The 271,839-nt window shown below is 39.2% G+C and overlaps 3 protein-coding genes across 3 annotated transcripts in view; 1 reads left to right on the top strand and 2 right to left on the bottom strand.

Moving 5' to 3' along the window:
• Positions 1 to 33,089: 33,089 nt before the first annotated feature.
• Positions 33,090 to 244,583, bottom strand: LOC142394780 (protocadherin-15-like). Its single transcript, XM_075478392.1, has 40 exons — positions 244,234 to 244,583; positions 217,453 to 217,508; positions 179,508 to 179,626; positions 167,667 to 167,681; positions 165,653 to 165,718; positions 146,116 to 146,276; positions 143,827 to 143,982; positions 142,710 to 142,829; positions 142,486 to 142,596; positions 139,541 to 139,711; positions 135,391 to 135,499; positions 135,142 to 135,254; positions 132,234 to 132,440; positions 130,055 to 130,189; positions 123,891 to 124,040; positions 122,412 to 122,605; positions 121,412 to 121,544; positions 121,093 to 121,172; positions 114,340 to 114,433; positions 107,483 to 107,611; positions 101,627 to 101,932; positions 99,476 to 99,706; positions 96,626 to 96,742; positions 93,901 to 94,041; positions 90,434 to 90,546; positions 74,243 to 74,352; positions 72,660 to 72,800; positions 65,694 to 65,821; positions 57,862 to 58,077; positions 56,078 to 56,166; positions 54,424 to 54,600; positions 51,424 to 51,642; positions 50,157 to 50,165; positions 49,022 to 49,141; positions 41,373 to 41,394; positions 40,701 to 40,739; positions 40,475 to 40,548; positions 36,690 to 36,804; positions 34,610 to 36,504; positions 33,090 to 33,173 (listed from the first exon to the last, which is right to left on the bottom strand). Exons 3-39 carry the CDS (start codon positions 179,596 to 179,598, stop codon positions 34,633 to 34,635), a joined length of 6,474 nt encoding a protein of 2,157 aa, XP_075334507.1. The 5' UTR covers positions 179,599 to 179,626; positions 217,453 to 217,508; positions 244,234 to 244,583; the 3' UTR covers positions 33,090 to 33,173; positions 34,610 to 34,632.
• LOC142398583 (protocadherin-15-like) lies at positions 45,022 to 48,039 on the bottom strand. Its single transcript, XM_075482644.1, has 2 exons — positions 48,035 to 48,039; positions 45,022 to 46,594 (listed from the first exon to the last, which is right to left on the bottom strand). Exons 1-2 carry the CDS (start codon positions 48,037 to 48,039, stop codon positions 45,022 to 45,024), a joined length of 1,578 nt encoding a protein of 525 aa, XP_075338759.1.
• Positions 244,584 to 271,687: 27,104 nt separating the features above from the next.
• plek (pleckstrin) overlaps positions 271,688 to 271,839 on the top strand; it is an 8,877-nt gene continuing 8,725 nt past the window's right edge. Inside the window, exon 1 of the mRNA XM_075478391.1 lies at positions 271,688 to 271,839. This exon is cut by the window's right edge and continues 36 nt beyond it. Within this exon, the coding sequence (XP_075334506.1) occupies positions 271,834 to 271,839 (6 nt within the window). The 5' untranslated portion in view covers positions 271,688 to 271,833.

Below are 271,839 nucleotides of genomic sequence, written 5' to 3'. Positions count from 1 at the left end.
AGTCTAAGGCTACCTTTACACGGAAACGATCTGAAACCAAAACGCAAAAGTGGCGTTTCGTTTTCACTTTTAAATCTGCATTTAGACGAGCGTTTTAGGGTGAAAATCTGCCTGCATACGGAAACGCAAAAGTGTGTGACGTTTCATATTTATCGATGCAGTAAACACACCAGATGGCTAGGTGGCAACACTACCAAGACCAAGTCTTTCTACTTCTCTTCTATTTTCTATTTTCTATTTTCTATTTTTTCCATATTCTCTTCATATTTTTGGTCTGTTCTTTACTACTCTCGCTCATCATTGCTGTTATCTGATGAAATGACTTTTGAACGTCAATTACCGCGCCTAAGGCGAGTTGAAAGTTGGCAGGGACGGACATGTTGATAGCCTACTGATGTGTTTCCCACGGTTTTCTGGCGCTTTATTATGCTTGTCACGTCATTTCTATGTGACGAGAAACGCAGTTTTGCGTTTTTCATCCTTTACACGGTGGCGAGACAGTGGAGCGTTTTCAAGAATTCCACTCTGGAGGGCGGTTTCACTTTTTTGCGTTTTCATGCCCCCAAAACTCCATCTAAACGATATAGTGCATCCGCAAAAAGGTTTTGCGTTTTTAACCCGTTTTCGTTCCAGTGTAAAGTGCACCTAATTCACCACGTGCTTCGCCCGTCTACAAGCACGTTTATTTTGACTTTCAACCGAGTTATCTTAAACCGATCGCAAGTAACTCGATTCGATCCAATTTCTTGTCAGATTAAGGTGTCTACATGCACTTAATAACTCAATCTTATTGTAATTTAGCCAATTATCTGATCTTTTCAGTGCCATGTAACCCCACTGATTAAGGGCAGATGCCAAAATGCCACGAGACAAATTCAGTCAACAACAAGAAACTTTTTTTTTTTTCTTTATGAACATGTTATGAACATGACCTCAGCATATTTCTCATGTCATAAACTTTCACGTGCACTGCTCGGTCTAACCAGAAGTTGTCCACACATCCATTACATAGTACTTTCACAATCCTGGCTTCAAAATTATGACGACATTTTTTAGGCAAATATTTTATAGCAACATGTCATGTGACGGACACTTCACCTAGTCAAGAAATGAAAATGAAAATGTATATTTTTCGAACCCTAACCATGTCTTTTTTAACATGCAAGTCTAACTATGTACGTTAATTCCAGCCCTAACCATATATTAACTTTGTAACTCTCAATCGTAACTATTGTAAGATAGTTTTTGTCCATATATCCATTTTATTCAGAAGAACAACAGGAGCTGTATTGCAGTTGAATACAACAGAATGTAGGTAAATATAGATATTGTACAGTTTGTTAGCCTTTATTGTAAAGTTGCTCCAATTGCTAAAGTAATGTAAGTAATTGTATTATATGTTTTGGCTCCTTGACTAGTACCAACCCATGACTTAAAAACGCTATTAAAAGAGACTATTTACTTTTGTGTGCTAAATGTGAGCAAGTGCAACTCCAGAGAATTTCTTCACAGACAGTTAGTGTGTGAAAATGATTTCAGTTTGTTGTGTATCAGTGTTCCTCTCATCACTGTCTCTCTTTTTCTTCCCTTCTTCCCCTTCTCCTTTCCTTTTATGTGTCACACACATTTGAAAGAACTTAGACTCTACTCCTCAGATAGCCTATGTGACTACATTGTGAGGAATGTGCGTCCTTCCTGACATTACAACGCTCTTTATCAACTAACAAGAGGAGTAGGAGGGGAAAGGGGAGGAAGAAAGGAGAATGTTGAGATGTTAGAAGTAGTTTGGGAGTAAAGAAAAAAAAAAGAGAGTTCTTTGTGGCTGCTTATCTGACAGGAAATGAAGCAACTCTATGGCTTTGGCATTAGGCAAAATAGCTTCCTTCAATGGACATTCACTTGAAGAGGCATCCCCCAACAACAGGCCACATATGTCTGAGCAGCTGAAACAGAAACAGAAAGAAAGAGAGAATTTCAGGAAGAGAAAAGACAGCCAGAGGGTGTTTGAAAAGTTCCACGTTTTCTTAATTGCCCATGATAAGATGCAGCAATTTGCTGGTAGTTGCGATGATTATCGATGGCAACAATTTAACAGATGTTGGTGCACTGTTGAAGCTTTTAAACGCATCAGTCTTTCCAGTGCTGACTAGAGGATAGTTCTGACAAATTTCTGATGCACGAGCTGTCGAGGCAGATTTCGAGTCGAGAGACCAAACTCAACTCAGCAAAGGATACACGTGTAAAGTTCTTCCTACATCTACAAACACACATGAGACACAACACACACACAGAGACATACACTTCAGCTTGAGTATTATTTTTGTTAATGGGATCTAAGGGGACATCGTTTTCCTGATGTGGTGTAATTGAAGCTGCTGTATTAAAGGGTTGTGTTCCTCTCCTGCTGCTGAGACACAAAGTAATGCAAACCTCATCCCAGTTATTAACTCAGGAAGTCCCCACGGTGCACTGCACTCTAATGAGAGGCCGAAATGTATTTTATTTTTTTATTCTTCTTTTCATTATATGTTGCTCTTTTGACCTATGTGAAATGTATCCAATACGGTCCACCTCTGTCACTGTGGATAACTTGTGTTGTCCAATTGCTCTCAAATGATCTCTTTATCTGTTTTGATGCTGTTCTTTTCTAAGATCTTTTTAAAATAGTAAATAGCACTGCATTGTAAGTTTCCTAGCATTTTAATGCTTAATCTTACATTACTTCCACTTTGATGACAGCATGTAAATGATCTGAAAATGAAAGAAAATAGATTTCCATGCAGGTGTACCTGACCAGGAACATTTGAACATCATGAGAGATATACATGGATTTGCAGTCATTAGGATTCATCGTCATGTCAAAGAAACAAATTTATACCTCTTTATGATGTGCTTTGAACATGGTTTTTATCACAGGCAGTCCCCATTACGTCACTTAGTTGCACATCAACGTCAAGATGTTTACATATCTTTTATGCTATTCGCTTCAGCTACAAAAACAAACCACATTTTAAATTTGCAGTGTATGTGGGTTTGCTCTTTTCTATCAGCTGCACCCATATAATTTTTATTAATTTAGAAACTATGTCTTCATATGCCAACATTTGCAGATAAATCTAGTTGTCATTGTCCACACCCAACTCCCAACACAATAGGCCTTCTTCTCACAAAACAAGAGCTCCTTGTCTTTAAACAAATTAACACTAATGCATCTTAATGGGGTTGAAATTACAACTTCATGTTGCCGGAGGGCAATTTCTGACAGGGACTTGTTATTCTCGATCTAACCAAACATCTGGAGTTCCCCATAATGCCATTTTTTATTGGTTCTCTTTTTTTTCACCTGATTGGCAGTGTTTCTTGCAGTGTACCTCCTGAGGAATGCCACCACTGTTGTGTATCCAAAGAAGAGATTAACTCTTCAGCACTCAAAACACTCCTGATTTTCTCACACAGGGCAAAAACCATTCAGTCATATTGTTTCCTTTGCTTTGATGTTGGACTTGAGCCCTGACGGACGTGTAATATCATTTACAGTCAAAATCAGGGGTGGTCTTTCACGGGTGTCAACAGCTCACCCGGCTTTTGTCCCACTGATTCCGAAAGACCAGGTTTTTCTCAAGCTGTTGAACATTCACTGAATGGTTTAATTGCAGGCAGACTCAAAGAGATGAATATTTGAATCATGCCAAGAAAAATATGGCTCCATCTGGATTTGATAAGCCCATAAATGAATGCCATCTGATGCTTTACACTTCAAACAATTACATTAATTCCAGGGCACCTACTATACTTTGACAGTGCAGTGAAAAAGGCACTAATCATAGAGCAGACACGTGGTTAGAAAATATGCAGTTTCATGTTGTAAACATCAAGCCCAAAAAAGATGTTTGCCAGGAATAGAAGAAAAAAAAAATGTCATTGGCCTCTATACGAGTGAGAACTATTTGGTTTTATCACAGCAAAGTCTCCTTTTCAAAGAAAGGATTGGAGGGTTTCCACTTTTTATCACCAAAACAGTTTTTACCTAATGTTTGGAAACAATAAAAACATTTGCCAAAAGATCTGGTGCAATCCCTGATTCAATAACATTTACACACCAATAGCTCTGATCACGAAAGTTCATGAAATGTGTCAAAACAGGTTGCAGAGGAAGCTTTAATCTATAATTATATAGATGGTATAATTATGAACCTTATTATGATATGCCACTAATGGGAACTGAGAGTATGGAGTTATTCAACATGCAGACAGCTAATTACTGTGTAGGCCTCCTTAATTGGTTATGCCCACTGTTAAGAACAGAAGTCTGATCAGGCTGGCAGATTTATGGAGCAGTACAACATGACAGTGATGTTTTGAAGAAACTTTCTCTTTTTTCCTTTTCATCTTTTAACTGGTTAACAAGAATAAGTGAGAAATGTGTCATGAAGAGTTTCAACTGCGATTTCTTTGTCATAAATTTGACAACGAACGAGGGTGACAAAATTCACCACCATTTGTAATACTGAGACTGTCACAGATATCCAAACGATTAGCTTTGTGGTAGTAAAAAAGCGTTCAGATCACCAAAGCAGCTTGGTTTAGTATGGAAACAACTGCGGCTGGATGTTTGGTTCTCATGGAAGCCACATGACAGAGAGGTCACGAGAAAGACAGCAGGCGAGGCGCTGTGTGCGATCTCACCACACTTGTTCTCCATTGCACTTTTGATGTTTCCCTCCTAGACTTTTATCATCGCTCCTTAAGAGACCTCTACTCTCACTGTCAGGAAAGCAGACACGCACCCATACACACTCCCCCTGCTCCTTCCTCATGTAAGCAGACGCTTGGCTACTGCCACCTATTTCCAACTTCACACAACTATTTTAACAAGCACAGAAATCATTGGCGGACACTTTCCCGGATCATAAAACGTCAAATGATGGCTCTGGGATCCTGAGCTTTTATTGATCTGTGTTCTCTGATCAAATCTGTACATCCTGGGCCAAGCCTAGTCAGCTTTGAGGAGAGGAAGTGGGGGGATGGGGGAGATGAAGTGGGAGGGGGGGTGGTTGCTCATGTGAGGCTGAAATGTGATATGGAGCCTGCGTCGCATTAGCCTTAACGGGCCGTGTGGCAGACGCACTGGCACCACAGAGAGGAGAAGACGAGTGGAGGAGGAGGACTGAGAGGAAGATGAGGAAGGCAAATCGCCGGATGGACGCCCTGACACAGAAGTATGAGGAGCTTATGCAGCAGGAAGGAATGTCATCATCGCCAATGGAAGTTTTTCTGGCACCTCCCTCCCCACAAAAAAAGATGGATGGAGAATTGCACTTATGGATCTAAGTAACCTTTGTACCCAATACACACACATCATCACACAAACCCGTGTCAGCCTGTCATCCCAGACGGTCACGGTCAAGCCGATGCTCCATTTCACTCTGTGTCATGTTGTCTCCCTCCTTCTCTGTAATTTATTTTTATTTTCCTCTCTTCTGTGACTGAAAGAATGTGTCTCCTGTCGCTCCACCAGTCAATGTCAGGGGGCAAAAACAGCCTATTTTGGTGTCTGACTCAGTTACAGAGTCCCTAAGGTGCCTGAAGGATTCCAAGAATTCCTGTTTTCGCTCCCTCAACTGTGACGCCACCTGATGGAATGCCATAGAGATCATACCAGACACTTCCTGTACATACTCGGGATGCAACTTCCCACTGTTTCGTGCCCAGATGAAAATATTTAGGATGAGGGAGAAAAGCAAAGAATAGCACTTGAAGCTTGGTTGAATACAGTACAAAACATTCTGGCTGTGCATGTGCATGACTGTAAATGGACAGAAGAGGGATGAAGATTGGAATAAAGGCAGAAAGAGCAACAGAGGAAAGGAGAGACAGAGCCAGAGCAAGAAGAGTGGAGGGGTAATGACTAGGTCTGCTCAGGACAGATGAGGCGACAGAGGGGGAAGCGTCTCCGATCGTCTCCTCGTGGCTCCTCTTTGGCGTCTGTGATCCTCGGACCCTTCACGCAATCTCTCTTATTACAAGGCTTCCCCTCTCCACACGGGCACCACTACAAAATGGAGCAATTACATTTAATTAGGCTGCAGAGGGTAGCTAGCCTGCCCCATCCCAAAACCTCAGAGAAGCACAGACTTCAGGTAACACAACGGTCGGGGAAAACTTCAAAGACATGCAAAATTACAGCGCCATTAGTGGAGCCACCACAGAACTGCTGTGAAGCCAGGGAATCATTTGACCCAGAGAGGTAGATTCAAAGGAGTTTAACTGAAAAGCAGGCCAGTAGAGACAAAAACATGTCAACAGGAAAGATTAAGGGGCAGTCTGAGCGCTTCTTTAAACATTGTTTGTGTTGTATGGCAGCCTTGAGAAATTAAGGAGTCTTTACAAAGTCTATTAGTTATGCCATACCACTGCAGCCTCTCTGGATGGATCATGCTCTTTTGGGACTTGTCAGGCACATTGTGGTTTTACAGAAACAAGACATAGTTTGGACCAAAACAAACCAAAACAAACAGGAATAAAAAATTCCAGGTTGACATGATAGGCCTTTTGAGCTGTCCTAGAAATATAAAGTAATATGCACAGCAATTCTGCTTGATTACATTTACTTTATTTACCTGCCTGCTGTTTGTTGTGTTGGCTTTCAGCTCACAGGGCCCTAATGACTTTAAAAAAATAACTGACGCTGACTACCTTGGTCTCCAACAGAATGGAAAATGTTATTCTCAATCTACTTTGGAAACAGAAAGACTCCTGTTTAAAAGCACGATGTCGACAAAGGTGAGCTAAGCAAAATTACTAAATTTTTCAAAAAATGTCCCATCGGATGTAATGCAATTAAGGAATCCAGTAATGAGTAACAGCTTGTTTTTCCTCAGTGACACAGATTAAAGAAAATAACGTCGGTTTCTCCATAAATGAGTGGTGGAACATAAAAAACGTGAATGCTTTCATCCATAATACCGACATAATACAGATGGTCTTTGTGAGAAGAGTCCAAGTGAAATATAGCAGCTCACTTAGACTTTCAGCTTACTCAGGTTGTTTTCACCCCCATCAATTTCTCCCAGTATGAGATAATTTGGGGCAAAAGTAGAAAAAGAAAAAAGAAAAATTAAACTCAGAGCTGACCAATCACATTTATTGAAGCACCCTGGTTAAGTATATGTTGCTGTTAAAGCTCTAACATGTAATCTTACAGATGTACTTGTTTTTTTTTTTATCATTAAGACAGATTGATAATGAAGAAAAAGACAGGAGAGTCTGGGAACCAATGGTTGTGCGTGGTACTAGCTAACATTGGCTTAGGAATAGAGATTTCAGTCTCTCCTTCAGCAACCATATCTCATTATCAAAAAGGCAAAAAGCTATTTCAACTGAGTGTTCAAGCTGTACCATTTCCATCACCCATTTCTATTGTGCAACTTTACAGTAAGGGTGACAGAACACTGATGGAAACCTGACTTGTATGCTTTTTCTGCTATACTGAGAAACTCCTGCCTACCACCAGCACTTCTCTGCCTGTTTGTGGATAGGCTGTGAGTATAATTTACATCACAAGGCAGCTGAATTATAATGAATGAACTCATGCAATTACAGTTTCAATTACAGTGAAAAAAAGCCTGTTCTGGTTCTGTGTATAGCCCAGTTAAGACTATAAGATTGTAAGCCCAATATTCCAGGCACAGATAAGTCTTGGATGTCTCAGACAAACGTCTAAGATCCGAGGAAATCAACAGTTTGATCGCAAGTCATCAATGAAAATGTGTGAACGTTTAAAAAAACATGGCTTAAGAGGCTCGTGGAGACGTCGGAGCCTCCACCTCAATATCTTTCATGTTCGATAATCCAAAGCAGTTGGCAGAGTAGGAATTGTGAGCAGGCAATAGCCAGGGGAAATACAGGCAATGAAAGCACAAGAGCGAGGTCAGGTAACATGATTTGAGTGTGAAACCCCAAAAAGAAGATCCAACACCGCTGAAAGCCTTGAACGTATCTTAAGAAAATTGTTAATTTTCTTGAACAAGATATGTTTAAAAGTTATGCTTTATCCCTGTTTACACCTGACACTACCATGTATTTTGGGTAATCTAATCCTGAGTGGACAGCGCTAAGCAAACTTATAAATGCATGGATTGAGGACACATTCAGATGCAAAGGTTGCCAAGAACTGTTGAAGCCCAACACAAATGTGTGTTATATCATTATATGTTCCCTTTTTTCTCTCTCATAACACATGTTTAACATAAAAATGCATTGAGATTTTGTCAGAATAAAGTTTATGTCACTCGGGTGATATATGATAACTGTGCCCTGTTTGTTTCTCACAGCTGGCTGTGTGGAACTGGCTGAGTGTTTATTTGCATACAGAGCAGGGAAGCGATATGTGGACACTCTAGACACATTTGGAGACATGCTGTAATTTCATGCTTAATCTGATGCAATTTGAGCTGTTCACTTCTGATTGTGAGGGCCCATGTCAAAACCAGGTGTAAACAACTTTTTAGAGGATTCAAATTGATTATTGCTCCAAATTTGATCACCCTGTTGGGAGGATATTATCCAAACACAAGAGTTTAGATAATTGTTGGCTTTATACAAACTGAAGCTAATCTTATAGCTCATGTTGGCACAACACATCACTAAATATGGTGCTTAATTTTCCATTCATCTGTACACCCCGAGCACACAGCAACTGTAAATTTCTTCTCCCATTTTGGTGGCTGCTCCACTTTGTCTCGTTGCCACTGAAATGTTCTATTGCACATGTTATATGTGTCTTTTGTAGTTAACTGAGACTCCATAAAGAATTAAAGGACCAGGTCTTTTTTTCCCCACCACAAATTAGTCTCATGCCACGTCATGATTTACTGTCTCCGTTAAAGTAATCAGATCCAGATCTCTGCTCACAGAGGACTTCGTCCAACTGCTGGAAACTTTGACAGACAGCCAGCGGTGATGTTGTCGCCTGAGCCACCAGTGCTCGAAGTTTGCAAAAAGCCATTTTTCAGAGACTGGGTAGTTGATGATTGCAGTGTTTGAATGTATCTACCGTCTGGTATGAATATTTTCAGGGTTTTTTTCATGATGTTAATGATAATTCTCATCATAAAATACAGAAAACAAGTAATCATAAAATAAGGAAGTGCATACTTCTGCTGAAAGAAAAAAAAAACTGTTTGAAAACACTTAGCCTTGTAACAAGCACACTGGAACATTCAAATTCATGAGCCAGGAAACTGAAGAGCACTTTGTTCAACAGACTGGCCCTTACTAAATCTGAAAATGTATCCGTAGTAATATTTTTGCGGCCTCTTGTTGGTGAAATCCAGTTTGAGCAACACATTTTCATCATTCCAACATGCATATACTCTCCTATGAGATTAAACAATCTGGTCATAGAGGATTTTAAACCAAATTGTTCTATCATTCTCCTTAAGAAAACAAACAGAATAAATGATGTGTGACAAGATGATGGTTTTACATAACATGACTGAGCATATTGGAAATGCCTCGAGGAGATGTTTGCTTCCTGAGCTTTTCTTGACCACATCTTTATGACCACAAGATAAGACCAAAAGCATTCCAGCATGCATAAGCTGCTATCTCAGCATGGCCTGCCTCCACTTTAGACAACACATTTCTTTAAATAGAACTTGAACTTAATTGCAGAGTCTGACAATGGTTGAATAGTGTTTGATATCAATCTTTGAACAAGTGGCAAGGACCCAAACTCAGTAGACCATATGAATTTGGGTATTTTTGCTCCGCAGCCTCTTTGCTTTTGCACATTTGATTAGATGCTTAATTAAAGAGCCAACCGGGGTTTAAATAGGTTGTATGAGATGAAGTAAAAAATAAAAAAACATAAAAAATCGTATTCATACCATTTTCTTAGATATATAAGTTCTGACTACTTTGGCTGAAGTCTCTGCATTTATCCATTTGTTTCTTTAAAAGAGAGAAATCATCAATAACTGTCAGTGTACAACTGCTATATGCAGCCAAATGACCAAAAAGGTAATACTGCTTATTTGAGACAGATCACGCCGTGTGCATTGGATCATAAGCTCAACTAAAATCTGTACGCTTGCCTGGAACCTCGACTGAGGTGAGTAGAATCCAGTTATGTTGATTTGTTCTGTTTTATACTGACATACAACTGATCCTGAGTTCAAATGTCAACTCTCAGTATTCTCCAAGTCACACAACAGTCCTCTTTCTTCACAAAGTAACATTAACCCAACAGACAGCGGTTCACAAATGACGATCTGGCACTAATATTGCAGTGTCCATTATTTTACTTCAAATTGAATTTGCTGAAGCTCAAAGCCCAAAGGACAAGAAAAGTGCAAATGTCCACTTACTTGCAGTCTGGACTGCAGATAGGAAGCCAGCGGAGTGAAACAAAGAAAGGAGCAATATCTTGTCTCTGAATGGTTCATTGAACGCGGATATGAGGCATCTGGTGCCCAGCTGTGTTTGGCCTAAAGGAAGTCAAGAATTTTCTGGTAAGAAATATTACTTCAATAAAGGTGTTCCTGAAGTGCTCGAATAAACTCATATCTGCTGTATGAATGGATGAGACCAAATATATCTTTCAGAACTTTAAGAACAATGCAGAAGGTCAAGGTAAAAATAGATATAAAATGGGCAACTTCCGTTGATCAAAGGTGAGTAGAAGCTAAAACTAAAGATATTTACGACACTGGGGATTACGATGTGAGGTACTGCTTTAGAGTATGTCAAAGCCTCCAACAACACACACAAACAACATCTGGCATGTTCCCCTTCATATACACTGTGGAAGGTAGGCAGAATAACCTTTAGTCATTAATTCCAGCTTATCATTGGTCACATGTGCATGCCATTAACAAAGACACAAACAAGGCACCACAACCCCAAGCTCATTCTGATTTATGAAGATGCACTCTACAAAAATATGATCCACTTTCCCTAAGAAGCTAAATGGTTAACAGTTAATGTAGCAGCCTTTCTTGTTAATAAGAAAATATTGTTTATTATATAGGCCATCATGTTCTTTAACATCTTAGCTGAGTTTAACGGTAATCTTAAATGTGAGAAAAACTCAATGAAAAATATATTTTACAAATAACAAATGACAAAGGCCACAGAGACACTAAAACTACAGGAATAGCCATCACAGATGAAGCACCGCCACAATGTCATCCTCTTTTGATAAAAAGGCCTGACTGCTGTTCTCCATCACAACACCAATCGATACAATTGAGACAGACTGAAAATAAGCTGTGCCACAAGGACCTACTGTACAATAAATCACATTTCAGACCACCATGCTACCAAACCACACCACATTACTCCCAAAGGGAATCACTTACACTCAAACCCCTGTAAATGACTAAGAGCTGAAGTCATGAGCGACATTTTACACACTGGCCTTAAATACTGGAGTTTCATACAGTGCATGCACAATGATTTGCCAGTAGTGTTCTGACCTCATCAATATTCATATAGACATTTCCATCTCCAACTTATAATCAAATGGAATCATTTTAAGGTGATAGGTATTTGTGTTATGAGGGAGGATGTGGCCTCAAGTGATGTGACCCTTCATGTTAAGGAGTGCATAATAATTAGGAAGCTTTATAACCTCAGCTTAAATGAGCCAAACGTTAATGTAACACTGAAAAGTCAAGGAATGATTCTTTTATTTTGAGAGATGGTCACAGAAAAGCACTCGGAAGAGAAGGTGTGAAAATATTGCAACAGACTTAAGTGAAACGTACGGAGCCCGGTGGAGATCAAACAATATCTTTTTCAGGGGGTTTCAAGAAAGCGTTCTCTCACTTTTCAAAGTGTGCCCTCGCTTTATTAAATCGTGCGCTCGTCTAAATAAAGCGTGTGCGCGTATACATAAACCATGCGCTCGTCTTACTAAAACCGTGCGCTCACTGCCCCTCAGTCGTGCCCACATTATATACCTTGTGAGCACAATAAACAAAAGTGTGCCCACGATCTGTAAGACGTGCCCACAACATTCTGTATGGCAACAATAAATCCAAATTGCTTGAAACGTTCGCACGTTGTATTAATTGTGGCCACGAAATCTGTTACCATTACAGTGTGAGCATCTCACCTTTTTAATCTATTTGGAAGTTGCTTGGAATGGAACAGTAAGTGCATTGTGCTATGGCGAATGTATGCCTAAGCAAGTATTATGGGACGAACAGTGTCCCTTAATGTAATGTATAATTCAAGTGCTTGGTCTGGACTGTTTGTCAACTGTAACCCTCGTTCTTGCATTATGCCTGTGCAAAAATCAAATACATCGATGTCGCATGGTATGGAGTCGAGGAAGGTGCATTTCCTCTTGCAGACGGTCAGATTGGCTTCATCGAGAGGAAAGAGATGATCTTCAGCCCCCCACAGATGCGGAGCCAGGTGCATTATATCCGGTATTCCAGCCGGAACACCTGGGTTTCTGGACGGACGGATGCGATGTGCATTCCATGTGTCTTGGATGCTGTTCAATTCATCCTGGGGAAAAAATTAACGAATGGAAATAAATATTTTAGGATTTTCATTTGGCTACAGCCCTGACTTGGGCGCCTTACAAGGCAGCCTTGAGAACAGGTGAGGGTGTGTGAAGTACTTTGAGTCAACTAGGCTCATGATGATGCCATGACTGGACGCCAAGGTTGAAAGAATATTCTTGTATTCCATACCTAGCCCATGGTAAACCCTGATTAAGTCCATTTCAAAATGGTGAAGAATCATATCCTGCTGGTAAATTTGGCTCATGATGTTATGAGAGTGTGGAATCGTGGCCACGCTTTGCTTACTTGTGCCCATTTTAATTAGGCTATACATTTCTTAAATAACGTTAACACGTTTTGTGAATCATGACCACGCTTTAGTAAATTGTGGTCACGAGGTATATAACTTTGTTACTACAACGAGAGCACGAAACTACTAAATCGAGCGTTGTATTTCAACGAGAGCACGTTTTGGTTAAATGAGAGCGCACTTTGCAAAGTGAAGACACGTTTCAGTAAATTGTGCTCACGAGGGATATAACGTGAGTACGACTGTATTACAGCGAGTACACGACATTAGTAATTCGAGCGCACGATTTAGGTAAACGTGCGCTTGCTATATTTTAAGGAGAGCACGGTTTGGTTAAATGAGAGCGCGCTTTTTAAAACGGGTGCACGCTTTCTCGACACCCCAATATATTTCACCTTAAGACTCAAGGGGCTCCGTAGAAACGAAATGAGAACCATGTCAAATGAGAAACCAGTATCCTCCAGTTCTACCATATGTCTGATCTGCACATCACAGGATGTGCAGGAGAACAGTATTTTTAGAGACAAGGGCTAAAACACATCCACTTGAATGAGATTCACAAGCTGCAGCATCAAGACTGGGCCAAGACATGCCTGAAAACAGGCAATTCATAAGTTTTATTGATAAATGATCTACTAGTGATACTTGATTGAGCAGATGGATAAACACATGGCAGCATCACTAATGCAATACAAGCACTTCAAGTCAGGCCCCAGTGGGCTGGTGGAGGGGCACTGTGATAGGTTGCTGGCACTGGTGATGAATTAGAAGGACCTTTTTGGGTTAAATGAAGAGTGAAAATCCCACTCCTAAACCATCAACCAGGTTTGAAAGATACTTTTGCTGAGTAGTGTTACTATAAGTACATAACTGCATGGCTAACAAGAAAAGGCATCATAGACTTCGTTTTGACTTGAAGAGAACCTGTGTGGGCACCGGTTCTGTTGAGGAACCACAAAACCAGTCACTATGAAGCGAACTAATGCATTTTGACTTTCACACAACTTCTACACGCCAGTCAAGTCAGTGGTTTAGTTCCACAGGTTCAGTACACACAGCCAGAGATGTTGTCATGATTCTTTCAGAGCTGACAAGTATTTTGGCTCTAACCAAAATGTAGGTTCTGAACCTAAAATCCAGCCTCAACAGACCAACAGATGGCCAAGCAAGGACTTCAGTAAATGCTCCAGCAACAATTTTACATTAACCGATGAAGAAATTGAGATGTTCTGTGGATGAAGGCTTGCAATCACTGGTGAGCAGGAAATCAACACTGGTCTGAAAAATAAACATAAACTGAGATTTATTTATAGCTGTCCAAAAATCTGCTATTTTTTTAGGGATGGTAATCAGAAAATTCCATTTTAATTTGTCAAAAATTCTTGTTTGAGTTACATTTAGAAGAAAACAATAGATAAACATCAATAAAAATGAATGATGGTATATGCAATTTGCCTAACATTTTTTCAGGCAGCGTATGTTGCTTTTCTACCACAGATTACAGATGTCTTGTGGAGTATGTCCAGTAGCTAATGTTGTGCTTTATTTCCAAAAATGTTATTGTGCCCATTTCAAAGTTGTGTAATTTGCATTTTTTTGTCAATAAACAGAAATTCTGGGTGATATTAAATCCCTCCTCTCTGCAATTTTGCCGTTTTTGCCCTCAAACGTATGCAGGTAAAAGTTTAGCCCATGTCAGACAAATACAGCAGCCTTGCTTGAGGGGATCCCGGACCATACAGGTTGCTTTACTCTCCCTCTCAAGAGGTCTCTCGCTGTTTCTTTTTCTAACTTGTTCTCTTCTCAGTAAACACATCTACTTTGACACGAGTGGCAATTTTCATTGCGCTGATTGAAGAGTAAAGCTGCTGCAGGTCCGCCACACAGACTCCTGCCCTGCCCTGCCTTGCTCCCTCTCACACTTTGCACCATCAGTCATTTAAAAGGAACCTCCCCCATAATCTTAATCCTTCAAGTCTCAAGACCCCTCAAGGACTGAGTCTGAGCCCTCAGTGTCTCCACTGGTCTGTCGTCATTTACTCTCAAGATCCAAAGCATAAAAAGTGAAACAAATTTAACTTGTAAAAGCAGTCACACAGTCACAGGCTGTTCTTTTTCAGGGGCGTGACTTTGTGCATAAATCTCAACATGCAAGCTAATAAGTAAATTAAGACTTGTGAACAACAAACAAAACTTTCAAGCTTTAATGAGTCGACTGCTTGCAATAACACAAAGAACCACTTCATTTCTCCTCTTAATCTGGCAGTGGCCTGTCCCTTTAATAGCACTGCTTAATTGCAATGACTGTGTCTGTTTGTCTTGGGATGAATGAAGCTCTTGGATAGAAGGAAGGCGGCAAGCCTAAACCACATCAGCAAGGCTGGGCAGTGGTGACGACTAACAGCTCATCAGTATTGGAGACGAAGGGCACCTCATCAAAGCCTAAATCAACTCAACTGTCCCCCCACAGATTAGAGACACGAGTGGCCGAAGCCTCCAAGCAATGATTTAAGATAATCCTAACCTCACCAAAGGCTTAACTAATATGAAGAGAAAACACAAAACTAACCACAGATTGTGTCTAGACAGAGCCTTAATCTACTCTGATGGCTTATTCTGAGAGCAAGCAGATGAGTATCCTGACATCACTGGTCTAGTTTAGCAAGAACGTTACACACTGAGGCACAGAAACAAAAGTTATTGATTAATATCTATTTATCTAATAACACGAAGAGAGCACAGAAGTAAACAGCCAATTCATAATAAAAAAGGAAAGTTCACCATAAAATGAAGTCACCGATTGTTGTAGAAAGGCATGCTGACCAAAGTTAGTCTTGAGAGCAGTTTCACAGTGACACAGATACTGTAATTGAGCACTGAGCTGCACAAGCAGTCACAAGAGGGAAAGAGATTTGCTCTTTTTTTTTTTTAAATCCACACATTGGTGAAGCTGTTAAAGGTGTGCCTCAGAACCCAAAGTCTATGGCATACTTTAGTGTCAGAGCCACATGAGCGTCAAAGCCAATCAGTTAAATTGATTCTCAATGAAGCTGACTATTTAGTGATTTTCCATAAAGGCTAACGGTTTTCAAACTGCAACTATTAACCACATCAGGCTGGATAATTAATTTAAAGGAAAAAGTTTGTTCTCGCCCATTTAGTGCATGAAGTCAGTGATGACTCAGACACATAGCAGGAGATGGTTAGATTTAGTGTTGCACAAGTTGAAAAAATGTTGGTTGATTGTGGTTTGCTGAAAATAAATTTTCAACAAATTAATCTCATAAAAGTAAAAAGGACCATCCATCTCATTGGAGGAATTCAGTGTTTAATGCGCAAAATAAATAAGTCATCAAACGGAAGTAAACATGAGTTTAGACATGTGAAACCAAATCCAAAACATTTAAGTTTGCAGTGATCTGGGCAATGAAATCACAAATTATTATTATTATTATTTTTTACCTCGACTGATTCAACTATTTAGAGTGGATTTCATTCTCCTCCCAGCCTGATTCCCTGTCAGGTCTGTGGTTGAACATTATACACTGTCGGTGTGTGTACCTCCCCCTGGCTGGGAATTGACTGTTAACTGGCTTAGAGAGGCAAATCTAAGTGGCTAAGTGGCTGTACAAATATTTCATTAGTGGCTGATATGTTTGTGAGTGAGTGGAAAAAAAGAAAAAAATAGATATTCATGTCCTGATTATCTCATCAGCTGTCACTGATGGATGTCAAACTTTGCCTGGAGTTGGCAACATAGTTACTTGTTATGTCACTTTAATTCTACCTATTTCTTTTATTAATGTCTTGGTCTGCAATCAATCTACAATGCAGCTCTTGTTGTATTTTCCTGTGTCTGAAATAAGTGGAATGAATATGAGTTTGCTTTAAATACTGTATTTGTGTTAGATGGACAGGAGAGCAGCAACAAAATAACAATTAGCCCCAAGGATAACTCCAGACTGTGGAGCTCATGTGATGATAAGTCTATGTTTGATGAGAGGAGCAAAACAGCAGGCCTTCTTTGCATTTCCCTCACAGCCTCAGTTGATGTTCCTGCATGATGAAAGCATCCCATAATCCCAGTGGAATGACAGTGGACAAAACATGGATAAGACCAGGGAGGAAATTGCAGTACAAACAGCCTGATGAGTGCCAGAGACACGGCCCAATGAGTATGGTCTGATCTTTGTTTGTACAGGACCGAAGCATGCAGATTGAAGCTCAAAGCCTTTGTGTGTGTGTGTGTGTGTGTGTGTGTGTGTGTGTGTGTGTGTGTGTGTGTGTGTGTCTGTGTGTGTGTGTATTGGGCAACAAGTTGAGGTTGATGTACAAATAGCGAACAAGGGCAACAGGTGATTCAGGGGAAGACACTTCTGTAGAAACCGATTCCCATGGGATTTGTGGCAACTTTTTTCTTCCCTGCCTGTTTCCTCTCACAGATCCCATAGGTGCAATCTGAATAACTTTATCAACTCTGTTGTGGATTATTGACAGACAGAAGCTGACTCATAATAAACTACTTTTTTTTTTTGTTCACATGAATTGAGTAAGGCACAAGGTTTTGGATGATAATCTTTTCTTCCTCCCAGAAAGCGTCTAATTGCAATTGGCTGGTAAGCCCACACAGAATGGTATGCAGTTATGAATGATGTGTTTACGCAGGTCGTTTTTATGTGAAGTGTATGTTTGCTCACATATTGCATATAATTTGCCCAATAACACTCACATCTGCTATTAACTCACCACAGAGTTACTTCAGGCAGATCTCAAGGGATTAACTCTTTGTGTTCTAGTTTGCTCAACAATGAAATGAACAAGTATAGAATCAAAAGACAGTTAAAACTGCAGTTAAAAACTCAACTGGAGGTATGAAATGAAGAATTCAGCTCCTGTGGACTGCAGACATACAGTATATAGAACTTTATCAAACTGCTGTTATCACAACACAGTGTCACTCCCAATTTGTTACACTTTTAAAAAAGAGCTCTTGCAGTCACATTTTAATTGTACAGGTCCTGCTTTTAACATGTTTTTTCAGCATATAATGGTATCCATCAGCATCATACCAGCGGAGAACGTTCATCAAGCAATAAAGTCTAGAGTTGAAAAATGGAGGGGTGGTGGAGGAAGAGTCACAGGTCGTTCAACCAGCAGACTAAAGTTTTAGTGCCACGGTTGGTTTTCAATTTCAGGTTCTGTTTCATTAAGTTTAGTAAGGACTAAAACTACTTGGTTGGCTTTAGGAAAACATAACATAATATGTATAAGCTTGGATTGAAAAAAAGATCCTTCAACAACATTTACGGCATTCTAAGCCAGACCTACTTTTGCAGATTTGCATGCATGGCTCTCATTCATTAATTGTGAAGGATTACGGTAAGTCTTCTTCATCCACCTTTCTGTGGCGTGGCAAAACTAAAGAACCAACAACAGTGCGGGTTGTTCCACATATTTTAGACAATGCTCCCAAGTGGCAGCAGAAAGTACGTCAGGTCGACTTGTTTTATCTGCAACACCGTGGGCAGTACCAACACAGAGCAGACACGGAACCATGGTAGGACAACACACAACTCCCCTTTAGCACAAAGCTCCTCTTCAAATATCTAGGTTACCATGGCAACAATTTCAGTTTCAGTGAAGTCAGCGGCAGGGAGTTTTGTAGTCACTGTGTCAAGGTGTCTTTTTCAGGAACTGAGAGACTTCTATTTATACCAACGTGCAACCCTGCACATTGAAAAATTAGGCTAGAGAATATCACGCGTATTATACAGTGATACCAAGGGGTCTTGACCAAATTACAAATTGAGAGTGAGAGAGGGTTGTTTTTCTGTAACACCCTGCCACCCAGCTGAGTGGTTGAATACATTTACAACCAACATCCTTGTCAGAACAGTGTAATTAGAGGATAGTGTCTATTACCATACTCACATTGTCCCTCGAAAATCAGCCACAACTAAAACAGTGGCGCCACAGCTGCAGAAGCAGGTAGTAATAAGGCACTGGATGGTGGCCCATAGATGTGTTAGCTGATGTGTTACTCAAAGGGCCCCTATGAAAAGACCCCAGGCGCCTATACCAGTGCCTGTCTCCACAGCTCTAAGCGACCATTAGGCTGGATTTAAAGGGCAAGACATTTAGACTGCTGTCATCTTGTGTCAGTCCACCACAGGGACCGCGCCGTGGTTAAACAGGCTCGTAAATAAACACCACAGGCATACAGGCAGGGAGCTGGGCTGTGGTGCTGCTGCTGCTGGTGGTGGGGGAGTTGACCGCAGGTTTGGACCAGGACTCTTTTCAGCGCCCCTCTTGCCTCCCCCACCAGCAGCTACACGATTGCCAGACCTAACCTTCAGCTTCATAAGTCATCTGCTAGACTGACAGCTCCCCACACAGTTGCTTTCTCCTCTCTGTCTCTCTTTCTTCTCTTCTCCCACGCACACACACTTTGCATCTGCCTCACACTGTCCCCTGGCTTTGCTCCGAGGCAACACCACCACCGTGGTGGCGGCGACAGCACTGATGGAAAAACTGAGGGCGTCTTTCTGAGCAGTGCTGGGGTCCCACAACCCCACCCGTCCTCCTCCCCTGTTCTTCACCCTTTATGTCTCTCCGCTGTCTGTCTTTTTCTGGAGTGTGGACCACACAGATGTTCCAAACCACATCCAAGCAGTCTGGCTGTGATGAGCACATTTGCACACAGAGTGTAAGCTAACAATCTGCCAACAGCTAAAATGTGTCTGACTATGGCCTAGTTCTAATCTTCGTCTAAGACAACGGCCACTGGAACTAAAATTGATGCTGCTTACGTAACTCTGCTAGACTTACTGGGAGACGTACACACATAATAGCAAATTATTACATGGAATACAGGATGAGCTGTTGCTTTGGAAACAGGGAGAACAACTTAATACCTCTGATGAAGACTCTCAACTGTCAGCACTAATGTTTTGATCATCAGATATAAGACCAAGTATAACACTGTTTGCAGAAAGGCTTGTGCCTGAAATCACTCAAGAAATGAATATACTGAGCAAGAAAGCCGTGGATTAGGAATGTATTATAGTCAGGAAAAGCTTAAACGGTGTGATTCAGTCAAACTCCATCAAATAAAGAGGAATATAATAAGAGTTACTGAATGCCACGTCCTCTTTGAGTAATCAGCCATCTTTACCAGCCTCGCAGACATCAATGCAAGTATGTCTCAGCCCCTGTCATTTAAAACAGCTACTGTTTTAATGCACCAAAACTAGTCAAACCCCTCAATTACTCTTCATGTGAATACTGTGTGCATGTGTGTGTGTGTCTGTGCAAGGCTGTGTGTGTGAGTGTTTATGTATGTGTGTGTGTGTGTGGTGCACATTTCTGAAGTCTGTGGTTTGGTATGGTTTGGCGGGTGTGGGAAAGTGTGGTTAGAGCTACACTCACACAAATAGCGGTTTTCTGTGTGAGCAGACAGTGAAATTCTCGTTTTAAGACGACAACAACACAGTGTGTACCTCGAGGCTCGCCGATGGCCAAACCACACAATGTTTAAATCATTTTGGCTTAATTGCTTTTTAACAAGGCTCCCTACTGCGTTGACATTATACATTAACACTGTGGGTGCTGAAAGCTCGCAGTCTGACAAGTTCGGCCAAGTACAACTGTGCCTGACTTACAATAACACGAGAGAGGCTTTTTGTGAAAAACTCCATTACGTGCCGTTTGTAAAATTAACAACAAAGACGGCAGAAGACAAATGTCTCCACATAGCTTTAAATTCTGCTTCTATGCGCCAAAATCAGTCAAAATCATTAAAGAAAATCCCCAAAAAAAAAGAAAGTAGTGGCTTCACATTCTGGTGTAATGTCTCCACTGTGTCTAACAAACTGAGCTCTCCCTGCAGACTTCCACAGCTGACAGATATAGGATGAGATATGATGTGACCTTGTATCCAGTGATAAAGTGGTGCATGATACATGGTACTAACACAGGACTACCAGTCATACACCCCTTCATTAGTAGAGCCAGACAGTGTGGAGCATGTATTTTACTGCACACCCAACATTTCAGATAGAATATAACCTTCGGGTGGGATGTCACAGGACTGGGCACTCTGAGCAGCAGTGTGCGTGTGTGTGTGTGTGTGTGTGTGTGTGTGTGTGTGTGTGTGTGTGTGTGTGTGTGTGTGTATGTGTGTATGTGTGAGTGTGTGTGAGATCTGTCTGTCAGTTAAATCTTGCTTTGGGTTTTGGAGTACATTTCCAAAATAACAATGTGCAACATAGAAATTATAAAGCACTCAAGATGTACAATATATAGTTATGGAAGCCCAAAAGCATCTTAGATGACTTCTAAAATGGCATTAAGTCAGAGGGCGCACGCTCTGCACACACAACCGTCAACGAAGATATAGAAATGTCAAAACAAAACATTCAGAGACATCCTAATATCCTTGAATTAGTATGAAAGCAGGTCCACAGATAGCTCTGGCTGCGGTCATTGGATGCCTATTTTGGAGAGGCACGGTCTTAAATAGCTGCAGGAAATGAGAAGATGATGATGGACTTCTACTCTCTGCCTCAGCACCGCTCTACAAAAATAGGAGTAATGTGTTGTTTTCAGGATGCCGGCGAGAAATATGAAAATAATCAGTTTAAAAGATCTGTTTACTAATGATGCAGGAGGGAGTGGCAGCAAGTTGCTGAAGCAAACATATTCTTCTTGTCCATATTTATGTAAAAAGGTGCAATGAATCAATTAACTTTATGAATATTTCATTACATTTTCAAACACATGGACATAAGATTAAAATGGCTTTAAGAGGAAAAGAAAAAAAATTGGCTCAAAAAGAAAAAGTGCAAACGAGTTAAGAATTAGCAGCTGAATTATTCACAGCACTTTTTAAATCACAAATAAGATAAACAGCTATGCCTAAATGCTTCTAATATATAAAGACCGTGCTAGTCAAATACATGATATTCAATTTCCTTTTCATCAGTACCACCTCCTTTTCATCATGTCATTTGCCTTCACTTCTCAAATGCTGATTTGAAGTCTAAGCTGAGTATCAGGCGCCATCTTGTGGCTGTGTATGCATTACATCTGCATTGCCACAAGGCAGAGAAGGCTTTATGAATTACTTTCAGAGCAATCAGGGTATTTTCAGGGGAAAGTAGCAATCTAATAAGGCTTCAGGTTCTAAAAAGATCAATTTGGTTTGTAAAATGTGACAGAATATTTTAAAATAAATGCTAAATATTCATGTGTAAATCCCTGCATGGCTTCCCTTAGCCTGCCACATGCATCACGGAGTAAAAAGCCAAAATAAATGATAGCTCGGCACTGTTTTATGTAACAGTGACTAATGGGTCTGTAAACAAATGGCCCCACAATTTTAAATGATCACAATATTCATTAATCTCTTACTTGCCTGTTTTATGATGTGGAAATTAAATGTTGTGCTAATGTATTCTGTATGAGTGACAGCAGGAAATCCTGGTGACTGACAGATAATTAGCATTTCATAAGAACATTGAATAATGTTGAATAACCTCATTTTTCATGAGAAGGAAGCAAAGACAATGACAGTATTTGTGAAGCCTTGAAAATGCTTAGAAACTCGTCAGTGTTCTAGTTCCATGCAAAAACAAAACTTTATTAATAAATATTCATGCTTCCATTGGGTCTTGCAAGGATTCCTAAAGTTAGGTTTTCCGTGTATCTGATCCAATTTATCTCCACTGCGCTCCTAAGGAAATATAATTACTAAGCAGCGATGTTCTGAAATGTGAAGAAGTGGAGTTAAGTGTAGTCATAAATGGTGGCTGAGCTGCCAGGCAAATCTGAGAAGTTAGGAGCCAAATCAATCATAAGGAAAATGAGTGGCCTCTCAGTGCCCACGAGGAGAATGTGTTTATGAATTGCACTTAAGTGCAGTTAATCAAGTTATGGCTGACGGGGAAGCTTTGATGAATTTAGCATCGATCAGGAAAGGCCAGAGCTCCCATAATACCATCGCTTGTCAAGCTGAACAATCGAAGGCTGCAACATCATCACAACTCAGTAAGCTGTACAGAAAAAACAGAGACAATATAAAACTTCATCTGGCACTGATAAAGCAACATGTAACAATACACTTTGCTGTATCTGCTCTTCAGTTTCGTAACTGATCCCTCTTAATGTTGTGTGCATCTTGTTTGGACAATAGTATCCTTTTAGAAGGAAAGGGAATCTTGTCTCGATTTTTCTCACCTTTCGTAATATTTCTGTTTTACTCGAAGGATATCTATAAGGATCTCTATGCAGAAACAAGACAGGCAGCAGTCCCATTAGATCAGTTGCTCTCAATATTTCTGTATGAAGCACGCTGGGACTTATCAAAATCTGCTACACTATGTACATCTACACAATAAGCTGTAGGGCTAAGATGATCTAGTAACGTAGAGGCAAATACTGGAAAGCAGCTTTGCTGCGGTCTTATGAATCTTGTTGCCACCTGTCAGATTTACATCTGAAGCCTTTAAGGATACCCTGGCTCTGAGAGTGTGAACCCCTGAGCAACCTTTATTTATAGTCTGAATGGAAAATGAATTAATCAATCAAAACATGTGTTACTGATTATAGACCACTGGAAACAACACAGCATTTCCATGTTAACCAGCATGCAGAGCTTCCTGTGTCGAGGTGCGAGCAACAAAACTTCAGAATCAGGAAACTTGTCAGGATCTTGTTTAATGTTTACCTTCAAAAGAAAAAAAAGGAAGTGGAAAAAAAACCCCATCAAAGGTAAGAAGCATCAAAGTCCCACAATTCACACTTTTACTTTTTTATCAAAGAAATGATCCTTACACCAGATGGGGTGGCTTATGTTTGATAACACTATTGCACAACGCTCTCTAATGTGCTCCACCGTAATAACCAACCTGCAACCAGTCGCAGTCTACCCCGCAGTACCAAACCATCCCCATCTGTCCCCGTGCCGACTACAGGGCAGATATGATCTCATTTAATTGGTAAAAAGTCAGTTCAATTATTGACAGGAAATAATTACAGTGGTTGCCTGTGGTGTGTATTCAATAAAAAGAAAAAAAACACTGCTTCTTTATCTTTGTGTCAGGATTATAAATAGCAACATTTTGTGTGTGTGTGTGTGTGTGTGTGTGTGTCTTTGTGCGCGTATTTATATCTTCAACTGGTTTTTACTTAAAAACTAAAATAGTGAGGTGGATCATTTTATTTTGGAGTCACACTTTGAAGGAAATGAAGGGTACAACCTTCCAGGTCTGAGCATGCAATAAGCAATGATGACGGATAGGTATTATGAGGAGTTTCCTCCTGCCTCCGTTGAGGATTTGCGATAATCTCCTTTAGAATGACTCATGGGTAGATTACCATATTGCCTGCTGTAGGCCAGGATATCCTATATAGGCTATGCTTATAGGTGAGAATCAGGAGGCTGGCTGGCAAACTTGGAATGACAACAGTGTTTACCTGAACCTGGGGAAGCACATTCCTAAGAGAGTGTTAAAGCAAAGCCACTCCTACCATGCAGACAGAAAATCAAATCTGCATGCTCATGTCATGGCTTCTGCTGACATACATCAATTTATGCACTCACAAGAATCAATATTCAGCTGTGACAAAAGAGTGGCTGCTATGTTTGCTTCCTCACATACATACACAATCTGGAGTAAATCCCTGCAGACACTATTGAAATAGCCATTTTAACACTAATGGCAAACGGGGACTGCTGTGTAATTTTGGTCCGGAAGGATACAGAACTTGCAAGTTTAGAAAGCTTTTGAGTGATCCATTTGATTAAACTGAAGAGTCAGAATAATTCATGTGTTGATTCCAATTTTTCAGCACAATTTGCCTTTTTAAAATGATTCATAAACACGAGAGTTTCTTAATTCGTCATGTGCATGAGGTTTTTTGGTGACAATAATATGAGATATACTCCTAACAGTTTTTTCATGAGTGTACAAAATTATATATTTTTTAACCCTTTCCTGACAAGACTGTATGAGAAATTCCTTTTTCAGTCTCAGAAGGAATTGAAATCATCAGTCTGCAGGGCGTTATGTATCAGACTACTAACTATTGTGTATTTGAGAAAAAAAACAATCCGAATCCAAACTGCTAATTGAGCCTCTGCCCCCGTTTTACATTCACAATGAATAATTGAAAGGTGATTTAATATTGATGCATTTCAGTGTAGTTGCTCCCATTTTCTCTGCTGTCAAACTGAATGTTAACATATCAGAAACCATGTGGTTCTATATGCTACAACGATGCTGTATTCTTGGAAAGTCTCTGAATGTGTACACTAAAGAGGCATCAGACGTATATCATGGATATTTTGGCTCTTAGTGCCGAGTAAACCACAGGCCAGACAGAAGGTCTCCAAAGGCCAATTAGAATAAGCAAGCTGTCTCTATATATGCAGAGCATGACCCCAGCGTACCTTTCTTTGGTGCATACATAACACTACTAACTTAGCTGACTCCTGAGAGTATGAATAATCACCATCCATAAAATCTGTGGAGATTTATGAATCTCTGTGAAGCACAGCAGTATTTCTGTGTCATGATTTACCTCCACAGCTCTATTACAGAATTACTGCGGCAGAAAATGACTCCACATAAAAACAAACTGTGGCAGAGCTGTTTTTGAGGATGTATAAACACATTTAAATGAACCCAGAGGTGAAGATTATATGATACAGTGATACAAAAAATGGCTTGCCTCTTCTGTGATTAGTTCATAAAACTCAATTTCTACATATCTGGTTTATTATAAAGCTGAGATTGCTTCTGGCAATAACCACTTATTGGCAGCATGTAGATGTCTGCATTGTATTATGACAACCTCAACTGTTTGTGCTTAAAACTAAAAATGGGAGCGCTATTGTATGTCATCTACCTTCATCATCTAGAACACCAAATCAAATGTTGGGATGATATGGAAAAGCAAACAAATTATTACTCTAATTCCTACCTTTACTTTGACTTTTTAATCACGTAGCAAACAATATGATTTTTTTATCAAATCAAATCAAATTTATTTGTATAGCACATTTCATGTACAAAACAATTCAAAGTGCTTTACATATGATCACAATACTCATTAATCTCTTACTTGCCTGTTTTATGATGTGGAAATTAAATGTTATGCTAATGTATTTTGTATGAGTGACAGCAGGAAATCCCGGTGACTGACAGATAATTAGCATTTCATAAGAACATTGAATAATGTTGAAAAAATAAATATTCATGCTTCCATTGGGTCTTGCAAGGATTCCTAAAGTTAGGTTTTCCGTGTATCTGATCCAATTAATCTCCACTGCACTCCTAAGGAAACATAATTACTAAGCAGCGATGTGCTGAAATGTGAAGAAGTGGAGTTAAGTGTAGCCATAAATGGTGGCTGAGCTTTATATATATGATACCTGTGATATTTCATGTTTTGTCTCATTACCTCATGTCATTTGAAAATTTCAAACCTGGGTCAGGACAGCTGGCAGGTCAGTCCAATACCCGTTTCTTCACCTTCACCCCCCCTTTTTTTTTGTTTGCTCTCAATGAATCTCAATGAACTTTTCTGTTTTAATACTGCCATCACACAGGGACAAATGAGCTTTATCCAAGACCACTGATATAATCTCTTGCTATCACTGATCCTTGCTTTTAGCCATATTGCTGATAACAGTCTGAATAATCCTTTTTGTCTTTGGTCCAAAGCACAGTGTTTATTTCTTCAAAAAAATTATCTGGAATACCGACTTGTCAGGTCACAACATAAATTTCATATAACCTATCCATCCTGGATAAATATTGCCTCTTCTTTGCATGGTAACATTTTAATTATTTGTGAATGTAACTCTGTATTTCCACAGTAAACCCTTTCCCATCTAGTTATATTAGCAACGAATGAATGATGGTTCTCGATGCAGAGATAAGGGATCATTGATGTCCAGCTTGGGCTTGCACCCTCGTCCACTGAAATTGCTCCAGATTCAAACAATAATTCAGTCATTCTATCGAGGTAGAACTAAGCAAACTCTTTCCATCAAATCGTTAAGAAGCGTTGCTTTTAAACAGTTCAAACAAGCAGCTCTCATCCATTTGTTGACAATCTGGAGCTCCTCTGCCCATATTTGCTCCTCAGTGACTCAGTCTTTCGCAGATACTGCTTTTCTGCGAAATCCCAATTTCAATCCCTGACAAAAAAAAAGGTCCGCACACTGCGTAAAATGTACGTGAAAACAGGAGGACAGACCTCATCCACCCCCGTCCTGAGTTCCTCAAGGCTCTGGATGTTGTGGGGCTGTCTTGGTTGACACGCCTCTGCAGCATCGCGTGGACATCGGAGGCAGTGCCTCTGGACTGGCAGATCGGGGTGGTGGTCCCCCTCTTTAAAAAGGGGGACCGGAGGGTGTGTTCCAACTATAGGGGGATCACACTCCTCAGCCTCCCTGGTAAGGTCTTTTCGGGGGTACTGGAGAGGAGGATCCGACGGATAGTCGAATCTCGGATTCAGGAGGTGCAGTGTGGTTTTCGTCCTGGCCGTGGAACAGTGGACCAGCTCTATACTCTCGGCAGGATCCTGGAGGGAGCATGGGAGTTCGCCCAACCGGTCTACATGTGTTTTGTGGACTTGGAGAAGGCGTTCGACCGTGTCCCTCGGGGACTCTTGTAGGGGGTGCTCCGGGAGTATGGAGTGCCGGACTCCTTGATATGGACTGTTCGGTCCCTGTATGACCGGTGTCAGAGTTTGGTCCGCATTGCCGGCAGTAAGTCGGACATGTTTCCTGTGAAGGCTGATTCATACTCGGCGCAACCTCGCTCATACTAGCTGGTCGCAAATGGCGCAAACGGTCACGTGTCCCAAAATTCCGCCACGCCCCCCTTCGCAAGCTAGAAAATCCTCGCGCGGCGCAAGGGCGCGCACACAACTTTTTTTCTGACTTCGCGCGCGCTCAACCGGAAACAGCTGACCAAGAAAAAGAAAAAATGAACACTGCAGAGACCGCGGTGACCGAGAGGATGCGCCTCTACAAACATCTGTACGACACGTCTATGAAGTTACACTGGGACAACGTTTGACAAAGTTCGTCTTGTTGCAAAGGACGAACAATCCACCTTCTCTTCTGTTTTTGCCGCAGCCGCTTAGCTCTGAGATACATATACAGTTCTACACCCAGAGTAAATTCATTCCGCATCAGATGTGCCAGCCTCTGCTGACGTGACACCACAGGTGGCATTGTGTATGCTTTCTTCGTATGCTTTTCAGCTTGTTTCCTCAACAGTGACGCTCGCTGGTCTGGAGAGAACTGCAAATGTGACGCATTCTCGGCGCAAACTGCGCTTATGAGCTGAAGGAACTGTGAAGGGGCTGGCGCTTTCGATGACGTCATTAATGGTTCTCGAGCCAGAACAGTTGCGTGTTTGCGCCGAGTATGAATCAGCCTTGAGGGTTGGACTCCGTCAGGGCTGCCCTTTGTCACCGATTCTGTTCATAATTTTTATGGACAGAATTTCTAGGCGCAGTCAGGGCGTTGAGGGGGTCCAGTTTGGCGACCTCAGAATCGGGTCTCTGCTTTTTGCGGACGATTTGGTTCTGTTGGCGTCGTCAGGCCGTGACCTTCAGCTCTCACTGGAGCGGTTCGCAGCCGAGTGTGAAGCGGCTGGGATGAGAATCAGCACCTCCAAATCCGAGACCATGGTCTTCGGCCGGAAAAGGGTGGAATGCTCTCTCCGGGTCGGGAATGAGATCCTTCCCCAAGTGGAGGAGTTCAAGTATCTCGGGGTCTTGTTCACGAGTGAGGGACGAATGGAGCAGGAGATTGACAGACGGATCGGTGCGGCGTCTGCAGTGATGCGGGCTCTGCACCGGCCCGTCGTGGTGAAGAAGGAGCTGAGCCAGAAGGCGAAGCTCTCGATTTACCGGTCAATCTATGTTCCTACCCTCACCTATGGTCACGAGCTGTGGGTAGTGACCGAAAGAACGAGATCGCGAATACAAGCGGCCGAAATGAGTTTCCTCCGCAGGGTGTCTGGGCTCTCCCTTAGAGATAGGGTGAGAAGCTCGGTCATCCGGGAGGGGCTCAGAGTAGAACCGCTGCTCCTCCGCATCGAGAGGAGTCAGATGAGGTGGCTCGGGCATCTGGTGAGAATGCCTCCTGGACGCCTCCCCGGTGAGGTGTTCCGGGCCCGTCCCACTGGGAAGAGGCCCCGGGGAAGACCCAGGACACGTTGGAGAGACTATGTTTCTCGGCTGGCCTGGGAACGCCTCGGGGTCCCCCCAGAAGAGCTGGAGGAAGTGGCCGGGGACAGGGACGTCTGGGTCTCTTTGCTCAAGCTGCTGCCCCTGCGACCCAATCCCCGGACCAGCGGAAGATGATGGATGGATGGATGGATGGAAAACAGGAGGAAGTGATTAGCAAATTGTAAAAAAACTGTTTATTCACAGAAAACGTAAAAAAAATGCTCACAGTGAGACATTTAGCTATTTTATGAAAAGAAGCTAGAAGCTCACGTGGAGCAATGTAATGGATTTGGGAATATAAATGATTCAATTAATACAAGATCTCATTTCAACCATAAAAGCCATAAAAAAATAATAGTATTTTCTGGGAGTGAGCAACATTTGATCATCTTTAGACAGTGTGGTCATAGAAATACATCTCAATGAGAATTAGATTTCATTTGAGGGGGACATTGGATTGTGGCTACTCTAGCTTAACACTAATTAAGAGAGATGTGTCCATTCTTCGTGTTGTATTTAAGAGAAGAGTAATAAAAAAAAGGCAAGAAAAAAGAAAGCTTTTGACATAATGGTGTGATGGACAGAAATGTTTCCATTTTTCATTGTGCCAGTTTCAATATAGCTCATCAATAGAGTTTTACAAAAAGACCATGGAAGCCTTGTGTTTGAAAAGATGGATTTCTTTGCCAATGTCATGTACTCTCTTTGGTTAAGAATACTGTTTTCATTTTAAGGCTTACATATATAACAGGCAACATGAGTTTCACAGAGAACTGCTAAAAACAGTGAATGACCCAGTCCACTTCCTTCAGGGTATATTATTTTGGGCAGCGACAATATCTCCACACTGAAAATCCTGCATATCAAAGATAAAAGAGACATAAAAGAGAAAACTCATGACTGGTTAAATTCACACTGTTAACTATAAGCAGATATTATCAGCTCTGACAAAGCTCTACTCTGAATGTGACAGGTTGTAAAACTAGCTGATGAAGAAAAACCTTTAAGTGAATTCTCTCCCGTGTCAGAGTGATGAAGTGTTATGAACCCCCCACTGGATCGCAGTAAACTAATATGACAGACTTCATGCCTAGGCTGTTCTTTTAAAGAACTGCATTAAAGATGAAACAATTCATGGTCCACAGTGGCAAAAGTTACAGAAATGAATAATGTTGAAGCAAAGAAATAATGAACTTAATTTGGATTAGCGAGCCATGGTGTAAAATAAGTCACTCTGATCTTCTGCCCTGATAACGTGAGCGAGTTCATGCTAAACTGAAACATGCCCGCGAGCGTAATGTGACAGCTAGCTTTTCTGAAAACACATACTGTTTAAGCACAATATAAATATACATTCACTCAGAACACCAAATAAAATCTCTGTCTCTTCCCACCTTGCCAGCCATCTGTGCATTCCAATCTGTCTTGTAATGGTTCTGTCACAAACCTGTCTTTATGGTGTCCCTGGGGAGGCGGCTGAGGTCCAGTAAGTGGCCACTTTGCAAAATAAAATAAAAAAATATTTAAAAGATGTTTTTCAAAAAATTATTATTATTTTTTTTAACTGCGAACAGTTTCCCAATTTCAACCAGACCACAATCTTTTTGTTTGAGCTCCATTATCTATCATTCAAAATGAGGCATCATTGTCTCCAAATGCCTGCAGAATGTCAACAGAGGCAGATTTCTGCACATTTAAAAACCCTCTTAAGGCTGATTTTTAAATCTATTCTTATTCGAGTACATGGCTACATGAAAAATTTGGTTCTTCCCACTAAAACACTTTCTTTCAATCCATGACTGACAGAAGCTTTCCCATTCGTGCGCAGGTCACAAAGCTGGTAGCAGTGGGAACTAGGTTTCCTGTTGACCTATTTACAGAGAAATATTTTCTGTTGAAGCTTTTACACTCTGGCATTCAGCCTCTATCAACTTTTGAACATCAGCCGATAAACTACTCTGCGAATTTGTCAGGCATTCTCATAGTTTGATTGACTGCAAGCCTCTTTTTTGTAAATGTCATTCTGCATCTGTCAGATGTGTCACTCTGATAAACAAATTGAGCATGTGGTTAAGATTTCCATTACCAATTCAATCTAGCCTTCTTTTTAAGTTTTAAAAACCTTTTTTTTTTCTCTTCAGTTTGTGAAGTAACAAAGTGGGTTCACGCGGTTATTTTTCTGACATTTCCCCAACACACTTCCCACAGCTTTTCATTGATATAGCAGCTCCCCATATGCTCGTGTTTGGTTACCTGTCATAACTTCTTGAAAGTGGAAGACCACTCCACAGAGAAAGGGCTCATCTGACAGCCCGCCCTCTGTGCAGACACTGAACTGTAACGAGATAACTGCAGCTTTCTACTGCAGCCTTGCCATTCAACTTTCAGCCTCATTATGCAGTTTCAGGATGGAATCGTAATGACTTGAAACAAGGCACACAATGATGTATATAAACACTTTCATAATTGTGCGCAGCTGTTAGCATCATCAGAGTTTCTCAATCACTCCCATATCGAGTATGAATCAAAGTTCAGAAACAGCCAGTATTTGCAATTATAATTAACAATACACAGAAAAATAGGTTAGAGCTTTATTTTTTAATGTGATACCATTTTTGGTATTCCTTCCATAATCATGACATGAACAGAGTGAATCCATGTTGTGTAAAGGGATTGAAAATATCATATTCTGTGGGTACAAATGTTCATATAAAAACACTATGGTCACACTGCCATTTTTCCCTATTGAAATTCAGCAATGACAGTCTTGTGGATATAATATATTTAATGCCATATGTTAGATTCTCCATCTCTGTTAGATACAAAATAGACAAAAATAATTTTTGATTTTTTTTTCCAGAAATTTTCAAAAACATTTCCAAGTGATCACAACATAAAATAATCAATGACAATCTGCTTCATTTGCAAGTAAAACACTATTAGCAAAATAAGTTTCTTTTACTTTTCTTAGTATATAATCACAATTTTCCCATCTCATCACCCTGATTTCTCAGTAAATATCTTTAACGGTGTTGTGAAATGAACGACAGTCTCTGATCGGTTTTAAGATTAAAACAAAAAGTGGCAGGAAAAAGGAAGTAAAACAAGAATTTACTCAATTAAAAAAGCCCATCTTTTGTCTTCAATAAAAAAAAAATAAAAAAAAATAAAAAAAACAAAAAAAACAAAAAAAAAACTGAAATTACACTCAAGCGTGGTTCACATAAAACTCTATATTTCTTTGAGGCACTGCCTTTCCGCTTCATATCTCTATCCCCTTTCGGCCTGCTGCTAACAAATGCTGAGAACAAGGAAGCTTTAACGTATTACTAAATTAAATATGAATAGAAGTTCAATCACATGTCAGAGATTGGAGCTTTTCAAGCTGAGGCACACATTTTATGATGATTTTCTTAGCAAAAGAAAAAAGAAAAAAAAACAAGTAAATTGACAAAAAGGAATTTAATTTTGTGCATGGCCAGTCAGAGTTTTGTCATTGGTATGTGCAGGCTGTTCCAGGGTCCCATCCACAATTCCTCCTCATCAGATAATGTGTGATCACTGTGTGACTCCAGCGTTTCTCTGCTGTTCCTGTGGTTGTCAACAGGAGTCTCTTGCTCATTGATACATGGGCTGTTTTTGTCAATCATGGCCTTGGCAATATTGGTTTTGGACCCAAAACTTTTTAGATCTGTAATAGCGGACCCCAAGGAGCCACAATTGGACAAAGTGTTGAGGTTTACGTCCTTGCTCGGGGAAACGCACTCACCTGTTCCATTTTCTGTGTTGTTTTCTGAACCCTCTATGCCAACAACAGAATTGGGTTCTTCATGAGTGACACCCAACTTGTCAAGTTTTTTAAAATGCTTACTCAGGCGGCATGGAGAGCCCATCTTTAGGTTGTTTAGATGGGGAAGCCGCCTAGTTCGGATGATGGTGCCATTCTGGGCGAGGTAAATGTTCCCGTTAATGTTGCTGTGGCTGTTGGGGAGTCTGTTCCGCTGGCTCTCCGTAGTGCTCTCCTCTCCCGTGGAACTGGTCTCATTCTCCCGATCTACCACAAGCTTGATCCTCTTCTTTCTCCCAGGCTGAGGAGGAGAGGATGAAGAGGTCAGAGTCAATACATAGATCATTTTTTCATTTTTCTATTCTTTTTAAGATAAATTACACAGCACACAAGTTCACACTGCAGGGTTGGGTTGCACACCAAATATTGAGATCACAGTATTCACAGAAAACTCTTGGCAAAATTTAGGCCTTTGTTCAAGGAAAAATGAAATACATTTTTTTTTTAGGATTTAACGTGGACTATTTGTCAACAAAGGTCATCTGTTGTTTTTCCATCAGGGTTTCTTAATGTGCAATTAATGGAAATATGAAGTAAAAAAAAAAAAGTTTTGTTTTGTAATTCACACCCACCTCTGGTGGGTTTTGTATTTTTCCGTAAAAAGTCGATTCGCATTAGGAGAGAACAATTAGCCAGTAAGCTCTAGTGTAGAAAACTTTTAACACATGATGAGCTTTTTCAGCTTGTAGAGAAGAAATATGACCGGTGCTCGCATACTAACTGTTATTTCTTTAAGGGAACTACTCTGCTTTCCATTCTGTTTAACAGAACCATAATACAGTTCATCTTTTGACCAGAGAGCACATTTTTGTCAAACATAATTCCAATTTGTTTGATTTTTTTTTTTTTAACTTTTGTATAATGGACTTGGACTTGATCTTAAGAAAACAAAGAGCAATAAACTGCTGTTAAAACTTATTAGTCAGTAGTAGCTCGACTCCTTTGACAAGTTGGGATTTTACAATGTGGAAGATGGGACTTACTGATCGGTTGCCTTGACTTTTGGTTACTCTGGCAAACAAAGAGGTCACAAAAACACAAACCAACCTAACAGCTCTCGGCAGCTGTAGACGAGCTGGGATCTGCAAGGTTACAATGCTGTTATCAAAGGAGTCTGGTGGCACTGAACAGAGAATAAATGGATACAACAGCTTCGATTCCCTGTTAAAGTGGACTGTCTGATAACACAGTGGTGAAAATATTCTTGGAATACACTACATTTAAACAGATAAGGATTGTTTAGGTGGCTGAGGTACATTTTGCTGCTGTCCTAGCACAACATTCTGAGCCAGTCTTGTGTCGGTTCTCCTGCCAGCCTCTAATCCCTCGCCAAGTAGTGTAGGTAACACAGTGAAAAGGAAAGTGGGAAAAAAAAAAAAACAGGGAAAAGAGGACAGTAATGCAACATGTTAAATCTCACAGCTAAAACTGGAGTAAAAAGCTACACAAAATGCAAAGGCATGAAGGAGCACACAGAAAACATGAAAGAGAGCAATAATCCAGTGATATAAAAAGGAGAGTCAGATTCAGATGATTTGCAGCAGAAAACCACCAAGGTTTTTTTTTTCTGGCTCGGGAAAAAGAAATCAGAAAAAAGTGAATGCTTGAAACACTCTGTAGAGGCAAGCAATATTTCTTCACTCCCATGCAAGGGTAATAGATTTTATTCACTCTTACTTCACAGGGGACAATATATCATTCTAGAAGGCTGTTGAGTTCCCTTCAGATTCAGAATCAGCTTCTGACGTTTCCTCAGTTTCTTCTGCGTCCTTTGATGCGCTGCCAGTCCCTGATCCAGAGCCACTGACTGAAGTTTTGTCAGAGGAGATGGCATCCTCGTCCACTTCAGTGATGGGGGACAGTCCTCCGTATGTCTCTTCGGAGGTGACGCTTCTGATCTCAGTGCTGTAAGGAGGACCACTGTAGGGGGCAGAGGGCCCAGGGTCACCTGACGCCACACTGGATCTCCGAGATGATGATTCCTCGCTGACCTCACTAGCAGACTCTTTGCTTTCGTCAGCGGTTTCAGCTTCTTCCTCCTCGTCCTCAGACTCCTCTGTGATTGTGTCCTGGGAACCACGACTCAGGAGGGACTTTTGGGAACGCCGACTCCCACTGGTGGACCGGGAACCAGCGGAACTCTCCTCACTTCCCAAAGAACTCTCTGTTTTCTGACTACCAGATGAAGACCTCTCACTGACATCTGAACCAGAAGATTTTGTCTTGCTGGACCCAAGAGACGAAGAGGGTTCACTTCCTGACGCTGACTCTGCCTCTGCCTCTGTCTCACTGGCTGTTCCTGTCCCTGACTCAGCCTCACTGAGTTCTTCGCTGGACTTCTCTGAGGTTATTTTTGATGATCGGGTTGTCTGTGATGATCTAACACTTGAGCCAGATAAAGATGCACCACTGCTAGCAGCACCACTGACACTCTCACTTGCACTTTCACTTTCTCTTCTCCCACTTATTTCAGAAGCACTGCTCCCCTTGCTGGTCTCGGTGGCCGATGATCTCATAGAAGAGCGTGCAGACGATCCACTCTCTCTAGTGCTGCCCGAGGCTTCGTCCTCCCCTGACTCTTCATCAGAATCTCTCTCTGTTGCTGAACTCTTTTCTGTACTCGTTTCCTGTTCTGTCGCTGTGCCTGTTTTTGACTCAGATTTGGAATCTTCCCCAGAGTCTGACTCCTTCTCAGTTTCTGACTCTTTCTCTGTAGCTGATGACTTCTCTGACTCGGATTCTTTTTCTGACTCTGACTCGCTTTCACTCTCCGATCCTTTGTCACTGGCAGATTCCTTCTCCGTTTCCTCCTCCTCAGATCCGGACTTGCTTTCCTCATCAGAATCCCCTGGCTCTTCATCTTGCTCTTCTTCTGAGTCAACAGTGCTTTCGTTTGTATCATCCCTGTCTAAATCTACTTTAAGATGATCTCTGTCGACACTACTTTTCTCTGAAGATTCGTCATCGGAGCCTTTTTCCTTACTGCTTCCACTTTCACTTGCTTCTGGCTCACTTTCCGTCACACTAATTGACACTTTAGACTTTCTTTCATCCTCACTGGTGGCTTTTGAGGCCTCCTCATCTTTCTCACTGCCTGTGGCTGAGCTATGACTCACGCTACTCTGTGACTTCCTCCTGACCTGCAACCTGTTGCTTATGTTGATTCTCTTTAAAACTTTGCTAAGGCGACTGCGGGAATCAGACTTGCTGTCTATGGGTCCCATCGGTGCTGGCCTGTCGGTCAGGCTCTCCTGGCTGTCAATACGGCGGGCTGACATCAGCTTGGCGTAATCCTTGTCTTTCTTACCAGCGCCAAACATCTTGAGCATCTTGGCTCTCTTCCATGGAGATGGGCCAGAAGGACTGGCGTCAGATGGCTCCTCTCCTCCCTTGCCGGCTGCCAGGAGTTTGCTGAGTTTCATAACAGACTTCAGTCTTTTGGCAGCCTTAGAAGGCTCACCTTCCTCTGCTGGCTCAGCTTGTTCAATTTCATCTTCTTGCGGCAAGTCCCTAAATGCGACCCTCTTTGGTGGACCTCTGCCTCGCATGCCACCACGCCCTCTGCCTTGGCCCTAAGACAGTCATATTTTATTTAGCAACCTTTTCTGATTATAAAGCCACAATGCTGGAATGTCCCATAGGGTTTACACAGTTGTATCAATATAACACAGGAAATTCACAGCCTATTAGGGCGATAGTGAAAATAACATTGATCATAAAAGAAAGTATGATATTCCCATTGAAGGAATGATAATACCTCAGGGCCATGTGGACTGTAGTAATACCCATCATCCTCCATGATCACCTCTCCGTATTCATCATACACGGGAGGTATCAGCCTCCTCCGACTGCCATACTGAGGAAAGTCATATCTGAGAAACAGATTCAAACAAAATACACACCACAATATGATGTTTAGAATTATTGTGCATTGCATTCAATTGTTGCTAGATTTTCAACATTTCCTCAAGTAAAGCAGCTCGCAGTAGTGACACTGAAAATCATTGGATTTAATAAAAACAAGAATTTACAAAGTGCAAACTTGAATGCCACAAACACATGTATTACTGTTTTTTTTTTTATTTTATTGTGGGCTGTAAAGTAAATGTACTGCCCCGTTGTACTGGTTGTGATAGATACAGTGGAATGTAACATTATTAATTGGCCAAAATAAAACGTTTCTGTTCGTAGTTTTCATCACTATTCTTAATTCGTTATCCCATTTCCTGTTGTATAGTGCTGGCCCCATTTCAATATTCAGGACATTTCATGGCCACATAGACAGTAATTTTTGCGGTGATTGACTGCACTTTTTAGAAATGACTTTTTCAGTTTATGGAGAATGTGATGGAGATTAAAAACACAAGCCCAAGCTAAAAAGCTTTTGAAAAATACAGTATTTGTCAGAGGAGTCTCAGCATGTGTGTGTGTCTCAGCAACCACATGCTGCAATGTGACCCTGTGTTGACATAAGTAAAGCTTAAAGGCCATTTAATCACTTGAATTAAAATGGTGAGCATAACTATTCTACAATATTCTGTATTTTTTTTTCATTCTAAGCAGGTCTGGCTATACTATATGGCCTTCATCAGCAGAGTATTAAATGAGACTATCTGTTTCAGCACACATCCTATAAAATAGTCTCATTTGTCTCTGTGTGGCCCTGTGATGGACCGGCGTGATGGTGTACCCTGCCTCTTTTCCAATGACAGCTGGGATGGGATACAGCCTCCCCGCGACCCTGAATTGGATTAAGCGGGTATAGAAAATGAATGGGTGGATGGATCCTATAAAATACTTTGGTGACATAATGCACATCCCTGTTTTTTTTTTACAAATCAAAGTGAAAAAGAAAGGTGAAGAGACTCAATCTGTTTGGGAGTCTGAACAGCAAAGCTCCAGGAACCCTCTTGGTTAATTAAGTTCCCTTAGATTTTGTGTTGCAAAAAGTAGACAAAATTAAAAACATAAAACTTCATGACATGGTTCCAAATTCACCTCTAGTGGTTAGCCAGACTAAAAAGGGTATCAGTCCCGTCAACATTTTTCTCAGTAAATATATTTCGAATGAAGTTATTGATGTGACATTTTCACCAGATGAAGGTAACCCAAACAATCCATATATACTTAGACATTTGCTAGTTAAGTTATGTGTTATAAAGTGAAAAGACACTGGGAATAAGTATTGAACACATGAAGAAAAGGAGGCGCAAAAAGGCATAGAAAGCCAAGAAACCAGTAGAAATCTGTCAGTATTTCAAAAGCAATCCTGCCCCCTATCAGTGCAAAATAATATTAATTGGATAAGTCCTAATTGATGGTCTATAAAAAGGTTTCCCATTATCAAGGTGTTACACAAGAAGCATTTCACGGTGGGTAAAAGCAAAGAGCTCAAACAAGACCTTCGCAAACCTGATTGATGCAAAACATACTGATTTCTAAACTGCTGAGTGTTCCAGTGAGCAATGTTGAGGCCAGAAGTGGAAAGACAATCATTACACCATAATCTGGGCACAACCGGTTGCATGACTTTTCAAAGAAGACTCAAAAGAATACAAAGGACCATTTGTGGAGAGCTTCAGAAAGACCTGGAATTAGCAGGTACAGTGGTTTCACAAAAAACCAGAAGTAACACGCTCAACCGCCATGGCCTCTATGCACGCTCACTGCGCAAGACTCCACTGTTGAACAAAAAACTGGAAGAATATAGTCTGCTCAGATGAGACCAAAATTTAACTCATTGGATGTTGTAGCACGCACCCTGTTTGGAGGCAAAATGGCACTGCACATCACCCCGAAAACACCACACTAACAGGGAAGTTTTGGAGGTGGGACTGGGAACATCATGGTGTGGGGCTATTTTTCAGCATATGGCAGACTTCATTTAATTGAAGAAAGGATGAATGGAAAAATGTCCATGAATGGAAAATTATACATTCTTAATAAAAATCTGCTTCCATCAACTAGGATGCTGAAGATGAAACGAGGGTGGAGCCATGGAACTTGCAATTGGTTTCAGAGAAAGAAAATAAAGCTGTGAGAATGGCCCAGTCAATCACCTTGAGTCCAATTGAAAATCTATGATAAGAACTGATGATCAGAGTTCATTCAGAGTTCAACCTTTCAAGATTCAAAGACAGTTTGTGTGAAAAAATGTGCCAAAATCACACCTGAACAATGCATACGGGGATCAGATATTCAGTGTCTCACTGTAATTAGTAAGGGAAGCATAGCAGGGATGCATAGGGATAGCGTTTATGATTTTGACAAATGTACATTCTTCACCAAAATATTCAACAAAACATTAAAAACTAGCAGAATCAAACGTGCAAAAGATGTTTTGAACTTGCAGTTTCATTGCTTCAAACTGTGGGAAGGTGTGCAGACAACCATGCCACCCCAGCAGTGCAGTCATTCAAGTAATCTTTGCTGGGGATGTAGAGGTCCAAATCCCCTGGTGCACGTTCTAATTGCCGAAAAGGTAGGAAGTATGTGTGTGTGGTATTCTGTCGCTACTCACTGAGGTCAACAATTGCTTCCAATCTTCTTAGATCCCAATAAGATGTTTCTGTCTCCATTTTTTTCTACTGTTATAGCATTTCCATGACTAATATTTCAGATATTTAATCTCCTGAAAGCAAGACACTGGTAACACTGATTTGTGTCTATGCCACCCTCTGAAAATTCAAGGTCTGCTGCAAAGCCCACATAGTCCGCCGATTGCTGGATTAAAAGCTTAATCACTCGGTAAATGTGTCCCTTATTGCAAATAAAAATAGATCAAAACCTTTGGTCATCGGGGCGGTACTCTCCTTGGCAGTAGCAGCTTTAACAATTAAGATAGTGACATATCATTAAAAACATAGTTATAAACCCTTGCTAATGAAGGCCAGTGTGATTCAGACACTGTAATTAGAAATGGTAAGGGCAACTTGTAAAATAAACTGGTGACTAACTAAAGAGGCAATTAAAGCGATTAACCTTACGAGGGACAGTTTTTAACAAAAGTTACATATGCCTTCACTGATCTAAGCCTGTGAGGTGTAAAAGCCTCTAACTATTTTGACAGATTTGCAGCGTAATTCCCCAGAATGTTGGAAGTCACCTGCAACAGAGCAGGAGTGTCTAATGAATAACAATTTCTCAGCAGCTGTTACGGTTTTGAGTTCCAAGTTTTTCGTCTTTAGACCATATGGGTAATGTAACAGTCAAGCCAAAACACATTTCATCCATTAAGCTATGGGACACATTTTCAGAGTCTCAGGTGCCCGAGTCAAGCCAGTGTAATTGATCTTATTTGATGGGAATAGAGGAGGGAAATAATCCTGAAGAGGGGAATAAATTTGCATAATTTTCTTCAAAACCTTTTTGAAATGATCTTCATCTCTCAAGGAATTCAACACTAAGAGTTGGAAAAGCAAGGTCACGGTAGATAATGATATCATCTAATTTCTTTTTTTTTAAACTTCAAATGAACCGATGGGGATTGATTCCATGGATCAGAGTACAATTAATGTGAGATGTGACCGGCTGCATGCTCACCCTTGGTCATAATTATAGTAGTCTTGTGTGTAGTAGTCCTGGCCTGGGTCAATACCTGACTCCATGGAGAGCTCCTGCATTTCAGGGAGGCAGACAGAGAAATTACTCAGCATCTCTCAGATAAAGATGGCAGACGAAGAGCAGCAGCAGCAGCAGCAGCAGCAGCATATAGAGTGAGCATACAAAAGAATCCCTGTGAATTAAGAAAAAGCAAGAGTGCGTCTACCTCGGGTCTTAGAAGAGATGGCCTCAGCAGTTGCTGTTGCTGCCAAAGATTAGTAAAGAAGAAAGATAAGGGAATGGAAGGCAGGAATGACCAGGAAAGAAACAAAGGAGGAGTTCACTTTTGAACCTCTGATTAAAAGCCAAAAAATGCTCCTCTTAAGCTCACTGGTCTACTTCTATTAAAAACAATGGAGAAAAAAGGTGAAAAGACAGATAAAATATTGCTGAAAACAAAGATAGGAAGAAGAGGAAAGATGCTAACGAAGCAACAGACGAGTGAAAAACTAACAAAAATCAACATCTTGTCTTTATCAGATATTGGCAGTTTAAACATGATTTGAAAAGGACAAATGGATTTCGAAGCCATACATTGTCAAAAAAGAGATTGTGTTAGATCCTTGATTATGTTTTTGACCATAGCAGAGAAAAACTCATTCAAATGCTTATCTGCTCTTTTAGAACAACCATAGAGAAAATAACACATCAAATCTAAACTGTAATGAGAGTGTTAGAAGTACTATAACTGAGTTCTCATCTTAATGTCATTCAGTGTTTTCCATCAACTGAACTGAAGATAAGAATAATGGGATATATGCTGCCTCAAGTTGCCATCAGCGACAAAATGTCTCAGCACAACAATAAGATAAACAGACATCACAACAAGCCGGCTTACCTGTCTGCCGTAGCCTTGCCTCCTATGGGTTGCAGAGAGAAGGAAATAGGACAAATAATGAATGTAGATTGACAGCAACATATTATGTGCTTTTACGTAAATGAAATGTTAAGGCTACAGAACTACTGTGTCTACATTCTGCTGACCAGTCAGGAAATTGCAGCTTTACTTACTGTGCATTTCCATGTGTTAAATTACAAACACGAGTTGAAGATATTGTTCAGTTTTCAAAAGGGAGCGTAAGGCTGCCAAGTTATCAAGCTGGTGGAGGATTTTTTTTTTTTTTTTTTACCCCTTTTCTCATCCAAATGTAAAGAAAAGAAAGAAAGCAAGAAGCAATAAATGCAAATATCAAAGAGGCGAGTAAGATTAGAAAGTGGAAAAAGTCAGCGTTTATAAAGCCACATCGAAATAATCTACCAGCAGAAATGAAAAGGACAGTCATTAAGGGGCAGAATTGAATGAAAATGTCTTTATACCACCATGATAAGCCCAGTGATAACAATAGATATATGTGTATACATATAAATATGTAACAGAATACTTAATAATGATTTATTTTTTGTTCATTTATTCTTCGTTAAACTTTGTCTTTTTTTAATGTTTGATAGAATTAAATTCCTAAGGATAAGAGTGCAGTGGCAGTGCCTTTAGTACAAGTCAATATGAAACGGCCCGTAATGGAGCAGCTCGGCTAAAAACCCTCAAGGTTCACAAGCATACAGCTGTAACTTGTCTGCACCCATAAATAATGACAACTGTCAAACACTTGGATATATGGCCAAGTGATGATGTGACATTCCCCTAGAGAGTTGTAATCTGTTATTATGGGCAGGGACCAGGGACCAGGGGACAGGGACAGGGCAGCCATATGCCACACCTCCCAGGCAGAGTGGATGATGGGAGTTGGTTCTGATGGATGACCTGTTGGCTTGCCTGCTGGCCACTGCTATTTCATACAACATCAAGAAAAATGACTTAGTGGACGGAGGGCATAGGAAGTTTGCACAAGAGGGGACCTGGTGGAAGATGGGTGATAAAGCAATGTGGAGATATAAAGGTGAGAACGATTGCCTCAGAATTACAGCAGGGAGCATATTGAACAGTCTAGTTACATAGTAAAGTAAGGTAATATGTAGCTTTATATTTCGCAATCTATGCATATTTTTACATAAGATTTACTAAAATGGTGTTGTGTCTGCATTGGTCTGCCAGGAGAGCACCCAAATGTTGGTAGAGTGGTTTCTATACTGTTGCATGAAACGATGTAACTGTGGTTCTATTAATAATATGAATTAACAAGTGTCCCACTGGTCACACCTTTTCCTGAAATTAAAGAAACACATACCAGACGGAAGACATTAGAAGAGATAGTGTGAATAACCATTGAACCAACTGAATCTTGCAAAAAAATTGGCATATCTTTAAAGACCAGAATACTGTAAAGAGCTGCTGGCAGAATGCTGGTTTGTGAGTTAGACTTGTGACAAATCCTATTACAAATTCAGACAGTTATACTTTAGTTTAGGTCAGTATGATAAGTTAACACACAGTATACAAAGAAGAACAATCACAGTAGCTGGGGTCCATGTTACATTTTAGCATGTCACGCTACGGGAAAGTTTATTCTCTGGCTTGATCTCCACATAAAAGCAGAAATAAATTTTTGCATGAGAAAATTAATAATGCCATCTTCTATGTGAACTAAATATATGCCTAGAGAGTACAAAAAACAAAGCAAACAAACAATAAAAAATACTTTTAACATTAAACTTACCATGACTTTTTTCTTTCTTTTGTCTTTTAAATTTTCCTAAAGAAATGGTTTTTTTTTCTTTTATGGGGCAGAACTTTTCTAAATCATTAGTTAGGACATGAATGAGTTTGATAAAAAAAACAATTACACAAATTGCATATTAAGAATACCATCCATTATGGTTCCATTATGGCTCGCAATTCTTTGGGTTAAAAGAAACAGCATGTGAACTGCTTGCCTCTTTACAAAAGAGATTACCCCATGTAGCGAACATGGAATACAAAATTAGCCAGCCTTCGATCTGCTCTTCAGGGGGAATATGTGATGAATCAAACATGACGTTACTCTGGATGTGAGGTATGCTAAGTCCATTTTGCCTTTGGGCATGGAGGGAGACATAAAAACATGATGTGTATGTGGGTGAAAAATAGAGGAGAGAAGTGGTGAGAGTGAAAACCTGAGCACAGGAAGCAAGAGAAAATCCTGCATTTCAATCATTTGAACGAAAGTAAGTGTGTCTTGAAAACCACGTGTAAAGATTAACAAGAAGAGGTCAAGGATTGGAAAGCTTTAGAAGCAATTGACAGGAGAGAGAGGGTACACAAGTGAAAGAAACACAGACAGGCAGGGGGTCAGAGGGATGAGAGAGGAAAGGAGAAGGTAACATTAGCTGACTGTCCAACAGGCAGCAGCCTTGGTTAACGATGGATTGGTTCTCTAATTAGTCTTTTTCAGTGTGCAGACAAACATCAGAGTGTCTACTTTATCATGTTGAGAGGATTTCTGCAGACATGTGGAAAGACAGGTTCCTTAGAGCTCAACTCTTTTTATTCAGCATGCCAGAGGCAGCCAGCGAATGTGTTTTACTTACACATAGACCTGGCTGCTATTGACATTGAGCTGTTACTATTGTTGAATGAAAGGACTACCTGTTGCCTGTCTCATAATACCCAACATAAGCTTCAATGTCATTTATGTATGTGTCCACAGCACCATTTCTGAGGGGATGCTCCTCTCTTTATCCCACATCTCTGCACTTTAATGACTCTTTCATTCACGATCATATGTATTTAAAAACAGCTGCAAATAACTGAATACTCTGAGATGAAGTCACTGTGGTAACTTTTTAAATAGGTTTCATCAACTAAATGATCACCTTTACTGAATCTGGAGAAGCTTATTTCATAGATGGGCATGCCTTTAGGGGAACTGGGAAAACAGTTATGGTAATTATCTCGCGTTTGAAAAAACTTTATATTACTTTACTTATGCATAATTGGATTATGAAGGAAGCAACAGCAATCTAAATTTAAAAGCTCTTATCTCAGTAACAAGTAAAATAACATAATTCAAAATCACCAATATGGATCCAGCAAATGGTTCAAGAAACAGACCTCAGGGCTGCAGAGATTTAAATATTGGTATTTAGTATAATTTAATTTAAATGGTTTTGGCTATGAAATATTAATGTTAAGACTGTGAACTGAAAGGACACGCATACAACACGATAAACTCACTAATCTGTGAACACCAGGGCATACTTTACACTATCACAGATCACACCAGTTCAGATAATGGAAATGTGGAAATAAACTGAGCCAAATGCCAACTGGATATGTAAGCCTTTTCTAATGCAAGTCAGTGAGGATGTTGTACAATCAGTGCAACAGACCTGACCACATTTCTTGGCTGGTGACTAAAAGGTAATGCCCACACTAAGTATCAAGTATAAAATGCATGTTTTCCTCTAAAAATCTCAGTCAGAGTTTTCTTACATGGTCAACGCATATATAAAATACAGCCAACTGTGCAAAATGTAAACGGTAGAAATAACAAATAACAAACAAAACAAAACAAAAAAAATGGAGATGTAGAGATGGAAACAAGAAGAAGTCACAATACTGTGGACTGAGAGGACAACTGTTCACAGGGCTCCTCAGTGTTTGGGCTGTCTGAGTTCAGCATCTCTGAGTTCAGCTTCTCTGCATTCAGCTTCTCTGCATTCAGCTTCTCTGCATTCAGCTTCTCTGCATTCAGCTTCTCTGCTTGGCTCTGTTGACTCGCTCCATCTTCAGCACTTGTTGGACTGATTTGGATGTCAGAGCTTGAGTTAGTTATTTTTGACCAACTCTGCTCGTCACCTGAATCAAAGCTTTGCAGTTTGTTAGCAATGTCATGTGGTTTCTTGTTAAACTTGGGTGCCTTAGAATTTTTGTCCACTTGGCTGTAAAGGTTGGCAACGGATCTTTCAATGTCAGCTAGATTCTGGATATTTTTTAGAATCCCTTTAAGCTCCTTCTTATTTCCAAAGTCAGTTCCCGATGGGGTAAGACGAGCAGCGAGTTTTCGCTCTGAGACGGGACGAAGAGAGGACATGGGAGGTAAAGCGGTTGGAACAAACTGGATGACTGGGCGTGGCTGATCGCTGGCAGGGGAGGGAGGAGGGAGCGGCGGTGGGGGTGGAGGAGGAACAGGTTTACTGACAGGAGGGGGAGAGGGTAGAGGGCTATGCTGAGATTTATGAAGACAGGGAGGTGAAGGTGGACCTGAAGGAAGACTAGAGGGGGGAGATGGTGGAGGAGATGTGGGTGGGGATGGAGGATACAGCTGTGGGGGAGGAGGAGGAGGAGGCGGAGGCGGTGGATTTTCTGGTGGGTCTGGTATCATCTCCACAGTGATCTGGCAAGGCTGCACTGTCATGTAGCTGGAAATGCTCGAGCTGAACTTTCTCAGAATAGGTGGAGTTGGTTTCTGGTTGGACGCTTGCCACGGTTCATCTGCCTTGGTAGCGAAAATGCTGGGGGGTACATCTCTGCCCACAGACATAGGGCTTTGAGGGTAATCCATGATGGAGAGAAGAGTTTCTGAGGTCAGCTCCAGCATGTCATCACTATCCATATCCCTGATAAGGATGGAAGTGATCGAGCCATGAGAGTCTCTGTTTTGATTGAGGGTATGCTCCTGGTAGGCTTGCTGCTCAAACTGCCTTGCCTGCTCACGGACTGACAACTTATTGTCTGTGCTGTCGCCGACTTCAAACGCATCCGAACTCCTTGGCCTTTGCTTGCTTCTCATGGCTGCTTGTAGTATCTGCAGCTCCCAATCGGCTTGGTCCATAAGAACTTGTCTTCTTGGCTCGTCATAGCCATGCAGGCCTCTGTGCATGCGAGCAGGCATTGACAAGGTACACCCTGACCCTGCTGAGTGGGGGGGAGAAAAAGAGAACCGCTTTTCAGGCAGATTCTGCCCCTGCATGAAGACTTTAGGGCTGCCAAAGGGACTATTCTCATCATAGATGGGGTTGTGGGTGGTGAGTGGGTTGCCGTCAGAAAGAAGAGTCACGTTGCTGTCGGACTTGGGTAAGTTGCCAAACAATGCTCCGTTGCTACGGGCTGCAATGGAGCGACAGGTAAAGGAGCCAAGAATCCTCTGGCGGTCGGCCTCCGCAATGACAGACTTTTTAGCCCTGCCCCAGTAAAAGGTGGAGGTGAAGAAGAAAGAACACTTAAAACAGTTGAAAACTGATGGATTCGGGGTAAGCGAAGCAAAGAAAAAATGGTGAGGGGAAAGATACAGTGCTATACTATGCTAATCTATTATTTATGACCATTTGTATTGTGACTGATTTTTCAAGGTACCTTCAAAAAACAGTAAGTTTGTTGGTTTAGATGGCCTAATATACTTTTTCTTTTTCTTTTTCTAAAAAAACAAGTTTAAAAAGTTTGATATATTTCGGCACAGTAGGCACCAAAATATGAATTTGACGTATTTTGAGAAAGATAAAATACAGTCTTTAGCAAAAGAGGTAAAGTAAATAGCTGGAAAATGAGTAAAGGGAAAAGGCTCGTAGATGTTCTGTGTTTTGTTCCAAAGTATAAAACAAGAATCCATATTGGATGCATTGGTGCAATCAGTCCAGTCTCAACACAAAGGAATATGAGGAGATGTGGAAAATAAGAGCGACGCAACACAAAAGGATACAATAGTCTAATGGAAAGGGAGAGGGGAAACGTCTATAGTGATAGCTTCTGTCATGCATTGTCTGTAAACAAAGGGAGTTTCACTTTTCCTCCTCCCGACAACACGTCAGTAAGAACGTAAGGAAGCAGGAGTTACAATAAAGACCTTTGCACACCAAGTCTGTGTTTTTAAATGATTTCTAAAAAAATCCATCATCTAATAAAATTGTCACAGAAAGCCTTCACACTGATTTGTGCAAGATGTGCTTAAGTTATGTCTCTATTGTAGATATTCGTAATATAATGCAACATGGAGCCAACAACAGCAAGAAGAGTTTTACCAGCTATTGCTAGGGGTAGTTCTGTGAATCATTTTCTATGAACCCATTAACCCAGCATCATTGATCTTGCCATAAAATGGTTGGTGCTGGGAAACCACATAAAGCGGTTAGTCAAATGTCATTTTTGATAATGACTTTTGCATGTATATTAGCTCTGAGGAGTCATACAACTCTCAACAGGCATTTGACCAATGTGGAAGAACTGCAGAAAATTAAAGCTGTTCAGAAAGGTTTCCATGTCAGCGTGTAAAAATATGACTGAAATGATGACATTGTATTCATTTTTAAAGCTGCAATGTCAGACAACAAATACAGACTTGGTGTGCAAAAGCCTTAAGTTTGAAAAACTGCAACTCCTTAAAAGAGGTAAATTATCAGTACTTATTTCCCCAACTAAAAGTATATTTACACTCAAGGCTTTAAATGATCAAAGAGAAATTCCAGCACTAAGATCACAGAGACATCATCTCTGCAGGACATATCTACAATTAGCCCTCACATGTTCAGCAAAAGCTATAAGAAAGATTGGAGAGGAGGGCGCTGTTGGGTGACATTTAAACATAACATTATCTATAGTCATAGACTTCATATGGCAGAATTACTTACTGCATTCTGAATCCGGAGAGACAAGAGAATAGAAATGATGGAAAGATAAAAAACAGACAGATGGTAAGGTAAACGTCAGAGGTTTTGATGAGACAGGAGGACACTGATGAAGTGTACGGCAAGTTTCTGAATTCTGAGCTTAAGAGCCATACTGACTCACTCACAATATAACTTTCTGCAAAGTAAGTTTTAGAGTGATTTAAACACAATTGTTTGGCACCAACGTCTTTTATTTTTTTTCAACAGGTTGGAAAATTAACCCCTGCAAGTAATTACATTGCTATCATACAATGTAATTGATCATATTTTTGCTGCTACAGAACCAAAAATCAAAATTGATAAAACCTTAAGGAAAGCGGTCTGAACTTACACTCCTTTGACTCGCAAGCATTAACACTTGATCACAAAATCAGGAAAGCTTTTAAAAATAAAAGTGAAATTTAATTATGCTGAGGGAAAGTTGTTTTCATCGTACTCTGTAGGGAAGCTTAGGCAGCACTCAATGGACTGTAGGTATTAATCAAAAGAAGGTTTAAAGTAATGTATTAACTTAAACACTCTCTTACCTTGAGAGATGGTCTTGCAAAAATGCATACACAGTCAAATTAGAAACACACGCATAAGCTAAAGCCTAATCGCCAGCTGTTCTGTGGCATATAGAGTGGTTGTGCACATCAAAAGTGGATCATTAGTAGGAAGACAAAAAGCAGAGAAATGAAATGGATCCAACAACTCATATGTCAGAGGCAGCGTAGAGGTTTATGAGTTCAACAATCAGAACAACCAGAATAGCTAGTATTTGTTTAAAAGATGAGTCTGCTTTTTTAAAAAGAAATGTTATATATTAAACTGTAGGCTTGAAAGGCAGGAAAATGCCAAGAGATTAGCACAAGCATTCAAGCACCTAGCCACCTCCAGTACCTGCAGAACACAGAAAGTGTTAGGATGTGTGAAATGGGAGACAAATACCAAAGGGACATGACTCACATGCTGCTGTCGCCCAGCTCTTCATAGAGGTTGGCAGTGGGAGCAGCTGCTGGAGCTGTTTTCCCTCCTGGTGGCAGAGCCATCTGAATCCTGGCAGTTTTGGCGCACTCTGCCTGTCGCCTGTGCACAGTTACAGTCGCACTTGTCATTGTATACAGTTAAAACTAAAACTACCGACATACCCTTGGTCATACCTAAGAAGAACTTTGGAAAAAGATTGAGAGGAAGACAAATTGTAGTGCAATGAAGTATACTAAGCATCCATATCAATGCACAGACACTTTCTACACAGTTTATGCAAGAAAAGAGTCTCTAAAACTATTTTTTATGGAAAGAGCCCCAAGCTGTTCTTCCAATTTGCTTCACTTTAGAAAATAAATCATTTGAATCAATTTAATTTCATGCAGACTAATAATTACGCAGCCTTTAACCTTTAAGTCAAAACTGACTGCCATTTACGTCCTGGTTTGATCAGCCACCCCTTTATTTCATGTGTGAATCTTAAGTGGGCTTGGCATTACTAACAACCCCTTGCAAACTTAAAGGAAGCATTTGTTCAGCAATATCACCCAAAAAATTGTTTAATGGAGCTTGAAACATGTTTTCAAATATGGGAGCAGGGAGGCGATAAGCTAAATCTAAACCTCAGACTTGAAAATGTCCGCCGGAATTAGCAATATTCTATTATATATATTATATATCTATATTCTAATACTTCTGATTATTTGAGTTATCTACAATATAACTATCCGCACAAACATTACCATACATGCATTTAAACCATGGGACACTTGATAAATGATGTGACTGATCAACAGTTTCTGACAGAGTGAAACCATGTGTCTAGTTGGCTTCGGGTTGACTTTCCTTTTGAACTTTTGTCGGATTTTCCACTTGAAGAGAGGCTGTTCTGCCAAATTACGCATTCGGTCTGTAATCCACAAGCTGAGTCAGTGTCGCTTCATGTCATTATGTCAGTGACGTGACAGAGAGGTGGCATTAACAAGGATGCATTTAGTATGTCACAATGTCATGGCAGTCAGCCCATTTTTAGATAACTAATGAATAATGAGAGAAGTATGCTTTTCACACACCCACACACACACACTGAGCAAAAAAAGAAGTTATTACTTACTCTTTGAACCTGGTGAGAGTTTTTGATGCAGAGAAAAAGAAAATGAAAGAAGATTAAAGGACAAAAATTAATACACACATCTGTATAAATATTACTAGTATTTATAAATAGATTAGATTTACTGTCTGGACAACCTCGATTTAGGAAGCTTGTTTGGTAAAGTTAAACTCTTTCTAGAAAGAAGCTTTGACGTCTCCAGCGGTGACTGCATGGCTACATGTAAAAGAAAAGCCGTTGCTTTTTTTCTGAAGGGAATCTGTTATGCTTCATCCTGCCATTGCTAATTTACAACAAAATGTGATTATTCCAGATGAGTGGACAAATTGATGTTTTACAGTCAATTCCAAATTGACGCAACACTGATTTATGTTGACAAACACAAATGCGAGGATTAACTTCACCATAGTCATATCGTCTCCAGCAAAGTGGCATCTGCTCTGGCAGTTTGTGTGTTAGGTCTAATGTCACCATAAACGGTATTCTGCTGTGTGCTGCCTGTGCATTTGGATTAGGTCAACTTCTCTACCCATCTGCTGCAAATAAACGCTTGCCAAAACCTAATCTTCTGCAGGATACCAACGATTAAACGGGATGAGAGCCTTGTTTCTGCCAAATGACAGTTCGTTTACTTTACTAAATGGTGCTTCAAACAAAATGCATCGGATTTTTGTGAACTGCAATGTTTGCATCTATGAGAGCAAAAGAGCCAGAAAAAAAACAGGAACACATACTGCTTTGTGTATGTGTGTGCATCGGGCAAAGATGATTAAGCATTGTGAGGACGCGCTTGACTGTCACAATTGGCTGTAGACGTTTGTCATAAATGAGTATTAATTAATCAACTTTCACAGAGCATGAGCAGGAGATTAGCCCAGCAGAGTGCGCACTCAGCATGTCTGATGAGAGATACATCGCAAGAGACAAGCAAAAACGCACACAGAAAAGGCAGCGGCCGAGCCAGAAGTGCTCTCACTTTATCTTAAATGCTTAGCTAATTTCTTTTTTTGTTAGTGATGCTGTTTGAAGTTTTTCTGGCTTTGCTCTAACAGGCCACAGTGTGGAGAGTTTAAATAACCATTTAGCTTTGAATGATGAACATTTGGTTTCTCTGTGCAAACTTCCATGCTTTAAAAATGTGAGAGTAGCACAATATCTCCCAAGACGGTGGTCGGCTTAATTGAAATGCATTTCCCTATTAATTTCCAACCAACCAGTTAAATATGATTAATCGACTGCAGAAGTCAGTAATTATTACTACAGTACTTACTGTTTGTAGGTCACCATGACGATGAGGATGGCAGGGATGCAGCAGAGGATAATGATGATGGCCAGGGCAAGGAGAGCGCCCTCTGTGTAGCCCACGGCCTGAGCAGCCTTCTTCACGCTGGCCACAACATCCGGTGAGCGGATCTCAAGGACGCGACCGCCTTCGCCCAGGTGTGGTTGGAATTCCTTATTGATTTCCAGCACATTCCCATCAAGAAATCTGTCATTTGCAAAACAGAATTAGAACCAGACAAAAAAGCTCTATAGCAGCAAAAAGTCAAATTTAACCTGACTTACTAGAAGTCAGAAGAGTTTATTGGAACAGTTTCAGCTTACGTTCTCACAACCTGCAGTACATGAGTTGTTTAAGTGACATTAGTCACATGCATATTATTGGGCCAAAACCAGGTGAGTGAGTGCTGTGATGGGTAATTCCATATTTATAGTTGAATACCTTTGTGTTTGCTGTGCTTGGTAATTGATATTATTAGCTGCACACATTTCTTTTGCTTTAGTGGGCATTTGACTAAGAGCTCTTTTTGGGAGTAGAAGTTCACATTTTTGCAATTATGTTATTATTATGCTGTGCATTTTGCGTCAATTGCGCACAGTGCCACTCTCTAGTATTGCATCACAGCAGGTGATGTTCACAGCTGTATATTGTGGGGCGCCCCTATAATTAAAATACAAAAAGGTTTTTGGCCTGGGGCTTCAAACCCCAGGCTAAAAGCTGGCTCAAAGATAGCTCTAGCCCATAGTGGCCCAGTAGAATAAATGTGGCTGTTAGTAAATTGTAGCCTCACCATTCACTACACATTCAAATTTTATATCAGAGAGAAAAACTGCAGTGAAATGAGAGTAGACTCCCTCTACATTTGACTTGGTTCCCGGTGGCTATTTTAATCGACTGATTACTACAGGGTAAATACCTTTTTGATTATCTGGAAACTGCCTTGCCAAGCTTTGCTCCTCTGGCTCAATTTATATGTTCAATTTATTATGAGCTACATGTGTAAGCTGCTCAACGGCTTATTTGTTCTTCAATCATAGTAACGTCATTAATGTTTGAGACTGTTACACTTTCACAGCAACTGAATGCATTCTGGGAACATCTTTAGATTCTAGTGTCAGCCTAAATAATATACAAAAAAATAATCTTGGCTACACTCTCCTCAAACTGTGCACAGTTACTGTTGCTGCAGCTATCTTTATTGTTAAGAACATTTACAGAATAAATTATAGTTGAAATAAGAAAAATAAAACACTTTAAACAAAGTGCTATTTTCAACAGTATTTGGTAGAGAACCAAAACCTAATGTGCTTTTGAAGGTTTGAGCATTTTTCCAAAGTCAGTGACATAATTCAGATAACTACATAATATATGATCCAAAAGCAACATGGGGTTTGGATCTTACAGATCTTCCATGATCAGATCATACAAATGTATTTCTAACTGTATGTGCAAATGAAAAAATATATACGGCTGTTGATTCACATTTTTTTCTGAATTATTATCAATACCATGGTGAAATATACACGTATAATAAATCCACCAACAATTGTCATGTTCCAATACTATTTTGTGAAAATAAGCTGCTGCAACAGAAGAGCTTTCAAACATTCGGCATCACAAAGGAGTAAGCACGCTGCCATGTCCAATTACTGTCATTTCTGTTTTCCTATAGATGGATAAATGAGTGGAAATGAAGGTTATTCACTGGACTCTGGCAATCTATCCCCTTGAGAGCAAAAATGGTAGCGAGCGCTGCATCCAAGGTGGAACAGGGACAAGCTGTAATACAAAAAACATACTAACAATGCTGTCTCTCCTTCTGTGATCCAACGCCAAAGTCACAGCTATAATACATACAATTACCCCTCAACACTGTCAGATGTGCACTGCATGCATACAAAAAGCCTTTTCATCTCTAATCTATATGATTTTCCTGACAGCATCTAAGGAAGGAGAAACTAATTAAAGCAGGAACGTACAAAACTTATTTCAAAATGAGCTCCTCTCTCTCAAAAGCTGTCACTGCCATGATAATAGCTATTTTAGATTTATTTATTTATTTATTTTAAAGTGCCAACCTCCCCAGGGCTCCAGTCTTGGTTTTAAAAACATATATGTTATGCACCTCAGATGGTCAAGATTATATCGGTAGCGTTTGGAAATAAGTTCAGAACATATGCAAAACGGGGGTTGCGCAATATTTGAAAAATGTATGCTCATTGTAATGTCAACATGGTCAACACTCGTATCAGCATCAGCAAAGACAGCTTGGACTGCCATAAATGGCCGGCTACAGATCTCTGCAGCAAATATTTTACACTCTAGTAGTATAGTAGGAATTAGTAGGATGAGCTTGGGTGTATTAATGAGGGCTGCATTCAACTAACCAGCATGCACAGATGCAGAATTGGATCCCTGTTAACACATCTGAGCTCATCACCATATGCTGAAGAATTTGTTTATATAACTGAAGTCATCGTCATATTCAACAATGACACTGCATATCACTTCTTTTCCAAACACATTGTAGAGTCTTACACAAAATCTTTGAATGTCGTATAACAGGTGGGGGATGGAGGGGGTTCCTATTGATTCAAAACTCTCATGCTCTGGTGGAGTATGCCTTTGAAGATTGGTGTCTGATTGGTTTGACAGATGGAATAAGAAGCATGACAAAGATAAGTGCAATACTGTCATAGTCCCAGCTAAGGCCAAGGACTTTTTTTTTTTTCCTTCTGATGGATTGGTAACATGTCTTCCATGCACTTTTCTGTGGTGCTCTGCCTCTCTTTGGTGTTTTAGCACACTGTCTCAGACCAACAGACCCTGGGCACTTTCTAGCTCTGCATCCTGAAAAGGAATAAAATGTTTTGCAGGCATGTTCCCCGGCTGCCAGAACAGCCTTTGAGGTACTGGCATAATGGGTTGGTACGTCATAACAAAACAAGTGTTAGTCTGGACTTATTTAAGCAAAATTCCCCAACTCACTTGAAGAGCTCCTGGCGTGAAATGGCCCTGTTGGTGACCGGGTCAATGGCGTACACCATCAGGTCGGACTTACTGTAGTCCTCCAGCTCATACCCATCACCATGACGACGTGGCCCAATGGACTCTACGATCACCTTGGCACCTGGAATCTGATCCTGGACATGGCGCTCTAGAATACTGAAATTAAACCAAAACAGCAAATTAAACTCTTTGAGAAATAATAAATGCTAAACTATAAAAGAAACAAGAGAACGACTTAGAACAACAATCATAGATAAATTCATCTAAAATAATACCTGGCAACTTAGTGCCCCAAGAAATTTTACAGCCACCAATCTTAAATGCACCACCCTGGCAGTTATTGTCTCACTGGGTACCTATTTGCCGCTCTAGGCAAAATAAGGCTCTGGTAATCCTTTTTTAACATGCCTTACAATAGAGCCAATAAAGGAAAACCTTGGCATGGAGGATAACAAATTTAAATACTCAAGTAAAATGGTCCTGGATTATTATCCGACCTCTATGATAGCAACACCGTAAGGAGCTTAGCAAAACAAATTTGTGTGTTTTTCAGCCTAAAGAGAAGTCACTTGCGTGGAAGAGACACAGCAAGCTCTTGAAAACAACTATTAACACCCATTTGCCTTTCAGATTGACTAATTTGGTTAAACCCTGTGCCCAAGAGCCACTAAAACGATGATTCAAGAATGGCTATCATTAATTAATTTGGCAAAGGAGAACATACTTCCATAGTTCAGTAGAACTCCCAACGTGTCATGCATAATGCAATACTACCACTTTGTCAGAAACCTCTGGCATCAGACGATAATGCATCATACCACACTTATTGTGTTTTTTAAAGTGCAAGTCTAACGTTGCAAAGCAGTGTATTTTAGATAAACCCCAGTGGGGACACCAGTTTGCCACAAACAATACAGACAACAACCACACAACAGGGGATAAGGTCCATAAATGTATTAACCGACATGATTATCAGTGTAACGTGGATAACTTATCCAAACTATCAACTGGTAGTCTTTGTGCAAAAATTTTAACAAAATATATGCAAGTGTGAACGGAGAAAAGATAATAATGAAAATTGGTGTCACATAGCACTAAGAGGTATATGAACTGCAAACTAAACCGCATCACAACAGCAAGGCCAAAGATCACCTGTATGTTTCTCAAGGAACTGGCTTTAACAGAAGGAGGTTTTCATACACACATCTCAATAATGATAAATTGATCATGACATCAATGATATTTTCTTAGTGAACAAAAAGAGGCAACGCAACACATTCAAATGGAATATTATCTTTATTTTTATAGTTGTTTGGCAGAACTGATGTCACCAAACCACCTGTGGTTCTTTAAAAGGGAAAAACAAAAACTTTTTTTTTTTTTTTCTTTTTTTTTAAGAGGTCAAGGAAATGTACTGGAAAATATGTCTCATGTATGAGAAAAGAACGAGTTATGAAGTAGCAGGCATCTGATTAAAGAGACATCTATCTTTTTATAGCAGCAGACAGCCTCATTTATGTAAACCCAAAAATAAGTCTTAGCACCATGCACACACCAATATGAGTTTCTTCTCACACAACAGGTGCATATGGGCTGATTTCTTAACTTTCAAAAAACATGACTTTTGTCTTACCGAATGATTTCGTCCTTGTTCTTTTCCAATAAAGTAGGAGGGACAGTGGACACAACGACTTGCATGTCCAGTGCGTTGACCACAGAAACCTGTGAGAGTAAGTGGGACAAAGAGGCTAAGAAACAAAGACGGAGATGTGGAAAAAAAAAAAAAGCGTAGACAGGAAATCAAGATAAATTCTGATTAAGGCAGTTAATCACATCTCCCACTGTGAGTCTGGTCGACTCATTCAAATGATCCTTTCGGTGCAGCAAGTCAGGCCTCCTAATTGCGTGACTGTATTGGTGCCACGCGGCAAACCTAACAGGGCATAATTCTGATGGCACAGTTAAGTGCATAGGCAGCAGCCTCTGTGCTCTGAAGCAAAATCTCCCATGTGGCTTCTGTGAAATTAGGTTTCCCCCTTGAAAATTAACGAGCGCCGTGGTTAAGCACTCACTGCTCTCTCACATTCAGGCAATGTCCTAGACTCTCCTTCTGTCTCATTAGAGACTTGTTAGCTAGACATATTTCACTGGAACGAAAAATAAGCCTGCCCACAGTCAGGAAATATAAGCACTGAATTGGGGGCAAAGCTGAGCCCAAACAGCGGGTGTGCGGGGAAATTACTGGGAAAAAAAGACAAACATACAGACCAGCAGATGCGCATTATGTGTACAGAGTTAATTCTCAAGGCTAAAAGAAAGGCTTTAATTGGCTCACCAGCCAGTGGCAGAGGCCACACATTGAGTGTTTTCTACCTTATGTGAATGTTTTGACTGATTGTAACTAAAACATGTTTTGCTGAGTGAAAGCCAAAGCTCGTCATCTAGGTTCATAATGACAAGTTATTATAACGAAGAACAGAGACGAGCTTCCACCGAGAAAAATCAAATTTACCCTCATATATTGATTGCCTTTTCTTAATGACAGCATCTTTTGATTCATTGATGCAAAGAGCCTTTAATGCCTAAAACTCCCTTTGTAGACACAAATAAAAGACTCCAAGTATGAACGAATAAGTATACACAAGTATACACATACTGCAGTGCTGGTGCAATAATAAATATCAACTGATAATTACAACATTTTGATAAGAACTCATTAATTTGTGATCACAAATGATTGAGCAGCATGCAGTTTGAAATAAACAGATTAGAAGGTTTTCGGGGTTGAACTTATTGATGGCTGCTAGAGTCGTGAGGTTCTTGGGACTACAGAGATCTTTAGATCTTTAAACCCATAATGATCTGAGCCATGATGAACTCATGCATGCAGGTACACTCATTTGTTGCATCGAGTCTAAATGGGCTAAAACCTTTATCGTGTTTGATGTTAAATCACCTTCATACACTTTCACCTGATCAGATTTCTCTCCGTTTTGAATCACTCACAAATCTATACAAAGCTGCAGTATGATCTTTCATCAGAAAAACATCAACGGTTTCCATTCCTTTTGAAAAAACGGCTGCTGCTTTTTCCTCACATAGTTAGCTTCTCAGAAAACACACTTTTAGTAGAATCATTATGAGACGTTTTGTTCCATTATTAAGATCATCAGTAAATGAGGAGCTCTGTCTTGAGATTGACACCAGTTATCTTAAAGGCATGAGAAAAAGGAAGTGTGAAAATCTATACAGCTGAGGCCAAGTTTGCTGTACAAACCACTTACAGCATGCACCAATATGCCTCGGCTCAAGCAGTGACATATAAGCCAAGGACTTGGAGTACATATGCACACTGTATACATTTATTAGTGCCTACATACTCACACTCACTTCTAAAGCCTCAAACTGGATACTTACCACCACTTCAGCACTGCTGCTGAGACCTTTGCCGTAGTCATCTGTAGCGATAACTTCAAACTTGAAGTAGGACCTGCGCATATTTCGAAACATGATGGCCGACTTGATGATACCCGTGTAGGTCTCAATGACAAAGCTGTCCTGGCCCTCTGCTGTGGGTGGGACAATCAGACGGTATGCCATGGCACTATAATTCCCAGTGTCTACATCAGTGGCCTGTAAAACACACGTAGCACACGGCAGTAAACTAGACAATTCAGTTCAATTCAATTCACTTTTATTCATATAGCGCCAAATCACAACAAATGTCCTCTTAAGTCACTTCAAAACAGAAAGAAAACAATGTCCAATGAAAAAACCTCATCTACAATAGACCTTTTTTTATAGCCGTCATTTTGACTTGCCTCTGCATAAAAAGCTCAGATGTAATGAATGACATTAACAATGGCAAAGTTGCTTTTACCGGCCGAGCAAAGCTTGACAATTAAACAGCACAAGAGCCAAAATAGAATGCAGCCACCATTAATACCCCTGTGCTTTCCTGCTGTGATATATCATAATGTCTCCTGTAACATCATAAAAAAAAATAAGTCTACTGATTGAATCCTTGACCATGAAGTTGTTTATTTAGATCCAAGGATATTGCACCTTTGTCCATTTCACAGACTTACCACATGAAATAATTTAGCTTTTGCCAGAGGAGCCAAATACTTTCCTGTATGACTCATAGCTGATTTACCCAAAGTCATTTATGTTAGACAAATCCAAAGAGTTAATTTTGTGCATATTATTTTTTTTTCTTACTAATATTCACTCTGTTTTAGCTCTGTTTTGGGTCTCTCGGGGGAAATAACAGGGACTTTTGCTGCTAAGTGCTACACTATGTTCCCAAGCATATTGCTAACTGTCTGTCTGCCACATGGGGTTGATGAGGTAGTGTACAGAGAGTTTTTTCCAAGAAAACTGCAATTCTGTGCTCAAAAAGGATCCTATGAGAGCACTGAGAGTGAACCAAAACAGAAATGTCAAGGCCAGAGAGCTAAACAATGAGCTGGAACTTGCCATAAAGTTGCCATAAAGCAGAGGAAGGCTGCAGAGTCAGGGGGGAATCCTCAGTAGTTTCTTCACTATGAGCAATAAACATCTGATATACTGTTTTAACATACCGATTATATTTAGTGTTTAAAAAAGTGCAAACCATGGCAGTTACGATCACTGGATTTTTCAGAAGGCGCATTGTTCATCTGAAGATTTAGATCAGATCAAGTAAAAAAGACGTCATTCTCAAAAACAGCATTTGAAGATCACACTCTGAAAAAGCTTGAGACAATACTTTATCGTGAGGCAAGAAAAAAATCCAGAAAGTTCTTTAGTTCTCCAGTTCTCTGAGGCACTGGGTCTGATTGGCAATTGAGCTCACATGCAGGCATCTATTTTCAGAGTGCTTGTCTGAGGCTGGTGACACTGATAAATAGACACAATCTTTCTCTCTTTTTTTTCCCCCTTTCTCTCTGGCAATAGGTACATGAGGCGTAAGGTGGTGGTGGTGGTGGTGGTGGTGTGGTCGTCCAAGTGGAAGGACAGCATAAATCAACACAGTCAGATGTCCTCACCGGGTAAATTTTCTACCATCAACATCATTTATGTAGGACATACCTTTAAAAGTTTTATATTACGGGGAGAAAATGCTAAGCATTTATCATTAAAAATCTCTCAGAACGCAAGAGAATAAAGATTTTATGAAAGAGCAATAAGGGGCTCATCTTGTTGAAAACGTAAAAAGAAAAGGGGGGTAGCCGAGTAATTTGCCTTTCCATGAGTCCTTTTACTAATTGATTAAAATCATCACACAAAACAGCATGTAATCATGTAGTCATACATGTTCTACTTCTTTTTGTACACATTTATCCCATCAATTAAAGATTTTTCTCTCAACTTTCCCACAACACCAAACGTAGACTTTGGAAAGTTTGTCCACTTTCATAAAAAATGTATGCCAATTCCTGTTTGTGACTATTTTCATTCAACCTATTTCTGGCCAGGAATAAAGGCTGCGTGACTGGTTAAGAGGTATAAACACAAAAAATTCCATTCCCCAGGCAAAATACAGGATCCATCGAACTCATAATTCTGCACTTTGGAGTGTACCTCAAGTTAATAGAAAACAGATCGATACACAGAGATTTTTAATTGGTCAGGTACAGTTTCATATCTTTGAATCTTTACATGTTGAGAGAACCTGGGCAACTAAAACTTATCTGAAAGATGCATAGTTTTCATCCCTCTCTAAGGTTTCAACCTGGACAGGATTTTATGACGATTTAATTTCCTGGAGACTCACTGAAACTCTGCCCCCAACACTACTTGAGTGGTCACAATGACTTAGTTCTAAAACTGAACTTTAACTTGTATTTTTCTAGCCATAATCTTCTTCTGGCACTTTTTCAGGCCTAAAGAAGTCAGTTTTTTTTTTCTTGCCATAGGAAGGGCCCAAAGAAGATCTTATATTGATGTGGTGATTGATATAACACTGTCATAACACAGCATATAACTATGAGGATTCAGCTTTTGGGTGAAACACACACACACAAAAAAAAGGAATCTTGGACATGTGTTATCTTTTCTGGCTCTCTTTTTGTCCCTTATAGGAAATTTAGCCTCAGCAAAAAGAAAACGGATTTAAAATTAGGCTTTCATTCACAGACAAACCAGATAAATAGGAAATTAACTTGTTTCCCATTCTCACTAGAGTTTTTCAGCTAAACATAAAAACAATCATTTTGTGGTATGCCAAATTCGACATCACAAACACACCAGAAAAAGGTAGAAAGGTAAGCAACAGGAAGGCTAGTAAAAATATAAGGCAATCAATTAGACAAACTTTCATTTTTTTCTTCAAACTCAACCAGCCTTCTTTACCTCCATGACACAACATCTTGTGGGAGCCTCGAGCCAGTAGGGTTAGAAATGAGTGAGCCCCTTGAAATGAGCACAGTTTGCATATATCAGGTGAAATTCATATTCACGCGTTCCAGGACCAAATCATAATTAACCTGTATGCAAAAGTGCAATCAAAAACAGCCGTTAACAGTAGTCAAAGCGGTCATATTATTGTTTAAAGTGTGTGGATTACAACAGTGTTTCCCAAACGGGGGTACGCGGAGGTACTGCAGGGGGTACACGGCGCACAAGGAGTTTTTTTTTTTTTTTTTTTTTTTGTGCAGCTGTTTCCACATTGTCCCCAGATCTAGCAAAGCTGATGAAAGACAAGCAAGCTCAAGCTTCTCACTAAAGACCAGATCATACTACAGTAGTGAGTATTTTGATAAAGGTTTTGTTTCAGATATTAACTATTAAAAAGCACTTTTATGGAGGACTGTTTATGAAGGAGACTCCAGTTTTGTGATGAATGTTACACGAGTTAGGCCCGTTAATGTATTCTTAAAAAGAGAGAGAAATGAGTTATGGTCATGTATTCTTAAAAAAAAGAGAAATGTTACTTGTTTAAGTTAGATAACAAAGGAAGATTATTTTGATTTAGTATTTATACTATTTTGGTAAATTATTTATATTTCAAGAAAATGTTTTTTATTTAATTTAATTTATTTATTTGAATAGGGACAATGCACATTAATGAACATCAGTATAAAAACAAATGTAAATATGCCGGATATAGCTACAAAGCTAGTTTTCATCCGTAGTCCCTAGGCAGGCAAATACACAAGAAAGAAAATACATAAAAAAAAATATATATATATAAAAAATATATAATATACAATAGAAGCATCACAGGGAATGTTTAGAGTCTAACGGTCACATGACTGGTTTGCCATAGTTTGAGCTGAGCTCTAAAGCTGATCAGTGTGGGGCTCTCCTAGCATGGGAATTCCCATGCTGCTTTGCGCGCGATTTCATTCTCACTGCAAAGTCAGCCTGGAAACCACCGCCCTTATTTTTGCCAGAGTTTGGGAACCAATCACAGAATGGGGGGGGGGGGGGGCAAGACGATGACAACGTCTATGCGCTACACCGAAGCTTGTAGAGTGTTAATCCAACATGGCAGCGGACACAACGTTACCGTTCGATGCAGCCTTAGAAAGTGTTTTAAGTAGCTTAGAGCGCAAGTTTACTTTTTTTCTTCTTCTTCCTAGTTGAATTTCTGTCGTCATCTGGTATAAGTGATACAATTGGCTATGAATCGTGCGCAAAGCAGCATGGGAAGAACCAGACGCCATTTGATAGACATTCGTAGCGCCCAATAAATGGCTCTAGGCATTCGTAAACCACGCCTCAAATACGAGAAAATGCACACCTAGTTCCCAGACCACCATCTCATCGAGATTGTGGACGCGTCAGCCAGGCTAGGGCTCTCCCGTATGTGCAGAAGAAGACTGTTCCAGATGTTCGTGGCCCTCACAGAGAGAGTGTTCTGTCCAAAAGTTGTTTTCCTGTGGGAGACCTCATAGTCTCCTCTGGAGGAGGCCCTTGTTCTCAGGCCACTTGAATTCCTAGGTTTGAACAAGGTAAACACTGGAGGTGGGGCTAGCCCATGTAGCGCTTTATAAATGAAGCATACATACTTAAAATTAATACAATTTTCAAAATTTAAAAGATTGTACTTGTTTAAAACATTACATACATGAAAACAATTGGGTTTTCGGGCAAAAACTTTAAGATATTTTTTGTACAGTGATTCAATTAATTTCAGATTGCTAGCTGTGGTGAGAGACCAACTTGTGATGCAGTATTCAATGTGAGATAAAATCATTTAATGGAGAAACATTCTGGCAGCACCAAGTGTTAAAAAAGATCTGATTTGTTTAAAAATTTTAAGGTTAAATTTGACAGTATTGGCCAGTTTTTTAATATGATTTTTGAAGGTCAAAGTGGAATCAAGTATCACGCTGAGGTACTTGAATTCTGTCACAAGTTGTAATTCTTCTCCTCTCAAGAATACTCCGGAACTTTTTATTTCTTTTGATTGCTTTGAGAACATCAAACAGACCGTTTGTTTGCAATTGAGAAGCAAACATGATTTGAAAAGCCAGTCATGTACTTGCTCCATGGCTGAGGTCAGAATAGAAGCTACCTCTTTAACGCTCCTTGCATGAGTATAAATTACAGCATCGTCTGCATACATTTGGAAATTCACATTATAACATGTTTTGGGAAGATCATTTATGTACAGGGAGAATAACAGAGGACCTAGTATTGATCCTTGCGGCACACCCACAGAGACATCCAAGACCGATGATTTTACACTGTCAATTTGTACACATTGTTTTCTTGAGGATAAGTATGATTTAAGCCACTGAACTGCTTCTGGCGAGAAATTGAAGTCTGTTAATTTTGTGAGGAGAATTTCATGGTTAACAGTGTCGAAAGCCTTTTTAAGGTCAAGGAACACTGCACCAACACAGGGATATATATCCAATTTACTTTTCACCTTTTCTATAAAGAAGCTGTTTGCTGATTCAGTGGAGTGATTTGCTCTAAAACCAAACTGCATTGCATGTAAACTAAAGGGACTATTATTTAAATGTTCATTTATAATATTTGCTACCCATCTCTCAACAACCTTGAAAACGACTGGAAGTATACAGATTGGTCGATAATTGGATATATTTGACCTGTCACCAGATTTAAAGATTGGGGTGACTGTGGCCAACTTCCAGGACGATGGGACAACTCTCTGTTTAAGTGATAAATTAACCATGTGTGTTATTGGTGCAATAAGGGACTCTTTGCATAATTTTAGGAGATGAGTGTCTAGTCCATGAATGTCTTTAGCTTTCGAATTTTTTAGTGAACCAATAATTTTGGACACTTCCAGCACTGTTATTTCACGTAAATTAAAAACAGGCTGTGTGAGATGAATGGACCTTGGTTTGAGATCAGGAGATGGAAATAACTCACTTATTTCCCTCACAGAATTGAAAAAATAATTATTAAATTCATTTGTCAGTAGATCTGGATCAGTCACAGCAATATTGTTCATTTTTAGCTCAATTTCTTGTTTTACTTTTTTATCCTTCCCTGTTAATTTATTTAAACTTTGCCAGATCTTTTTGGAATTTCCATCTGCTTCAGAAATTATATTCATGAAAAAAGTTGCTTTAGCCTCTAGTGCGGTAAATTTATGCCTGTCTGTGATGAGACAGGATTTGATATATTTTTTTAGTTGCTCATCTCTGTCTCTCATCCATTTCTTACATTCGTCAAATTTATCCATGGTAATAGATTTCTCTTTCTTTTGGTGTGGCTTCCCCTTTTGGTAAAGTTTAACATTACTTTGTTAATTTTCTTGTGAAATAGGCAGCTGCTATTTTCAACATCTTTACTTTGAGTGATTTCGTTCCAATCACAACTTTGCAGAGCTGCCACAAGATTTGGTAGTAATTTTTTGGGAATTATTGTTTTGGGTGAGACTTTTGCATTTGGCCTATATGAATTATCAAAACGTTTTTTTGTGAGTTTTCTTGAGAAGATGATGGCATTATGGTCAGACAACCCAGTCACATAATTAAAAGCTTTGGTAATTCTTTCAGGCTTATTTACAAAAAGCAAGTCTATCAAAGTTTTGGAGTGTGAAGTTATTCGAGTAGGTTGTTCTATTAACTGTTTAAAATTAAAATGTTCAGTGACTTGTTAACATTCTTATGTTGAATTCAACTGAGGTTAAAAAAAAGAGAGAGAAAGCCTGAGAATTTTATGTTCAAGTTAAGGATACTAAATAAAATGATTTTCATGTAATAACCACTGTGTTGCCTTTACTTTTGGAGAATCATCGCACGCGTTGTATGTGTGAGGGGGTACTCGTGGTGTGACAAGAAGGCTCAGGGGGTACTCAGGCCAAAAAGGTTGGGAAACACTGGATTACAAGGTATTCAAATATCCTTATGTTTTGAGCAACAGCAAAAAGAGTAAACAACAAAAAACAACTCGTCCCCAGACCCACTCTGACCTATGACCTTTTTGAACAAACAAGCGCCGGTATTCCAGTATGTTCACCGTGCAGCCTTTTGACCAGTGTTTAGAGTAAATCTAAATCAAAATCTGCAGATTTTTCTGGTGAGTATTTGATTCATACGTCAGTGTCCTAATATTTGAAATAGGTCATTTGTTTGCAGAATTTAATTACTTTTCTTCACGGGTTATCAATTCAAATATAACGAGCTACACTTCAGCAACATCATTAACATCACTGCAACCACTGCTATTAAAATTCATGCAGTCTACCTGATCCTGGGATAAGGTGCAGGGACTAATGTCTATATTTGGTATGTGCAATTCAAGTGAAAACAGAAGAAAATCTGGTATCAAACAATACCACCACACACACACACACACACACACACACACACACACATACAAAGAGCAAGTGACAACCACCCACGCTTTCCACAGTGGTTGTTGTTTATTTTAACATAAGCCTGAGTGTATGCCAACATTCACTCGTCCCACACTCACAGAAGATGGACACACACAGGATTGAACATGAAACATCCGTGGCAGAGCACACTGATATTCCGAAAGGGTTTGCAGCCACGCTTGTGTGGACATTCAGGAATAACACCACTCAGGTCACTCTCATCCCACCTGCTTGTGCATGAGGCAGACAGACAAAGAGATGTAAGAAGCGACACTGGGAGCAGATCAAACTGCGGCGCGCAGAACTGATTGGATGAATTGTCACACCATGGTCATAGAGAAAGTGTTAAAAAAATTTGGAGCAGAATCAAGCACTGCTCTTTCAGCCCGAAAGCCTAGTCAAAAACTAGTCTAACCAACAAAACTAGTCAAAAGAAAGATCAAAGCAGATGTTTTCTTACCACTATCTTGAGCACAGAGCTGAAAATCTTGGTGTCTTCTGTCACACCGCCAATGTAGAGCTTCCTCGAGAAGACGGGAGGGTGGTCATTTTCGTCCTCCACCTCGATGAACACCTTGGCTGTGTTAGCTGCAAAAAGCAGATTGCGCCAGGATAAATGAAGTCCTTTGAATGACATTCACTTCAGCTACACGTTTGTTGGTTTCATCTGAAACCATCAACCGTGTGGCATTGACCTCCAGTCTGTCTACTTGTCTGTTATTCAAGCATCTGATGAGCAAAGTATGCTGCGTGCTCTCAAATTTAGAACAAGCTTGAAAAGTTTATGTAATCAACAGCCAGCAGCTGCTGAATAAATACATCTCATTCAGGCAGTTGAACTGCAGATGATCCAACACTGCATAATTTGGCCTCAGAACTGTCACACCAGTATAACTTATTGATGGTCATCAGCTGGTCCATCTCTTCAAAGGACAACTTGAAACCCTTTCCCAGAATACTTTTAAATCAATTAACTACTGAAAATATCAAAGAATTAGAAAAAAACTTTAATAAACAAAACAAAAAAAAACACTTTTGCTTTTTTTTCTCCTCATATGAAGAAAGGTGCTTCGACCAATTCTGAAATAAACTTCTTTTCATTTTTACAGAGAGGAAGCAGATTCAGCTTGCAGTCAATTTTAGCTGCACTATGATAACTGCTGAGCCGTTTTTGTAATTGTATTCCAAAAAAAAACAATAAAGGTGAAATTTAGTGATACTTTGAAATCTGGAAAACATTTGAGCCACTTTATGCTGCGTTTACCAGATTATCAGGGAGGTATTACTTACTTTTACCCTTATAGGAACATAGCTCGTCTGAATTACTGGTGATTCTAAGCAATTACTTTTGAGAACGGTCTGAATTGCATCATTAAAGTTGAGATGATTGTTTTCCTCACTGCTTTACACGCGACAGTGATAAGCTCCGGCAGTGTTAGAGGCATGCATTTAGCACATTATTGGAAATAATAAATTAAAGACCAGCTGTATTAGCTGGACCAGCTAATATCCAATGAGTAGTGAGTGTTAGGACTGTAATGGGGTTAGGCATGGAGGGAGAACATTTAGGGATTTTAACAGTACAAATGCAGATTAAAGGTCAAGTGTCTAGAACAAAGCCAGATCTAGATGTAAAAATAAAAATTCAGCTAAATATCCCACGTCTACCTCGAAACTTTGATGGCTGTGGAAAAATCCACTTTGGAAGAAGTGTTTGGTTTGCCTCCTTTGGGCTTCTGTATTGGCACGGTGATGTAATATGGCAGAGAACGAAGAAGGTGACCGGCAGTGCCCTTGGATTTACAACCCCAACCTCAGAAAACATATCAAACGGAGGAAATCAGTTGCTGGACCTTTGGTAGAGGAATGTTGTCCCATTTAGGATTCCAGCTGCTCAACAGTCCCGAGTCTTCTTTGTTGTATTCTGCATTAGACGATACGTCAAACATTTTCAGCTGGGGAAAGGTCTGGTCTGTAGATAGGACACATCTACTATGAACTCATGCTGTCGTTATAGATGCAAAATGCAGTGTAGCATTTTCATTTTCTTTTCTCTTCCCCGATAAAGACATCATCCGTATACACCTTTCAACTTCAATGATGTCTCTCTAAATGAGCAAGTTGCCAGTCCCAAAGGCACCAATGCACCCCCACAGCATCAGAAATACAGCCTTTTGAACAGAGTGCTGATAACAAGCCTGGTGGCCCCTCTCCTCTTTGCTCCAGAGGAGGCAGCATCCGCGATTCCCCCAATAAAAAAAAAAAAAAAAAAAAAAGAAATTAAAATTTTCCATTTGTCTGAGCACAGAATCATCAATCTTAAATGAGCTTTGGCCCAGAGAGAACAGCAGAATTTGTGGATCATGTCCACATAAGCCTTGTTCTTTGCAGGACAGAGAGCTTCAACCTGCTTTATGTTCCTGAGCTGATGCAGTGGTTCCAGAGAGCCCAAAGATCATGGGCACCTTGCACACAGAAATGTCTACAATTGTGAATGTCAACAGAGAAGGGGTCGCTTGTTGGTTCATAATAGACGCACAAACGCACCAGCCGAGCATTCTGGGATTTGTAGTATTATTGGCGGTCCAGTAGACATTTGGCCTTTGGTCTTATCTCGCAGGCCAAATATAATTTGGTATAATTTAAATAATATAATTACCCTGCGGGCCAGATTTGGCCTGAGTTTTACATCTATGCTATAGATGATGGAATATTCGGTCCTAACAATTTTAAATTGTGGAACACTATTCCGGATTTTTTTCACAATTTGTACTGTATTTTGCAGATTGCTGAACCTTTTGCTAAATAAACTAGTTAATTGCAACAAGTTGCCTCAGATGCTTCTTTTTAGCACCACTTACTTTGCCAACCCCCATCCCAAACTATTTGAGACATCTTGCTGCCAACCAATTCAAGACGAGCTAACATTTTTTTACGACACAGTGAAATGTCTCATTTTAAACTTATATTATGTTTTACAAGTCCTTTTGTGGATAGATAATTGGTTTATAAGATTTTAAAATATTGCATTCTGTTATTAATTTACGCTTTACACAGCATCCTGACCTTTTTGAAATTGGGGTTGTAAATTGCTTGTTCAAAAAAATAATGAAAAACACTTCTCATTTTTATACAATTCTGCACTAATGAAACCACTAAAATGAATATTATAAAGACTTTGTGACAATAGATATCCCCAAATGTCACGCAGTGGAACTGGCTTTGTTTAAAATAAACATCCTGTCCCTTTAAGAAGAACATGCACATATTGTGGGTATAAACCTTCTCCCCCTAATTTGTCACAGGCACACCTGTGCATTATACAGGATGAATATGTAGTGAGCAAAATCTTTCCAACACTGCAGTTAAGGAAAAAAAAAATAATTGCAATGTCAAGGACCATTTTTCTTGGCATCTCATGTGGCACTGTAACTAAGGACGCACTGTGGGAATTGGATAAACAAAACACAGCACATCACATTACACGCACAATAGCAGTGGTGTGAAGCGCAGGGAAAGAGGTCTGCACAGTTTCGCTCTCTTACTTCTCTCTTCATAAAAAGGTGGCCATATTCCCCTCAGGACATAAAACTATAAATATAGTTTATCCCTTACTTCTCACACACTCATAACCATGCATAAAAAGAAACCGGTCCATTAAGAGGAAGTATTACTTCCAAGGCAGAGAAAGTTAGAGTGTGCTTAAGAGTCCATTATCTTCTACAGAACATATGAGTAAATCTGGATCTTATCCTGGATTATAGAATGTGCATATAAATGTATGTGTACTGTATGCATGTGTGCATACTGATTATGTAAGTTCCTATACAAACTGCTGGCCCTAAGAAGACGGTGATAATCTACCTGACAAAACAGTCCACTTATACTCTGGTAATTTGAGCCAATTAAAAAGATGCTCTCCATCTTGAAGCCTTCAAACAAAATACAAGCAAGAAAAGAAACAGTCAGTGGGGTTACATGGTCCGGAAAGGATCAGATAATTGGCTAAATTACAATAAGATTGAGTTATTAAGTGCATGTAGACACCTTAATTTGACAAGAAATTGGATCGGATCGAGTTACTCGCGATCGGATTAAGACCCTGAGACAACTCGGTTGAAAGTCAAAATAACCATGCTCGTAGACGGGTGAAGCCCGCGATGAATTAGACTTTCGTTCTGCGCTTGCTCGAGATCTTCGGGAACCGGAAGTTGGAAGAGACGATATTACTGTTGTAGTCGCCGTCGGAAAGAAACAAACAACGCGATTGAGAATGTGCCGTTGTGCATGGCGTTTGTGCGATAAGCAGCTCATCATAAACGAAATATAGAGGGACGTACCTTTCATTCGCCATTTTCTCGAATGCCTGAGTTTGGTGTTGAAGGGGTAAACCGGAAGTGGCTCTATTAGCAATAGTTGAAATGGGTACAGCGCCACCTATCGTATTGGAGTATGACATGCTTTGTGCCTCTGATTCGATTCATTCACCGCTATATATCCAAGAATAATTACCCTTGCTCAACTCATTCTTATTGTAATTTAGCCAATTATCTGATCCTTTCAGTGCTATGTAACCCCACTGAGTGTCTGTATTTTCAGGTGGGAGAGCTCTCCCCTATGTGTGAGAAAGGGTCCTCAACTTCACATCTGAGGTGGACTATGTGTCTAACTACTGTTTTCTTGTAATTATTGCCATCAGTGTGTGAGAGAAACACCCAGTGAGGAAACGAGAGGCTGGAGGAAAAGTCCATCGATTGTTTATTGAACACTATCTGTTGTTAGCACTTCATCCATCATTATACAAAACCTGTAGTTCAGTAAACTGGCCACAAACCAATCAAATGATCAAATGAGATAGCGCAGCCCAAAGTGTCTGTGTGCTGCAAACAAACCTCCACTTGTGAAAGTGCAAGCACTCTACAAAGCAAAGACCGGTATGGGGATTTAGAATCTAAAAGTTTCTACTTCTGTCTGAAGCCCATTTCGCCCACTGTTTGTTAGCACAAGAAAACTGAGCACAGCTCTGATTGTCTTTGAGGAAACACCATCTAAAAGCAACTTAGCAGTATTATTATTATCTCTAAATACGGTAAAAATATATATGCATTTTATATGCCTGCAAATACTAACAAAAAAACTGAATTCTTGAACGACAACATTTAAAGTCAAATCCACAAACGTTGGTTCTATCAATCAGGACATTTTTCAAGTCCAGCCAGACCTTAAAATGGGAACACACATAAATTCCATTCCATTCACCCAATCAAATACGAGGGGAGGCCTGTCTAAATTAAAAAAAAAAAAGACTGAAAAAAATAAAAAGAAAGCACCTGTGAAATGGGAAATTGTCCAACTAAAGACATGTTCAGTAAAATATTCCTAAAATACATAGAGACTCATGGCAAATAATCCTGCTCAATCTCATTTTATGACCCAGCAGGAATGTGTGCTGGTGTATGTGTTCCCTTGTTTCTTTATATTTTGCTGTGTTGGGGACATTTCTGGACAGCTAATTTTGGCCAAAGGGTGAGTAAATGACTGTTTTCTTATCTCCTCCCTGTTTTCAGAGTAGAGATTTTTGCTATAATATACAGACAACTTGTCAGTATAGTGAGAAATATATCAGTATAGAGAAATCCAATCTATGACTTCAGTTTATCGTTCTGTGAACCTTTATGTTACTCTGCAGCACTGGGGAGCAGGGGCCATGCTTAAAGGCTGCGTTTCCAAACAGCAACCCGTTAGTATACCTTCAAGGAGAGGAAGCACTTAGAAAGAAATTCAAAAGAGGGAAAAACTGAACTCATGAGGTACACTTATAGTTCCTTTGCATAGGAGAAAATAAAGTCTGAATGTCATAGCTCAACACATTTCATGTAGCTGAATCTTCCTTCAAAAGTTATTTTAATTGCTTTCCTAGGAGGGCAATTGGACTTCTTGATTCTTGAAGACGTTTCACCTCTCATTTGAAAGGTTTCTTCAGTCCAAAACTAGTTGGTGGAGAGTATCGACTTCTAAGTAGTGCGGGGGCAGTTCACACATGGCAGGTCGTTAAGGTCACGTGTGTCACTGAACCACCTGACCTTTGTGTGGGTGGTTTAAGTCCCCTATGAGTTGTTTACCTGTCTGAATGAGCAAGTTTTGGTCACAGGATCTACGGTACGAATGGTTGTGAATACGCCTGAGGAGGAGAGTCAAGGCTGCATTGTAAGTGCTGGGAAGGTGATAACTGAGACCACCCACTCTGTGCAAAGAGGTTTTTTCCAGTTTAACACAAACGGCTTCCTCCACTACATACGATGCCACTCAGTTTTTGTTTGTGTGTTTGCCCTTTGGGTGAACCAGTCTCTGTCTGAGGGTATTCTTGGGTTTGAAGTGCCCTTATTCAAGCTCTTAGAATTACCATGACCTGGATGACTGACTATCTACACTGACTTATTCTTTTAAATGCCACACAATGAAATAAGTCTTATTATTTACAGTCAGCGGTGCAGAAGTATTCAATATATTACTATTATCATTATTACTAATATTATTTTCTAATACAATTACATCTAATTTCTACATTTTTTTTGGTACAATACAGCAATGGAAATATACTCTATTCCATGTAAAAACCCTGATAGTGTTTCCTAATATTTTGAGAATACTTACTGACCTGCAGGTAAAGTAACTAATGTTCAGAAGAAAAAATGTCCCTTGTGATTACTGCAACAATTAAGTCATTAAATTTGGCATCTAATGATAGATAAGCTGTATTTTACTGTTGTAAAACTATCACATGTCGCTGACAACAATAATGATCTTCATCAGTTAACTGATGACTTTTTTCTTTTAATCATTAGACCGTTCAGTTCAGTTGTTTGGGATGCAAAATCACATAATATCTATCAAATTGATCTAAATTTATAAATTATGAATGCTCAGAAAAAGAGAGAACATTTCTTTTCATTAATTTCAGCTCAACTTCTTTAGAAGGTTTAATCAATAAATAACCAAAATAATAGTGCCTGACTTAGTTAAACGTAACAGGTTACAATATTGCTGCGATTTGTTTCTAAAAAATTCACCAGATGCCCTTAAATGGGGCCCTCGCCTTCTCAGGGTAACAATTTTTTGCTTCACATACCAGCAAGCACTGATGGCTTTGTTGTACCAACAAGGGTACAAGTTTGATATTTCTCTAGTTCCTTGTAAGGCAGAAAAAAAAAGAAATAATCCACACATTTGTAGAAATGTATGACAGAAAAATAAAAGCTCGATTTGAATGCAGGCAACGTGCGAGTGATAGAAATGTTAAAATAGGCTGCAAAGTGATTTCTGCGGCCGTATCTAACCATAGACGGTCACAGTGAGGGAAACATCAGTTTACTGCAGGACTCCAACACAACAACAAAACAAAACCTCTATAGCAGATATTTCTTACTTTTAGAAGGCACACGTAAGTTGGACATGACAATCAGCATAGAGTCTGCCTGCACCCTCAGGATGTAGCTGGTCACATTTTCATAATCCAGAGGCTTTGCTGTTGAGATCACACCTGTACGGTTGTTCACCTTAAAGTGACCTGAAACCAAAAGAAATTAGACTGAATTGAAAAAGAAAAGATCAGTGACATAGATAACTGAATAAATAGAAACCCTGGTTAATCCCTTAGTATTTTTAAAACTTACTAGTTCTATGCTCAGAGTTACATGGTCTCATATAGCAGAGCATTGCAGGAGTTGCTGAAGTGTACATAAAGAAGTGGCTTCAGCTTCCATCTTCTCCCTTTGCTCTCCTCAGCTCATGCATGTGTATTTTGCTTTTGGCTAAATAACCTGAGCTTACTTGACACCTGCCTGCTCTTCTCACGCTGCATGAGTGTAAATATTCTCGTCAGGCTTTACTAACAAGTCTGAAAAGCAGTCGGCAGCTGTGAGTATGCCTAAACAGTCTTTCTCATCGACACTGACTGTTGAGACACACTTCTACAGAAGCAGTGCTCCCGACTGTAGTCTGCAAACTGCAATAAAAGAGGGCATTAAAAACCCAATCTCATTTGCATGTTAGTAGAAATATATTTCTGCATCTACAAAGAAATAAATAAAAGGATTAGATGAAAACGATTTAAAAAAGCAAGGATAGGAATTTAACTTAAAACCACAGACCTTCAAGCATCATTTAAAGGGATAGTTCGCCTCTTTTGACATGAAGCTGTATGACATCCCATATTAGCAATATCATTTATGAACATTGACTTACCCCCTGCTGCGTCCTGTGAGCCGAATTCCAGCTGAGTTTTGGGGTCCACGAAGCTAGTCCGGCTAGTTGGCTGGGGGCACAAAAATAAAGCGTTTTGCTTCTCAAAAAAATATCCGTTCAAAAGAGTAATACATTTGCATCACAAAATCGTTGTCCAAGAAAAAGTCAGACCTCACTTCGCTTGGCGCTATTTTTGCCTCCCTTGATATCAATGCGTCCAATGTAAAACTGTGCAGACCGAAGAGCAGACCGAGCACTCCCCTGCTTCCGAGAAGTAAACACCGTAACAGGTGCAGCTATCGCTAGGTGGCTAGGGAGTGCTCGGTCTGTTCTTCGGTCTGCACAGTTTTACATTGAACGCATTGATATGAAGGGAGGCAAAAATAGCGCCAAGCGAAGTGAGGTCTGACTTTTTCTTGGACAACGATTTTGTGATGCAAATGTATTACTCTTTTGAACGGATATTTTTTTGAGAAGCAAAACGCTTTATTTTTGTGCCCCCAGCCAACTAGCCGGACTAGCTTCGTGGACCCCAAAACTCAGCTGGAATTCGGCTCACAGGACGCAGCAGGGGGTAAGTCAATGTTCATAAATGATATTGCTAATATGGGATGTCATACAGCTTCATGTCAAAAGAGGCGAACTATCCCTTTAAGAGTGAGACTTTGGAAGTGTAATGGGAAACAACATCGTCTTGTGCAATAACCGGAGAAACCATTCGCTAAGGGTTCATTTCCTGCATGGTATAAGATCTGTTGCCCATACCTAGTTCATTTCCTGCAACAATGGAGTAGAAGATTGTTTGATTGATAGCAGCAGCAAGTATAGTCCCCACTGGAGTGCCAACTGGAGCCAGCTCTCTAACAGAAGCAAACCTGGAAAGACAAAAATCATGACTCAAACAGTACTGCCCAACATAGGGGCAACAATACAACATTACAGGCACTGAAGATAAGAAGGTGGACGTAAAGGTTGCAGTTAAAAATATCTGAGCTGGTATCGATAACTGGAATTTTGTAAATGTTTGATAAGGGTTTTTGGGAATTATTATTGACGGTTTACAACAACATAGAGGCAGTCGATATGCAAGAGTTATGGCCCTTGCCAGCTAGTGAAGTGAAGTGAAACATCACCCAGACAGGTAAAAAGAACTGAGCAGCCAAATATCTTCTAATACAAGCACCTGAGAATCATTAACTGAAAAACTTAGCTTTTTCAGTCACTATAAACATCATTCAACCTCTCGATAACAAAGCAGTTATGCGGTTGATCCTTCTCTACAGGAGTATAACATAGAAATGCTGCTTTATTTATTTTTTTCTATCATGTGGTGGGAGTATAAAGTCAAAGCAATTTTTTTCCCCTTTTATTTATTCATTTATTCAAACAATTCTTTGAATACGTCGTCTCTGAAGCAGGTTGTTGTAAAGACCTTTCACCCACGACTGAACCGCCAAGCAAAGGATTTCATCATCCCAACATGCTCGACAAACAGGGATACGAACAAAATATAGTAGATAACATTGTCCCCAATCTTCACAGAAATTACAGCTCCCATAAATAGAGAATAACTCTGAGGTGATGTTTCTGTGAGAGATGATTTAAGCCAATGTCATCTTACTGTGACATCCTTTTGTGATACCGTGCCTGCTTTTTAGCTTCCCCTCTCATCAGTGCAAATGAGGAATGCTTCAGTGTTGGGCAGGGCCGCCGATAAGGGGGGGCAAACGGGTATTTTGTCCCGGGCCCAGGAATAGGGGGAAAAAAGGAATATGCGCATTAGTCCGCAAATATGTCCAAATGTTTCAGGCACGCACGCCAATCAGGCTGAATTGATTTGAGAATCATCCCCGGTCAGCTGAATGACAGCCAGTGTAACGCGGCTCTTGTTTAACCTTATTTTGTTTAAAATAAGCCAGTATAGACATGGCAACGTGTGAAATTGCCATTTAGATAGAGTTGAATGTAACGAATGGGTTATAAACGTGACGTTTTGGGGTAGCCTGTAACTTTCGTTTAGACTGATTTAACTTGACACTCGCCAGATGAATGGGCTCCGCCTTGTTCCCCGAACATTCTCAGAAAGTTCAGCGGACATACACGCGGGTCTGGCGATAAATAAAAGTACCCTGAACATGATTCCCTTGGTCAAGTGAAAAATGGTTGATGAAATGTGCAGTTTATGAGCTCTAAATGAATAAAATAGCGTGAGTTTTATTGTGGTAGGATTTTGAAAGCCATAACTCCACTCAGTCCATATCCATATCCAGGCAAAGTGGTAAATAATCCAGCCAAACCTGTCAGAGGCCCTGGTGTTGGGCATTCATGGTGGTATGCCCTCTATTGCAGTTTTCATTCAAAGTTTGACCATGATTCATGACAGTAGTAGGACATCTGTATCAGTGTGGTGGGAGTAGCATTTACAACCATAATCTGTGTTTGTCACATTCTATTATACAGTCAATGTCAATGTCAATGTCACAGGGTATCTTTGGCTGGAGACGGTTTCTTAGCAGGAGAACAGGCGTCTTAATGCCTCCATTCAATTCGTTTATCACATATTTTTCAATGTTTTCTTTTCTCACTGGTCTTCAGTGACCCCTGAGCTCAAGCACTCTGAACTATGTGGTGTAAATAATAACATTTTCCAAAGAACAAAAAAATGCGGTCTGTCAAGGTTTCTCTTCAGGGTTTAATCAAATTTCATGAAGCATCTCTACTCTATAGAACTGCAGATGAGAGAGATTTCAGAAGGAAAATTTACAAGGGTAGAGGATGAGGAGGAACAACTCATATATTCACATAGATACAGAAGGGATAGATGGAAACATGAGGGGTAAATATACAGTACATGAAAGAAACTATTGTTTATGCTCACTAAGTACATTTTTTAACTGTTTGTAGGTATTTAAGTCACTACAAAATGTGCATTTGCCCCTCTGAAAGTACTGAGGAAAACAAAGGTGCAAACAGTGTGTTTTTAAAGTACTACTGCTGGCTACAGTAGTGCATTCCCCAAGGACAAACAGCCTCCAAGGACATTTTAGATTGAGAATAAATTTGGAGTTAAGCAGCCATTCTGTTGTACAATGGATGATAAAGCATAGCCTACCATCCAAAGAGACAATATTGTGGAATTTATGCCACAGTGAAAAGACTGAGGTGCATGTGCTAAAAGAGCTCCTCATAAAAACAAGTTCATGTTATTATTGACATGTGAATAATGTGTTGTTTGGATAATATTAAATTACTTCTGCCCCCCCCTATGTTTTATCGGGCAGTCACTGAATAATTGGTGTCTCTGTGGTATTCAGGGAATGAAGCAACACCGTGCTCCAACCTGACAGGTACCAATTTATTAATGTGGCCCTCACATAAGTAGATTACCTGCTTGGTTCAGGAGCGGAATGACAAAAACACAGAGGCAACCCTTGAACAATGTGAGCACAGGGGATTGCAGCACAGCCAAAAAAACTCATTATAAATCAGTCACATTAATATGCCATTTTAAGCCAAGTGTGACACAATACTGAATGAGCCTACAATTTTAACTGACCAATCAGCAATCTAATGTCTGTTCTAGAGGCAGTGCCATTGGACATAAAATACTTTTCACAACTGTCTTTCTACTAATCAAATACAAGATCTGCACAAAAGACTGTATAATTTAGGTTACAGGGCACAATTAACTGGGATATTAATGGACAGAAGGTTAAATACCTGCCATGTAAGTCACTGCAAAACACGGATGAAAGCTTTTAACATTACTTTAAATGGATGCAGCTATTTTTCCTTTGTCACTATTTTTTTTTATTTTTCTGAGTGGATGATGTGAAGCACACAACCTGATTTGATAAGCATCAAGCATTATTTCTATGTTTGGTAAACACGTAAAATGATCTTTGTCAAAATTTTTACTGTACCTACATATTCAAAAAGCATGTCCACCATTTCATGCAAAAGCCAGATAGAATCAGCCTTGTGTGGCTTTTAAGAAGCTCCGAGCTGGTGTTTGCGTGATTTCTGAGCTCAACTGAAAAGTAGTTTTTGCAGATATAAAATAACAGATTTAATCTGCAGTGTGGAGCCTGACCTAAAATGAAGTGGAAGCATGCATCAACTACTATGTGTAACGTAGTTACACTAATTCTTAGTTTGTATTTATTTTTATTTCATGTCACTTCACTAACTCTCCTGTCATTTCAGATCCTGCCATGCAATTTACTTATTTCCCTCACCTAGGTTTCCTGCCCATCTCCTCCTCACCTGCAGTCTATTTGCTCATTAGTTCCTCACTAGTCACTTTCACTTGTTTCCTGCCAGATTGTCTTGTGTTTATACTTTGCCAAGCTCTCAAGCATTTCCAGTCCTGCCTACCTGTTCAGACTCTGTTTTGCCTCTCTTGGATTCCGGATACCTGCCTGCCCCTTGTCGGATTTGTTTGCCTTTTTCTGATCGCCTGGTTTTGACCCCGACTGTTTTTTGGACTAAGTAAACTGATCTTCCCTTGCTAATCGCCTGCCTCATTGTCGTGCTTCTGGGTTCTCCTTTGCCAGCATCAGTGATCGTGACACTATGGCTGAGTTTATAAGAGGAGTGACCCTGTAATCAATGCAAGTGGTGCAATCACTTCAAAAATGCTCACCAGAACGCATTTAAATTCCATCAAAACCTTCAAAACTACAAACAGACCTCGGACAAGATATTTGGTTTCATGTAAGAACCTCTTCCCAACACCACCTCTTATTTAATAAACCTTGTCTTAATTCAACCCCTGTTGTTACAGAGTCTGCTATGGTTCTGTTATGATACATAACCATAGCAATGGGAAAGTTGTTCAAATGTGGGAGCAGCTAATTGAGTTAGAGCTAAAGTAATATTTGAAATGGGACCCCAAATCCTGACAAGGTAAAGAGGAGATGTCAAGGATTCAGCGAGAGAACAAAAGCGAGAGAAGGAGGAAGAAGTTTAAGCCATTTCTTCCCCTGATCATCATAATGAAATCACTGGCAAATAAAATGAATAAGCTTGGACCCTGATGAGAACGCATCATGAATATCAAGAAGCAATATTATATTTTTCATCGAGCTGCAGGAACAACTCGACTCAACTTCAGAACTATATAGGCAGACAGAGACTGCTGACAGAGAGGTAAGAGGTAAGTAGGAACATCTCTGCACCCCAGATGTTGAACTGTTGGCTGTGAGTTCCTTTCCATGTTGTCTTCTGAGAGAGTTCACGTGTGTTACCTGCCGATGTGTGACATCAGCTAAAATGTTGTAGATTTATGTTTCATTTTGTTATCTATCAATAACAAAAGCATATATTTGAGTGAATGAATACAACCCCTTGAGATGCCACTACTAATTTTTATTGTATTCCCTTGTATGAGGACAATGAAGAGTATAGTTTCCTATAGGGGATTTTGTAAAGTATTTTGAGTTGAATTTCCATGAATAGACTTCAATGAACTCAAATTGACTTGGATGAAATGTGCTTCTTTGCACTGACTGAGCAGAGGCAGTGCAGCGTGGGCATAAAAATAGCATGCAGCCATGGCAGACTCAGAAGCTTTATAGTAGCAATGGTGTCTGTTGTGGCTTGTTCTGCAGCGCTTGCTCCTCCATACAGACAGACATTGATTGAGCTGAGACTACATCTGCTGCTGACTCAGAAACAGAACAGCTGTCTGTCACTGTATACTATGCACAGAACACTAAGACACATTGACCAACCATGCCACCTTGAAAAGGCGTTGTGGAAGGGGCTGATTTGACAAAGGAAAACCCATCCATCCATCCATTTTCTATATCAGCTGAATCCGTCGGTCGGGTCGCGGGGGGGCTGGAGCCTATCCCAGCGGTCAATGGGCGAGAGGCGCTGTACACCCTGGACAGTCCGCCAGTCCATCACAGGGCCACACAGAGACAAACAACCACACACATGCTCACACTCACTCCTAAGGACAATTTTAGAGACACCAATTAACCTAACATGCATGTTTTTGGACAGTAGGAGGAAGCCAGAGTACCCAGAGAGAACCCACGCATACACGGAGAGAACATGCAAACTCCACACAGAAAGGCCCCAGCTGGGAATTACAAAGGAAAACGTTTACTAAAATCAAACTGAAAATGCACTTTCACTCAGATTCAAACAACATAGTTCTTAAGTCAAACAAGTGGTTCTCCATAATGCATAACAATCAGTACGAGACATATTTGTACACTTAAGCCTGGCTTCACACTGGGAATGGAGTGCATGTGCTTTGCTGAACTACTGTGTCGCAGCTTCATGTTTGCAGTCACACAAACAATCCTGAAGCTGAGGTGCTACTGCACAGTGGTTTTTAACACAGTGTGCTTCTGGTAATAGCCATAAATACAGAGCTGAGTATAATTCACGGTTGTTATGACTTGGAAAGTGCTTTTTTAGTCTATTTGACCACTCAGAACGCTTTTACACTACAAGCCACATTCATACAGCATGCCTTAGTCTATATAATGTTACAATCTACACATTAGTGGATCCATCAGAGCCAATGTGGGGTTCAGTGTTTTGATCAAGAACACTTCGACATATGGCCTGGGGAAGCCGGGAATTGAACCGCTGACCTTCTGATTGGCAGACGACTACTCTTCCATCACATTGAGTTGCTGATATGACTTGCAAATCATTCCTCCTCATCATCATCAAGTAAATAGTATTTTTAATTATGTGATATGTCCTACACACTGAAACTATGGTGAAAAATGTACCATATATTTTAGGTCATAATGATGACCAACAAATGTTTTTACTATGTATTTTGTTGTGAACCATTGCCGTTTTACCTTGTGTGAAAAAATGACATCACCTTGTGAAAATTCTTTATCTCTTGGCTACAGCGCCGCTGAGACGCGTGTCTAACGCAGCTCGTGTGGATAGTCGGATCTCTTAACATGAGAGCCAAAATTTCAAGGAAGAGGTAGAGCCGACGCTTTTATCACTTCCCAGCAAAGCAGCTCTGCCTGAGGGTTCTAACCTATTGAGAAATGCAAAGGTAGGTGTGAGGGTGAGTGAAGTGTGCAAATAAGCACATACATGTATCCACATGCAGAAAAAAAAACTATTACAGAACGGTTAGTAGATACTGATGGTTAGACAGGCGGTGGCCCAAGACTGCAAAATACACCGCAGGCAAATGATAGCTCATAGAGTGAAATGACTAACCAGCCACTCGTGCAAAAGCACTCGTACAATATTTGATAATTACATTACGGGAGCTTCGGGGTGGCTCATATACTGAGGCTTCAAGAGATCAGAGAGGGAGCACCAAAGAAATTCTTCATATTCAGATAAAGAAAGATCAAATTCAAAGTGAGACTAAGAATGGCAGAGCAAAGAAAGGAAAATCTTGACATATCTATAGGCAATAGAGAGTCTTCATGTCAACGTGACAGAGGGTGAATGACATGCCACTGAGAGGCGTGGGCGGCCCACAGGTGTCAGCGAGCACTCTGCCCCAGGGCCAGTGGCAGACTGATGCTTACGAGACGAGGCAGAGGCGGATAAACCTTGTTATGCGCCACGGGGGCCGCTGTTACCGTGTCTACCATCTACCACTTTCTACCTCACCTCCCCTTTCCTTCCAGGCACTGTATCGCTGACTGAATAGGAGGCAGTGGACATGCTGAGAGATGTAAGGAGTGACCTTGCTTGAGTCCACGTTCTGGTTAGGGCACGGATTGCTGCATCAAGGTCTCGAACAACGTCACGTCGAACATGACTCATTTTATTGTGATGTGCTCTCAAGCCAAGATGAAAACAGTACACAAACAACCACAAATGCATATTTACAAATGTGCTGGACCACTTCTCAGTCTGACTGTTGATTGTGGTATTACGCTCTACTGTTTTTTTTTCAGTAATTAGGAATCAGTCAAATTCAGTGACTGTTAAAAGATAAAGTATGTGCTTGGGAGTTTGTTAGTTTGCTGATGCATCGACCTGGTGTTAACTTATTCGCTCATGCCTGGAAGCAAATTCTTAAAGTGACAAACCACTGATCTGACTTGAATTATATTAGACATAGGCAATGCATTCCACCTTCCTCAATACAAGCAGACAAAACGGAAACACTTAATCCAGGGCTTTGTTCTCTATCAATTCTAAGTGATTCCAACTGCAAAGGCAAAATCAGCTCAGTTGCTAAGCATCTTTTACAAAGGATAAAGCATGTTGAGTTGAATCTCATTACAAAATTTCAATTATCATGAAAGTAGTGAACATTTCAAATTAATGGCAGAATATTTAACAACTGGATTCAGACACAGCATTCCAGTTTCAAATGTTGGAGATGGTATTGCACTGTAAGGATCTGGGGTATAATGAAGGTTACAGAACACATTCAACTGGAAGATTAATAGCAAGATGGTCAAATATCTGCTGGGTAGGCCACTGCATAACATGGTTGAATCCATGTTTTAGTGTTCTTCTGTCAACATTTATTATTTGTCAGAGTGGATGATATAAAGCATACTACTTGATTTATTAAGCATTCTTTTTTTTTTGGAATCAGTTCCACTATAAATCATAAAGTCATCTGCACCTGTTGGTACTTTTTGCTGAACCTACAGAGTCTTAAAGGGGAAGTTTTTTTTTTTAAACCTGGAACTTATTTCTAGCATAAAATACATTCATCTACTCACCCATAACAGTTTGGTGAAATTCGGAGTCCTTCGGAAGATATTTAGATCACTCGAGATCCACGTATATCCATATAATGGGAGAGAACAGGGACAATACAGCCTCATAATGAGGCATTATCTGTCTTTATTTCACCAATACTTTAAGATGAATGAATGAATGAATGAATGCGTACTATTGCAGTGTTAGCGCATAGCTGCCGTGTTGTTGTTATCCGGGGCTATCGGGGGGCTTATAGGGGGCTTTCTACGCGTCTAGTGGGATGACTTCATCGACCCCCGCCGCTGCAGCCAGGTTCCAGGTTTAAAAAAAACAAAAAACTTCTCCTTTAACATTTCCATCAAGCAACTTTAAAGACTCCATCATATGTATCAAACCATGTTTCAGGCTCAGTGTACTTTCCTCTTTTAAAAATTGCTGTCACGTTGAGATAAGAGGTGCACCACCATTTTTCATTTAAAGCAATAATCCTTCAGAGTTTGAGCTACAATGAGTTACTGACTGAAGGTTGAACTTTGAAAAATACAGTTTATGTTTGGCAAGAATGAAAAGCAATCGAGAAGTACAATGAAGAATAACAAATGAGAAAAGAGCCATTGCAAGAACCCAGGACCACTCAAGATTTTCAAAATGTTTGAAAAATAGTACGGTTTCTGACATTCACAGTATCCCAAAGCAATTTCATTTGCCAAGAGTCAGTTTTTGAGGATAAACGTTATACTAATGCCATTGGACATTGTGTGTGCGTGTGTGGGGGGGGTACCCGGTTACAAGGACTGACAACTCTTATAGTATGTAAACGCATATATTCCTTTAAAGCGTTGTACTATCAACTAAAGTATGCAAATATCTGTTGAAACTGCTCAGCTGCATGGCATTACTTATGGAAACCATCTTATATGATGGTAACACTTACTAGAAAAGTCATGTCTCATGGCTTATAAGCACATTTATGAGACATAATACATTTACATGTTGATGAAGTATTTTGTGGTGGACTTGTGGTAGTCATTTTAGAATTCATCATGCCCTATTTGACTCAGTGTCAAAGTGTTTTAAACAACTTCTCAATTCTAATTATTATGAAAATATATAAAGTCTTTGTGAATCTTTATGAATACATTTGAATTTCTTAGGAATATGATTAGAATGCATTATAAATATTTTGGCAGAGTTTTTCACTCTACATGATGAATGCTGTTAAACTTTTTTTTTTCCTCTTGAATAATCTTGTGACTTATTGCTCCGGCCGGAAACATTTTCTGACTACAAGAGAGAAAAGAAATAAAAAACATCATTTAACAGCTCAGTGTTTCTACAGAAAATGTAAATTTGGACGATGGAAGTTTGTGTTCCAGTAAAAAAATGTCTATGGAAAAAAATACATAAAAATAAAAGGAACAGGTAGACCTCCAATCTGTTAGGCGGCACAATTGTCAAATCTTTATCTAAAAAAATTTGCACAATTTACAGCAAACAAACAAACTTTTGATAGAAAGAACACAAGCAGAAAATAAAGTGATTCAGAAACATCTCAGAGATTCAACACTTCTGTAATGAAGCAATGTTTAGGCAAGTATTTGCAATAAAATATCCTGCTCTACAAAAGAAGAAAAAAGAAGACGCTTGCAGCCCCTCGGGTGATTGTGTAATTCCCTCTGCTATTCCTCTAATCTCATATTTTTCTGAACCAGATACGGGATTTCAGAATAGTTACAGCAAACCCTTTTACTTCAAATTCAACAAGACAGAAAATGCAGCATCTTCAAGAGGCCAAGATGAAAAACATTACCAAAACCGAAGCATATTTTGCGCCGCCACTGAGCCCTAGGTGGGGTGGCTAACCTGACAGTGTCATGTCAACCCACAGGACATCACTTCACATGCAAATAATCCAATGGGTCATTTAACACTCAATAGGGGACCTAGCAAGTGAATGTGTGGATGCTGAATGATGAGCGTGTTGTCCAAACTGGGCCAGCAACTGAGGCTTGTGCAATGTGATATCAAGCTGTGCCGCATAGGTACCGATGCCATCCTTCATGTTTCAGTGTGAAATTACAACTGCTGTCCAAATTATCTCTTCTACCATACCAACACCTGGAGCTTTCACCAACAGACAGACTCTTACATGTCACCGACAAGAAAAATGCAGGATGAATGCAAGGAAATGCAAAATGGAGACTGGGTGTTGGACACAACTACAAAGGGCATTTTTAAATGTTGTCAGTGGAGAATTTCAATGAACAATTAAGTTTTTTCTGCTTAGCCCAGTCTGGTCTCGTAGCAGATCCCAAAATAATCACAAACTAATACGATTCATTTCAAAATAATTAATTTTCTAAATTTAATTCATGCAGATGCACAGAAACTGTGACACCTGGCACAAGGTTAAGTAATGTATTTCTGCTGTATCTGGTTTTCTTGTACCAACTTGTCACCCACTAAGCTAAATGGGAGGAAATTTCTAAGAATCGGTGAAAGTTCTGGGATAGTAATATTATAAGGCAAGTCAAAACGTTCTCCTGACCAAGTAGCAGTCGAGTACCAGGCGAGACCAAGAACCGCCACATCACAGCGCACCAAATTACAATTAAAAATATTGGAGAAGAATCCTAACTTGTACCCAATCAATAAACGAATGAAAATAAATTTGAGCTGACCAGATAAACAACATACATATCAGCATCATCCCCTGATTCTGCTGCATTCGTGTTGTATATATTTATTAACACTTATCTGGAGTTAGTGTGAGCCCTAAATGGTAGGCCATGTTGCTTGCCTTCTCCTTCTCTCTGCATTGACCTTTTGTTTGATATTTGGGATATGTACAATGAGTGTGACTTTCTATTTGACAACCAAGTGATGCCTGCCTATTTAGGAGAGAAGAGTAAAAGGTCAGCAAGCCTCTGGCGTTTACATTTTTAAGGCTCAATGCGGCCGATTCAAACCTGAATCTGAAAATCAATCATGCCTTTCAGAGGCATGAAAAAGCTCCATAACTCACAGCTGTGATTAAAAGGAGGAAGGGAGGAATCATAAGAAAAGAATTATAAACCAGTGGGTAAATAGTAAAAAAAATAGTTGCCTTTTTTAAAAATAAATGTAGCTTCGCAGTGAGGCATGATGCCAGTATGTGGGAGAGCGCACTATATGGTTTAAGGTTTATGTATGTGTATATATATTTCATGTTAAGGTCTAAAGGAGGCAGTTCCTGTAATCAGTGACATCAACTAACTATAGAAATGAGATGAACTATTTCACAGCTGTGGTATTACCAGTGCCACTGATATTAATGGACATAGAGACAATGCCAAATGTAGAAATAGAAAAACAGTAGTATCTCATTTTCATTAAAAAGGCTACTTAAGGATGAGGTTGAATATTTTCTGAAACAAAGAAAAGGCCTTTTTTATGTGAAGCCAAAACCAAGGTGTCTCTACTGTAATTATTTGCATACTGTTGCTACTTGCGTAATTAGTGAAGGAGCAAGGATGAACAGGGACAGCATGTTTCTGACTGCAGTGACACTCAATGTTGACACTGTATACAACACTAACAGTAAGAGAGAGCATTGCTTAATAATGGTCTGGTAAATTAGGGTATGGAACAACATCTGCTGTTTGTAAAACTAGCATACTGCTGCAAAGGGAATACAGAAACAAACCTGTTTCCAAAAGAAGCTGAGATACTGTGATTAAAAAAAACATACAGTAGATATAATCTACATTTAATCTTGACAGTGTTTTTCAGGAAAGACTTTGCTTTTTCAAGCAAGACAATACCAAACCACAATCTGCATTTATTTCAACAGCATGGCTCTGTAGTAAAAGAGACCATGTGCTAAACTGGCCTTGCCAGCCGTCCACAACTATAACCAATTAAAACATCTGGAGCACAGTGACAGGAATAAAAAATATATATCAAAATGAACCTTGAACTTTTGAGCAGCTGAATTGCTTTATCGAGTAAGAATGGAACAAGGTCCACCTCTTAAAAATCCACACATTTCCAAGTTGTTTGAATTGAAACAAGGTTACAAAACATGCCAGGGAATCCAATTTATATTTCTTTCTAATCTGTACTGAGGTCAGCTGGTGAAATGTGTAGCAGAGTGTAGATGTATTACAAGTCAAGTTTACAATTTTTCAAAAACATAGAAACATGGCAGTTTGAATAGCAAAATACACAAAACAAATATATATATATATGAAGTTCTTTTGCCTACCGATGTGGAACACACTTATCGTAAGTCGCTTTGGATAAAAACGTCTGCAAAATGACCGTAATGTAATGTAATATATATATGGAAAACCCATATTGGCATTTGCGTCGTGATATTTTTAAATACACAATTGGACTCACAATGAAAAGGATTCGAGACAAAAAGTACAGTGGGGAATGTGCTAAAACGATCATGTAAAGCCCTCTCCAACATAATTAATGATAATTTAATTATAGCAAGCAAAATTTAACTCCTATCATTCGCTGACTAAGCAACTGACTGCAAAGTAAGGAGAGACACAAAGGGAAGAAAAAGTGAAACAGAAACAGGGAGAGATAAGGTTGGAGGAAAGAACTCAGAGGATGTGGGAGCTTGGCTGTGAGGGGCTGAAAAGAGGAGGAGGTGGAACGCAAAATGACATACTTAGAATCAGCGAGGCAAAGGTCTCAAGCGATTTAAAGTAGATTTAGAAGGGGAAGCGCTATGGGACGAAAAGAAACACAAAAAAACCCGCTAAGATAGCAGGTTTGTACTATTGGGCTAGAAAGATAGCCTTGGTAAAAAAATTGGACTGTGTTACACAGCAGCTTATCCCTCCATTTGGAGTGAGACAGGTGAAAAGATTCATTACAATACCTCATGCACAACGAATAAATTCCCTAAATGGTTGTGCCTGTTAGTTTTATGAAATAGAACCATTCACTTGGCTGTTATGATCAGGCTCCAAAGGTTCTTTATTACCCCAAAGACTTGACCAATATGACTGTTTACCCATGTAGATCTTCAGCTCTTCTAATTTTGGAATAAAAGAAGAAAAGAATACACAATTAGTTATGGCTTACTTGTTGGCATGATTGGATTTTCAGTTTCAAATGGCCTTCTTTTTCCTCAACTCCTAGCACTGTCACCTACACGCGACTGTGATTTGTTGCATTCAATTTAAAAGATACCATTGCTGCATTGATTCATTTTCACGTAATTTCAATGAATGTCATAAACAAGAAACAGATGGGTGGGAATTCAAGAAAAATACGCAGATAAATCACATGATTTTATTCATGTGCATGGGAAGATGCACCCATCGCTCATCACCTAGTGTATGAATGTATAGCTCTCAGTCAACTGAGATGGACAACAATTGAATTGATAAAACTCTGTTGTTGTTTGGGAGCAGAGTCTGTTTTATATAAAATGGCAATTTTAAGTTATGTTAAACATATAAATATGAATGGCAATGTATTTGAGTTTAATGTGCTTCTGTCTAGACAGATATGAAATGGAATTCGATAAAAATGTAGAGAAAAAAAGCACTTTTAGGGACAGAAACAGGTGGTCTCAGGTAAAATATTCAAAATCAAACCCTTTGTCTAAAGCACATGGGCACAAACACACCATGTCCTGTGTGTTGGTAGAGCACAGTATGTCTCAGTCTCACATGTTTCAGGGTGTGTGATCACGATTTCACGTCATGGGAAAAATACATACATCGAGTTGCCCATTCGTGCCGTGATGCAGATGAGAAAAAGAAAGAGAAAGAAACAGAAAAACAACAGTAGAGTTGGACCCCAAAGTCAATTAAAGTTTACACACATTGAGCTGATGACCACTGATTGTGTTACCGTTAAAAAAAAGAAGAAAAAGTTCCACAATATGTTTTTATTTGTCGAAAAATAACACTGGAAATATTCCAGGGCGCACTGATTTCCAAATCTCGTTGTCAAGTTTACTCTTCGGCTTCAGGCAAAGGCTTCTTCACACTTGAGAGGAGAAAATGGAAAGGGCTGCAGGAGAGTGGTAAAAGAGAGAGTTGGGGCTAATTTTGTATACAAGTATCTACAGATACAAAATGAGTCAAAGTATTAAGAGTTACATCCTTAATCCAGGGTTAGAAAGAAATTTAGAGATGTTAAGCAAAGATTATTTCCATAGAAATAACACAAGGTGTTTTGTTCCATACCTCTGAAAAACAGATGGCAACGTGCTGCTACAATGGAAACAACAGCATAAGCCATCTATTTTAGCCAACAATGACTGGGAGCCTCTCATTTCCCTCTGACAGATGGAGGGGAGTAACCATAAAGCAAGAAAAGAAATCATTAAGCCAGTCAAAGCCCTGCAGTGTTGCTTTTAATTGTGTGCTCTGGAGCTGTAGGGATAAGCTTTCCTGATTGCTGCTATAACTAACTGCCTTTGCAGAGACAGACGAGATCTTCCATGGACATTCAGAAAGTGATTTGTGTTTGAAAGGTTTCTTGGGGAAAGGACAGTGCTGAGAGATAGCGAGGTGAGGAATGAAGAGACAGTTCATCGCAGAGCAGGCAGATTGGGTACTCTCCACTGAAGAGAAGCTTCTCCAGCATAAGAGACCAGGCTAATGCTTTCAGGGCTCATAATTTACGGCAGAGCTGCCACTGTGTGTGGTTAGCTTTGTCAACGTGACACCCTACAGAGGCTTGTGCCTATAGTCCTGACCTTTTGTGAGCGTTTCAGACAGACCACTTATTTAAAACGTTAATCAATGGCCTTTCAACAGCTTTGCTGCCGTTCCACGAATCAATCACTGAATAAAGCTGAACAAGGAAAGAACGTGAGCACACAAAGAAAGTGCTGGATTATAAACCATCATGGAAGCATTTATAAAATGCACCCACACTGATCTGTAGAACAGGGATAGATTAACAAAAGACAGCCACATGGACATGAAGAGATGCAACACCTCAGGTGAAGTGTTGACAAGTTAGTTAGGACTTACATTATATCCCTGTGTTATGCATGAATGTATATCCAATTCTGCAACAAAAGCCAGTCTGCCGAGACTCCCAACATATAAGCTAGTGAATCAACCCACTTAAATCAAGCTCGACTCTAAGCTCCTAATGACTGCTTTGTGCCAGGTAACTTTGCCATCACACCTTAAAGCCTCACAGGCTGACGAGAATTCTCTCAGTACGTCTGACAGATGCCTACTTCTTCATTGCATAAAACATGGCAACGGTCCATTTGTGTATTGCCCCACCACAGAATACATTTTAAAGCAGCTTCAACTGGCTTGTTAATAAACTCTGTTTAATTTGAATCATGAATTACCTCTTCGCTGCCTTCCAAGTCACAGCCTCATCAGTTAAGACAAACTCGACTGAGCCATGGCCCAGTACAGCTGAGCGTCACATGTGAGGCAGCCTGTCATGTCAGAGCAGTATGGATGATGTTCACTCAACCTACATCTCCTTCAACCTCATTAGTAGTTAAAACAAAAAAAAAAAACAGTTAATCTTGTTAAAACTCTTAATAACCGAAGGCAGGGCTGACCCTCTCTACCTTCAAGAATGTCTGGAAGACTCGTGTCTTCAGAGAATGGCTCCTCACCTAACAACTCCAAACACCCAAACACACTCAACCTGCTCTTACTTGCACCCCTGTACTTGGTCTTATTATACTCTTTCATTTACATAGATTTATGTTGGTTAAATACTCAGTGGGTACATCACAGTTTCTCATGCCGCTTAAATGTTGTTTTCTCAATTTTAAGTGATAAAAGAGTCTATAAATGTAATGCAATATAGTCAGGAGAGCCCCGTGTTTACCCTCAGAGAGAAACAAATATGTTTTACAGTGGTGGGGACAGTGATGCTGCATCTACTATACCCTGAACTTTCAATATATACATAAAGCTGGACTTGTCATGCACAGAAAAGAGAGCCTTAGGAAGTCGGAGGCAGAATTTCTGACAGCAAGAGAAAAAATAATACACCGATTGCCATCGTTACCAAAAAATAAGAAATGCATGAGGAAAAGGTGACTTCACAGCGGCTCAAAGTAGAATATATAATTTACCCAGTGATTAAATATTGACCAGAATATTAAAGAAGCCTAATGAAGGTTTGTGACCACAAATGTGAATGTGTGTCACAGTATACTTGTGCACCCGTTCCGACATTTTTCACCGCTGTCCCATTTGTCTGGCAGAACAGCCTCAGATGTTCTAAGGAGTGGGAAGTTACAGGTGCAGGCAGCCATGTCAACAGTGTGTAAAAGAGACTTACCTATACTCTTCCTCAGTGAAGATGGGGATGCGGGAAGGCTGAAGCACAGTGATCTCAACCAAAGTGCTGTTTGACTTTACTGGCTCCCCATCATCAAAAGCTATCACAAACAGCTGCAAAGGAGCAAGAAAATGAATGTAAACAATAAGAACGTGCAAATGCAAGCCCAGAGTTATCACAATTTTTTCACCATACTACTATTTTTAAAAGAAATCTTTTTTTTTTTTTTTGGGTAGATACGTTTGACACTGCAATAAAGAAAGACTGTCGAATGAATAGAGGATCTGGAAAGCAGCCTGCACAGCTCGTACAGAACAAGTATGAATGTATTGATCCACATTCATAGACTGTGGGAGCAGAGACGGAGAGATTGGCAGGGAGAGAATAAACATAGTGAGGATTTTCAAAGAAACAGGGAAGAGGGGATAGAAGTGAGAAAAAAAAAGACCCTGAAATAGACAACTGAAAAGGAGGGCAGCGAGACAAAAGCACCTAACACACAACACCTATCTCACTACAACCATAGATCCTGTTAACACCTGACACTGACGTGTCGTGGGTGACCTGATCACAAGAAGTCAGCTCTAAGCATGTCAGTTTAAGCCTGGTATTCAAATCCGTCTCCATATGAGTCTCCTGTGATCAGAACTTACTTCCAAATTTAAACAAACACATCTATATCATACACATAGAGAGGACATTAGTACTGCCGGTCTTCTATTGTTTCTGCAAAATCATTAATTTAGGACCTGAACAATGTTGTTCTAGATGCAGCTAGCAATGCATATCAAATCTACTGAAGCCAGATCAATAGCAGGATTTTGACAAACACATCTATAAACTATGCTATGTAATAGATAACAAATAAGGGAGACATAAACTATTGCTTATGAAGATATCCAAGGCACTCTTCTTCTTTATTAAAAAGCTTTTAATAAACTGAGCAAGTTCATACTAGAACAGATAAAATTGCCAACATGTTTCGGCCTACAAAGGCCTTCATCAGGGCTTACAAACAAATTCAAAATCACCAACCACTTCCCTATAATCATGTAAATGTAATGTTCAGGTGCGCGTCGTCAGGTCTGCAGACCGTGCGCGCCTGTGAACATGCGCGCCCTCTCCAGTCTGTGCTTGCGCAGGTACCCAAATCAAACATAGTGGACACATTACTACCCATACCACAGTATTCAAGAAATAAATACATCACACCAAACTCCCTAAAAACAACCACCAGAAATACACACACAACACCAAATCAAAGAAACGCAATCATATCAATGCTATCGTTTAAACCCGGGTGTGACATGGCGTTTAAATTATAAATCCATCTGCTCTCTTTTTGGTTAAGAAGTCTTTGTCTATCCCCTTTTCTTGTGTTTATGGGGATGTGGTCAATGCCTATTGCAGTGCACAATGTCACAAATCAATGATTTGTGACATTGTGAGGAAATCTACTGTTTTTACGCACCCTAATACGCACAAGGTTTTTAATATAAGACATTTTATAAACTGCCAAACTACTCATGTCATTTATATGCTGAGATGCTCTCTTTGCGATGCCTTTTATGTCGGACGCACCAAAAGGCGCTTGAAGGACCGTGTGGCGGAACACAAATATGCAGTGAGAAGTGGCAATTGCGATTACGCCATTGTAAAGCACTTTACAGAAGCACATCCCAACGGAACTGCCACTTTCACTGCAATAGGCATTGACCACATCCCCATAAACACAAGAAAAGGGGATAGACAAAGACTTCTTAACCAAAAAGAGAGCAGATGGATTTATAATTTAAACGCCATGTCACACCCGGGTTTAAACGATAGCATTGATATGATTGTGTTTCTTTGATTTGGTGTTGTGTGTGTATTTCTGGTGGTTGTTTTTAGGGAGTTTGGTGTTATGTATTTATTTCTTGAATACTGTGGTATGGGTAGTAATGTGTCCACTATGTTTGATTTGGGTACCTGCGCAAGCACAGACTGGAGAGGGCGCGCATGTTCACAGGCAAGCACGGTCTGGAGAACTGACGACGCGCACCTGAACATTACATTTACATGATTATAGGGAAGTGGTTGGTGATTTTGAATTTGTTTGTAAGCCCTGATGAAGGCCTTTGTAGGCCGAAACATGTTGGCAATTTTATCTGTTCTAGTATGAACTAGCTCAGTTTATTAAAAGCTTTTTAATAAAGAAGAAGAGTGCCTTGGATATCTTCATTACCTTTGTGACAAGTAAGTCTAACCAAAGAGCACCTTCGCACTACTAAATTGAACGCCGAAGCCCTCTGACCTACCGTCTTTGTCTGATAAACTATTGCTTTGTTCACAGTGAAAAATAATGTTACTTTTTCCATACATCCATTATCTGTGTATCATCCACTACCAATGCTCCAGTTCAGATAAAATAATAGTTTTAAAGACTAGATATATGTTTTACACATTCAGGGCAAAGACCAAGTGGCAGGGCCTACAGGACCTAAGGTTTTGATGCTGCACTCTCTGGCTCTGCAGAATTTAACACAAACAAGGGGGTTTCTGTTATTTAGTCTTATGTCTATGTTTGGACTCAGTTTCACAAAGAATAACTTTTTGATAGACAAAAGACAGACATGATAAAAAGAAAAACGAAAATCCTAGAGGTATCTAGGGTGTCACTTATGTTGGGACACACTGTATGAGCTGGTGGTACTTCAAAGTGGCACAGGATAAATTTGCATTTAGGGTGCGTAAAATAACTCATTGACTCTTGTATTTATGATACAGCTCCAACTGAAACAACTGAAAATAAAAATCTAAATTGTTTCCTTACACATTGCACATTGAGTTGCCTGTGGTATGAAATGCACTATATAAATAAAGATGCCTTGCCTTGCCTTGCTGAATATCATGCTGTTGGTGAATTCAAGGCAACACTGTTTGCTACAACACCAACACCATCCAGCCTTCCCCTTACTATACTATATTTAGAGGATGTAACTCATCTTGGATTCCCTGAGACCTCCCTTAAACATCCATCCATCCATCCATCCATCCATTTTCTACACCCGCTTAATCCAATTTTAGGGGTCGCTGGAGCCCAGCTGTCATTGGGCGTGAGGCAGGGTACACCCTGGACAGGTCGCCATCACAGGGCCACACAGAGAAAAATGAGAAACACAATCATGCATGCTCACACAAATTTAGAGTCACCAATTAACCCAACATGCATGTTTTGGGAAGGTGGGAGGAAGCCGGAGTACCCGGAGAGAACCCACATATACACACTTGCTGTGGAACGACGGTCCTAATCACCACACCACCGTGCAGGCCCCTTCCCTCAAACAGCAAATCCATTTTTGGTCAAATATAACCGTGTAACCCTTCACTGACGTAATATATGATTTCATACCTGGGAAAGGACAAGATAACAGAACAGGCAGAAGTAGCAAATCACTAAAATTATCATTATGATCACTGCTGCTCACCTTAAAGGTGACGCTGGGCTCTTCATTGAGGTTAACTTTGGTGATAACTCTTCCAGTTTCCTCTTCCACATCAAAGATGCTCCCACTGTATGGTGACCTTTCCGGGTCCACTCTGTAGCGGACAAAACTTGCTGGAGTACCCTTCAGGAGGGAGAAAGGAGAACATGATGGAACATCAGTCAAATAGGCTAGCATTCAGGCCAGAAAGATGTAGAAATCCTGTTTGGTTAGGATTATAGCTTAAAAATGTGTTGCATCAAGCCATAGACCTGGACAAGTATATAAAAGGAAAGGCTGCTCCTCCCTCAGTAATCTGAAGAATTGCTCTGTTGCAACATCATAGTCTTATCCATGTAAACTACTCTCAGATTGCCATTGCTCAGCTTCTTCTTAGACATCCTTAAAAGAACCCACTGTGATTCACTGACACATTTTCATTTCATGTGAAATGCAAAAACTCCTTCATTAAATTGAGTCCTTTAGTGCAGTAACACACTTGCACTCATCAGTGACAGACTGGACTTTAATATGACCCATTGATTAAGATTAATCATGGGTCCTGATTACTAATCATCCCTACAGCTTATCTTCACCCAATTTCAACCCTCTGGACCTGAAAATGAAGACACATTTTTCATAAGCTCCTCATGGGCTTTACTCTCTTCATGACATGATTCTTTCTCCCCGCAGATGGGATAAAAACCTGAGGCTATGGAGAGCAAAATCCTGTTGCAGCAGGGAGACTTAGCAGCACAAATGTGTTTTTTTTTAAAAAGGTTGCAAAAATCTAAGTGAATTTACGAAGCAGATTTTAAGAAAAAGTTATCAAAACTATAAAAGCTCCTTAAATTGTTCTCAACAATGTAATGGAAAATATGTCAGATAAGTTAGATACAGTCAAGTTAGCAAAAGCAGTCACCCTCTTGTTTTTGGTTCTACCCACTGATTAGCCTCATTTTTAAGACCCTGACATTAATCTATAGGACTAGAATGTCAGGACCATTTAAGGCAGTACTTCAAAATTCTATTATGTCATTTTTAAAGTTGACCACACACTGTCAAAGTGACTATTATTTCCACAGAATGACTCACTTATAAGATATAGAAATGAGTTTTGCATAGTTACAGCAACATTTGACCTGTCTCCAGTAAACAGACACTTTCTGTAGTGCAGCACTTTCTTCTTGTGTCTCATCCTATGAATAGTCTATGTCCACCACTGAAGTAAACTCCCTTGGTAACTCAGACTGAGGATAAGGACAGATGAAGCAGCTATACATAATTAATTTTTCTTTTGTTTATGTTCCTTCAGAAGAATCTTGTCCTCCTCAGGATTCTCCAGGGTTGATAAATTTGACTGAATTATGTCTGATCTGAGTTGAACTAGAAACAGCTACGGTAAACTTTTCTTCCAGTCACAAAGTATAGACTCGTGACATCTTGTACTGAATAATAAACTTCCTGGAACATTTGTCTCCATGGCAATCTCTTATTCAGAGTGACATCAACAACTGAAGTTATAGAGTTTAGTATTCTTTTTTAAAAGCCATTAGTATAACTTATTCCTGGGTAAAGGTGCTCCGTACCTCTCTAACCTTCATTATGTAATGCTTACGAACAGTTTGTTCCATCAAGTCTTTCAGTCTGTTCTGTCTTTCTCTGCAAATGTAGGCTTTTATGAGCTTGTGTAACAGAGAGAGAGAATGTGTGAGTGCGTGCACACATTTGTTTCTGTGTTTAGCAAGGAGAAGTGTCATTGAAAGCAAATGTTGTCAATACAATACTTCGAGCTCCGGGTCAATAAAAGAGTGGGCTAGTTAGGAGATTTAATCCCTTCTGTTTGTCAACCCATTTTCGCTCGTCACCTCAATGCCTCTCTCGCTGCCGATGTGATCCTGCAAACACAACAATGACTTCTTCCTTGGGCTTTAGCAATGCTGAATACTTTCTACAGCGAGAAAAATCCTAAATTAGATGCAGGGAAACCATGAGAATGAAGTACCTGTTCACTTTAAAAAGAACTATTTCAGAGTTGCAGTGAGGTGGGTTGGGCAGAAAGACTAGGAGGAGTCTCCCTCTGAGAGAGAAAGTAAGATTTACAGCAGTCACTGACATTGTGTCGAAGTTGTACCACTAACAGCTAGAACTGACTGACATCTGTACCCAAAAGTGCTCATGTGCGGCAGAGAGAATAAAAGCTTATTCAGCCCTGGTGAGATCCCATCGGCAGGAGGGCCACTAATAGGGCCGGAAAGTCCAGTCATGCTGGTCTTGAGCTGGAACTAAACATGCTCAGAAACAGTACCATCTACAGTATACATCTTGTCGTCTCATCAGTCACTGCTTGGTTTTCAGTTGAAAAGGAAAAAGAAAAAAGGTAAGTCTCACAATCCTCTTCTAAGATGCAGAGAAGTAAGATCATAACGAAACACGAGTCTGCCCTATCAGCTAGTAGGTGACTCATACATGTGAGGAAACAACAAAAAAAAAGATCTCCTCGCAAGATATGCACAGCACCGCGGCTCTAATAAGAGCATCACAGTGTTGAACACATCTTTAAAATGGATCATCTGATATGCTGCAGGTGAAAATGGCTGATTCTCTGCTCGGTGAGTTTTATCTCCATGACACTGTCAAAGCTGTTTCACATTTCTTTCTCCTCTGCCGCATGATATCTATTGAATATAAATCTAAAGTGTGTCTTATTTATTAAGTTTATGCTCACCGGTGGATCTTGGTCTTCAGCAAAAACAGTGGTGATGACTGTTCCTTTCTCTGCATTGGGTGCGACCATGCCCTTATACAGGTCCTGTCTAAAGATGGGTGAGAAGTCATTCATGTCCTGGAATGAAAAGCAGATTAACAGTTATTAACTGGTGATTTATCTGTGGCCTGTATCTACCTAAACATTACATTTATAGAAGCACATAAAACATTTTAGCTTCACAACATAACATTTGGTTACTCTCCCACAGAGCTAGTAAGGAAGAGGCAGACAGTATAATAATATTGTGGTAATTATGTTACTCAGATTTTTCTGATAGAAATGTGAGCTGACTGCCGTCGGTCAAAGATATGCATACTGCAATCATCCGATTGCAGGTGAACATAATAAACGACAACATAACATTTGCAGTATATCAAATGTACAATTTTTACTACGTCTGGATGAAAACTGAAAAATGTAATTTCTCTAAACAAAACTAACACTTTACTTTTCCCCTTTCTCTCCTAGTTTAGGTCAGTGTTTTGGTCATTTTTTAGGGTTTAATCAAAGTGTGAAAAAAATACCACTAAAGCCACCTTCAGTGGAAATTAAAGCAATAGCCAGGATTTCTCGTGGAATAAAATTAAGGAACCGATCATGGTCACCATGGGTTGGTATGTCGAGACTTGCAGATGCTGACAACATTTATGTAACTTTAATAGTAACTGCTTGGTTACATTGCTAAGCTTTAGAATGAAGAATGCTTGTGTCTAGGGTGAAAAGCTGCAGTCAGGCAAGGGGTGGTAGATAGAGACAAGTCTAATGTGCATAGACCTCTTTGCTTCTTTGCATCTTTGATTTATCGATCAGGTATGATCCCTATCAACCATTGAGATTCACAGATAACACCATGATAACTTTTCCCAGATCACCATTTGTGACAAAAGGGGATTGGACCTTCTCTATGAGAGCTCCCATCTTACAGTACAATTTGCCCACTGAAATCAGGCATACCAGGTGTGGCCGTCTTCAAATAGCTTCCTAAAACATTTCTCTTCCAGGAATTTCAACATTATCTTTCAACAGAACAAATCGTGACTCATCTGACACTTGAATGTACGATCCAACTTCCATTATACAGTAAAGTTTTTTAGTGTAGATTTAAAATGAATGGATTTCATGTGGAACAATGTCTCATTGCCTGAACAAAGCAATAATCATACAGACATGACAACCAAAATTAGATAAATTAAAGCATAATTATATGGCATCTGAAAAAGAAACACTAACGCTGGACCATGCTGCGAGCCACACAAGAAGACAATAAACAGCAATTGGATGAGCAAGTGGTGTCCACAGCATTTCTCATCTTTTGTCTGGAATTAGAAAAAACACAAACAGACAAAACGCCTTGGAGAGATCACATAGTTTAGCTGCTATTCAGAACCGCTGAGAGAAGTTAATCATCACACCACCACGGCTTTAATCACTCCTTTCTCAGTAAATAATAAACAGCTGAACACTACAACATTGTGGGTCTGGAAAGAAATTAAATGTTAACTGTGCAACCCTTGCTTTCACATTTTTCTCAGGAAAGACTCAATCGTATGGAATAAATACAGGAACTTGATCTTTCTTTCACCTGGGATTTCTCTTTACTTTCCACTGTTTTGGCTGAGCTATGGGCAACAATCTCTGTTCTATGAATCCAATGGTGGAGGGCAGCCTTACTTTGATCTATACACAGGTTTAGTGTTTTCCAGCAGAAAATCTATGATCCAGCTGTTACTTTGAACAACAAAGCTTCATCCTAGTGCGACAAGTGTTCACAAGAGAAGCTGGACAAGATGCAAGCACAGACACATATGCACGTGCTACAAGACATACAAAAATGACTTTATCTCTACACACAAAGGCACATGCCCACAGACAAACATTTCTTAAGGAAAAAATAGAAGAGAGAGTTTGAGAGACTCATTCGGAACAGCAGGAGAGGCTCACCACGCAATCGATGACATCAAGAAATACAATAAAAGACACAACAACAAAAACAATAAAAGATAAATTCAAACACAAATTACTTCAAATAACTCTCTGGCGGTGTCATATGAGAAAGGAAGTCTAATCAGTTGAATCAACTCCATATCTAGTCTGCCAGAAGCCTGTGCTGTCACTGGCTATGCAATTCTTTTTTCTATCAAACAATTTGCATGGGTGACAACACACAAAATGCAACAAAGCTCATCTTATAGGTTGGGAGACCTGCTTAAATAAGGCACTTCCGGTTATTCACATACAACACTGACAGCCTAATCCACAGACTGTCAGGAGGAGACTTAATTCATAAGAAGAGATAAGTGTGCACACATTTCATAGAGTGAAAATACATTAAAACTCTTGCATGAACTCATGAACAGAATCACAACAGAATCTTTTTTGTTTGCTCAGCTGTTAATCTCTTAAAAGGCTACAAAGGGACAACATGCTCTCATAAAACTTGGTATAACTGCTGTCACAAAGCAAATGAGAAATTTGGGACTGGAAAAGCATTGTGTGCCAGACAAAAACACCTATCCGTCAATTCTCTTATAATAGTAATGCAGTGGGAGTGAGCAGTTCAGGAGGCTAAAATGTGTTTTACAAAGCTAATGCAATCACCTGTCGCAATGAATAGCATATCACAATAACGGTTGTTTCAGTACTGTACTACATCTTCAACTCCCTTTTATATTATGGCCTTTGCAAGCTATTACTACCGTGCTATGCTAATTTATCACATATTCACTGCCAGTGCTGCACCTTCAGAGCGATAGATGAAAGGACAACAGAAGACAAATAGTAATGGTAGGCTGGCTAAGGGACTCTTACCGTGATGCGGATTGTGACTGTAGCTTGGCCTGGGGGAACTACTCCTCCTTGGTCAACAGCTTCCACCTGGAAAGTGTAAGATGCCCCCATGCCCATAGCTGTTAGGTCCTCAAAGTCCACAGGCTGCAGCACAGCCAACTCCCCTGTGATAGAGTTCAAAGAAAACAGTTGCCTTGCCGATTCAGTCTTGATCTGATATGTGACATTGGAGAAAAGATCTGGGTCCACAGCCTGGGAGAAAGAGGAGAAAAAAAAGGAGGGTTGAGTGTATAAAAGACAAATAAAGACAAGCAGGAAAGGGAGGAAGAGCCATACATTAGATTCTCAAAATTGGGCCCTTACCTGGGGACATGCAAGCACATGGGAATAGGCTGTACACAATTCATTTTAATGTTTCCTTTTTAATTCTGCATATTTTACGCTGCAAGGCTTACTTCCATCAATCATTAATCAGTTTCTAATTAAATTAAGCCACTGAGGAAAAGAAGTTTATTGAATGAAATCACTAGTCTTAAAGCAGAAATAATTTCCAAAGGCTACTGTAATGATTATTAGATTAGGTATAAATCAGATATAAAGACCAGATATATTCATACCCACGCCACAATTTAATTTTTAATGATGATATAGAGGAACAATAAGTTCTTTCAGGCTGGGAATTATGTAAATTGATGTGCAGTGGCTTAAAAGATATAATTTTAGAAATTTATATTTGAACCATCTCTGGGTTTTATGTTGAATCAATTGGAAATAAGTTATTTATCAAAGAGTTCCAACACTGTAGGAGGTAAATTGCTTTTTTTTAAAAGTCTCCACAAATACTTTCAACCTATGCTTTTTGGCAACGGCCAGTTAATGTTGATTGGAAGGCTTTACCGTCTTCTCTCTAGTCTCACGTTACCTCTCTGGTATTCTCTGGTTATGCCACTGAGAAATGTTGATTTTTTTTCTCTCGCAACCATTTCCTGACCACTTTGACTGCATGTTTCAGTTGGTTATCTCAATGGGAAAGCTGCGATTTCTCTGCTTTTCATAATGATCTTATAGTCTTAAAGAATTTCTCTTTTTCTGAGGACCCTCCAAGGATCACCATCATCCAGATCAACATTTTATGGGAGAGCTTCAGCAGGCACTAAGAAAGACCAGTTGTATAGATTCCAACAAGGGCAGCTTCCATTAAGAGGGTATTAAATAACACAGATCTAAAGTGATAATAACATGGTTAACAGAAAACAGTTACATTCTAGAGTGTTTTATCCCTACAAACAGGATTTATGGCAGGGTCTACAGATCAGAGACATGATTGGAAAGCCTTCGAACCTTCAAGCCCTGGAGATTGTCTTAGAAGAGAAGGGGTCCCAAAGAACTTGTAAACAAGAACTATTTGCTTGATTCAACAGCAAACAGAGGCTTTGACATGCTTTTTCTGGTCATAGCATCAAGGTATGCTGAAATGATTTCAATACACAGCAAAAACATCTACCTCCGATTTGCCTCACTTATGCTCAGAGGTATCTTGCCTGCAACCCATGTTGATTTAGAGTTGGCTAGGAGATGATAGTGTAGCACTGCAACCTTCACACAAACCCTGCACCTTCTCTCGTCCTCTCCTTGCTCTCCCCACCTCCTGCTACATCCTATCCGGGTTATGTCACTCACAATATGGCAGCAATTACTCGCCCCTCTGTTCATGTTTGCTCTGCATGCACAAGTTTCCCCTACGCTTCACTTCAGGGAAAACATTTGCACTGATATCTAATCAATGTCGATAACAAGGCTGATTTCTCCTAGATTTAATTTTTTTTTTTTAATTCATGGCACATTATTGTTTCTCAGGGAAGATGGATTTTATACCAAAGTTTTGATAGAAAAAAAACAAAACACTTTAAAGCCTCATTCAATCTGAAAGTACCCAGAGGCTTGTAATACCAGAAGTGTTTCTCTACTGTGTGTGCATGCAGAGGTGCATTTTCCGGTTTGTTTAAATGTTCCTATCTGAAAAGAAGCTCAAATTCAAAACACTGAATTATTAGCTCATTTGGTTAAGAAATGCCTGAAGCCTATTTATGCAAACATCATCATGACCCTAAGGGATACAGGAGGCATAAAAATAAAGAAAAGAAACAATGACGTTGGCCAGAAAAAACTTACACTTAGCCTCAGCACCACAGTTCCCACAGGGCTGTTCTCAGGTACATTCACCACATAGGTTTGCTGGGAGAAGACTGGACTGTTGTCATTTATATCTGCAACCTGGACTGAGAGAGTCAACGAGGTCCGTCGAGGGTCCACTGCCCCATCTGAGGCCTCCACTACCAAGTTATACTGGCTCCTTAACTCTCTGTCTAGTGGCACTCTTGTGTAGATACTCCCATTAACACCAATTACAAACAAGTCAGGATGATTCACAATCCGGTAGAAAACCTGGCCATTCACTCCCGCATCTGGATCTGTGGCCTGAGGAGAAAGAAAATGATCAGTGATGGCAAGATTAATCACTGTCATTGTATAATGGTTAAAGGAACACACAGAATATTACAGTCCGAGAGGCTCATCCTCATAGATGATCTACTTTGATGAAGTCCTTTGTTTGACTCCAGTTTAGGCCATTGGTTATCAGCTTGCAGCTTTCACTCTTTTCAATCAATCCCAATAAACTGTTGCAAGGCTCCCAAAGCAAGTAAGGGAACTGGCCTAAATAATCGGATAGAAGTACAATCTGTGGTTAACGATCTGTTAAATAGAACATCAGAGAAATGCTATCAGTAAGCTTTGTTTTATGCCTCAATACTGCTCAAGTAAGCTCACAACCTGCGAGAAACATTGCCAAATCCTTTTGCATACGTCGATAACACCACACAGGTAAATATTCAACCAGATACAACGTATAAATAACTGATTTCAAAAGGGAAATGCAAAAGGATTTCACTTCCTGTAAACAACAGCTGTTAAGAGGGTTTGATCCATTACATGATCCATTAGAGCTTGGCTTTATCTTAACGCCTTGCATATTTACAAAGCTTTCAAATACAAAGCCACGTAAGCTTCAGCGATGCTCACATTGGGGTTCCATTTCCCATGCTTGGCATTGAAACTCAAGTGAATGTGCAATTTGTGAGTCCAAAGGACATATATACTTTTTTTTTTTCATGTGAACTCTGGAATAAAAAAGGAAATTATTGAGAGCTAAAGGCGTCCTTCAATTGCAAATTCTTTGAATAAAGACTCAAATAAAACATAATTAAAAAGAAATTAAAGAGAGAAATGAGGAGCCAAAGAGAGGCACAGACTCTGTGATAAGGTAATGATCCAACGAGGCTAAAATAAGTCATTTCCTTTTACAAATTTTGATTATCAAATCTAAGTAGATACATGTCTGTGCTTTCAAAGTCTCCTCTGGTGTAATACTTCTTTTATGTAATTGAGATGAAGGCAGAAGAAAGAAATTTAGATCAAGCCAGAGTGCATCCATTTCTCAGCCTTAGTGCAAGTGAGGACAAAGCTTCACAAAGGACCAGAAAAAAGAGGCCTATGAAGAGCAGAAGCAGAGGCAGAGACAGGAGGCTGCATAGACCCACAACTTTCTTTTTTTGTTTCATGGGAGAAGAGGTTAACTGCTGATTCAACATGTTTATAGAAAATTGTCGTATGCCTGTTTTTAAGACCTCGCTGCTCCCTCATCCCCCTACCCAGATATTGAAGTCTTCTGATTTCCACACAATTGGGCTGCTGAAACAGAATGAAGCCACAGGATGTCCATATGTGCATAAGATCACTACTGCAACACAAACTATCATCACAGCTTTGAGGTGTACTAAAAAAAAAACGGTTTAGTGAGGCATGTCGATTTTTTCATTGCCAGTAAGGTGCTTCTATTTCACCTTGGTTAGATCACCATGGTAACTTACGATAGACACATAACCAACATTGAAGGAGGTTATGTTCAGAGTTTTGGATTGAATTAGTTGTAAAAGGAACCAACTTTTCACAAATTCTTTTCCCGATTACACTATTGAGGAGTGATATAGACTTTCAGTTGAATGAATGCATTGTAAATGCGAACCTGCTGAGACTCAGGTTAGCAATAGACGTGCACTGTTTATACACTATATGGCCACAGGAACATGCATTCATTTGACAATACAGAGCAATTCTATGCTATTCTATTCTATGCTCTATGGTTTGATGTAGATGGTTCTATCTTTGGGATAGTATCAGGTGCATATCATGCTAAAATGTATCAAAATAAATAAATTACAGCAGTAACAAACAGCCATAAGATACCATTTGAAATTAATAACCAAGTGGCTCTTTATGTGTGGAGACTTCAATGGTTAATTTCCTAAGTCAGGTACCCTTTTTTGTGACTGAGTAATTCACAGTTCAGTGTCGGGTAGACGAAAAGGAAAATAATAAATGGTCAGGTACAAGGACTGAACTGGCAATTTGTGTCCTAAGAAAACCTTTGAAAGTCCTTCAGCACGACAGGAGAATTATTTTCCAAGAACACTTTAAAATACACAGCCCGTCCAGAAAAAAAAGTCACCACCTGGATTTAATTAAGCAAAGAGGTAGGAGCCTCCCACTGGATAATTACTGCATGGATGATTATTTTGCGCAGCAAGTTATTTAACCCTAACTGATGCAATGAGTAGCGTCTCATTTCTTAAACAACCACGTCGTGAGTCACATCCTGTGGTCGTGGAAAACGATCTTCCCTGACGACACGGGCATACTCCAAGATGACAATGCCTGGATTCATCGAGCTAAAATTGTGAAGGAGGGGTTCAGGGACTATGAGACATCATTTGCACACATGGATTGGCCACCACAGAGTCCGGACCCTAACCGCATTGAGAATCTTTGGGATGTGCTGGAAAAGGCTTTGCGCAGCAGTCCCATCATCACTACAAAACCTTGGCGAAAAATGAATGCAACTCTGGACGGAAATAAATGCTGTGACATTGCAAAAGCTCATCGGATCGCACAGCGAATGCCGTAATCGGAGCTAAAGGTCCAACGAAATATTAGAGTGTGACTTTTTTTTTTGGACAGGCATAAAAAAGTCTGGCTTCTTGGAAGCATAATATAAAGAAATGAAGGGTGGCTCGAGACTTTTGCACAGTACTCCAGAATTCAGTCTGATATTACAGGCAGGGAAAGTCCATAATTTGAAGCTTGATTTAGGCACTGATATCATCCGCTTCAAACCAAACAAGGAGCGCGTTTTCCAAGTGAAATGTGACAGAACTGTTTACTTGTGTCTTGAACCATTAAAAACCTGTTAAACCCACTGATGAAAACATAGACAGCCTTATGTTCTATTGCCTGACTAGAAACTATTTAACACGATTGTTCAAAGATGTGCCAGACACAACGCCGAGTGGATTTGTTCACCAGTCATCAGCATACTTAGATTAGGGCCCCCCGCTAAGAATGTTTATAGATGCAGAATGGGTTTATAGGGTGCAGGATTTGACAGCCGTAGAGCAGATGACTCTGCTGTCAGTCGTGATAACTAGGTAGATGGTCTTCAATTTATGTCTGTGTGTGTAAAATAAGAACAGGTGGGAACCAGTTCCAATTATTGCAACGATAATCCAAAATGCTTCAAGGCCAGCAGTTAAGCTACTTAAAAGCATTATGCGTTTGCACTGCAGTCTTCCTCTTTGGCAGCTGCCGGCAGCTTTGTGACTGGCTGCATTATGACTCCTTCCCTGTAGGTGAATTCAAGGCAGCACCGGAAAAAGTGAGCCGATTTAAGCGGAACATCAGATTTAAATGTGGACATAAATAACGGCTCCACTCCAGCAGTCTGCACCTCATCCATTCCCTCATCTATCACTTGGAGTCTCACTTAGTGTGTCATGTGACTATGAGCTGCAGGCTACTGTTTTGATAGAGACAGCATTTGTCGAACAAGACGGGACTTATAACAGACATACAAGAGCACAAAGTTCCAACAACAATTTGCTCATTACATGATGTTGTTCGGGCCTTCGGAAACAGATCGAGCACTTACTGTACTAATCATTCCTCAGACTAACAGAAGGGGAGATTAAACACAGAGAAATCGTTAATGGAAAGTAAATCATTTATATCAAATAACATTAGACAGACTGCACAAGTTGACAAAGTCAAGCGTGTCATCTCAGTATCTCAGCCTCTCAGTCATATTTATTATATTAATCTTTTATCTCTACCTAAGCATTTATTTATTTAACCTTTCTTTCCTTCATAATTGGCCAATGACTTAATGAGGCCAAAAAGGTCAAGCAAGCTTTTAAATGTGATATCGAGCATTTTACATACATTACAGACACTTACTGGCACTTGTAATCTAAATGTCACCTCTTTAATGGTGAGAAGGTGTCATTTAAGAAAAAATGAAGTTAAACTATTCAAAGTTGTGTGCTGGTCTTCTTAGAACTCTAGCTGGAGGGCTCTAAACGCACTGCAGTTAACTACAGTTTTTGCAAACTGGTAGTAAAAACGGTTTCATATCCAAATTCAGCCATTTCTTGGCCACCTGTATTTACAGTGATTTTGTTAAAAGTGTTTCTCTGAAAAAAAAAGCTTCCAAAAATTGTGGATCAGCTATAACAGAATAAGCTGCAGCCCTTCAATGTGCATGTGTATGGAGAGCAGGACTGTGTTGAGCTAAGTACTTTGATGTACTTTTCTTTTCAGTCAGAATCTAGGTTCAAGCTGATGAGGTGCCAGCTCTGAAAACCTTCCAAAGGCAGGACAAAGGGAGAAAGTTGGTGTGTAAGCCGCATTCTAGCTGTTGGCTGCATTTCTGAAGAAACACTTGTGAGGAAAACTCAAGTAAGCCTTACACAAACACCCAGCTACCATCATGTGTCCTTTTGTCCTTTTTCACATTTCATAAACTACTAACATTTAACTTTACTTCTACATATCACATCTTTGGAAAGTTATTTCGAGCCCGAGGGTGCTAGCAGCAACTGATTTTATCACAAAGAAGACAAAGTGCCAAATACAATAGAGAACAAGGCAGAAAAGGTAAAAAGCACAGAAAACGGCAGCACTGGACAATCCTTATTATCTGAACACTTAATTTCACTCTGTAACAAAGCAGATACTTGTTCACTTGAACTTATGTGTTTTCCAAAACAGAGTAGGTTTAATATAATTAAACTGAATTGAATTGAAGGACAAAAAACAATGCAAACTCAACCAAGAGTAGCCCACAGCTCAGCTTGCTCCACATAACACTGAGTCTGCTTCCAAGTGTCAGTAAAACGCTGTAATATGTAGACATGTGTTTGTCCTCATGTGGGGAGGATGCGGATTCATGTGTAAAGCTTCATCTTATTTACTCTGACCAAAGTTTGTCTATGATGTAAAGATGAACTGCATCTCTGCAATACTCGTACTGATAGATATCAGCAATCATAATTCCATGATTAATCCACTGACAAACATCAATCTGTAGCAGTAATTAGAAAAATTTGGCTGCTCAATGAAGCTCAGCCGAGGCAGCCAGCAGGGAGGCAGCTTTGGGCCAACCGTGTTGAATAAAGCCTGGTAATTTTTTTTTAATGGGGCAAACCGAGCTACCATTATTATTCAATGGTCACTCAGGAGGACGAGCGGCCATCTATCAATCTGAGGGTCGGTGGCTCTATCCTTGGATTCTCAAGTCTACATGTCACAGACTGCCCATATGTTGGGCAAGACCGTGAGCCCCAGATTGTCCAAAATGTGTTAAATGTGTGAGTGTGTGTATGAGAGAGATAAGTACTTCACAGGTGAAGATTGAATGGACTCAAGACTTGCTGTATAAATGTGTGTGAATCGGTGAATGTGGGATTGTAAAGTACTTTGATTAGTCAACAAGACTAGAAAAGCATTTACCATTCCATTTACATATGAAACATGTGAATATGCAACAATGTAAATAATGGTGGATGCAAATCAAGAAACGAAATTTGTGTCATTTCAAAAGAGTAAGAGATTGGTTTCATCATACACGCCACTTACCTCGACGTGTCCCACAAATAAACCGGCCTCTTCTTCTCGAACAGTAAAATTAGTGGTGATGTTGAGGTTAAAAGAGGGGTCGTTATCGTTGACATCGGTGACCACTATGTCCACAGTAGCTGTGGATGTCTAAAGAGAAAACATATACACGTTAAAATAAAGAACATTTAGAATGTCTTAGTACTGAGATTTCATTTTAAAAGCAAAGACCATAAACGCATAAAGACATTGAATTACATTTGGATAATGTTTTCTTTCTACTTGTGGGAAGACATTATAACGGTGAGGAAAAAAAACGGCATCTAAAGCCTAGACCAACACATTTTAGACAAAACGACAAGAGATGCAACATGCACGCAATACTTTCATAAAACTAATGCGTATGTAGTACTGCGACAAAGCTTGAAGCATTATTAAAACAGGATACTTTCCAATAATAAAGTTTTTTTTTTTTTTTTTTCCAATAATAAAGTTTAAACTATACATTTTCAATGTCAGTGCAGTATCCAGAAAGAAAACTAAAATCTAAACCTGCACATGCTGTGACCGCTAGCCTTTGCCTTTAAAACAGCACCACTTCACCTTTGTTGACCAGTTCATATTTTGTTAAGGTATTTGGAAAGTAGGTTTTTATATGGATCTCGAGTATTTAGGGTGGTCCATTTGCCTTCTGTCCCACTGTGTATTCTCACTCACTACATAATTAGGAAATACGATATCTTTTCAAAGACTCCTGGCTTTTTTCGATACTAAAGTTAGATCTTGTCTCACACAGTAGAAACAAATTATTTGGTTAAGGATCTATGCACATACGGTACCTTTAGCTGTACCAGCAAGTGATTTAGGAGTCATTGCCAATCAGTACACTTTTCTGAAGGAAAGTGGTAATTGGGGACAATTGCTAAAGTTCAGATATTGGTGCCACATTTACTCCTTTCATTAACCCTGCAAAAAAGCCCTTTTAGACTCAAAATTATTCTTAGATGCTGGAGAAAAAATATTAAAAGCCATTGAATTGCTTTAAAAACTAAATGATGCGGAGAAAGAAGAGAATGATGCGGAGAAAAACAATGCATAATAAGACAAGGAAAACTGTTTTTAAATGTCAACATGTCAACTACAAATGCTTTTTAGTTGTTGCAAAGAAAGGAAAAATGCAAACAAGAGTTGTAGCTCTCAAGTATCATTTCACTGTATGCTTGTTGATAAAAAAAAAATCTATTCAACAATGCATAGACAGTGAAATGTATTAGCCGTTACTCATACCAGTTAATTCACTCTGATTCTCATCAATGGCCTGTGTCAAAACAGATGTAAAAAAATTCATCAAATGTACTGCCTTTGAAAAAAATACTGCACAGTTTACCAAAAAGCAGCCATAATATTGTTGGGGAAAAATATTTTTTCGTTTGCATTAATAATGAATTAATTCTAATTACTTTATCATTTAAATAACGGATGCACTTCTACATGAAAACACACATATTAGGAATAAAGAAAGAGATGGGTTCTGATCCTACGCACTCTAATGATGAAAGATGCATCGATGGTAGTTATCAGGTAAAGAAAAAAAAAAAAAACTGTAAAAGGTTATAAGATAACTGCATAAAACCACATCTATAACACCATCCTTCAAACGATTATAACCATTTATTCTAAAACAGGAATTTAGCTATACAACGGGCTTACAGTACATAAGCTAAAAAATTTTAACTGCATTTGATGATGTAGTTTTTGGCCTCTTACAGTCCTTACACTCTTTACACCGAACATTAATCATTCAAAATGTATCATATTTATTAGTGAATTGTTCCTATACTTTATTTGATATGGAGCTTTTGATAGTTGAGTTCACTGGGTAAAACTAATTCTCTCTTGCATCATCTGAGGTGATCATTCGCTTGCAAGGCCAGTGTGGACGATTGTGTTGCTGCTAACCTTCAAACAATGACATAGTTCATACACATATAGTCCTCCTATAAATCAACATCGAAAATGGCTGAATATGCACAATCTATAATCTCTCGGTGCCCTGGGCCAAACGTGCCCGCAAATAATAGAGAGAATGGCCTCCTTTTGGGGGAGGAAGGATGGATGGTTGAGGGAGGAGTTGGCTTCGGCAGGATGAAATACTCCAGAGAAGACAGCTGTTTGAAGTTTCCCTGGTGAATGAGACATTTGGCGCATGTCATGAAGAAACGACCTAGTTAATGTCACCTTCATCTCGCTGTCCGTTGGGGAATCCTTGATCATTGTTGTTTCTTGTTATGACTTCTTAGATATGCATAATCATGTAAGACCATACATGGCAAATCATTTTGAAAATAATCCATGCCTCTTAGCTGATATACAACTGGAACCAGAATAAGAGGAGGTGCATCCTGTAGCCATTGTTGTGATGACGTCTTCTCATTTTTCATTTCACAGAGAACCTCAGGCCAATTGGTGCTTCCATCCTGGTGTGAGCGTTCTTAACGACTACAAAAATCTTTGCCTCTGTGGGCAGGCCAGGGTGTATTTGTGGAAGTGTGCTTGGCAGTTTTGATTAAAGGTTGAACTGGTTTTCAAATACAAAATTGTGACAATTTGTTTCATTAAAAAAGCAATAGATGTAAGAGCTAATGAAAATTATAAAAAAAAAGGAATAAAAAAAAGTCTATGTAAATCCAAATTTGCACCAACACAAATCTGGCTGTACACAAAGAGCAGCAGCACCGGGGGGAGCTGGCTTTCTTCACTCCCCGTTTTTCCCTGGTTTCCCTGGATACCAAAGTTCTGTGCTCACTAATTACAAATCCAAATCCTCGATATCCACCTCCTTTTGTATCACCCCTTATTTAATTTCTGTCCCCTCTTTCTATTTTTACTGTGTGATCCCAATGTGTGGGCAGCCCTCTTCAAAATTTCTGTCACTGTGAATAGCTAAGTGAGTAAAACATGATTTCTACAAGGCAAAAAGTCAAAGATGATATGTTAATTGCACTGTTAATGTTGTATTGCTTAATTACATGAATGTTTTACATTTAAATAATCAAAAACAGATCGTCCCAAATCGAATGTTAAGGCACCCTGGTCATTTGGCCAGTTTCACAGCTCAATTTTTTTTTAAATTTATTTATTTATTTTCTTTTACAACCAGCAAAGGCTCGTTCAGTTGTTGTTTGGAGGATTTTTGTCTTAATTAAACATCTTTTCTTTTCAAATGTCTTTTTCAAAAGGTAGTTCTAGTTTTATGCTGGGTGTCTAAGTTCTAATTCATCAGAAACAGTACTGGACCCAATATGCATCAAGTTTGCTCAGTTGTGTATTTGCAAGATTCTTAAAAGGAATTCTGTCAGGACACAGGAAAAGTTTTCTTCTAATGGCTCACAGATGAAGGTCATACATGTGCAGATTCTCGCCGAAAACTCTCTTTGTCCTCCAGAACTCAGCTTGACCTTCATCACTCCTGTTAACTTCCATTTCTGAATTACAACAGACTGAGCTGAATAAGTAAAAGAGCACCTGAGATTGTTTTGCTGCTTTCTTATCACCTTCTCCTGCTTTGTGAGCATCAATTGCTTGGAATTTCAGAGGGCTAGGTCGCTGCCTGGAGGAGCCCATTAATGCTGATTATTGGTGTAACACTTTGAAATTGTCATCAGATGGCATTAACTTCACACAGCAAATTAAGATCCGAATCCTGATAAAAAAAAGGAGCTTAGAGTGTCTCAAATGTCTCATTATGCTAATTTCTCTTTTCTTTTTTGTCATTCTAAAATCATACATAATAATAATATTTAAAAAAACATCATTCAAAATGCATTTTGATCCTTTCCCTGATTCAAGCCTTGCTGGCAGCACTGTCATACTGAGTGAGTTCTTTACCTCCATCCTCCTACAAACCTTCCCTCACTTTCCCTCCTGTTGCGACAGCATTTCTTCCCAGCTGTGGCATACAGTCCACACAAATCAAACATTAATAAACTCTGTGCAAGATGGTTTGCAACACAGACAGACATATGTTGCACAGGTAAAGGTTGGTGGTCTGTACAACCTGTCTAAGACAGAGAGTAAAGGTGAAGCCTCATCTCACAAACGTCACATTTATGTCCATATTTTTCTCTCATCCATCATTGTCCATGTGCTGTGCGCCTTCTACTTTGTTACATAACACATACAGGGCATACATAGGACGTACAGCTCCCCTTAACCAAGACATCGATAGTTGATAAGTCTGCAGGTGAGAAGGCAGCATCAGCATCAGTGTTGTGACATCTCATCAGCTAATTCATAACCCATCACAGACTTCCTCTTTAGAACGAAACTGCATTTCACCCCTGAACCTGAGACAGCAGCAAACTGAGGTGAAATCTAATTAAATTAAGGCTGTCGGTATGGTATTATCGGGTCCCGGCGGGAGACAGAGCAGCCAGCATTTGCTGTTCCAAAGGTGAAGTTTGATAAACAGCTCTGTGAATGTAAAGAAAAACCCCAGGAGTCCATTAACGATGACATTGAACTGGTGGTAGTCTTTAGGAAAATTAAACAGGAAAACAGCACACTCATCCAAATATACCGTTGTTACCGTGACGGATAAATCCCAATTTTGACCTCCCTACCTCTTTTAAAAAAGAAAAGAAAAAAAATCCAAACACACGCAATATTATCGAAATCATGCAGAGTACAATGCCTCATTCCTTTAAGCAATGTAAACAACAACAGCAAAACTAACAAAAAAATCCACATAAATATCTATGATATACCAGTCTACAACCGAAAAACAAACCAGCTTGGTCTGTAGCAATGTTTTTTAGATGTACACATCAAAGTGAGATTCACATCGATGTCCCAAATGAGATGACCAAAAGTTTTCCAGCACAATTTAGTATTTCAGTGGCATTATCAATGTTAGAACTAAATGAATAAATAAACAAATAAATAAGTCTAAAAAAAGAATACATAAGGCTACCAAGTCAATACTGAAAAAAATAAACAAACATAAATATACTGATGATTAGATATAGTTCGAGAAATGAAAGTTTTCATTTTAAAATGACATTTAATTAACATCTGTGGCATTTAAAATTACTCTTGTTCTTATACTACATCAAAACAAGATTAAATGAATTTATCAAGTATGACAGTACAATGTTGTGCAAAAGTCTCATTTCTTTCTGTATTATTGCTTCCAAGAAATCAGACTTTCATGCAATATTTTTGAGTGATTTTGGGGAATAGTTCTCCAGTCTTCCTTAAGCTCTTTTTAAGGCCTTTGTCACACACCCTTGTCACGGCAGGACTAATGTGCCTTTGTTGCACATCAGGGGAGTGTTTAAAAGGGCAGAGGCAGCATAGGGAGTGGATTACATTTCCTTATTGTTCTTTTCAGAATTAATTGCTTAATGCTGAAAGGGAACAATATGATTTTGAGGAAATTTGCTTAATATTTTTCTCCATGTTCTTTGAACAAGTTATCATTTTTAGTGCTTGAATTAGTTAGGACCCATAAGAATGAATCACTTAGCAAACCTAAATTCAATACATTCATGATATCCAATCATATCATTCTTTTAGGTAAACAAAAGATGTTCCTTATTTTAAATTTTCTTTTTTTTTTTGAGTGTACAGGAGATGAACAGTTTCTATAACTGATGACCTTAAGCAAGATTAGATTAGAACCCGTCTAGTGAAGCCTTGACACAGAAGCTGAGAGATGTGTCTGGCCCTTCAAGTGATAAATCCACTGTTCACTGAAGCTTCATCAGAAATGGTCTCCATGGATGGGTGGCTGTCAAGAATTCACTCTCAAGGAAGGGAAACCGGGAGAAAAGGCAGAGACATGCCAAATGATACACGAATTGGACTGAATACAGTGGCAACACGTCTTATGGAGTGACGGATGCTCCTTAGAACCCGGACCTCAACTCTACCGAAGCATGGTGGGATCATATTGACAAAGAATGGAATGAAACATCCAGACAAGAGCTTTGAAATGTCCTTCAAGAAGCCAGGAGAACTATTCCTGAGAAATAACAAGAAAGTTCTTCTAAGAGGGCTCAGCCTGTGCCGAAGAATAAATGAGCTCAAACCAAATTTTGATTTTCAAGCTAGACAAGGACAAGTGTCAGTAATATATTTTTTGGCAATATATGAAGAAATGAGGATTCCTTCAAGACTTTTGTCGAGTACTGAATGATGTTAGGTATTTGCGATTTTAGTTCATTTTAGTTCAACTAGATTAATTAATTCAGTGGGTGTAAATATTCATCAGTCCATTTATATATTCATTTATTTCTATAGTGATTAAAATAACATCCCGTCCTGTATTTTTAATGCTGTAAGTGAGCAAAAATGTACTTAATTGGTCAAACACGATCCACATCAGTTGTAAAGAGTGGACGTACACATCCCTTGTGCACCACAAACAGCTAGGCTACTGTTAGCACTCTGTTGTAAAGTTGAACACTTTGTGTCATTGTTTCCCACCGGTCATAATTATTCTAATTCAAACATAGAGGAATTACCTATTGAGTAACACACCAGAAAGTGACAACTGACAACAAAAATGAACTCATGGACAGCTGTATTCACAGCAGTTCCGTACAGTGGCTTTCATCAAGGTTGCCAAAGGGACAAAATCATGGTTATGACATAAAATGGCTGCCATTATTATAGTCTTGCACTAGTTTGCTGTAGTGCTATCATTATTATGAACTCCTTACTCTTAATGCTAGCGCACTTTCCTTCTAAATGAAGTACTTGGTTTCAGTGAGCCAACTTTTCAAGCTATAAACTCCTAATCTGCTCTAAATGTCTGGAGATCACCGACCCTGAGCAATCAGGTCAGTAGTTTCATAAAAGGGGTTGTGCCTCACCCCTCCAGGGTTGCCGTCTGAAGCCGTGACAATTAGACGGTACCGATCGGTGGTCTCTCTGTCCAGAGACTCGCTCAGAAGTAGAAGGCCAATCCTGTTGAGAGAGGTCAGAGAAAGTACTTATATTACTGTCAGAGAGAAGGCATGGGAGACTGCTCCGAACCATTTCTGCATTGCCTCTCTGTGTTATATGAAGAGAGTGCATTCATTTATAGAAATATGGTCATTATCTTATTGCTGATGCAATATAGTGACATGGAGAGGATTCTACCTCAGAGTTAGTGAGAATCGTCACTATAAATCGATTTATAAAACATGGTCACTGATTGAACAAAATGGTCTTTCTCTTTGTGGAGCCAGTCTCTTGCTCCCAGAGCACACGGAGAACAGAGAGAAAGATTCATGCTTTTCTTCCAATGACTGCAGCAGACAGAACGCGATTTCTGCTCGTCCGCGCACTAGAATTTCGCTCTCTGGCATTCCTTACACAAAGTGTGGACGGATTCCCATTCAGAACACTGGATTTTCTTTGTTTGAATACGAGGCACACAAGGGCAAGTTGAGCCACGCACAAACACATAACAATTTTGCTGCTGCACTCAGGAGAGGCTCTACCAGAACCCGAAAGAGGGGGAAAAGACGAATGCATCTGAACGCACGGCTAAATTAATGCCCGTAGCAATTTCCTGCAGTCCCCCGATCCTTCACATACATTTCTGAATTAAAGCTCTTGTGGCCACACAGTCCAAGCGGAACCCGACCTCTACATTCTTCTTGCCTCTGCAGTAGGCCTAACTATCACACAACCTGGCCTAATTTTAAAGTCTGACAGGCAAATTACTGAAACTTCAATCAGCATATCCATTTATCGAATCACATGCTGTAGGTCTATAGTGAAGAGGCGGTTTTGAATCCTCTACACCAGGGGTCCCCAACCTTTTGAGCACCAAAGACCGGTTTGGTTCTGCAATTTATGCAGTTTCCAAGTATAGAATCTAGCGAGTGAAATGAAAGAATTCCCGATTTCCATGTCATTTCTTTTCTTTTTTTCTTTTTTTTGTGTGCATTTTTTTTCATTCCCCCCCCAATCTCACGGCCCGGTTTGGAATGTCTCGCGGACCGGTACCGTTCCCTTTGTACCTATTGAAAGGTACAGAGAGCTTTGATGTGCATTTGACAATTACGATTCACGGTCCATTTTGACAGTAGCAAAAGTATTGATCTTTTTTTTTTTTTTGTCATTAAAGTTTTTATTTAATTATTCATACACACCTAAACAAAACATTCCAACTAGAAAACAAACACTGACACCAACATCAACAGACAGTATATCCAGCTTATAGCCCTGTACACAAAGACCTCCTGCACATAGACTCTTCTTTTTTTTTTTTTTTTTACATTTTACATTTTGCATTGATCAGCACCATATCTACACATTTTCATTTTCCATACCTACAAAAAAATACGTTCCCTGGCCCTCCTAACATGTTCCTCTTCATTGTTAACTCTAGCCAACATGAGTTCATATGATGCAACTTCTGACATCATTTCCATCCACTTTTTAACATCTGGGGCGACTGTACTCTTCCATACTCTGAGGATTGTTCGGGCAGCTGTGACCATTCCAAGTTTTAAAATCCCTCTTTCATATTTAGATATATTTAGGATTAATGTTTGGTCCCCTAACAAACACAGTTTTGGTGATACAGGTACTGCCACACCCAGCCATTTCCTCACATGGTTCAATACTTTCTCCCAAAACGGGTACACTAGTTTACATCCCCAAATTACATGTAAAAAAGTCCCTATCTCACTCTGACATTTCCAACATAAATTATTTCCTATTAAGCCCATTCGATGTAGCTTTGAAGGAGTAAAATAAAATCTATGAATTATCTTGTACTGAATATATTTCCCCTTCGCCTCTCTCATCTGTTTCCCTGTATTTGATAAGATATTTAACCAGTCCTCCTCACTTAAATCACACCCTAGGTCGTTCTGCCAAACAATCCTCAGACTTTTACATGTATCTTTTTCGTAAACCATTAAATGTTTTGTAGAATATGGCTGCTCTGTGTGCTATACTGGGTCCAAAACGTCCATCAGTGTATTCTTATTATGACTAAATTTACCCTTTGTGATACAGTCTCTTATTTGCAAATACTTCCAAAAATTATATTCCAGATTATATTTTTGCATCATATCAGAAAACCACATTAATACTCCATCCACACACAGGTCGCTCAGTTTGCGTATCCCTCTTACAAGCCATTGATTCCAATAAATGGGTTTCTTCCCAATACGGATGGCTGTATTATGCCATAGAGAGGCATAAGGTTGTCTCAAGTGGGAAATACTATACATCTTGTGTATTTCTCTCCAAACTGCTTTAGAATAAGACAAAACTGGGTTTGAAAAATAATTACGTCCAGGAATTGTTACACCGTGTGAAAAAACATCCAGAGGTTCAAACGGACTAGTTAGTTCCCTTTCAATTTTGATACAACTCAGCTCTTGATCTATCCCCTTCCAATGTTTTATCAATCTAGACGTTTCAAATGCTAAATTATATGATCTTACATTAGGTAGACACATACCTCCTATCTCCCTAGGTGACCACATCTTCTTTATATTAATCCTTGGTCTCTTTTTATCCCATAAAAATTCTGTAATAATTCTATCGTATTGTTTAAACAACTGTGGCGCTATATTGACTGGTAGCATCATAGAAACATAATTGAATTGTGGTGCAACCACCATTTTAATTACATTAATTTTTCCCCACAATGTGAGCTTCAGTTTTCCCCATTTATCCAGGTTCATTTTTATTTTCTGTATGAGTGGGTCCATGTTTGAGAGCATTATTTCATTAGGATTTGAATTTAGTTGAATGCCTAAATATTTCATCCCTGAAGGTAGAAACTTAAAGCCATATGGAGTGACAACCCCAGAGTGACATGTATAAGATATTGGCATACATTCAGATTTATTCCAGTTTATTTTATAACCTGATAATCTAGAATACTGTTCAATATATTCAAGTAACACTGGTAGAGAGTCCCCAGGATCTTCTAACACTGCTAATATGTCATCGGCATACATAAATAGCTTGTGCTCTCTAAAAAGTATTGATCTTAATTAGGGCTGAACGATATATCGTTATCGTATCTAAATCGAGATATGAACATTCAAGAAAGTAATTTCGAAAAAGCAACGATATAAACGATATATTTCCCCCGCGCTCGCCCTGCTTATACAGCTCCGGCAGTCACCATAAACATTACTTTTAAGATTGCGCTTAAACGCACCCCACCGCCAGCCAACCACAAAGCTTATTTCACGTTTGCTGTGGATCGACAGCTGAAGCCAACCAATGACAAACATAGGAGGGTGGGAGTGAGGGAGAAGTAGACTGAGAGGCACACAGCCACACACATTCACGGGGAATTCACGGCGAAATCAAAACGAAAGAAACGAAAGAAAAGTGACATGAGCGCGGAAGATAATTCGGTCGGTGGCAGTGCAGAATCTAATTTTGTGCCAAAACATAAATCATCCTTCATTATTTGGAGGTATTTTGGATTTAGAAAGGATGATGTCGACCAGAGCGAGGTGTTGTGCAGGTCGTGCTTGGCGAAAATTAATCAATAAAACTGCACTCTTTTGTTTTATGATGTTTTTATTTTTCTGAAAAATGCTTGGTTTTCACCAAACCCGTAGTCATATCGTATCGTAATCGAGATATCTGGCATGAATATCGAGATATGAAATTTTGTCCATATCGTTCAGCCCTAATCTTAATGGTAATGATGACAAATATCAAAATTATTAATTCTGCTTACCAAGCAATGGGAGTTTATTCCCTACTACTCCGGAATTGTTGAACTACACTTGAGCGGATGAGACTGAGAGGATCACTGATCATATGCGATAGCATCCCGCCTCCTTTTCCCAGCCACCTCAAATGAAGAGACACTGTCAGATGTTTGGGAGACTATTAACAACATCTGTCAGGAGTGTCAGCGATGTGCTGTGGTTTAGAGGCTATCCTCCCCAGTCAGAGTTAATCTTGATCTTTTAGTCAGCTCTGATCATATCTTTGGATGATGAATTGTTTCTGTTTCACTTGGAAGTGTCAGCTGCCCACTGGAACACACTGAACGTATTAATGTTAGCAAGGCTTTTCAGTCAGACTTTCATGACTTTGAGAAGGTTGAGCTTTTTAGATGAAGCTGTAGTAAAAAAAAAAAAAAAAAAAGTAAGTAGGACAGTTAAAAGAGCTGCAAAATCTGTAGTCTGAAATATGTTGAAATATGTGAAATATGTTCAACAGACCAACACCAGTTTGATGCCAATATTTGAGACTTTAGTTTTATCATATCTGAGAGCGATGTGTTGCTCATTTAGTAAAATAATCTCTTAAAGAGGTTAGTTATCTTCTATGCAAAGAAGTTATGTTCCGTAAATTTTTCTCTAATCTTAGGTGTGTAACATCGCTTTACACACAAAATGAGTTGATTAAATATGTAAAGAGGGACAGCTGTAGCTCAGGTGGAAGAGCAGTCGCCTGCCTTTCTGAGGGCCGGTGGTTTGACTCCTGGCTTCCCCAGAACATCTTTCTTGACGTGTCATTGAACAAGACACTGAACCCCACGTTTCCTCGGACACAACCATCAGTTTGTGAATAATATGTTTGATAGAAAAAAAAAAAACGCACTCCTTAGTAAAGACTAAGAAGTGCTGAATGAGTGTGTGTGTGTGAGAGAGTGCGTGCGTGAGTGTGAGTGTGTGTGTGTGTGAATGTGTGTGTGCGTGTGCATGTGAGTGAATGTGGCTTGTAGTATGAAAGTGCTTTGAGTAGACTAGAAAGGCACAACAAATCTATACATAATAAATCAACAAATCTATACAATCTATTTAACATTTTAATTAAGATTTCACAGATTTTTGGCCAAAACACTACGAAACAGTTTTGTCAGTCGAAAATAACACATTTTTTTTGAACAATTCATGTAACACTGACATGTGAGGAGCGAAACTGATGACTGAATATGAAGTATTTCCACCTCCTTCAGATTAACTTGCAGCATTTATCAAGACTGCTAAACCAGAGAGCTCATTATTCATACTAGCTAGATTGAAGCAACCCTATATATAGCTCAAATCTGATCATTTGCAATTCTAAAATCATGCTGGAGTTCTGACGGTTGAATAAAAAAAAGAAGAGAATATGATGTAGGTCTCTGTATATGTCACAGTCATCAAATGTAGCAGCTAATCATTTTTTGATTCACTTTTTGCTACATCAGCTCCTGTTTGAGGTTAATATACTGATAGGCCGCTGGGTGCTTGTGATATTACAGAAATACTTTTTTGCCACACACAGAAAATGCCCTGAAGGAAACATGTCTATTTGCTTTAGCAAGATTTCTGTCATATCTGGTTTAGGAGATTGCATTAGCAAAGCCAACAATAGCAGTCTCCCCTTATTCTAATTGTGCACAGTGCTGCGATTGCGGCTCATCTTTTCATAACTGGGAGACTAAGGATGCAGACAAAATAAGCCTCAATCAATTACTGAGATACGTGTCTGGCAAGGTCCTGCATTTTCAGTCTACCCATGACTCTATTTGCTTGCTTATTTAATGGACGGAAAAAAAGCACTAACTGTTTGGATGTCTTTATGCGTTTTCCTCGCTCCACATTAGCAGTTGAGTAAGGTGAGTTTCTTTAATGCTGGTTGCCAATAAGATCTGTGCTCTAATTGCTGTGCAGAGATATTTGCTTCCTTCAATATCGAAAAATAAACAAATAAATTAAAAAAAGGGGGAATTAGCTGGAGAGAAAGCAGAAAAAAAAAGCTTGAACAAATCTCCAGTAATCAAATTTAGTGTTAAAGTTAAAGTTAAAGGTTCCCACTGTTCTATTTCAAGTTAAAAAACGGCTATATCCGAACACTATCAACTGTGTGATCATATGTGATTAAAATAGTTAGTCAGTGTCTTAGTCAGTGCACTCAAATATCAATAGATCTCTTATCTCTTATTTGTTATAATAACAATTGCGAACAAAGTTGAATATTAGCATGGAGTCCCTTTCATCACTACTGCAAAACTCCTGTCCTCTCATCATTCATTCTATCTTCTGCAGTGGTAGACATAATTATCAGAGAGAAGTTAATAATGATAGACTGTGACTGGCTCATTTGAAGACTGTCTGATCATGAAAGTGAAGTAAAGAACGCTGCTCCCTGCATCATATTACCGTGTGTCACAAGCCTTTGCACTTGAGGAAAAGGCATGAAATAACAGTGTCGTCAAAGACTTTCGCAAAGTGAATTCCCCTTTTTGTTTGCGACCCTTGAATCATGAGTTCCATTGAGCTTTTGATAAAACAGCCTGTGTATACAAGAACCTTTTCTTGTTGATAAAAATCCTCAATAGACTCAAATAATGCCTGCATTTGAGGACTTCAGTATCAGGAGTATACTGAAATGAACATGTAACCAACGTGTATGTTAGCTGAAATGCAGTCTAAGGGCTCTGTCTTTATTGTTCATACTCACTTATCTCTGGCTCACATTGGGAGGCAGGACAGTAAACATAAATAAATAAATAAATAAATAAATAAATAAAATATATATATATATATATATATATATATATACATATACATATATACTTACACACATATACATGCAGGCTCCTGTTTATCAAAAAAAAGTATGCCGTTGAACAAAAAAAATGCCCTTACGTTTCAGAGAGGTTGAAGACCTTCTGGGAATCCCCGCTCAAAATTCGGTACGTGATCGGATCGTTTTCTCTGTCTGTGGCCTGGGGGAAGAACAACAGAACATGAAGGATCGAGGAAGAAAGCTGAGCAAGAAGAATATAAGTCTGTAGTACAAACAGGCAAAACGTACAGCAGACAATCCAATGTGTGAGAAGAGAGGACATGAAAGAAACAAAGAAATGTCTGAACTACAAAATATCAGAACAGTTCCCTAAAAATCAACTGGAAAACAGCTATATCCCACTGAAGAGGAGCTAGAAAGTATATGTGTGTGTCTCACCTGCAGATTGAGCAGAATGGCTCCAATCCTCATGGCTTCGCTGACCTCTAGGTTGTAGGTGAAGAGGGGGAACCGCGGGGGGCTCTGGTTGTTGGGTGGCAAGACTTCAATGTAGACTGTAGTGATGGAGCTCCTGGCAGACATAAGAGTACCGGCCAGCATCAGTTTCTGTTTGGCAACCTGTTGAGCTGTACTGATGTGCCTCACCCATAGCACGTTGAAAACCAAGACACTAAAATCCTTCATCAAATCACACTTGTAAAAAGTTTCGACTTTATCGTGCAAGATGTCATCATGAACGTTCTTCTGGCAGTTAAGAGTTGAACAAGACACACCTTTCATTCATTAAATATCTTGTTCACTTCTTTAGGCAGAATAACACATGGAATTAAAGCCGACAGCCTTCATTATTTGTTTGTCAGTTGTCTGTGTGATATATATTTTGCTTATTTTCAACAATGGTGGTACCTGTATAATATATTCTTATCCACCATGAGAACATCATCCTGGGCTGCTGAAATAAATGTTTGTTTTGTTTTGGTTTTGGTTTTTTTCATGGTGAAATGAAAAATTATACCTATTCCAACACCTAAAACAACATTTTTCCCTTTGAGCTGAGATAGGAAATCCATTGCTTTTTCACAAGGAAAAAAAATACGAAATAAAAATGTACAAGATGCCTAATGCATTCAGTCCCAACAGCTTGTCAGAAAAGTACTTTCTCCACTATTCAGCCAGGAGAAGCCTTCGTGAGTCATTTGGAAGCTAAATTGTGAAGTGCATATCAAATAAGACTCGTAAGGCAATGCATGCAGAGTGCTTGAATGCCCTCAACCTTGACTAGATATACAGAAATAAATCTGACTTCACGTCGGTAGGTGAAGAGAGAATTCTTCTCATCAGAATGTATCAGCTGTACATACTATCAATCACAAAACTAAACAATCTTCATTTGATCACTCGCACATGAGAGTTTCTGCGAGCTGCGAGGCTACTGTACCTTCTCTGGCTCTCTGGTGCATTATCAAAAGCCTTGACAGTCAGTGCATAAGATCGTCCCACAGTTAAGATGACACCAGGGGCCACAGTGATGCGTCCAGTTCGATTGTTGATAACGAAATGTCCCTGTGCACCAGCCAGTATCTCATAGGTCACCAGACCATTTAGTCCCTCATCAGCATCTGCTGCAGTTAACTGAGAGAACCAGAAGGAGAAAAAGAAACGGATACACATTACATGCATGGTGCGTCTGCATTCTCTCCTGCACTTTGTACTTGTAAATCGGGTTCACAGCTAACATGATTACTCAACCAGTAAAGCAGCAAATGTTTCTAAGGAGAGGGATGTGACTGACTTCAGTCAAATGACAACTTTTCCGTGGTTTCACATTTCATTGCATTTTTTTTCCTTCATATAATACTGTTTACAGATTTGTAAGACAGCTGCCGGATTATGTTTTTTTTTTTTTTTAGGAGAAGTTATGTAAATACAATATTTCTTTCGTGAGCTTGTCCTAAATTAATTATGGAACCATATTTTCCTTCAAGTCAATTTGGTGCATCTTGCTGCTTGTAATTATGAGCCCTAGCAGTGTAGTTGGCTTTATATCTTGAAGTCATTGAAACTTTAATCCAAGCTTACCTGACCTCCCTTTTTCAGGCTCCTGACAGTGGAGTAAAAGTTGTAATATCAAATAAGCAGCAGCGTTCTCAGGGGGCCTCCGGCTCTCATACACAGCTTATAAAAATCGTTTAAGCGGTCACAGCAGACACTCTGCGACCCTCGGCCTCATTTCGGGGAGGATGAAATGGCTTGGTTTAAAAAAAAAAAAAAAAAAAAAAAAGATTAAACTTGACCTTTATGGCGTCTGATATTTTTTTGGAGAGGGTCAGTCGAGAGGACAGATCAACTGAAAGACGAAAAGATCATCAGCATCTACCAATTTTAGTGACATAGCAATGATTGAACCTTTCAGCAGAATGGGGACTTGGACTTTGAAGACAATCTGCGCATGTAAATGTGCCGTCACATATCCACACAAAATGCTTTGAGCTTTATTCGTATGAAAGAAAAAAAGATAATGACTTTTAAAGTCTGTGCTCAAATGAGATCCAAACAAATTCATGAAAACAATCAAAACTTAAATACATTTTTACAAGAAAATGCTTTTCCTGCAAGTGGAAGGATTGATACACGGTCACCACTGAGGCCTTCCTAAATTAATTATCCAGGGCTGTGCACCGACAGTAGCGATAAGAAACATTTTCTCCGACTTGCCTGTTATTGCAGATTACACAAAGGCAAATATTCCCGGGGTTTGCCTGTCAACGCAATGCGCTGGATTGTTGTGGTTATTCTCTTTGAGCATAAAAGACTGCCTGAGAGAGAGATTCTGTGCAACGGGGACAAAGATGGAGGCATAGTGCAAGAGGCCAAAAGAGAGGGAGAAAAGAGAGAAAATGATCGTTGAATTAATTACCTGTAGCACCGTCTCCCCCAGCTGCATGTCCGTGAAGACTTCAACACTGTAGGAGACCTCAGCGAACGTGGGGGTATTGTCATTGGCGTCAATAACCAGGATGTTGACAGTTACTGGGCTACTCTGCTGGACACCATCTGATGCCACCATCTGTAAACACAATAAATGGAAGCACTTTTTGTAGCTTTAGAAACTTTAGACATGTAGTCAAAGCCCACATGTTCAGAGGAATCCCTAATGATTTTTTCTTTACAAACTTTAAAGATTTTTGAGTCCAAAAAGAGAGTTGTTTTTTTTTTTCATCACCACAACAACATCCCTTGCACTTTGCTTCTGTATATGTCCGTGCTCTATTCCATTAAAGTCTTTAAGAAGCCTTTAAAAGGCGAGGGAGAGTGCTTGTGGAAAGTTTTCCGACAGCTTTCAGACTGAGCAAACGACATTTTTACTTGTCCGTGGCAGCTCCAATGTGCCGTAATTAGCAAGGTAGACAGAAAATGGACTGAGCATTCAAAACAAAAGAAGTGTAGAGGGGAGAGAAGGTCTACACAAGAAATAATTGTTTGAAATAAGCAAAAAAAAATTGCCAATGGAACTAGTGAAAATCGGCTTGTCAAGATTTATTGAAATAAGATGTGATATTTAGGACTTTTGAGATAAAAAGTGATCTTGAAATTAGCTTTAAAAACCTCTTCAAATGTAAAAAAAAGCTTGTTTCATATGATATGCGACTCAAAACAATTTGTTTTCAAGACTTTTTCATTTAACAAGTTATTCAAGATGTATCGTCTTCAAACAAGTCCCTATATCTGGCTGAATTAGTGCTTGTTAGGCAATTGTGTCTTATATTAAGTGTAATGAGATATTTTGACTAGAAATGAGACAAATATACTTGGTAAGACTTAGATTTTTTCCAGTGCAGGGGGGGGGAGCAGACTTGAATTTACTGAGACATTCCAACTGTGTGCAGATACATTCTGTAATTACATACATGTGTAAGAACTGACTAAAATAAGCAATGTCACGCATGCCTGCTCATCCTTCTAATTCCATCACACACATACAGTAGAAGGCAAAACATGAACATAATAATCTATGAAGGCGGATACGTCTGCAAACTGAGTGTTCTCTCTCTCTCTCCCTCCAGTCTAGATTACTTAGAGTAATTGCACATTTAATTTGAGGTTAGCATTCACACAAGATTTTTCCTCAATAGTAAGTTCAAGAATTAAATTAACCTTACGGAGGAAACAGCACAAACTATCCACTTAGGTAGTAAACATGTTAACAAGCTTGGATAACAATAACTGAGAAAGCCCTCATGCCTTCATACATGCAAGATACATTTTCTAATATGGTTTGTTAACTCACTAATTTGTTTCAGCAAACAAAATGCATCTTATGCACTCACAGGGATCATTTTAAACAAGCTTTTGTAACAATAGCGTAGAATGAGTCACTTGCAACAGACACATTTAGAGGCCGCTACAATTTCAGTGTGTAGGCTGTAGGTCACGAAGTACAAGTGAGAAACAAGAATAAAACAATATCATTAGACAAACAGCTACAATTACTCATGCAAAGTATTCCTGGCACAAATTTTGTGGATAGATGAAATGTGTAACGTGCCCAGTAGTTAGGATTATAAAGTGAGATGCAAATCAGTCTGGTTCAAGTATGCATGTCATCAAAGTTTCATACAACAATGGATCTTTTTAACAGTTGCAGACATGAAACAGAATGTAAACACAGACTAATTGCACTAACTAAAGTCCTGTGCTGAAGTAGAAAATAACCTTCCTCCATCACCAACTTTTGACTAAATTCAATTTATTGGCATGCCAGGTTTCAAAACTTTGAAATAGTCAAGTGCTCTGAGTTCCGAGGACCGATTTGTCTGGCACTGTAAGCCCAAAGCTGTGTGCTGTCAGAGGGGAATTCTGAACTGGTCGAGCAAATCTTTTAAGGCAACTTAGTGACATTTCAAGGAACATACTCAACTGTGGTCCAGTGCACTCAATTAGAGGCATTAGCATTAACAAAGCATTAGAATGAAGCTGGAGTTGTGTAACAAGTTGACATTCTCTTGGATAACCTGTAATTTAAGGTCCGATGTGCCTGTGTAACACTTCCTGGAAGACTTCTGTCACCTGGTGGATGTTTAAAATCAGATTAAAAGGTTGTATTTTCTTTTTTTATTTGAATAGGTGTTGGGGGTCTCTCTCATCTCAGAATCAACTGCATTTTTAGTCAAGGGATACTAAATTACAAATCAGAAGTCTGGGTTTTTTGCAAACTACATCAGTTTGATTGAATGTAAATTTTCCTCCTTCAGATGTAACCAGTTCTTTGACTAATTCCTGATCTCAAGTTCTTGTCTTTGCGAAGAGTTGTAACCCCTCGCAATCAAAGACAGAACGGTACTGTGGGTGTCAGCGTTTTCTTGCTCTGCTGTAGAAAAAAATAAAAAGTCAAGTCATTTAGACTGTCTAGTGCAGCTCTCGTCTGTGTTTTTCATTCGACTCTTTATTTTCACTGAAAATAAGTGATGGCATGAGCTATTGTGTGCCCATCCCAGCTTCAGCCAACTTTCAATCAGTTTTGGAAGACTGCATGCAAGTCTGTTTACATTCCCGTTGCACAGTCTAATATCCTTAACACCGCGTGACGTGAAATTGACGCAGATGGATACCCAAAGTCTTACCAAAAGCCATAAATCTAATATGCTGTATTTATTTTTTCCAGCTATGAACTAACACTCAAAACAGCAACAGAATTTGTAAGCAAGGGTATGACCATCTCAGTGTCTCAGAGAGACTTTTTGACCTGATCTGATGCAGAATGAAGCAATCCTACTAAATATCTGTAAAATCTTGTCAGAAAGGATCTCAAGCTTAAAAGCTTTCGTAGCACTTACAAGTACTTGAGCGCCAGATATGTCATACTATAGAGAAAATTATACTGTATAAACAAACCTGTGCACACACAGAGCGAAAAGGGTACACTCTGTACACACACACACAATTAACAAAAGGCATCATATCTCCATAAACTGCTGATGTCAAAACCAAGCCAATCAAACCCTGTATTACATCAAAACCCACAGTGAACTGAGTCATCCCTTTTAAGAAACTCCTGCAGTTCACACAGAGTGTGCTGTAGGTACTCTCTGATCCAAGGGAATCCTTCTGTCCGATTGCTCCAAATATTTTGTTCCTCCAAAGCAGCACGGACGCAACGACCTCAGGCTGCTGACCAAGGCCCAATCCCAATTCACCCCTTGGCCCTACCCCTTACCCCTTCCCCTCCGTTTTGCGCGTTCACGTGTAGGGGTAGTGTTGTCCCAATGCTCTTCCAAAGCCCTTCCCCTTAGCCCTACCCCTCCGTTGTAGCCCTTGAAACGGAGGGCTTCGGCCAGGCAGACTCCGTTTGAAGGGGTATGATATATTTCCCAGAATACAACGCGACTACCGGGAGATCGCGAGTCTTTTTAAAAATGGCAGAAGCAAAGAGAGCACCACACAAATGTAAGTTATTCTATTTTTTGCCATAATTTAACTGTTTTAATCGTTTTAGGTTGTGATAACTGGTGTATTGTGTGAGTTTAATATGGTGGCAATGTGTAGTTATTTTCTGCTATAAACGCACATGGGAAAAGTCGCTATTTTACATGGAGTAATCGGTCAGTGCATGTGAAGGTGCTGCGAAAGAGTTGTCGTTTTTTAAATTGTTGTTTTTTTAATAGACAAACTTTACGGTGAGTTGATGCGCCATGCACCTATTGTACACACAGCCACCACTACCGCATTCTGAAACACCTTTTTTAAATTTTTTACAATGGATGAAAGTGCATGCTATAATGTCATGTCGTGTCTTGTTCCCCCAGAACATCACTGAGCCCATGCAGCACCTCCGCTGTTCCTGCTCCGGTCATCTCGTTCTCGATGATTGCACTGTTGCCCGTTTATATTCATACTGTTTATTGTCCATATTTGCACCACACACTTTACAGCAGACACTTTAAGCTGTTATTTCTGAAAATAAGCTGCCTTACCAGTCTGTAATGTGAGCCTAATAAAAGAAATTAAGGACAAAAGGTTTGTGAGCATGATTATCACATCAACATCATATTAACGACTGGAACGGATATTGGTATGAAGATATTTATTATACAAGGGATAACAAAAAAATGGGGTACATTCTCAAACAAAACAATAACATCTTAACAGATCATTTTATGTTGTGGTCCAATCGGCAATAATTTGTAGGATGACCCGTCTGCTGGAAAGAAAAACATGGAAAGATCAGGCTTTCATCCTCCCAAACCAACACATTGATAGCACACAAAATGCAGTGCATTTATTTAAGTCATCAAATCTGAACCTGGTACAAAGAAAACCACTTCAAAAACGCATGAGCTGCATGTTTATCCCAAACGGAACGAGGCGAGTAACAAAGGCTAAACGTTAGCGTATGTTTTCAGCTAGGTTAGCCAGGTAGGATACTACTCCAGTCAATAAATCAGCAAATCCAACGAGACAAGCAAATTGTTTCTATATTACACGATATCACAAATGTACAGTTAGAAGCACTTTCAAACACACACACACAATCATGTTCACACGCCGGCTCTGGAAGCTACCAGCTGCTCACTCACAAGCATTATTTGCATTAATTTCTTATTGTACATACCGTAACAAGATCCAGCAATGCTCCCAGATGTCGAAGACGCCTTCGCCTGATGGCACTCCGTCGATTCGACGCAGATATTTCTAAAAATATCCGAATAGCCCAGGACAGCGCGAACACCACTGCAGCAGTCATGTTTGTTTACTTCTGGCTAAAGCTGTCGCTTTTGGTTACGTAACAACTGACGGCGCAGACTTATTACGTTCGTGAGTGTGAAGTGCTGTCCCAATTCGAAGGGGTATGTTTTCAGCCCTCCGCCTACCCCTACGTTCGAAGGGGCGAGGGGTAGGGGTGAGGGGTAGGCGAAGGGGTAGGAAAATAGAATTGGGATTGGGCCCAATAGTGTAGTGGAAACAACTGGCAACACTTAAATTAGAATTCTGCCTTTAAAAGCAAAAGAAAGAAACAAATTGTGGAGGGGGCGTGGCGCAACAGCTGCAGGAGAGAGGTGTGGAGAGAGCTCAGGGGAGCAGCACCAGGTGAGTGATAAGTACACCAGCATCCACTTGTCTAATCACTCTCCCTTATAAACAGTAGCGTGCTGGAACCAGGAAGAAGAGAGAAGGAAAAGCAAGCGTCAACGAAGAGTGAATGAAAAATAATAAAAAGCATTATACCGTCACAAGGTCTCAGTCCTACTTAACAGCTGAAAGAACCCGCAGTGGCAGGGAAAACGCCACAGAAATCAACCCGTATAAAGCTTTGTGATTGAATGATCCTACTTATAAAACCTTTCCTAATGAGTTTCTGATCTCAATCACTAATTGCAAATTTTCAAATCGGCGTGACGCTCATTTTGTAAATGATGGTCATATAGTTGCGGAGAGAAGGCCAGAGTAGGCAGCCTCTTAGGGGAATTTAATTACAGGAGCAGCATAGCAACCTATTACACGGCAGCATATAACAAATTCCCAATGACAGTAGATTGTGGTATTCTCTTTCTGATAATGTTCTGTGCGTATGTGGCCAAAACCCAATCTCTATCCGACGCCACCGTGTCTTAGATTTCCCACAAACATTTTCTGTCGCTGACCTTACCAGAGAACACCCTGAGCTGAAACACAAAATAGTGTGGCACGAGCAGTGGTGAGGCACTGCTCCCTCCCACACTATTTAGAGTAAAACAGTGTGTGCACGGCTACCTTGCACATCACAAGTCACTTCCGGAACATTCTGAACCCTTTTTCTCCTTTTCTTAGCAGGAAAAACAGAGATCTTGTGTACCTTTTGATTTATCTTTGGAAATAAAAAAATAAATAAATTTAAAAAAAGTGAGCAAACTTTCTTACTTCACGACTTCTTGACCACCAAAAAAGGTCATATTGCTCTGGAAGTGTCAAGTCAGTTTTGTATCTCTGAGTGCCTCTTGGTTTAGCTCTCACCTGTGACTTCTATTAATATCCACAAAATGGAAAATGTAGGTCACAGAACTCGAGGGCTGTCTCGCAGATAGTTATACTGAGTTGGAGACTCACCGTGAAAGTATAGGCCATCTGCTTCTCCCGGTCCACAGGTTTGAGGAGCCTCAGGTAGCGGATTATCCCCGATGGGGTCAGGCCGAAGATGGTGGTGTAGTCATCCAGGGTTATCTTCACCATAGGGTCTTTCGTCTTCGAAAAGGAAAAAAAAGGTATGCCAAAAAAAAAACAAAAAAAACATGTTACCATGGAGATATGAGTGTTTCGCTTTTCCCAAGGCCGCAGCTGTGGCGCTGAGAAAACCTATCAAAAAGAACATTTTCATGTGACAGAGTTAAAAAAGTAATCTGCTGGCAGGTGTCTCATCAGTCTTCAGAAACTGGTAGAAAACAGTATTTCTTTTCCAGCATAATTGCATCAGTGACACTATATCTTGATTGAGACAAAAAGAAAGGGATACTTCATTCCACTTATTACTACTTATTTTCCTTCAATAGGAAGAATTAAGTAATATTCACAAAGCCCGGCTGTGACAGCCTTTGTTGAGTGTTCAAAGAGGGAAAAGATGAGTCATCATCGCTGTGTTAACAAATAAACCTCCAAGTGCATAGTGGTCCGTTGCTGCAAGTCGACTTCGATTCATGTCCATCAATGAGTCCTCTTAAGAGAGTTTGGTAAACATCGGAACTGGGAGGCTTATTGATTTGTTTTATCTCTGTCTCCACTTTGATTTGTTAATCTTCTCCAAAGACTCGGGAAAAGGGTATTTTGAAAGATGAACTAAAGGTAGTGATCATTTGTTTTTGGGTGCGTGTGTGTTCTGTGGGATTTCATCCATCACAGTAAGTGTGAGAGTTCAGTAGTCTGTGGTGGCTGTAAGCACACAAGCATGCAAGCACACACTGCACACTTTTTCTTAAGTCTGTAAAAACGTCCAGGTACACAAGAAAAACTATTTTTCAAAATATGTTACATGATAAGAAAACTGCAAAAGGTTTGACTTTTACAAATAGGGAAATATTGATCTGAATACAAACTGCACTACAAGGACACTGCAAACTCACAGAAACACACACACACACACACACACACACACACACACACGCACACACACACACACACTAAGATAGAAAGGTCAGTGCATCACTTTAATTATTCCTGATACATACACATTACTACAGGAGACCTGCTTCGTATGTATTCATTTTTATCTTGTTATATATATAAAAAAAAAATATCCACAATAAAATTACTACTAATGTACTCATGAATATAAGTCATCTCCAGCAGTGATGAATGACCTTGATTTGTTTGTGTTTCACAGAGTGACGCATGCATTAACAGCAGGGATGTCCTGAGTCAATTTGCAAAGAGGGGATAAAGCTGATCAAGGTTTTTTCATGGATCAGTATTGGCTGTATAAAGCCCATCAACCTCAGATCATTTGATAAATGTAACTTATTGCACTTCAGGTATGGCAGCTGTCAAAGCCAGCTCTGTCAAAATTGTGCATAATACTGGAACCACGCACAGCACAGTGGGGTAACAGATGGCAGGCACCAGTTTAAATGACATGCGCATTGACATCATGTTGTGTGAGCAAAGAGAGTGATCTTTTGGTACATCACACAAACAGAAATAAGAAAAAAATGCAATCAACCATAAGCATTTTGTTCAAAGCGGAGATCAAGCAAAGGATCTCTATTTCTCTCCCAAGATATGAAAAAGTCCAGAGGACAATATATATCAAAAATCACAGGTGTGATGCAGGTTTTATGCGGAGCTACTAAGCCTTTAAATCCCGAAATTCAATTTGTGTCACTGATATCAATACTGGCCTACTTTAAGTTATTAAGTCTTCACAGTGCAGCTGTGTCTGATGGAGTCAAAAGATAAATACTGGATTAAACTCTGCATCAGAAGATACTCAATATTCAAAATGACTAAAATTTGAGATTAAGAGCAAAGTAATTGGGTCAGGACATCCGTTTACTAAATTGTGTGTGTCACTGCATCTAAAAGCACCCAGTTTACCTACAGGTGTATCACCAGGAGCCAGCTACAATATGGAAAAAAATACAGAGCAGGGAAATGACTCATGATGAACATGATGTTTTCTCTGAGCAAACAAAGTAAACATGAATAAATGTGGAATCAATATTTGACAAATGCAGTGCCAGTGCTCATGTAGACAACAGTGAAGTTAACGTGGTAAAGGATCACTTTCTCCATCTACCTCTTCAATGTCATTATCCATAGCGATGATTCCCAGGGGGGCACTGAGGTTGGCACTGGCTGAAATAGTCGTACCAACTGGGGAGGACTCACTCACGTAGCCCTGATAAGTGGCAAACTTGAAATATGGTGCCTGGTTGTTCTCATCCAGGATTTCAATAATGAGATCAGCATAAGCTGGCAGGGGGTGACCGTTGTCCTGTTCGGCCTACAAGAAAAAAATATAAATAACAGTGTATATACATACATAAATAAATAAATACAGCGAGAGAGAAAAGCTATAACATATCAGAAAATACTAAAACAAATGCAGGTCATTATGGAAACAAACTGGGTATCATCCAATGAGTAATTAGCCAGAATTAAAAGGTTTGTCAGTGTAGTCAATACATATTCGATAAAGGATATCCAGGCCAAGACCTTGTGTTCAGTAAACAAGAATACAGATAAAAAAAGAAGCCAAATGAAGCAAAATCATTACAAGAAAATTTCCAAAAGTGCTAAAATTCTACTACAGTCGATGCTCTCTATACGAGTCTTTCCCTGCATGCAAAGTCGGTTTGATGATACTTGTATACCAGAAATTTGCCTTTTCCCTACAGATTATGCATATTAATACGGTGATTCAGTTTATATAGATTATATGCAATGTATGTAGAGATAAAAGTAAAAAAATAAAAATAAATAGCTTATATGTAAATCCCCAAAGCTGAGCATGAAATGCAAGTGTGGCCCCACATTCATGATGAATTTGTATTTACTGTAGTTACATAATTAAATCTGTAACAATCACCATCATGTAAATACTGTTTCTTCTTTATTTTCCCGCATTGCTGGTGGGGTACAGAGCTGCTTCAGTAACATGGCACATTATTGAAGAGGCTGCAAATAAACTTGTAATTGCATCCGACACTACCACAGAGGCCAAACCAAAACAATGTGATCTGGTTGGGCTTTCACTGCAATTCTTCCCCCTTTTAAGCACATATGTCACTATTGCCTCCCACAAAGGGAGGCTTCGGAGACTATAATGCTTTGAAAATCCAGATGGAGAAAGGCACTGAGGCAGCAACAGTTTAATCCATAACCTGGAACTAATTCTGCATATTTGCTCAATTTCACCGGCCTTGTGTTGCAGAATGCAAATCGTAACACAAGTGAACACTTGTGCATCTAAATGGCAAAACATTTGAGCCAAAATATCGTGCTCCTCCTGTTGTGTGTGTGTGTGAATACTAATAATATGAACGATTCCTGCAGCACACCTCTGGGATATCCAATTGCGCTCCCATAAGCCGAGGTTCACACCTGTTATTTATATCACAATGTTATGTCAAACTATCTTCAACAGATATCTTCTACTTTTTTCCCCAATCTAAGTGATAACACAGATCATCCACACTACGCTGACCCATAGATCCAATCTGTTCACACAAACCCCTGGGATGAAAGAACTCTCAGTGATGGACATGATGGGCATTTCTAGATGTTATCCGCTTCCTTGAAATTCACACACACGGAGACACACGCCACCCACGCACACGCACACGCACACGCACACGCACACACACCTTTCTGTCTGTGAGAGGCAAAACAAGGTATAGTGTTACGCTGCTCCCATGAGATTTAGCTCTTTTCAGGTGTATCTGTTTTAGGGAGGCAGTGCTAAATGATCTGTTCCGTACAACTAAAATAGAGGCCAGCATGAGCACACACCGATATCAAAAGTCACTGTTTACCAATCGATCTTAATTTTCTCATCCCAATTCCTTCATTCTTTAAGTGTCATACTGCTCTTCTTCTTCCCTTCTTTTCTTTTTTTTCTTTCTAATTACCAAACTATTTTTCTCCATCCCCATCTGCCTGTCCCACTTGTCTTCATTTTCCTCGAGTCATCTTGCAGAATGTGCCTCTTTCAGGATCAGTGATGACTATGAAACAACAGCAGATGTGGTTTCTAAAATATGCCCAAGTGTCTGGGCTACACACAACATGTATGTAATCCAACTATACAAAATGTGATGTATCAGTGCACTCTCAATTCTCATTTTCCTGCTCTTCTGAGCCCTAAAGCAACAGCTGCTTCTCCTCTGAATGACTCAGAAAGATAAGGCTCCTAGTATCCAACACACACTTCCCCCTCCATCTATCTTGGCTTTTTTCTACTTCCCCTTTGAACCTCCATTCCTCAAGCTATGCACAATCCACCAAAAGACATGCAAATGCCTCTAATATGATCAACATGTTTTTCCTCTTGTGGAAAAAAGGTCTTCCTCTGATCTCTTTGCTTCTCAGATATCCCAGTAAATAGCAGGTTACAATGTGCTCATGGGTGTCTGAAGGTTAGAGTGTAGATGAAAAGTTCATGTGCACCGTTGCTTTGCACCAGCAGCCATAAAGCAATCTCCGCTCTAAATTAAGATTCATGAGAGTGTAGCGGCCTATCCTTCTTTTTAAGTCCATAAATCATTCCATTCATTCATTTTCTCCCACGTTTCTTAAGCATGTAAGGGTAGGACTAATGGCCCTAATGACTGAGATTATCTAGGTAAAGCAGGTAAGGGGGCATATACCAAAGCTATCAAAATATCAGTTACACTTGAGGCGACATAAACACATGAATAATAAAAAGAGACTATGTTGGCTTAAATAGCTTTGTTTGCCTAATGTGGAGGAAGCAGAGCAATCAATAATTTACTTTAGGCAGTAGCATGAAAGAATAATTAGGCTGCACAACATTTTTATGCATCACCAAAACACGTTTTTTTTCTTAACAATGTGCTGAACAGGTCTTTAGAAAAGATTTAGGATGCAATTTAAATCCTTAAAAAAAAAACAAAATAACAAATGACTGTTATCCAATAAATATTAATTAAATCATCAGTCTCAAATGTCACTTTATTTGTTACCTTGATGATGAGCGTGAATCTCTGATACAAGTCCCTGCTAACTGGCTTAAGAACATTCAATTCCGCAGTGGTCCTATTCAAGGAGAAATACTCCAGATATGTGACTGGATGACCTGCAATAAAAAAAATAAGACAGTTTAAGGTTACATCAAGAACACAAGTGAACCTTCAAAGGACGAGGCATGACAAACTGACCAAACCAAGGACCATTAAATATGTATAATCAATGAAGATACGTGAGGAACATACCAACTAGGATGTAATAGAGAATGCCAGGTCTATCGGATGGGGGCTGTATGTTTCTGTCCATGTCCACAGCCCGGATGGGTGGGGTTACGTTCAGCGGATTCAGTTTTCTCTGCATCAAGGGGGAGGCAGAAACAATATAGCAACGAAATAAGATCCAGATAGATTGATTTACTCTACATTATCTCCGAAACAAAAGAAAAGAAAAGAAAAATATATACAGACTGGAAAATCTAGTTTTTTGTGACAAATCTTATATTATTTACAACTAGGTGTCTCCATTCTCTGCAGAGGCTGATCTGTTCTCTCCACCTGGCCCATTATGCTGATTTCTGTGTTTAAAGGGGATAATAGGAGCTGCTGTGATTGGGGATCATCCCAGCTTCCCTTGCTGATACCGTATTCAACCTCTGTAGGAATACAATCATTTGCTGTCCCATTTAATGACGATACTTTGACTATCAAGTTACCAAAACCTCAGAAATCTGAAAAGTGCAGCTGAGCGGATTAAAAGCAAGCAGTAAGACTTCTAAATCAAAGAATGGTTTATCAATATGATCTATTTATAATCTATTTTTTTTATATTTGTCCTTGCATTATTTTCTTAGCACACTGGTCAATTATCATGGTAATTACTCAAACAAACTGAAGTGATCTGAGATCTATTTCTCATCAACATGCTCATAATTATGCTTATTAGTGATGCACACCAAGGATTATATGTTGCAGTGCTGTAAGCCACTTCTCCTGATCTTGCATCCATATAAACCAATATTACCCTTGCTTTACTCACACACTATTGGTTAAAAGGGAATATGTTTTGTATTTCACATTAAAGAATGCTTTTCTTCTTGCAAAATGCTTCCGTTACACAATGAGCAAGTATGCAAAAGAGGACTGTGCCGAACTTCCCAACAGCTCCATGGTAGGGGAATGCCTTCCCCAGGGGGTAAATCTTTTTTAATCATAAAGCTCTGGAGTAATCCTTACACCCTTCTCCAATCATCCCTTTTGTTTTTACAATGTGTGGAGGTGCACTAAATCAAATCCCCCTTGCTCTGCACAATGATGATTAGCTTTAATACCTTCCACCAGCAGTCATTATCCAGTGGACTCCAGAGCCCATACTATATCCCCATCAGGGCAAAACCCCCCAAAAACAAATAGATAAAGGCAGATAAACTTAATAATGCCTGTCTGGCAATTGTGATTAATTGTGATACACTCATCAATCATGAGAAGGCAAATATTCCAGTGGGAGGACGTGTTAGCATGATAGTTATAGTGCAGAATGGAGAGGAGACAGCAAAAACTGACCGCCAACTGCAAAGCCAGGTTCTGAATGCAAGACTCACGTAATGTTTTCATTGCACATGTCTGTTCTGTTGTGCAGTGTTGTGCAAAACAACTGAACAAATAATGATGTTATGGTATAAGCAGAAGAGAGTGACACCACAGATTCCGACGAGACAGAGGCAGCAACAATGATGTTTGGGGAATGGCAGAAAAATCATTTGTAAATGACAGCTGGTTCATTCATTTACAATCTGGATCATAGTTATTGGAGCTGTGCTCTGAACACTGTCTGCAGCAGGTAAGAACCTGCTTTAACAAAGCAAAGTCAATATGTTAAGGCTTTTCTATTCATTTGTTAATGTTCTCAGTTTTACTCTGCCTGCATCTGCAGTCAAGTGAATGAGACAGTGCACCCTCTTTTAATTCTAAGATTTAAGGACATATTTAAAACACCTCCGTCTTACCAGGTCCTAAAATTACGTAAATACAAGCTTAGATGAAAAGCATCCATGAGCACCTTGCGAGTCATTGACTCGACCGTAATATTGTAGAGAAACGTGAGGCCATCAGAACGACAGCTACAACTTGGTCAGAATGGAGCGGTACGACAATGGCACAGCAGCAAATCTACAACAGAATGGCTAAAAGAAAGGAAAAGAACCAAGGTGTTGGCATGGCCACGTAAACTTCAGATCGCAACCTGAATGAAATAGTGCTGCAAAACCTTAAGAAAGCTGCACATAAACGAAACCTTGAACTCCTTTAGTGAACTGAAGATCTATTCTAAAAAAGGAGTGTGCTAAACTCTAGCCTAACAATGTGAGACATTCATAATATTTCAATCGAGGTATTGTTGCTAAATTGGTTCTATAATCTATTAAATCATGGGACGTACTTACTACACACTGCCTTCTTTGGCTTGACTTCTGTTAAATAATCAATGACACAATGTAATATGTGATGTGTTGTTAGTCATCCGAGGTTGTCTGTACTTAATTTAAGACCTGGTAAGGTCCAGATAATCGTTTTTCTCTTAATACGTAAAACTGTAGAATGCAATGAGTGTGTACATTCCCTCTCAAATGACTGTGTGAGCTTTAAATGTTCTCTGCCAGAGCTGAGGTATAGTGTGTGTGTGAGTAACTATGGTAACAATAAGTTAAGTCTTTGTTACCTTTTCACCTTTTCTTATCTTTTTCTTTTCAGCCATATAAATTCACAGTCCTTTCATGCACTGCTAGACTTTGAATATGTTCTAGTGAGTGTTGACAACAACCCTCAGGTTTAACACCATTAATATGACAGAATAGGCCCTCCTTCTACTATTAATTCCAGGTGTTGATGCACCAAGTTACTCTTTAAACAGTTTTTGTTTGCCAACTTATCACGACTAGTGCAGGTGGCTCTTTTATTAATTCAAGAGGTTATATGATCTAAATATATATATTTTTTTTCTACTTTTTTTTTTATTACTTTTTAATTCTAAATATTTTCTGCCCTTTCCTGCCCTGGGAGCAATGCCTTTTGGCAAAGCCTAAAGGCTCCTGCACACTTGGCAGTATGCAAGGTCCTGCACAGTTAGTAGTCTGCAAACCTTATATCATAAATTATGCAAGCGCAAATTCTATATAGAAAGTTGAACAAACAGCTGTGACTCACTACGTGACCCCTCAACTACAGCTATATTTATGCATACAAGTACATATTCACATAATGTACGTGCTTGTTTTTTCATTCCAGCTTTGTTCTCTGTACGCCTCAATCTTTCTCAATCAACTTTAAATTTTCTCAGCCACTCTACAAACATTACTGTTTATTTCCCTGTGGTTTTATTGCAGGTTTTTGAGTTTTAAAGTCTCTCTTGCTCTGTGTCTATTGAATTCAATTCTGTTCATTTCCATTATCCGAAACAAGTCACCTCAGTACACCTTTGTCAGACCTAATGCCGTCGTTTCCAATGACTGATTGAGACTTTAGCTAAATACACCCTATATATTTATTTTAAATCACACTTGAGTCAGTTATCCTTTAATGCAATCCCACTCTTTAGAAAGACTGAGGTGCTGGGACATTGCAGCAATCATTTCACATTCCCCACACATATAGAGCATTTTAAACTGGAATACATACTCACAAGTCAGGGCAATTATTTTGTTTTTAAATTTCACCTCAGACACTATGTGTATGGAGTTTAGGAGGGATCTAGAAAGTCCACCACGATCTACATCCTCAAGAGATTTAAACCATCTTGCTTTGAAGGTTCTACAATGTAATCTGAATTTCATTTTTAATATTAATCTTATGCATGGAAATCCTCAATAAATACAAGGCAGATCGTTCAAAATATGTATACATAATCAATGAAAAGATTAATGTAACTTCTATTTATTCACTACTTGCTCTCAAACGCCATATTTTACGCTCTGCTGTCATGCAAATTCTCTCTCTCTCTCTCTCTCTCTCTCTCTCTCTCGTGAATTCCAGTGGTGCTTTGCTGTCATCCTAAGTCAGCTCACCCCTGAGCACTGATTGTGGGTAATACAGACAAAAAAAAAACCTGCAGAATAGAAATGCTGAGGCAGTGATACCAAAACTTACTCTGCCTTCAGCTAAGGTAGCAAGGCAAGGTGTAAGCAGAACATTAGGGTATTTAAAGTGTATCACAAGTCTGAATCAAATGTGAATAATACATGTGTGCACACACACACGCACACACATAAAATGGTTTAAAAGATTAAATAAACAGAACGTTCACAGATGAAAAAAAAAAATGCGATTGCTGTCAAAAGAGAGAAATCTGTTGACCTTGATGAAAAGCAGTGTGCTCACACTTGCCCGTCTGCCTGCCTTTTCTTACCGGTTCAGTGAATTCAGGGATAACAACACGGTAGGTGATGGGGTTGCAGTCACGAGTGTTGTTCACCAAAACACAGGGCAAGAACATGGGGCCCAGGTCATCTCCATCCAGTACATCCACAGTCAGAGTCGTGGTGGCTGTTAGTTTGTTGGGGGGATACGGAGCTCGGTCCTGGAAGATAAATAAACATTGTGAGCTCCAACCTTCAAAGTCCCAAAGCTTTGGTGCTTTACTACTTTGGGTGCCGCGGCAACATTCACTGCTCAAGCTAAAAATCAATATCTACTAAAATATCAAAATCATAAAGGCCAAAACCAATGTCTTACTACAGCACAGACACATTGTTCTTTTTTTTTTTTTTTTTACATATGATTTTTGAGAAATGTAACTGTCTGATCTGCATAATATTTTGCTGCCTAAGAGATTCACAGTCTTTGCAGAAAGCTTGAGCTTCTAAGATAACTGCTACAAAGGTATATCAAAACCCTTTTTGATGACTCCAAAAGGAAAGTGTAGATATTAAGGTGGGACTATTTTTTTTTTATCTGGCTCCCACTGGATTTCTGACCGTTACCGTCTGCTCCTGCACATTCTGATTATTCCCAGTTCTTTTAATTTTGTGCCTACTCCTTTCTCACCTGCCTTTTTCGCCCACTCAACTACACTGCAGCTGCAGATAAAGCTTTTTAAGTGCCAGAGCTGGCTTTGGTTCTTAGCTATTAGCCTAACATGAGGCTCAAAGCCAAGTGTCACACAGGGACATGTGGGCGGTTTATTATTTTTTTTTTATTTGCCCACTCCTGCTGAGTTAAATGATAAAACTGCCTGCCCTCCCATCCTGTGGGACCAGGGGATTCAGATCCCAATGCAGTCATCTACTCTGGAGTGGTGGTCCACTGTTCTACTGTGCAGTGAAAAAAAAAAAAAAGTGTGCCGTCTTTAACTTGGTGCCTTTTTTGGAAATCATTATTTTACTTACTAACAGAAATTTTGATCCACTTGCATGCAAATGATTGGAGAAGGATTATATCAAAGTGAAACGTGATAACTACTTATTTTTGTCAAGACAAGTTTCTAACACTGAGACTGCATTTTCACACAGTGAAATCCTTCCTGTAGAGCCCAGCCTAGGTGTTTCTCTAATTGCCATCAAATTCTTGGTTGGTAGCTTTGCAGTTGCTCAGGGTCAACGGACATCCATTTTCTACCAATTGGCAAAGGGTTTGGACTAGGGAGGGAACATAAACATGCCCTCATTAAAATGCACACTGCCTTAATGGGATCATTAGGACTACTTGATTCACAATATTTTTCTCAGTCATGCTGTCCAATGAGAGAGTGAAGGAAAATGCATCCGAGTCAAATAAGTGCTGAAATGAAATGCAAAGCATTTGTGGTATACACAGACTTTTGATCCCATAACATGTCGGAGACAGCTTATATCAAAAGCGCTTTTCAGTGAAACCCGAGAGCAGTGGTTTCAAAGTGTGAGGTCTGCTTCCCCTTGGGGGAAGAAGTTGTGAGCAGAAATCCGAAGACGTAAGGCCATGCTTATATAACGTTTAGATTTTCCTTCAATGGGCCTGATGATGCTCCAATTCCACAATGTGATATTTGAAAAAAGATGTCTTGGCTGATGATGGCATGAGACCAATCATCACCTCAGTCGTCATATTGTGTTGAGACCAAGCAACCAAGTTTGGTGACCAAGCCAAGGGAATTTAATGCGGAAGTAAAGGAACTGAGGTGACACAAGAAAGTAATATGAACACATTGCAACCCAAATATCAAGGCAACCAAAGCATCATATATGGTGCCCATTAAGCATAGCAAAAGCAGGTAGACCCTCCAACATTGGTGAAAAGTGAATCCTCCCTGCTGCTAAAGTTAGGTATTCCACAATCACAGGAAAAGCCCCAGGAGAGCATTTTCTTCTCCCTTCAGGTGGAGTCGACCAACATTGTTAACTGCAGCTAATAGTATAGATGTGCTACATTACAGATCTCAGCATCCAGAAGGAGTTTTTGTTTATTTACGAACTGCCAGCTCGCACTACAGCTGAATAAATCTATAAGGCTTTGAATGATTTCATTCAGGAGAGTAATATTGATTGAGGTCGCTGTTAAGGAACATGTACTGATACTGCAACAGCAATGACAAGCCAACACAGTGGTCTGGTAAAAACAGGTGCAAGCAATTGCCTCCACCAATATCTGAAAGCACCCTTTTTTGCCTGTCCCATCTCCATCATCTGCAATGAGATGCAATTAAGTTCCAGCAGCTGTTCCTGCAGGGTAAGATGTTCCCTCACTTGTGGGATTTCACACAAGGAAGTCCTCCTCTTCCTTGGTGAAATCAAATTTCCAATGAGATATGATTTGCAGCTAGTGTAGGGAGGATGTCTTGTAATGTTTCCTGGGGTTTGGCTCACTTACCCAAACTTGGAAGACCCTGCCTAAGAGTGTAAACGCCATCAATGTTAGAGATTGTGAACAATTTCTGAATTTCTGACACTTAAATATTGGTTTGGAACTGACTGCCACTTGAGGAAACCTCAAAGCATTCCTTAGAAATGACTGTGTCAAATCTCAGTCTAGTATAAATAAATGAATAAATACATAGATTATATATCAGATTCTGACAACTTTTTAAAAAGACTCTGTGTTTTAACTACACATAATAACAGGGGTTATGCAAAGTGGAACCTGTCAAAGAAGCTTCTGTTCGAAACACTTTCAGAGAAACCATCTGTGAACCATCTGCATATCCTAACATTTTAACATAATGGGTTTAAAAGTACTTTACCTTTCGCGTCAATGCTGAAGCACACAACCTTAGAAAAACATCTGCAATGCACTGCAACTAACTCGCAGATACTGCAGACGTGCTGGTCTCAATATCTGCAAACATAAAATGGTTATGACCACAATGGTTATTTCACTTACGTTGGCTTGGACCAAAACCAGGTAGCGAGTCCTCTCCTCATAATTCAGCCTTTCAGCTAGAACAATGTGTCCTGAAAGGGTGCTTCCAACCCTCACTGTCCTGTTAGATTCCTTCAAATAAGAGGAAAAGATAAATGAAGAGAGGTGGATCGGTAAGTCTTGATTGCAGAGGCAATTCACAATGGTATTGAGGTTCTTTGTGACGGTGCGACTTGTTCATATACCGGATCATTGGGGTTGTAAATGATGCTGTACTCTATATGTCCGTTGGGTCCATCATCAATGTCTGTAGCACCATTATTTCCTGAGAAACCGGTGAAAATGGTTGTTCCAATTGGTGTGAGCTGGTAGAAAAGGAATGAGTGGGAGAAAAAGGAAAAGTCAGCATCTCGACCAGCCCTCTGTAACCAGAACATCAACTTACACCAGAGAGCCAATTTGTATGGCACTCCACCCCACTGATATATAAAAAAGGAAAAAAAAGAAAAAAAGAGGAAATCAAAAAAGGAAAAAATGTTGCAGTCAGCAACAGTCTGAGTCTTTCTGTGCAACGTTGATAGAATAACAAAAAGGAAAGTATGAGAACCACAGCCTTTCCCCAGAGCCCTCTGCAAAGTCCACAGGACCAGGCAGCAGGCAGGAGATCTTGTTCAGAGGAGTTGACAGCAATGCAGTATGACCAGTACTATACCCGAGGGGCACTCTTACAAGAATTTTCAACACGCAATCTACACAAACGGTGAACAATGAAAACTGAAGAAAGCGGAAGAGAATTATTATTTCCTGTCAAAAAACATTTGACAGGAACGCATTATCTAGCTGCCAGAGTGTGGTGCCCCAAACCGTAGTGTCACATTGCATGGAATTGGTGTACAAGAAAAATACAGTTAAATTAGAATTATCACTCAAAAATCACAACATAAACATTATCATTTGCAGCGAAATTGGAAAAAAAAAACAACACATTTCTAGAGCTTCTAAGACATGAGAGGAATTAACGTTTTTTTTTCATCAGAGGGCTCAGATGTAAAAGCATGCGTGCGTGAGATTTAAAAAATCTATTTCTGTGGCAACACAATGGCTGAAAGAAAAAAAGAGCTTTGTGGCAAACAGACATGTGTGTCCACTATGTTGCCTTTGTGGATCCTGCCCTGGCATGTAAGCAGATGAATGAGCAGAAACAAACACAAAAGCTCTCACGACTTATACCGGGACGGCTCCATTTTGCAACCAATAACATCTTGTGCATCAGAATGATTTGCAAATGCAACAGCAGTCTAAATCCCTTAGTCCCCTTACTTACAAATCCCATAGAAGCAGCGAGAGGAGCTGCTCCCTTACCTCGTTTACTGCAACATAGTAGCGTGGCTGCTGAAAGCGAGGGGCATTGTCATTCTTGTCCCTCACAACAATCCGTACCTCATGCAAAATGACTGTACCAACCAGAACATTGGTGCACTGGACCTGAACCACAATGGTGATAATGTAGTTGGGGGGCTGAAAGACAAAAAGAAATATGTTTTTGAAGCATTGAAACAGAAGTCTTTTTCTTATTCTATCTATATTCTATTTCTCCCTTCCTGGAATTGTCTGTGGTTTTGATAAGTTATTGATACAGCATCAGTATTTCCCATTTTCTGAAGCATAAATGCATACATGACTGACTAGAGATAACACCTTCGCTCTGTAACTGGGGGCTCAACTTCCTATCAGACAGACCCCAGTCAGTCAGAATTAGACATCAAATACCTGGAATCTGAACTGTGACCACAGGGACCCCGCAGGGGGGAGTGTTAAGTCCACCGCTTCACCTAAGACTGTTTGGAGAGCAACACCAGCATCGTAAGGGCCATTTCAGTCCGGGGCGGGAAAGCGTGGCGGAACGGAAGCGATTTTCACCGGCGGAGGCGAAAATACATGGAAACAGATCTGTCCTTGCACACCGACGCGGCGGTAGTCGGTGTGCATTCCGCTCGAGTTCTATTTTGGAAAATAGAACTCGAGCGGAATTTGGACGGCAGCGGCCGGCGGTGTCCCGTTGAAATGAATGGTTAAATACATAGTCTGTTGGATTTGCAGACAAGGCTGGAGCGGAACTACCGCGGCTGCGGACTGTCCGGTGTGAAAAGCCAAGTAGAACACACCGCCCGATAACCGGCGTTAAGACTGCCGTCGTCTCGCTGCCGCCACGCCACGCTCTAGTCTGAAATCCGCCTAAGGTTTGCAGATGACACCACAGTCGTAGGTCTGATCAAAAGCGGTGAGGAGACTGCTTACATAAGAGAGGTGGCAGGACTTGTGGCCTGGTGCCAGGAAAATAATCTCACTTTGAACACAGAGAACACCAAGGAGATGATTATTGATCCTAGGACGAGGAAAGAGCACCGCACCTCATTACACATTAATGGGACAGAGGTGGAGAGGGTGAAAACCTTCAAGTTCTTTGGGACTTTTATCAGCGAGGAGCTCACCGGGGAAAAAAATACTGGAAAGCGTCAGAAGAAGGCACAGCAGAGGCTGCACTTTCTGAGAAGACTGAGGAAATTTGGCCTGTCAAGCAAAATCCTCAGCAAGTTCGACAGAAGTACAGCGTCAGACGGCTCTGTTGTAGTTTGGTACAGAAACTGTACTGCTAAGGACAGGAAGGCTCTCCAGCAGGTGATAAAGACACTTACCACACCAAGGTTGCCAAGAGGGCCCAAAACATTATCAAAGACAGCATGCATCCACAACACTGCCTCTTCACACTTCCACCGTCAGGAAGATATTACAGAAGTGTGAAATCACAGACATCAGGGCTCACAAAAAGCTTTATCCCACAGGCAATCAGACTCTTGAATAGAACACCAATAACCCCACCCCCCTCTACACTCTACTCCCACTAATTGTTGCACACTGCACTTTAAACAAAATAGGACTAATTCTTTTTTTAGAACTGCAATCTTTTTTTTTTTACTGCTTTCTTATTTACATCCATTGTGTGTATTATTCTTTTTTTCCTCTTCATGCGTGACAGGTGCAAGGGAAAAAAAAACTAAACAAGAATTTCCTACAAACAAAAAAACAATGTTTTCTCCTTGCATATGACAATAAATCTCTTGATTCTTCTCCTCCGCCGTCATTTCCCCATTGATATTTCTAAGAATTCCCATCAATAGCTTCACATCCACCTCACTCCACTTATTCCATTTAATCTACCACATTCGTTAAACCCGCCTCTAATGTGCTAACCCCTTCTGCTACACACACACTACACGTCTCTTACTGTACCATTTAAGCTGATCTGTATGCACAGCATGTTTGATGGGTACCCCGTGGAGATGAAGTTAAGATATTATGTACGACTGTCTGTATTTATTTATTTACTCACGATACTCACTGAGGGGTTTTTATTATGCTGTACTGCCACACATGACCTAGAATTAACCCAAACTCTGTTGCTACAAAATTATTATGTAGGAACTTCCCGCAAATAAGATTTGTTGCTAAATATATAAGTCAAATAGTTCAATACAGATTCTACCAATTACAGGATGATACAAATAAAACAAAATGACTAAAAGTCTTCAACCTTATTTACTGAAAAGCACCAGGACGCCCGTGTGTTCTGTTCAACTTTCCCGTACGTACATCTCTGTCCAGAATGCGCCCGGTGCTGTTGAGGTAGAGTCTCTGCCGTGTCGGTTCCAGTATCACCCAGTAGTCATAGTTGTCGAGCAGTGTCAGCGAGATGGTTCTTTCTGGGTCCTGGGCACGTCCGTTAATCTGCATGTTTTCCACCAAAACGGTACCTGTGAAGTCAGAGCACTCTCCATTCAATGAATGGCTCGGTTATAAAAAGACTTTCATGTTTGCCATTTAATTTACATGTTCATCAGTGAACTTTCTGATGGATAGAATAATTAGACTTGAACTAAATTGGGTCTCAAAACACCTACAAATGAGCAATATAAGGAATGAAATAGGATCAACAGCAGCGTCAGTTTAGAAAAAATTTTGTTAGTGTAATTTGCTTAATCATTTTTATCCTTTTTCATATCTGGAGGAGACCTTGAACTGTCCAGATCTCTGTAGAATATATATATATATATATATACAGTATGTATATATACAGTAACATCTCGTGCAGCAAATCTCTAAAGCTGATAATTGTGATGCTGTCATTCTTTGGGACATTTTCTGGTTTACATTCAAAAGCTTTATACATTGTTTTATATAACTCATCTGTTTGAATTATCTGTAAGGACGGAACATTTTGGAAATCATGAGCAGGGCTTTGACTGACAAGTGTGTTATCCAAGTCTGCAGGTTATTACACATATTCATCCCTCACAAGTCACTCCTTGCTGAAAAAAACTCTTGGGGTTGACACCTCAATGCTAAACGCAAGGCTTCAAAATGCCAGGAACAATAAATTTACATACACCCTATGTTTTAAATCAGTGAATAATTAACTTAGTCCCAGACATCCTTAGGGACAACACTGCCGGAGCCACTCAAATTTCAAGAATGTTTGACTCCTAACCTGTGATAATGGTGGACTGAAATAAATTATGGCTCACTGAAAATACAGCTGGAATCTACTTCTCATTCGCTTAGCTCCTCCCACTTACTCAAGCCATGTGCGGTTTTATTTAAAGCTAATTGAGGGCATTTGATAATATTGAAAATACCACATTAAAATGTACCACAGTGACTGACCAAGATATGGAGGTAAACAATACTCAGCATACAGCACATTTGTTTTGAAAATCTTCATTCCCTGCGTGGGCGTACCAGAATGTTCAGTAAATATCTGCTCAGGCAAAGTTTGGATTCATTATATTTACATTTTTTTTGCTATAAAAATAACATAAATTACTTTTTTTCTTTTTTTTTTAAATTATAGATCAATTGAATCATCTGGTTCAATCAAAATGAATCCAGTCATAATAAATCTGTCAACCTTTTTTGATCAAAGACAAAACTTTCCTCTTTTCATTCACTGTGCACACTCACATGAAGCCTGATGTTGTACATTTGACCCTTTGACAAACACTGTATACTGACCATCTAACTCTTAATTCACAAGAGGAGCAGGTTGTATGGTCTTGATACGTAAAAACCCTAGAATTGAAAGAAAGTAAACTTTTCTTTAGACATGACTGACTAATATACTGTGAGTGGGAATCAATGAAATCAGAGAAAAAATAGGAGCTAATGTTCTATGTAATTACAACTTAGGTAAAAACTAGTCAGTTTCTCAATTGTACAATCTTTCACTCCTCCATCAACAGGTCTTTTTTGTTTAGAGTTATATTCGGTACAAGGTCTTGGCTACAATTAACGGTCCAAAATTAATCATTTAATTTCTCAAAAATTTGTTTTTCCATTACTTTTACAATTTCAAAGTGTATATTTCATTATATTTAAAGTGGGTTAAATCTCTACACACAAACACCATTTCATTCATCTGTTGCTGACTGGTTTGGACCGGCTTTAAACAGACTGATAAAACAAAGCTGAATTGGTAAGAAACAAAATACTCAATAAAAAAAAAAAATTGTTCACTATTCCTTGGTGTGAAATAAATAACCGAGTCTGGGCACTGCTTTAATATATTTGGCTCAGTGGGTCCCTTAATTATCATATTATTAGGACAGATTTGTAATGAAGCACAGTGGGCTGTTTTCGACAGCTGTTTGGATAAATCATATGATTTCTTTATTAAGGACATCTGTGTCATGCATGATAAACCGTGAAAAGAATCACACAGTGCCCAATGATTAAAACTGTACGTTCTTTGCCTGTTGATGTGTTGATGCGAGTTCAAAGAAAAAAATGGAGTGAAATCCATAAATTCAATTTCTGGCTGGATGTGTAACTAGCCGATTACATCTGTAAGTGTGACATTTGATGCATCTTTACAGATACAAATATTAATTTACAAGTCTACCAGGCTTTATGCATAGTTGTCATAGACATCTTTTTTTTCCCTTAGCTCAGCACATCCTCTTTGCATTCAACTTGTTTCATGCGTAATTAACATAGACATAGTCAGCTGAAGACCCCAAAGATCCCACTCGATTACCTACAAAGTAATTGAGTTTCAGGCTAGAAGCTTGAACCATGGATAGAAAGTAAGAAGCTCCTCACATGGCTCATTAATCTATCAGCTGTAAAACTTTAGGGGATGGTGGTGTTTTGATGTGTTCTTTTAATCGCCACCTTAAAATCGTGTACTTTATCATTTCATAAAGCAGGTTTAGCCATCTAGTCATTAGTCACTCAGACATTCAAGAAGGAGCCCAGACGGAAGCATGATGGAGGCTTTTGTATTATAATTTTAATAACCACGGCTGCATTTACATGCCCTTATTAATGACAGTGCTCCTTGTTTGCGGCGGATTTGATGCATTTGCGTGTTGTGATCACAAGGACCAATAATTATCCGTCTCTCTCTGGCTAAACCCCGACTGAAAAATGGTTTCTGTAAGAATTTAATTTAAAAATCAAACGAGCTCCATGCTGCTGGTTCATTAATCTTAAATACAGCTTTTCATAAATAGATCACCCTCAGTAATTTGAAAGGTGAACTACATCTTTCTGAAAGTCTCAGGTTTTAAATGACAAGGCTAGTAATATTACAAGGGAGGAAAGACAATCCAGTTTTTTTTTTTTCTTTTCAGTTAATTGAAACAGGGATTTTCTGCCGTGACAGGCAATATTACCTCTGTTCTGAGCATTTCCGCTCAAGTCTCAATCACACAGCAAAGATGATTAGTCAAGAAGATATCTGAGCCTCCTTGACATTGAAACAGAAAAAAAGCTATCCAGAGTCCCACATGCTATAAACTGGATGCAAACAGAAAATGTCTCCTCGGTGGCTTGTGTCTGAGTTAGTGTCATTTATGATCAGATGCGCTTCTGTTCTGGGCTTCATAGTAGACTAACCCCACAGGGACAACACAGAGGGCTCCCTTTCATCCAATATATCAATAATGCTGGCATCCATAGATGATGGCAGCAGATAAATGCAGAGGACCACCTCTGATAGGTTTCCAAGCTCAGTATGATGCAAGGATTCTTGTTTTAAAATTTTTTAAGCCTACGTAATATGCGTACTGTGCCACAAGGAAGCACGCCAGAGGAATAAGTTGGTTTGAGAGCTTGAAAACAGGTCGTTAGCAGTCAGTTAGCAGAAATGAAAAACAGCAACAGAACAAATGTTTGATTTCTAATTTGGTTTCTTTAAGATCAAACGTCAAAGTCAACATCTATAAATAGAGAATGGGAGGACATCTTAATCTTAAATCATCTTAAAATGTGCAACATTTTCAGAATGACATGGTTTACTGTTAAAATCTTAAGCGTCGAACAAAAAAGCAAGTTATTTAACCCCGCAATCCTCCCTATTTTCAGTTCATGTTTTCACAGCATATCTTCATTAGCTAATTAACACTTCTAATTAGCACAGTTTCACAAGATCACTTTTTTCTTCTTCTTTTTTCCATCAGTCCACTTTGGTCTGAGTTGACTCTAAATATCCACAACAAAACTCCTGGATTTCTCATATCTCCACAGCCTTCTGTGGCACTTTGTTTCTAATCAACTATAACACTCCTGTTCTATATGTTCCATAGAAATAAAGTGGCAACTTCTTGTCCAGTCGTGTCTCCTCAGGACACAGAAGATTGAGTTTGAAATGTGTCCCATCTGGATTATTCCATTCCACATTTGTCTGGAAGCAGCAAAATCTTCCTTCTGGCTTTGGAAATAACTCGTTTTACTTGAATCCTGGAATCCCTTCAGTTAAGATCGCACCGCCTACTTTTAACACAAAAGTGCAAATATTTTGCCACTAAAATGCTCTACTTTGTTCAGTAACTTTTAGCTTTATTCTTCTTTCAGTGGGCCAAAGGTAAAAAAAACATTATGATTACCGCCCATCCTCTAATTACTATAAAATCAAAGTGCGTTAACATGGAGATGGGGTGAAAATAAATAAATTAGTCAACACCCATCTAAATCAAATTACCGCACTGTGCGGTCATTACCACAGTATGACGCATCTGCAGCAAATCACGGTATAAAACACTATTGTGCTTGAAATAATTAAGAAGAGGAGCCGGAAGATGATCAACATCTGAGATACTTTATAGAAAAACATCGGCATACTAAAATGAAGCGCTGGTCGGGCCTTAAAACAAAAAGATATTCACTGGGTGAATATCTTTTTGTTTGAAAGTTTGGAGTTTATTTGCAGCAGAAAACCTTCCAAAGTGTTTTCATTTTCATCAAAACTATGTCCTTGGAGCCATTTAATTGCGTTTCCTCTCCCTTCGTCATGTGCGATTGCTGTTGCAACAGACTGGCACCTCAGGCACACTCTCATAAGCACAGACAATACAAATACGCAACAGCTGTTAAGAGACCCAGCGAGTGGCATACAAAATTAAAATAGCTTGCGTGCGTTAGAGGCAGACTCGAATGAAGAACGATGTCATGCTCCCAATATGTTAACATTCTAAATGCTTAATACCCCATTTACTTTTGATATCATTTGACATCAAAAACATCTGTCTGTTTGTGCTATTTTCTTTCTGGTTAATAAACCAGGGTCAAAAAAAGAAAAAAAAAGACAAAAAATACAAATCCATCCCAACATGTTTTTTTTCATTAATATTTTACATTTTTTGAGAGGTCTTTCACTTATTTTATTCATTTTTACTTTGTTTTCAAAGTTGACAAAATCACAGTTGTCTGTATGCACATGATGAGCATGTATGGAGCCTAGAGCATAAATTAGTCAACAGTGCAACAATACCCTACTCTGTCAAAAAAAACTATTTAATTTCACCCAGAGATAACTTCAGGTTGAACTTCTCGCTCTGACGAGTTGGCATGCATGGACGAACAAAAAAAGCCCAAAGACAAATACAATTTCCTTATATGAAATAGTGTAACAATCAATATACGTGTAGCTACAGTGACGTTAACCTGCTCCTGTAGCTCCATCTCAGTGTTAGACCACATGCTGTCTTCACTTCCACATTCCTGAGCATTTTTCACTTGGAAAAGTCTTGAAGCGCTTCACATATAATCATAAAACCACATGCTTTTATTAGGAGCATGTATGCACAGAAATGAATGTGCTGCACATTATGCTCACATGCACCACTCAGCAACAGCATTAAAACCACCTCTGGGGCCGTCCCAAGGTGTCTGGCAGCTGAATCAGATTTATCCGAGCATACATTGAGGCTGCACAGTTGGATTGGGATGATGCAGAGAGTATGAAGGTTGGGTAAATGTCTTACGCTTTTTTTTTTTTTTTTCTTTAACGGGTTCAATGAGCCATTTCTGATCAGTTTATGCAGAGTCACGGGGCTCTTTGTGACATGAACGTGTACAACAAATGTTCAGCCAACAAAAATATCCACAAATTTAAAGGTCATCAAAGTAAACTAGGAATCATACAGACACATCACTCAGGGTTTTATGAGAAGGAAAGTCACCAAATGAGTGGATACTACCCGTCTGACACAAAAATTTGTTTTCACCAGACTAATTGCTTATTCCCTTGAAAAAAAACAACAACAACAAAACAATTAATCTTTGGAACATACAAACAGCCGAATGGAGAGTTCTGCACTTTAAAATCAACGAGTGCACACTGCAGGCAGGGAGGGTGCAGGGAATTTGCCATCAAGTATAAAGTACGTCTTTTGACCACACTAACTAACAAAGTGGCGATCTTTGCTGGAGCCTAACTGTCAGTGTGCACTAGGATAAATATGAAAATACAGCCAACCTCAATTTTGTGCTTTAGCAGAGCATTAGCTTACTTAGCTAAATGAACACATGTAACAAGGTTTACATGTACAACGCAGAGGTTTCATACCGGTTACACACATATCCAGCCAAGTTTAATCTTTAGGTGTCTAATCTAGTTAATCGTACTGAACAAAGCTCTTGTCAGTACGGCCTAAAAAGGCTGGAAATGCAGACATTAAAACTCTGTATGTTGAATTGCATCATATTTCCACCTAAACTTTTTTTCCCTTTCCACTTTGGCAGCTGCGTTATCATGCGGCTTACGTGAGACGACATGTCAGGGTGGAAGCGTACTCAGCAACCTCAGTCAAACAAAATCAATATCTTGATCCAATATTTGAGATTAAAACACTCCTAATTTTTAAATATAAAATGTTACGTCTCCAAAGCGACATCAAGCTTCCTATCTGACTTATTGAACGCACTGTCATCTCTTTTAAGCAAGTCCCTGTGCAGCCGTACATTGGCATGACATGAGAGGTAGGAACTCATCTCTCTCGTCTCAAAGCTTTGAAAGCAAGTGACAATTACTCACTAAAGCAGCCCAAATGTCTCAGGTTAAAGGAACTATTTTAAGCTTGGTTTTACCAAGGTAGTGTTGGTTTATATTCATTTTCCATTATGGACAAAAGCAGTAAGTTCATGGACACCATGTTGCTGAGAAACAAGCGGTCTTTAATTACAGAAAGGCATTGAGAGTGATGTTTGAGCACAACTAAATTTCCATTATATTTGGCAATTAGCTGTGTGAAGGGATTGTGCTCTGTGATGTGGCCCGTGTTCAAAAGCACAAGAATGTCTCTGAGGTATCATGCACAGTTTCACGGACACACTTGGAAGCATTCCTGCTTTCATTCGTACATATGTCATGATTGATGATTTGTTATTAAACACTGGTTTTACAGCAATCCGGTTGCTATCCTTTATGCAAAATCTAATTTACTACTTTATACAGATGGTGTCATCTTGTGTGCGAGTTATCTGCGATGTTGAAAACACCCACTCACAAACACAAAGCATCGCCTTCCTTTCTTTTTGATATACCATTGATTCCTCCATCATGTGCAATTTAACCAACAAGTAATTGTGCGGAGAGATCAGGGAAGATGTTGCTGTCAGTATTCGCTTTACTTATCAAGTCACAGTGTGGCCAGGTAACAATTATGCCTTTTGCAAATATCGAATAACGATTACGGAAACTTGATTTCCGGCTTTGGCCAAATCAAAGCTATGCTTACTTTTTTTCTTCTTCTTCTTACTGATAGATGAACTAAAGGTAAAAAGTTCTCAGATGGGGGTCGTGAGAGGAGCAGAGTTTTTCTCCATCTAAAACAACTCAGACCTCAAGCCGTTTGAGGAAACTCTGTATGTACACCTCTGCATCAGACAGTTGCGCGGAGTGGATGTGCATAATGCGGACCATGTCGCAACATGGTGTTGTAAAGCGGACTACTTCCAAACACAAGGCGGAACACTTTTCTACGCGGACACTTTAAGGTCGAGAGATGAGGGAAATAACCAACTTAACCCTTATAGGGTCCTCGTCTTTTTGTTACACAGGGGGTCCTGCTGGGTCTGGTGGACCCATTGCTTTTAATTCAACGTAATCAAACCTTTTTTGTTAAAATACTCTGCAGATGTTTACTCCATCCCAATTCCAAGTATTATAAACAACACATATGTTAATTTTTTTTCCCTTTACCTTTGTTGAATTAAATTTCTGAATAAAAATGCCACTCGTTTTTTTTCATTTTGTTATTAAAATGTAACAAAATAATGGAATGTCTCATAAAACAGGCATAACTGGAAAGTAATCAACAAATGTACAAATGAAGCAAGTATTATTTATTTGAATTTCATTAGAAATTCAACCTAGTCAGATCAGTTTACACAACATCCATCTGAACAACACATTAGCCCCATTGAACATGGCTATTTTCATACCACACATGAGGGGCAGAGTTTCACTGTGTGTGTATTGCATATGTACTTCTTGCACTGAGTGCTTGTATATTGTGTTTTTCTGAGATTGGGGTTCTCGGAAGATGTCATCTTCTCTCAATCTGAGGTCTCGCCAACATTTTCCCCAATTCCTCAAGAAAGGCCTCTTCTGCAGTTTTCCCCCATTCCACTCTGAGCTCAGTGACATCCAAATTACGAAGACGTTGTACAAGGAGATATCCAACATATCAAAGAATATCACCAGAGGCCATTGTAGGGTCTTCCCTTTGCAGCTGTAAGCAGTCACCAGCTTATCGAGGTTGTCCACCCCTCCTTTTGTGGCATTATGCTCCATGATCATTTCGGGTGATCCTCACATTCTGAAACTACTTCCTCTGCATCACCATCAAAACCCTCTGTCTCTTCAACTATCAACTGTAAGGCAGCCTGAACAGAGAGTCGCTTTGCCATCTTGATCAGTTGTGGTATGGAACCACGCTGACAGAGCTATTTATAGTGTCAGGTCCCCAAGACAGAGGGTGAAATGTGTGGGAATCTGGGTTCACACAGTGTTGGGTGCTCTAATTTTACAACAAAGTTGGTAAATTATCAACATACACACACACACACACAGAGAGGGTTATTGAAAATTTTTTCTGATTTATGTTCCTCACAGAAAATGAGCCAAGGCCAATGAATCATAGTTTGTAAAAATAATTATTTGTATCATTTTTATTAAACTAAAAACTGAAAATGGGTCACATAGACCCAAAGACCCTATGAGGGTTAAGAAGTCACATGGTAAAAAATGTTTGCTTTTTCAAAAAGCAAGCACCTTTTTTTAGGTTAATGAAAATCCAGTCAATGGCTGTTGAGATATTTCAGCTGAAACCAAAATGATTGAGCAAGTAAACACTTTTGGACCTTTTCACAGCAGCAAACTCAGATGGCAGAACTACTAGTCACATACGCAGAGCTAGTAGATTAAATTTGTTGCACAGAAACAAACAACATACATATATATATATATATATATATATATATATATATAAAAAAAAAGATATAAAAAATATAACAAATCCAAATAGATGCCAGGTGTGTGTGTGTGTGTGTGCGTGTGTGCGTGTGTGTGTGTGTGTGTGTGTGTGTGTGTGCATGTGTGTGTGTGACTGGCCATCATTATAACTGATAAGGGGTTTTAACCACAGTTGCAACCTCTACAGTTGAACAGCGCTTATCTATTGCTCATACTTAACTCCATACATGAAACATGAATGACCAATCATTTTAATGCCAGTTGTTTTAATCAGAGGATTACACTAGCCCATTATCTAATGAATCACCTGCATCCTAACACCATAGGAATGAAAATGATCAACTGACAAACATGAAAATAAATAAATTAAATAAAATCCAACAATACAATAACCCTTTTTCATGTTGTTTTCCTTTCTAAAATTAGATTTGATAAAATTATGAAAGAAAATGTTTGCTAGCAGAGAAACACAGAGACATTCAATGCAAATGCATTCCCTTACGATGGAAATACAGTTATTTCCCCGACTTCAAAACGATGAACAACCAATCATCCAAGAAAGTTGTGTGAACAAAGAATGAGGAACATCTTAAGCAAAATCATCCATCCATCCATTTTCTATACTCGCTCAATCCGGCGGTCGGGTCGGACAGTTTTTGGACAGTGGGAGGAAGCCGGAGTACCAGGAGAGAACCCACGCTTACACGGAGAGAACATGCAAACAGAAAGGCTACAGCCGGGAGTTGAACCTGGAACCCTCTCGCTGTGAGGCGACGGTGCTAACCACCACCACTCCACCGTGCAGCCCTAAGCAAAATCATTTCAAATGTATTAATTTACTTTCTTTTTTCTCTTTAACTTAATTGCAGGATGGAAGTTTGGATTGCAGTTTCCAAGCTGGTCTGCTCTACATTAAGGAAAACTATCATTCTGCTCTACAGTCTCTTCACGTAGATTGAAGGAGAGGCTGCAGTGCAGTGCAGTGAGTACTAAGATTCCCTGAGAGAGATGTGAATAAAAAAAGCTTATTCTATGATGATACTATTAATCTAATGTGACAATCCCCACCATGTTCAGGGTAGAGCCAGCTGAATAATATTGTGGGGGCCGTATACTAGCACAAGCAGCACCCACCCCAAAGGCCATTCCCTTTTATAGTGATTAAAAAAAAAAAGAACACCACATTGTTGAATGAACCTAGCAAAGAACTTTTACTTTACATGTTGAGATTTCCTAAACTTAACACATAAACACATTAAATTAGATTAGGCAATTTAACTCCACCCTCCAAACAATCCAAGTGTAGCCATGCAAATACTCTGAAGTGCAGTGGAACACACGGATAGGCCTGTTGTTGTGGGTTAATGAGGATAACTACAGAGATTTACAGCGGCAATTATGCTCACCATTTATGTCCGCAATGTACTGTAATTGCTTTTGTTATTTGCACATCAAACACTAAAATATGTTCACTTCTAAAGGAAAAAAGCACTTACATATTCAGCAATCTTAATAAGGGCATGCAGACAGGGAAGCTGTCGCAGGCAAGTTTAAATCTGATAAACAAAGACAAAAACAATGCATCTAGAAAGCAAGCAGCTATAAACTGGTATATTAATAAGGGCTTGCTAGGTGCATAAATTATAAGTAATGGGTTCGCAACATATGAAGTGTGTAACTGAGCCTCACTGAATAGCCTGCCCTCCTGTTTTGCTCTCTAATCCACAAGGAGCAGGTGTTGTGCTCTAATCCTGGCCTTTCAGCTACACTCTAATTATACATTGATGACCGAGCAATCATCAAATCCAGACGTGATCCAAGAACTGATCAGCGACCAGTGTTTGTGTAACATAGACTCGGGGAATAAGTGAAAGTGTTGAAATTCTAACATCTAAAAAATATTTTGAGAAAAAAAAAAAGAGGAGAACTTAAACAACTGCCGCAGGTCGCCGGTTATGTACACTCACTTAAGCACTGTGACAACTCTTAACATAGAAATGTGTGATTGTAAAAAATAGTTTGAAAAGGCTCAAATACATGTGTACACATGGAAGAAGTGCTGCCTTTGTCTAAGGAACAGATTTACAGATCCACACTATTAAACTGGCCACTTGGGTAAACTCCCACTTGGGTGATTTGTCCATATGTTTCCACTTCTGCGAAGTTGCAAGTATAGAGCACAGCAGAAATGTCTGCAAAGCCATGATCAGCAGATTTAGAGCCAACCTCGTCTGTGAGTATCATCACAGATTTCCAATATGGTCCGAAGAAATGGGCTATTTAAAACTATGTCAGTCACACAGTAAGATGCCCTGTATAAGATGTCTGACCAATTGACAAAAAATACGTTTTCAATGTTAAAGATGTGGAGATTTTGTGGTTCGAAAAAAATAAATAAATAAATAAAATAAAATAAAAAAAAATAAAAGAAGAAACAAGACAACAGCAATCAAGAGTCTCTGGAATCAGTTTATTTGCAATCAAAAAGCATCATGCATCATATCGATCTCCATCTTGATTTACTATAGATATCTAGAAATAGAGGTGAACAGTTACTGTTGTAGTTAAACCTGCCGTATGTAATGGGATTGGCAAGACTCAGCGTCAAGCCACCAGCTTTGTCTGCTATCAGTCCATTAACCTATTAAAGCCTGCAAAATCGTCTAAATATATTTTGCATCATGTCTTCAACCTAACACATAAAATACACAGAAATTGAGCCCCAACCTCCAAACAATCCAAGTGTAGCCATACAAATACTCTGAAGTGCAGTGGAACACACGATAGGCCTGTTGTTGTGGGTTAATGAGGATACGGTAAGCACCAGGATTTACAGCGGCAATTATGCTCACCATTTATGTCCACAATGTACTGTAATTGCGGTTGTTATTTGCACATCAAATACTAAAATATGTTCACTTCTAAAGAAAAAAAAGCACTTACACATTCAGCAATCTTAATAAGGGCATGCAGACAGGGAGGCTGTCGCAGGCAAGTTTAAATCTGATAAACAAAGACAAAAACAATGCATCTAGAAAGCAATTAGCTATAAACTGGCCAACTACTTTGCACCGTTTGGTTAATCTGACATTTTCATAATTAATATTCTCTCATAATTCTAAATATAAAAGAGCTCTTTACTAATACTAATATTCAAAGCTGTTTGTCGAGTTTGCGCTATGTATTTACAACTGATCACTTCTGTGAAGGTAACGGATTGAGAAAATACTTTACAGTGCTCTTCCCCTTTGTGTTTGTTGACAAGGCACCAGCATTGTGTCGCGCTGTTGACTGAGCATCTTGCAAACATAATCAGTTCGGCACCCCAAGCCACCCTGTCTGCAGTTATTAGACTGATGGCAACAAACAGCAGGAAGCAGATAAAATTCTGAGCAGTCGTTAAATTTTTACCCTGTCTCTGTTAAAACTTATCAATTGGTAAGACTGATGTTTTAGCCAGCGATGAAGCATATGTTAGGCTACTGACCATCTTTAAAAGTGTTTTGTTTTGTTTGCCCACAGTGTCTACCTCTTCATTGGATAGCAAAGAAATACTGTGGCAATGGCTCTAAATCATTCAAAAGGGTGTCCAGTATTAGGTTAAAAACAGCGCACATTTATAAGGAACAGGATGGAATGGCGCTTTGTGAACAACTAAATGTGAAACTCTCTGTGCAAGTCTAAAGAAAATCCACATATAAGAGGAATCTGATGCACCACAACTATAGCCATTCAACTGTTAAGATATCCACAATGAGTCACGTGAGCTGCAGAGGGTAATATCAAGGCAAGGCAAGGCATCTTTATTTATATAGCGCATTTCATACCACAGGCATATCAATGTGCTTTACATAAAGACAAGGCATTTAAAAGAACAGAAAAACAAGCAATTTAAAGAGAATTAAAAAATAGAATAAAAATTAAAAAACACAGTTAAAAGCAATCAAAGAAGAGGAGAAAAAGAAAAATATAAACTCAACCATAAGCACACCGAAAGAGAAATGTTTTTAACCTGGATTTAAAAGTGCTTACAGTTGGGGCTGATTTCAGTTCTGCTGGTAGTTTGTTCCAGTTGTGTGCAGCATAACAGATAAAAGCTGCTATACTGGGTCCAGTTTGAACTCTGGGCTCCACTATCTGACCTGAGTCAGTAGATCTCAGAGCTCTACTGGGTTTATACTCTGCTAGCATGTCATTCATGTATTCTGGACCTAAACCATTCCGTGATTTGTAGACGAGTAGCAGAACTTTAAAATCTATTCTGTATCTGACCAGGAGCCAATGTAAAGACTTGAGAACTGGGGTGATGTGATCTGATCTCTTTGTTCTGGTTAAAACTCGGGCTGCAGCGTTCTGAATGAGCTGCAGCTGTTTGAGACTCTTGGGGGAGTCCAGTCAGAAGACCGTTACAGTAGTCGAGTCTGCTGGAGATGAAAGCATGAATCAGCTTCTCCTGATCTGTTTGGGACATGAAACCCTTAATTCTGGATATGTTATTAAGTTGATAAAAGGCTGATTTGGTGACTGATTTGATATGATTGTTGAAGGTCAGGTCTGAGTCTATCAGCACGCCGAGGTTCTGGACTTGGTCTTTAGTTTCTAGAGACAGTGACTCAAGGTGTTTACTGACAGCAAACCTCTTCTCTTTGTTGCCAAACACAATGACCTCAGTTTTTTCTTGATTTAACGCAAGGAAATTTTGGTTCATCCACTTTTTGACTTGCTCTAAGCAGTCGCAAAATGACTCTTTAGGACTGCAGTCATCTGGAGACAGTGCCAGATATATCTGTGTGTCATCTGCATAGCTGTGGTAGTTGACTTTAGAGTTCTTCAGAATTTGACCCAAAGGCAGCATGTATAGAGTGAACAGAAGGGGTCCAAGAACTGACCCCTGAGGAACTCCCCATGTCATAGCCACTCAATCAGATTGATTACTTCCAATAGTCACAAAATAACTCCGCTCCTCCAAGTAGGACCTGAACCATTCTAGGACTATCCCGCTGAGTCCTGCCCAGGTTTCCAACCTGTTCAGCAGTATACTGTGATCCACAGTGTCAAATGCAGCACTGAGATCCAACAATACCAGAACTGACACCTTGCATGAGTCAGTGTTCAACCTTATGTCATATAAAACTTTAATAAGAGCCGTTTCTGTACTGTGGTGAGGTCGGAAGCCTGATTGAAATTTGTCAAGGAGTCCACCGGAGTTCAAGAAGTTACTGAGTTGATTAAAAACCACTTTCTCAACAATCTTGGCTATAAAAGGAAGATTTGAGATGGGTCTGTAGTTGGTTAAAATGGTAGCATCCAATGTTGTCTTTTTTAGGAGTGGCTTGATGGCAGCTACTTTTAAGTTTTTAGGAAACGTGCCTGATTGAAGTGAGCAGTTTATTATTTGCTGCAAATCTGTTTGGACAGAGCTTACAGTAATTTTAAAGAAGTCAGATGGCATTGTGTCAATATCAGTGATTTTATTTTTCATGATTTTTTTGTTGTGCGTTTGTGTGACTGTCACAGGAAGAGCCCCTAACCTAAACTGCAAGCATTTCAATGATATAATCTCAAAGGCAGCTTCAACACTGAAGGGACAGCTGGATAACTTTGTTTAACTGTGGGAAAACAGTGGAACACTACGGCTCATCCTTCTCTTCATTACAGGGATCGATTCTTTTTCACCACTCTTGGTAGAAAAGGCACAAATGATAACCTTTACCACAGGACTTACCCCTGTACAAGACAACACTGAAAGCTGCACATATCCATTTGCACTCCCTCTGACAACTACCATTGTTTGAATCCAATAGCATTGAGGACTATAAGTGTTGGAAGATTCATCAGAGTGAGCTATTGTACAGTGCCATGGGGGCCACTTCTGGACTAACCTTGGTTGAAGTGCTACAACCTTTCATGTCCAACTAACAGAACACCTTAAGAAATTACTCAAGTCGCTCTATTTTAAATAAACAAACTGACCCTAAAGTTAAAGTAAATACTTGAATCTCCTACAAGTTAAAGCTCCTTCAGGGTGTATCAGAAAATAAAGAAACAAGTATCAAATAAACAAATATTAAGAGAGAAAATGCTCTGAAAGAGATCAACAAAGCAACATATTACTGTATATAAAGTAATTATGATTGAACCAATATCATGCTACATGGAGAGAAACAGTGTATAGGATTTAATTAAGCATAAGAAGAGAAACGAATGAGTCCTTGGTGGCTGAGAAAAACAATTTGCTAAGCTATATCATACTCTTAATTATTTAAACTTGAAACATTTAAAATTTTCTGAGAGATTCCTCAAAGAACTGTGAATACCAGCTAATCCTGTGAACCAGGGCCGGATATTTTGCTCAGGAGGAAAACCGGCATCGCTCTTTGAGAGCAAGAAGATGCGGTGAGAAACCTTTAGGGTAGCAATGATATTCACAGTCGGCTCTCTACATCTTCAGGTTTGTCAAATCTTTTAATGCTATGTCAAGGATGAACTAGCTAAATGAGCAGTAACTAAAAACAGAAGCATATTCTAAAAACACTGCACATGTTTGAAGTGGTTTACTTTTGCCATCATGCACACTCTGCTGCAGTTGTTACTTCATTTAGTCTGTGAGCAACATATTTTTGACTTTAGTGCAAAGTTGTGAGGTGTACAAGAAGAGGCAGAGATAAGAAAAAAAAAAAAAAAAGGCTTTATGTTTAAGCAGTTGTAAGAACAAAAGTTGCCAAAAATAATAAAATACTTTGTGCTGGAGTGACTCAGAGCCCTCAAAGTTAATCATTATCTTAATGGAGTAGTTTTATCTACGACTGTCACTTTTTTTTTTTCCCAGCAGAATTGGGTAAGAATAAAGCCAATTAAAGTTATTGCAGAGGCTAAGGAAGCATCTAGCAAATTTTGATATTTGTATGTTGAGCACTATAACAATGGGTCAAAAAGTTTGAGATACATTATTCACAGATCTTTTCCATTACATGTCAAATCTTCATTGGGTTACCACTGGATTCCTTGGTTGAACTGAATAACAGAACATTAAAAAAGCTAATGTCAAACATGAAGTGTCGATATTCTTTTAGCTTTTTCATAAAAAAAAAGGACAAATTGAACAAAAACGTGCTTGGTGTTGGAGTCAAACTAAGTGTTAAAGAACAAAGATTGTCCTGTCCATGCTACTAAATTGTTTTTGAACACTTAGGAGGGCTTTGGAGGACTGCACTTCTGTTTCTGGGGCCTCTGGAACATCTTATTTTCCATAATGTCCTCCTTTACGTGGGTTAACAACTTTGCAACTATAACTGGCTTGTGATGGAGTGTTGCATAACACCTTAAAACCAACAGTTAACCAACCTTGTACATTGATTGAATATAAATGAAAGCCAGCAGCATTTAATTGTGTATTTGAAAGATTGCACATAGCCTAGATAAAATAATTGAATTGAATAAAGGCTTGTAAGCTGCAGTGAAAATGGACAAATTTACCATCGACCAATTATTTCAATGACAAGAGAGATTTGCAAGATTTAAACAAGATCTCAAGGAAGGCAATGACTGTAGTTTTGATTGGAGGCTTACAATGAATCAGAGAGCTTGCAATTACAATGACTTTTAGGTATATCATGATGGCTATGGTTGAATCTTTTTATAGACAAATCTGCTGTAACTAAAATTAGAAGTGGATTACAAAAAAAAAAAGATTACCACAGTAACCTGAGCAGAGCAGAACACTGTGTGTAAACGCATGCTCGGTGATTTATTGTGTGAAAGAAAACCAAGCATATTTGATTTCCCATTGCTTGCAAAAAAAGCATACATTTCAGTGATATGATTACTTGTATTATCTCCCTGTGGAGTCTATTTATGAAGGTGTCCGCCTCCATGAAAATGCAATTATTTATGAGCATTTAAAGTGACTTTACCTTGGCGGCACATTGCATAAAAGAATGCTAAATTGACTTCACTTTACTGAGGCCCTTCAGTGACACTCATTTCTGATATCCTATAAACCACTGCTGTTCAATAAGAAGAGTGCTGAGAAGAAGCTCATATGCTTCAGGCAATAGTTGATACAAATCATAAATTTGCAGAGACAAGATAAAAGCTAGAAGACAGGATCCTCATTCATGGACACAGTGGCTCCCCACTGCTGTACTAGGAAGCTTTCTGTCAATGGAAAAATACACTTCTGCCTCTACTTCTTTTCTCCCTCCACACATGCAGCTGCCCCTGCACAATGAGATAAAAATCTCTTCAATCTGATTAAATGCTTTAGGATTTAACTCATAGACTGAATAAGCAAAGCCGTACATAGAAAACAAGCTTTGTCTTCCCAATAGAGACCCCCCCCCACTAGAGAGAAAGACTTTTTATGTGTATGGCACCTGTCAGTGGGTCTGCAGAAGCAGAAGCTCAGATAAATTAAACATGTTACGCTTAATTTGAGCAACTGGCTTTCTATCCCCTTGTGGCTTTCCAGTTTTTTTCTAAAGTGAAAACCTTCCAGAGTAAAAACACAGTAAACCGACATGAAAAAGGAGCTGGAAAGGGTGCTTATATCCCAATGTTTATGCAGAGGGCTGTTGTTCTAACTGGGTCAAATATAATTCTGCTGTGACAATCAATTAATGAACAGCTGTTGATAACGTACTGTGACTTGAATGACCAACGTCTATGGGCAGCACACCTCTGTGCACTTGGAAATGCTTTACTTCATTGACTTATGGTTCAGAAAAAAAAAAAAAATTGTATTCTTTCGTAAAGCTGAGAGAAATATTTAATTTTTTTATTTGTATTTTTTTACTTGTATGTCTATCTTCTGACCTGAAAAACAAAGCCAGACAGACAGGGGATTATGCTGCTTTCTCTGCTACTCACAGATAGGTACAAATAAAAAGGCAAAGGCTCAAAAAAAGATGGAATCTTATTATGTGCCATTTGTGCTGTGTCTGTGTTACAGAATAGAATAGATGAAACACATTTAGAAGGATAATTGCTTTGGTCAATAACGGCGGGTCGCCTGTTTTACATTCCATTATGGGGAGGACCGGCTCTGGCCCGTTTCATCGTGGAGAGATAAATAAAACCACGGTGGCGCCAGAGGAGACCCATATCCCAGGTAAATGAGAGCTTTATGAGAAAGATTAGTGCAAATCCCCTGCACAGAGCATGGGAACATGTTGGGTGAGAGAGGCTTTCGGATACGGACTTGGCTACACCCAGCTCACAAATTCCCCCAGTAATCGATCAATGCCCCAAATCACAGCTGCACACACAGAGAGAAAGGCGTTGCTGAGACCGAATGACAGCCTGAAGTGTGGGCTATTTCACTGACGAATGAATGACCCCATCTGATACATAAACGCCCATTAGAAGAGTTGGTATACAAATATGCACATAAGGCATATGTGCACACAACTACTCTCTCTACAAGACATGCAGCCACTGACAAAGCAGCGCTGAGAATACGTACAGTTTTGCAGAGAAGCAGAGCATCTGTGAAATGCTTTTTTGACTGTTTAAATAAGTGCTGGATGCCATCTGTAGTGAGAGCTGATCATTAAACTCTGTTAACCTGCCGTGCTAATATCTGCGGGGGGAAGTGAGTGATACAAACGCACACCTGTTCTATTTAGTGAAAAGCTTTTCTCATTCCCTTAATGAACATATTGCTCCTCCCCAAGCCACAGTCAGCAGTCCCCATCGTATGCAAGCACATAACGGCAAGAACACACCCACTCATCCACAAAATGATGATGGCAGACACTCAAAACTCAAAGCTAAGAGCCTAGAGGGTTAGAAAGGAGGAGAGGTTAAAACTAGATAGCTGAAAAGTAGATGCAGGTGATGGAGAGGCCAGACAGAAGACAAGGAAAGGAAAGACGAGGAGGAGGAGAAGAGTTTCAGCTGACCCACTCAAGTGCTGCATGTCTCATGTACGCTTGAGTGATTCCTGCACCGCTGTTGCACAGGTAACCACAGTAAGTACAACCTGTGCAGGGAGCAGACAACTCATTAATGGAGCCCCATATCTCCTCTGTGTGGCAAACACCATCTGTATACATGCACACACAAACACACCCCACCTTTTTACTTTGTTTTGGGAGAGCAGTACAAACAGAGTGCAACCACAATTTAATAAACTTTGATTTATAACGCAATCGGAATTATAGCCAACGCCAAGAGTCTGCTGATCCTCTACTCACTATAAGGCTCGACAGGCTCACGGAGTATTAAACTGTATGTTGTTACCAAAGCAACACCCATTGCAGTGCAAAAACAACCCCAACAGTATATTCCCCTCCATCTGAGAAAAGCAGCTTTTACCAAACTGTTGTACAATGTGAAGTAGATACTGAGAAACAGGAAGTGTTTGGTACATACCGTTTGGGCTCTCCTCATCAATGGTCACTATGGTTGCAGGGGGGCCAGGACGGGACAGTTTACACTCTGCATATGCAAAAAGAGGGTGAGTCAACACAAAATAGGCTTCATTACTATTCATCAAACAATGTTATCCACATGAAGGACATCAATGATAAGCTGTGTTTCATTGTATAGTTAGAATAAAATGAAAGAAGAGTAAATATGAGTATATACTGTGTATAACTACAGGTAACCAGGGTCTTTTAAGCACAATGTTGAGATCCACGAAATTGATGACTTTAAATCGATGCTACAATCTCAAATTTATTTCACAACATTCAAATTTGACATTTTGTCACAGTTTTTTTTTTTTTTTCTGAATTAAGCCAGTTTCCAACCTCAGTTGTGTAACACCAACAGCCGAAACAAACTAAAAAAAATGACATTGGAGGAGTAATTTAAGTTACCTTTCTCTTCCAAGGGGGAGGTTTTCATTCAGCATCACTTGTATAGCCAAATCCCAATCACCACACAAATGACTCACTTTGAGATCTTTTCCCTCTAAGTGCATGAGTGCTCAGGGCTGCACCACAGTCAAACTGCCATGTGCAAAAGGGCTTTGGTGTGACATTTTGAACGTCATGCACCCTTTCTGTAAGTCTACCCACTTTGTAGAGATTTTGTTCTGACCTTGATTAAATTCACAAAAACTAAGCATGGATGGTGCATGGAAGAACATCGCTAGCAAGATTATATGTATGTCACAGCATCTCGCAACAGTTACTCTTGTGGTTATTTATCAGCTGCTTGGGGAGATGTTTGTACTTTCATTCAAGCACCCTCTTTGTTATGTTGGCAGCTTTTATGATTTGTTACGGTTTGGTAAAAATGATCCAGGCAGCGTATGCTGTCACAACAGGGTGTAACATTCTTTATCTTTGAACCATTTCAAGCCCTCGTGAATGCACACCATCAAACACTGAGGTGTAAAGCCAACAGAGTCTGTGAGGAGGTGTTCGTTAAATCCTAGGGGGGCTTTGAGATTGAGATTGAGATTGTATGGCCGTAAATCTGCTAATAAAATGACACGTAGATTACAAAGCCAATTTTCACTGAACTTGGAAGAGAATTTCAGCAAAGAAAGAATTCACTGAATGTTTGGTAATAACCGGGATCACTTTTATTCAATTTGTAAAAAGCTATGTGATTGAAATTGGTCGTAAACACTCTCTTTGAGGGATTTTTACATGAAAGTTTTAGGTTAAAAAAAGAAAACGTTATCCATATATCAACTGAGGTTGTAAACTGCCCCACTAAGCGAATTGATATGTAGTCAAAAACAGCTGTGCCCCAAACACTTAGAGTTGTAAAAAGCTAGTTTCATAATGCATCCCTATCAAAATGTCCTGATGTAATGCTTAATACTGGAGTCACAGAGGCAGGTTTTCAACAGAAGCGATGCTTTCATAAATCAATTTACATATATTGGATAGTGAAACGGATATATAGTCTGAGTATTGCCAACAGCAATATAAGAACAGAACTGCAAAAGCAGAGATACTAAATATTTCACTGGTCTGATGAAATAAATATCAAAATGCTGTTACAGTGGCTCATGTTACAACGTGCAATCATTGACTGCTGCAGCAGAAACAGCAGCAGGAATGGACGGCACGATTCTGACATCAGACAAACAGGGCAGTGAAAACATGAGGCAGCATCATGAGCAGAGCACAGGTGAGCACAGCTTCACAGATGGAGGTCACAGCAGCTAGATGGTACGAACACATGGGACACAGGTAATGACAGCTTGACAGACAGCAACAGATGGGGCAGCAAGGGACGTTGGAAGGAGGAGACAGAAGAAATGGAAATGCCTCGTCTAGAGGAACAGTGCAAGAAAACACACCGTGCAGCTGATGTGAAAAAAAGTTTGAAACGAAATGCCTTTCAACAGGAGGAGAGGGTGAGGGAAATGACAAAATACAGAAAGATAATTAAACAAAAGGAAAACAGAGGCTTGCCCTCTTACCCTCATACTGCCAGTCTGTTGGAGTCAGAGGTTAGTGTAACCAGAGGAAAGCAGAGCAGAAGCATGAAAGGGGGAAAAAAAAAAAGCATGAAAAAGTTAAGGAAAAGCTCTGAAGTTAGAAAAGAAAAGGACATGTCATTGTAGAAATTAAGAACTATTAGGTAATACAGGAGAAGAAAAGGGACACATGTTTTAGGGTGAAAATAAAGAGGAGGCCTTCACTGGAGAAATGTTGGGGAGCTACACGCAGTTTTTACAGTCATACTCAGCAGGTCTCAGTAGCTGCTGGCTGACCATATTTCACATAAGAAGCAGTGGAGTCCATAAGAATCAAGTAAAAAACACATTCTGCCTGTAAATTAGGTGCTAAAAAGTCTTGACAAGGGAATCAGTATATACCAGTTCTTTCGTACAACGCTCCAGCTTTCTTTTTAAATTGCTCAGTCTCCGTCTTCTGAGAAATTGAATCTCGAGCAGCTTGCTGTAAGGTGGGACCATCTCACGTTACATGTAATCAGAGATGGACAGAGCAACACCACATCAACAGTCACCGCTCTAATGTTTCACACTCACCTCCTGTTGCCGACTCTTGTTGTGCAACTGTGCACCTGTTACCAAGTGCAAAACAGTAGATAGATTTCTTATCAAATATGCATGCCCATCAGCTCTTACTAATGTAGTGGTTTTAAAAGCCCACAGTTATCGGAGATAAAAGCCCTGATGCGATGTTGCTGCAATAATAATAATTCCTGCTCTCAAAAATTAGATACGCCCAACATTTAGCTGATAAATGACAATGAAAACCTGAAGCTACAACAAGAAGTGCTCATGCAAATTATTGACAACATTTTCAGTTTTTTTTGTACATTTAATGGAAGCAAGTGGCGTGAACCAAATTTATCGAGAGCTCAAATTTACAAACAATGCAGGGAGTCGTGACTTTGCTCCTTATGTTACCATCACTATTCTTTCTCGGTAACATATAATGTGCTAAAAGGCAAACAGAACCACTTCTAATCTCTTGAGGAGTTGTTATCAACACATATCCACCTTGTGAGACTAAGGTGTATTAGGGCTGGGTGATATGGACCAAAACTCATATCTCAATATTTTATCTCAATATCTCGATATACGATATTATAACAATATTAAAAGGAGAAAAAAAAAAAACGGGTAAAGTGTGCAGTTCTAACTCCAAGCCACAAGTCGTTTTGAGTTGTTTTTGCTCAAGAAAGCACAGATATATACAAGAGAAGATAATAAACAATACGTATGTAACTCCACGATACAATTAATCACCATGAACCATTTATGTAGGTTTCGTTTTGTTTAATTTTTGCTCCCTTTAGCTAGTCTTTCCGCTAAGTTTTTTCTGCACGTAGCATACATCTCTGGGAGAACTCTAGCAAAATGATTACGGCTGGGCAATTTGTACCGTAGGTCGATTACTTTGAACATATTTAAGAAACCCCTTTTCTCAACCACGGCTATGGGGACCATATCCTTGGCAATATGGAATGCCACCACCTTAGTTATATCGCGCCACTTCTTACTTTTATGGTCATAAGGTATAAGGTCCAACGAGCTTTGCTTTGGGAGAGAGACAGAAGGGGACTGAGAGCCTTTGGCTACAGCAGCAGAACCACATAGTTTGACACTCTCTTCATACAGCAGTCGGTGGTTCTGTTACAGGTGGGTGAAGAGATTTGTAGTGTTTCCACCTTTTGTTGTAACCCTTTTCTTTGATATCAAGGGAGGCAAAAATAGCGCCAAGCGATGTGAGGTCTGACTTTTTCATCAAGAACGATTTTGTGATGCAAATGTATTACTCTTTTGAACGCATATTGTTTGAGAAGCAAGACGCTTTATTTTTCTAGCCCCAGCCAACTAGCCGGACTACCTTCGTGGACGCCAAAACTCAGCTGGAACTCGGCTCACAGGAAGCAGCGGGGGGTAAGTCAATGTTCATAAATGATATTGCTAATATGGGATGTCATACAGCTTCATGTCAAAAGAGGCGAACTATCCCTTTAATGGGAAACCTACATCTGTCTGCTAAAGAATGATTGCCTGTAATAGCAACAAGAGGAACAGAGCAAGTGGGTCACATTTTGCAATTCGAGTCATAAACAACAAGTAACAGGAAAATAAGTATGCGAGTCTGCTCTGAGAAAATATAATCTCCATGAAGACGAAGTAGAAAAGTGTGTGTGCGTATTTGGTCTAGAAGTTACTGGCACTCATTTGAGAAGATTCTTAAAGGATCACAGACAGCATGTCTAGTTAGTTTTGCATGCGTCTGTTCATCCAAAAATGTGTCTATGTTTCCCTAGGTGTGTGTGTATGTGTGTGTGTGCTAGTGTCTGTGGCAGTATGGGAGAAAGATCTGAAGTCAACACAAGAGGCAGAGCCATACAGAGATGAAGAATAGCACCTCCATTGCAGTGACAACACCTCCATACTGTGATCAGAGAACAAACATAATGTTGCATTCAAATGCCGGTGAATACAAACACAAAAACTCAACATCTTAGGTTTATAGTCACGTTCACAACAAAATCAATACGATTCCCAATTTCTTGCCGCATTTCCAACTCATAAAAGAATGAGATTTTTCTAATTGAAACGGCCTTGCAGTATAATTAGAGAACTGACAGAACAAGTTGTTTACTGGCCTGTTCACTTCCCTGTAGTTCTTTAGAATTATAAATGAATGTACCAAACCTCCTGTACACCCTCTCCTTTGGTATCCAAAAAAAAATAATGCAGGTTAAAATGTTACCATCCGCAACACGAACAAAGTTTAATTTCTGAGTTATGATGTATTGAGATGTAAGGTGAATCGTAACTAAATAAGATATTTTGGTGGAGAAGTCTATTTAAGACTATAGTAGGAAAATCCAGCTCTTTTTATAGAATACAATGGATTTTATACAGTAGCCACATTATTTTGAGTGCGTATCTGCGACAGATAAAGGCATGTAGTAAAAAGCAGATAAGGGAGGACAATGTGAATATTCTATGAGCTGTGCCCTGTCACGTGAAGATACTCGATTCCCCCGCAAAATGGTAAGCACCTGAAAACAACACAGAGCAGAATCGTGGGAGCTACAAAAATAGATTCAGAAGCAAGGGTATGCAGCAGTGTGCCTTCTCTTAATGCACCATGCAGGTCCGTAAATTTTCAACTAGTCATTTGTATATTTTGACAGGAACCTGATTTTGGAAACAAAAAGCATATGATGTTGATTATTCAAGTACTTATTGTAGCCATTATTTGAAATTCCAGTAGAATTTCATAAAGTTTTACTGGTAAAAGCTTTAGACAATGGTCTATCACAACAATACAATCAGAAAGATAGGAAATTAGATCATTGACATTTTGACTATTCATGCTGAACAATGATCTCAAGCTGCAAATTTGGATATACCTTCAGATCCTGATCCTGTCAGATTTAATCACTGCATCTGGCAGATATTTGAAAGCTTTGCTACTGCAGATTTATTTAACCAACTGCATGCTTGACAATATCTGTATGATGTGGGGATGATAAAATGGAACTGCCCATCTGTTTAATGTGCCCTCCATGAGTCTCGATACTTGCTGATACAGGTGATTTAATAAAATGGATAGAGTTTAGATTAAAAAAAAAATAAAAAAATGTAGAGAAATAATATTTAGCATATTTGCAGAATAATCTGCACCTGACTGGAATTCGGACAGTAAATCAAACCAAAATGATGAGTTTGCATTAGAGAAATGTTCACCAAGCAGTTAAAGAGACAAGTAATGCCCAAACAACTAAGTCTGATAGATATAGTAGAATCCACATCCATTTCCATTACTGTACTTTGTGGGCATTTTCCCAGAAATGTGTTAAATCAGTGTCAAACTGCAAGAACACTGCCTGGAGAAATTTCTCCAACCAGGCAAGAACCAGCATGAAGTTATAAGATGACTGTAATTTGTTTGTCGGTAAGCTAAATTTTATGAATCTTGGTGCGCATTCGGAGCAAGGGCAATGCAAGATGCCCATTAAATGCTGCTGCAGATCAAGATCGCTCTAGTTGAAAAAGCAAAATAAATCCAAGGCTTTGGTGGAGGATGTGTTCCCTGAGCACTCTTCTTTTGGTTCATTGCGAAGTGGCAACAGAACTTTGTAAAATGGAAACGCTAAAGGCTTACTAAAGGCTAAAGTCATGGGATGAAATTATAATCACTTCCGGGAGGCCAATATGCTGGTTTGGCTTGTTTGTCTCTTTGTTCTAGGATAACTCAAGAAATATTTAAGAATAAGCAAGGCATTTTTTTGCAGTTAACTTAGAATTGATGTTGATTCAGATCTGGGTCTGGATCCTGGAATTATTTTCATCAGCCTTGGCACAGGAACATTACCTCCATGTGCTCTTAATATTTTCACATCTGTACATTTTACCAATGCTCGTGACAGCTCTAGTCTAGTCCTGGGTGACAGTAATATTTCCTGTAAATAAGTCACAGGAGACACTGGTGTTAATGATCTAAATCAAAAGATGATCTAGTACTTTCCATAAAGTCTACAAATTTTGAAGTGTTGATGGAATAAAAAGGTTTAATAGTGGGTAATTAGAGCCAATCAATAAGAGGCATCCGGTTGACTAATGAGTACAAGCAATCATGGCACTGTACACTCTACAGACCAAATTCCAAAACAATCTTCAGCTTTTAATTTTGACCTCGAGTTCATTTGAACCAAACTGAAGTGATAATTTAACTAATCAACCAATGTTGCCTTGAAGCTATAAAACTTCAATTACAAAATGATTACTGCTTGACTTGAGATGACTCGGGTGGAAAGAAAATGATTGCAGACAAGCCTCAGTCAATTTGAGAATGCTTGTTGTACAAAACAACACGGTTTCCTGCTAAACTATAACAACTAAGGACTGAAGAGAATCCATCACATAGTGTGCCCTGATGAGCCACAACACTAAAACCACGTCCATCCTATTGTGCAGGTAAACCTTAATTCAGTTCAATTCAAATCACTTTATTTTTCCCCAAGGGACAATTTATGCTGCCAAAACATCCCTGAAGGTGTCATCTGGTGTTAGGCTATGAAACATTCAATTCAATCTCATCTCATTCCATTGCATTTCAAAGACACAGTCCCATTCAATGTAATGCAATTGATCAGTTGTAGATCATTTATGTCCACTTGTTTGCCTGGCGGGCTGCATGGTGCTGTGGAGGTTAGCACCATTGTCTCATGCTAAGAGGGTTCCAGGTTCCAATCTCGGCTGGGAGCTTTCTGTGTAGAGTTTGCATGTTTGGCCAGTGCATGCATAGGGTTTTTCTGTTACTCTGACTTCCTCTCACAGTCCAACAAACTGCTGACCTGTCCATGGTGTACCTTGCCTCTAGTCCCAAGGCAGCTGGGATAGGCTTCAGCCCCCAATGTGGCCCTGAACTAGGGGTAAAGGGGGTATGGAAAATAAATGGATGGGTTGACTGTGGACCTATGTGGATCAAGCTTGCTGCGGTTCATTCCATGACTATTCGGTCAAGTTGGAGTTTTGGGCCAGTTTTAAATGCCCACTTTTTAATGCCTTATTTGATTTCACAACATACAAAGTAACAAAATGATAGTGACAGTGACCAACTATATTAGTACTGAGACTCATTATGACTTATGGAATAATTTTTGGGCTTGAAAACAATGTCCACATACTAATAGAAAATGAAAGCTTTCACGTGCATACAGTAATGTACAGTATATGCTTGCTTTTTCCCCACATACATACTGTTTGGAGTTATTTAATCACGATTTTCAAATGAGAATCTCCAAACAACCTCTGAAGCATCCATGTCTTTATAAGACAGCTCATTAACTGCTACACTGCTGACGCAAGAAGGCCGAGATGAGATGAATTCTGCTCACTGACATTTAGTTTCAAAGGACATTTATACCTGCCACTGGATTCAATAGAAACCTGTGGTTTCCTTTGTAAAAGGACCTTCTTAACCAACAATAAATCAAATAGCTGCTGCCGAGGAGCAAATTCCAAAAAAACCAAAAAAAAAAAAAGACTATAAAGGACACCTAACAAGTCGTGTGGTCCTAGAGGCATCACTATCTCAATCAATCTGGCAGACCTTTACAAAAAACACGACAGCTCCTATAATATGTCAACTCATTTAGATAACTTTGAAATTCAAATAACTTCTCTAACTGCTGTGAGACACAATTGCCCCATCTAGATGTTAGCAGTCATCAAAAACTAGTAAAGTAAGCCACAAAGAACTGGCAAAAAAAAAAAAAATTGAGGGAAAGAGAGAGGGAAAAATTATCTGGAAAGGGCAAAAGCAATGAAGAAGAAAGAGGGAAGTCATTTCTCATTCTTTAGATGGATGGCAAACTGCCAACTCGACACACTGTTCCTCTTATCGTAAAATGTTTCATACAGTATGTCCATATGGAATCATAAACGGTTCTGCCCTTTCGCATAAATATCAACCCCCAGTGATGATAAGAAAATGAGCCGATAGAAAGTTACTCTGGCAAGAAAATCTTGATGGGAAAACTCTTCTTCTTACAGCCACAGTCACAGCCACAGCGGTCCACCCAAGGGAGTAATGCCAGGATCATTTGCTGACCTCTGGTTTGACCAGATGCCACTAAAAAAAAAAAAAAACAGCTGCAGAGAAGAGTGGAGAAGGAGCAAACCTGTAGAATTAATGGAGTTTATTTTGCACAGATCCATTTGTGGTGAGGCAGAGGGGCATTCTGGGGGAGGTCCAGTTGTGCTTGGCAAGGAACTGCTGCCTAGGGGCCTATTTTGCCAGAAAATGGCTGCTTATGGAAAGGCAGCAGGTCAAAACAGACGAGGAGCCAGATGAAAAGCCTGTGTTATAATAAGCAAAGACTGAAGCTATTTGTCTGCAAGGGTTAGCTGTGGAAGCTGTGCATTATCATTTGTAGTTTACCATAAATAAACCCTCCACAAGTGCAAAAAGCATTCAGTGGTTAAAGAATGTTTGTTTTTACTATTAAATTAGCCAGTTTGCCTACTAATGCCTTCAGAAGTGGTCTGTTGCATTTCCTTATATAGTCAAGGGAAAACCTTGAATTCAAAGTAAAAAAATTATTTGGAAAACTAAGGCTTCATACCCTCTAATTTCTGGAGATAATGTTCTGTAAATGGATTGTAGTGTAAAATATTGCATAGACAACATTCCTTTTGAGAAACATTCTTTCATGCTCATGGCTGAACTTTAAAAGATGAAAAACAGATTTAAAAAAAAAAAAAAGAATGATGAGACTGCAGAATATGGACATGACCCTGACTGACAGAAGAGAAGGACATGTTTCTGAGAGAAAAATGGGGCCTAAAAATGCTTTTGCGTCAGCCTGACATCTGATCCGTGTTTACTGGCTGCTCAACTTGCTACTTATTTCCTGCTTGGTGCCGGAAGGATCCCATTTATTGTTGACAACATTCATGTGAATGACCTTCCCTGATTGCGTGACAAAGGACGAAAGTCTTGCAATAATATGTTTGATTTTATCACATTATCAAGACAAGAAAAACACTCGGTTGAAACAGCCCAGAGAGAGTTTTGGGACCACCTTCAAAAAAATAAAGTTTTTTAATTACTCTTTATACACTTTTAATAGCAATGTGTATTTTCAAATGTGCACTACTCTTGAATTTCCTTTACCATCAAGGGATTGTTGCAGCTTTGATTTGACACCAATACATTTCTGCTAAATAATCAATCTATCGCAGGACCATGACAGCTGCAGTTACTCCAATGTAGCCAATGCTAAAACCCACACTAGGCTAAATAATAGTTGGGATTCTGCGAGTCACCTCTGCTTTGCGCACAACCAAAACTGAAGAACACCCCCAAATCTAGACATTTCGCAATTCACTATTCCATGAGAGAGAAAAAAAAAAAGCAGCTAAATCGATGTGGAGACAGTTTGTGCTTCTTTTGCACTCTGTGCTGGATGAAAATAATGCAATCACTGTCTCTGAATTGTTCTCTCTCTGTATCTCTCCCTTTTTCCTTATAAATCATTAGAAGTGTGGCTCTTTCTGCGGGGCCTCTTGCTGTTATTGTGAGCATGCTCTCATCTTTAATGGTCACATGTGGGGTAGAATTTGCTTATGGTATGAACTGGAAAGGGATGAGCAGCAAGCGGTGAATAGAGAATGGGGAAGGGGGGGGGGGCGCTCCTGAGACTGTGAAAGTAACAGGAATGTCAGAGAGACAGAGGTGGAAATGAGAAATGAATGCCTGCAGCATCGCGTAAATTATTAGTGGCTGATCATGGAGTGCAGGGGGATACTTTGCTGATGTGTTATCTTTTCCAGCCTCTTCTCCTCCACTTAAGACTCCCCTCTTGTTGCTCCTGACTTTGTCCCCCGGGGAGACTAACCACACGATGGGGCAAAGGTTGCAATCACACTCCAACTGAACATTTCAGCACTCAAATACTCATATACTGAGCTCCAAGAGGGGCCTATTGGTAAAGACCTCAGGCAGCACGAGACCCTGTCGTACCAAGTGGACCCCCCCTCCCTCCCTTCTTGTGCAGCTCAGAGCCTGATTACAGCATAGTGGCGAGCAGATTAAAAGCCTTTCCCTCTGTCACTCCACTGCTCCCCCACTCCACAGACCTCTGCTGCTGCGGTCTGCACATCTGGACCCTAATCAAGCAAACCCAAAAATAGACAAACAATCGTGGCTCAGAATGGATGTGCAGATGGGAAAGAAGGAGAAGAGAGGGTCGCAGGCAGAGAGATGGAAGTAGAATGAAAAAAAAAAGGAGATAGGCTGATGGCAGATGTGTCCACAGCCACGTTATCTAATCCACCCCTCACCACAAACACCACAAGCGTGGTTAAGCACGTTCGTCATATGTGCTTTCATCTGACAACTGGAGTTAGTTAAGCAAGGATTAGGAGGTATGGACAGTGTACATGTGTCTGCTGTGCTTTGAACTGGAGTTTAACATCTCCGGAAACTGATAGACATGCGTGAAGTACAGTGCATGAGAGACCACGGAGCCTACAAGACAGCAGAGTCAGAGCCTGATGCTGCAAGTTAGGCGGAGTACATGAAAGACTGACATATGTGAGACAGAATCATCAACAAAATCTGAAAGCAGTAAATGTGTAAAGGAATGAAATTAAGTGACAGAATACAGAGATGACATGGGAGGAGAAATTGTGGAAATAGAAGAGAATGGTGTCTGAAATATCTTCATGCTGTTTTCTCTTAGTTGAGACTAATCAGACAAGATTGTCTCGACAGATTCAGACATTTCTTAAGATCTTTTTCATAGGGAATGAGCCATTTAGTCAATTACAGAAAAGTGATAAGAGTGGCACACATAAATAAGGTCCCAGCATGAATGGATTTATGAAATGAGAGTAAATAACCAAACTTTTTCCCCCCTCCTCATCAAATCAATTTAATTGATTAGTAAAAGAAACCACACAGTTTTCTAAAAGTCAAGCTCATTTTCTCATACTGTGTCCACATTCACATTAATTAGAACGAGGAGATTCGTAATAGCTCTTGTGATTAAAGAATTAATCGGCACTATGACATCCACTGAAAATAGTCTAATCTCCCCACAGCTAAACACTAAAAAAAAGTTGGGTTTTTTTTGTTGTTTTTTAAACTTTACAGAACAGAGAATAAAAAAAAAAGCTGACAGTCAAAAGCCAAAAGCACTTTGACTTGGGTAGAGTAGGGAGATTTATGAGTGAGAACATGAGGGATGGGGAGCATTGGGAAGTAAATCCTAAAATTCTTAAAATCAAGATCATCCCTGGCTGACTCGCAGTGGCATAAAAGGCACTGAGCGACATCATCCATTCTGAGATGTACTCTTTCACAGCTGCAACTGCAACTATGACACAGTGGGTCATTTGCTGGCACACTCTGATCCAATCAGACCTCATTTGCAGGTCTCATAATTATTTCGGTCTGCAACCAGTCAAATTACAGGCTGCAGCCACATCCATAATCAGCTGAAAAAAAGCCTATACGACAAGGTCACAAGGCAGTGTCAGATGGAGACAAAAATGGAGAAATGCACAACAAATACACTCGTATATTCATAGTATGCGCAGAAAACAGGTGTATAGCTATACCGACATGTTTGACGTGTTTTTGCAGGATGCTCTATTTGCCAAGAGACCTCTGTTTGGTGAACAGTCAAAATTGTCACCCTGTACTGGTTTTATCCTGCACGAAAAAATAAATAAATAACATATAATGTTTTACGACAGGCTGCACAATGGTGTGGTGGTTAGCGCCGCCGCCTTACAAAGGGGTTCCAGGTTCAAATCCCGGCTGGGGCCTTTCTGTGTGGAGTTTACATGTCCCCCCCGTGCATGTCAGGTTAACTGGTGACTCTAAATTGTCTCTAGGAGTGAGTGTGAGTGGTTGTGTTGTCTCTTTGTGGCTCTGTGATGGGCTGGCGACCTGTCCAGAGTGTACCCAGCCCCTTGCCCAATGACAGTACCATCATAATCCAAAAGATAATTCAAGCAACAAAAATCCTCTCATCCTATAAACTAAATAAATTACCCAGAAACCCATTTTCATAAAGAGTGTTTCTTAACTTTGTCGTTTAGGTGAATTAATTTACTCACTCGATACAACAACACTGGTCTATCGATCTGGTCAGAGCCTAAGTGAGAAACTTTTGCTCAGAAAATAGAGATGCAGTGATAAATATCTGTGAAAAATACTTACAATTTTTCATAGGGATAAAAAAAACTGAATTGGTTCTTAGTTCATGCTCACAAAAAGGGAGGATAATTAAAACAAAATCACCTAAACAAAGGAAGAAAAACCTCAAAACTAGAATCTTAAATCTAATTATTTTAAGAGTGATAATGCTTCTTTCAGATAATGTCTTTACATTTGTGAACTTCTCAAGGATGCCGGAGAAGCTGCTGAGGCATGAAAGTAAGAAAGGAAATGAGGCTGGGATAAAGGAGACTTACTCCCTCAGCTAGAACTTCAAAGCAGGACTCTTTAAAATTGACGTGAACCAAAATGTTGCATTTCAGGTGGGAACCGAAGAATGTTCCTCGGTGTGTGAAGCTTCGTGGTGAGGCCATGTTTAAAGGAGAGGAGAATGCTATGCAGCAGGAATTCACTTTTAAGTGTCACCTGCTACAAACGCAGTGAGTCGAGAATGTAAAAGCTGAGACCTGAAAACCACAATGGAAATACTTTTAGTATGATCAGCCATCTGCGTTAAGAGGAAGTTGGATTTAAATCCTCTCTTTAAAGAATGACTTTTGTAAAATTTGAAATGGGAGAACAGTAAGAACACAGTGAAAGCCAAGTTATCTGCATTACAGAATTATGCTCAACGTGGGAACCTCACCTGAGCACCTTTTCATCTCTATGGCCTTCCAAAAATTGTGCTGAACTTCATTCAGAACTCTATAATTCTAACACTGTAACAATAGACTGACTTAAACTAAGTCCATAACTTTTTTTTTTCTAAATTTTTAATTGCTTACAATTTGTAATGTCCAACTAATATAGCTAATTTACCACTGGGAGCACACAAAACAGTGAATTAAGATAAATGACTTTGCAAGCTAAAATTGCCTTCTGGAAAATGTATCAAGATTTTACAAGCTTTTAGGGGGGGGGGGTTGTCATCATTTTTCAGAAACAACAGTATGATGTAGTGGCAACAAAGGTTTTCCACCATGCTGGACTCCTTATGAAAAATAAACTTTTCCTTTCTCACTATAAGCAGCGCCGTTAGTGACCTGTGGCCTGAGTGTGATCGGCACAGCATTGGCTGCTCATACCTTCTGTGTCCTGACCCCAGCTGTGCGTGAGCAAAGAAAGGACAGCCATTCCTGTCCCCAGCCATCTGACGAGCCACCACCCTCGCTGCATCTTCTGTCAAGCCTTATTGCCGGCCCACCTGCACAAAAAAAAGAAAAATAAATAAATTTTAAAAAAGACAAACACCATACCTGTCTCAGCAAACTCTCAAGCCTCCTCGCATGCACAGCTGTGACCAACACACAGGCTAATGCACACGTTCAGTTCTATTTATAGCGTTATCATTAGGTCAGTATTTTGCCGGAACATATATCTGAACATGTCTGAAGCTACTCCTGTAATACTTATATAATAGCTTCTAAAGTCATCCCCGATTTGAATTTTTCCACACATGTTGGAAAGTGTCAGTCTTTCTTTCACCTGTGTCCCGCAGGCAAGTTAACAACTTAAAACCTTAAAAACTCAGAACCAATTTTTAAAATAGCCTCATTATAAAAATAATAATCCCCATCTTGGGGATTCCTTTCAGATAGAACCTCTCTTCATTTATCATTGGAGGATTCGGAGCGCATAGCTCTCTTTTCTCTCCTGTAAGAGACAATGCAGGTGGGTGTGGTTCAGCTTACATGGTGCACACAGGTATACAATGAGCAATTCTTTCCTGATGAATCCTCCTGATGATTCTTTCCTATAGGAGTGCGTCTTTATAATGAATATACACAGGTTAAACAAAAGGTGGCAAAAGCTTCGCTTATTAGCTTGCTGTGAATAAGAATAAGCAAATTAGAGCAAAACAGTGGCAACAGAACTAAATACAACATGCTTTAAATATACAAATATTATGATTTAAGATAAGGTATTAGAAGATTCTCTTAAATCTTTGATACGTTTAAGCTGATGGAATCCATTCTTAAATATATTCACTTAACCTGCAGCCTTTTCAAAAGCTTCTATCCAAATCTACAAGGGCTAACCGCACAGACCTTTCATCCATCCATCCATCCATCCATCCATCCATCCATCCATCTGCTAAAGCCACCTAATCCAATTCAGGGTACAGATAAATAAACTTCAGGTTGAATTATTAACAAAGAGATGAACGAAACATGTGAACATGATGTTGTAGCCTTGTCTCACCACAAAGTACAACACAGGCAAGAAGTTATCTCCATACAGTAAGATGGACCAGACTCATGGACCAGATTTAAAGTGAACATACCTGTTCAGACTCTACAGGTAATAACAATCAAAGCAGCGTGTGCACATGAGCCTTGCCATGCAACACAGACACAGTTCCACAGAATGCAAACACTGCTCTTAGCTGCAGAAGATGACTAAGAGACCATATGAGAAACAGAAGGATTCTGTCTGTTCGAGAAGAAGCCCCATGAGGAAAATGTGACATCTAATACCTCAGAGCAGATGACAAAGTTGTGAAATCAGCTTTTTAAGTCATTCTCCCTCTAACGTACGGCGGCACGCACCAAAATTGAAGCTCACTTGCAGGACGCCCTCATAACAAAGCATGTTTATATGTCTGACTCACACTATCAGGAATTTATTTTCTCTGAGACGGTGATTTCCTTCTGTTTAACTTCAGCTATTCTCAGACATGAGCAACAAAAAAAAAAAAAAAAAGGAGAATGACATCTGGACATCGCTCAGTTGCCCATTCATATGCGAACGAGACAACACTGTAGAGATTCTCTGATTGAGACGCATTCTTACTAATGGGAATAATCTAAATAATCTACTTCTACTTTAATGTAAAAAACACAACAGAGGCTACCACTCTACCCCTGCCGCCCAGAGAGAAGATCTGAAGTGGCAAAATGTTTTTAACACTTTCTCTCGTACAGTAAACAGCCTCTTAAGGCACCACAAGGACAACATTGCACTTGTGCAAGCAACTCACAGGGGCTGCTGCTACATTTCTTGCTGCTGACTGAGTGTAGTGAAGACAGAGAGAAGCATTTCTACAGCAGGAGAGAGGCCTAATGATTGTGAGGCAGCACTGGGGGAGGTTTGTCACAAAAAGCTGTTCGATTTTTTTCCATCACGTGGCAAAAAAAAAAAAAAAAAAACTTAGAAAGTCACAGGAAGTCTGAAAAGTAGCAAAAACATTTTGTAACAATAATAGTGTCTATACGTGCGTTTGTGGCTTTGACACGACTGTGTGTGTCACTGTGAACATGATGTGAACCATCGTGCACCTTATGTATAAAACCACTGGAGCAACAGGTGTTACATCCGATTGGATCAACAAGTTACCAGTCACGGCCAGTCAAGCTGAAATCCCTCAGGTTGAAATCAAGAGGCAGATAAAATGATGCATCTCTAGTAAGGCTGCCACTGACTATCCCTGGTCGATCAGCAGCAGTCAACAGCAAACGGCCAAGAATTTGCTGTACGTTTAAGAAAGATGCATTTATGGTTTCCCCACATAACATTAGCATACTTGACTGAACCTCCCATGCCTCTGCAAAGATCTGAAATGATCAGAACACTCTTTTAGAATCTCCATTTCAAAGAAATCTTTAACAGAAATCAAAACCATCCCACATTTTGAACAATTTCTGAACACAGTTTAGCAACACTGTATTTTTCTAACTTGAAATATCATGTGATCAATGTGGAAATCTAGCAGGTCTGTAAACTTAAAGACATTTGCTTAATAAATAAGTTGTCAGTACGTTCACGGTCGTCTACTTCACGACTGATAATGATGCGACTGCCGTAGCCAAATCTTCTCATTGACTAAAACATTGTCAACTTTATGGGAAAGCGCTAATGTCTAGACTTGGCACCTGGGACCCGTGAGAGTAAACTGCACAGAGTCTGGTCTGACTGAAATTGGCATGCTTATGCTTTCTCATAAACATTCCCTCGAGATACCATCAACAAAGTTTTAGGGTGGCAGTGCATGTCTGACAATGGTTTCCGTTTTTCGGTAATGGTACCGCATGCGTTTACTCGGTAAAAACATACACCCAAACCCATTTTGACATCTTGGATGAAAACTGAGTGGGCAGCGGGATACTGCTACGTTCTCTTCTCTTGCAGGGTAACAACAAGAGTGACTTCACACTGGTTTCCTATTCACTCTTGGCCCTATCGTCTCCGGCTCCCAGTGGTGCTCCCTTTTGAAGCAGATTTGATTCCTCACACTCATACATCCATTTTTCTTAAGAGGGCTGGGTATGATTGCTTTGATCCCTTTCACACGAGAAAACTCAGACCTGCACAACAAGCCACCCTGAAGAGAGAAGTCATTGCTTCCCGCAGATTATTTCAAATCTTCTCCTGGTTGACATGGGAACACTGTATGTCATTTACATGGGCTGACAACAATTCCCCTGCAGACTGTATGAACTGGCAAACTGAAGATTGCCGACTGAGCGATGAAAAGAAAATGGCTCCAATACGCTGTTTAACTGGTGTCTCAAGGGTCAAATCATGAACAGAAATTCATACTTTTAACAACAAAATACAACGTAAGGGCAACATGTTTAATTTCACTCTGATTTTCCTTGATACATATCATTTTCACAGTGACACAATCATAGCTCCTTTTTCAGTTAGCTTTTCTGCTAAATAAAAAAAAAAAAACTTATTTTCTCTCTCAGGAGATTATATGTTGAAAGAGGAACAAGTGTGTAGAGATGAATGAAGCAATCTCATTTATGGATTTCAAAGAAGGACGATGCAGGTCTTTACCATACAGTAGGTGCGGGGACTGCACTCTTCTCTGACTGGAGTAAACACAGCGCCCGTGATCCTCTGATCACATCTCATCAAGCAAAACTTTCTTTTTTTGCCTCATTCCATTCATCAAACAAAAATCAATTTATCAGTGTGTCAAGGCAAAATGTACCACCAGCAGAAACATGAATGCAATTCTTAACTATCAACTTTTACCTTTTAAGTTGATTTCAGTAAAGGATCAGTCTGAAAAAACAACTAATTTGCCGATTGGTAAATACAATTTATTACTATGTAGAAGCATCCTGGACAAACAATCATTCAACAATATACCATAACGTGGACTATTTGGTTATTCTATAAACAGCAAGAATCTTGGTAAATACTAACAGATATTGATATATTTTCACCATAAGGGCATCTCTACATGGCACTAAGAGTGTGAATTCATTCATTAAAGAACACTTATTTCCTGCATTTCCATAAAAGTCGCAATGGCCGTGCCACAGCAGCATTTCATCCTCATACAGACTTTTTAAGATCCATTAAAGGTGTTGGGATTTTGTACATTTGCATATCTAATTCTTGACCAACTCTGTGGAAAGAATACCCTGCTTACAGCCTGTGATCATCGGCAGCCTCTCTGAAGGGGAAGAGGACCCCAGCTTAGGAACCACTGAGTTATAGTACAGTAGGTTTATTTCCAATTGCGAAGTGTTGAAGACACTGAATTCTTTGGAATCGCAAACTGGCTTATACTTTCAGCTACAAAGACACCAATACTAATGAGCGGAAACCACCATTTCTCAAGAAATCTAACATCTTCATTAATCTCACGTCAGCTTCAGTTCCCTCCCCTTTTATTACAATCTCGGTAATAAAAAGTCTGGACACATTAGTTCAACAGAAACACCAGACTGCATCTTAACCAGCTCCTCCTAATCTCCATTTACAATACAAAGTCACGTCCTCCAACTGATTAAGCGACCAGAGGAAAAACAATGCGCTATAAATTATGCAAATGAACACGTCATAAAACCTTGAAGATATCAGCAGCACATGGCTTGATAAATTATATATAAAAAGGAAGCTACTTTGCTAATTACTGCCAAATTGAACAGTTTGTAAGGAATAAGTTATTTGTTTAATCATCATATTTGGAACCTATAATTTGGAAACTATACCGCCATTAGAATCATTCTGGCTTCAGTCTATTTTGTCATTCTCAAATTTGATATATTGTCAGGAAACATTATTGACTGTATATTGGCATATATAAGCTAGATGTTAGAAACCAAAGCAGCGTGAAAATGTTGGCGCAATAGAGTCAAAATCCACAAGAGACAACTATATATATATATATATATATATATATATATATATATATATATAAATAATATAGTAGTGTATCTATATGTAGATATACTGATCTTATTTTGAATTTAATTTGCTCCTAAAATTGTATGCACACACATTTCTAATTCTCTCATATCTCGTAGGAAGATTCACCTTCAACTAAAATGTCCATGTGTGGGATGAATCTCACATACAAGTATTCATGTATGTTTGAACCCTGGCAACAATTCCATTACAGTAACTTTCCTGAAAATGGTCTAATTTACTTCATTATCAATATATCAAATATTATCTGATATTTTCAGAGTCAAACGTTAACTCATGAAAGCCCCTTATTCTATCAGACTAATAGTACAAAAAGCCTTTGCAAAAAACAGAAAAGCAGCTCACTCCCTACAGTAGCTTTGGCATTTTTGCAAGACTATTAGTGAACAATTAATTATTGGAACAGTTACTGATAGTCTCTGCTGAACAGCTAATTACTCACATTTTTACAGCTTTATAGAATAAAGAATCTAATCCAGCCAAAAACAAAAAGTTGAAGCTTACGCCAAGCTTTGGTATGGAAATGGTAGATGGTGCAATTATACAGCTTTACACTCTGCATCCATATTCAAACTCACACTCACAAAAACAGTGCCACATGCTTCAGTGCAGACTTTATAACCACACTTAACCACAGAGTGGCCATGAAAAAGGCCTGCATCACACCTACGTAGTGTACCTGAGACTGCAAGTTGATCTTAACCTGGAGACAGCCTTTAAATCTAATATGTAATGTAACCGTCACTGCAACAAAACACCAGCTCTGGTGTGTAACCCAAAGCTTTACACTTTAAATGAACCCCGACACCACCTTAAACAAGGTCCCTAGTGGACACACACGTGCACAGGCATGTTCAGATCATTCACAAAAATAAAATAACTACCCCATAATAGCAACAGCCCGCAACCCTAAATTGGATTAAGTGGGTATAGAAAATGGATGGATGGATGGATGGATGGATGGATGGACATAGCAAAAGGTCATTTTTACAACAAGGTGGGCTGCACCACTGCAGAGCTGGAACTGAAATATAAACATATAATCAGCAGTTGCATTGCAACCCGAATGCTGCAATGACAGCAGTGATTAGCGCTGGCTGAGAGACTGGCCCGTTTGTGGCTGACACCCAGCTAGAGACTCTATTCAAATATCAATCAGGATAAGACTAGACCAAACCCCCCCCAACAAGCAGCTGGTGTTGGAGCCTTATCTCTCTCCTCCTCTGTTTATCTGCACAACCCACTTGCAGTTCACAGATACAGAGACAATTCATTAGCTGGGAGACGAGGAGACTTTTGAAAGAACACTGTAACTCGTGCTCTGTGCTGCTGGCCCAGAAACTAGTCCTGTACATCCACACAAATGCAACAGGCATTCACTTTTAGTTTATTATGAAAACTGAGTTGACTTGAGTAACCAGCACAACATCACACTTTCGTTAAGCAATTAGTCAGAAACATTGACACCACAGTTTCCTGATTTCATTCTGACACAACTGTCCACAACTTTGAAATCACTTGAAAAAAATGTGTAGTGTATGACCAGCTTAAAGCAAATATAGAGATTTCCATGAACACGTGTTATGCGTCTTAGACAACTGTGTGAGTGTACTGTGTAGTTCAAATCCCACAGTCTCTTAATGGTTAGTTAACACCGTCATTATGAACCTCAACAACAGCAGGCCCCCCAAAAAAACTGACACCACAATACCTGGCATGTCACTTTGGTGTCACTTTGGTGTCTCTTTGGCGAGTGATTCTCCTCCTACTTGTTGTAACCTTGTGCTGCGCGAGTAGGACATTTGATAAACAAAGGAAGAACTGTAGGGAAGAATATGCTGTTAAGTCCGTTTCTAACAGGTATCCATACGACCCATCAAAACCCAAGAGGTTGCAACTAATGTAAATGTTAGAAGAACATCCAAAAACAAAGAAGTTTAGACTTTATAGTTAGGTCTGTGTCTACATAATCTACATCCTGTACAACAAGCCTCTCAAAAATTTAAAACTCTTGTGATGTTTTAGAAAAATAATATATGGCCTATAATGGCTGGAGGTTATATATTCCTAAATATCACTAAAAATAACATAACAGGGGTTTTTGTTCTGGCATGATAATAAATCAGCCCAGGCCAGTCCAGTCATAGGATTTGTATGGCAGTTGCATCACTTCCAACTTAAAAAAAGTCCAAGATGTGCAGAGGTTGGCATTTACAACAAACAAAATGACTACGATCTTGAAGTTTCCTCCCAAACCTTTCTCATTTTAATTGCTAGCAGAAGTATGTCAGGACAGCTGGGTCTCTGCCAATCTTTCGCCGCAGGCTGAAAACGCATCTCTTCAGGAAACACTACCCAGATCCGCCCTCTTAGGACATCACCCGTTTCGTCCTAGCTTCTTACGCACTTATTTATTTTCTAAATTGTTTTCCCATTTGTATAGGTACATAACTTACTGCACTTACTCTAGCACTAGTTATGCTCTTAGCTGTTTGGTTTTGGAAGGAAATGCACTTATGATTTCTTGTGACCTGAAGTTCTTTTGCCTACCGATGTGGAACACACTTATTGTAAGTCGCTTTGGATAAAAGCGTCTGCAAAATGACCGTAATGTAATGTAATGTAAGTAAAAGACTAAGAAGTTCTGACTCAGTTAATATCTTAGAGTTGCTGCTCCTATTGTGTGAAACTCGAGGCTTTTAAACCATGATAAATTGTGTTAACTTTGGATCTAATCTATCTGACACCCTTCTCTTCTTCACCTGCTCTTCTGGCATCATATCTGTCTGTTGCGCTCTTCGTCTCCTCTGCTCTTCCCGTTCTCTCCTCCTCTCTGCAATTGTCCTGCAGCTAAAATCAAATGAACGTTCTCACTCTCTGGTCTCGTGGTTACATTATGATCTTAGATCTTAGGTTGTCATTTAATATTTATGCTCCGACTTGACCAAGTATGCAGTTGGAGCACAAGTGTGTTTAAAATAATTTTTTTATTCATGAATCTCTGCTGATAGCTGCTTATTCATTGAGCTTTATTCACTGAATAATAGATTTAACTGTTTCACTTCAATATTATTATTATTAAGATGGTGACCAATTATCAATGAGTTCTTGCACCTTCTCTTTCTTCTCTTTTGTGGTGCTCAAAATACATGCATGCCACTGTGTGAAGCAGACGCTGCTTGTATGAAATTAGGAGAAGCCAAATGTCATATTATCATATTTTTATTTCTGGGGGTTTCATACATCCCTGCAGTTCATGGATTTAATATTCCTTCTATCACGGGATCCGAGGACTGTTCAGAAAACATTTGGGGCTGCAGCTACGAATTTATAGTGAAATGGAAAAGCTTGAAAAGTTTCCAAGCGGTGAAGACACAACATACCTCCATCATAGAAACTCACACACACAGTCCAGACCACACCTGTGCAGGCAGAAGAGAGAGATGTTAAATCTCAACAGCTGACTGGTGCAGCTGATGGGGCGATAACTGGAACTTTGTGCAGCTGGAACTGGAGCGCTGACGACTGGTGTAGGAATAAGCCAGCAGTTGTTTACAGTGGATATTACTATAGTTCTTCCCGATTCATCTGAAAACCGTGTCTTTTAAGGCATGTGTATTATATGCACCTCCTCAGTCATTTTTCACCGTGTGAGTAAATTGGACGTAGGGCATGAGGGCAGTAAATAGACTGTATTTATAGCGTCCTTTCTAGAGGTTCTACACTACAAGCCACATTCACCCATTCACAGACACTCATACAGCTCATACTGTCTATACACTTTTACAGGCTATGTAGTGAAAAAATGATGACTGATTACTGATGATATTGGGGGCTGACGAGGTGCATATATTACGCATGTACAGAGAGGACAGAACTGCACTGAATTCAGAAGAAGCAGAAAAAAAGCGAGAAATATCCACCGTAAAGAGCTGCTAACATATTCCTACAACACTTATCGGAGTTCCAATTCCAGTTCCACAAAGTCACTGGCCTTCTGATAGATTTTCCTGAAATCTGATTGGCAGATGACTGCTCTTCCTTCTGAGGTACAGAGCATAAGCAAGAGGTGAATTGCATAAGGTTCGCACTCCATGCGGACAGTTGGCAGCCCTGAGGAGTTTGACTGTTAAAACAGTTCTTCGTTTAGTTTTTGTTTAGGATTTGCATAGCAGGTCCGAGATCCCCATTCCATGACGCAGTGGAACTGACCACGTAAGGCGAACAAAGCTAACCAACCCATTACACTGCAACATTATAAAGACGTCTACTATGATGGATTGGCCTCAGACAAGCAACTAGCTAGCTAAGTGTTCTGCCGTCGTCACAAAAAAGTGCCCTCTTTGGATGCAAGAATTTGCAGAACTTGGGCTGTGAAGAGTGAAGATGAAATACAGCAGCACCAAAGATCTGGCAACACAGCAGCGGAGCCAGCAGCGCATCATACGATTTCAGAGGCTGCACACATACTCAGACAACCAAACGTTCAGGAGTGGTCACGGTCAGTGAAAATGGTGACACTTATTCTCAGTCATCCAGGTCATGGTAATCATAAGATCTTGAATAAGGGTAAGGAGACCAGTTGCCCTTATTCAAGCTCTTATGATGAGCGGTGTATAGATCCTGTGCAGAGGCAAATTGAAAGAGAGTTGAGGATGATCAGCAAAAAACGGCCACTTTTTCACCTTGTATAAACTTTTAAAAAACAGTAGTGACCAATGCATGCAATAATATACCACTGTGAGAGCGCAATGGAGTCTTCCCTTACCCTGCTGGTGTGCTTGCACTGCACCGATGAATTCCAGTGGCCGAACCTTCGCAGGACAAACGCACCATAAAAATAAAAAAAGTTGGAATGGGATCATGATATTTAATATCTGCAGTGTGCGTTTGTGACTTCACATGTAAATAGTTTGTTTGGAGTAAAACAAGCTACGTTTGACCACTAGTGCGCTTCATTTGAGCTGATTTGACATTCTTCAGTCGACATGCCCCTGGCTTCTCAGAACAGAGAGCACTGCTCATTTTGGGACTTTTGGGAATATAATTTAAATGGTAATTGTGTTAATCATTCACGTTTGACTGAGTGGTTTTTTGGTAATGTGCGAAACTCAGATTGCAGATTTCTTTCTGCCCAACGCAGACTTTAAAGTCACAAGGAATGAAAAATGGCTTTTACCCCTTGTTACTTTTTCAATTTTCCATGCCACGCCACCTTTTTAAACGCCAAAACTCTTTTAGAAAAAGAAACATTTTTAATACGTTTTCTTCCACAAATCTCAATTCAACTCTCTTTAAAAAACTGGACTGATGGGTCATTTTATAAGTGGAGTGGAATTACTTTTTAATAATGTATTTCACTAAGCCTTCTTTAGTTGCCCAATTCAAATAGACCAGTTCAGCTTGCTGCAATAAGGCCGATTTCAGACGGCAGCGAAACGACGGCAGTCTTACGCCGGTTATCAGGCGGTGTGTTCAACTTGGCTTTTCACACCGGACAGTCCGCGGCCGTGGTAGTTCTGCTCCAGCCCTGTCTGGATTCCCCATTCATTTCAACGGGACGCCGCCGGCCGCTGCCGTCCAAATTCCGCTCGAGTTCTATTTTCCAAAAGCAGCGCGGGACGGAGGCGTCTCCGCGCCGCTACCGCCCGACTACCGCCGCGTCGGTGTGCAAGGACAGATCTGTTTCCATGTATTTTCACCTCCGCCGGTGAAAATCGCTTCCGTTCCGCCACGCTTTGCCGCCCTGGTCTGAAATGGCCCTAACTCACGCACCTTCTTTCATTAAAATGTGACAAATCAGGAGGTCAGTATAATGCTGTTTTCTGACTATAACAATTACAACTTGTTGCTTCATGAGAGGAAGATAATAAGATAGGTCTGCATAATTACACATTACACAGAGTAGCACAATTTTGGCTGTTTTTGAAAAAAAAAAAAAAAAAAAAAAAGATAAAAAGAGATAATTACTTTTAGGTGAATTCAATTTAATCTAATTGAATAATGCTTGATAATCCCCAAAGGGAAAATATATTGTTACAGTTTGTGTCATAACAAATAATTGTCATTGTAGTGTCATTATGTAAGGGGCTATAGTGGTGGACAGAGATGCCCTCCTGTGACGTCATTGTTACATCAAAAAGCGGGTAAAATATCCCATGAGTATTTGTATCATCACTGTAAAGACATTATATGTATCACAGGATTTGGAAATAGTTTCAATAAATGATATCGCTCTGAGAAGGTTTTTTTTTTTTTTTTTTAAACCAAAACTCTGGCTTCTGCACCGAAGAACCAGTGCTACACTAGCACTGTCTTCTTGCTGGCCCAGAGTAAAGAACCACTTACGTTGGCGGGCTGGGATGGGGCTATGGAGACCATACTAAATTTTTGGGACCACCATATTCAAACATCCAGAGCCAGTATAGCATTCAGGCTGCTTAAATCAAGAGAAAACAGTGTAGCTGAAGCAGAAGTATAGGCACATGAACTTAGTGTTCCACTTTTTGTCTTGCAGTTTATTGTTTTATATTACCAGTCAGATCTGTGAATACTACCCAATGCTACACATAGAAAATAGCATTCATTTTTTAAACAGTGCTTGTAGCTGCATTTATTAACATAGTCAGCTGGCATTTATAGATTCTGGTTCGTAAATCCCATTTGTTTTGTGTTTCATAAAGTACCAGTTAGTATTTGGAAAGACCATTGCAGAGAGCGAACACCAACAGATGTTTAGAATAGCGTTTAAAAACTAGACTTGTGATTGAGTCCCCAGTGTGCAGGGAAATCAAGACTACCCCTGTGATCTGTTGTCGATTTTGTCAAGATAAACCGTCCACCTGGGATCCCTGTGATCCTCAACAGAAAATCACCAGAGGGAGGTTCAGACGTGTTAGAAGAGACATTTAAAGTGAATGATCCCTGAGCCCTGACCTGAACCTGCAGTGGAATAACCATGGTCAAAAAAGTTTAAAAGTCGCCAACACTACTCGTGTCTCCTGCAGCAGAATGATGTAGTTGCAATTATGAGATGAGTGATTCCTGAGTGATTTTTCATCGTACAGTTGTGGCCTTAAGTGCGAGTCGTGATCTCTGTGTGTACACTTGACACATGGGCGAAAAGCTGTTACGCAGTTAATGCTCATTCGGTTCCCTATTATGTAACTTTATTGTTTAACACAGGCAAAAGGCCTTGGATTTTACCTTGGCTATTTTGGCTGGAAAGGCTGACACTAATGGAAAAAAAAAAAAAAAAAAAAGCATAAACACAATTATGTGATGTTGCTGCCGTGCCTGCAGCCAATGAAAGATTTAATTGGGGCCTCGAGTGCTCTTATGATTATTGTGATGGGCTGGGAACAAGATAAACCCTGTGCGCCTGTTTATGCAATGTTCTCTCACAGGTAAAAATGTATTTGCTCCAGTCAGAGGAAGTGAACGGAAGGGGAAATTAGGGCCACTATTTGTCATGACAAGAATAAAGGGGAAAACCGACTTAAATGTGGTTGTGGTGGTGATAAGCAGCATTTCAAAAGTATGAGCAATACGATGGCTACACCATTGGACAGATTTTCTAAACCAAAGCAGTGTTCTGCAGCTGCTGCTTGTACCATCTGAGAATCATTCAACTATGGTGCCCCTAAGAAAACTCTGCTTACTACATTTAACTACTCACTAGTTCTTAAAATCAAAGCCTGCCTCAAATGAGCAGACAGAGGGAGAGAAAACAACTTCCAAACCAATACATTTAGAAGCTGCAAAAAATACTGAGAACATGACAAGAAAAAAGCCCAAATTAAGACATAAATCAGGCATAAATTAAGACCAGACAACAATTCAACTCTCTCATATTTGCATAACAGCTGTGTGAGTCAGCTATCTACTGGTGTTTGGTTGCAGTGATGTATTCACTGCCTTTGTGGCAATAGCGAGTCTGTGGAAATGCAACCAAAGAAATGTGCCAAGATCTCTTTTCAAGAACGTGCAGCAAAATACCACAGCAGACATCAAATAAAAGGAAAATTAATACTTTGTAAAGCAGTTAAAGATTCAAAATAAAAGGTAAACGTGTTCATCACAGTAAATTTTGATGAAAAAAAAGATACTCCAAGATAACAAATATGATATCCTGGCTGCCTGCCTTTAGGACACACAGTCAGGAGAACAATTGCAAATGTTTTAGCCACAAATATTCAGTGCAGTAAGTAGGTAAAATATTCAGCTGCTGCGTCCAATGTCAACAGAGCCTGGTGGTCTACCAAAGCTCCCAGCTTCTCTAATTCAGAACAAGTGAGACCCAGATCTAAGAGGCTCTAATCCCTCTGTCTTAGTCATCTCATGACCGCATTATAAATCTCTAAACCCTCACTGAGCTCAGTCTGTGCGGGCGCCACAACCACTCTGCATCTGCTTAGCATCAACAACGTCCTATCCATGTCACAAGGCACACTACTCTGCACAATAGGAACCACTTAGCCACATGGTCTTAAACACATGCAGCTGATACCAGACAAAAGGATTGTTTTTGACTTCATGTAGGTCTTTCACCTCAGTGTGTGTGACTTTTACCCCTGCTAATCGCAGCATGGCTGTGGTTGTCACAGGGTTTGTCTCAAAGCTTTAACAAAAAGTGGAATGACTAATCCTTGCAAAGAAAAAAAAAATATACAAAAGTTAAAATGCGGTCATTTGGTGTGTCGATATATAGAGATACACAGTCAAAAAGTAAGATGTAAAGAAATCTTTCCATAAAAAGCTAATACAAAAGAATGAGAGTATATCATTTCTGTATGTGGCCTGCCAATTCAGCGCATTAAAACACCTATTTATCTTTTCTTTTTTTTTTCTTTAAAAAATCTTATTCTGGAAGCTACAAATTTATAATACAGTTATATAAGACAAATGCAACATTAATACCCCTTAATTTGTTTAACTTGCAGTTTCAGATACACTGTGTACCAAGCTACGTAAAATCAGACCAACATCTTCCAACTTGAAAGCCAGTTTAAATGGCGAGTCAGCCACACAGCACAGTCCACACAGCGCTGCAACATCCTCCGATTGATCCAAATGTCTAAAAGGATTCTGCAATGGCTGTTATAAAAGACAGAGTACACTTATTTGGATTAAACCGGGTCGTCTATGCCTCAACAGTGACGAGTGATTCAGAAGAGAAGTAAATGTTTAAGAATTTCAGAAAAGGTTTTCTGTATAAATCTTTATGTAAAAAGGGACTAGTTCTTTACCTAAGTTTCAATAAAATACTTTCTGTACAGAAAAACACATTCAACAGATTTGTTTTGTTTATTTGGGACGTGTATCATTAATTTTAGCTTATACTGATGACATAATTCAAACATTAGCAAACAAAGAGAGTCCATTCTTCAAGCCAGAATTACAAAGTAGAACTTGATCGAAGTATAGTTTGGTGTTAGAGCTGCCCATATCTGCCTCTGATGATTCCAAAAGACAAAATGCTAAATGAGGCTAAAAGAGCTCGGGCTTATAGAACCCTTTAGTTATACATCTGTGTTTATACAAGTACAGGCCACAAATCACGAGAGGTGTGGAAATTTCTTGATTCTAAGATTCATCTCGATGCCGACGTGACACATTTTCACAGTCAGCAGCCCACTCAAAATCATAGTACATGATCAGTAATTTGTGATTTCTGTCCAGTTACAATGTCATGTAATGCTCAACTGCTATAAAACACCCAAGAGGAAGAGGTCGTGACAAAAGGGGTAAAACAAAGAAGAAGTACCTCTACATTGAGTACCTCCAACAGGATGCTAACATTGCTGTGAAAGTTGCTGGCAGGGAAACACAAAGCAGCAAGTGATGGAAAACGTCCAAAGCAGAGTGTTTGGAAATTAAGACATCTGGACACATATTTGATTTGAACAAATTACCAGAAAGTGCAATTAGAAAGCTGCCTGAGACAGGTGAGAGCAGACTTTAACTAACGCGTTACTCCTCTCATACAAAATAGTAAATGGCACTGTACCATCATATCAATCTGACCTGGTGGAGTCGACATATACCTGGACGTACACTGCGCTCCCACGGTTCGGGTCTTTTGTCTGTCCCCACAGTCCATAAAAAGACAGTTGGGCGAGAAGGCCTTTTGTTTTTCGTGCACCGGTACTTCTTGACATCAGGCATGTTCTGTAGATGCTAAAGACCCACCGGTTTACCATTACATATGAGTTTTGAGTTGTGTTTTTTAGTTTTATTATGTTACTGTTTTAACCTGTTTTATCTTGTTTTAATATGTTTTATTGAACTGTTTTTATTTTTTGCTGATTTCAATGTTTACTTTTTTTTGTTGGACAGCACTGTGATGGAAGGTGCTTTATAAATAAAATTAATATTATTATAAATACAACTAAAATATACATATAATATACAACTAAAATCAAAATCACAATATACTCTGTCTCTGTCTCTAAATATACTTCATTACATGATGTACATCACACTGTAATGGTGACAGAGAGTAACTGTGACAAAGTTCAGCTTACACTGCATCGCATGGCACAATTTCAAGCTCAGCTCAAGGGAATTTCTGCAGCAGTGACAACAGCCACAGTGGCAAAGCCAGCCAACCTCTGGTCACCAAAGCTGGAACACACCCAGTCTGACCAAATTTACAAAAAACAAATAATGCAAATGCCCAAAGTTAATCTTTAATAGGAGATTTAGTAGTATTGATTTAGTAGAATTTCTAGTGCTCAGCTCATCATGGAGGGGGAAAAAAAAGAAACAAATTCAATAGTAAATAAACTAATACATGAACTTGGCCTCAGTTAAACACAAGATGTGTTCCCCAAGCCAGGTTCAGCCAACAGCTAATGACTTTTAAGGAATTTCAATTAAATTTCATTAGCTGTACTGTGCAACTATATATTTTATAGTACATCATTTTCTAATTAATTTGTCTATTCATTTATGTTTAAGATAAGTGACTGACATTGAGATATCCCTTTACTTTAGGAATTCATTCTGTAAATGCACTGATGAGATAGCAAGGTACTGACACCTGTACTACTTGACTGAATGCAGAAATACCATAGTCGATGAGGTATGTATTTATCTAATTACTTTTCTAACATATAAGCAGACTGGCATGTAAAGCATAACAAAACTTTGACTGACAGCTACTATAGTGAGGCTGAATGTGAGAGATGGGTGTAAGCAGACAGAGATGGAGATTATGGCAGAGAAAGAAAATATCACCGCCTAAAAGCTAAAATATTATACCAAAACAGAAGTTGTTAAATGACATGCAGCACCCACAGTGTAGGGACCACATTGTCATTTTCATTATCGAAGCAGCATGTTATACTGGTTCACTACTAATGGTTTCCATTTGCACATTCCATTCGCTTCATTCCACCACAGGTGGTTGGGATGAAATACAGAGTTTACAACCTCTGATATCTGACACTGAGCTGCTGATCTGATAATGCTGGTCTTGCTGTGCAGTCTCTGCCCTTCCCCACACGGAATCAAAGAGGTTGACAGCAAATCATAACAAAGACTTACTACCCACAGTATCTCCCTGTAATGCACGAAAAGCCATCAGTGGAAAGTGAAACACCAGCGCTAAGGTGAAAAGAGAGGAAAAAAAAAAAGCACTCAACAGTTGCTCCTATCTCCTCATCCTCTCACCATGCACTTGGACCTAAATCATTTCAGGCATCACTACCCACGAACCTCTTATCAAATAATACAGAAATGTTGCTCGAGGTGCCCATTGTGCATACAAATTGAGTCATATTTGCAGAATGATAAGTAAGTTATGATAGTAATGCGCTGGGGGGAAAGTTTTCTTAATTCTATGGTGAAATCCCATTTTAATAATTCCCCATGTTTCTTCCCTTTGTGAATACTGTGTGCAAACATTTTACACTGAATTTCTAGTTTTTGAAGGTATGGACATTATCTCGTCCAAACAGTGGATCTAATGACAATGCTCATGTGAAAGCGAGTCTATAAAGTTGCATAGCAATTATTATCTTATTTTTTGCTTTTTGTAGTTTTTTTACATACGTTTCTGTATCAGTGCATATGCTGTCCTGTTTGCACAAACCTGAACTTACACAGAACATAAGATGGAAAAAGATGCTTTGCGTCATGAACTATACAGTTGATCTAGTTGAGCCTCTCCATCTCAACTGTTTACAGCAGCGTTAGCACAGCCACATCAAAAGTAGCAACACTTCACATCACAGCTGAGCAGATTGTTGTGTCAACAATAGTTGATGACTATTGCTGAAATAGTCAGCAATCCACTGTTCCGTGTCCATTGCTATATATACCTAAAGAATATCATTCAGAAATCATAATGGGAATAAAATTTTCTAGGGTATCTTGCATCACCTGCACTTGAGTTGTCCAGCGGCTGTAGTTGGCTTCATACGCACCTTTGCATGGACTCGCCGGTTTCCATTGCCTTTTTTTAGTCGTATTTAGATGACGTGAATTAGAAAAAGTAAACGGACGCGGCATGGAAACAACTTTTTAAATTCCATCTGACCTGTAAAAGTCTAAAATGAGTGACTGACCAGCTGTTACTGTTCGGTTTCACATGACTGACCGGAGTCTTCCCAGATTTGACCAAATATCCCAGATATTCCCAGCAAGGAAAGTGGTTTCTCAAAGAGAGGCATCTCTGTCTTCTTTATGTGGATGTCCACAGCAGTATTTGTTGTTTGTTCTAGTTTATTAGCTTCAAATGAGTCACGGTAGCTCATCTGATCCACAAGTGTTTTTTTTAACATGACTTTCAAAAGACTGCTTCAGACATACCCCGATAGTAAATGGAAACTTGGCTTATGGCTAGAGAATTTCCTAACAATGATTATTCGATGTTATCCTTTTTCAGAGAAACGGTACGCAGTCTTTATGTGAAGTGAGACAACTCAATAAGCCTAAAATCACAAGCCTTTCAAACTCCCAAGATTGTTTTCTACCTTCTTACTCAAAATTTGTGACAGCCCCAGAACGCATTTTGATGCAACAGACAAGATCATGAGTCAGTCATGGCAGAGTTTCAGTCCTTGTTAGATACTGTTTTATCAGATACACATGTGCGCATCTGCCTTATGTGAGCATGTGGCCTAAAGAGGTGAGCATGAAAAGAAATTGCTCACCCAAAGGGATCTGAGCAATTAGTGCCTCAGGCTGTGTAACTGTGCACTAGTGAGCATTACGTTTCAATATTGAAAGATATTGTTAAGAAAAAGGAACACATAGAGCCATTCATTCGTTTAAAAGAGTGTACCATGCCAACTGATCTGTAAGAGCCAATCAAGCTGTGGGTCTTTATTCAGTGGGATCATCCGTCTCATTTTGACTGTCACCTATATGCATAACATTCTACAGGCCTTCCATGTTCTTCATCTAATTTATGCATGAACAGGACAGTTACTTTTTTAAGATAATTCAACACAGATGTATTTATAGCCTCTGGTTGACTTTAGTTACCGGAGTATTTTATAACCCCTTAGTTTGGTTCTATTAATACTTAAAGAGAAGCCGCCTTGAGCTTCTCATCCTCCCTCATAGCAATAAAAGTGGTTTATACCTTTAGTCATTCCTGAAGCCCATAGGTAAAGATCTAAGTTCTTAGAGCAGCCACCAAAAGATAAATGCAGAATAAGTTACTGTGTAATATTTCTTTACATCCCTAAAAAAAAAAAAAAAAAAAAAAAAAAGAAAAAAAGCCCTCCAGTTTAGGATCTCAATTCCAATTCAAACCCATCTTAAAACTGTCTCAGGCAATGTTCAAATTGCAAACAAATCAGATTCGAGAAGCAAATATGATCTTGAGGACAGACATATTTGGAAGGGATTAGATCGGACTTTTGTTTCCTGATATCATAAAGCTTACTGTATAGATTGCTCTAATAATAACACTGGCATCAGTAAACACAGCTCTGCTGGTGACTTGGCTCTCCAACAACAGGATCCTTCGAGCTTTGCCTGCATAGAAGACTCCCACATCGTGCCAGCAGACAACTTATTTCAGTGGCTGTTCAAGGACTATTGATTTCTGGAATGTTCAAAATATACTTTAGTAGCGTATGAAAGAAAAACCTAATTTGTATTTTCTATGCCTAGAACTATTGAAAACCGTAAGTTTTCTGACATGGTTTTAGACATGAAGCACTTGGTTTACTGACCGTAAGATAATTAGCAACTGTTTTCATAGCTAAAAAACATTCATAACATTTTTAATTAACAAAAATCTATTATTAATGATACATTTTTGGCGTTGAAACAACCACGAAATGATCAGTCAGTCAATCTATCTACAGAGCCAACTGTATATCCCTCAGAACACTCCAGCCTATTAGTTAGCAGTAATGGACCTCTGAGTCTGTTGCTAAGGGCCAAGAAAACCAAAATAGAAAACAAATAAATAAATACAATGACCTATGAGCAGAAAGGAAGGGGAGAATGAGTGTAGCCAAAAAGAGCCACGAAAGCGGGGGTGAGATCTCGTGTCATCTTCTCAGACTGTTGAAGCAGCTGACCAAAAAGGTCCCACTACATCAGTGATATGGAAATGGTTTCAATTCAGAAAATAATTCTGAAGAACAGAGTAACACAATGTGCACTTTGTAGACCGTGCAGACCGAAGTGCAGACCGAGCAGTCCCCTGCTTCCGAGCAGTAAACAATGTGAAACAGGCGCAGCAAGGCGGCAGCACGCAGTGATACGAAGGGAGAGAAAATAGCGCCAAGCGATTGTGAGGTCTGACTTTTTCCTGGACAACAATTTTATGATGCAAATGTATTACTCTTTTGAACGCATATTGTTTTGAGAAGCAAAACGCTTTATTTTTGTGCCCCCAGCCAACTAGCCGGACTACCTTCGTCAACACCAAAACGAGGCCGGAACTCGGCTCACAGGACGCAGTAGGGGGTAAGAAAATGTTCATGCACGATATTGCTAATATGGGATGTCATACAGCTTCATGTCAAAAGAGTCGAACTATCCCTTTAAGGACCAACGTAACAAAATACAACTGTAAAGTGTCTGCAGAATTTTACTGTGGATGTAAAACCCAACCTGTAGTCTTCACACATGCCCTTACCTTTGATCTCAATAGGCACTTAACGCTAGAAGCCACTTTGAAAGCATTGCTCAAAAGAAACATTAACGCAGTTTGACCAAAACAGCCTATCCCAAGGTTCGCCGGCTAGCTTTTCCTGCCTGCTGCTTTTCATAACATTTAAAAGTAGGATAGCAAAAAGCACTGGATAGCACTTGATCATCAAAGGAAGGATTTTGAACTGCCATCGCTAGAATAGTGCAGGAGTAACTGATATCAATGAGGTTCATTCAAAGTACCACAGGAAGCAACTGGAAGTGGCCAATGGGAGTGCAGCTGTCATTGTTAATGTTGGTGATTACACCTGTCCACTTGAGGCCGTGGCATCTGAAAGAATTTCTGCAGAGGCTATGGCCCGCTTGGAATTCTGAATAGTACCATGCAGCAGTAAATTCACAGTGAAGATAATTTTTTTTTTTCCCCACCAAAGGTTTTCAGAAATGGTGCAAACACTTGGCCATAAACCACTCACATTCTGTTTAGTGTTGCTGGACAGAATGTGATGTTTTGTTCAGAAAAAGAGAGAAAATTAGCCATCAAAAACCTCCCCCTCAAGTGAGAGAAGTCACTGTCAAATGGAAATAATATTGCTTCAAACTGCACTTTGCTCTGCATGTCTCCATATGAAGTATAATGGTTTGAATACATTTGGAAATCAAGTTTTTGTTTTTTTTCTGTAGACATTTAAGGGCCATATCAATCCAGCTACTGTGAGCAGACGTGACCCTATTGAGTGAAGGAAGTTTTGAATGAGATTGCAATTTTTTCTCCTGCAGCTTGACGGCTGCTGCTCACACTGAGGGGAAGTTATTGTATGAATATGCATAATACTGCCTTTTATTGACATGCACATGAGGCGACATGCAGAGGTTAGCTCATAAGAACAGCAGGTGTCGAACCTACACACGATGTTTGTAAATGTATAAATATATGAAACAAACCATAATGACAATAAAGCCTACAATTTGCTGAGATATTTCAAAACTGCCGCAGCCATCGCCGCTAGAGTAGTATGTCAAACCAAATTATTCACTACCGGCATTTTTGGAAAACCATCCTTAGATAATCCAAAAGTGAGCGCGGATGGTTTCGGTAAGTCTTCGAAAACTTCCCCCTCATGAGATTAGCTGTGCAGATCAGTGTTGAGTTGAGGGGAACCGTACAAATGAATTACACATTTTCACGTTGTGGAACCGACATGGCACGCTGAGTATAGACTGGCGATGATGCAAGCCCTCCAAAACAAGCTTTCCCTTCTGTAGTTAAAGAGCACATTACAAGGAGAGCGTTGGAAAAGATCCATGCGTACTGCAATGCATATGTTGCATGTGACGCGCCTGGACATTAACGAGAGTCGTTCGAGAGGCAAAAGTAAATGTCTTACCATTTTTTCTTTTAGCCTCAGAAGTACTCAACAAAAAAATCCTTTCGTCCGGGCAAAGGAGTCACAAATGCCTGCTGGCGGTGCAGCTACAGCCTCCTCACACGGGCTCATCGGCACTCTGCTGCCACGCTTTCCTCAGCCCAACACAGCAGCACTCCACTGGAGGGGCTGTAGCCAAGGTCTAATGGGAGATAACTGCATGGATGGAGTCTCTACTTCTTCTCTCTCTCTCTCTCTCTCCCTTTCCGTGGACATGACGTGTGTAGCAGGTAATCTTATTACAGCGGTCATGAAAGGTGAGACCGGCTAAAGCTCCGCTGCCCCTCCTCCCAATATATCTGCTTGATATTCGCCCGTCCTCCTCATGCGCACTCAAAGAGAAAGACAGGTTGTATTCAACAAGATGTCTCGCGACATATCCAGAAGGGAGAAAAGTGAACAGATCCACTCGCGAAAGTGAAGCTAATCCACAATTTATCCCAGTGTTCGCTCCACCAGGCAGTTCTGAGAGTCAGCAAAGGCTTTACCGACAGCTGTCACTTATTTCAGAGTTATCCATTAGTCGGGTCTGTCTGCACCAATTGTAGTGTAGCTGAGAAGTAATACCACCCGAGGCATTAAGCCATAATTCACCTGTCACTTAACAACAACCACTGGACTTTTCTTTTTTACAGCCTAACCACACACACACACACATCCACACACACAAGAAAAGTTCTCCATCAATATAGCCTAGTCTAATTAGCTGCTGTGCTGATTAAGTCACGACTAATGGTTTCAAGGATATTCAATAAAAAAAAAGTTCCCACACGAGAGACACAGTCAGGGGTGCCAGGGGTGTGCCCAGAATGGCATGTGTGGCTGGGTAGTTAGCTCATCTGGGGGGGGGGGGGAGCAGAAAACAATACCTGAAAAAAAAATCGTTGGAAAACCACTACTACAACTTCAAGCTTAATAATAATAACAATAATAATAATAACAACAATAACAATAACAACAACAATAATAATAATAATAATAATAATAATAATAACAATAATAATAATAGTAATAATTCAGTTCAGTAATGAAAATATGGTCACACCAGCATAAATCGTGATCGTCAATTTTGTTAACAGTGTGGAATTTTTCCATCAGGGTCACAAGAAATGTGTTCACCAAGTAACTGCTAAAGAGAAGAAATAAAGCTGAGAGTACCAGAATACTATTACCATCCAGTCCTGTTGTATACCAGAACTAAAATCTACATCCATTGTCCAGCAGAGGAACAAAGTGTTCAACACTCAGAGGCATGGTTAAAGGCAGGGTAGGGGATCTTTTTCTGGAACATTTTTTTACATATTGCTTGAAATACTCTTCACACCCCCATTGCAACCAATTAATTAAAAGTTTTGACACAAATATGAAAAGTTTTAGTGGCCTCTAGAACGTACAATCTAGGAAAAACAGTATCCAATCATTGTGAACGGACCGTTCACAATGATTGGATACTGATGCCGTCCATCAAACTGCAACCTGCTCCTCCCTCCCCCTCCCCCTCCTTCCCCCTCCTTCCCCCTGTGCGCGTACCCTGCTCCGTGAACGAAGCTTGGCAGGAAGCTAAACTAGAGCCAGCTTGGCTAGCACCTAGCATTATTAAACGTATAGTTAGCATAAACTAAATACTAAATACTAAATACAGCAACGATCGATGCTTGCTGTCAGAACAGCGCTCGTGCACCTTCGTGCTCGTGCGCGTTCATGTACTCTAGAGGCGTGCCTTCGGGGGGAAAGTGAAGAAAAGGGTTGGGACTTTTTACCTGTGTATTTTCAAAATGCAGCTTCGCTGGACTCAAAATCCAGGATCTCCTACCCTACCTTTAAGGTAAGAGAGGATGAAACCCAACTACCACTCTATCTAGGCAATTTCAAGACAGTAACATCCATCTGGAATACTTTTAAATTGTTCATAAACTATTCAGAGTAGGCCTATGTCAGATCTCGTTTGTGGAATTTTTTTCATGAAGTTTTTTTTTGTTTGTTTTTTGTTTTTTTGTAAAGAAATGTAGAACTTGTTTGATGCATGCAACCAACAGCAAGCTATCAATAAAATCAAAGGTATACAATATATGATTACTACAGGAGAGCTAGAACAGAAACATAGCCCATTGTAGTGATTATGATATTAGGCTGTGGGCCAAATGAGCTTATGGTGCACCAGCAACCCCCCACCCCCCACACCCATCCGTCCCTACCTTCCAACAAAACTAACTTTTTTTTTTAAAAGCCTGGCTATGCTGAATGGAAATTTAATGTTGACATTGAAAATGTTGGGATGCACCATCCTATTTTGGAAAGGTTTTTAGACCAGGACTTTAGGATGCAATAGCTTTTGTTTACCATGCTCCACATTCTCCATTGAGGGTTTAAATTCAAGTAGATACTTGGGGCAAGACATCCAACTCCAGCTTTTTATTACCTTCATTAAGTCTACATTTCAGATCATTATATACAACAAAAACATCCGAAAATGTGAAAATCGCCTTTTTTTTCAGCAGCAAGGGGTTAAGGTTACAGAGGGGGGGAAACACGATAACAAAAAAATAATAATAAACTTTGCAGATATATGCTTTTTTTAAATCACCACCTGCATTTATTCTATCAATACAAGACACAAACAGAGATAATAAGTGGCAGCCTTTTTTCTTGCCAGTTTTCTTTGGATGGACAGGGCACCCCCCCCCCCCCCCCCCCCCCCCGTAGCCACGCCCCTGGGTGCCATTGTCAAAGATCATAACAAAGGCAGCATGATTTCAGAGAAATCCTCAGCTAACAAAAAACAAAACAAAAGCAGATTTAATTTCATGAAATTCAAACAACTTGCCAGTGTCTGTCAATAGCTTTGTTGGTCCAATGACACAAAACAGAATGAAGGCTCAAAAATGGACAAATCTGACTTTTCTGCCTATGTGTTCCTGAAAAAAAAAATCACATCATGCTCACATTTTGAATAATGTGAAAACCGTTACACAAGCTCAAATTTTGTGAAATTATATCTTTCTTAAGTCTCCAAAAAAGATCATATGCCTACGTTTTCCTCTGCAAACTGCGACTTGCTTGCATTTGCATTGCACGAAACTGTCAGAAATGTGATACTGCACAACAATTTAGCAATGAAAAACGCTTATGAGGAGGTAGGAGGGATTGACAGTAGCGAAACACCAAGGACGGTCATGCAAGAAAGCGTGCATGCTAAGGACACATTTCCATCTCACACTTTTTAACCATGCATTTGCAAAGTTTTGGAAATGTGGACCAATACCTGTTATACATTTCCTGCTGAGCCCAGGCTGCTACAGCATTATTATTTGCAATGTATGTTAATTCGTGCCTTTGAGAACCACAAAAATCTCAACAAACAGGCTCACTTACAAGCATTTGGAGCTATAAAACACATTCTCATTGAGTTAATATGACTAGAATTTCATATCTTACTCAGGACCATAGGAACCATTTTTTGGCAGCTCGTCTTCAAAACTGACAATGGCAGCAACAACGTCTGTTAAGACAATGCAGCTTTTTAATACAGAACATTTTAAACAAGGTATTTGCACGTTTGTACATTTTGTCCTTCATATTTTTTCACATAAACCAAAACCTGCAGCTGACATGTATTTAAACATGAGGTTAATCCACAATCCACATTAAATAGTCACCGTCTCCACTTGGCATAGCCTGTTCTTGGTATGAGGAGAAGCTTTAGGGGGAGGCTCTCTAACATTCTGCCACTGCCATAGCACACATTCTCCCTCTCATCTTGTCTCTGGAACCCCAGAGGCCAGGGTTCAGGTGTGAGCAAAGACACTGCACAGTTGAAAGTGCAGTATGTGTCTGCAAGTACAGTTTTATGATGAATAATTATAAATGTGAAAGCAAAAAGTGAGACAAAAAAAAGCAGTTCTAATGGGCATTTTTCTAATTGGGCTTCACGTTTTCAGTCTTCATTATTTTATTATTCCTAATACCTATTTTCAAATATATACAGTGTTTGTACCCAGACTAACAATGTTCACATAAAAAAAGCAACAGGCCTCATTCAGACATACTGTCCTAAACTTTTAATCAAAATTCTTCTTGAGAAAGGTCAGAGAGATGAAACCACGGACTTGTTTGTACCTGCGCTTTTACAAAGATGTAAGATCACACGTGCCATTTGTTTCTTATTCGCACAGGTAAATGCTCCGCCAGTTCCCATAACACAGCATGAGAGTAGTGTGCACATGCAGAGATCACATTGACAAGAAAGGTTGACAGAAGTGAAGAATGCTCATGTAAAAATCTGAAGAGTGTGAAGCTGATAGCCTCGAGATTTGCTGCAGCCCTGTGTCCTTGGTACTTGTGTAAATTTACGCAAACTACCAAATATAAGAAAACACTGGTAGTTGTCAGAATCCCATTTGTGGGTTCTAGTTTCTGAGGCTCTATCTGTAGCTTACACAGCTCATCGAAATCTTCCAAAGTGTTTCTCCGTAAAACTAATCTTGTAGGTACAAATTACTTTTGATCAGGAGCAGCTGAGTTCACTTTGAGGAGACATGTATTTTTCTGAGAATGTTTGTGGCTTTTTTAATGTAAAACCAGGGAAGCCTCAGGGTCCCTTTGTGAACTTCTCATTTGCATTCAGTTGAGGTTTCAATCACTAAGCAGGCAAGTCCTCTACGGGGAAATTCGTTTTAGTGAAGTTGCATGAATACAACATAGTCAGTCTCCTTTCAATGCTCAGTTAAAGCATTAAATAGTGCTGTACCACAATGGTTTAATTATTCCCAGTGAATATACCCTCCTTTCAAATATTTGAGAGCTAAAAAAAAATGAATTTATTAATTTTTCTGGGAAGGGTGCATTGTTTACCTGTTGGATTTGCCAACCCATTAAAATGGTTTTGGAGTCTTTAAGAGCAGCTGGATCTTTTCAGACACAGGCAGGCAGTGTTTGGGTAACTGTTGGCACATCATCTGCAGCATTATTTAGCAGTGTGAGATTCAAACAGCCATCCGGTTAATACGGAAACATTGAAAGTGTAAGTGACTGATGCTTCCATTGTATTTGGATTTAAGTCAACTGGCCATGTGAGCATTTCTTTTGAGCCCATTGAATTAATGGCACAATAAATCAAAGGCTCGGAGAGAATGGCCATACAAGCAGAAAATGAACACAGTTCTTTGGACTGCTTTTTCTTCTTCTAAAACCTCTTTGATATTGCTTTGCCTACGAGCTTAAAGCATATTGTGAGCAAACTCATCAAAGTACCACCAGTGGTGCCTCAAATCCTTGTTAAAGGAAAATCTAGAGCAAGAAGATACTGATAATGCTAAAATCAAAGCTTTATCTTGAATTCAGGACATATGGAGTAATTCTTCTTGTTGAAGCATAATTTTCCTGGACTGTGTGCATGCACTCAGCCATTTAGTCCCAGAAACGACTGCCTGTGAGCTGTCTAAAGGCAAACCAATGTGTGCACACATGCAGAGGTGTAAATGCACCTACATAGACAGAAACATGAAGAATACGAAGAAGACTGCATAAAAAGCAGTCTATATGAAAAGTTGTATATATATATACCAAAACTTCCAAATTCAACAAATGCACTACTTATTTCAAAATACTGTAAAAATTTGAGCCTCCCTGCTTTTTATGCTGTCTTCTTCGTATTCTTCATGTTTCTGTCTATGTATATATAGACATATATATATATATAGATATAAATGTTTATGTAAATATCCTTTTTCCTCTCTGTTTTATGAGGCGTGCATTGCAGCAAGTATCAGGCTTAAAGAGGACACCTCTGGATGTGATACACCACGTCTGAAGAAAATATAATAGGCATGACTTGCCTTTTGAGCTCATCGGCGCAGTGGCCAATTCTATGTCTCCCAGTATATTTTCTAGGGCCATGAAAATGGGACATCATATAGCCCTCATGAGCATAAGCCCGGGTTAATTCAACTGCCGTCCACACAACTTCACACAAACAAAATTTTCTTGTTCATATTTTGTTGGAAATGAAAATCTTATCTTTGCCTAAGCCCCCCCCCACTAAAACCCATGAAACATCTGAGTGGGAACAATATTTCCACAAAAAAATAGTATACTTCTTCATAATTGAATGACGTGTGGGAGGTTGTCCAGTGTGGGCAGCATCCTACACTGTGGGAAATTGTTGGTGCTGTCCATGGTGCTGAAAGCAAGCAATACACAGTAATCCCACTGTTGAGCTGTCAAAATCTCACAAGTTCTCATTAAAACATGAATATTTTTTTTATAATAGGTTATTTTCATAAATCTAATTATTTACCACAGATAAATAGAAATCTATTAATGTGATTCACTTGACATGTGAATACTTGTACTTGTCAAGCTGTTAAAAGGATGGTGGGCAGTTAGTTCAGAGAGCAGAATTGACAAAAGGTAGGTTTAGATTGTCTCCATGGCTGAGTAAACCACCCTTTTAAGGAGAAAAAGACTCAGTCACACACACAAAACACACACAATTCTGCTTAGGGCACTTATGTCTTCAACTTTGGCCTACTCTGACTGCAAACCTTTATCCAGCTCCCACCAACCCCACTATAAAAATTGAAATATTCTTTGAGCAAATGGAAATGCCTCAGGGTGTCTGAGTTGTAAAAGTGTCGAGGGACATTCATAGTTTGGCACTGACATCTTGTACTGTATGATATTGAGAGGTCAGTGCAACCGAGACAGTGGGTAAGCAATGGGGAGAGGGGACGGGTAGAGGGAGGTCAGAGAAAGGCAAAAGACAAGATGATTGTGAGTGTGTGCAATGAAGAGCAAGAAATGTAAGGTCAAAGAAAACAAGTGCACAAGATATATAGTGTGAAGTAACATGAAATGGGGAGCAGATGAGACTTGGAAATTATCAGTCCGAGTGATAATCAATGCAGAAAAAATTTAATAGACTTTTCTGCCCTGCCATAGTTTAACCTGATAATCTTTAGAAAAACTGTGAGAGAAAATTGGAAAGGGGGCTTAAACTGTACTTGATGAAAACTTTAAATTATCTTAAAAATGCTGTTACTATTATAATGAAATATTCAGATGTTATTCCAACTAAAATCAAAGAGTAGGTTGAGCCCAATGCAACACTACTGATTCACCAGCAAAGCACGGTATATCCATGAGCTTAAGTCTTCATAGAGGGTGGATTTGGAAATAACTGACTTGTTTGCAGAAAATACTATAATGTGGTATTTCCCTGCTGCTTATGGAGGCAGTAAATAGACTTCCTAAGAATGTGACCTTAAATCTAGGTGCTAATCTAACAACATTCTATACAAATGGTTGTAAAAAGCATGGTTCTGCAACTTTTCAAACTGCTACCAATTTGAGACATTGTGCAAGTATTAATAATAAAGAAATGCTGCGAGTCAGTATTTCATTCAGAGAAAACAATATCCTGAGGGATGAAATGGCTTTAGTGAGGTAAACTGTAAATAAACATGTAGAGGTACATCATTTCAACAATCACAATGAAACTAAAGCCCCATGAGCACATCTACTATCTATTTGCACCAACTTGCTTAGTCTTGCATATCTGCTTTGAGATTTGAAGAATCGCATTTGTTGAATTTTTGGCTACTTGAGGCCAGTAAAAACAAGCTAGGAGCACAATTTTTACATAGTAAGTAAGTCTAAGCAAATATTATCTTTTTCCCCCAAAATATTCATCAGTTACACAGCAAGAAAAAAAGCCATTTGGGAGTCTTTGGCCACCTAATGAATCTAAGATAGATTTTGGTTCCCGACAACTACGACGGAGCTATGTGCCCCAAAAGTCCCGAATGTGGTTCTATTAGATTTTTTAATGTTGATACAGCTACCTGTCTTTGCTCAAAAAGTGACAAAGTCAACGTTCTGAGAATGAACCAAACAGAAAGCTAAAAGGAAGAGCTCTACTATTCTACTACTAGTAAAAGGTGCAATAGCTTCAAGAGGATTGGAAACAACTGCATGACTATTTCTTGACTTATAATTATTTATTTTGGTTGTCTTTCAGCTATGTGACAGCAGATTCCCATGAGACATGTCCCCCAAGAATATAAAAACTAAAGGGGTTTGATAATTGGATCACATGGGACTAAAGCACTAGCCCCAGATCTGTTACTTGGGGTCCCAGAGGCTATAGAAACCAACATAGAAGGCTGTAATGAAAATTTTCCTTCTTTCTGCTCTTTTTACCTATTTCCTGACCTCTCTTCTTCTTCAGAGTTCATCTTGGCAACCTCAGGAAGAGAGACCTTTTGACAGGTACCATAGGTTATTACTTTTACAACCAGAGGCAACCAGACCTCTACAGAGTCCATTAGCACCTTGAAGAGCTGTTGACCTCTTCAACTGGCCGGGAGAGACATTACATTTTCTCACTGAACAGAATCAAAGAATCAAAAACTTGGATCAATTAAGCAGCACAGTGAATTATTTCTGTGGGCAGCTTTGGTGTCAAAGCTTGTGCACAGCACAGTGACTGGACTGTGTCTTTTATCACACACATAAATCAATACTGATAACAAGACAGTAACCATGTGTTGTGCTTTCTTTAAAGGGACACAGAAGATAAAGAGACCACCAGTTTCTGTCAAAAAATATAAAAAAAAAAGAAAAAACTGACATTTTTTATCCTCTGTGAGAGTACTTATTAGCGCCAATGAAAAATAAATGGGAAGGAAAGTAAAGCTTACCTTCTTGCACCACTTATTTTCCATCGCTCCCTCCTCCAAATTCTGACTCTTGTTCTCCCTTTATCTGTCTTTCACAACACCATTTCTTGTGTCTGGTGCTACAGATGAAATACAACAGATAAGGGACATAGATGCTATGTAGAGATGAGACTGAGATAGTTCTTAGATAATGAAGTTGGAGCAGATACGAAGAAGAAACGAGAGACAAAAACAGCTATTAACCTTATGTTTATTGAAAAATGCCCCTGATCTGTGCTTTGTGGAAAGATAGACAATTATGCCTTAGTATGTTTATAGAATATAATACAAAAGAAAAATCTAAATGAAACTACAGTCAGGAAATCCAGCTAATTGTACTTTGCTTTCAAATAATCTCTATCGACAGTCAAGGCATATTTTTTCCACCATAATAATGTTTCTCTCCAAAGCACACACCCCCCCCCCCCCCCCCCCCCCCAAAATTGTCAGCACCTGCAAACAACTTGAGTGCAAGTTCATTTTCATGCTAACTTATTTGCTGCTTCCTAAGTTTAAGCATAAATTTGGCCACGTCGATAAACATGGATGTGGATGATGAATTATACGTCATGTCAAATTTCATGAATCCCTTTCATGCAGGTGATCAGACAGAGGTAACTCAACAACACAGAAACTCAAAGAAAGAAAGAGAAATACAATATGCCATAAATTCATTATTTCGTCCTGGACATGACTGGGCTGCAGCTTTTGTACATGAATGTATAGACACCAACTAATTATATAATGCAGGTGTGAGGTCTTTAAAAGCACAGTAATTTCTTCAAATCGACATAGCCTCACTCATTTCTGCCCTCGGCACATCTGTGCTATACAGAGACTCACTTGGCAAAACAGACACCTTCATATAAAATCATAGAAAAATGCCACACCTTCTCTCAGAGTAATGTGGATGTTGATTGGTTCTTTCGTAGATTAAAAAATGTGAAACAATGCTTAACTACTCTGTTTTAGTGCTATTTTCAACAACTGGCTGTTGTAATATTTATATGTAATTCCAGCTCACTCATTCGTTCAGTTGGGTGGAAGGGCCAAGTCTGAATGATGTTAGCAAAAAGTTACTGAAAACTGTAGTTTAGTTTAGAAAATATAACAAAAAGCAACACTTTGTTGGGGTGATTTCAGTCTCTGGCTTTGTCATGATGTGTTATGGGAGGACCCAGGTGCAGACACGGACGGGAGGCAAAAATAAAGTTAAAGGATTTATTTTTCAAAGATAAACAAAAGCGCAGCAAAGGCTGGAATACGGAAAAACTAAACTGAACATGAAACTAAGAAAATAACTTAAATACTTGACGGGGGAAAACCAGGGACCAGGGAAAGGAGTGTGACCATAGGGGCAAGGAATGCAGACTAGGATTACAGATCGGGGAACGAGAACAGACAAGACCAAGGTATAGATGAGGATCCAGCGAAGGCTGGTGGAACAAGACAGACATATATACTGGGGAGGTGATTACTGGAGTAGGAACAGGTGGGTGATTGTAACGGGTTGCAGGAGAGAGAGAGAGAGATGGCAGAACACAGGGGCCGAGGGAGAGCACTAACACAAAGAATACACAAGGATAAATTAAAGAACTGAATACCAAGAGAAACAGAACTAAAATTAAACAAAGACTGATCTAATAAAGAAGAAAAAGTACTGAATAAAAATAACACCAATAACTAAGTCACAAAAAACATAACTAAAAACCCAGATCCTGACAGGCTTAGTGTCAGAGAAACCAAGCATGTAGGTTTTTGAGTGTTTAACAATAACATTCCAATATGCACAATATATCAGTTTCTTAAATAAACCAGCCTCAAGCATCATATTGGTTGCTTGTCCCTTTTGTCTGATTCTATCCATATAAGAGTTTGAACCTACGCTAACTGAAGTTTTCACTTTTGAAAGAATAGCCGCAAAGTGCATATAATGATAAAAGAAGGGTAGTGGACGGAGTAAGTTCATCAATATTTTGGAACATTTTTTTGGTCAGTTTTTTTAATTAAATTTTTTGGTTGAGGTTAAGTTGCCAGTCATAGATAAGAAAAGTTCACAGTTGGGATTAGACTTTACCATATTCAAAACATTTTATCATAAAGACTTGCGGGGTAAACGGTCCATGGTATATTTTGGATTAACTTATTTCTTCATACAGCCACTATAGGTTACTGCTTTTGAAGCACAAATATAGGTTATAAGTAGAACTTGCAAAAATGACCTACAAGGTTGTTTTTGTGGGGGAGAAAAGTCTTTTTTCACACAAATGCAAACAACAATTATGTGTGACATTTGCATGTTCACCCTGTGTCTGTGTGGGTTTCATCCAGGTGCTCCAGCTGCCTCACACCTGATCTCGGGGCTCTCGCATGTGCGATATGTTTTTGTTTTTTTTTCAGATTTATTTACAGTGCGTTGCTGATGAGTGACATGCAGCCTCGGCGTGCACAGCAAATAGAGTGAGGGACAGGAGAAAAAGGAAGCTTTGGCTACAAAAAGAAATGAAACAGACCAGAAAGGTGAGTAAGTTTACACATAACAGCAGAGCTTGTGTTAGATCCGACTATTTTCTCTAAGACCAGGAGAAATGCAACAGCTGAATAGCTGCTTGCTCATGAGTCCTCCTAGCTCTAACTGCCAGGCATACTTGTCCTCTACTTGGCGAGAGGGAGTCTGCTCACTATCCCTTTGCCAAATTGCTACCTGCAGGTTGTGTGTGTCTGCCATCACATCACTTTGTTTGTCAGATAGAATGCTGAGAAAGAGTCACAGATGCGCGGTGCGCATCCACCTTTCAACGGAATTCTGTGCAAAGCTCTCCTCAGTGCTGCAGAAAGAGTTGTGTAGGAAGAGAAAATAGCCTCAATCCTGAGGGGTGAAGCAATAATGATGGTTCCTCAGAGAGGCACAGAGGGGATTCAGAAGAGATTCTTCACCAGTGTTTGATGCATTGAAACCAACTGCAGAGCAGTTCCCATTGACTCAGAACTGGTTCGTTTCTCTGTAAATTCCCCTGAGGTGACTTTTGTTGTGAATTGGCCCTATATACCTGTATATATATATATATATATATATATATATATAAAATGTACACATGAATGTATAAAGTAAAATGATATATTTATACGTAAATGTACTAAATCTGATTTAATGGAATAAACCTTTATTTTTCAATATATTTATTTTTTGAATAATCAATTTGGGGGCATTCTAGGGACCTGTTTGGTGCCTCAAACATATGATTAAACAGCTCAGTTTTATTCTGCTTTTTGGACTAACTAGGTAACCAATCAGAAATAACTCTGCCTTTTAGGAGAGAGTCCTTTAAAATACAAGAGCTTGACCATCAAAATGAAATAATGATCCTTAAAATGAGCAACACGTGGGTTCTTTAAAAATGACGTAAAGTAAGCTATACTAAACCTAAACAGAGAAAATTGTGAGTCGACATAAAAATGCTGGGAGGAAAAAAACATATTTTCAGCAGTATCCTTTGTCATTTAATTTTGCCATTTAATATGCAAAGATACATGCAGATAATTATATATCAGTAATCATACTGTCGATGTATAATTGGTTAATATCTGGTATAAGTGTAAAGTTCAATTATCGTGTTCAATATGAAAGCGCAAATTTTTAAAACGTTTTTTTAATCAAAAAGCCACAATTTGACTTAATTGTATTTGGGTTTTTTAAATATCTCTTGTCTTTGCTTTATAATGTACATCTCTATAAATGTATTTGTGGCTACAGGGGACATCATTCTGTCCTGGTGAGTAGGATAAATAAGATGTGGAATTGGTAGGCTGAACCTCAACCAATGTCCTTGCCCTCAGCCCAGTATTATTACAAAGAGGATATGAGTTTCACTGAGCAAACACTTTTAACGAGGAAAAACAAAAAATGTCACATTTGAGAAAAGATTTGGAAACATAACATTATCAATTGGATACCTATGGTCAAAGAGTTTCTTCAAATAATATGAGAGAGAATATGAGATCATATCTCACCAGGGAAGGTCGACCAATTCAACTTCTTTACAACAGTTCGTCGAGTAAATGTAGAAACAACAATTTAAAGATCAAAGTAAGCTTCTGTCATTTGTCAAAGAAATGACTCCAGGTAATTTCACTCTACTGTGTGCTCAGCAAACACACACTGCTTGTCTTTCATGTTCCCTGAACTTGTTAAAACCAACCTCCAGTTCAACTACAAGTCAATTTAGTACAGGCTGTGACCCCCTCTGCCCACCCATCAACAAACACACACACACACACACCACACAAACACAGAAGAAAAAGGGCAGGCTGTCAAATGAGCCTCCCTCAATTGCTGTTTGTGTCCTGCCCTGCAAACATCAGAATGAAACTGGAGATGAGTGAAACAGTCATAAAAACAAGCTGCTGTTTTCAACATCCAATAATGGAAGCAAAGCAATGAAAACTGTTTACTGATCACTGTTCTGTCAGAGAGATGTATTTGGAGCTTTTGAAGGGCTTTTATATTTATCTTTGTGTGAAGCCAAGAGCACTGGATTGGATTGTCTAAAAAGCCCCCGCCCACCTCGACTTTCTCCTCTGACAGAAATCCAGAAAGTGGAAGGAACTGCTTTGAAACACACTATGTGATTAATCATAAGATAAAATTATGAAGTCAGCATTTTTTGGCTCGGTGGTTTCTGAAACAAATAGTACCTTAGATTTGTATTCCTTTAGGTATTGTGGGCATTTATTAGTCCTTCAATTAAGAAAACTGAGCTGAAGCCATCCATGCAACCTCAGCTGTGGTTGCACCTACTTAGTGGTACTTGTATGGTGAGTTGTAGGTCCCATTACTTGTCTTAGCACCATGTCAGACTTTACATGAACAAACATGCCACTGAAAGTAAAACTATTTGAACACCATCAGCTCCACCCCAACTTGCTTCTCTGCTCTAACTTCTATGCTGTTGGACACGCCTCACTTCTTGCACCACTGCCTCTTTATTTATTCGATCTCCCTCCACCTCGTTCTTTGCTGTACACACAATATCAGTAAATATTTTGCAAATCTCACTATATAGCTGCTGTGTGCTTGTGCGTGTATTGGTATCAGTGTAAGGTACTTGGCTCGTTACCCACAGAATTGGTAGACTGAAGCTAAATTCAAAATTTAGGCCTGGCCTGATTGCCTCAAGGCTTTGACTATTGTTATGGTAATCCAAATCCAAAAGCTTCTTTTTTTTAAAAATGTCTCTTCTATTTAAACTATACATATTTTACCGGACAAAAACCCATGAAATAATGAGTAGCTCAAAAAACATTCTTTATGGATCTCTGTTAGTTATAGTGAGGTTTATTCACAAATCCGCAAGAAATTTCAAAAACTAAACTCATATTGAGTGTGTTTGCCGTCGGCAGGCGTACATTACAACTGCTTTTGTTCGAACAAACACATCATTCCGCTATATGACGAATGTATACACCAATCAGCCATAACATTATGACCCCTTTACGACTGAGTAAGTCCTCCTAGTTTGTCTACCTAGACCAAAAGAGCTCTGAGAAGTCAGGGTGTGAACAAAGACTGGTATCAGCATACTAACAACAGATCCTTTGGCTTTAGTGGGTTGTGTGTGGGGTCTTTTAGGATTGGGCTTTCTTCCCACAAATGCTTTCAAATTCCATCAGATTGATGCATGCCTTTCTTTACCAATCAGGATTAAGATATTGATTATCAATATCTGTTGCTGGGTTTGCATTTTAGGCGACACATAAGCAATCATCAAAAATAGTCATAATTGCAACCAAACTGTGGCGGTCTGTGGCGTGGTGGGTACAGCAGACGCCCCATGTACAGAGGCTAGTCCTCGCTGCAGCTGGCCCCGGTTCGAATCCCGCATCGGGCGGCCCTTTGCTGCGTGTTATTCCCCCTCTCTCTGCCCCCTGCTTCCTGTCTCTCTCCACTGTCCTATACAATAATAAAGGCATAAAAAGCCCAAAAAATAAATAATAATAATTGCAACCAAACTACAGTATTTTGAGATAAAATGGACAACAACAACAAGACTTGAGCAAGTCTATTCCAAAGTTAATAGAATATTTTAAGCAGCTCAAAAATGAGGCCAATTTAAAGCTGCCGTCGGCAGGTTTTCAAAAAACCTAGTCTAAAGTCGGAAAATTCGAACTGATACAACTTTCAGGTCCCTCCCCCTCTGTGGACGAGGTTGTGCACGTGAGTTCACACCAGTGTGCGCGCACACAAGCTGGGGGCAGACTTACGCTCAGCATGGAAGACGTGGTTGGTGACTGTTCTGCTCAGATAATAGATAAATAATAAACCTAACGTGATTGGTTAAAAACAGCCGGGAGCGCTCGATTTTTGCAAGCACGATTACAGGCTTCAGAGGGAGCTACAGAATTCGGGATTTTTCCTAAACAGCCTATTTAATATTCTACTTCCAGAATCCCATGACAGTTCAAGCTAATATGACTAAAAAAAAGTTGCCGACGGCAGCTTTAAAGGACTGTGTAGGTCACATCCAATACAGGTATTAACCTGATGGCCAAGTGATTGGTCAGATAGCACCATCAGGAAAGTCATCTTTAGAAAATTTCTCGAAAAAGGCAGGCCCTTTAAAAAAATCCTGCGATACTGCTGTCAGATCAATAGAGAGAAAACAGTTGCTAAAATAAAGCTGTTATTGAAGCCAACAACACACCTTTTTTCCTCCAGTGAAAAACAAATTGCAAGAGAGAAAGAGGGGGGATATCCAATTCTTGTATCACCTCTACAAAAGCTTTGCAATGACCTGGCATTGTTCACTGTTGTTGCATCCAAAACCTACCCATGGCAGCCAGTATACAGTTCTTATTGGTTCCCAGCACTGGTGCCTTGGCCTGGAACCTGGTAAGGTGCGGTCTATCTTGCTTGTGATCATACAAATGTTACAAAAATCCAGCTGCCAAACAAGGTAACATAACTACATCTCTGTTCGGCAATCTTTCTGTCATAAAAGAAAACCATTCCAGGCTATTTGAAAAGGTCGTTATAATGTGAATCCTCCTGGACATCAAATATGCTTTAAGCTTTAAGCTCATTTTTGAGTCAGGCAGTATACGTTTAAAACTGGAGTTTAAAACTCAAGTATTTGTTCAAGTAAGTTTGTTGTGCTGTTAACCCTATCATTACATGTAATGTGATGTAATGTGACTAAATTATTATTCTGAAGACAACATAATCTAGATGTGGAACACTGATTATCTAGGGAATGGTCAGTTCTGGAAGCACCTTAAATATTTACCAGGTGCACTCTGTACAAGCCGTTTTATGATGGCAAGAGATTTGCTTGAGACAGAGAGCATCAGCAAATGTCAGGGTGAATCATCTTCGAGACATAAATAAAACATGTCAAAGCAATGCTTTAAAAACCTCAGAGGCCCACCCTGCCTGACTTAGTATGTCTTGGAAATTTCCCTCTCTTTTCCAATAGAATAAAATCACTGTTTAATTGACTAGCTGAGCAGAACCTGAAAATTACACTAATGAAAACATGCATGCACAGAACAGAAACACCCCAATAGTACCACAATGTAAACATCTGGGATGTAAGTACCTGATTTGAGTTCCTGTGATCACACCACATCTCGCCTGTAAAGCACAAATTCACACCTGTAAAGCAGAAAAAAAAGCATTAGAAAACCACTTAGTACATTATGTAAGAATTAATTAATATTATGAATTAATATCTACACAATACTGTTATTATCTACATAAAACAAAATAATCTGATGCACTGGCAGTCACTAGTACTATCATCAGTATAATTCATGATCTCTTTCTCAGAAGATCCATTTTATTTCCCCGACATTTTCTGTCAGTCTCCATTATAGTGTTCAGTGATGCATACAGTAAGTAGCTTACAAACACCTGAGGTTGTCATGAGAAAAGATGGTGAGCGGGCTTGTACTATGCAAGCTTTTGCATTGTGGTAGATCCTGATGACCTTCAATTATCCGACCTGTTGGGCCCATTTTAACACAGTACATTGGTTACTGAGGGAAATGAAAATGTACATTGGTTAAACCTTTTTTTTTTTTTTATTGAATTGTGTCTCAAGATTAACGTTAATCTGGTAAAAAAAAAAAAAAAAGTTGTGTTCTATTGACAAAGCCATGTGCTTTTATTGATTGAGTGTGTTCATCAAATATATTAGTGGTCATGAGGGTTTAACAGGCTTAGATGTGCGAGTGCACAGAGTGGAGTTATTTATTCTCTCTGCTGTTTTCATAGGTTGTCCGTTTGAAGATGTTTATTATCGTTACCTTTATGAGTCTACAGCACAATATACTTATAACTAATCATTAAGGGCAGCACTGGTTATGCTGTTGCTGAGAGTGACTCTGTTTTGTGAAAAAATATCAAACATAGCAGTTGTGTTTTAAAGTAAGTACCATATTAAAATTATTGACTGTTTCCTCCTCCATCAATGTGCCTATAAGAATGTCTGTCAATTTGAACACCAATAATAAAAAATAGTATTTTCAATCATTTATTAAAAAAATGTCATGCAAATGTCTAGATAGAATATTGTCCCTCTAGCAGAAATAACTGTGTGCACTTTAAGCATAATCATTCAGAGGTTGACAACCAATTGCATGTTGATGGAGGATTTTCTTTTTTTTAATCAATCCTGTATTCATTATTCTTTAAGTTGCAAGGTGTCTAAGGATTTCCTAACATGTAGAACACCTTTTAATCCTCTTTCCTTTCCATCCAACTTCAGTTTTAAATTTTGAATATGTGGCCTCAGATTGTCATTTCATTTGCTTAAATGTCTTTCTCATTAGACAATATTTCTATGTGTCAAAAAGGCCATTTTTTTTCTCTTGGCTCTGTCCTCTAATGTAAATGGCTTAACCGTTGATAAACCAAAAGGGACTGAATATGAGAGCCACACAACTAACATGGTAGTGTTGCTGTTAAATTCTGCTGCACTTGATGGTGATGTCAGTCAATTGCCTGAATACAGAACTGACTTAAATATCTTAGCAATCAATGCGTTGAATGCAATGGAATTTGGTATTTGCTACAGAATGGTTTCAAAACAATACCATATTAAAGGATAAGACCGGTTTTTTGACATTGGGCCCTTGATTTCACATTATAACATGATGTTCTACTCACCCCTGCTTGTTGTTGAACATTTGGAGCTGTTCCGAAGATATTCGCGAGGCGTCTGGCTGCTCTCTTGAGATATTCGGCCATCAAACGGTTTCCTATGGGCAAGCTTATACAGGTACAAACTATGCTGTTTATAATTTATTAATTACTCTACACCAGCACTGATAACGTGGAGGTGCGTCGCTTACTTAAAAAAATCCGTGTTACTAATTTTGAATTTTAGCCGAATGAATAAATAGGCAGCAGGTCTGTGGGCTGTCTGTGGCAGTAGCACGACGATGACGTCAGTAACACCCACTTTACAACGAAAAAATCAAAATTACAATAACCCGGATTTTTTTAAGTAAGCGACGCACCTCCACGTTATCGGTTCTAGTGTAGAGTAATTAATAAATTATAAACAGCATAGTTTGTGCCTGTATGAGCTTGCCCATAGGAAACCGTTTCATGGCCGAATATCTCAAGAGAGCAGCCAGACGCCTCGCGAATATCTTCGGAACAGCTCCAAATGACCAACAACAAGCAGGGGTGAGTAGAACATCATGCTATAATGTGAAATCAAGGGCCCAATGTCAAAAAACCGGTCTTATCCTTTAAGCAACATCACCCACTGCTGGCATATGAATACCAGATGCAGACAGAAAAGAAGAAACTGCAGAGGAGAGAGGCCCTAAAGGTTTCAGAGTGAGGTGCATACAGTATGAGTAACTATTTGATGCAGCTTCATGCAACCATGTTGGAGTGGGTAATCATGTCTCAGATGCCTCAGCAGATGATAGCATATGTCCCAGTCACAGATTTCTTACTAGAGTATCAATTCTGCTTTATTTCCCATTCCATTCTAAGGTAATGATTAATGTTCATTACTGCATGGACGTGCCTGTGGCTTCATGTGAAGGAAAAAGAGAGCAGGGGGAAGGCCAAACCAATGGAAGGACATGTAATTGTTCTTCTCTTCACTGTCAGGCTAGACTAATGAAATTGTTATCTCAATTACTGCCATCAATAAGGTCTGCCTAATTACACCATCTTAGTCTATTTTACATAATCTCAACAAATGGAGAGTTGTCAAGATCCAGCAGTTGGAGCAACAAAGGCAGACAGGCAGCTTCCCTCAATGTAAGGCACAGCATTTATTAACCAGGCTATGCTGATGTAGTCTGGCGACGGCTTGGAAGATCAGCCAGTGTCATTGTCAACGCATGCTGACTGTACTTGTGATGCTGCCCACCCCCTTCCCACCCCTCTGTGATCCTGAAGACGAGATTCTGCTGTGCTGCACTGTGCCTTGCCGTTTCAGCTTGGATTTCCCTATGAGCTTACTAGGGAGTGAGGCCCTCTTATTGTTTAGCACTTCAAAGCAAACAAGAGAAATAACAGGGAGGCAAGAGAGCGAGAAAGCAGGAGAAAATTAAATGATAGACACAGCATGAGAAAGAGGGCATGAAAACAGTGAAGAAGAGGGAAAGCAGCAAAGAGACAGCGTAGGGAAATGGGAGAGGAAATACTGCATGAGAAAAACAGGAGGAGACGTGACAGGCAAAGGTTTAATGCAGGAAGCTGCATCCACAGCAATAAACTGTCAAGTTCTGAATTTGAAATGTTTGTTCAAAAAGAAAACATTCAAACAGGACACAGAGCAAGCTTATCAGGCTATACTGCCACTTGCTGCACTGGCATGATTATACTATAAAGGGAATACAGCCCAAATAAAAAGGCAAATACCATTTGCTGTATTATTTTTTTGCGATCCTAAAATGGCAGTACTGAGATGCAGAGAATTTTTACGTTGAGGCCATATGGTGTTTTTCCTGTACCTTCAAAATGGCTTCTGCCTTGACAGGGTTATACTCGCCACCACAATCATTTGGCAATCTTGACCAATAACCAGCAAGTCCTCATGCTCAAACTGATAATTTCTCAGCCCCTTCCCTGAAATAATAAAAAAACTGAAAAACCTCCATATGGTATACTTGAGGTTATTTGAGGCAGGGCAATTTTCCCTAACCTGACTCCCGCCCCCCGCGTGTAGTTGGTGAACGCAGCCAGATGACGTGAGTCAGGTTAAATGTTCCCCACGATGATGCTAAAACTGCCCAGAAATGGCCTAAGTGACACAACAATGAACCCAAAGCCTCTAAGCACCGGTTACATGCTGGGACATGTAAAGTCTTCAGAAGAGCTTTCTTGAAACTAACAAGATGAAAAGGACTGGCTGCTATTGTCCCAATATCAGACATCATGAGGAACCCACATAGAGGGGCCGTTTACACGGAAACAAAAACGGGTTAAAAACGCAAAACCTTTTTGCGGATGCACTATATCGTTTAGATAGTAACGGCGTTTTGGGGGCATGAAAACGCAAAAAAGTGAAAACACCCTCGAGAGTGGAATTCTTGAAAACGCTCTACTGTCGCGCCACCGTGTAAACGATGAAAACGCAAAACTGCGTTTCTCATCACATAGAAATGACGTGACAAGCCAGGAAACACATCAGTAGGCTATCAACGTGTCCGTCCCTGCGGACTTTCAACTCGCGATAATTGACGTTCAAGAGTCATTTCATCACATAACAGCAATGATTAGCGAGAGTAGTAAAGAACAGACCAAAAATATGAACTACGTTCTTGAAATTCTTGAAGTTCATAGAGAGAGCAGGCCACTGAGACAGCTGTGGGTGAGACCTGGGAGGACTTCTCAGTGGTGGGATAACTTCATGAAAGGAGTGAGACTTGGTCTTGGTAGTGTTGCCACCTAGCCATCTGGCGTGTTTACTGCATCGATAATGAAACGTCACACACTTTTGCGTTTCCGTATGCACGCAGAGTTTCACCCTAAAACGCTCGTCTAAATGCAGATTTAAAAGTGAAAACGAAACGCCACTTTTGCGTTTTGGTTTCAGATCGTTTCCGTGTAAAGGTAGCCAGAATCTGTCTCTGTCCTGACGAGCAGAGCTGTTTTAACTATGCAAGAAGGACATACAGAATAATACAGGGGTATTATTTTTTAGTTGTGTGAAGTACTTATGAGCGGCCAGTATCTTAGCTGCAGTTGACGGCAGTTGGAACACAATTAGAAGCAATTCTGCAAAGGGAGCCAAGATAATGGGGACAGGTGAAAATTAAGCACGTCCATGTAGCAATGGCCGTTTTCACACCAGAGGTTTTCAGCACAATTTCTGAGCTCTGAGCTTTTTCTACAGTTGCTGTTCAAATGTGCTTCACAACGGGAGGCTTTCTGCTCAAGATATGCTCACACAGCCGGAGATTGGTGGAAAGGGCGCGGGCAGTCCGCAGTGCACAGAAGGCGACATTTGATGAAGAGAGTCAGCGAAAATACATGTGTTTTCTTTACAACAAGGCTCCTTATTTTATATCAAAACTGCATGTATTTGTTATTTATCCATAACAGTGAGTGAAAAGTAGTATACAGGTCAGCAGAAAGTGCTCTCTCACCCGCTGATAATCTGGAGATTTTACGAGGGGGATGGGAGAACAATCTCGGTAGAAACCTCGGGATCAAATGATGTGAACATTTACGCTGTCACATGCGACCACTTAGGGACCTCTCTAAAATATTTCAGGACTACAGTGCACATTTGAAAGTGGTTTTTGTGTCATTGTATACAAAATGGCTGGCCAAACTGATCCTACTGCTGAGCAGCTGTGACTGACAACCCCTCTGGTCTTTCCTAAAATACAACTACAAGACAGTAAGATTAAGAAAAAAGTCTGAAAAAGCTACAGCGCTTATCATTTAACCTCCCAGAATGATTCCTCTCGTAGCAGGAGATTCGCTACTCAAGTAGATAGCAGCTGATAAAGATCCTAACAAGGTGCAGACATAAAAAGATTATTTCTCCAATAGTTCTAGAACTATGCATGAAAATGTTCCTGTGGTCTGAAAGTACCTGTTAATACCATTCCAACCACCCAGACATAGGTTGCTAGGGTGGATAAAGTCAGAACCGCTGTCATGGAGTTAAAGTTATTGTTGTTAAAGTTGTGGTGATGTGTAATTTGAACTTCAGTTTTGATAATGAAGACAGAGCTGCTAAGGTGAAAGAAGGATAATCAAGAAAAAAATAAACTCCAATTCAAATTCATCCTCAGGTTTACAAATCCATTTACATGAATAAAATGTTTAAAGGAAAAGACAGGAAAATAATCTAATATCTTATGTTACATTCAAGATAATTAGTTTCAAGGAACTTTAATACCTTGCTCTCAGAAACCAAGATTAAAAGGATCAATCCTCTTAAACAACAAAGCAACAAAGAAATATAAACAGGTCACACTCAGTAAAACCTTTGGCTTATCAGACACAAAGAAAGAATTATGAACTTTTTATCTCTTTTTTTTCCAACAAAGAACATGAGCAACAATATTACTTATGCAATCTATGCATTGCTGTGCCTTCTTATGCATGCCTTATAGCTGTTGCTGTACTAAAGCAAGTGGTACAATCTAGACCAACTTTGTGAAATCTGAATCACTCTCTTAAAGTCTGTCATGATTTACTATAGGAACCTGACTGATGGACAAGGGTTTTTTGTGTGCATTATATTTTCAGTCGGAGAGAACTCCTCTACAGCAAAGTTGAATGTCATCTTCAATGTCTCTTTAAACTGTTGATTGTAATTACAGTGTACTGCATTGCTCATAGCCTTAGGAGCCCGGAACGATTTCAGAGTCACAAACATGAGCCATAAGCATCTACAAACGCAAGCCTGGTGTGCTCTATGTCCATATACCCCACTATAAAGATACAATGCATTAAGCAGGGCATTGGTTCATGGATTCAGTCTTACGGAAACATTCTACCAGTACTCTGGTATTACAACTAATGTGACCGTTGTGCACTTACATCATGAAGGCCAATATCAACATTTAAATGTTGGCTTTACCCTGATTATAATATTAATTGTAATACAATGGTTTCTTTTTCATGAGCTGAAAAAGAAAGTGTCAAGCGTCTTAAACCCAAACATCTATCAACCCGAGTATTGATTACCTACATTAACATTATTAAACTTGAAAAATACAAAGACTCTTCTTACAGGAAAAAATGCAATACAAGACAAAAATAAAGGTTAAGTTAATGCAGTTGGATATTTGTTCTTCTTTGCAATACAAAAAGTGAACTTCACCTGGACTACAGCGAACATAGTTACAAACTGGCTGGTGCCTTCATAACATTTAAAGCAGAGGGGTTAAACAGTCAGCAATATTCACCAATAATTATTAAATACAAAACAACTGAAATAATATAAAAGAAAGACATTAAAATCAGTCTCAACTTGTTTATTTTGCATGACTAAATTTAATAAAGCTATTTTCTGATGTATTGCAATTACAGAAAAGTGTGTCTAAGAGTAAATTTAATATCCAACTTCAAAACACATTTATGTTATGAGCCAAGCTCAGAAATGAGCTCTGAGTTGATAAACCCTGAAATGGCAAACTCTGTTTTTTATGAACCAGAACAGCTGATCTTAATCAACTATGAGTGTGTTCCCTCTGAGATAAGCACTAAGCTCATGTGTGGATGATGAAAGAAATATTTAAAAAAAATCAATGAATGGTGTTGTAAAGCTATGTGCCACTATGCCAATGTGTAAATACAGAGCCTGTGAGTAATTCCTATATGAACATCACAATGTAGGTTAAGGAACTCCTAGAAGACACTCCTTGGGATAAGTAAAAAAAAAAAAAAAAAAGCGACTCCCCAAGACACTGAACAAAAGTCACCTACAGCAGTATGTACACTTGATATCTATGTATGCATAATGTCTATCTATACAGATGGATAAGGTTGAATAGAATGGTAAATGTAGTGTAATCTATATCGTCAGATCCTGTCCTGATGTCATGACATCACACTTTTACAATAACGTTTTTAATAAAAATATTTTCTCTTCATCTATAATTCCATAAAATTCAGACACACTTGTGCAACACAGTGCCTTAGTGTGTAACAATAGTGTTTGATGTGCTCCATCCTCCCAAAGTCATTTAGTAACCCAGTGTGTGTTATAATTTTATTCAACATTTGTTCATGTAATTTTAACAGTGTCATTGCGGCGAAGGCCTTGTGTAACCCCTGAGCGCTGGAGGATGTAGAAGTTGCCTGTTTTTGTAATGTTAATATAGTTTGTAATATCTGTTTGGCGAAAAAAAAAACTGATTACAGTGTTACCATGGGTAACATGCTGTAATGTCCGACAGGACGTGTTGAAAGGATGGACGAGGAGTTATTCTGCAAACAGTCGCTTTTTTGAAGGAACAAGAGTGGTTACTGTCAGACTCTCCGATCTCTCTCAGTTCACACCTTCACAGGCCGTCTGAGCGACACCTATTCAACTCCAGTCACATTCAGTGCATCACGGTCAACACTCACAGAACGGGAACATTACTGCAGGGGTTCTACAATACTGAAAATGTTTAAGTTGAAATCATATATCTAACAAGGATGCCGGTTTTTAATTACATCAGATTCTGCAAATTAATGCTTTCCAATTTGTGCTTTGATATAAATCAATCAAATAGTGTGACAGCTGCTTCACACTCAGCAGGAGGGGAGAAGTTAGAGAGAAGTTAGCCTTGGACAACCTGCCAATGAGCAGGTTAGTTTTGCAGAATCAGTTACCATGGTAACAGTCTTATTTGGGTTACCTCTCGCTATGGAACAAGAAACCCATAAATTCCAAGGTTTACGAACTCAAAATTTTAAGTAAATGTGCTTTTAGAAATACAGCCTAGTACAAAGATACAACAATCAAGTGCCTCATGAGATCCTTCATCAGCACCCCGGGTGCTAAAAGCAGCTCCCCTTTATGATTTCATTCAGCATGTGACAGTCTTACAGCCTTGGACCTGTGGTGGTAGCCATTATACTGAAATATACCTCCCTATCAACATGTGTCCCGGGTGATGTGCTTTAATGGGCAGTAAAAGTCACTGAAATAGAGAGAGAAAGAGAAAGAGAAAGAGAAAGAGAAAGAGAAAGAGAAAGAGAAAGAGAAAAAGCCATTCTCAAACTGCCAAAAAAAAAAATTGGACAAACTTAGTGATTGAGTGAAGACACGGAGATCAAAGATATATTTATTTTATAAGTTCTGTGAATTATAGCATGTGCCATTAAACTACAAAGACTAAGTAAAAAGACTACCGGTAATTGAAACCATAGACTTTAACATTTTTTTCTCAGCAGATTGATGATCAGTGATGGCATTTTAAGCTTAAGATTTCACTAGCTGTCTTTAAGATTGCATCAAGCCACGTGTCAACAAAGGTTCAAGGAATCAAATCTCTGCATTATTTATATATGTAGTTTCTGATGATGTGAATAGAGCATGTTAACATTATATACTGTTCTTACAAAGGCTTGGAATGTTCAATGCCACCTTCTCTTTGACAGCAATAACCTAGTTCTTACAGGTGGCCGTACTCCCGTGACCTTGTTTTTGTGTTGCCTTTTTTGTGTCTGACAAGAGTGCTCAGAGAGCAAGTTGGTTAATGAAAGCACTCTTTGACAATCACAATGCTGATTCAATTAAACCTATTAAAACTGTCTGTAAGAAGGTCTTCAGAGAAATGTTTTGCAAATGACTGGATGAACCATGTGTCTCTCAGTACCCATATTGAGCCAACTTCAAACAATTAACTCCACAAACTGCAACCAGCAGAACCAGTTGCTATCATAAACTCCTTCCAAAGTAAAATGGGGAAGTGCAAAAACCTTTCAATAAAGGAAAGTCTTCAGTGTCATTGCTCTTTTTCCTGTGAAGAAATTTCCTTCAATTATGAAAACTGACACTAATGCACCATTTACGCTAACCTTTCTCGGAGCCCGCACTTCTAACTGTTGTCACACCTAAACACTTTCTGTAGCTGCCAGTGTATTGGTTAATCTGAGCAAATTTGTTTTAATCTTTAATGCATAGCAAAGCCAAGCAAGATGAATTTCCTAATGGTCATGAACTCAATATTCTCGCAAGAATTCAACTGTCTTGAAAGATGAAATACTAGTGCTGTCATGCTGAAACAGCTGAGCCAAGATGATGTGAACACATAGCAACAACAATAAAATTATAATGGAATTAATCAAAAAGAAATATGTTGATGAAAGATCAATGCAATGCTCTTTAAGTTTTAATCCTACCCCATCTTACATCAGAAACAGTCACATCATTTTGGAAAATGTTGTAAAATGAGATATGTGTGGCCTATTTGCCATTACTTTGCTGCAGCCTTATGTCTTTGCATAAGATAGGCAAGCGCTGTGGGTTATCATGTATAAAGGGACTTCGTGACACTTCTAAAATCAGAGAAAATAGATTTATCATCATATGTGTCCTGTTCCCCTTGGATGGCTGCTGGGAGTTAATGAAATGAAGTTGAAAGAAAAGCTCTAACAGCAGCTGTGATGAGTACAACTAGGAATTTCTCATACAAATGTAAAGATGAATGTAGAGATCTTTACTTTTGTCCCCACTTTGCACATCTACATTTCAGTTCAAAGCATGTACCGACTGGAAGGTGAATAATCAAAATGATTTATTCGTAGTCAAGAGTTATACTATTATTGCTGTTGTTTGTTCCAAGTGTTTAGTTTGTGCTTGTTCATAAAATCCCTTCTGTTGCAACAAATTACTGTTGCTTGAGACACAGATGTGGGTTTGAAACACAGTAGTGCTTTTATATCATCAGGTGAAATGCTCACTGTAAGCATTGCCTCACACTTGGCATAATAATAAAAGCAGATGAATGATGATTTGAATTACACGATGAACCATTTGAAAAGGATAACAAGGAACTTTGAATATAGATGGGACCAACATTATCACTTGCGTGACAGTAACCATATTAGCAGTAATTATTGCAGTGTTTTTTTACTCCAAAATGAAACCTCAGACTTACCTGCTACTAGAAAACACAGACAGTCATTAGCTGTTCGTGCAGCAGAATAGGGCATGGCATACACTGTTGCACTACACTTTGTATTTGATGCATTTGACCACTGCCGCGTGTAAAATTTTACTTACAAGTTTCATGTAAATTGTCTGAGCTTGAGAATTTATAAGAAAACCGCAGGGAACTGCCAACCTTTTCAGAAGTTATCCAGGTTCAAATCGATTACAGAAATACTATAAACATAAATAGACCACAGCAATTTCTCTAGCCCTGTGTTCTACTGTTTTGTCTTAAGGTCACAAAGGAAAACATCTAAAAGCCTCGGTGACATGTCCAATTTTGCTGCATAATCCATCATAATGAACAATAAGTTAAGACACAAAAGCTGTAAATGTAAAGGCACAAAGAATAAATTGTGTCTCTGACACATGTGCAGTACAATATATTTGTAATGGAGTAGGCTATCGATATTCTCTGAGGACTCAAGCCTACAGCAATCCTGAAAAAAGCTTGATCCAGGGAGACAAATTGTGTAGTATTTTTAACTGAAGAAAGTGATGAGAGATGAATGATTTACTTTTTATTTGCAGGAGTTGATATGCTCCATTTAGTCAAGTAAACAGGTAATTTGTTTGGAAGACAAGATGCGTATGGCTACACATAAACCTGCAGAGTGCCAAAAAGAAATCCTTCCCTTTCTTCACATTTAGAAATTCATTAATAAAGCCTGACAACAATGAAACAACAATGGAACAAGATAGTTATTATGAGGTGACATCATTTTGAATTATCGTGGCTATTTGTACTCTTTTGTTCTTATCCACAAGTGTGAAAGAGAACTTGAGCACATAGTATACTGAAAAGCACACATATACAAGTGAAATGCTTTCAAATGTACAACAGGAGAAAAAAAATACCACCACACATATACATATGAAAGGATCAAATGAAACCTATGAAAAGGCTTTTACACATGCTAGTCAAATGTTTTCATTGATCACAGACTGCAAACCTCTCACAAGTGAAATTATTTTGCATCCAGCTGAAAAGCTCTCACAGTGACTTTTGAAACCAATTACAAAGAGTAGTGAAAAGAACTGAAAACATTTCATAGATACAAGATGGGGGACAAAAATCAATTTAAACTAAAGGTATTTCAGTTCAAATGGAAGGTGGTTGAAAAAAAGAGGTCACGCCCCCAATGTCATATGGAACTACACTGATGTTTGTTCGTCAGTCTGCAAGCCTACATGAAGCAACAACGTTGCTTAACCAAAAATAAGGTTTGATATTCTGTGTCTACCATGAATCATCACGATTTAATGACACAGCGGTCATTACCAGATGCTCACCTCTCTTGGTTATATGGCATATTGTACATATCTTTTGTCCACAACATTAAAGCCTGTGTGTTATCTGCAGGACACAAATTATTTGCTTCAGTGTAACAGCATGAGTGGCTGGATACTTTGATTGGGTTTTCTGGGAAGGGATGGGACTTTCACCTTTCCTGTTATGTAAGCTTATCACGAAACTCACTAAAGGATTCTTTAAGTAGCAGGTCTCTTTTTTGACATTGGAATATGGTGGCGTAGAACGCTGCCTAACACGTCAGTCCAAGATCTCCAACAGGTGTAGAATATGGTTAAGATCAAGATCGACGTCAACCTAATACTGAAGTTAGCTATGCCATGCCAGCATGCCAGCAAAAGGCCCCCTACAGCACAAAGTAGCCGATTTATCGCCTGTCTGTGGCGAAGCATTCAGGTGTTTTTCTTGACCAGTTTGAATCCAGTCTGTATGTGCATGGCAACCCTAATTAAAGTGCCTTGCAGGCCTTTACAATCTATAAACAGTCTTGGATGAAAATAACTGAACTCTTTGTCAAATCTGATTACGGTTTGGGGGCGTCATCCCTCCAGAGAATGATAACCAAACAGTTTTTCCTAGTTTCTATAAATAAATAGTAATGTTGTTTTTTTTCTCCTTTTATTTCTGGGTTCCAATGCTCATCTTTTTTATATCTCTACTCTCGTATCACTCAAGCTCCACCCGCCAAATACCCCTTGAGCATTTTTTTGGGTTTCATCTAACCAAATGTAAGAATTGCATCCCCCTCCATTCATGTGATAATTTCCAATATGTGTGCGAACTCCTTTTGTTTTTCTCAGGTCTGAAATTACTTCACTATGTTGAAAAATGCTTATTTTCATCGTGGATTATGGAGGGACCACACTATGTGTGAAGTAGTTGGAAAAAAAGATTGGCAGACAGGCGAACAAATTAGGAGGCAAAGTCAGCATATTAAACTGAGCCCTTGATTTGATAAAGCTCTTTTGTGGCAAAGACAGAAGGTTATTACTCAGGTAATCAAAAGGAACATTTTTCTCGCTAAAGAATGAAACTAAACACAAGACACTGGCTTTAAACTGTCCAATTTCTTCTGTAAAATATGGAGTTACCAGCCTATGTGGCCCTTGATTGACTTTGTTAAAGTCTGTATACAATCACTTGGGGTTTTGGCTTAGGGCAGTGGTTCCCAAACTTTTTTGGCCTGAGTACCCCCTGAGCCTTCTTGTCACACCACGAGTACCCCCTCACACATACAACACGTGCGATGATTCTCCAAAAGTAGAGCAACACAGTGGTTATTACATGAAAATCATTTTATTTAGTATCCTTAACTTGAACATAAAATTCTCAGGCTTTCTCTCTCTTTTTTTTAACCTCAGTTGAATTCAACATAAGAATAAAAAACATTTTCTTGAAATATAAATAATTAACCAAAATAGCATAGAAACTAAATCAAAATAATCTTCCTTTGTTATCTAACTTAAACAAGTAACATTTCTATTCATTTCTCTCTCTTTTTAAGAATACATTAACAGGCCTAACTCATGTAACATTCATCACAAAACTGGAGTCCCCTTCATAAACAGTCCTCCATAAAAGTGTGACGCCTTAATAAATAATAAAAAATAAAATAAAAAAAACTCCCCGTGCGCCGCGTACCACTAGGGGTACGCGTACCCCAGTTTGGGAACCACTGGCTTAGGGCATGCAGGTTGGCAGCCAATGAGCACTAGGAACGCACTGACTCTAGAAACTTTTTCTCACCACGTCAGCTAGGACCCTGTCCAGCAGCTTCTTTCCAGATCTACATAAAGCAATACAGGCCATCCCAACAAAGCCTTATTTCTAAAAATCTATTTAAAAAACACTGACAACCAGCTTAGCAATAATTTAGTGAAAAAACATCCTAATATACTGCGAGTATAGTTATGCGTAGACTAACAAGGTTGAGCGAAATGATCAACTTCTTAGAAGGCAACATTGTCAAGCAATTACGAGTAGAGGAAACGTAACTAGTTGTGAACTTGGCATTGAACCTGCAAGACATTCAAACACTGTTCTGAAAGTGGAAACTTTTGCAGTGGGATGCAAGGTTACTCGGCCATTTGCTCCTCAGGCCTGCTTGCTGAATAAATGCTCTGTCAAACTCGAGAAAATTTCCAAAAGGCATCTTGCTGTGGATGTCGATAGAACGATGATTGTGCAAGCTCTTAGCCTTCAGATCGAAATGGACGTTTAGGTATATAAATAGCCCACCAGTGTGGGTTTTATCAGACCTGGCAGGAGAAACCACAAGGGAGGTTCAGGAGGCGAAGTATTAGACAAGAGCAGGGCATACTCTAGCAACAGATTTGATTTGATGTCCTTTTTAATGGATGTCTCCTCAGATAAAATATAGTAAGAACAGCCTATTTTTAATCTGGTAGGATACTATTGCTATGGATAAATAATTAATACCTATCCAATACCTAGATCCAATAGAAAAAGAATACCAGTCTAAAGCTCACAGAATATTTTAAATTGCAACCCTACTTCACTTTAATTACATTTAATAAGGTTAATCTGAAGTACAGTGAGCATGTTCCGTCTCTCTTTATCATCCACTCACAAAATGTTTTTTGGCTAGTAGACTGCTCTATCAACATAATGAGGTAATTCTTTCATATTAATCATGAGGTCTCAGACAACTGCCTGAGCCAGAATTTGAAAAAAAAAAGAAAAAGAAAGAAAAAAACCCAGATACTACTAAAAATATAAATAAAAGCCGAATAATAATAATACCCTTCAATGTAAAATTGCATTCAGCACACAGAGGCCTGTATCTGATGGCATGAGTATGTTACTCTAAAAATCGTACATACCTTTGAACATTAATGGTGCCCTTCCAGATGTTTAAGTTGCTAGTTCCACATCTGGAAGGGCTACCATCAAATTTAAGATGAGCTATAAATTCGGTTTATAAGATTTGCAAATGATTTTATTATGTCATCATTTACATTTTACACAGCATCCTATCCTTTTTGGAAGTGTGGTTGTCAATAAACTTTTACTGTAATGTCCATTTAACTAAGGGACTTGATATCATTTTAAATATCTTCAGTAGGGGCACGGTTTCACTTCAGGGTGGGGCACATATTATTCATTTAAAATGTACATACTCTTCAAAATGTATTGTACAATGTTTGCTTTCTGGAAAATATGGTCCCTGAATAATGGTGCATAATGCTAGTTATAAACATTTATCAAGCAAAGCTGCAAATCTGATTGTTGTGCGGTTCTTGTTCATACAAATAAGTTCATATTTTGCTTTTCCTTTTGTGAAATGACTGAAACAATCATTGCAAGCGGCATCTCTCATCCCAGTGGCAAGAAAAAGTGTTTATCCAGTCATATTTGAAAAAAAAAAAAATAATCACTTTTTTCACTGGACCAAAAAGTCATTTTCTGTATTGAATATACCACCCCTCACTGGGGAAGTAATGGGCCTGGACCATGTGCATTTTCACACTTTATGTCTAACAAGAGTGGCATATCCCATAAAGAGGAAAAACAACAAATTTCTCATCCTCTGGAGTGTGAAACAAAACAGAGGCGCTGATGTCAATGGCATGAGAAGATTGTAGAGAAAATGGATTTTCATTGAGCTAAGTGCAGGAAGATTAGGACTTTTATTTTTCAATTTAATTGAGGCTCTCACATTAACATCAAACACAGAGAATAATTCACGCTTTTTTTCTGGTGTTCATTTTCCCAAACCTTATCCACTTCATTAAAGGCCCATCCCTCCTCATTCCCTTAAACCTGTCATGTTCAAACAGTGTTCTCGTCTCCTGGAATAATTAAATATTTTATATAAAATGTCAAAATAAAGGAAAAGCACCATGAACTAAAGACCACACAGTTATATCAAGGACAGAAAATTGCAATGAGGTACTCCTTTCCTAGGTGCATCTTTTGCCTGAACCACAAGCTTTGCAGGAGCCTATTGAGGTGCTTTCTATGACCAAAACAGGAACCAAACAAATCTTCATCTCTGATTGAACTAAGTGTCTTTTTATTTCTTGGAATAATGAAAAAAGATAATGAAAGATCGCTATTCTGATGTCCAGTGTACCAGTGTATTCTATTTCAATCGCAACAAACGTTTCTGATGCAACAACAGGCTCCTGCAAGATAACTCCTCAGGACAGTTAATGATCAGCACCTTGACTGCTGGGCATGTCTCTTTTGAATAATAATGAATACTAAAGCCTGATTTATACTCGGAAACCAGGTCGTCTGCGTGTGTGTCGCAGTTAACGCAGACACTACGCAGACACTACGCAGACACTACGCAGACACTACGCAGACACTACGCAGACACTACGCAGACACTACGCAGACACTCCGGTGCACCTCCTCAAAATTGTAACTCACCGCAGACAGTGCCGCAGACATCGCCGCAGGGAGGAGAGAAAGGAGGCCTCTGATTGGTCAACTCTACATCCGCTCTACACTATGCGTATTTCCGGTTTGCTAACCGGCTGACGCTAACCGTTACGATTCTTTCGCCTCTCTGCCAGCTCCAGTAGTAGCAATATTTCTTCTATTTCTAGATCGATCAGCTGCATCTCAATCAAAGTGCGCATTCGTCCAGTCGCCATTGTTGTTGAATGACCTCCGTAACCGTAACACCCACAATCCTAGCTTGTTCGTGATTGTCCCTCTTGCGTTGTGGCGTGGGATTAACATAGCGCATACAGCGCTTCAAGGCATAAATCAAAAATAACTGCGTCGTGTCTGCGACAAGCTCACTGCGACACACTGCTGCGAAGTATACACGAGTCTTAACACTAATACACGAAAAGAAGGGAAGGAATCATGGATTATAATTGAGATTAACTATCTGTCAGGCATACATGTTTTTTTTTCAAGAATGCTCACCGTTTTGTCAGTTTACTCAGATATGTAATCACTAATATTCTCATTGTAGACTGGAACCTCACATTTTATCTCAAGTCCACAATTTGTGCAACAAACCATACAAACTTGATGTATTCAGCCTCACTGATTAAAAAACAGGACAATGACCAGTGACCTTTCAGTGTTTTTTTTTTTTTTAGAATCGCAAACTTTTGCGGTGCAAAATCTGATTTAAAAAATCACAATCCCAAATATGTGTTAATAAACATCATGAAAAATGAAGGGATTCTTGAAAACCTAATATTGTTAAGTTATCAGCTTTTGAATCAGGGGAGAGAGCCGGATGTTTCCCCATCACGTCTTGAGGGTGACCAGTTTATGCAAAGCAACTGACGCACCTTACTCAATTTGACTAACAAATGAGGCCCCAGACCATTTTCAATTAAGTCAAGCTCTGCTTCATTTGACCTGATTATCAGCAGATGTCAAAACAGTAATCTCCCGTTTTTTCTTTTTGATGAATGGGTTTATTATTTTTTGCCTCACCAGTCACAGAAACACTGAATGATATTCAGTCTTCGACTTTGTTACAGCACCTGGTAGAACATCTAATAATAGTCAAAAGCCCTATTTTCATTCTGAAAAAGGGTCTATAATTTAAGAAACTAATGAGGCTACAGGAAATGGGCTTCCAGTGGAGTTTCCTGAAATGAAGAAGGTTTATTCATTGTCCACCAAAAGTGAAAATATGTACTTAGAGCAGAGTAGGGCAACAACAGATTCATGCCTAATGTGTTTTATACATTTAATCTCTCCTAGACATTGTGAATATTTGCATAACAGAAACATAATTTAGTCACTGTGATGAATTTGCCTCTTCTAGTAAAGTGCAACATACTTTTACACTCCAGTGGACAAATGTGTGCACAAGGATGTTTGCCGTCTTTTGAAGTGAAGCTCAACTCTTACACTTAAAGAGATACTTTTGTATATTTTCCCAACATAATCAACGAAAAGACAAAATGCGTGTGGTTTTGAGTGCCCACAATCAAAGAGATAAAAATCCTGTGATGACTTTAAAATGTTTAATTAAGTTAAACTTGAGTTAAAACGTGTGCTAAGAAGTCCTTTGCTGCATCCAGCTCCCAGCTGGATATTGTTTTCATGCAGAGAAACATACTGAGCCTTTCCAGCTGTGATCTTATGAGACTACCCCCTCTAAAAAAAAAAGAATGATAGGACAAATAATTTGTTCAAACAGCTAAAAACAGTCTACTTTCAGTATCAAGGCTGTAAAAAGAAAGCGTTTTCTTTTTCTCAGAAACCTCTGACAGCCGTCACGCTTGATAATTAAGTTTTTGCAAAACACAAGCATAGCATCTACTACACTGACATTCACTCACCAATTTTTAGCGAAATGTAACTGTCACTCACCCGCACACAGACAGTCTGAAAACATATTTCTGTTTCCATGTGTCGCTGAGGTTTTGAATTTTTCCTTATTTTCATATATGTGTGAAGCGGCAGATATAACTTGCTGCTCAGAAAAACAACCCATTCTCATTCCCAACTGATCACATACAGACGCTTGGTCACAACCCCTTTTTTGGCAGTTTTCAACACACAAGTGGCAACGGGACGTGTCACAATGGTGACCCAGAAAATGGAAGAGAAACAGGCTTTGTGCAGGAGGTACTATCCAACGTGTGGGCATATTTCAAACCAAACAGTATTGTTTGTCTTAACGAACAAACCTATTTAACCTAACCTTAACCTAAACATAATTAGCCAGCAGAGGAATATGAAATATGTTAAACTAAAACAAAATAAAACTACAGTCAATTCAGTCATGAAACTGGAAACCAGGTTTACTGATTGGAAGCCTTTAACTTCTTCTTCCACCACCCTTCCAACCTCCTGTGTTAGACTTTTTAATTGTTAAGAGACATATTATGCACTTCTTTTTCAAAAGTTGCCACAATTTGCTGAGGTCTAAATGCAATGTCTGCGCAATATTTTGGCAACCTCTTCAGAGAAACTGCTCTTAACGAGGCTGCTTCCACGTGCTATGTCCCTTTTGAGATTGGCGGTACAGCTTTGCGCTACCGAGAGGACCTTAATCTGAGCATAAAATTACTTTAATTCACTGCCAAAGTACATTATCGTGTATGAGAGAGCACAGGAGCTCATCCTATCAGCCTACCACACACTAAACCGATAAAAAGATACCGATACGTGACAGATGACTATCGGAGGTGGCATTCCTGACGAGATAACACAGTTTTCTCTGAGGTCATTCAAGCCGTGACCTGTAAATATAATCTACAGTGTGCAAGTTGGCAAAATTAAAAGAGCGTAAATTATCCAACTGTTATGCTAACATGCTGATTTTCCTAAAAGCCAAAGAATCATATAGAAAATTTTACACATTACATTACATTACATTTTCTATTACAAAATGTATATAGAAAATACATTTTTCTGCAGTTTGGCTATTGTGAGTTGGTACTGATCTCTTTTTTTAAGGCATTACCTTGACATGAGTTAAGTATTGTCCTGAATCAAGGTAGGCCCAGATTGGTGTAAAAAAAAAAAAAAGCAAAACAGTAAGCGGCTGGCACAGACAAAAAAGGTTTTTACAAACTGTTGCTTGAGCATCATCCTCAAAAATAAAGTCTGTCCTCTGGCTTTCTACTCTGTGAGACTGGGGGTTGATATAACAGTGGGTGCTGTTCCATGCTACTGACACCACAGCAGTTCATGTGTGAAGCCGGCTTCTAACTCGACAGTGACAGCTGCGCAAGCTGCGAATCTGAACAGATCACTATAACACATTTTTAGACCTTGGTGGACCGAAGTGATAGGCTTCAAATGTGACTTTGGTAGCCTTCACTATTCCCAAACATTAGTTCAAAAACGCAATTTCTTTCCTCAAAAGTCATCAGCCGGCGAGATCCAGATTTTGATCAGAACCCTCAATGGACATTAAAGGGACTTGAGTGCATCAAAATTTAATGTCCCATGGACACTTCCTAAGTACCAGTATGTGTCAAGTTGAGTGTGAGAATATGCTTGTGTTAGATACTTTAGCTTTGACGAATAACACAAAAGCAGTTGTGTGACTAAAGCAACGGCACTTAGAGAATGCATCCACAGGCAAGGACAATAAAGTATTTAGCTATTTTCATCAACTTTACCCCAGTTCACACCAAAATGCAACGGACTCTTTCTTTGCCCATGCAGTTTTACAGTTGTAAAAAAAAAAAAGTGAATTTGTGTCTACATGTATTCTATAGCGCTAATACTGATATCAAATCCAACATTGCATAACCCTGAGACCTGCATCACTGCAGCTCTCCATCTACCTGTTCCCAATATCAAGCCATTTCTAACACCTAAATGACATCGTCTTCAGGTTGTAGTCCTCAGAAACCTTCAATGGCTGCTTTAGAATACAGTTTGACATCCTCCTCTCGAAATAAACAAAATCTTTATATGGAACTGCTCCACTCTATTTCACTCATGATTTGTCTATACGGTTTAAACATAGCTTATCAGCCTGACACCTGATATCAGATTCATGTATTTTTTAAATATGTACACTTAAATTAATCTATATTTGTTTCATCATTCTGTTGTTGTGTTGTTGGTGGTGTGAACTAGTGCTGTGGCAATGCAGTGATCACGCACTGCTCATTTTTTCACAAGTTTTTCAAAGCACTTCAGGGGTATAAATGTTCTCTCTGCTCTCTGCTGACCTTAACTGGATGTTTTATATGCAGGGCAGGTTTTTGTTGATTCCATCTGGGTGGAGGGGCAACAGTCAAATCAAAAGACAAGACCACGCTTTGACTGTTCGGTTAAAACTCTGGAAGGCAAATACAAACAAAGGCTCACTTTTAACGACCGTGGCAGACAATTCAACAGAGTTGAAAAAGTGGCATAAATGTAAGGTCTCATTGCATTTATCAATGCATTATGGAGGAAAAACACTGAAGTCATCTCAATATTCTTGGCCAATTTCCTCAATGTCATCACTGAATACTAAAAAACAAATCTTCTGATTAGTTTAATTTGGTTTTATTATGAAACTGTCTCGCTGTACTCAAGGAAAATGTATCCTCCTTCTACCCTTGTAATATTGACAACTGGCTACATGTTATGGGATGTCAAATATGAAGTTGGGACCAGAATCAGAGCTTTTTAAATTATGCAGCTGAGCCTGTTAAGCGGGTCAACCCGGCACAAGGCCATAAATTACTCCTCAACTACTTGTAATGCTACCTTGAGCGAGATGTGTGATTATTTTTTAGCAATAACATAACATGCACTGGGGTGGGAAAGTACCTCTCAGCTTTAGGTTATCTATGGTTGAGTATGACCACCTGCCATGCCACCCTGTAATGAAATCTCACGCTACCGCAGCGTGAGATTTTTTTTCCAGTCTTCATCCAAAACAGGCACCAGACCTTACAGAAAATGGGAGGTGAACTGCCATGCATGCATTGGGGGCCTGGTTTTAAGGTAGTACAAATACTTCATGTCAAGACTGGACGACTGGTGTTGTCTTGAATTTATTCATTTCATTAGAGCCTCATTATGACATTTGGACTGTACTGAGCTCTCCAAGGAAGGATTTTTAAGTACAAATCTACATCATCAGTGCTTAAAGTGTCAGCACAAGCATTCGATGAATGTTTCCTTGAGCTTAATGTATCTCAATGAGCAGATTCATATATTCAATAGAAGTACCAAAGGCTGCTAAACCGGTCAAAAGCAGCTGCATGTGTGTGCACTTGTACTTGTGCGTTTGTGTATAGTGACAAAAACATTAGTATGTTTTTTTTTTTTTTTTTAAATCAGTACCTCCCATGAAAAAGGACTTATGTTCTCTTTTCTGTAACAAAACTGCTCTAAACCCAGCACCAACAGGACAAATACAAATTTAGCTATAATAAGGTTACTGTACTGAAGACTGAGCCAGATACCTTATTCAAGAATTGGAGGAGATCAAACAGAGCTAACAGGAAATTACATTTAGGACCAACAGTGTGTCTGCCAGCAAATTTGTCATAGGTACTTTATTCTATGATTATACATCATGTTAATTTTGTGTTTACACCGCGTTTCCAAAAATCTAAATGTCCCAAAAAAAAAAAAAAAGTGGAGGCTTGAAAATAGACCAAACATATTCAAAACGTGTCAATCAAAATTACACTGTGCCTTTGACAGTTAAATTTCCAGCGTGACAAAATGTATGCTCCTGTAGTTTGAAAACTGAAAATCTTAACCTTAAGCTTTGGAAGAGTGATCTAGTTAAAACTGCTTTAATCACAAAAAAACATGCAACAGCAGAGCCACAGAGGGCTTATACAGCCAACCCGCTTGTTTGAGATACAGAACATATACAGCCACAGTGTGTGTGATAAACTGTCTTACTGGAGTGTGAAATTAAAACATGACCACAGTGTTTTCTGCCCACACCTACAAATGACATGGCTGCTGTTTAGTAAAGCTAATACCAGAGCATGGAACTTCCCATCCCTTCTTTCTATTGGCATTTTGCAAAGAAAAATTAATTCTGGAGATCCCACAAATATTGATTCATGTTAATATAATTCCAGGCAGCAAACATTTGGACACAAATATTTATGCAAAATGACAAAAATTACTTAAGAAAAGAAGAAAGGTTTCTTGGAGCATCAGTCTCCTCTAAATGTAGCTAGTATTACCATTAAGTAGTTAGTTAATTCAATTAATTACTGGTAACTTATTCTGTTTCCCCAGTTGGATTTTGCTCATTAGATGGACTTCAATCGAGAGGCAAGTAAAAGGAAAATGTCTTTACCCTTTGATTGCTGAATCAAAGGGTGAAGACACTGATATCAGCAGCATAGTAACCATCCAATTTGAGCTTCTGCAGTAGATGTTATTGGCAAGTCTGCATTGCAATAACACTGTTAGTACAATGGCCAATTCAGCAAAGAGTAGGAACTACTACGCAGCTTCTTTATTACTCACAGACACATCAGATGAGTGTTTAATGGAAGAAAGGTTGCCCATGGCAGGCACTCGCAAAGTTTCAGAACATGCACACAGGGGAGCTAAGCAGAACCAACTTCTTTTACTCTGGTCACCATTACACTTCTTAAGGACAGAGAGGGGTAATTAATTTTGTCGTTGCATTCTGAAGAAAGCAGTGAATCCAGTCAAATGCTTAGAACTCCTAAATATACCTAACACCTAAAGCTTCCTTCTGTCCACAAGACACTGCTTCCTGTCAAAGCTACTGTTGTTGTAAGAGTGTAAAAGCACAAGGCCTGAAGGGAAAATTGTCCATCACCATCCAGTCTGATCCTTTTTTTAGGTTACCTCCCTGTGCTTCAGGATACAATGAGAGCTATTTGTTCTCAATTCTAAATAACAATGCGATTCGCAGCAATTCCAATGAATTGTTTCCCAAAACCTTCAATTAAGGCAGAATACACGTGCAACGCATTTCTGTGCATGACTTTTCATATTCAAATCAAGTTCCCTTTCCATTAATTTAGACTACTGGCGTTGCCACTTTGAAATAGTCTGTGTTGTGTATGCAATCATTCTCTCCCTTCATGCTTCAGTGGAGACCTGGACACAGATTTCAAATACAGCTGCCGGCCAAGAGGTTTCGTCAAGCTCTGCAATGACCTAATGCAGCTACAAGCTCTCGGTTATAAATTTACAACATATTAAGCCTGAGCTGATGAAATGTTGTTCTCTCCATTGTAAGGTCACAACACCCCATGGGGGCATCCAAAATAAAAAAGAAGAATTAGGCCTCCCGTAAACCTGAATTTTTCATAAACTCTTCAGAAGTTTTAAATCAATCTAATTGTGAATTGTATTATCTGCTTTGAGTCAGTACATCTGGAGCTCTTTGTTTTAGTATGAAGGGACATCTTGCGGATTTGTCGTAAAAAGAAACAAACAAAAACGACAAAAAACATTGATTCTTACAATTAAACATGTTTCTATTGGTTTGAGAACATTACACGGTTAAACAGCTTGCTTCTGTCAAAAAGAGACAGTTTGTGGTGTTGAGTCATTTTTCATGAACACCAAAGACTAATTCTTTCATCACTGGAAAGCACACGAGGATCAAGGTATTTTACAGTTGTAAATATAGAGAAATTAATCAAAGGAGACCTTTGCCTGTTTGCTTACAACAGGGCCATTTACATCAGGTGACACCAAGGAGAGTTCTATATCCTGCATCTTCACAGCAAAATTAAGTTTCAGGTCTTTTTTTTTACCAGATCTGAATCACCCTACATTCTAGTGTGAGATTTTGATAGAAACAAAAAATTCTTCACAGGGTAAAAATAATTGGGGCGATAAAGCACACAAATAAAAAGTGCTCTTATTTCCAACTGATAGCCTCAGACTGCGATAAGTGTCTGTCAACATTATGGAGAGGATGCCAACGAAGACGGACATTTTTGTTTGTGCATCGCCTCTTCTGGAATCGGTTGCATCATCCTTTTCAGTGTCTCTGCTGTTTGCTCAGCGTGTTGTGTGAGGTTTAGGCGATAAGTCACTTCAAATTCTAATAAGGTCTGACTGATTAGAATTGGTGTGTGTGAGCCCATGTGTCAGAACCTAATATTCATTTTCTTTTTTCTTTTTTTATAACTATTTGGATGTGGCCTTTGAATTTAAGAGGCATCACCATTTGTTGGAGAGTTTGCAGAAGATAATAGAAATTATAGAAAGGATGAGGTAAGACGGTAAACATATGACAGATGTGAGAATGAACATTAGTTAATTCAACTTCATTTTAATGTTGTCAGACACTTATAGTGACAATATGAATATACAAATACAGACACTTTAGTCAGCTTTGATGACATTTGGAGGGTCTTGTTTTGTGTAGATTTCCCTGAAGTTGCAAATGAATTAACAATGACTTTTACAGCAAGTGTTCAGCAAATTTAGCAGGCGCAATGGTTTAATAGTGTGGGAAAAAAGATCAATATTGAGCTGAGAGTGAAAAACTCTCACCATGTTACACTTAAGTTGTTGACCTCAGGCACTCTTCAAAGTCTGCCTTTATTAGTTTATTCTGCAGATGTTTTGACATGTTGTTGTTCTTTTCTGCTTATTTGCTTACAGTCTTGATCATTTCTACCTGGCACAGAGCACCCATAGCCATCAGTTCTTACTTCTTTCTTAAGGAGAACTCCTCTCTGTTACTTCTTTATTTCCAAAAGCAATGGAGGATCTGTATTTCTCACCGGCCCTGGTCAGAATACTGCAGACCATTGCAATTTCACGCAGCCATGACAGATAAATTTCTCTGCTTGGCTGGCCGTGAATTGTGGCTGCGTGGCCACACAGAGTGGCACTGTTGCTCCTGACGTCAGAGAGACTGAACCCTTTGAAAGCTGAAATCCATCTTTCTTGCTTTGAGTCTTGTTTTTGTGCCACATGGGGCAAATAAACTCAAAGAGCTGTGAGGGATTTTAGTTTGTCTGGTTTGGTTACATAAATGAAACAGATGACTACTTGTGGTTTTAAGAAGGTAAAGGAGTATGAATTCAATTGACAAAGACACCTGCAATCAAGCGCATGTCATAAAAAATACAGATTACACCAGCTAGAACTTGATGAATGATAGAGAGATTTTCTATTCCTTTTCCGTTATTTGGGGGCATCTGCATGCAACTCTCAAATGGTATGCAAACACACACACTGTATCTTTAACCTTTGCTGTGGGGACATATTTATGAACGTCAATAAATTAACCTTTAGTTTCTTTTTCAAGCTGGCATCAACCCTTTTCCAAACACCTCAATCATCAGATGCTATTCCACTGAGTGAGCCATGACAATGGGCTGCCTATGGAGCAGGACACAGGCAGAATATCAATTGAGTCAAGCTGGCCAAAACCACGTTACTCTTCATCTCTCATTTCCTAAATGTTTGCTTCTGGATAGCTCAAGCCCAGCACTAGACTGATAAAGACATCCTGAAGTAACTATTTCAAAATATCCCTAGGACACTTCTAAAGCATTATCCAGACCTTCAGCTTGCGGAAACTGTAGCACACCAAAGGTGACATAACAGAAAGGAGAAAAGAGACGAGGAAACAAGACGAGAGGAACTGCATCCTTCAAATACTGGACAATGGGACCATGTGACTCTTCTTGATGCTCACAGTAAGTAGCACTATCTGAATCTGGCCAGAAAAATATATATGGACTCAGTGTGACACAAATAATGTCTTGTGTCACACTGAGTCCATAAATGTGTGCTTTGGGAGCTCTAAAACTTAAAATAGCATGATCATCATGAATATGGAGGGGGGTTTGAATTCATGTAATGAAGTTCTAGAATAAATAAATAACTATAGCTTTAGTGCTATACAGCTGTAAACAGTACAAGGCATCTATATGGTGTAAGCTCTCTGTGTACACGGTTGAGGCACAACCTCTGTTGACAAAGCATGAACGCCTTTTTTTATGTTCTTTTTTTTCCCCCTAATGTTTTCCTTAAATTCTTCTGGGGTGAATTTGTGGTGGGGCGGGGGCTAAATATAAAAGCACGACCCAATTTTTTTGAGTGTAGGAGAAATCTCTCGATGTTTGGTGCCCAAATCAGGAACGGTTGAGGTATTTCATGAGAGCTTCAGTGTCAGTAAACATACAATAATGAAAATCACGCATCCCTCATCTATTACCGAACTAAATTACATTAACCCTCGTGCGCGCCGAGAGCGTGATCACACAATGATTGAGAGTCCTGACGCGTTAAGCTTTTCTTGATAAAGTTGTGCGGTGTGCACTATAAGAGACAAACCATCACTAACTCTTTGTCTTATTCATAGTAGCCTATAAGTCAAAACAGGATGAAATTGCACCTGCGCGTAAAGGCTCTAATGGAAGACACAGATATCCAAAGATGAATTAAGTATTCCGAGTGAATTTTGCTCGCTGGGTCAACTTCACATAATTAATCCAGACATCTTTAAGAAAACTAAAGATGGTCCAAAATGATTTCCTTACCTCATGGGCGCAACCGCTGTATTCCAAATGTATCAAAGGTCATTGCGCAAATATTCAGAGGACACGATGTGGGAGTGATAAGAAATAGGTTAGACTGCACAATGCCTAATCCTGTTTTTGTCCTTGAGACGTTGTTAACTCTCTCTAATCTTCAAAGCGAGGGGATCGGAGCTTGGGTGACCACAGACTAGGTCCATGATCTCCCCACTTTATCTGGCTCACTTTCTCTCGAGCTGATGACAAAGTTGCCCATGTTTATTTCACCAACACAGGGAGCCCTGCACACAAATGTCAGCGTTTTCCAAAGCGAAGAAAAAGTGGGGGAGATGGGCGCAGTCCTCAGCGATGTGACCTGATCACCATTCCCGGCATGTTGCAAGTCCAACCACCCGCTGTTAAGATTCACACATAATCTACTAGCGCGATGTGGAGACTGCCAAAGGCACAAAACAATTCTCGGGGAGGATAAATCGATGATCACTGCCAGTTCTCTCCCACTTCCTGATTTCTTGCGCTTTGGCGCCACCCAAAGTTGTGCTGGAGCTGGTTTATCCACAGTCAGGCATTCCCAGATGCCGTTGAGTCCTGACCACTCTAAAGAAAGTTGAGCCATGTGCCTTGATTCGTTGAGATGGCGATTTTGTGGTACGCTTCCATTAAAGTGCATTTGTCTTTTAAACTCCCTCATTTGGCTTCAGAATTTGACACTTGATTTGTCACATCGATTTCTTTTTTTCTTCTGAGCGTTTGAGAATTGAATAAAGTGGAACTAATTAATATCTTTCAGCAGCCCCACTGCATCCCCTCAAAACAGCTAATGGTGTCAATTTATATTTTTGAGAAAAACACCCCAGATTGTGGGTTATTGCAAGTCTCTCGTTCTTACTCGTTCTTGTATCATTCTGCTGCTGGTAATTCTAACCTATTATTTCACACTGTAATCATGCTGCCCACAACTGTTTGCTCTGCCTCCATATTTACCCCAACCATTCATCAGGAACTGGCACCACAGCCGCCTTCAGCCATCTCCTCACTTCACACCCTCTCAATTTCCTTTCCTATTTTCCAATTTGCACTTCAGCTTACGAGCACACTCCAGTTTTCCTGACAAGTTGCTCACTTCTGTTTCCCCTTGCCCTTCATTCTTTGTGTCTTTGCATCATTCAGCCAATCATCGCATGTTCACTCACCATTAGAGCAACCAACACAATCTGTGCTTTATCTTGCAAGCGTTTGAATGCCTGTTGATAAGATAGTCACATCCGTCATATATCAGAGGTCCTTATGAATGATTATATAATTTTCATCAGTTGTGTCACTGTTAAAGCAACATTTACAATCGTGTTTGTTATGACACTTTGATGCTTGCTGAGAAAAAACACAACTTGCCACAACATAGCAGAGTTAAACTGTCTTCTTGAAAATATATCAAACTGCCAAGGTCAACGTGTTAACATAACATCAAACTGTCAGTGACAGTGTCAAAGTCTTGACAATTTTTTCATAAATATTTCCTTGTCTTGAGGTACATTGGTACAGATTTAGTTTTCCATTTTTCTTAGTGTATACATACAGCATTATGCCACAACTGGAGAGAGATTCCTCCAACGCTTTCCCTAGCTGGCTCCACTGAAGTTCTTCTAATCATAAACCTGCCAAGAATTACTTGAAAGGGCCAACTTTTTCAAACAACTGTTTTGCATAGCAAACCATCTGACATATCAGGTTACTGTTCTACAGCATCAAACGTTCACGCTACACCAGCTACTTCAACCTCAAAGTGTCCAAAAACAAAATCACACTCAAGATTCGGACTCATATTTTCCAGTGAGTTTAAAAATACAGCCATCACTTGGAGGAACAAAAGACAACATCGTATAACTATTAATATCATATTCATACTTTTAAAAAAGAACAAAGTTTACCTCTATATTTGCTAAATTTGAGATGAATTAACCAAAAGAACAGTGGAGGGTTAAATATGCCATTGGAGTTTCAAGGTACAGTTCAGGTGTGCAACACCAAAGGGCAAACAGTGAATTCCAGCATCCTTTAACCCACCTCCTTTACTCTTACTGTCAACAAGTCCAACAGCCCCATGTATCTACTTTGAAAATCTACATCTCACGAAATGTGCTGGTGGTCTCATGAATATTTGTTCCATGTCATATTCACAATGGTACTACGTCAGTCTTACACTCAAAATGCCAAATAATGTTATACCAAACGTTTCGATACTTCTTTCTTTTCCCTTTTTAACTAATATGTTTTGGAAATTTGCTGAAGATGCATTACCTCTGTTTTGCCTTCTCGGGAATTTCATTGTTAAATCTTGAATCTTGAATAGGTGCCGTTTCTTGTGTGCTTCATGGTCATAAATTGTTTTCAACTACATTATTCCAGAATAGAGGAACTGCCCTAGAGGCAGGCGGTATGGGTGCAGTAGCTTTGGACATACTGTTTCTTTCTTTGAATTTTCTTGACATTTTTTACGCACCGTTTTTTTTTTCTGAGAAAAAAAATCCATCAATCCCTATATCCGCTTAATCTGTTGGTTGGGTCACAGGGGGGCTGGAGTCTATCCCAGCAGTCATCAGGCGAGAGGCAGGGTACACCCTGGACAGGTTGCCAGTCCATCACAGGGCCACACAGAGACAAATGAGACAAACAACCACACTCACTCCTAGGGACAATTTAGAGACACCAATTAACCTAACATTCATGTTTTTGGACAGTGGGAGGAAGCCAGAGTACCTGGAGAGTACCCACACATACACAAGGAGAACATGTAAACTCCACACAGAAAGGCCCACGCTGGGAGTTGAACCTGGAACCCTTTTGCTGTGAGGTGATGGTGCTAACCACCACACCACCGTGCAGCCCCTGAGAAAAAAAACTGATTTTCTTAAAACATTTTTGATGCTGGGTGTGGATCCTATCCTGCTTGAAGGACTTCTGCTGGTAACTCTTTAAACAGCTTTTCTGAGCTTTTCAAAGCCCAAGCAATGCCTGGAATAAGACCCCAAATCAATATGAGATTAAGAGAAGACGTCTAGGATGCAGAGCAGGAGCAAAATGGAGAAAAAGGTGAAAGAGGGTTAAACCGTTTCTTCCTTTGATAACCATGGGAAGCAAGAGATCACCGACAGATAAAATGGACAAGATTTGACCCCTGATGAGGACACAGCAGAAATATCAGAAATGCAATATTATTTTTTTCATTGAGATCTGGCTGCTAAGTCTAAGTTGATTTGTTTCTCTTTATATTCTTTTCTGTATTTTTAATGCTTCTTCCACTCCCTGCTGCAATGCTTTTATTTTATGTAAAGCACTTTGAATTGTTTGCACATGAAATGTGCAATACAAATAAATTTGATTTGATTTGATTTGATTTGATGCCGAGCTTGAAAAAAAACAACACGGTGAACAGATCACGCCTTCTTCTCTGCCACACTTCAACTTTCTACATCTTTGTCAGCTGATTTATGTTTTATTTGATATAACTATAACAACAACAATAGCTATAGCAATAGCATATCTTTTATGATAATAAATACTGCGGCAACATTATTTCCTTTCTGAGATCAATAAAGTATCATTGAATTTAACTGAACTGAATTGAATAAAAGTACCAGTTGGAGGTACAGTTTGTGGCAAAGGACAGAAAAAAAGATAGAACATTTCTCTCCCAAATCCAGTACCAATAATAAAGCATTTACTATGTGGTTGCCTATGAAGAAGACATTTTCCAATAGCTCTCTTGGCATCCTGTGCATAAAAAAGTATTTGTCAACAAGCTGTTGCATCTAAGTGCCAAGTTGTAGAGAAAGAAGGAGACAAGGGTTCAATCCAATGCCACACTCCTATATCTTAAAGAACAATTTACAGCGCCTCATACATAAGATCCTCTAGAGGATACTGTGCATTTCATGGTGTTACATTTTCATGGTTGACAGTGTGCTATCTATCCATTGCTGGGATTGGAAATATAAGTTGTGCTTTGCCTCTATCTTCATGGTAAATCCTCCTCAACAGAAGGAAATTAGGCTCGGCATCAAGCCTTTTTGATGTGAATTTGCTTTCAAGACTGTATAGTACAAAACGCCTACATCGTCTTTCCCGAGTGCATCCCACACCAGCCCAATGTCAGCTCTGATCTTAAAATTCCAAACCATGTATGAAATCCATCTGCATTTATTTTTTTCCTCAATTCTGGGAAAGTGAATATCAGATTTAGACCTAGGAACTAAATAAAGCCTGAGACATGGTGGCAGTTAAATATTACCCGCCACCATTGATGCTGGGTAAAAATTTCTAAGTGGATTGCTGAAGGCATGAAGTATTTTGGAATCACCCATAAAATGCCTGTACTGAATTTAATTGCAAAGTTACAAAAGATTAAACATTATTTGTTGAAGCGGGGGAAGATTTACTCTACTCTGAACTTTTCAAAGGACACTTTATGTATACAGATTACTACAGTTCCAAATTATATATTACTGATGCTGCCAGTCAAAATACTAACTTCACCATAGCATATACATGAGAACAGATCCATAACATCAATGACTGAATGGCCTGTAATTGAAAATATACTAAATTGGAAAAATATTAGGTACTGAGAAAACAGAGTAAATTGAGACGAAGATGTGCCCATGACATCATTTACAAAAATAAGCAGCACTATTGCACAGTCCTGTTGTATGCACTAACAAAACAAAAGTCTATCTATATCAGAATCAGTAGCGTTCAAATACACACAACGGTAGGCTTGCATAAACATAGTGACTTCATGTCGCAGGAAGAGTTAACTTGCTGTTTCAACCATGAGAGCAGATAGATTTTATGGAAACATCCACAAAGGAAAAACTGAAACCACCAGATTTAGTTTGACGATGTAGAACCACTTATTTTTCACATCATAAATATGCCACGGGAATGTCACATAGCTTTGTGCTTTCATAGAGTGACAAGCTATTCCGTTTGCAGTGAACCCTCTAATGTAAAACTCTTATAGTGGAAAGCAGCCTCTGCAAAAAGAAAAAAAAAAAAAAGAAATAGGCAGAGTATTCTGGCAGCTTGTGGGAAATAAAATTGTTGTTGTGCCTGAATGACATGATCATAATAATAAAAACAATAGAAATTATTATCTTTTTTACTACTATCATTACTACTACTACTATTACTGTTAGTTACTATTATTACTGCTTTTAATATTATAATCAATTATGTAGATTTTCCATTGGAGAACATCATCAGTTTACTTTTGTTGGCATTCAGAACAAGTTTTAAATCAAACTAATTGCAAATAACCTAAGGCTATTTACATAATGGTATAGGTTCCTTTGATACTGATGATGTTTTGAGCAGTTTTAATCAAACATTGCAGAGCTGATCCGTCATCCGTCTTGTAAAGTATGGAAGCAAATCTGTATCATAATTCAAATTAAAATGCATTAACAGAAATGCTTTTTCATTTTCAGAATATAGCTGCATTTTTTGACTCATAAATAAAATGAATAATAAATTATCCAAAATGCATTTTCACTTTCTTCTTCTTCTTCTTCTTCTTCTTCTTCTTCTTCTTCTTCGAGACTGCTCATTTTGTAACTTCATTAAAATGATAAAGAAAAGAATGTTTAAGATTTGATTTTCAAAAATACCAAAATACCAAAATTCAATTTGAAATGTCAAATTTGAAAGATAAAATGCATTAGCAGAAACGCTTTTTCATTTCAAGCGCATAGCTGTATTAATAATAATAATAATAATCAATTTAATTTGTACCGCACTTTTCATAGCAAAATCTCAAAGTGCTTACACAGTTGAACTAAAATCAAAAAATAAAATCAACATCATAAAATCATAAAATCATGTGGAGGCAGAGTAGGCTTGCTTAAATAAAAAAGTATTATTTGACTCATAAATAAAATTAATCATCCATCATTTCATTTTCTTCTTCAAGACTGCTCATTTTGTAACTTCATTAAAATGATAACAAAAAGTACATTGCTTTTTCGTTTTTATGTCCGCCCCTGCAAAATTTTTTCAATCATTCAATTTGAATTCGCAATCCCAAGCAGCGCAGGAGAGTGACGTCAGTGGCCGCTCTTCTTCTGGTTTGGTTGGGCTCACCTGCACACAACATGGCGCTCCACCATCGCACAACCCTTGTTAGAATTAGCTTCCTATGTGGAGTTAAATACAATTTCTGAATAGGATTCCTGTGACAGACTTGAGCAGATAAATGAGAACTTGGCTGCATACTCTGCCGTCGTATACCGATGTCAACGAAGTTGAAGAGCTGGCTTAAATTTGTCTCAAAAATAACTGCAAATGCACAGAGGGTGATCTACAAATATGCCTTGAGTTGCACACGTGTTTTGCTATCCACATATACAATTCCTATTTGTAACTTGTGTGTTGGTTTTTACAACTATATGTGTCTTTGTAAATATATTATTTTCCATTTGTAAAACTGAAAATTCTGTTTGTGAAAATAAAAGCCATTTGTGAAACTGGTAATTCTGTTTGTGAATCGTGACTTAGTATTTGTGGATCACCAATCACACGTTCGTATTTTTGAGACATTCTTTCCGCAAATCCACACAGATCCACAAACAAATAGCGCGTGATTCACAAAGCACCATCCAGTAGATGGCACTGTTGTTCACTGGTGTGCAACTCAAGGCATATTTGTCGATCACCCTCTGTGCATTTGTAGTTAGTTTTGAGACAAATTTGAGCCCATAAAAGTAAGTGTACAAGTCATTATAGATGCCAGTTTAGTAAAGACGGCAGTTTACGATTCAAGTTATAATACTTGACTCTTGGAATAATTTATGCTGAATGTCTTGGTGAGGTTATGCTGGACTGCCATTTCCCAATCATTTTACTGTACATTCCTGCCATTCTGCTTGCAGTAATTTCTAATTAAAAAATGTTGACAGTACAAGTTCAGTGTTTTGGGTTGTTAGATGAATAGTGTTGGAGTGACTTTGTTACTAAATCTGCAAAAGAATGAAGACAATTTGCCTAATTGTTTCCATCTTCAAGAAACGTGACTTTTCTTATATAAAGAACCAAATTTAATTTAAAACTCTGAATTGTAGCTTCTAATAAACAATGCTGCGCTCTGTATGCTTCTTCACTGTGATAGCTTTTGATATTTCTATTTCATCTAATTGTTTGAGCTGTGAAATTGAAAATGAGAGATTACTTTACTGTTACCGTGGTTTTAATGCAAGTACTCCAAATATCATTGACATGTATTGATCTGTCTATCATGAGGATAAATTCTGTGATTCCTAATCTAAACAGCTTGGCTGATATTATTCCCTTGTGATTTATTGGATAAGGTAGCTACATTGTACATGTCAAGTGAAAACAACTATGCACAACGCATGCATCATAGTGTTTGTAGTGATTGCTCATTTGAAACATCTGTACAGATGGGCTTTTGCTAAACAAAGAAGTTAAAACAGTTATTTAAACAGGAACAGACTACAAACAATAATCAGGAATTTTCGAAAATTATTAAGAAATGAACTGTAAAAATAATATAGTTTGTGGTACTCAAGGGCGGATCTAGAGGCGGGGCCAGAGGGGCCGAGGCCCCGCCTCTAATTTGATTGGCCCCTGAAGTGCCCCTGTCCTGTCAATCACCAGGCGAGAAAAACAAGTGGAGAATTAAATGATCACTGCTGCAGTTCCACCCCCAAACTGTGGGTGGCAGTGCGCTGGTTGTGTCAATACAACTGAATAGAAGAAAAGTACTAAATCTCAAATGGTGCACTTTACTTCAGTGTTCATGTTTTAGTGTGCATTAATTACTTGAATTCGAGCTGGAAGCTTAAGAAGGTGACTTTGTTATTTGGTGAGTCAAATCTTCTTGTTTGTTGTTAAGTTTAGGTTTATATTAAATTAAACTGTGACTACATAAAACAGTTGGCTTCTAAACTTGTTATCCACTGCACTTGTGTCATAAGTTGCTATTTTGTTGGTAGGATAGCAATAGCTTTGACCTGCTTGTTCAACGCTTAACATTAAGATATGTGATTTTGTGTTTTGTGTAATATTAAGATTTTGGCAGAGATAGCAGCAGACAGTATGAAAAGAAAGGGAATTGAGCAGTTGTATACATGGTTTTTGCTACCTTGTTAGGACTAGCGACTATAAACAAACCTAAGAAGGAAAAGCTGCTATAAATATGTTTTGTTGTTGATGAAAGTACTAAAAGTGCAAAAACATTTGTTTACTGACAGGTTAGGGTTAGGGATAGTTTTGGTCAGGGCACAGTTCAGCATTCACTAATTTCGAATGCTAGTAAAATGCATTGGAGTCAATGGAAGGTGCTCACAAATATAGTAAGGTGTGTGTGTGTGTGTGTGTGGGAGGGAGGGAGAATGAGATTGAATATGTTGTTGTATATACAGTTAAAATCTGTTATGTTTTATGTTTTGTGTGTTTTATGTGCCCTTAATGCACACTGAATTAAAAAAAATAATTATTACAAACGTTACTGATTCATGATTTTTTTATTTCAGTTTCAAAAGGGATACTGAATTATTCCTTTTTGTTTTTGGATAGTAGACTAGAAGTAGATGTTCTTTACTGTCAGTATACTGTAGAAGAGTAAGTTTAAAAAAAATTGCAATATGTAGGTATGATGTATTACAGTATGCAATACACTAAACAAAATATCCAAATCAGGTTGGTAGCCTATTTACCATGAGGCTATGATTGGTAAATTAATTTAGTAAGACTATGATGTTTTCTCACCGCCTGCTGGATAATGTGTGTATTGCCTTGTCGCCAATTGATGTTTATTTAAGCAGCGTCATCACTGGATATCAGATGGTGGTGACACTGTTGGCCCCTGAAAGTTACATTTGGGCCCATGGTGGCCCCTGTTTCAGAAAAATCCTAGAACCGCCACTGGTGGTACTGTAGGCAGACCAGGGGGTATACTTACCAGATGGTTGGTGGTTTGATCCACGACTTTTCTGGTCTTTTCTGTGAGTGTCCTTGAGCAAAATACTAGATATTGAATCCCACATCTGCCCTTGATGTACCATTGATGTGTGGCTGCGTGGATGTACTCATGCCAAGGGGATAGATGAATGTGGCTTTTGCTGTAGAGAGCTTTAAGCCATCATTTAGAGTAAAAGACAACTGCAGAACTGCCATCCGTTTACCATGTGTGATTACTATAGAGCAAAGCCTCTGAAAGAAACAGCTTTGAAGTCTGAGTACCACTGCCATTATGATGAAAAATAAACTTCCATCCGAACAAAATTGCTTTGTTAGTTCTTTCTCATATCTGAACCCTTGGCATGTGTGGGTAGCTGAGGACCACTTTAGCCATGCTACTGTGAGAAAGTGTGATTAAAAATGTCTTATCAAGGGCATGCTTGATGTTCTATTGCTTCAAAAAGATTTGTGAACTTCAGATATGAATGTTATCAGGGATTAAAAGCCATATTTGAATTTGAGACAGGTACTAAGCGGCTTAGGCTTCTTTACACACACTTAATGACTCAGCTCAACACTGGTGCTGAACATAATTAATCACCACGTCGGAGCTGTAGAAACCTTATTATGCAACACAAGCTTGTTCTTATGAAAACGGTCCTTGAGGTGTCCTTTATCGATTTTCAGGTTGGTTGGATTCATTCGCCCATAAACACCGGGCTTAGCCTTAATAACTCAGTCTGTCTGGTTTAATCGGGAGTTTGGTCCATGAATGCTGTGTGATATTTAATCTCATTGAAATCCATTTGTGGTTGTCTGACAGATTAATTGGCCATCAGATTTAAATGATTTGAATGAGTATTATTCTTTAAGTACAAACACTAACAGATATCTCAGAGCAAATTAGTGCTAAATGGCTTAATACACAGCTCTATACCAAGAGGTGGTTTGGCTCTTGAGGAATAAAACATAAATAAACATTAGTAAATGAAACCTCTTAGTGAATAAAACGTGGACTCTATCAAATAATTATTTAGGTTGTTTTATCTAATATTTCCCTGTCCTGTCCTGTAAAGATGTCAGACATAAGTCTCCTTACAGTACAGTTGCTTTCTCTGACAACTTGAATGATTCATGAGAACTCTTGAGGGGTACAGCTCTCTCATGTTGAAAAAACACTGCTCTTACATAAAGGACATCACTCTCGCTCCTAATAGTTTTTTCACATTCTGACCTGTCGTTTTATTTCACTTGCAAAAGTAGGGCCTTAAGTCACTGCATCACTATTATTTTCAAAGCAGCTTTGACAGCTCCAACTTTTATTGGTGTCCAAAATCAACAGCTTGAACCATCACTTAGTCTTCATGACGACATGTGATTTTCCATACAAATATGAATGCTGAGGTGAAACTTTTATGGCGATTGAAATAAATAAAATAAAACACTGCTTTTTCAAATGCATATACAGTATCAAATCCACACGACATGTTTTTTTTGACCTGTACTTCTGATGCGCTGGTCTTAACACGGAAAGATGCCAAACCTGTCTAATGTCTGAACTGAAGAACAAAGAGTCGACAAAGATTCAGGGGGATTTGTCACAGACTAATCGATTAACATCTTGGACACTTTGAACGTGACACAGATACTGAAAGCCACAACAAAATGTGACACATTTAGTTAATAGGCCCAAATTGAGTGCATGTTGTGCCAGGGCTGTGATGAAAATACCCATGTGTGCTTTGCCAAATGGAAAATGACTCATTTCTCAAACGTCTTTATCCTTTTTTATTTATCATCTATAATGACAATTTCATGAATTCTGTTGCCCTCGCTTGGTATGCATGAACAATGTTTGTTTTCTTTTGGCGTGAGGATCAAATCAAATAAGAACCTCGCCAGTGACAGGTGGCTGCAGATCACTGTGTGCTAGAAGCAGGTGGTAGGTCTGTGATTTATTGCACGAGTAGATGTTGCATCCATATTTGCACTATCTATGAAAAACACCACACAACATATGCACAGAGCAGCGGGTTTCATTCAGTTGAAGATGAAGGCTGAATGTCAAGGTTACTTATCCTTTTAATCATGAGATTGCAACCCTCAGAACAGGCTGTACAGTAGAACACGCTCTTAATTTATGGTGAAATCAGACAGAGCATTCACTGAATGAAGCTTGATTCTAATTTTAAAAACCCTTTCTTTCTTTCTTTCTTTCACTGAAACCAGTCTGCATCAAAGAATAATCTACATCTGCTTGTATCACATAATACTCAGTACGATCTCTGAACAGTTATGAACATTACAACACTGCACTCATGCTGTAAGTGGATGCATGAACATGTGTATTTAATCTTTTTTTTTTTGTAAGTTTTCAACTTTAAAGGGACACTTTGTAATTTCTTCCCCCATCTAGTGGTGCAATTTTATTTTGCAAAGTTGAATGAATTTGCTCTCTAGCACCTCGCGTTTTCAAATGTGCGTTGCAACTTCTTGAACTACGGCAGGCGGTATGTGTCAAGATTCAAGAAGCTATAGCTTCAGACTCAAGGTCCATACAAACAAAAAAGACATCGAGACACACAGTACAAAGGATTACATAACACACATACAATAACACTATAAATACAGATGACAGATAACATGTCAGATAACATAAGTTGACATAGCCTTTGGTGTGCAAGCAATGCAATTAGTCATATTCCGGGAGTTACCGGAAGTGACGTCCACACAGCGGTAGCGTTAGCAGCAGTGTGTAGTTGCTATCTGGAAAGTGTTCTTTTAAATAAACTCCCGGTAAACTTACAAACTTTCTAATGCCTCGTTTTGTGAGTTAAGAGCCTATGTGTACTACGGCAGAAGTTTGGTAACAATCAATCAGGGCTCTAGAGTGCGACCAATTTGGTCGCACGTGCGACCTATTTTCTCAATGGTGCAACTAAAAAAAATCTGAGGTCGCACAGGTGCAACCACCCGTTCGAAGAAAAAAACAAAAAAACAAAAAAAATAGTCTGCGCGACTCTGAAAGTCTCCCTGTGGTTCAACAACAGACACACATTAGACCCATATCGTGGTCTAAACCAATGAAAGATAGTGAAGGGCGGGACCCCCTTCTGATTGGCCTGTGTACGTGTGTGTACGTTTGAACACGCGCATCCTGTAGTCAGACAGAGAGGCGATGAACCTCGGTTCGTCAGATAAACAGTGGATGTAGCCGCGGGTGATAAGATGAAAAGAACGATTGACAACTTTTTCGTTAAGTTAAGGCCTGATTCGTCCGAAAATAACCACAACCCATGCTCTTACACAGAGCCATCAACCTCCCACGTTATGTCATGCCCTGGTCGGAAGCTAGCATCAGATAATGAGCCACATACGATCGACTCCGAGCCAGAACCAACTGAAATTAAAAGGGGTAAAGTGTATACATTTACAAGAGAGTGGCTTGACCAGTTTCCCTGGCTATGATGCAGTAAAGCCGATAATATAATGCACTGCATTTACTGTAAAATGTGGCAATAGTGCATTTGTGACTGGTTCTAAAACATTTAGAATTGAAACGCTGAAAAAGCACAACGCATCTATGAAACACATTACCTGCTCAGGTGTCCCCGCTCCCCGCTGCCTTTCAGCGGCAGGCAGCAGCAAACACATCATCGGACGAGGCCGAGATGATTATCAAGTTTAACGTTGCCTACCATATTGCAAAAGTTCCCTTCACTTTGTTCAAGTCCGAAATAATTCTTCAGAAGAAAAATAGCTTGAACATAAACACGATGTACAGCAATAATGTCGCGTGCACACAATTTATAGGCATCATCGCAGATACATTGGAAAAAAAAGACGTCTGTGCTAATTGCGAACAGTGAGTACATGATCAGGAATGCGTCATTGTGTACGGCCGTATCTTGAGGAGAGGAAGACCGGTGAATACACTGATATATATATTTAACTCAAGGACAGGAGTTGGCCATCCGAGGGGCATGTGACTGCAATGGAGGATAGTCCATAAGACATTGAGCCATGAGATGTTCAGTTTGAAGCCCTTAAAACACTTCAATCCAATCAATTTTAATTTAGATTTTCTTTTTATTTTATTTATCTTGAGATGTTTTAAGTTTAAATTTCAGGCCAGTGAAGCACTTTAAGCACCAACACTTTTTCAGTAAGTTTCAATAAGTAGTTAGTAAGTTAAGTTCAGTAAGTTTGTAGAATTGTGCTTCAAATAAAGAACTTTATTTTGACCCGATTGCTAGTTGATTGTTTACAAGTCAATATTGCCTATATGGACAACGATTTAAAAATAAATAAATAAAAAAAGTGAACCCGGAAAACTGCGGTGTTAAATGCAATGCGTTTGAAAATTTGGGTGCACCTAACTTTTGTGCTGGCGCACCTAAGAAAAAAAGTTGGGTGCACCAGTGCAACCAGTGCAAAAAGTTAGTCTAGAGCCCTGTCAATGCATTATTAGTGGGATAATTTACGAGATAAAATCTATTTACCATTAGTGGCAGTAATAAGCCATTCAGCGAACGTGACGTAATGACATATTTTGGTAGAGAATTAATCATCTGGTTTTCATTGTATGTATATAGTTATTGCTGACAGAAACAACCTCCTGCACTGCTCTGTGTTGCAGCACAGCTGAAGAAACCTCTGACCAAAACACACTTTGTTGTTCAAACATTACGTTGCATTATTTTTTGCACAATTGGCTTCAGAAGCTCCACAGCAGGTTCCAGTGCCCAGTACAATTTTTAAAAAAGAGAGAAGAAAATAAGCTATAAAGGGATTTTGCACATCCACAAAAACTTTGCATCGAAAGACGTAAAATAGTAGACAAGTACATCTTGCAGTTATGTGTCATACAAATCAATTATTCACGATGTATGCACATGTGCTCATTTTTTAGTTCAGTATTCATGTTATCTCATAACAGTTGTGAATTATGCAGTGTTTGACACATGATGTGCCAAATAGAAGCCATAATTCAACATTTTTCAATAATATATGAAATGCTAATTCAAATGCCTCATTATAGTTGGATAGTTTGTACAAAGCCAATAAAATAATATTTTACAAATTTTATCAATAATGATAAAATCAATAGTCTTGCGTAGTCTTGTTTATCTTGCTCAAGTTCATACACAAGTTTCAAGATGTCATGACTGTTGTATACAGTATGTTGTTTTTTAATGGATGTTTATTGTTATGACTAATGAACTGTAAGTTTTAGGATTGTACCTGTGGGGGGTCTTTAATGTTACTCCAGAATGGTTTTAATTGTTTTTGTGTAAGCTGTGTTTTTATGTTTTAAATATCAATTAAAGTTATTTGTTTAATTGTAAATACTGAAAATGACTCATTTATTATCCTTGAAATATTAGTATTGAACCAGGAAACTGCCTTTCTTTCAGTCATTAGGTCTTCAGAAATCTAGATAAAAACATCTGCACTCCCAACCAGCTGGCTGGACCAGAAATTTTGGCCAATTGTAAATGCGAACAGTACAATGTAGGATAGAGATACAGACAAAATGACAACGCATATTGAAAGATGAAGGATTGAAGAGTAATTTCCATTCTAATTTTGATTTTGTTAATGAACAGTTTTTTGGTTACATTCCAAAGAAGACATGTTTCAAGTAGCTTTTTCTGTGTTGACAACACAGCAAAAGGCTGATCACACCTATTTCAAATACCATTTACAGACCAGAGGAAAGGAGTGGAGACAAAATGAAAATAACTATTGAGAGCTAAGACATTACATATTTTAATAGAACAACTTTGGATTGTTAAGATTTTTACAACAAATCATGAAGTGGGCTTATTTGGAACACCATGGCAGACTTTTGCCATATTTTGACAAATTAAACAATAAAAAACTAAAAAAATTGGTATAAATTAATTATTGACACTTCAAATGAGACATTAGACTATCATTTTAACTAAAATGTTCTCACTTCAATTGGGGCGGTACATATTAAAAATGTCTAAAAAGCAGATTTGGTGGGTTTAATAGGTACGCGTGCCCTATGCGATGGCATATATTGCATTACCTTATCGCTGTTTAATGTTTAAAAATGCCACTGACGAGACACTGAACTTGGAGTTTTCAAAGGTACATTTAATTTATTTTGATAAACCCAATTTAATGATGGTGTTAGGAAATATACGTTAGCGTTCTAGGGTTAAAGCAGTGGTTAATTGCTTTAGAAAACATACTAAAACAATTAACTTTTGAAAAGATTTGTGAGGAAATTAGTAACACTTTTACATATGTACATATTCATTTTGCCCTGTAGGTAAAAAGTTCTTTAGAAGAAGGCAAAAGGGTTTAATATATCATCTGAATATGTATTTACTATTCTCATGAAGGCACTGTAAAACTGCAATGAACAAAAAATGCATAGTTAAAAAACAGAACTCTTACACACCACGACATAAAGCACTGTAGCAACACAAAGCAAACCAGAATTACTACCAAATGCAAAATAGAAACGATAGCGGTAAGTCCGTTTGCTCGATGCTAACGTTGAATTCAAATTTCCATACACACGCTTATACAATTAGCATTGGCTAAGGGGCTCGGATATAACCAAAAAGCTGGAGCATAAAGAACTGGCAACACAGTACAGTTCATGTACAGCAACCACCTGCACCCTCCTCAGTTGGCAAGAACTAGAACATGGAATACAACTTGTCTGATTTTATCATCACTTCTCATCAATTGACCTATTAGTTCAGGAGGTTTTTAAAAGCAATAAATGATTTTAAAAAGTGTAATATGGAAGACAAGTTCTTGACTGCACCCAGTCATTTCCTCAAGGAAATAATGCTTAGATATTTTTAAGTATCATTTAAAATATTAGATGAAAATGATATTCTTCTGTAAACCCTGGCACACACAAAAACCTGATATAAAAATGAAAATGCTCCTCAAAATTGTCAAAAAATAAGCTGAATATTCAGCCTTGGCATTGAGAAATAATTCAGTGTTGTCATCTTTGTCTGAGCCTATCATTGCCAACTCAGGTGGTCAGGTCTAATTAAAATGTAAACATCAAAATCTATTTATTAGTAGTGGGTGTCACCTCCCATGACCTGAGATGCTCATGGGTTTTCTTTTTTTTGTTTTTAGTCTTTTAGCTCAGAGTTGGTTGGTTCCTGCTCCAACTTGTTTACCTTGTGCTAACTTAGTTTGTAATGTACTTTGAAAGCAAGGAAAAGCTTTTTAACTCTGAAAGGGAAAAAAGTCAATCAATACATGTTTTATAGAACTACAAAACAAAGTACTGGAATCCCTGCTTGAAGCAGGATGTTGACCTCAGAGCTCAGTAGAGAAGGACCAAAACTTTGCATGTTATGAACTGCATGTGTGTGTGTTTCATGGCTGAAAGACAGATAAAACGCCTTCTTACCTCACTGGATAAGATAATAAATTTTCCAGGCAACTTTAACCAGATGAAACATTGGGACAGTGCACAGTGGAGGCATTATCCCATCTGGTCTCTTTACATCAAAGAGGATAAACAGGAGGCAGTCGTTAATAATCAGTGAAAAAGGGAAGAAAAAAAGAAAATAGTATTATCTTAATACTTATACTGTTTCTAAGATCAAGGGCAGACCCTGAGGCTGCATTCATCAAGTGAATTTATAATAACAGGCCACAAGACCTGTCTTATTCTTAGCGTATAACAACTACAGACAAAGATGAACCGTCTCCATTCATACAAAAACATATCCCATGAATCCCTCAAAATGTAGTAATATGTATCTACTTATCAAATAAAACTGCCATGTTTATGCTAGTTGGTCATCAATAACAGGTACATAATAAAATGTGTATTTGTGCAATCAAATAACAACTGAAAATATCTACATACAAGACAAAAAAATGATCGGCTTGGCAAGGAACTGAAGTCACAAATAAATATTACATTAATATGGTATATTTTGATGTAAAATATCAAAGTAGTTACAGTTTGCCAATAAAGGAGTATCTTAATAATGGCAAAATGTCTATAGTTGTCATAAGCCATTGAGCACCACTGTTTTTTGTTTTTTTTCCAAATTTGTCTTGTTTGTGAAAGTCACAAACTGTGATCTGGGAATAGTTAGTTGTGCTCTATCTGCAGATCACCAGGTCAGTCTCAGATACATCCCGGAAAAAGGCAATTTAAGGCTGTGAAGGTAAAGGTGAGATTTCAAAATCAACATGGGGTACAACGTAGAGGCCAGGTAATGTTACTACGGTAGCTGCAACCTTTTGAACCAACTGGAGATCATGGAAGGAGCCCTAATTGATACCTGAGTATAGTGGATTACAACAGTGAAAGCAAGAGTAGATAAAGGCCTGCATTACTTTTTGTAAGTCAGCAGTTGAAAGAAAGTTCCTGTTTTTTTAATTGATTTTATCTAGATAAAAGAAGACAGAACCAAATGTTTGAATTGAACATTGAAACTAAGGGGTTGTATCTATTATAAGTCCTAGATTCCTATAAGACAGAGAACAGAAAGAGGACATGGATTGACCCCTGTGATACACCACAAGTCAGCTGAGTCCTTGAGGAGGTAAAGTCTGCCCAAATGATGGTAAACGTTCTGTTGAAGTGGTTGTATGAGTGTAATAACCTAATAAAGAGCTGGATCTTTTGTTGCAACCCAGGACTTTAAATGATGATGAATGTTGTGATTGAAATCAAAATCAAAAATCAATCAAGGTATGGCCATTTCATGATGTCCTTTCTTTCTCTGCCTGTGAGGTCATGAACCAGAAAACCAAATCAAATGTATATGCCGCAGAGGGAGAGTCTCTGAATTCAGATGATGTTTTATATTGTTTATAGATCCTGTATGTATTTTCTTTTCTCTCTTTTGTTTGGTTTTATTTTAAAGGTAAAGGTAATCATTGATATAGTACACTTTATTATCTGACTGTGTAAGGTATGGAAAGCCTGGCTGGAAAATATATAGTTTTTGCCTAAATGTTCCTTCATTTAAAATTCACAATGCTCTCCATCCAAATTACTTCTCTACTTTCCTAGTTACCTTTGCATGCTTCTGTTCCCACTGAGTTCTGAAGTCATTAACCTGCAGGCTGTGCTGCTAAAGCTCCAAAAGACTCAAGAAAACACTGTGTGTGCACTATGCGTGTATGCTGAGAGCATCATTATCTCCAGAGATATTTGATTTATATCCTGGCTCGATCTGTTGTTCAGCATCTTCTCAATCCCTTCCACCCTCTGTCCCCCAGAGTAGGTGTAGCGGGCCTCCCCATCAAAACATTTCCAAGCCGATGCTCTCGCATAGCCTCATGGATGCACTTTTAATTAAAAACAGATAATTCACAGAAATGGAATAGTTATTAAACATTTTACAAATACGAGATTTTATTTTTTTTTAATCACAACATATCAGAGTCAATCATGTGTGAGGACAACAAGTATATGGTTTTCTTATATATTTTTGGTTGGGATTGTCATTAAACTTGATGAAAAGAAAAGACTACTGACATATCTCACTGGAAGCAGAGGCAGACCGATATGTTCTTCTCAAATGTCAAACAAAAAGAGATCCAGACTTAAAGCAAATTAATACACAACTGGAAATTGTTGCATTAAAAAGTTGCAAGAAAAAGTTCTCCCAACTTTAAGGGGGAGAAAAAAAACACACTTATATTTGTACACTAATGATGTTTGCACACTGACTCAGCCTGGAGCCATGACCATAAATGTCGGCATCCATTCTTAGGACAGCGTATCTTCCACAGTTGTTCTTAAAGTACCAAATTTCAAATAAAACCAATGTCAAATCTGTCTTGCGGGCACGCTGAGACAGAAAGACAAACTGCACAAATACACCTCATCAGTGCTTTGGTCCAGTGATGAGTAGAAATCACCTCAGTGGCTCTGGGCTGTTACTCAAGTCTGTACCTATTAAGAGGTTTTGACAATGCACATGAAGAAACGGAACCTTTCAGATGCAGAGTTTGGTGCACGAGCACAAAATGGTTACATACGAATCAACATAGAGCCATCAGAACATGACATGTGCACCCAATCATCTGGAAAGATTTGACAGCATTGCCAGTCAAAAATAATGGCCTGACATAGCTAGCAGCGAAGCAGCTGTGAGGGACTGGATACTATCCCTCATCTGCATAGAGCAAATGAACTGTAAGAAAGAAAAAAAAGATCACATTTGCATACTTTTGCCTTTGAACTAAACTCTTGAAGGGAGTTGCTGGCAAGGAAAGATTAGAAAAAAAAATGAGTATAAATATGTTTGCTTCTTCCTCGAGGCTATTAACAGCACAAGGGGTGGTGGTTACGGTGGTAATGTGGTGTAGTCCCCTGCAGGGCTCTCAGTACCATCACTCTTATCTGATCCCCAGTGAAACTGTTTACCCATGAATTTTCTCTTCGTTTAATTGGCAGATTGTTCAGCCCCCAGCCCTCTCCTCCTTCTTCTGAGTTAGCCTGCAGGTTTATTAGTCCCACCACAGTCGTCCTTCATCTCAAGAGGCTCATTCATTTCACTTTGTTGTCAATTCAAGTTGTGAGCTGGATATTTTTGCCCTTTATTTCGCATTTTACACCCTCAGTGATGATTGTATCACCACATAATTATAGAAAAAAAATCTCTCAAAGGAGAATTTGACATCATTAAATAGATGAGAAAGCTGTTGACACATTACAGAGACAAAGGCCAGACACAGGTTCGCTAGTCCATCACAGGGTCACTAGACACAAACGAGACAAACAACCATCCATGCTCACATTCACTCCTAGGGTCAATTTAGAGTCACCAGTTACCCGACAAGCGTGTTTTTGGGTGGTGGGAGGAAACTGGAGTAGTTGAAGAGAACCCGAGCATACACAGGGAGAACATGCAAACTCCACACAGAAAGAGGCCAGCTGAGATGACTTCAGCTTCCCAACATCCTCCGTTTGGTGTCACGATGGTACCTGATGTGCAATCCTGGGGCCACTTGTTCAATCCACAGTTGAAAGACTTAGTTTGTTAGTCTATGTCCTTTGCAACATCTGGGCAGTTCATTAGCCAGCTGGTGATGTGTTGACCCATTTGCTTTGGCTAACAGTCACCAGTGGGAAATACCAAAGACTAAATCTCACGAAGAAACCATTAACAATGACATAGTTTAACTAGAATGAGTATTCTTCATTAGGGTTACTGAGAAGAGACATTTTAGTGAGGTAGGTGTGTTATGCTTAGAAACATGAATTGGTACATAAAACATTTTAGGCCATTTCTGGAGTGTCCAGGAGGGTCTGCTTGATCACTCATTGGAATTGATGATATACTGACTTCTGAATAGAGCATGCACCCTTCAGGCAGGTGTTGCTGCAGAAGGCTGTCATCAAATTTCTAAACTCAAGATTCTAATGGCTGTATCGTTTCGTCTGACAGGGTGGTATACAAATGTGTGTGTTGCAGTGATGTTTCCAATTAACAAGTATCATGGAGCTGATCCAAGTGTAACTACAAAATGGAACAATGGCAATTATAAATCTGGAGTTTGCTGCTGTTGCTAACAAATGCAAGCTTGCCTGTTAAACTGAAAAAGTACAGAAAGGGGTGATGTTAATGTCGAGAGGAGCGAGCTCTGCAGCACTTGTGTTTGGTTCATGGCTCAGGGCTGTAACACTCCATGTAGCCAGAGGCCGGAAAGCACCCTGAGGCACTGTCGTTATTTGATGGGTTGGGACCATATTCTGAGATGTTGTCAGATGTTGCAGGTCATAATTCTGGGCCATAGTTTGTGAGTGTGACTTGGGGCTCTGTTTGTGTTGTGAATGCAGCCTCAGTTTGTGGACATGATGGTTACGCTCAGTTTCCCTGCGGCGCTTTTTGCGCCCCCCCCCCCCTTGGTTTCACGACTGCTTCGGAAGTGACAACAGTTTCCCAGACCGTCTGTGTCATCTTCCTGATCTCATGCATTGATAGATTACTTTCACGCATCTTAAGCATAATGTGAGAACTTACGCATGGGTGCAGGTTGTGTAAGAGTAAGGACTTGAAGGTCGGATTGTCCTCTAAGCGTGATGCATTGTTACCTTGGAAACATGCATGTCTCAAATCTTTATAATATTCTCTGGGATGCTCTCAGCGGGAATGTTTCACCTGGAGGGATGCAACCATGGCTATGATCTCATCAGCAGGAGAGGAGAATTCATATATCATTGCCTGGCGGAGCTTATTGTAGTAATTTCTCACCATGAACGAGTGGACTGCTTTAAAGCCTTCTTTCCACACAAGCTTAACTTTCTCCCTCTGGGTTGCATAGAGGAGGTCAACAGATGAAAAACTAAGTTTATAAAATAATTGTCAATATTATGGTCACAGTTGCCTGGATCAAAATGTTCAATGTCTTTAGCAATACACTTAAGCTCTTCAAGGTGGAGACGGTGTGAGGTCTGTTCTGGTGAAGGTGAGTCTCAGCTACTCTGTCATTGAACAGGTGCATCACCTGCTGACATATTCTGTGGCAGAGATGCAGTAGCAGAAAGGCCGTCAATTTCACAGTCGTGTGAAAATGAAGCTGAACAGTCGGAGGGGAGTGTCCTGTCTCAGTGACTGAGGGAAACGCAGGGCAGAGTGCCTTCTCAAGGGTAAACTGCACACTTCCTAAGTATCTAATTAGTAATCAGACAACTGTTACCTCTGTGCCCATGTGGAGGTTGAGGTGCTGACACTGTTCCCTTGGGAGGGAGGGACTGTAGGAGAAGAAAACCTGTCATGCAGAGAGGAGAGTAAACCAGAGAAACCATAATCACATCTGTTTAAAGGGCAGTAGTGCAGGGTCTTCTGATCTGAGCTTTAAAAGTTCCTCCTTATAAGAGCAAAGATCTGCCTCTGCTGTGGGAAGGTCTGATACATAGTGCATGGCTGTCCTACTTGCAGTATGGAGGAGACTAGCCTTTTTCTTTGCTTTGGTTGCTTTGCTCTGAATGGCAAGGAAGCTCTGCCAGTGAAAATTCAGAAGCTTCAGAAAAATTCTGAAAAGTGGGTCTTTTGACGCAGGCTGCGCACCATACTTGTTGCCAAGTAGTGAGTTTATTTCTTCAGTGAAACTTAAACTAAATGATGCAATATTTTCTTGGAAGTTACTTTTAATGCAAGCTGGGACATTTTCTTTAGCTTAGCCATCTGGATTTAAATATTTAACCTGGACCAAGTAATTTTTAATACCTAATATAGTCATGTAATTTTCAATACCGAACCTTACATACCTTAACATGTCGTTTTTGACATGTAGAAATCAACAAACAGCAGTGGAAGTGGAAGGACACAGTGACTAATAACTGATGACATTTCAATAGTAAAGTTGCTTGAAGGCACCAATGGTCAGGATGGAACTCAATCTTGACTTTCCCACTTAACAGTCAGGTGTGCAATGCCAGCCCCCAGCCCTCAACCTCCAAGTGTGGAGGTCTTTTTTAGCCCATTAAATGTGATGAAACACTTAATAACTAATAATTAAAAAGCCAAAACAAAGCTGTGAAACTTTCAAAGTAAGTAAATCCTTTACACATGATTATAATAATTATGTATATACAAGGTTAATTAGTTTTGCACCTCATGTTTAAAATGTAGACTATTTGTATTCTTGACAAACGTACAATTACATTTAGGTTTGAACTGTTTGTTGTCATATTACCAACAACAAATGTGTGGTTTTAGATTTGAGATATATAATCACATGTAAGCATGGCTATACTATTACATTTGGATGTATTATGTTTAGCTCAGTAGCTTTGAAAACTATATTTTAAGAATATTCAGGTGCAGCTGTCTCTCATTCGATCATCAGCCCTGCGGTATATCAACACCGGTTTTACTGATATTCAGTGCTAGATCATTGTGTGTTTTCATCCAGCCAATCTTTATAACTCTAATTGTACTTGCCTGGCTTTCAAGTCAAATTGTGTTCCATGTCCTGTAGGAACCTTTTGGAGTCAGCTGTAATACAGAATCCCAAACTGACTTTCGCCTGTGTGAAGACCTCCTTACACAAACAACCACTGAGCCCTGCCTTCAACCACTGAATTCCCGGGAGAATTCCTGGTACCCTCGTCTCATGTCCTTTGTCTTATTGGTTCTGGAAAACCAACCCCTCCTGGAGAATTCACCTCGCTTGCTGTATCACTGACTCCTCTGAATTCAGTTGGACAATCATTGATTAACCGCTTTGTGTACTTCCTGCTCACAATAAACCTTATCGGATTCTTCCAGTTCTCAGTTTGCCCCTTTGGTCCCATTTTCGTGTATTAAATTACCATATGTCAAAATGACAGATTTCCAATATGCACATAAACATCTTTTTCAAAAATCATTTTCATTTGGCAAGATGACAAAAAATCTACAAATATCAAAGACCAGTCTGGGAAGCTACATTCCATTTACCAACCAGCTTGTAAATGTAAAATTAAGTGGGAATAGGTAGGAACTATTATCTTTAATCATCTGGCATCGTTACATCTGGATTTCGAATAAGAGCTTGGCTTCATGGAAAGTGTGGTAACAGTTTTGTAGACGTCAAAGGAAAGTCAGAGCTGTCTAAATCAGACACTTGTTGATTTCAGAAAGAAAATTATTTTCATATTACTTCTTAGCAGATTAATTTCCTGCTTCTTATGCAAGGAGGCATATGTTGATCTTTCCATAAAATATGTTTCTTTCTCCTTTTTTGTGTTAATACTCATTTTCTGATTTTTCTTTTTTAGTTTTTCAGGTGCTTTGGATTTTACCTAACCAAAAAAATCCCTTTAACGTACTGTATGTTTTTTTAAGAATTTAAAAGTAATCATTATCCAAAGGATAAAGGAAACTATTCAACAAATACTGATTAGAAATATCATGGTTGATGGCTCTCTGCCGTATATAATAGAGATAAAGTTCTCTTGAGTACTGACATTAGCTGCTCAGAGTAGCTACTTCCTGATTATTACAGGGCTAAAAGCTGTGTGCCTATATGTGTCCCTGTTGTCTATACAGCAAAAAAATGATAAACAACACAGCAGAAGGTCATGTTAGGAGGTGTGGGAGCATAGTGCGAATGGAGAGAGGTGGAGAGATTGAGTGTGCTGTGGAAAAGCCATCAACTGCTCCCACCACACTCACCCCTCCCATTTTCAGCTCACTGCACTCTTTAGTAGAATTATTGATGGTGCTTGTGAGGTACAGAGGACTGGGATGAAGATGTTTCAATCCCCGGGCTGCAAAAAAAGAGCTATGGCAAAGGGTGTGGCAGCAGAAAGAACAACACATGCAGTATTTATTGCTGTGTACAATGTGAGGATAGGGAGAATGAAAAATAGGAGTAGAGGAGCAAAGATTTCATACTACTCTGTCTTTTTATGTATTAACAATGGTCAGAGAAGGAAATGTAGCAAATACATACATAAATATCTCTCTCTATATATACATATTTGTATAATAATATTATATATACATATATACTAATATACACATTGCTCAACAGTGCCATCAGCTGTTGATGTTGTTCAGTGTGTGATGGGAGGAATGAAGAGTTCTATCAACATCCTGAGAGGGCATTCATCCTCAGTCTTGCATAGTAAAAGTTCAAGAGCAATATTGATAAAGAGCAAGTGGACAGTTCCAAAATTAGAATCATAATGTGCATTATTTGATGTAGACGCAACCATGGGTTTGAGACAGAGATTGGTAATGGAATAACTTTGAATTTAGTCAACATATGTCTGCGGTTTATTGAACAACTATCAATACGAAGGAAAAGCATTCAACTTATTTTTGCCAGACAAAAATTAGATAGAATCTTAAATTAGGCAATACACAAATTTAATCATAGCCATTTCACCCCTTCCAAAAGAGTGTCAGAATTGCAATTAAATTGGGGGATGTTTTTTATCATATTATTTCATCTTGGCACATGTTAAAAAGAATTAGACTGAGGAACAAGACTGAATTACCAAATAATGCAAACTTGGTACATCAAGACGAGTAAAACTTTGACATCAAAGCTAAACTATGACTTCCTGATTTGCTGTAATTGCAGGGTTTGAAAAAAATGAGGAGGTTTTCATAAAATGTGTTCTAAATTTAGCCAGAGTGGGGCTGAAATGAGGGAACACAGTTTGTGTGACTGGAAGAGGCAGTTTCTGTTTCTTCAGTTTGATCATGCTTACATAACTTCATGTCTCCCCATTTAGCGCGAAGAGGTCTGTTTTTTCTTCTTCTACCTATCCCGAAGATTAGCAGTACATCATTATAACAGCCTATTGTTTTATGCAAAACAGTGGATGTATGTGTTTCTTTCTTCTCGCTTTTGCTAATCCAGTTTTCAAAGGAGACAGAGGCTAAAGGTTTAGCTTTTTTTCCCCAAAATCCTTCAATGACTTGTCTTGATTAGTACAAGAAATGGCAGACGTTCTGTGCTCTTTGCTTTCATATTTTTTCCCTTTGTGTAATAAACCGTTCACACCTTGAGTGATTTTTCAGTCACCAATATAGAGAGGTGAGCGGTGTTGACAGCTATTGAAGCTCACTACTCCAGGATTTATTAGTAAACTCATAAACAGCAGCCCCCCCCCCCCATGTTTATTCATTGGATGGACAAGAGAAGAGCACGAGTCAAGAACGACAGACAACAATATGCCTCGCATCCATTTTGATAAATGCCACAGTCATAAAGAATGTCCCTGTCATCTGTGTTTACAACAATGAGATCATCTTCAGAAGGTGACTTTTCATAATGTGCTCTCATCGTAAAAAAAAGTCAGGAGTTTAAATTCCCATCAAAGGCATTATTGGACACATGGTAAAAAATAGAATTAAGTGATTTTATAAATTTTTTTCTATTTGCGCCAGTTATCTTCATTATAGCGGATCTATTAAATGACCTTGAACCTTAGCAAAACAAGTTCACCATCAAGGATAAAAATTTAGTTTCTTTATATCCACCAACTGTATAACTTAATTAATCTGAGTATTTTTTACTTCTACCGTTCCTCTTTCTGCTTCTTTGTAGAGAGTTGCCTCCAATCAGCTTATTATATTTCAAATGTACTTATAATGCCCTCTAGAGGTGCAATAACAACACCCCACAACCTAACCCATAAGCCCCAATGCGATTTTAAAATCGCATCTCTTGAAATGCATCTCATATCTCATTACTAATGTGAGAGTTTTTGAATTCTGGTAAGTTTTGGAGTCACATCTTGTCAAACATAACAAAGGAAAAGACTTTTTAAATTGTTTGAAAAATACACAAACTATACAAAATGAGGAAAATTCATACTAGAATAATTGTTTAAGTCTCTATTTTACCAAATACATTAATCCTACATCCTTTTATTCCCTAACCCAGCATCTTTAACCTTGCTAGAGTGTCATTAGTTGGTCGTACGTGAGTGACTTACATGCAGCTGGGTCACCATGATGATGAGAGCTGACTTCTGTTGATCATATGGCTAAATTTAGTCAAATGTCATTTTATGACACAAATTCTATTCATAGTTTTATTCAACAGTGAGTGAAGTTAAGTACAAGGACAGGATAGGCTGCAACAAACGTCTTTATGATTGAATACTAATTATTGCATATGTAAAATGTTCTAATTTTTATCATAGTTCTATTTATGACTTCATTCAAACTTTTTGTATAACTTTATTAGGATTTCTAAAAAAGTAGGACTGAAATGCTTTTTGAAAGCTTATATCCCTCTTTTGTTTTTCAGCCTGTTAATACAACTGCAGCCAATTAAAGAGACATTGAGCAATGAGGAGTGAGCAAGGAAAAGAGGAAGCTTTATTTTCCAGAAATAGATGTTTTCGGATTGAAGTCAACTTTTGGGTTGTGTCCACTTAGAGTTAAAGCTACACATAGTAAGTCATATTCTTGCTAAATGTTGAGCTTTAAAATAGGTTTCTGAGCTATGGAAAAAGTCTGATTCTGACAGAACTGCGGTTTTACTCATGGGGCTTTTCAATAAACTCGAGGCTGATCATATTAGAGATCTCGCACATTGTAAAAAATGCGACATAAACGTCAAAGTAAATAGATAAAAAACACAGAAAAAATTAGCTTATGTGTCACAGAGACATATATGAGGCAATAACAAGAAGGACAGAGTAGAAACAGGGAAGAAAAAGGCCGTAATACAAAAAGGGCAAGGTAATAACCTTTTGCCACCCAGTAGAAAATCAAGTTCAAGTAGCTAAAGTTGAAGCACATTTACCGTAAGCCTACTGTGTCTGTGCTTCACTGTGTTTCGTCACTAGTCTCTCTGTGTCCACAGTAAAATGTCTTGCTCAAGTATTTCACAACTACCGCCTTAAAGTCATCACAATGAAGTATGCAGACTTCTGCCAAATATTAGCTGTAACTAATAATATATCAGACAACAGGAAGCAGGTTGACCAGTCATCACTGTCACACACCCAACAGCACAACTTCCTGCTTGTATTTCTGTTTGAGTTTGTGGTTTAGATAGAAATGCACAGAGCGATAAAGACAGAGTGAGAGAGAGAGAGGAAGATCTGTTAGCAAACTGGCAGGGGAATGTTTCTGACAGTTGCTAAAAAGTGACAAGTTGCAGCCGACAGCAGCAGAGAGTGCAGTAATGGAG

The sequence above is a fragment of the Odontesthes bonariensis genome, chromosome 2, assembly GCF_027942865.1.
Source record: "Odontesthes bonariensis isolate fOdoBon6 chromosome 2, fOdoBon6.hap1, whole genome shotgun sequence".
In the NCBI taxonomy this organism is placed as follows: Eukaryota; Metazoa; Chordata; class Actinopteri; order Atheriniformes; family Atherinopsidae; genus Odontesthes; species Odontesthes bonariensis.
This window is presented reverse-complemented; position numbering and strand designations above follow the sequence as displayed.

Bases quoted from the DNA above. Each gene is read 5' to 3' on its own strand.
- LOC142394780 (XM_075478392.1), bottom strand. From the start codon at position 179,598: ATGCAGCGAGGGTGGTGGCTCGTCAGATGGCTGGGGACAGGAATGGCT. The intron at 51,643-54,423 runs GTGAGTTGGGGA...TGCAAATGACAG, and splicing joins TCACGCCAGGAGCTCTTCAA to ATTTCTTGATGGGAATGTGC. The intron at 36,805-40,474 runs GTGAGCATGCAG...TCTGTTTCTCAG, and splicing joins TACTATAATTATGACCAAGG to ATATGACTTTCCTCAGTATG.